This window comes from Schistocerca piceifrons, chromosome 4 (assembly GCF_021461385.2).
Source record: "Schistocerca piceifrons isolate TAMUIC-IGC-003096 chromosome 4, iqSchPice1.1, whole genome shotgun sequence".
NCBI lineage: Eukaryota > Metazoa > Arthropoda > Insecta > Orthoptera > Acrididae > Schistocerca > Schistocerca piceifrons.
In genome coordinates this window covers 426,329,032-426,593,855 of record NC_060141.1, presented here as the reverse complement: position 1 = coordinate 426,593,855, position 264,824 = coordinate 426,329,032, and the positions used below count along the sequence as shown (strand labels likewise).

General features: G+C 39.7%; 2 protein-coding genes and 1 pseudogene across 2 annotated transcripts; 1 reads left to right on the top strand and 2 right to left on the bottom strand.

Moving 5' to 3' along the window:
* Positions 1 to 26,156: 26,156 nt before the first annotated feature.
* Positions 26,157 to 56,288, bottom strand: LOC124795384 (UPF0184 protein AAEL002161). The gene is made up of 2 exons (XM_047259396.1): positions 56,025 to 56,288; positions 26,157 to 27,150 (listed from the first exon to the last, which is right to left on the bottom strand). Exons 1-2 carry the CDS (start codon positions 56,146 to 56,148, stop codon positions 26,987 to 26,989), a joined length of 288 nt encoding a protein of 95 aa, XP_047115352.1. The 5' UTR covers positions 56,149 to 56,288; the 3' UTR covers positions 26,157 to 26,986.
* Positions 56,289 to 133,034: 76,746 nt separating this feature from the next.
* LOC124795363 (alpha-aminoadipic semialdehyde dehydrogenase-like) lies at positions 133,035 to 261,566 on the top strand. Its single transcript, XM_047259365.1, has 8 exons — positions 133,035 to 133,261; positions 154,737 to 154,953; positions 193,059 to 193,276; positions 206,569 to 206,784; positions 228,529 to 228,708; positions 240,868 to 241,050; positions 256,605 to 256,814; positions 260,952 to 261,566. The coding sequence occupies exons 1-8, from the start codon at positions 133,097 to 133,099 to the stop codon at positions 261,165 to 261,167; spliced, it is 1,605 nt and encodes a 534-aa protein (XP_047115321.1). The 5' UTR covers positions 133,035 to 133,096; the 3' UTR covers positions 261,168 to 261,566.
* On the bottom strand, positions 199,311 to 199,427 carry LOC124796525 (annotated as a pseudogene).
* Positions 261,567 to 264,824: the final 3,258 nt, after the last annotated feature.

The window sequence follows — 264,824 nt, the reverse complement described above, 5'->3', positions numbered from 1 at the left end:
TGCTCACACAAGCATCTGGTAACAGAAAATTTGTCAGAGGCTTTGAGATGAAGACTATGCAATACTCCACGGCAAAAAACTGCTTTCAATGAGCGTGACGTCACAATTATCCATTTCTGATAGGCCATGGGAAAATATTGTGAATGGTGGTTTGAGAAACATCAGTTTCAGAGTAAATTTCCTCTTATGCAAGATGAATTAGCTAACATTTGAGACTGTGCAATGGCTTTCTTAAATTGAGGAACATTTGACTCTCATTCAAAACTTATTTTGAGGACCAGGCACTAACAAAAATTACAGGCCCAGAAGACCAGCCATTTGTGTTTGACTGGTGTGTTTGTGTTTGACGTATCTTCAAGGTCAACACATGTTAAAAAAGCTCCAAAGTTAGTTTTCATATTTATTTTAGTTCTTTCATAGATTACAAATTATGTAATAACAATAGTAAAAAATATAATCATCCATTTAAAAAATGTGAGGTGAGTTCTTGAGCAATTTCACGTGTAATTGGCTTTTCTGGGGAAAAATCAAAAGTGCTCAACAGAACATGTAACCCACAACATTTGGTGCAGAACAGTGAAATTTATAATTGCACTTGTCAGAAATATTCAGCTGCTGCAATTCAAGCTGTTCTCTTAGGGTGCTGCCTAACCACACCCTTGGAAAAAAAAACCAGCAAAAATTTGATGATGACCAATATTATATGTGAAAGTTTAACTTTTCTTGTAGTTATACTGTATATATATTAACTTAAACCTTTTAACTTTTCCAGTTTGTGTGTTTGAGCTACTTAATAGTGATGTGACTATTTGTTGACTGCATCCCGTGCGCTATGCTCTAAATATTTGCTGTCATTGGCTGGTGAGATCACTTGACATGAGCTGTGATTGGTTGACAAAAGCACACTGCACAGCACAATTGTGATTTCAGTGTTTCAGAAGCTATCGTTCTGTACTTGATGGAATTCTTGTTTATACTTTCGTAATACAAAAATATGCAATGTACATGTTGCCATGCATCAAATATCTTTCCAAAAGTGTTGGTTTTTGCTGGATCCCATTCTCTAAAATGCTAGGGAGTTCTACGCTAGTGTATAAAGCCTGTACCATTGAAAAGATTGATAAGTTTAACAGCTTCAAGGGAAAGTATAGTCATTTAACACAGAAAAAATATAATTTTGATTTTTTTTTCAGCATATATACACTGTACATTAGTTTTAATGTCCACTGGTGATGTCCTGGCTGGAGAAAAGTACCCCTCCCTCCAGTTGTTGTTTCTGCAAGGCACTCAACCCTTTGCAGCTATGGAGGTGCAGTACTGCCATAATGGTGCTGTATCTGATAGTCATCCTTGCTGGTAATACTGCCTGGGGGAAGGAAGCGATAATAATTCCCCCTTCCTCAGTCCAAGTACATTGTCGACAAATAATACTCACAAAATTCTGTTCCTCTCGTCTGATTGTCCTTTGTAGCCTAATGACTCCTTAATTACATAACAATTCTAAGCAGCTTAGAAAAACAGCGTCCCAGAATTAAATAACTATCACCCCACCACACAATGACATCTAATCGTTAACTTACCATCAGTTATTTCCCCTCACACATTATCCTTCCCAATTAACTTCTAAAATATCATAATTACTTCCTGCACCTTTTGCACAAAATACATTCATTTTGTTTCCACAGTATATGATACAATAAATACACCTAAAAAAACATAACTATCTTAATAGGCTTCTATCTTTTTTGCAGTCTTAATGCATATGGAATCGTGTGCAATTTGTGTGGTAGGACTGTTGATATTTTTAAAAATATCATGAATCTGATACATCAGTATTTAAAAAAATATCATTGTCAGCTCACGATATATTGAAAAAAAAAAAAGTATCAATGTATTGCCAGAAGAAGTATCGATGTACTGACCTATAAAAATATTGGCTTCACATTGTAAGTATATCGCAGATTTTAGAGCTGTATATTTTTAAGTATTCATTTATTATTAAATATTCTGTACATCAACAAGCTAGCAGCATGGCTATCCTCCTTAGAGCAAGAATTGAAAGGACAACGATGCACATTCGTGCTTGGCAATAACCACTGTCCTAACAATGGTAATTGCATCTAAGGGGCACAACAAAAAGGTGTCCAATGGGTCCATTGTTCAGTTTTGTCACATATCGGATCTGTCCAAAACACTTTATGTCAACTTCCTTGTTTTTCAGTTCTGCCAATGTCAGCGACCTAGCAACTGTAGTATCAAAATTGCAGGGTGAAGTTAAATGTTGCTGTTTCTTTTGGTAATACCGAGCACCGATTACATCTGCATTTCCCCACACAAGTCTGCACCCATCGCAAAGACCAGTCTTGTCATTAAGATTTTTGTTCATAATTTTCAACAATTGTTTTTGAAGAATGCTAATGTGAAGAAATAGCTCACTAGTTGCATTAAAAACTTAATGCAACTGATATGCTGTCTCTTCACATCGGAAATCTTGTTATTCCATTCACCCCTCTGCCCCATGTAATCGGACTTCTTTGTGCCACCTATATTAATTCACACAGTCAAAGAGAAAGACTGGACATGATGAAAGCTCAAAAAGTAGCTACTCTCTTTCACACAGTGAAAGCAAAATTATGTTCTACTACAATTTCAAAAGAACAACTTCAAATATTAATTGAAAATTGCAAAGAAATATAATATAAAATAAAAATATTGACAGTTGATAGTGCTGTGAAAGTAAAATTATGTTCTACTACAATTTCAAAAGAACAACTTCAAATATTAATTGAAAATTGCGAAAAAATATAATATAAAATAAAAATATTGACATTTGATAGTGCTATTTCAATATTGATAAATCAGGGAAGAAAATATCGCTGATATGTATCAATAATTTTCAGAAAAAATGTCGATATTTTATAAATAGGTCCATTGTGTGGTGTCTTGTTTCTCCTTTTCTTTCTTTTTTTCCTCCTGCCTTGCTAGGAAAGGCTGCTGTTACTGGTGGCAATGAATCTGGTGCACTCCTGAAAGGAAGTAAGCATCTGACATGCATGACAGTCATAAGTGCTGGTAACTGTAGTTTGACTTTTCGGGCAAAGTCATATCAATAACTGATATGAATTTTGGTACTGGGTGCCAAATTTGTTGGGGTATATGAACTTAGTAGCATTCTCCACTGACTCTCATGATATTCTGGTAGTTTAGTGTTTTGTTGTTCTACTCTCTTGGTGCTCAGGGGTCTTGGTGTTAGCTCATTGTATCCCTTTCCACATTTCTCTTCATCATTTTTTCCTACTTTTAGTTTTATCATTTCAAATGGTGACCACATTTTCCCACCATACACAACATTGTACAGTGATAGGCCTGTACTTTCACGGGTTTTAGTATTGTACCATGCTACCAGGTACTAAGGAATCCCAATCATTGTGATAGCAGTTCATGTAGTAGCTTAGTTTTTTCCCTATCATTCAGTGTTTATTCTCTTCTCTTTCATGAGCTTGCAGATGTAATGGGCTTGTTCTTGTCTTGGAAATACATAACACATAGCATAACAGGTTCATCAATTCTATGCCCTGATCCATGATTATTGTTTCCGCAACACCTAACTTTAGTAACCAGTTATTCACCATTGTGTGCACTATTGTGTTGTCTTGTTGATTTGGGATACTTAACATCCCCACACAGCATGAGAAATGATCTGTAATACTCAGAATGTAGTGGCACCTGATTAAAATGTCCATGACAAGAATTTGAAAGGTTTAGCAACATCTGTTGCAGCAAATGCTGATGACTTAATTCTGCACATTGTACATGTGACATGCAGATTTTAACAGACTGCTCTATTTCTTACCTAAGCATTCTCTACCAATAATTTTTGGCTACCCTTCAGTCTGTGATTCTACTACTACCACTATGGCCTGGCAACATGCGATCATGAACTTGGTTTCAATACTACTTCTCTGAGTGTGACAAGTACTATTCTGTGAGCCCAAGTTGTCTTGTCTTCCACAATATACTGTCATGAATTACAGACTGTGGTTGCACTGAAAATGGTTTGCAATCCATGTCAGAAGCTTGTTCCTTTTGTCACTCTGCAATGCTATGAGCTACTGTCCAAGCTTCAGCAATTTTTCTATTAACACCATCCACATTACCATTCTTCTTACTGAGTTTATGAACTACTTCGAAGTCACTCACTCAGTTTTAGTCCTTATCATGTAAGTTTACTCAAAGGGTGTTTCAGTCCCAATAACCGCTTCAACTCTGTGTAATCTGAAATTGCTTCCCATACAAATAGCAGTGAAAGTATGTCACGCCATATATCAAGCTTGACATCCTATTTTCTGTTGTAGAATAATATTTCCTCTCCACTTCGTTCAATTATTATGATGCATAAGCAACTGGGTGTTCGCCACACTATACCTCTTCTCTTGACACACAACCCGTTACACGCACGACTGATAGTTTCACATGATAAAATGAGCCTTTTATCATAACCTTTAAGGACCAATACAGTACTAATTGTTGGTAGTTCTTTTATTTTTACAAACATACTTTCACACTCTGGTGTCCAATGGAATTTCGCACTTTTCCTTCATAAGTGTAAGAGAGGTTGTGCTATTTCCTCAAACCCCATTATGAATTTTCTATAGTAATATGCTAACCATTAAAACAACTGTAATTCCTTGCTTGTCCAGTGTGCTGGAAAACTCCGTACAGCATTCACTAAACTTTGACCTGTCGTTACTCCATCTTGACTAACTGCACATTGTGCAGAATGACAATTTTTCTATGCTAAGAGTTAGGTATGCTGTGCATAATCCCTTAAAAATTTACCTCAACCATGGTACATGCTCTTTCATATCTGTCACTGGCACAATAGTATCATCTAGACATATCTTACCCTGTTTCATCTTTAATGCCCTCAAAACTTCATCCAACAACTGGTGAAATGTCGCCAGTGCATTTTTCAAACCAAATGGCATTCACTGATACTAGTAACGACCCAAGGAAATGTAAATACAATTTTCAGTTGGTTCTCTGGTACTACCTCTAGTTGATGATAGCCACTTCTTAGATCTGCAGGGGCGTAATACCTATGTTGTCGCAAGTTATCAAAGATTTCTATTATAATAAGTATTGGATATGCATCTGTGATCATATGGCCATTGAGGTATTAAAAGTCGCAGCAGAATCGATACTTCTTTGTTCTGTCTCAACTTTTTGAAACTATTAACACAAGTATGCACCATGTGATGGCACATTCCTCTGTCATACCATCACGCAATTATTGGTTAATGAATGTAAATTATGGGCACCCTATTTGGCTTTTGGTAAACAGAGGATTGATTCTCTGTAGGGATCCTGTGTTGGGTCACCAGGATTGCTGGTAACTGGCCATGGGGATTAAATAACTCCTCAAATTCTAACAGTAACATCTCCATAGCTATTCCTTCAATTCATTTTTCATGCAATTTGGTTATACTATTTGCTTGCCCAGGGCTAGGGTCTGAACTTGATTTGTCTGGATCATCTTTGTGCAGAACATCTAAACTGGCAACCAATAATCCATTAGTCAAACTTAAATCTTTGGTCCCAAAATTATCCACACCAACGGGCGCTACTCACTTACCATCTGTTTCTCATATTTGTACAATATTTTTACACACAAAAGCCCATTCTCTAACTAACTCATCATTTTCTTCCAATCGTTCCACCCCACACAATACATTTACAGGTAGTTCCATTCCCATGTACCGAGCGAGGTGGCACAATGGTTAGCACACTGGACTCGCACTCAGGAGGATGACGGTTCAATCCCGCATCTGGCCATCCTGATTTAGGTTTTCTGTGATTTCCTTTAATCGCTCCAGGCAAATGCCGGGATGGTTCCTTTGAAAGGGCAGGGCCGACTTCCTTCCCTAATCCGATGAGACCGATGACCTTGCTGTCTGGTCTCTTCCCCCCCCCCAAACAACCCAACCCAACCCAATCCCATTCCCATGTACAACCACAGTAGTTTTCTTGTGCCTTCCATACTTTATCACATGAATTAATCCTCAGTGATCTTGCTGATTAATCTTTTATGAGAAACAAATCTTGCCACAGTATGTCACTGACAATAGTTTTCCCCAGATGGGTCAGTGTTCACCCAGGTTCTACTCTGTTTTTTCCAAGGTCAGTTTTAGCACAACATTTACACAGGAAATCTAACTCTAATATTGTGCAATATCCTTCACTCATAAGGGACAAAACTTCTATATTTTCCCAGTACCACATTGCTTTACCCTTAAAACACTGCCGAATCCAGCAACTGCACCTTATTAGCCACCCCCCCCCCCCTCCCCTCCCCTCCCGCAATCCACTTAACATATACTGTGTAGGGCATCTTTGCCATGTGGTTCAGATTTGCCACAACATGTATCCAACAAAAATCTATGTTGCTTACCAGCTGCTTTGCCATTCGAGCAAGATTCTGTCTTTGGGTGCATTTTTGCAGCATTAAAACTCACTGGGAGCAACACTTGCACCTGGAGTTCCCATTTCCATTTAATGGCTGGTTAATCATATTTTGTGACTTCCAATTACGCACCTTATTTCTATACTCTCACTCTGTGTCCCAATCTTCCACATCTCTTACACACTACTTACTGACAGCCTCTTAGAATGTGGCCTGAATGGTCACAGCAGTAGCACTTTGCATCAGTAGAAAAAACATTCCTTCCATCACAGACTCTAATTATCACATATATTTCCCTCACAGCCCCTGGTGTCAGCCAAGTGCTTTGAAAATTCTCCACGTACTTTCCTTGACACAGCAAATGATTGTTTCCATGTAGGAATGCATCCAGTGCCCTCTCTTATGCTTCCTTATAAAAAACAAACTATTTGTTTCTTCACAATAAAACAGAAGGTAGATATTTCCATTGCTTTTTTGTATCCTGTCTGCCAAATTCTTGACAGATTCATTTTGCTTCTGCAGCACCCCATTCAGCCATTTGCAAAAGTATCTGCAGCTTTTCTGCTTCCTATAATGCTGTGCCAGAACTTTCTTTAGTTCACAGAATGATTGTGCATTTCTTAGATTCTCAAGGTAAGTTACCTAAGTTTCAAGTCTCCAGTCAAACTTAACTGGATCATTTACCGCAACTGTTGAACTGTCCAAGGTCTCAGCCTCGCAGCTGTCAACAGGTTATCTACAAATGTTAATATATCCTCTCCTGTCATGCCTGAAAAAGGATCAGCGAGGCTAGTGGTAGTTGAATCTACAGAGGGGAAGAGCTAAACTGGATGAGGCTCTGTCCTTTTTCAAAGCATTGAACAACCCATGTAGATCTGTATTATCCACTCTTAGCTCAGCTAGCTGCTCCACTGAAGACTGAACTGCTCCCTGAGTGATAACAGCCTGTGTCCTTGACTTAGACATTCTGAAGCTTTTATTTAATACATAAAAAACAAAAGGAGAAAGAAAATGGGATGACAAGAAGAATGCTTAAATCTCACACTACCATAATATAACTCAACCTTCCTCTGGATTGTTAGCCAGATGCTTTTTTCGTACTGCATAATGTTCATATGTACTACATGTGAAGCATGTTACCTGGGGCTGACTCTGTGCAGAGTGCACTATGACTTAATAAATGGCACTACATGCACCTAAGTGGACACATACTTGCATGATCTTCTTTTACATGTCCTTTAAACTGTTTCACATGTACACCTTCATTGATTCTGACAAACTTCACTTGTGAATGCCTGTGCTGAGGATGCTGTACACTGACCAATGACATTGCTCAAATACACTGGTCACTTCTAATGCCAGTTGTAATGGGGTCATGATAGCTTGAGTGTTTATTGACTTCACTACAGGGCATGAAGATGTTGCAGGATGGTTGGCAGGGCATCAGATACATAGACCAGGTGGTCAGCCGTCATGTAGTCATAGAAACAGTGAGAAAATGGTAGTAAGTAAATTGAGCGTAATCAGTACAGCAGTTGAAGGCAGCCTATTGCTGTAGTCAACACCCAGTGGCACAAACTGGCTCTGGGTGGAAGGGTTTGCTTGGATTGGCATGTGTTAGCAGTAGGTGGCCAGTGGCACTGCCGCCATCCAGACTGATGTCAGCAGAAGAAACTGTTTTCAGCACCTTGGTGAATGCAGATTTACGTCAGGTCTGGGCAGACAGCAGCTTCCTGTGGCACCATATTCTGGTTTAAGTCGGGCACACTATTTGGCGCAGCTGTAAACCAACGTCAATGGCCTGTATGGCCTGTGGAGAGCAAGTCTGCAGTAGCTGATTGCATACGTGCAGGGCAGGTGGTGGCTCTGCTGCAAGTCATGTGCAGGGCTACAAACTATAGACCCCTGGTAGATGTCCCAAATTCAGTTTGTCAGCCAGCAGATGGTCTTCAGATGGAAGGCACCAGTTCACCTCCCATTAGCTTCAGAACTAGGTAGAGCCAGAGACCCATAGGTAGTGGAGGCAATGTCTAGCAGTAAAGGCTGAATGGCCCACATCAGGTCAATGACTGGTGTGGAGTACTTCTCAGGGCTAGCTGCGGATGATGACAGATACTGCATAGCTAGAGTGGACACTACTTATGGCCACTCAATCTAACCCTGTCATGTTAGGTCATCATTTCTGATTGTGTAGGCCCCAGAAGTGGCGAGTAGTCCCAGTCATGGAAGTGGTGTAATTTAGGTCACTGGTCACGAAAACTGACAATGGCCAGGAGAGCGGTGTGCTGACGATACGCCTCTCCTTATCTGCATACGGTGATGCCTAAACACTGAGGATGAGAGGGCGGCCAGTCGGTACCATTGGGCCTTGAAGACCTGTTTGGACGGTATTTGTTTTTTTATGCAAGTCACCGTGGCAACGGTCAGGCTGTGTTGACAATGTTCCAGCCTTTGACAGTAGTGCTACTGCTGTGGCAATTAGACTCAATTTAGTGCATGGGTGGAGATTTTCATTATGTCAGCTCAGTCCCTTCTGGTCAAGAAATGCAGTGACAGCCATTGTCCCCTTGTGCTGCAGGTTATGGCTGTTAGTGTGAATGGCAGTGGTGCAACTTCTGAGAATGGTTCAAATTCTGAGAATTTATATTCTTAATGAGTTTTATATTCATCACAGGGCATAAATAGTTCAGATGTATCAAGTTTGTCACTGAGTGCACAATCAAGAAACCATGGGGAGTGGGAAGAGAATGTGAATGGTAATTGTTAAAGATAAAAAAGAAGTAAATCAAGAAAGAAGTAGATAGTGAGGTAAAATTGACGATTTCTTGGCACTGGGTAAGAGGAAAAGAGTTGGCTCATTGTGATGAAGTAAAAGTTTCTACTCTTTTTACTGTCCATTTTATGACTTTTAATTAACCATATATTCACTCTGAGTCGAAACAAGGCCCCTGGAGTAGACAATATTCCATTGGAACTACTGACGGCCGTGGGAGAGCCAGTCCTGACAAAACTCTACCATCTGGTGAGCAAGATGTATGAAACAGGCGAAATACCCTCAGACTTCAAGAAGAATATAATAATTCCAATCCCAAAGAAAGCAGGTGTTGACAGATGTGAAAATTACCGAACTATCAGCTTAATAAGTCACAGCTGCAAAATACTAACACGAATTCTTTACAGACGAATGGAAAACCTAGTAGAAGCCAACCTCGGGGAAGATCAGTTTGGATTCCGTAGAAACACTGGAACACGTGAGGCAATACTGACCTTACGACTTATCTTAGAAGAAAGATTAAGGAAAGGCAAACCTACGTTTCTAGCATTTGTAGACTTAGAGAAAGCTTTTGACAATGTTGACTGGAATACTCTCTTTCAAATTCTAAAGGTGGCAGGGGTAAAATACAGGGAGCGAAAGGCTATTTACAATTTGTACAGAAACCAGATGGCAGTTATAAGAGTCGAGGGACATGAAAGGGAAGCAGTGGTTGGGAAGGGAGTAAGACAGGGTTGTAGCCTCTCTCCGATGTTGTTCAATCTGTATATTGAGCAAGCAGTAAAGGAAACAAAAGAAAAATTTGGAGTAGGTATTAAAATTCATTGAGAAGAAATAAAAACTTTGAGGTTCGCCGATGACATTGTAATTCTGTCAGAGACAGCAAAGGACTTGCAAGAGCAGTTGAATGGAATGGACAGTGTCTTGAAAGGAGGATATAAGATGAACATCAACAAAAGCAAAACAAGGATAATGGAATGTAGTCTAATTAAGTCGGGTGATGCTAAGGGAATTAGATTAGGAAATGAGGCACTTAAAGTAGTAAAGGAGTTTTGCTATTTGGGGAGCAAAATAACTGATGATGGTCGAAGTAGAGAGGATATAAAATGTAGGCTGGCAATGGCAAGGAAAGCGTTTCTGAAGAAGAGAAATTTGTTAACATCCAGTATTGATTTAAGTGTCAGGAAGTCATTTCTGAAAGTATTCGTATGGAGTGTAGCCATGTATGGAAGTGAAACATGGACGATAAATAGTTTAGACAAGAAGAGAATAGAAGCTTTCGAAATGTGGTGCTACAGAAGAATGCTGAAGATTAGATGGGTAGATCACATAACTAATGAGGAAGTATTGAATAGGATTGGGGAGAAGAGAAGTTTGTGGCACAACCTGACCAGAAGAAGGGATCGGTTGGTAGGACATGTTCTGAGGCATCAAGGGATCACCAATTTAGTATTGGAGGGCAGCGTGGAGGGTAAAAATCGTAGAGGGAGACCAAGAGACGAATACACTAAGCAAATTCAGAAGGATGTAGGTTGCAGTAGGTACTGGGAGATGAAAAAGCTTGCACAGGATAGAGTAGCATGGAGAGCTGCATCAAACCAGTCTCAGGACTGAAGACCACAACAACAACAACAACAACAACAACATATTCACTCTGACTCTGTTCCTATCTAGCACTCTACAGTTCAGCGAAACTGATACTGCCTGTATTGCCACTTGGCTAACTGATACTGCCTGTAATGCCACTTGGCTTTAGTGCAGCATTTGTGAGTTATAACAGAGGATTCAGTGTCTGGTGCCTCTTCGGGGCACACCATCTTGACAAAGCATTGCCCGTGCAGGTGGAGAGGTTTGAGTATCAGCGTGAAGCTGAGGTCTATCCCGAAGGTAGAGAACCTACTGATGGAAAGGCCTCAGCCAATGGATCAGATTAAGTGTGTCCCACAACGTCCCATCTTCCATATCCATACCTAGTCCTATCCAATTCCTTTTCTTAACCCAAGGTGTGAGTCGATCCATGCCAAGGGGTGCGTGGCACACTGGAAAACGTGTCGCAAATGCAGCCTCAAGGATACTGGGCAACCTCCCTGAGTAAGTAGCCTTACACCGCACAGGATATTTGTGATGTGGACAGTGTAGATCCCTAAATCTTGTGGGACCAATATGGACATGATTAAAGAAAATAAAGAAAAAAAATGAGGGGCAAACTGAGACCTCAGACGCCCAAACATCAGGGTCAGGACTGATGGAAGGCGTTCTCACTACTGAATCAGGGCCTGAACCTGAGCCAGAAGTGGGAATTGTGACTGAGAAGTTGGACCAGATCGAGATTAAAGCCTTGTCTGGGACCCAAAGAAGGAAACTACTCAGGGAACAGAGGAAAAAGGAAGGGGAAGAATGGCTTCCTAAAGACAAGTGGAGAGAATTAAAGGGACTTGAACCTAAGACCCCCAAGAAAAAACTATCCCAGGTTGAAGGGGATACACAGAGCCCCACAACATCAAAGACAGGCAGCAAGAGGGTAAGGGAGGACTCTAAGACTCCCTCCTCCCTGGATAAGCGAGCCCAGAAAAAACCGAGGCAAGAAATAGGGAAACAGACCTATAGTACTGCAGTCTCGATTTTTAAGATGGTAGTTATCCAGGAAGGCTATCCACTGGTGGCCATCACCTTGCAGCAGGAGGAATCTGTACATATGGTCCTCTTTGAAAAGATTTGGGGGGGGGGGGGGGGGGTGGCACTGGTCCATGACCCAACTTCAGGAGGGTCTATCTAGATCATGGTGCCCTCATTTCCCCATTTTTGTTTGTGAGGTGGTCTACACGGTGGAATGGCTTAAGGACAAGGTGCCCATGATATACCCATGGGAAGATGCGAAGTTGCTGGTCAAGACAGCAGCAGAACTTCTTAAGACCGCAAAGGTATCAATATGGGTACCAAAGATCCTTAAGGGTGTCTCTCCTAAGACTGTTCAAGAAAATAGGTGCTCAGAATCCAAAAGTCTCAACAGAAGATTGGAGAGTGATCAACCAGAAGGTTGTACTGGAAGGACGAACCCTGGTGGTGGAGGTTGGAGAGAAGTCCCTCAAGGCAATGTGAGAGCAGGACCTGAAATTATTTTTGGGGTTCTTGTAGGTTAACGCCAGGGTTCTCAAAGGCAATGATGGCAGCAAGACAGAGACTGGAGGTGTGCAGATTAATCTGCAACACAGTAAAGAGGCCTCTGATGCCCTGAGCCGCTGCCTGGGGAGGCAGGAAGTGGACGTGGCCCTGATACAAGAACCATATTTATATAAAGGGGGCATATCAGGCTTCAGTGGCACTGGAGGTGAGCTGCTTTATGCTAGAAATCTAAGAAACTCCAGAACATGCATCTATGTAATAAATGGAATTTCTTTCATGCCAGTGATGGATTTCTGCTCCAGGGACCTAGTGACCATTAAAATGCAGCAATGTGAGGAAGGTATCACGAGGCAAATTATTATGGTCTCAGCATACCTTCCTTACAAAGACTGCTCTCCTTCTCTGGAGGTGAGGAGACTGGTAGAGGCTTGCCATTGGCAAGTGACCAATTCCTGGTGGGATGTGACACCAATGCCCTCAACCTAGTGTGGAGCAGCAGGGACACCAATAGTAGAGGTGAGTGCCTTCTTGAATTTCCTTTAGCTAACAACGTGGAGGTCCTGACTAGGGGCAATGAACCTACATGCAGGAATAGCAGAAGGGAAGAAGTAATTGACATAACTTTTGGTTCCATGATGATGGGCAGCTATGTCAAACAATGGCATGTGGTGTTAGAGGCATCCTCATCGGACCACATATACACGTCAAGGTTGAAATGGGAATCAGACAGACTATGACCTATAGGAATCCCAAGAAAACAGACTGGGAGACATATAGAAGGGACCTTGACTTAGGCTTATTGGAAATTAAAACCTCGATAATGAATCCAGTAGAGTCTGAGGAAGTAGCAGAGGCTGTTACCTCTGCCATAGGGACCTCATATCACCAAGAAGTGCACAACTAGGAGTGTGCCTTGATGGAATAATAACTTGGAAATTTAAAGAAAACAGGTACGAAGACTGTTTAACATTACGAGATGTAAAGGACAATGGGCTAAATATCATGAGGCCCTTGTCAACTACAACCTTGCAATCAGACAAGCAAAGAAGACACCCTGGAAAGCATTCTGTGAGGAAGTGGAGAGCACGACTGCTCAAGCCAGACTTTGCAGAATCCTCACTAGAGTACCAATCAATCCAGGAGGTACGTTAAGCAAGGAAGATGGGGAATATACAAAGATGGCCCATGAGATGCTGGTACTGCTCCTCAAAACTCGCTTTCCGCAATATGCTCTGCCGGACAACACAGGCCAGAATGTGATCCCTGAGAGACAATGGTTCTCAGCCAGTTGAAGAGAGGACTGGGAATCGGCCAAGGAGTGTGTGGACTTTAATATAATCCAATCCAATGAGGGTGGGAATATTCCAACCATTCGAGTTACCTGGCCCAGATGGAATTTTTCCAGCTCTCCTGCAATGGGCAGGAGAGAATCTCATGAGTCCTATGCAGGTTATTTAGGGTTAACCTAGCAATAGGAATCATTCCCAGAATTTGGAGGGCAGTGAGGGTTGTCTTCATTCCAAAGCCAGGGAGAACTGATCATATCAAGGCCAAGGATATGGGACCAATCAGTGTGTTCTCCTTCATTCTCAAAACATTCGAAAAACTGGTTAATGTATACGTTGGGGAGAGGGGCTAATTAGGGCCCCTCTACATTCAAACCAATACGTAAATCATGCGAGACAGCTCTTCACCAACTCCTTGGGAGGGTGGAGAAAGCACTTTACTTCCAAGAAATAGCCCTCTGCATCTTCCTGGGTATCGAGGGGGCCTTCAATAACACGACCTTTGATTCCATGTTAAGGTCAGCAGAGGTGCATGACCTAGGGACTACTATATGTAGGTTGACCAGGGCCATGATTAGTGGAAGGAGGGTAGAGGCTACCATGATGAATGAAAAGATGGTAATTAACACCACTAGAGGCTGCCCACAAGTAGTAGTTCTGTCCCCTTTATTGTGGAATCTAGTGGTGAACGAACTCATTGAGGAACTAAATTCCAGACAATTCTTCTGCCAAGGATATGCAGATGACCTTGTCATAGTAATACTTGGCAAATTTACTGACACTGTTAGAAATATGGCACAAGGAGGACTGGACATAGTGCAGACTTGGTGCATTAAACAGAATCTGAGGGTTAATCCTAAGAAGACTGTTGTGGTGCCATTTATGAAGAGGCATATCCAACACTCGAGTTGGAATCTAAAAGCCGGCCGGTGTGGCCGTGTGGTTCTAGGCGCTTCAGCCTGGAACCGCGTGACCGCTACGGTCGCAGGTTCGAATCCTGCCTCAGGCATGGATGTGTGTGATGTCCTTAGGTTAGTTAGGTTTAAGTAGTTCTAAGTTCTAGGGGACTGATGACCACAGATGTTAAGTCCCATAGTGCTCAGAGCCATTTGAACCATTTTTTGGAATCTAAAGCTCTTTGATGAAACTCTACCTGTGAAGGGGATAGTGAAATATCTAGGGGTAACCTTAGATGAGAAACTAATGTGAACCCCTCACATTAAGAGTATCTGCTCCAAGGCAAAAAGTACTCTTGTGTGCACCAGAAGGGCTTGTGGTAAAAACTGGGGCCTAAGCTCCAGAGGTATGCATTAGATATACACCATGGTGGTTGTTGTTGTTGTTGTGGTCTTCAGTCCTGAGACTGGTTTGATGCAGCTCTCCATGCTACTCTTGGTGGTTAGACCTAGGATTTCCTAATGGAGCCGTAGTGTGGTGGAAGTAGGTAGAACAGCGGGTTGCAGCTAAGGAGCTTGCTAAGGTGCAGAGACTGGCCTGCTTAGCCATAACATGTGGAATTAGCAGCACACCAACCACTGGATTGGAAGCCATGCTGGACATCTCCACTACACCTCTGGGTCAAGATGGCTGCAGCAGCAGGGGCATACAGACTTAAAACTGGCAAAAACTGGATCTCATCAGGATATCCAAAATCACACACTAACATAGTGAGTGAGGTAAATATAGGAATGGCTGGGGAAATGCCTGCTGACTATATAATAACCGCTTCACGAGCCTTACAGTATAATAATTGGAAGCAGCGAGCAGTGGGAAAAAACAGTTCGATGCCGTAAGGGGGACATTGTTTGGTTCACTGATGGTTTAGCCAAGACTGGAGGGCATCATTTCTCTAGGAAAACTGGCCTCTGTATTCCAAGCTGAAATTACTGCAATCAGGGCATGTTTGGAGGAGAATATGTGTAGGTGCTACAATGACTGTAGCATCTACGTCTATTCAGACAGCCAGGCTTTACTAGATACACAGTGAGCAATACTGCACAATAAACTCGGTTTCGGTGTGGGCAGTGGTAGGTTAGACCTAAGCTGTTTTAGCTTCCTTGTCAAAATCAAATCAGTGTCTGGTGTGATCATTACTAGTTGATACCTCTTGGATAGCTTGCCATGCCATGAGCTTTAATTGTAACTTGTGTTTCTGTTGTTAACATTGATTAAGATGATGCTATACAGATAATGAACCCAGTACAAATACTACTTTTCTTGAAATTTAATGCAGTAAGAGTGCCATCAAGCTTAATGCTCCAACCTGACAGAAGAGTTATCAACATAACCACATGCCCTCAATCCCGTACACTGTAGAGAAATTTAAAATTTGACTTACAATATTTGTGGAACATCTGGTTATCATAAATCTTATACTAGCATATATTCTGTGACCAGCCAAATCTGATAATGGATTTTTTTCTCTGCTAGAATTTCAAACCACTGTCTTTTGAGTGAAGCACTCACTACTGCACAAATGTGACCTTGGCTGCAGAGGCAAGTATATTTGATGAAGGGAGTGAGAACTATAAGTGGCATACCTGAGAAGAAGTTCTCAATTGTACATAATATTTGCAGGAGCTGAGCTGGTATGTATTTTTTGTTGTGCTGTTTACCTGTTGTATTTAATTTATACAGATAATTTTATAACTAAGATAGTTTTACAAAATCTTTCGATTCAGCTACTAAGATCACATCATACCAACAACTCTCAACTCTGTGTTGGATATGTTATACAAGGTCCTTTTATAAGGACTCATATATTTAGGAATTCCATTATATATAGTGGACCTTTGTTATTTTTATAACCTGGTAATTGGAATAAAAAGAGATGGGATTCATCAACTATTATACTTGGTGCTGGAATTGCCAGAATAATGATGTAGGCCTAGTGATTAATACGAAAGCACATACTTATAAATCTGAAACAAATTCTCCAATCAATATTGAAAATGTGGATTGATTAAATGTGAAGAATTATTTTCAAATGACCTTATGAAAACAGTCATTGTCATTGATGGATGAAGGCACTCCTCTCAATTCAGTTGGAACATTATAGTTTTATTTGTGGCACCATGGTTGAAAACTGTACTGAAGTGCAAAGATAAAGGAAAATTGTATTAAGTATCAATGCCTACTCAGGCATCACAAATGTTACTTCAATCCTCTTGTGTTTTAGATTGGAATTATCCTCAACTGATCCCAGGAGTTTAATTTAACAGCCATTTATCTTGATATTTTATTTCTAAAGGGGTCCTCACACACACAATATTTATTGTGCAATAATATGGTATCAATATATTGTGCAAAAGTATGAGGCCAAGAATGGCACAATATGTATTGCCCAATATTTATGCCTGACACACATAATGTAGAACTCTGTCTTCACAGTGAACATGTCAGCACTTGACAATGTAGAACTTGTATGTATTAGGATTGAATTGCTTGCCTTGCAAAACACAAGCAGAAATTATGCAGAATGGATGAAATAAATTGGAAAGCTTCCAGCAGACATTTCAGTTGACCAGGGGCTCATACACGCAGCATAGCTGAGGGAACCCCAACTACTACTAATTACAAATTAAACAAGTGAACTATACAATTTATCATGTACTTGCACTGCACATTGAAAGCTTACATTATCTTATTTCTATGGTGTGACTACAGTTGCAAGGAAAAAAAAATTATGCTCACTGCATAGCTGGCCAGATCTTATTTGCCAATTCTGAAAACTACTCCAAGTAAAATAAACGTTTCTACTTACTGTCATGACACCATGATCTTCAGTTAGTGGTCAACAAGGTATCTGCCACTTCCTAAACAGGCAGGCATTTCATTTCTTGAAGTACCTCATGGTGCTAATACACATTACCTTGCACACTCCCTGATCTTTTATCACTTATTTTTTCCAGTCCTCCTCAGAAATTCATTTGGAATTAATTGAATTTCTGTCAGTCTTGGCAGTACTACCCTTACATGGTACAATGTGAATGAGCATCAATATATCTAAAGCTCTGCAGTGTTCTTCAATATATTGCACAAATCATCAACACTGAGCATTGTGCATTAAATATTGAGCTTGTGAAAGCCCCTTTACACATTGGCTCAATCCTGTTTGCTGATATGATTTCACAAAATTAGTTTTCACAGTCATGAGAACCTATTAGGGCATTTGTGATGTTCTTCACATTTGTAAATTTAACAGATGAGGTCATAATTTTGTCACAGACATAAATTACAGGATTTTAATTACTGTTAGAAGACAGTTTGCTGCTTCTTATTTGCTTGACGTTACCAAAAACTCATCATCCCTCTTATTGAATTTCATCAAGCAACATGATTATTTCTTTGTATAGTATGCCAACAGTTCTGTGGTGAGGAAATGGTTAGTACTGATATTGCAGCTTACCCAAAAGCAAGTCAGATTTTGATTTCCAATTTGTCTTGTTTGATCAAAGTATTTTATGCTTGAAATTTAAAATTAAATAGGACTTACGTTTCTAAAATTGAATTTTTGTGACCATTTCACTATATAGGCCTTCTGCACATCACACATATATATGTAGATAAAGTATTAGATGTGCTGAAATGAAACAAATGGATTGATGGGGTTGAAATGAATGAATATGCAATATCATGAAATGATATTAGTGCAGACCATTCGGATATTGTGGCCTGCATTGTAATGCATATGTAGTGACAACTGAAAATTTGTGCCAAACTGAGGCTCGAAACCAAAATTGCTGAGTCAGCAACACAAACCAAAACACTGCATCAAAACAAGTGTTCAGTTCCTAGTGCTGTGGAATGTGGAAAAAACCCAAAGTGGCAATTATAAGAAGAGGAATGGCACCAGAAATAGAACATAGACATAATATGTAGAAAATCGTCCATGCAACCTGCCACTGAAGATGCCTTGCAGAGAATAAAGGCTAAACACGTATGGCACAAAACTTGTTTCATTCAGTTGTACTCAGACAGTCCAAAAAGTAAAAATTATCAATATACTGTATTATTATATGCAACTGAGGAAGACAGGACTACAAAAGTTGAAGCTAGCTGTGTTTTAAAAGAACAATATTTTCTAAATCCGTGTTGACTTTGTGTCAATAGACCATTCTCTTTGAAGTAATTCGTAATGTTCCAACACAATATGTGCTCCAAAATCCTGCTGCATATCAACGTTAATGGTATGGACCTGTAATTTAGTGGGTTACTCCTACTACCTTTCTTGAATATTGGTATGACATGTAACTTTCCAGTCTTTGTGTACGGATCTTTCGTTGAGTGAACGGCTGTATATGATTGTTTAGTACAGTGCTATTGCACCAACATACTCTGAAAGGAACATAATTGGTACACTGTTAGGACCGGAAGACTTGCTTTTATTATGTGATTCAAAGTGCTTCACTACTCTGAGGACATCTACTTCTAAGTTACTTATGTTGGCGGCTGCTCTTGATTTGAATTCTAGAATATTTATTTTGCCTTTTTTGATGACGGAATTTTGGAAGGCTGTGTTTAGTAAGTCTGCTTTGGCAGAACTGTTATTGATAGTATTTCCATTGCTACTGCGCAGAGAAGGCTTGATTGTGTCTTGCTGCTCATGTACTTTACATACGATCACAATCTCTTTGGATTTTCTGCCAGATTTTGAGACAAAGTTTCATTATAGAAACTATTATAAGCATCTTGTATTGAAGTCCATGCTAAATATTGAGCTTCTGTAAAAGACTGCCAGTCTTGGAGATTTTGTGTTTGTTTAAATTTGGCATGCTTTTTTTGTTGTTTCTGCAACAATGTTTTGTGTACCATAGAGGACCAACTTCGTCATTTGCTAATTTGTTTGGTATAAATCTCCCAATCACTGTTGATACTAATTCTTTGAATTCAGGCCACATTTGGTCTACATTTACACATTTGGAAGGAGTGGAGATTGTCTCTCAGGAAGACGTCAAATGAATTTTTACCTGCTTTTTTGAATAGGTATATTTTTCGTTTATTTTTGGAGGGTTTGGGGATTACAATATTCAGTCTCGGTCTGAAAACCCTGTGTTTACTAGTCCCTGTGTCCGTTTTGAGGCTCATTATTAGCTCAAGATTATTTGTTGCTAAAAGATCAAGTGTGTTTTCACAACCGTTTACTATTTGTGTGGGCTTGTGAACTAATTGCTCGAAATAATTTTCAGAGAATGCATTTAACACAATTTTGGATGATGTTTTATGTGTACTCCCAGATTTAAAAAATGTATTTTCATCAACACATCAGCTGGCCGCTGTGGCTGAGTCTGGAACCGCGCTGCTGCTATGGTCGCAGGTTCGAATACTGCCTCAGGCATGGATGTGTGTGATGGCCTTCGGTTAGTTAGGTTTAAGTAGTTTCTAAGTCTAGGGGACTGATGATCTCAGATGTTAAGTCCCATAGTCTCAGATGTTAAGTCCCGTAGTGCTTAGAGCCATTTGAACCATCAACATATCAAGGGTAAATTAACAGTCACCACCAACTACAATTTTATGATCTGGTTACCAGCGGTATGTCAAACCCTTGTTGGAAAGGCAAACAACTTAATTTTACATGTTGTAGTTTACAGCCAGTCTGGTACATGAAATATAATTTTTGCACGCCATGGAAAAATAATTTTATTCAACACAACATAGAAAGAAAATACCTGTCATGAAAATCAACTTAAGAGAAGCTTTATGTCACCGAGTTCATACAGGGCTTCCAAAACCAAATTTCATAAACGAATTTCCCAATGACTGTTTCTGGATGGTAATGTAAACACTTCACAATCAATTCTGGAAATCCCTTTCTGCTTGCTGGTTTTCCGATTCTGCAGTCGATTTTTGCTCCCATGTAAATACAACTGGTTTTGAAGTGTGCTTGGACTGTCAGGTTTCATCTTGGCCGCCCACATTGCCACCCATGCTAGTCAGCCCACATGCTTATTCGTTCATTTCTTTTGTCAGTCAACTACTGAATCGAGTAGCTGTACTTTCCCATGTAGCATGCACATCTATGTCATTGTATTTTATACATTTCTGTCTGGCACACAGATAACTAACACATACCTATGAGAAAAGTTTTGGCCATTCTAGTGATCTCGACATGTTATGAAGGAGGATCGACTTAATGGATTAGCTCTGTTGAACATTCACTCTGACATTGGTTGTCCTTTTGATGATGTAACTGACCAATTTGCCAGGAAGAATAGGTGCATAGTATTCATCATTTAAACAAGAGTAACTTTGTTATATCAGAAGATGGAATTGTCTTGTATATGTGTATAATCAGTTTAAATAAAACTTCCTTAAACTTTGCTTGTGAGTTGATTGTTTTTTATTACTGTAAAGGTAGCTCAAGATATCTTTAGCGCCCCCTCCTTTAGGTTTTCTGTATCTGCCACTGCTTTAAAGTAGCAGAATAAACAGAAATTTTCGATGCTGAAACACAGCACTTCTGACGGACGGCATGTAGGTACCTTGACAGCCATGATTAAAACATACACACAACACAAGTGCAGCGGATGGCAATCTTTTTCTCTACATCAGCCTCCTTGCAGAAGGCAGAATCCAAAAAACATGCAGGAAAATGCATGCATCATCTGTATCTTGTGTGATCTGCAGCTTGTAGATGAGGCTAATTCAGTGGTGCCTCTTGGTACATGTACACTGGTGTGTCTTGGTTGATGGAAAGTGTAGAGGGTTTGCCATTTACTGTTACATCCAGTGTTTTTGCTCCTCTTCATGAGACACAGTGGCTGCACCAAAGGCTTAACACGACCGGTATGTAGCATTATGTGCGTGTGTGTGTCCAAATTAAGATGCACGTAGCTGAGTATGGTACCATGTCTTGAAGCTCTGCGAGGATAAATCTATGCTATATGTTCTCTCATTTGATGAATAAAGTCTGAATGGTCTTGGTCAGAAAGCTGGAATGAATTCACTTCAATAAATTCTCCGGAGAACTATTCCTGCTGATGAGAAATCTAAGTCCGTCTTGTATATGTTTTGTAGGCCAAGTAGGACCTTCAGTAGAGCTGTCATCCAATTAATTTCAAGACAGATCAATGCTGCTTTTAGGGAATGGTACCAACATTTGATCATGGTGTTGCTTGTTGGCTGATAGCTTGTAGTTTTGTGGAGAACAGTGCTGCAGAATTTGGTAAGTTGAGCAAATAGATAGAGACTTCAAACTTTCAACACAGTTCAGAACTGGATAACAATCCAATATTAACTGGTTTTGTCTCATGTAGGGTAGAGGGTACTTTTTGTACCACTGCCATTTCCACCTTTTTCTGTTGTGACTGGTATGTGAGAAGAACAATTATTGGTAAGCCCCCTGATAAGCTTGAATCTTTAAGTTTTTCTTTCACTGTCTTCTCACAAAATACTACATAGGAGAAAGCGTTATACTGGTTGACTTAGATGAAGAAACACTGAAATAAACCTAAAATTTACCACTTGTGCCTGCTATAGTCTTATCAATTTTGAAATTGATTGGACAAATTTCACATATACAAGATTAAAAAGGAAATAATTGTTTAAAAAAATGGATTTTAATATACCAAGTTTGTAAATGGACTGTAAGATACAAAATAATTTCTTCTAGACCCATACAGATAATCATGAAAATTTGAGACTGTGGATTTTTAATAGCTGTGAAAATACTTGTAAGATTTACAATGAAAAACATGGGGTCCATGAGTAATCATAGTTAAAAGTAGTCTCATTCAGGGTTGATTAGAGGAACGTGTTTTAGAGATCAGCTTAGTGTTAATTTAGGGATGGACTCCATTTCACTACTTTCAATAGTAATAAAGGAGGAACAGGCGTTCATAAGCTAGAATTAGTAAAAACTCAAGTGAGACCACATTACTTGTGAATTTTACAATTGAAGCATGTGCACAAATAATGCTGTAAGGTACATTTTGCAGTTTTTAGGAAACTGACAAAAATTGTTAATTCCAGAGAATTATTGCAGAATAATAATGTAATAGCACATATGAACTGTTTGTGCATACATACTGTTGATAATACTTGATTGCACTTTATAAAATTGTGCTAAGTATAGTTTTTTTGAAGATGAGCAAGTATTAAACTGGAAAAACACCACATAGCAATGTACATACAGCATTATCCCAGATCACTTTGTGATATGCTGCAAATTTTTTACTTGATATTCACGACCATATTTTAGACTACAAAGTCTTTCCCATGGGCGAAGCACATTGTGACTACGATGTACGCTTATGTGTCGAGGGTCGTCACTATACAGCTTCAACCAGAGTACACCAATAATTTTCAAAGCGGGTGGCTTTTTTTAAAACAAACTAAATGGATCCTATATCCTTGAGTCTTCCATCATCATCTTCTGAATGGCCCAGTTTGAAAGATCGATGAAGGCCTCAGCAATGACATTTCATTCTGAAGGAACCATGACTTTTGTTGCTTTCTTTCTTTTCTCGATCGCTGCAAAGTACCTGACACAAGGTAGGAAACTATGGCCTGAACAGATGGAAATAAAGTGAACTCTCCTGTTATTGTTTTGTCCAATGTAGCAGTCAGACCATACAATCAGTTCGTGTTCCATACCTTCTTCAAGAACATTGTAACTGTTTGTCATAAATTTAAGCTGACAGGAAACTGTCAGCTAAACCTCTCCTTGCACAGGATTCATCTCAAAAATTCACTCTAATTTTTCCAGTACCAAGGTCATGAACCATGAAATTATACAACAGCTGTCTCTGGAAGAATACCGTAGAATGCGTCAATGGAGAACAAAATAAAATCTGTTGTAGGTCAACACACAAAACCTTGTAGACTGTTATTCCTTTTAGCCACTCCATATATTTTTAGCACTTTGTATGCTTGGTCTTCTTTTGCATGATGCAACTGACTCAAGTTCAGTGTTGGGCAGTTCTATTTCATCTGAAATTATTTGTTAATCAAGAAATCACACTGTCTCCAAGAATATGACCTAGGCATTCTGGAACACAAAAATCTGTGTGAAAGACACTTTGGTAGTATGACCTGCTTCTTGATTTCCAGGAAGTTTTTCAGTAAACACTTAATACATTCTGCAGAGGTTGAGATTGGTTTGTAGACATTCTTTTGAGGATTTATTCCTGCTGCAATGGCTCATCTGCTTTGGGAAACTCGAAATGTATTTACAAATCAGAACTCTTTTGTCATTTGATACGGCTGGTGTCCTATTGAAATGTTTCCCTCTACCATCTTTACGAGTCGTCATTCCATCTTTTAGTTTACATTGAAGAGTCTGCATTTGTCATCAGGTGATGCAGAATTTCAAGCAATGTTTCCAGCACACTTCTTTTGACTGTACTTTGTAATTAAAAGCAGTTCATTTCTGTGAAGTATTGTCTGTCTTACCTTTCTTTCGTCTGGTTGGCACACCTGTTCCCATGGATTTTATAAGTAAATGGACTGCTCTTCATACATCATGGCATTATATTCTTCACACAGCCTTAACTTAATATCCAAGTTAACGTCCTTGCATCCACCTTTTGAGCACACTTCTGCATTGCACACAGTATGCTGTTCAAGCAAAAAATCGATATTACTACTGACTATTCAATTGGAATATCAAATTTCACATTCCCTTTTAATACTATAGCAGTGCTCAGATTGTTGTTATATTTTTTCATTGATGATATCTAGAGAATTATAGTTAATTTTATTCGTGTTACATATTTTTACTGTAATGTTTTCAGAAGAGGCATATAATGTACGTTGTTAGAGCCATGTACTGTACAGAGCACACATGCCACTTTACAGGACACATAAGCTACTCTACAGACATAGCTGTGCACCTTTTTACAAAACCCATACAGCATTATTCCACGCACTTGCACTGGATGCAGTTTCGCAGGAACTACTTTTCCTATCTGTGATTTATGTTCCAATCCAGCACCATGAAGCCTTTTCCTCTTTCCTGCCAATTAATGACATTAATTTTTTTTTCTCTGTGCATTATTTGCCCTTTCAAACCATTTGCGGTAAGCATCACCTTGTTGCACTCTGCCACTCTTGTAGCACATAGGCATTGTTCGTTTAGAGGTGCAAAAACTGCATGTCTCTCCTCGTTTAGTGCTGCCCTCTGGTGGTAAATAGGTCAACTACTACAGCAGGCAATGCAGACTGCTGTGTACAACATTATTCCATACCGTTCTACAAAATGTCAAAATGTGCCATACAGCGTTATTCGTGCGCACACTTCAATTTAACTGTGAAGTTAAAATTGAACAAAGGTTGAAATCAGTGCTTCTGGTATATTCCTTAAATTATGAGAGGACTGGAAACTTACTACAGAAAGTAACAAACAATAGAAACACAATGGTAGCCTGCAATATCTAAATAATGACAGCACAATCGAGAAATTAACATCACAAGAATTTAGTTATTCCACATTATTGTATTTGGAGAATACAATCTTGTTTTCTTCTCCTCAACACTTGCAATCCCAACAAAGAGATTTTTATTACTTTTTGACTGCATGTCTATAATAGAACACTGCAGCAACTGAACTAAATCCTACTTTGAGGAGCAAGTGAGGTGGCGTAGAGGTTAGCAACTGGACTTGCATTCTGGAGGACGATGGTTCAATCCCACGTCCGGCATACTGATTTAGGTTTTCTGTTATTTCCCTATATCGCTTCAGGCAAATGCTGGGATGGTTCCTTTGACAGGGCACGGCCGACTTCCTTCTCCATTCTTTCCTAATCCAATGAGACCGATGACCTCGCTGTTTGGTCTGTTCCTCTCAATTCAATTCAATCCAATCCTACTTTGAAACTGAAGCAGCTAAAGAGGACTCAAATTTGGGAATAGTAGGCTTAAAATCAATGTTCAGCAAACATGATTAAAATTTTGTGTATATTACTTCAACAGATGTAATTTTCATTCAACAATGGAATGGTTAGAGATATGCATCCATGGATACTTTGCCTCATCTGCTCCAATCATTTTTATATGCTGAGCTGTACACTAATACACTGATTGCCGCGCATATAGTTATGCATGTTTCACAGCTGCCAGCGAGCATGAGGCTCTGTTGTGGCTGGTGATGACCTCTTGGCAGTCAATTTGCTAAAGCTCCCATATAAATTAACAGCTGGATGTACCTGGAAGCCACTCACATAAAATTTAAATGCATTTCTTCTGTGTCTAATGAAAACAAAGGACATTCTTGTATTTTTTAAACAGCAAGATGAACAGAAATTTGGCATGTGTATGTACCATATAATTCACATTCCATAAAATAAAATTTTAGAGACCTGATCAACTTTCTGATTCAGCATACTAGAAAGAAGGTAAGAATGGAAACAGGCACTGCCGATGATGGGCTTTGCAAACATTCCAAGAATGAACATTTCCCAACTACCCTTCCAACCAATGAGTGGTGCCACTTTATGCAGTTTGTACATTAATCATGTGTACTGCAAGCAAACAAAAATCATTTTATATTATTGACAAATGAGTTCTACTTAAATGTCATAACATTTTTATAGAACTTTATTGAAGTACCTAATAAAATAACATATATGTGCGAACATATCCTTACTGAATTTATACCAAACCATATAAATGCTTTATCAATACATTGTTTTTATGGCAGCCAATGATAAACACAGACAATCAGTTACATATTTTCACAAAACTTTACTCATTGACACAAAATGTTGTCAATGGCATTTGCATAGAATTTGGCTAATCACACAGCAAAGTTAAATGATTTTCAGTTTATTTACCTTTCAGCATAGCTCATATGTTCAAATCACATTTCACCCTAAAACAAAATTTAACAGAAAACATTTATTTTGACCAAAATCTGTGGCAATTAGTGTGTGGCTGGAATATTTCTTGCTGAAACTACACACACAATGTTGAGAAGAGCAGGCACAACGGATGGATAATGAGGAAAGGCAGATGCTAATTTGTCTAAATAGGTTTTATAGGACAAGCAAAGGAGCCACCTGAAAGCAATTTAGTTCTTGATGTAGTAGTCTACTGCACTGGAAAATAAAGAAAGAACTGTGTGTTGGGGAGGCCAATAGAAGGTTAACAAGCACAGGCTTGAAGTGAGACTTCACAACTATGTATACGGATCACTGTGACTGCTATTTACAATTAAAGTGTTCCTCTGAGTGCAGGTGCTTTTTCAGCTTGTACTCTTGGATATCTTTTTACAATTATTCAAAAATCACAAATGTACAATTTTTACATGATTTATGCCTCACCCTTGAAACAATAAATGCTTATTCTGCATGAAGAACTGATCAATTCATCTGCGAATACTACAGTTTAGGTGAAGTTTCATTCCTATGCACTAGGTTGTGAATTTCTACTAAGTTCAAAAAGTTTCCTTGTTTCTCTATTACACTGCAGCAGCTGAAGGAGCTGTTCTTGAATCTCATCATTTTTCTGTTCCATTGCATCCAAAAGAGAATTTAACTGGTCAAGCTGAGAGTTGAGTTCCTCACAATCTGAAACAGCCAAACAAAAATTCTCTTAAAATTCATAATGTTATATCTGATGACTATTCCAATAACGAGGTGGCTTTTGATATTAACAATAACATAGGCAGACAAATGTTATATATGGGGCATCTAAAAATAATGCTGTACAAATCATAACTATGAAGTCATGAGTAAATAACATGCACCATTCACCACATAGTGGAGCTGAGGAACAGTGCATGGCTACAAGTAGTTTAACATAGTAACTACGATAGCATTCTTTCCCTACTGCCAGCACATTTTCTTGAGCTCATGGCTACCATGCTGTCAAATGCCACTAGTGATGAAAGGTAACAGCTCATTTTTCTTATGATTTTGAAGCTTATTTATATTGCATGATTAACTGGTATGTCTTTAGGTAGGAACCATGCAAGTAGTTTTGCCTTTTGAGCTCTGTAAGGTAATTTTCAACAACTTCATGTTAAAGTACTCACTAATATTACTTCCATCCACTGGTAGGAACATGTATTGTCATTTTGTTTGGTTACAATTAGGGCTTTTCATTTATGAACAAATGAGTAATGAAACAGATACCAAATATACTGTAATTACAATGTTTGTTACCTGCGACAACTCTGCTTATCATACTGTCAGCATGCTATGCTACTGGTTAACACAACATCTAATTAACTCATATTTATTAAAATTTATAACATGAAACCAGATTAATAATGTAAACAAAGTGTTTATTTGGATTGCTGTGTTATATAAAGAAATTCGATTCACATTAAAAAGTAACATACACATATTTGAAACAGGAATCATGGTAGAAATATTTAGGATAACGTAGTTTCAGGGTAATTAACAAAAATGTAATCAGCACTGTTTATTCATATCATTTCACATATTTTTCCATGAAAACAAGAAATCTGTTAATTCCATTGAACTTCAATTATAACCACTGGATGATAACATTTTTTGTAATTATCAACAACTTCTGTAATTGTAATTGGTTAATTTGTTATATCCAATAAGACATCAATTGTTAGAAAAAGTAGATAAGATATGAACGAAATTGTGTAGAATGTCCAGTATGATGTAAGATCATGAGCAGTGCTGTGTGATTTAATAAATTGTATACCTAAAATTCTAATTTTTTGTGTCTTTCGAGAACCATGCTGTTCTCTAGCCAATATTCACTTAAACTTGCAGGAGAAGTCATCTGTAGCAAAGTATCAAAATGATGGTAAGTTCTGGTCAACATTTATTATTTTGAACAAACTGAGTTACACCTACCCAACTTTAAGAACATTTATTTCAGCTACTATTTCAAAAATCATTATTTCTTAAAGCCATTTACTCTGAATTATTTTCTTTTGAGAACATTAATTCCCAGCAAGACAGTTACACTACAGTGTCTTACAGTGTCTAACCAATCCCCACTGATGGTTGCAATCTAAAACTATAAAGCAGTAATAGCCATTGGCAAATGTGCTTTATTTTGTTGCACCAACTGAATCAATTACCTTACATTTAGTGTTGGAATTCCTGTTACATTGTGGCACTACCTAACACACTTGGAAAAAGAAAAGGCAGCTTACAACCAACATGGAGTCAGGATTTGAGTATAACTCTGTGTCTTAGTTCTTGTCAACACCTTCACATGCTGTGTGTGGCTCTATACATATTTAATTTGTATCATTCCACAGAGATCTTACATCATCATGTCTCGCGAGGGAATATGTAAGAAAACACAGTATTAATATTGTTGGAAAGTAGTTGTAGAATCTAAATGTGTTAGGATTGAAGGAGACTGCTCACTGCAAAGCAGAAGTGTTGCATTGTTGGTAGGCGCACACAAAAGAAAGAAAACTTGCTAGCTTTCAGAGTTATCCTTCAGTCAGCTGGGTGGGTTGCTTGGATGGATGCAGCTGGTTTGCCAGATAGGAATATGGAATAGAGCGATGGCAGGTATATGGCTGGAACAACTGAAGTTGCTGATAGGAAGCAGCATGTGCTGAAGGGAATGTGGGTGTTGAAATGAGATGGAGTGGTAGCATAAAGGAAGAGGAAACTGATGGGTGGAGGATGTGGGGATAGTGAATTACCTGAGATTGAGGCCAGGATGATTACAGGAGTGGTGAATATGCTTCAAGGACAACTCCTATCTGTACAGAGAACCTGGTGGTGGATGGCTCGGATTGTAAAGCAGCCACTGAAATTGAGCATGTTGTGCTCAGATGATAGTTGTGCCACTGGATGGTGAACTTTGCTCATTAACAGTTTGGCTATTGACCCAGGAGGACAGCTGGTTGGTAGTCATACCAGCATAAAAGGTTGTGCAGTGTTTGCAGCAGAGCTCATATATGACACGGCCATTTACACAGGCAGACATGCCTCTATGGGGTAGGATATGTCTGTGACAGGTCTAGAGTATGAGGTTGGTTGGTTGGTTTTCTTTTGCAGTGCAAAAACAACTATGGTCATATGCACCCATGTCAGAACTGTAGAACATGAAGACAAAGAGAGGAGTTAAAAATGACTACACTTAATCCCAATCGATGGAAGAGAAGATAGCTAAACACTGCTACGTAGAGAAGGGTCTATAAAATACACCATGCATTGTTTGCTAAAATGGCCAGTAACTCAGACAGCAAACACAAATGAGAATGCAAGTGGTTAAAAAAGGGGGCATTCTGTCAGGAAATGGCAGACTGTCAAAGGTTGACCTTGACCACAATGAGCATGAATTGGTGGGGAGCACTACTTAACAAATGACGATGGCTAAAAAGACAGTGCCCAATACACAACCAAACTAAAATTATCTCCTCATGGTGAGAGGGCCAAGAGGTGGTCATCCAAGCTGCTGGGACAGGCTTGTTCCCATGAAGGGAGGACCTGTGGCGATGCTAAAGTGATACCACCTGCTGACAATGGCAACACGGATCATCGGAGAGAATGTAAGAACTAGCAGGCTGAAGTACGAGCACTGCAGCCTCGGCAGCAGCATCAGTGGCCTCGTTTCCTGTCAGACCAATGTGACAAGGAACCCACAAATATCACAGTGTCTTCATCAAGAGTGAGCAAGTGACAACTTTCCAGGATCTGTTGCACTAAAGGATGGACGGTGTACAGCACACAGAGGCTCTGAAGCGTACAGAGAGAGTCAGAGCAGATGATGCAATTGAAAAGCCAGTGTCGTTGGATGTACTGCATGGCCTAATACAGGGTGAAGAGCTCTGCTGTAAATATTGATCAGTGTTCCGGAAGCCAATACTGAAACACATCGGTACCAATGATGAAGGCACACCCGACATCACAGTCAGTCTGAGAGCCATCAGTGTACACAAAGATACTGTCGCAAAGTTCCATGTGAAGGCTGTGAAACTGAAGGTGACAGAGCAGAGCTGCAGTAGTGTCCTTGGGAAGTGAATGAAGGCAATAGTGAACATGGGCCGCCACACGACGCCAAGGTGGTGAAGGGTTCACACCCGCCAGGAAAGTTGAAGGTAGCTTGAAGTTAAGTTGCCGGAGCAAGAGCCAAAAATGAACTCCAGGAGATAACACAGAAGAGGGAACACACCCCATACTGGCGATCAAAGAAGTAATTGAAGGAGGAGGCACAGGTGTCATGTGGAGAAGGAAAAGACGAACTGCAACAGCTTGAAGGTGGGTAGTCAGGGAGACGGCTTGACTATGAATGTCCTCCCATATAAACAGCATGACTGACTCCCCCATGAGAAGGAATGCTGTCCTTGGGGGAAGGGGGAAGAGGTCAAAACAGACCAGAAAGAATGCAATAGCTCAGAGTGGTCATGAGAACGCAATTTTGTTTCCTGTGGGCACAGAACAAGTGGACACTGCGATTCTAAGGGCAGACATAAATACTCTGATCACAGGCCAAGAACGTTCCATTGAAGGAGAGTTATAAGGAGGAAAGAGGAGGAGGGACAAAATGAAGGAGTGTCGCCTCAGCAGCTGCCAAGTGCCAGCCTTCAAAGACTCACCGCTATAGGGTGCAGAGACTGGAGAATCCTGCTCCATGAGATCTACGGAGTCATCGGCATTTTCCTTCTGTCGATCTTCAGAGTTCTGGGCACACAAACATTTGGCAGTGTGCACCAGCGGTACGGAGTCTGGCTGGGCAAGGGTATCATGTGGCGACACCGTCAAAAAGGATCTCCGAGTTGGTGAAGAAGAAGACCATTTGTCTTTGCTTGACTTCTTGCGGCCTTTCTGGTTGGCAGAGGAAAACTCAGATGTTTGTTGGCTGGAGGAGCATAGGAAGTATTTGTGGGTGTAGTCCTTCTGCCCTCTCCAGCCTGCTGGGTGTGTAGCAGGTGACTTTGCCCTGTGAGACGAAAGTTTGCTGGCTTCTTGCACAGCTGGATGAGGAAACGGTGATGCTCCCATGACACTGGGCGATTTCACAGCTGCAGTGCTGAATTTGAGGTTGCATGTCTGCATGGCCAAGTCCTTCATGGAGTGTGATGTAGCAAGAACTGTACTGTAATTGCCAGATGGTAGAACGCAGGGTTTGTGACTAGCCAATAAATTGCATGTGACCGGGTAAGGCACTTTTTCCTTTACCCAGATCTCCTGGATAGCACACTCATCAAGTTACATGGGACAATCTTGAGAGGAGGCACCATGGTCGCCATTGCAGTTGAAACAGCGGGAAGAAGAATGCAGACAATAGCCCTTGTGAACATCTCTACCACAGGTTACACATTTGGCCAGGTGACGACAGGACATTCGAGTGTGGTTGAAACGATGACGCTGGTAGTAGCGCATTGGGTTCAGAATATACTCTCAGAGAGCCGGCCACGGTGGTCTAGCGGTTCTAGGCGCGCAGTCCGGAACCGCGCGACTGCTACGGTCGCAGGTTCGAATCCTGCCTCTGGCATGGATGTGTGTGATGTCCTTAGGTTAGTTAGGTTTAAGTAGTTCTAAGTTCTAGGGGACTGATGACCACAGTAGTTAAGTCCCATAGTGCTCAGAGCCATTTGAACCATATACTCTCAGAATGTGATAACTTTATACCATGCTTTGATTTTGGATGGAACCACTCTATCAAAAGTGAGGAAAAGAGTGTGTATGGGCACTAAGGATGCATCTACCGTTTTCATCACCTGATAGACTGCAATGACACCCTGATCAGATAAGTACGTTTGGACTTCTGCCTCAGTCAGATCATCGAGCAGCCTAGTGTAAAAAGAGGGAAGAATTCAGAGTTCTTTGGGCCTCAACATGAACAGGATAGCCATGAAGAAGTGAAGCAGCGAGCAGTTAATGTGCTTGAGAATCAGACGTGTTCTCCTAAAGCAAAGTGCCACTGCATAAATGAGAGCATGATTTCACAGTGTTGGCAATTGCATCAACAACTCTCTGAATAAGAAATGGGTTTACCATTGCAAAGGACTGAGCACCTTCAATAAATGAAACGAGGACCCTTGGGAAGGCCTTTGAATGAGGAACTGTGGTGCAGCTGGAAGGGTCTTTGACTCAAGAGCTTCATCCCATTTACATCTGGTAAAAGTTGACTGTGAAGATGATGATTGGCTCATTGTGAGAAAATGCCCCGTGATTGACAGCATCTCCGATGGTGTGCTCCTCCCAACTGCCCTTCTCCCCTGGAGGGGGGCTAACCGCCTTAGGTGATTGTTCACACCTCAGGTCACACCTCCCGAACACATGCCAGAGGGACCAATCAGCTATTTGGGAAGGTAACACCTCCCTGTTCCTGGCCTGTATAAGGTGGTACGTTGAACCCTACCTATCGACCCGGGGATGAGAATTACGCAGTACCCAGTTATGCATCAGATGCATGGGCAGGCCTTAAGGAGTGCACAGGGAGTAGGAAGAAAAAAGAGAAACCTCAAACACTGAACCAAAAGGAGGATAGGAGAAGGTGAACAAAGAAAGAAGAAAGGAACAAGAAACAGTGGTGAGACTGTTCTGATGTCAGCTACGGAAAATGCGAAAAAACATTCCCAAAAGCACCTCAGACATGTTCCCCAAGGGAGGGGAAAAGGAACAGCGAGAGGATAGACATGCAGCACGGAAGGGAAAAGATGCTGCAAAGGCTGGGGCCCCATGGTAGCCAAGCACGGTCGTGAAACTGAAGGTGATAGACCGGGGCTGAAGTAGTGTCCTTAGGAAGCAAATGAAGGCCAAGGTTAACATGGGCCGCTTCATGAAGCCAAGGTGGTGAATGGTTCACACACACTGGGAAAGTTGCAGGTAGTATGAAGTTAAGCTGCAGTAGCAAATGCTGAAAGCGGACTCCAGGAGGTAACAGAAGAGGGATGAGCCCCAAACTGGCGATGAAAGGAATCATCAAAGACGGAGGCATAGGAAGGGTGGCTACGCATGGCAGACAGACAGCATGCATACCTGCTGAGGAGAAAGTCACAGTGGTAGGGCAGGTAGTTCAGCAGCTTCAGCATACAACACTCAACCCGGCTGGTGTAAATGGCACCTGTGACCAAACAGATTCCACGATGGTTCAGACGGTGTAAGAGGGATGGGCGTGCAGATTCATAAACAAAGCACCCATAGTAGAGTTTCGAATGGACAAGGGACCAATATAAACTGATGAGGGTGGTTCAATCGGCACCCTGGGAAGTACCATTGAGGACATGTAGGACACTGAGGAACCGTGTACAGCGGGCTGCCAGGTAAGATGCATTGGAGGACCAAGAAAGTTTCCTATCGAGCATGAGCCCCAGGAATTTCATAGTTTCAAAGAAACGAAGGGCAACAGGACCAAGATGTAAAGATGTAAGGAGAAACCACTTGCGTTGCCAGAAATTCACACAGACAGTTTTGTCAGTGGAAAAGCAAAAGCCATTGTCGATGCTCCACGAGTAAAGACAACCAAGACACCACTGAAGGGCCGCTCAGTGAGACACATCTGTGGATAACAGCAATAGATGGCAAAATCGTCAACAAAAAGGGAACCGGAGATACCCGGTGGGAGACAGGCCATGATAGGTTTAATGGCGATAAAGAGGATGACACTCAGGGTGGAACCCTGAGGCACACCGTTTTCCTGGATAAAGGTGCCCAACAAGGCAGAGCAAACACACACCTTGAAAACTCGATCTTGTACAAATGCCTGAAGGAAACAGGGCAGGCGGGCATGGAAGCCCCACATGTAAAGAGTACAGAGGATACCAGTTCTCCAGCAGGTATGTAGGTCTTCTCCAAATTGAAAAACAGGACCACAGTTTGGATTTCCGAAGAAAACCATTCATGACATGGGTGGACAAAGTAATGAGATGGTCACCTGCAGAATGCCATGCTTGAAATCCACACTGGGCATTTGTCAGTAAATTGCGAGACTCAAGCCACCATACCAGCCAGCCGCAATCATACGTTCCATCACCTTGCAAACACAGCTGGTAAGAGAGATGGGGCAGTAGCCAGAAGGAAGGTTTTTGTCCTTACTGCGCTTAAGTATGGGTATGACAGTGGCTTCACGCCAGTGTCCAGGAAATGTGCCCTCTTCCCAGATGCAGTTGCACGTGTTAAGCAGAAAGTGCTTGCCCGCAAGAGAAAGGTGTGTGCAACATCTGAATGTGGATGGGGTGGAGGATCAGGATGAACTGAGAGTATGATCGAGCTGCCTCATAGTAAAGGCAGCATTGTAGCACTCACGATTCGGAGAAGAGAAGGGCATCGCCCGAGCCTCCTCCACTCGTTTCCCATGGAGAAAGGCAGGATGATAATGGGAAGAGCTCGAAACTTCCACAAAATGGTGACCCAAGTTGTTGGAGATACCAAGAGAGTCCATGATAACATCATCTGCTACTGTGAGGCCGGAAGTGGGCAAATGGATCTTGGTCCCAGAGAGCTGTCGAAGGTTGGCCCACATGACAGAGGAAATGGTGGAACTGTTAAAAGAACTAATGAATGAAATCCAGCTAGCTCGTATGCTATCCTGCAGAATGTGAAGACACACTGCACGCACCTGGTTATAATGAATGCAGTTCGCCATTGTAGGATGATGGTTAAAAACACAGAGAGCAGGTCTCCGTGCGCGAATTGCATCACAGCATGCCTCAATCCACTGAGGGACTGAGACAGGACATGGTAAACAGAAAGTACGAGGAATGGAACATTCTGCAGCAGTAAGGATAACATTGGTGAGATCGTCCACCTGGTCATCACAATTGCGGAATATGTTGTTCTTCGAAGGTCACCAGAGAGAAGTAAAGCTGCCAGTCAGCTAGCCTCAGTAAGCTGTCATTTGGGCGTGCATACGGATGGGGTAGGAGTCCGCAAACGGAGAGCACATGGGAAATGGTTTCTTGAGTAGATGTCAGAGAGAATAGACCACTCAAGACGATGGGCAAGTTGGGCAGTGCAAAACGATAGGTCCAAATGGGAATAGATGTGCGAGGAGTTGGAAAGGAATGTGGGTGCTCCAGTGTTAAGCAGAAGGCATTAAGTTGGTTAAGAAGGTCAGCCAAGAGGACACCTCTTTGGCAGATCCTGGGAGAACCCCAATGGGGACAATGTGCATTAAAGTCACGAAGTAGCAAAAAGAGGGGAGGCAGCTGCCCAATAAGCTAAAGGACGTCTGCCCTGGTGATATTGAATGACAGAGGTACATAAATGATACAGAGGGAAAGAGTCAGGTGGGGAAGCAAAAGGTGAACTGCAACAGCTTGAAGATGGGTAGTCTGGGAGATGGGCTGACTATGAATGTCATCCCATATGAGCAGCATGACACTCCCATGAGATGGGATGCCGACCTCAGGGGGAAGGTCAAAATGAATCGGTAAGTAATGTGAAATCTCAAAGCGGTAGTGAGGGCACAATTTCATTTCCCAAAGGCAGGGTACAAGGGGATGCTGCAATGCTAAAAGCATCCATAAATCATCTTTGTGGGACCGAAGGCAATGTTCCATTGGTGTACAGTCATGAGGAGGAAGAGATGTAGGGGTGTCAACTCAGCAGCTGGCGAGTGACAGCCGATGTAGAGTCGCTACTGCAGGGCACAGAAGCAGGAGGATCCTGCTCCATGGGGTCCACAGAAGCAATGGCTTGCTTGTGCGGTCGGTCCATAGAGTCCAACGCTGAAAAACAGTTGGTGGTGCGCATCAGCAAGACAGAGGCTGGCTGGGCGAATGTATCATGTGGTGACACAGTTGAACAGGATCTTTATGTTGGTGAAAGAGAAGACCATTTGCCTTTGGTGGACTTCGAGTCTTTCCTATTAGATGATGATCAGGGTGTTGCTTGGCTAGAGGGATGGAGAAAGTCTTCACGGGAGCACTCCTCCCGTCTTTTCCTGCCTACTGGTTGTGTAGCTGGTGGCTTTGTCCCTTGAGATGAGAGTTTGACAGTTTGTTGCACAGCAGAACGGGGGGATGGCAATGCTACCTTGACACTGGGTGATTTCACAACCTCAAAGCTGAATTTGAGGTCACATCCCTGCATGGCCATGTCCTTCATGGGGTGAGGGGTAACAAGAACAGAACTATAGGTGCCAGACGGGAGAACACAGGGTTTGCGACTAGCCAGTAACTTGCAAGCTACTGGGTAAGGCACTTTGTCCTTTACCTGGATCTCTTTGACAGCCCGCTCATCAAGACAGACGGGACAATCCCGAGAGGAGGAGGCATGGCCACCCACTGCAGTTGATACAGCTGGAAGGAGACGGACAGTCACCCTCATGTGTATCCCTGCCACAGGTTACACATTTGGCTGGGTGTCAACAAGATGTTCTAGTGTGGCTGAAACTATGACATTGGTAGCAGTGCATTGGGTTAGGAATGTACAGCTGGACTGTGATAATTTCATAGTCTGCTTTGATCTTGGACGGCAGCACCAATATATCAAAGGTAAGGAAAAGAGTGCACATGGGCACTAAGGAGGAAGCCATCTTTACCATTACATGATGGACAGCAATGACACCCTGATAAGAGATTTAAGATTGGATTTCAGCCTTGGTTAGACCATCGAGCAGCCTGGTGTAAATTACAACACGAGAAGAATTCAAAGTTCTATGGGCCTCGACACTAACATGGTAGCCATGGAGAAGTGAGGCAGCAAGCAGCTGTTCTGCTTGAGAATCAGAAGCAGTCTCCAAAAACAAAGTGCCATTCTGTAAACGAGAGTAGGATTTCACAGGGCCAGCAATTGCATCAACACCTTTCTGAATGAAACTTCCTGGCAGATTAAAACTGTGTGCCCGACCGAGACTCGAACTCGGCACCTTTGCCTTTCGCGGGCAAGTGCTCTACCAGGAGAGCTTCTGCAAAGTTTGGAAGGTAGCAGACAAGATACTGGCAGAAGTAAAGCTGTGAGTGCCGGGCGTGAGTCGTGCTTCGGTAGCTCAGATGGTAGAGCACTTGCCTGCGAAAGGCAAAGGTGCCGAGTTCGAGTCTCGGTCGGGCACACAGTTTTAATCTGTCAGGAAGTTTCATATCAGCGCACACTCCGCTGCAGAGTGAAAATCTCATTCTGGAAACCTTTCTGAATAATAAACAGATTTATCATGGCAAAAGACTGACCGTCTTCAGTATGTGAAACCACGAGGAACCATGATGCAGCAGGAAGGGTCTTCCAACCATTAGCCTCACTATTTTTAAGTTTCGTAGACGTTGACTGGGAAAATGATTGACTCACTGCGAAAAAATCCCTCATGATTGCCAGCATCTCTGATTGTGCGCTCCTTCCAACTGGGGACTCCCTTCACAAGGGGCCCACCCGCCTTAGGTGATTGTTCACACCTCAGATCATCAGATCACACCTCCCGAACATCTGACAGAGGGACCAATTGACAATTTGGAAAGGTTGCAGCTCAGGCAATCACCCATTCCTGGGCCTGGCCTGTACCAGGGGGTACATGCGAACGCTACCTGTCGACCTGGGGCAGGGAATTACGCGTTACCCAGTCACCTGTTACGTGGCAGATGCATGGGCTGGCCTTCAGGAGTGTACAGGGAGGAAGAAGAAAAAGAGGAACCTCAAACGCCTAAGTGGAGGAACGGGAGGAGAAGGGAAACAAAGAAAGGAAAAGGGAGCGAAACACAAAGGTGAGACTGTTCTTATATCAGCAACAGACAATGTAGAACATTCCCAATAACATCCTAGGCATGTTCCCCAAGGGAGGGAAGAAGAATAGCAAGAGGATATACATGCAGCATGGAAGGGAAAAAACGCTGCAAATGCTGGGGCTCTGTGGTAGCCAAGCACCAAGCACGAACCTGCCAATGGGTGGTGAGCCCCCTGCGAAAAGGGGGAATGGGGGAGGGAATACAAGGTGCTGTGTGGGTGGAATGGACAGTCTTACACCTTTGTTTGTCATGGAAATATGATCCCTGTGGCAAGTTGTTGGGAATAGGAGTGGCGTGGGATGGACTAGGATATTCTGTAGGTTGGTTGGGTAATGGAACACTGCTTAAGGAAGAGTGGAAAGGATTTTGCTCTTTTCAGGTCAAGATGACAGCTAATCGAAGCCCTGGTGAAGGATATGGTTCAGTTGTTCCAGTCCAGAGTGATACAAGGTGACAAGGGGGCACTCCTCTGTAGCCGATTCTTGGGGGTGGTGGGAGTACTGGGGTACATCTACATCCATACTCTGCAAGCCACCTGACGGTGTGTGGCAGAGGGTACTTTGAGTACCTCTATCGATTCTCCCTTCTATTCCAGTCTCGTATTGTTCGTGTAAAGAAGGATTGTTGGTATGCCTCTGTGTGGGCTCTAATCCCTCTGGTCTCTTCACGAGATATACATAGAAGGGAGCAAGCAGCATGGAAGGGAAAAAACGCTGCAAATGCTGGGGCTCTGTGGTAGCCAAGCACCAAGCACGAACCTGCCAATGGGTGGTGAGCCCCCTGCGAAAAGGGGGAATGGAACACTGCTTGACTCCTCGGTGAAGGTATGTTCTCGAAACTTCAACAAAAGCCCGTACCAAGCTAAGCGTCTCTCCTGCAGAGTCTTCCACTGGAGTTTATCTATCATCTCCGTAACGCTTTCGCGATTACTAAATGATCCTGTAACGAAGCGCGCTGCTCTCCTTTGGATCTTCTCTCTCTCTTCTATCAACCCTATCTGGTATGGATCCCACACTGCTGAGCAGTATTCAAGCAGTGGGCCAACAAGCATACTGTAACCTACTTCCTTTGTTTTTGGATTGCATTTCCTTAGGATTCTTCCAATGAATCTCAGTATGGCATCTGCTTTACAAACGATCAACTTTATATAACAATGGAATCACTTTTGACAAAGCTTAGGTATCCGAGTAACGAGGGAATTAGTATATTTCATCAAAATATACAAGGTATTAGAGATAAAGTTAGTGAACTGCTTACAGATGTTGACTCTGAAATTATTGGTATATCTGAACACTTCTTAAATAAGGAGATAATTCAGAGGCTTCCTTTACCAGGATACAGGTTGGCTGGCAGCTTTTCGAGGAGCTCTTTGCGGTGTGGGGGAGTAGCCATGTATGTGAAAAACGGCATCCCATTTGAGTCAATTGATGTTTCAAAGTACTGCACTGAAAAGGTGTTTGAATGTTGTGCAGGTGTGGTTAAATTTAACGGAGCTAAACTTCTAACTGTTGTTATTTATAGATCCCCAGACTCCAATTTCACAACATTTTTGCTAAAGCTAGAGGAAGTTCTTGGTTCACTTTATAGGAAATACAAAAAGTTAGTTATATGTGGTGACTTCAATATTAATTGTATACGTGATTGTGCAAGGAAGAGGATGCTGGTAGACCTCTTTAATTCATATAATCTTATGCAAACCGTATTCTTTCCAACGAGAGTGCAAGGGAACAGTAGAACAACCATAGACAACATTTTTGTTCATTCATCATTACTAGAAGGGCATTCTGTTAGCAAAAAGGTGAATGGCCTTTCAGATCATGATGCACAAATTTTAACTTTAAAAGATTTTTGTGCTGCAACACGTGTTAAATATAGTCATCAGCTGTTCAGGAAAGCTGATCCAGTTGCTGTAGAGACCTTTGTAAACCTTATAAAGGAACAAGAGTGGCAAGATGTTTATATCGCTGATACAGTAGACGATAAATATAATGCTTTTCTCAAGACTTTTCTCATGCTCTTTGAAAGTTGCTTTCCGTTAGAGCGTTTAAAACAGGGAACTAGCACAAACAGGCAGCCTGGGTGGCTGACTAGAGGGATAAGAATATCTTGTAGAACAAAGTGGCAATTATATCAAAACGTTAGAAACAGTCAAAATCTAAATGCAGCAGCCCTTTGCAAACAGTATTGTAAGGTGCTTAAAAATGTTATTAGGAAGGCAAAAAGTATGTGGTATGCAGATAGAATAGCTAAGTCTCAGGATAAAATTAAAACCATATGGTCAGTTGTAAAGGAAGTTGCTGGTCTGCAGAGTCAGGTCGAGGATATAGAATCAGTGTGTAGTGGGAATGTCCATGTTACTGATAAGTCGCATATATGTACAGTATTTAATAATCACTTTCTGAATATAGCAGGTGAACTAAATAGAAACCTAGTCCCAACAGGGAATCATATAGCGCTCTTAGAAAAAAGTGTTCCGAGACTGTTACCTCCATGATACTGACAAGAGGGAGATTGAGTTAATAATTAAATCACTAAAGACCAAGAACTCTCATGGATATGATGGGGTATCTAGCAGAATACTGAAGTATTGTTCTATGTATGTTAGCCCAGTTCTCAGCCATATCTGTAACTTTTCCTTTAGGAGTGGTCGGTTTCCTGACCGATTAAGTACTCGGTAGTGAAGCCACTTCATAAAAAGGGAGACATTGATAATGTTGACAATTTTAGACCTATTTCTATGCCATCGGTCTTTGCTAAAGTTATCGAGAAGGTTGTATTTACAAGGTTACTGGAGCATTTAAATTCACATAATTTGCTGTCAAATGTTCAGTTTGGTTTTAGAAATGGTTTAACAACTGAAAATGCTATATTCTCTTTTCTCTGTGAGGTTTTGGATGGATTAAATAAAAGGTTGCAAACGCTAGGTGTTTTCTTTGATTTAACGAAGGCTTTTGACTGTGTTGACCACAAAATATTACTGCAGAAGTTGGACCATTATGGAGTAAGGGGAGTAGCTTACAATTGGTTCGCCTCTTACTTTAAGAACAAAAAGCAGAGGGTAATTCTCCGCAATTTTGAGAGTGGTAGTGATGTTCAGTCCCAATGGGGCACTGTTAAGTGGGGCATTCCCCAAGGGTCGGTGCTGGGGCCACTGCCTTTTCTTATTTATATAAATGATATGCCTTGTAGTATTACAGGTGATTCAAAAATATTTCTGTTTGCTGATGACACCAGCTTGATAGTGAAGAATCTTGTGTGTAATATTGAAACAGTAACAAATAATGTAGTTCATGAAATAAGTTCGTGGCTTGTGGAAAATAATTTGATGCTAAATCACAGTAAGACTCAGTTTTTACAGTTTCTAACTCACAATTCAACAAGAACCGATATTTTGATCAGACAGAATAGGCATATTATAAGCGAGACGGAACAGTTCAAGTTCCTAGGCGTTCGGATAGATGGTAAGCTGTTGTGGAAAGCCCATGTCCAGGATCTTGTTCAGAAGCTAAACACTGCTTTATTTACCATTAGAACAGTATCTGAAATAAGTGACACTTCAACACGAAAAGTAGTCTACTTCGCATATTTTCATACACTTATGTCGTATGGTATTATTTTTTGGGGTAATTCTTCTGATTCAAAAAGGGTATTTTTGGCTCAAAAACGGGCTGTTCGAGCTATACAGGGCTATTACAAATGATTGAAGTGATTTCATAAATTCACTGTAGCTCCATTCATTGACATGTGGTCACGACACACTACAGATACGTAGAAAAACTCATTAAGTTTTGTTTGGCTGAAGCAGCACTTCAGGTTTCTGCCGCCAGAGCGCTCGAGAGCGCAGTGAGACAAAATGGCGACAGGAGCCGAGAAAGCGTATGTCGTGCTTGAAATGCACTCACATCAGTCAGTCATAACAGTGCAACGACACTTCAGGACGAAGTTCAACGAAGATCCACCAACTGCTAACTCCATTCGGCGATGGTATGCGCAGTTTAAAGCTTCTGGATGCCTCTGTAAGGGGAAATCAACGGGTTGGCCTGCAGTGAGCGAAGAAACGGTTGAACGCGTGCGGGCATGTTTCACGCGTAGCCCGCGGAAGTCGACGAATAAAGCAAGCAGGGAGCTAAACGTACCACAGCCGACGGTTTGGAAAATCTTACGGAAAAGGCAAAAGCAGAAGCCTTACCGTTTACAATTGCTACAAGCCCTGACACCCGATGACAAAGTCAAACGCTTTGAATTTTCGGTACGGTTGCAACAGCTCATGGAAGAGGATGCGTTCAGTGTGAAACTTGTTTTCAGTGATGAAGCAACATTTTTTCTTAATGGCGAAGTGAACAGACACAGTGTGCGAATCTGGGCGGTAGAGAATCCTCACGCATTCATGCAGCAAATTCGCAATTCACCAAAAGTTAACGTGTTTTGTGCAATCTCACGGTTTAAAGTTTACGGCCCCTTTTTCTTCTGCGAAAAAAACGTTACAGGACACGTGTATCTGGACATGCTGGATAATTGGCTCATGCCACAACTGGAGACCGACAGCGCCGACTTCATCTTTCAACAGGATGGTGCTCCACCACACTTCCATCATGATGTTCAGCATTTCTTAAACAGGAGATTGGAAAACTGATGGATCGGTCGTGGTGAAGATCATGATCAGCAATTCGTGTCATGGCCTCCACGCTCTCCCGACTTAACCCCATGCGATTTCTTTCTGTGGGGTTATGTGAAAGATTCAGTGTTTAAACCGCCTCTACCAAGAAACGTGCCAGAACTGCGAGCTCGCATCAACGATGCTTTCGAACTCATTGATGGGGACATGCTGCGCCGAGTGCGGGAGGAACTTGATTATCGGCTTGATGTCTGCTGAATCACTAAAGGGGCACATATTGAACATTTGTGAATGCCTAAAAAAACTTTTTGAGTTTTTGTATGTGTGTGCAAAGCATTGTGAAAATATCTCAAATAATAAAGTTATTGTAGAGCTGTGAAATCGCTTCAATCATTTGTAATAACCCTGTATGTGGTGTAAGTTCGAGAACCTCTTGTCAACCCCTATTCAAAAATCTGGGAATTCTGACATTGCCCTCACAGTATATATTTTCTTTAATGTCGTTTGTTGTTAGCAATATTAGCCTATTCCCAAGAGTTAGCAGCTTTCACTCAGTTAATACTAGGCAGAAATCAAATCTGCATGTAGAATGCACTTCCTTGGCTCTTGTGCAGAAAGGAGTGCAGTATTCTGCTGCATCCATTTTCAATAAGCTACCACAAGAACTCAAAAATCTTAGCAGTAGCCCAAACTCTTTTAAGTCTAAACTGAAGAGTTTCCTCATGGCTCACTCCTTCTATTCTGTCGAGGAGCTCCTGGAAGAGCTAAAAAATTAAGCAAATTCCAGTGTTACATTGTTGACTTTCTTCATTTAAACTTACGACTTGTCACTTGAATATGTTTTTTTATATTTCATTTTATCTGTTTCTAATATCGCGTTATAATTTCATGTATTGACTCGTTCCATGATCATGGAGACTTCTCCTTAATTTGGTCCCACGGAACAAAAAATAAAAAAAAAATAAAAAAAAATATGATCATTCCATTTTAAATCACTCCTAATGCGTACTCCCAGATAATTTATGGAATTAACTGCTTCCAGTCGCTGACCTGCTATATTGTAGCTAAATGATAAGGATCTTTCTTTCTATGTATTCGCAGCACATTACACTTGTCTACATTGAGATTCAATTGCCATTCCCTGCACCATGCGTCAATTCGCTGCAGATCCCCCTGCATTTCAGTACAATTTTCCATTGTTAGAACCTCTCGATAGACCACAGCATCATCCGCAAAAAGCCTCAGTGAACTTCCGATGTATATGAGGATATGGCACAGGAAGCCAAGGCCTTCAGCATACTGGGCAAGGGACTTCTCATCACTGCAGATATGTCACCCACTAGTGCCTATGCTGTGTGGGAGGCATCCTTTTGTGTAGAAGCCAGCTGTTCAGATGCAGGTGTTGGGGTGCTGTTGGTGGTTAGCGGGTTAAACGTGGAGAGAGGTATGGATGGAACCATCGGAGAAGTGGAGGTCAATGTCCATGAAGGTGGCGTGTTGAACAGAGGAGGACCATGTGAAGCAGATGGGAGAAAAGGTGTTGAGCATGTGAAGGAATGTGGATTGGTGTATGGCACTGGATCCAGATCATGAAGATACCATCAATGAACCTGAACCAGACTACAGGTTGGAAGTTTTGGGAGGCTACGTAGGTTTCCTTTAGATGGCCCATAAACAGGTTGGCATAGGAGGGTGGCAAGCGGGTGCTCAAAGTTCTGCCGTGAATTTGTTTGTAAATCTTCCCCGCCAGCTAAAAGTAATTGTGGTCCGGATATAGTTGATACATTGCATAAGATATGAGGTGGTGGGTTTGGAGCCTGAAGGACATTGGGAGAGAGAATGTTTGATAGCAGCAAGGTCATGGGCGTGAGGTATGTTTATGTATATGAAGATGGCAGCAACAGTGATGAGTAGGGATGCAGGAGATAAAGAAGTAGAAGTGGTGGAAAATCTGCGAAGGAAGTGGTTAGTATTTTTGATGTCGGAGGATAGGTTTTGGGCAATTGGGTGGCTTCAGTGGGAGCAAAATAGCTAGCTACAATGGGGTGTCCAGGATTGTTGGGTTTGTGGATTTTGGGAAGCATGTAGGTTGTGTCTGGGTGAGGCATTGTTGGGAGTAAGGAGGAAGATGGACTCAGGTGAGAGGTTCTAGGAGGGATCTATGGATTTCACTTGGGACAGGAAGTTATACTGGACTCCTGGGATGGGATCACTCTGGCAAACTTGTTGGTGGATGAGTCAGTTGGTGTAGGCCTCCCAGCAGGTAGTCACTGAAACACATCACAACAGTCTTGGAGCCTTTGTTTGCACAAGGATGATTAGATCTCGATCTGTTTTCAGGTTGTGTACTATGGGCATCTTTTGTTCTGCTGGAAGGTTGGTGTTCTTAGGAAGGGATTTGGGAAGGATGGTGAGGCCAAGTTGGTGGTAAGGAATTCCTGGAAGCTGGCTAGGATGTGATTAGGTGGAGCTAACTGACTGACTGAGGTACGTTACGGGACTAAACTGTGAGGTCTTCAGTCGCATGATTCAAAAGTTACTTGCGTAAGATAAAGGGTCTACTAAAAGTGGACAGATCCAGTCAGAGGTGTAAAATTATAAAGTGAGGAATCTAAAAACACACATACAGCAGAAGGCATAAAAGGGTGGGCCAAATCCAAAAACTGGAAAAACAGAGGGATAAAAGAGCAGCCTTTGCAAGAGGAGTGGTCATGGGTCCCAGATCCACAAAACACGAAGAGAGGCCCCAAACACGAACACCCTGCCCCTACTCCACGAGTAAAGCAAAACCTTATAACTGAGAACAAAAACCACTTTCACATAGGAAATTGAGGACCAGTTCAACCGTCCATGAAACGTCCACTAATATTAAAGAGAAGGAATCTTGTAGCCTACACTTAATATTACATTCCACCAATATATGGGATACCATCAGTCTGGCTCCACATCCACAATGTAGGGGGTGGCTCGTTATGCAAGAGAAGACAATGGGTAAGTCTAGTATGACCAATGCATAGACAGCAAAAGACAGTGGACTCCATCCAAGAGGAGCAGAAAAAAAGAGCGCCAAACTGCAGTCGTCTCCTTGATTATGCAGTGTTTATTACTGAGTGCAGTAGGGCACCAGACGTCATTCCACTTTTGGGCAAAGAGAGATTTGATGTGTATCTGCATATCTGCACCTACATCATGAAAGGGACTGGAGTAAGTATCTGTCTCTCGAACCAAATGGTCAGTATTTCATTCCCTGGAATGCCCACGACTTCGGACCCAGAGGAAGACAACAGAGCAGGCGGCACAGACAAAGGCAGAGACGAGGTCATGGATAGCGGAAACCAAAGGGTGATAACAATAGCATCAGTCTATAACCTGCAAGCTGCTCTTCGAGTCTGTACATATTAAAACACTGTGAAGTGATGTGTATCCCGCCTTATCTATACTTTTGGAACCATCAGTGTAGAAGATGGTAGCACCCTGGAACTCTTCAAGGATGGAATGTACATGATGCTGGAATATCATAAGGGCGACAGAGACCTGAGGACCCTGAATTATGTCAGTTCTAATCCTTGATCGAGGCACCACCCGAAGGGGGGGGGGGGGGGGGGGTTAATTCACGAAGCACTTTCCAGCAAGTGAAGATGAAGATCTAGTCTGGATGAAACCAAAGTGTGGTAAAGATGGAGACAGATAACACAGTCTGCACCCCAAGATGTGTGGGCCAGGTGGAGGAGAGCATTAAGCCTCTGCATGCAGGTAGTTTTCAGGTGGCAAATATGGGGTAGACCCATCAACTTTTTATCAAAAATAAGTCCCAAGAAACAGAACTGTGTTACAACATCTAGGCACTGGGCACCTAAATAAAGATTTGGTTTGAGGTATACTGTGTGTCGATGGCAAAAATGCATAACCCACATAGTGCCAGTTGCATGAAGAAGAGTGGCAGTAACTTCTTGCAGACCACATCAATGCAGTCCAAGAGGGAGGTATTGAAGTGCACAGTACACACATATATAGGCCAATTGGCTCTGCAGAATGCCCAATGTGGGGGCCTGTCTGCCTGGTGGTGGAAGGGAAATGACGGAATCACCTGAAAGTGGTCACTGTTACACAGATCATCTTGCGGTGACCAATGTAGCAAAGTCACGAGAGCAGGGAAGGAGATCATGATATCAATAGCAGAAAAGGTGCTATGAGCAGCACTGAAGTGGGTAGTGGAACTGTCACTGAGGAGACACAAATCAACGTCTGTAATAAGTTCGTCAATTAGAAGACCCCTACTTGTCGAAATGGCACTCATGAAAGAACCCCAAGTTCCCTTGGGCGGGGGGGGGGGGGGGAATGAACTGAAAGGACTTCCACTCTTGTTGCTCAACATTTCCAATCAACTGCCCAAAACCTAGCCTCCCTCATCGATACCAAATAGTTCCTTTACTGACTTTCCATCTTCCCTACGCTTTACCTCCTTGATCCTTATTCATCACTGCTGATACCACCTCCCTATACACAAGCATCCCTCATGTCCATGGCTTTTCCACTATCAAACACTATCTCACCCAATGTCCTTCAGGCTCCAAACCCACTACCTCATATTTTATACAACTTACTACCTATATCCTGACCCACAACTACTTTTCCTTGAAGGGACGGTTTACAAATAAATCACAGCACAACCATGGGCACCCACATGGCATCCTCCGAAGCCAGCTTATTTATGAGCCATCTAGATAACACCTTAGCCTCCCAAACTCCCAACCCCCAGGCTGGCTCAGGTTCATTGATGATATTTTCATGATCTGGACTCAGGGCCAGACACCTTTTCCACATTCTTTCACGTCCTCAATACCTTTTCTCCCATTTGGTTCATCTGGTCCTCCTCTATCCAATGCACCACCTTCCTGGATTTTGACCTCCAACCCTCAGCCGGCACGGTAGCTCAGCGTGTTCGGTCAGAGGGTTAGCTGCCCTCTGTAATAAAAAAACTGAGTCAATCAATCAACAACGAACTTAAATGGATGTCTTACGACGTCCGCCCCAAGCAGATGCAACGAACAAAACCGAACAAAATGAGATTTAAAAAAAAAAAAAAAAAAAAAAAACACACAACACACCCTCTGATGGCTCCATCCACACCTCTCTCCACATTAAACCCTTCAAAATATCCCTCCCATACAGCCTAGCCATCCATGGACAATGTATCTGTTGTGACAAGAACTCCCTTGAACAGTACAAAAGCTGTCACAGGCAAGCAACACCTCACAAAACTAGACTGCAAATGCGTTTCCAGTGCCATACCCTCATACCTCCCCAAGAATCAGCTACAACTGCCACAACAGAACCATATCCTTTACCAGAGCTTTGATTATCTCTCACCCTGCCCTGAAATGGGGGACATCCTACCAAAGATCCTTCCCACCCCTCCTAAAGTGTGTTCCATCACCCAAATAAACGCACACAGTGTCCTAGTCCATCCCTATTCCACTCCCATTCCCAATCCCTTGCCACTGGGATCAGAACCCTTTGGCTGACAAAGGTGCAAGACTTGCCCAACCCACCCACAAGGCACCTTGTACACCAGTCCTGTCATAGGCTTATCCTACCCCATCAGAGGCCATGCCACCTGTGAAAGCAGCAATGTTATATACCAACTCTGCTGCAAACACTGCACACCTTTTATGTTGGTGTGACTACCAACCAGCTGTCCATTACGATGAGTGGCCCCTGCCAAACTGTTGTTAAGAACAACTTTGACCACCTGGTGGCACAATAAGCTCCATTTCAATGGCTGCTTTACAACTGGAGCCATCTCAATGCTTCCTCACACCACCAGATTCTCTGAACTACACAGAGAGGAGTGTCTTTGCAACACATCCTTCACTCCCGTAATCAACCTGGCCTCAATCTCAGGTAACCCACTGTCCCCACACCCTTCACCCAACGGTTCCCCTTCCTCCATACTGTCATCCCCTCCCAGTTCACATCCCACATTGCCTTCAGTGTGTGCTGCTCCCCACTGGCCACCACAATCATGCCAGCCCATATACCTGCTACCCTCCGACATTCCTAGCTAGCAAAACAGCCACCTCCTTCTGAGCCATCTACCCTGAGTCCATCTCCTGCCTTCCATTTCCCTCTCCCTCCACCAACCCCATCCGATACTACCTCCACCACAACCAGTACACCTGCCAAAAGATAATATTGGCACTTTTTGGTATGTTGATAGAGACACAAACAAACACAAACACACACACAAAATTCAAGCTTTCGCAACCCACGGTTGCTTCATCAGGAAAGAGGAAAGGAGAGGGAAAGATGAAAGGATGTGGGTTTTAAGGGAGAGGGTAAGGAGTCATTCCAATCCCGGGAGCGGAAAGACTTACCTTAGGGGGAAAAAAGGACAGGTATACACTCGCGCACACACACACACACACATACATCCATCCGCATATACACAGGTGTCTGTGTCTGCATGAATACCCACCCACCTCCCCAGGGGTCGTAACCCCTGCAACCCATAGAAGATAAAAGATGCTTCAGTAGCTGATTAGTGTTTTTTGTCTTTTTAAAAAAAAAATCTCACGGGATAGAACGAACAGATCAGAAAGATAAATATAATAAACTAAAACAGAAATTGGAGGAAACAGATAATTAAAATAAGTAATAAGTGTTTTTAAATTTAAAAAAATCTCACGAGATAGAATGAACAGATCAGAAAAGTAAATAAAATAAGATAAAACAGAACTGGAGGCTGCCACACTCAAACCAAACTCTGCGCCGTCATGATGTCACACACGACAACACCCTTACGTCACGGGTCAAAGCCAACGCGTGGGATCGGACGCTTCTGTCGACCCTTGAAAGGAACCATCCTGGCATTTGTCTGGAGCGATTTAGGGAAATCACGGAAAACCTAAATCAGGATGGCCAGCCACGGGATTGAACCGTCGTCCTCCTGAATGTGAGTCCAGTGTTTAACCACTGCGCCACCTCGCTCGGTGTGTGATGGATGTGAGATCGTACAGAGGAGCAGATGCGAGCACAGACCACTTCCTAGTCATAGTCAAATTACTGTTACAGCTGTGCTACAAAATGAAAAAGAACAACACAGCCAAGAGACAGTTTGATATTGAGAAGTTTAAGGATCCAGAGATATGCCAGCAGTATAACATTAAAGTGCATAACAAGTTTGAAGTATTGGCATCAGACCATGCTAATGAAATAAGTGCTAACAAGCAATGGGAAGAAATAAGGACCCCTGTAACTGAAGCAGCTGAAGAAATTCTAGGAAAGAGAAAGCTAACAACTAAGAAGAAAAGGTTCAATGAGACATGTGAACAAGCTCTGAACGCCAGGAAGAGAGCAAGGGTGGTGCACGTGCTGGACAGACAATGCGCATAACAACATGAAGCACTAAAGACCATAAGAAGAGAAACAAATAGGAGTTTGGGAACAGAAAAAAGAAAGTACATGAACAATATGATTGATGAAATCGAAAAGGCAAATACAATATCAGACAGCACGAAAATGTTTCAGATGTTGAAACGTGAGGAATGGTCACAGAAGCAAAGCTTTAGTTAATGATAAGCTGTAGTTAATGGTAAGGATGGCAATATGCTAACAGACAAGAAAAAAAATCTGAATAGGTGGAGAGAATATTTTGAAGAGTTATTAAATGCTGAAGATCCAGAGAGTGTCTTTCTACATGAGAATAATACAGAGGGTGAAGGAGAAGCTGCAAACACTCAAGTGACTCAAAAAGATGTAGGAAGAGCAATGAGGAAACTAAAGAATATTAAGGAACCAGGAGAAGACAGGATAACGACAGAGTTGTTGAAGGAAAGAGGAGAAACACTTCAGAAATAGCTATACAATCTCATAAAAGAAATATGGGAAAAAGATGAAATCCCAGAAAAGTGGAAATCAGCTGTCATTATCCCACTGCATAAAAAGAATAGTAATAGGAATTGTACCAACTACAGGGACATTTCTCTGCTAAGTGTACCTTACAAAGTTCTATCTTTAATAATACTTGAAAAACTTGAGCCATTTGCAAAAGATATTGTAGCACAGTACCAGGCAGGGTTCCAAGAATGACGATCGACAATCAATCAAATTTTCACCATGAGGCAAATCTGGAAAAGTGTTGAGAATTCCACCATCGGTTTCTGGTGATGTTTGTGGACTTCTCAAAGACTTAGACAGTATCCACAGATTAAATACGTACAACATCCTGAGAGAGCTTGGTACGCCAATGGAGTTAATAAATATGGTCAAGGTTTTCACAGCAGAGACAAAAGCCAAAGTCAAATACCAAGGGGAGCTGTCCAAGGAATTCCATATCAGAATGGGTGTGAGACAAGGTGATGTTATTTCACCACTGTTATTTAATCTGGTCCTAGAGAAAGTAATCTGAGAAATGAAAAGAGAAAACAAAGGGTTGACGCTAAATGGCAGGACAGATTTATTGGGTTATGCAGATGACAACCCAGTTCTAGCAGAATCAGAGGAAGAAATGGCAGAAACTGTAGAGGACCTAGTGCAAAATGCAAGTAAGACTGGGTTATAGATTAATGCAGAAAAGACTGAGGTAATGGAGGTATCCCATTACAAGTAGGGATATGGAAATTTGCTAAAGTGGAAAATTTTAAATACCTTGGTACATGGTTAACAGGCAAAACAATTTAAAACAGGAAATAAACCAACATATTGTGAATGACTCTAAAACTTATTTTAGTCTGAGATAATGTCATCCAAGAATCTGTCAATTAAGACCAAACTTGTAGCATACAATGCCATGATAGTGCCAGTATTATTTTATGGGACAGAAACCTTAAGCACAACAAGAAAGATGAAGATAACTTGTTGGTCTTTGAAAGAAAAATTATGAGATGTATCTTCAGGCCTGTCCAGGAAGGGATCTAGTGGAGACATAGAAAAAAAAAAAAACAAGAACTGTATGAGCTGATGAGGCAACTGAACATCATTCAAAAACTGAAAGCACAAAGAATAAGCTTGGCAGGTCACATCGCTAGGAGACCAGAAACCTCTAACGCAAAAGCTGTACTTATGGGAAGAACTGATGGTACTCGTCTAATCGGAAGAGCCAGAAAGCAATGGGAGGATGAGCTACAGAAAGACCTTTGCCAGCTGGGAGTCCGTGACAACTAGATCGCCAACTATGGAGGAGCATTGTGAGGTCGGCACATGATCTACATGGTCCTTGATCGCCAGTTTGATTGATTGATTGATTTGAATCTGTCTGTCTGTGTGTGTGTGTGTGTGTGTGTGTGTGTGTGTGTGTGTGTGTGTTTTCCAGATGACATTGAAAACATTAAATTTTCTTGTAATGCATTTTTCAATATTAAGTACACAGAATTAAGTAATTTTAACTTCTCTTGCAAACTGAGCACTGTTTAGCTTTTAATACTGTTCTGTTTTTGTTGTGGTCTTCAGTCCTGAGACTGGTTTGACGCAGCTCTCCATCCTACTCTATCCTGTGCAAGCTGCTTCATCTCCCAGTATGTACTGCAGTCTACATCCTTCTGAATCTGCTTAGTGTATTCATCTCTTGGTCTCCCTCTACGATTTTTACTCTCCACACTGCCCTCCAATACTACACTGGTGATCCCTTGATGCCTCAGAACATGTCCTACCAACTGATCCCTTCTTCTAGTCAAGTTGTACCACAAACTCCTCTTCTCCCCAATTCTATTCAATACCTCCTCATTAGTTATGTGATCTACCCATCTAATCTTCAGCATTCTTCTGTAACACCACATTTGGAAAGCTTCTATTCTCTTCTTGTTCAAACTATTTATCGTCCATATTTCACTTCCATAAATGGCTACATTCCATACATATACTTTCAGAAACGACTTCCTGACACTTAAATCTATACTCGATGTTAACAAATTTCTCTTCTTCAGAAACGCTTTCCGTGCCATTGCCAGTCTACATTTTATATCCTCTCTACTTCGACCATCATCAGTTATTTTGCTCCCCAAATAGCAAAACTCCTTTACTACTTTAAGTGTCTCATTTCCTAATGTAATTCCCTCAGCATCACCCGATTTAATTCGACTATTGAACACTGTAAACCACTGTTTCAACAATTAAAAATCCTGTCACTGCCATGCTTCTATATAGTGGAACTAGCTTGTTTTACAGTACCGCACTAGGAATCCCTCCACAGAAATCCAGACCGCCACACACATGACACCAGAAACAAAACCCAATTGCAAATTATAGCTCACAACAAAAAATTATATATGTTGCTCTACAATACTACTTTTATTGTTAACTGGTTTTCGGCTTACAAGGCCATCTTCAGACATTTACTGAGTATTATGACCAAAGAAGTCACGATGTTTCTCTTCCAATGTTGCTTGCAAACATTGTAATTTCTTTGGTGATAATACTCAATAAATGTCTGAAGATGGCCTTGTAAGCTGAAAACTGGTTAACAATAAAAGTAATATTGTAGAACAAAAGCAAACTGGTGCTTTTCATTTATTATATACAACCACATCCCAACAGACATAAAAACAAGCAAAAACCCAAAATTAATGAGAATTGAATTATAGGAATTACTACTAAATCATTTTTTCTATTCTGTACATGAATTTCTTGAAACAAAATTTTAATTACTGTGAATAAGCTGTTTATTCACTTGTAGTTATCTCTACTTAGTAAGATAATTTAATCACTGTATCTTATTTACATTCTGTCTGTATCTCATATATGTATTCTGCTGTGTGATGTATGTACCACAAAATTTTCATTACTTGTAATAAGCTGTTTATTCACCTGTAGGTATTTCTACTTGGTAAGATGATTTAATTATTGTATGTTATTGATTTCTGACTGCATCTCCTATATGTACTCTGATATGTGCAGTATGTACCACCACTGTCATCTCTCATCACACACCACCTTTTTATATTTTGTCTATATATCCTATATGTATTCTGCAATGGGAGTTATGGACCATTACTGTCATCTCTCATACACCGCCTCAACATAATTTTCAAATGGACTTGTCCTATATCATGATGTGCTTTGCTGTACAAATTGTATGATCTACAGGACCAATAATAATAAATAAATAAATCTATTAAGGGTAGCTGTTGGCCCTTTTCTACCTCCTTAGTAAATTTTTATGATAGTATGGAGACAGTTCAGGTGTCTTAGGATATCACTGGGTTGTTTCTCACCATGGTTCCACACTGCAAGAAGATCAAAGAGTTTCTTAGATCGGCAAATGATAAAAGGGGGCACACTTGCAATGTTAGGAATACAGCACATACCATGTTCATGTGGAAAACTATGTGGAAATGGCTGGATGATCCATCAAGGTGAGCATCACCAAACATTAGTGGCTTTACAGGTTGGGACAGGTGGAGAAATTGGCTGTGGTGTAATTGCTGTGGAGAAGAGCTACAAAGTCTGCTTGTTCAGGGAAGCCAAACAGATGCAAAAACATGACAGTAGCTTCAACAAGAAAGAGAAAAAGCCTCCTGCATCCCTGTGCTGCAGCTAAAGAATCAGAGACAGAAGCCAACAGGCAGTTTGTCAGTAATTTGGTTCCTTCTACAACCCCTAGAGATCCTGTTGATATCAAGTTTGGGCCATGTGCAGTCATTCATGGTATTCAAGAACGCCACAATCTTTTCCTGTTTTTGTAAATAAACCAAAATTTTCCCCATACTATGTGAAGCACACTGATGTTTTCATCTGGATTTGAACCCCACTAAGCTGTAAAATGACTCAAATTGCGGAACAGTGCTCTTTGCTCCAGAAGTAAACAGGATGTCTTCAAGCTGCCAATGAAACTCTGACATTGGTGCACAGCATGATGGTTAATTCTGATATAATTCTCACATTCAAGGACCTGTATTTATGTTCTAGCACAGTAGCCTACTAAGCAGACAGTGTGCTTTGCTGAATAACCATTCTTTACATCTTCATCTGTATATATACTCTGCAAATCACTGTGACATGCATGTCATTGGATATATACCATTTATTAGGGCTTCTTCCTATGTTATTCAGTATGTATTGCAGGAAGAATGACTATTTAAACACCTCTGTGTGCGCCATAATTAATCCAATCTTTCCCATGTTTTCCCTATAGGTGCAACACATGGGAGGCTGTAGTACACTCCTGGATTTTGGTGGGATGTGGTCTGTGGCGCGCAGATCATCAAGCACTCTCCTTCAAGGAGTGAATGTGATGAGAGGAAAGCATAAGAAGATGCATATGGAGCTGGTGGAGAGCATGCTTTGTCTGATGTTCAGAAGGAATACATCCTTTGAGTAATATGACTGCAATTATTCTGTTATCCTGCACGATATATTCTCTAAGTTTCATCTTTATATTTTATTATGGAGGTGCCTTTCTTCAATTATCTAATTTACAAACTCCTAAACTGTTTTTTCCCATTACATCAGACACATTCGCATTTCACTTCGTGTGGCTTATTCTGGGGACTTTTACATAATTTGAAACGGCATAATGTGCTGTTGTGGACCCACAGTCATTGACTGCATACTCTAACTTTTGATTCATTTTTAATGCATAAATAGGGAAGAAGTAGACCCAGGAAACAATTCTTTCGTTATACTGAGAGGTCACTAGAATATATTATCATATAATTAATAAGCAAGAACAAGACTCAACAAAGTTATTGCAGTGATGGGGGCTTGCTCCTTTTCGCAATATGATGAGGCGTGAGGGTGGGGGGGGGGGGGGGGAGGCGAGTGTCATGCCATGTGATGACAGCTTTTCTGACAATGAGTAGGGGTTCGATAAAAATGACATACGATTATACTGACACGCAAAAATACTGCAGCTGTTTGTTGTTCTCTTTACGTTGCTGTGGCGGATTAGTTATTACATGGAACAAGAAAACTTTTCCAGTCAGCTAATGTACACTAAAGCGGGAAGTACTGGGTGAAAACTATTACATTTCTATACAACAGTAACAAATTGAATTTTGGTGACCAACCTATGCGCAAAATTTAAAGTGGGAGCTTCAGTTTAACATTATAATGTCCTGGCCCTGAAGCGTCATAAATTAATGAGGACATTGACTATGTTATGACCTTATAGCCTAATTCAACCTTCTACTTAAGATTTCAGTACCACTCACTGTACTAACCACCCAAATTAGAACTGCTGCCAATGTATGTTAGCACCTCTCCGGGCGATAACTTACCACGGTCGAATTCCTCCGTAGTCTGCTCCAGAAAAGCGTTTGCCTGCTCCGTACTTGTGTTTGCCTCCTCCGGATTCGTATTGTTGCCTTGATTATCCATATCCTTCGTACTCTCCACTTTCATCGCGCTGCTGTTATTTTCCTTATCCAGTTTTTGATCCACCGCAAAATACCTGTCACGAGATAAACCAGTGATAATACGCTACTTGAATATAACAATTTACCCGCAGAATGAATAAGTTGACAGTTCACTATCGATATTGTCAAAACCACAGATTCAATAACATTGGTATTTTTCAGTCAAGGAGGTTAGAACCAGAACCGTACATCCTTGTTTTCAGTGACCATGATCACCTAAACTGGACGTCAAGCTGCTTTACTCTTTGTGTCAGATCACAGCCTACTTTACGCAGGCTGGAGCCTTCAGTATCACAACCCCTCACAGTTGTCAAATAATGAATAGATGGCCGGACTCGAAAAATGGACGTCTCCGTGCACTTTAAAAATGAAACTGTTTTACGCTCTAATTCATGTAATTGTGCTATTTTACACTGTAATACATGTTGTTGTTGTTGTGGTCTTCAGTCCTGAGACTGGTTTGATGCAGCTCTCCATGCTACTCTATCCTGTGCAAGCTTCTTCATCTCCCAGTACCTACTGCAACCTACATCCTTCTGAATCTGCTTAGTGTATTCATCTCTTGGTCTCCCCCTACGATTTTTACCCTCCACGCTGCCCTCCAATGCTAAATTTGTGATCCCTTGATGCCTCAGAACATGTCCTACCAACCGATCCCTTCTTCTGGTCAAGTTGTGCCACAAACTTCTCTTCTCCCCAATCCTATTCAATACTTCCTCATTAGTTATGTGATCTACCCATCTAATCTTCAGCATTCTTCTGTAGCACCACATTTCGAAAGCTTCTATTCTCTTCTTGTCCAAACTATTTACCGTCCATGTTTCACTTCCATACATGGCTACACTCCATACAAATACTTTCAGAAATGACTTCCTCACACTTAAATCTATACTCGATGTTAATAAATTTCTCTTCTTCAGAAACGCTTTCCTTGCCATTGCCAGTCTACATTTTATATCCTCTCTACTTCGACCATCATCAGTTATTTTGCTCCCCAAATAGCAAAACTCCTTTACTACTTGATGAAAAATATTATTTAAAGGCAAGAAAACATTTTATTAACTTTGTAATTACACCCTGGATACGAAAAAAACACATTTACTGTAAGAAAATACACAGAAGTTACACACAAGCCAAGAATAAAGATATTGACAGCAGAGTCATGGAGCAGCACATAAATATAGACGTCAAGGAATTTTTTCTTTTCTTTTAACACTTCCTCCAAAAGAAAAAAATCATGAAATTATTGCTTTGTCTCTTGCATGCCAATTTCTGAACAAAGAAAATTAAATCGAACTCGTTCAAGAGGTTTCGTCAAAATATCTGCCAACTGATTGTGTCCATCAATGTGTTCCAAGAAAATCTCACCGTTCAGATATCTTTCACGAATATAGAAATGTCAGACCTCTATATGTTTAGAACATCGATGATATTCTGGATTTTTTGCCAACTTCAATGCACTAACATTGTCAATGTAAAGAACTGGAGGCTGCCCCGACATTTCCACTAATTCTGATAGCAGATGACGTAACCAAACTAACTCTTTTGCTCCTTCACTAGCTGCAATTATTTCCGCCTCGGTTGTGGATGTGGCCACTACTTTCTGCAACTGACTTGTCCATGACACTGCACCACCTGAGTACTTTGCAAGAATTCCAGTTGTTGAGCGCCTTGTCCGGTTATCACCTGCGAAATCTGCATCAGCGTAAATCTTTAACTCTTCTTTTTTATTATATACAATTCCAAAATTTAACGTCCCTTTCAAATACCGGAAAATGCGCTTTACTCTATTCCAGTCTTCAGTGGTTGGTTTCTCCATAGCTCGAGCAGCTTTATTGACTGCAAAAGTGATGTCTGGACGAGTTACTGTTGAAAGGTACATGAGACAACCAATTGCTTCATGGTAGGGTACAGATGACGAAACTTCTTCGTTTTGATTATTGTCCTCACGTCCAATAGGAGTTGAGATTGTATTGCATTCTGCCATTCGAAATCTTTGCAGAATTTCTTCTGTGTATTTCTCTTGACTTACCATTATTGCTCCATCTTCATATTGCTTTATTTTTATGCCAAGAAAATTGTCAAGACTGCCAGTTGTTATTTCGAATTCATGTTGTAAAACATCCATAAAAACAGCAATTTCTTTCTTGTTACTGCCGACAATCAGGCCATCATCAACGTAGATTACCACATAAAGGCTATTTCCATTTTGTCTACGATAAAATAGGCATGGGTCTGCATCACTGTTTGAAAAACCAGCTTTCTTCATGAACTCAACAAAACGTTTGTTCCAGAAACGTGGCGCTTGCTTCAACCCATAAAGACCTTTTTTTAAGAGACATACTCGGCCTGTACCATCTTCGAAACCTTCTGGTTGTTCCATATATACTTCATCTTCAAGTATTCCATTCAAAAAAGCTGTCTTTACATCGAATTGCTCTAGCAGCATTTTCTTTGAAGCAGCTACAGCCAACAGAGTTCGTATGGTGTCATAACGTGCCACAGGGCTAAGGGCGTCGTCATAATCAATTCCTGCTTTCTGAATACAGCCTTTTGCAACCAATCTGGCTTTAAAGCGAGTACCTCCATTGACTGCGACCTTTCGCCGTAGAACCCAGCGGTTTTGCAATACTTTGGCATTCTTCGGACGGTCAACGAGCACCCAGGTAATGTTTTCCTTAAGTGATTGAAGTTCTTCACTAATAGCTTGCATCCATTCTTCCTTCTCGTTTGACTGCAATATTTCTGAAAAACAGTTTGGATCTTTGTATCCAAGTGCATCAACTTTTGTTGCCATACAAAATTCACCACTTTCCATCCAGGTTGGTTTTCTTCGTTGTCTTTTATTCTTCTGTTTCTCTTCATTAGAAGATTCAGCAGCTTCTGCTTTTAGAAATTCTGTTAATTCTTTATTTTCTTCAGATTCACTCGACTCGACTTTCTCTAGAATCGAGAGTGCCAATTTTTTCTTGAGTTTGGCTTCCTCCAGAAGTGTACAGCCTAGGAGATTTACATTGGTCATCTTTAGATGAATTCGGATCATTAAATTCTTCCTGAAGGACTTCAAATTCAACATGATCACTATGTAAATCACAAACAATTTCTGGCTTAAATTTTACATCGTGACTCAACACCACTTTTCTTTTAGATGGAATCCAAACTCTGAACCCATCTTTGTCATTAACATATCCAACAAGTCGTCCAAAAACTGCCTAATCATCAAACTTGGAACGGAATTGTTTGTTAATGTGAACATAGCAGCCTGTACCAAAAATTCTGAGATGATCAAGTCGTCCTACTGGTCGATTAAACCATAGTTCATAAGGGGTTTTATTTTCAACTGAAGATTTTCCAGTACGATTTATTAGGTAGACTGCTGTGTTACATGCCTCTGCCTCTGCCTCTGCCTCTGCCTCTGCCTCTGCCCACAACCCTTTAGCATTGACCGGGCAGCTTCAACAATGGTCCTATTTTCCCGTTCAGCCACACCATTTTGTTCAGGAGTGTAAGGAGGAGGAATCAGTAGCTCTATTCCCCTGTCTGCAAGCAGTTCACTGACATTCTTATTGTTAAATTCTTTGCCACCATCACATCTAAATTGTTTGACAACGTGTCCATTAGTTCGTGCTTCATTTAAAAACTGCTTGAGCACAGTACACACTTCACTTTTGTGTCTTAAAAAGAAAATTCGACGAAATTTACTAAAATCGTCTTTGAAACATACAATAATGCTTGCCTCCAAAAGATTTCGTGCTCATTGGTCCATTTACATCCACGTGGATTAATTCACCAGTACTGGTAGCGCGTATTGTTCGTGCTTTGAATGGCAGCCTATGCATCTTTCCAACCTGCACAGCCGTCACAAAATTCACTCTTGGTATCTTCCACATTAATGTTCATTCCTTTTAAAATATTCTTCACATGTTGTTTATTCTGATGACCAAACCTTTCATGGTACACTTGCAATGTTTCGGATGAAGTCATCAAGCTCATACGATTCATTTTTGCATTTCTAACAACATGCATGTTCAACACATAAAGTCCATTTTTCACATAACCTGTCATAACAATATTGCCACTGACTTGTTTTCGAACACAGACATTATTATAACTAAAATTAGTACTGTAGCCTCTGCAGGCAATGGCTCTCACAGAGAACAGATTAGCACTTGCATCACGGACGTATAAAACATTGGCCATTCTAGCATTGTACCATTTATTGTTTCGTCGGATTTGGATGTAAACTGTTCCTTGACCGTACGCACACATTTTCACATTTTGTTTTCCCAACGAAATTACTTGAGGAACATGAAATTCACTATACGAAACAAAATACTGTTTGTTGGGAGTGATATGATTTGTAGCGCCACTGTCGCAATACCATTTATTTGGGTCACTGTGATTACTGGTACACACACCCATAGCGTATGAAGTAAATGCAGCGTGTTCACTGTCTCGCTTCTTCTCTTTTCTTTTATTGCTTTCACGAGTGTTCTGTGGACACTCTGCTGCCCAGTGACCTAATTGTTTGCATTTATTACACGGAAACTTCTGTTTTAATTGTGACTTCGTCATCTTTACTTGCTGATTACTTGTTTGCCGTTTTCTTGTTTTAGAAACGACAAAAGCTGCACTTCCATTAACGTCTTGTTCACGCAGTTCAATAGTACAGAGTTTTTCAATCAATAAATTCAAGCTTTGCTTTTCTGTCGGTATCGTATCCCAGAGATCCTTAAAATTGTCGTAGTCTTTTCCCAGTGTAGACAAAATTCGATCATTTAAGATTCTTTCAGATAGCGTATTTTCTTCATGTTTTGATAATTCATCGTTCAGGCCCACAAATAACTTTTGCAGTTTGGCCACATGTGCACTAATATCTTCCGATTCATCACGTTTAACACGGAAAAATGTTTCAATCAACATATTCAAACGCTGAGTACTGCTACGTTCAAATCGGGCGCGTAATTTGTCCCAGATTTCTTTAGCATTCTTGCACGTTAAGACGAGTTCTGCAACAGGTTTACTGAGCGCACTTGCTATAAGACTTGCTGCCTTTGCGTCGTCCTTGTGCCATTCCACGTACGCTTCTTTTTGTTCACTTGTCGCATCTTGCGGCAACTCTACACGTTCACGTGTACCGTTAATAATGTCTTCTAGTCCATATGAACGTAGCGCCATAGAAATATGCCATTTCCATTTCGCCCAGTCGTCAGGTCATTCAAGCTTATCAATGCTGACCTTATAATCGCCGCTAGCAGTCATGTTTCTTTACAGACATACGCTCATTTCAAATATTGTTTTAATTAAACTGTGTTGTTTGCCTTTACACGTGTACTGGGCCCATAACCTGATGAAAAATATTATTTAAAGGCAAGAAAACATTTTATTAACTTTGTAATTACATCCTGGACACGAAAAAAACACATTTACTGTAAGAAAATACACAGAAGTTACACACAAGCCAAGAATAAAGATATTGACAGCAGAGTCATGGAGCAGCACATAAATATAGACGTCAAGGAATTTTTTCTTTTAACACTACTTTAAGTGTCTCATTTCCTAATCTAATACCCTCAACATCACCCGACTTAATTCGACTACATTCCATTATCCTCGTTTTGCTTTTGTTGATGTTCATCTTATATCCTCCCTTCAAGACACCATCCATTCCGTTCAACTGCTCTTTCAAGTCCGTTGCTGTCTATGACAGAATTACAATGTCATCAGCGAACCTCAAAGTTTTTATTTCTTCATCATGGATTTTAATACCTACTCCGAATTTTTCTATTGTTTCCTTTACTGCTTGCTCAATATACAGATTGAATAACATCGGGGAGAGGCTACAACCCTGTCTTACTCCCTTCCCAACCACTGCTTCCCTTTCATGTCCCTCGACTCTTATAACTGCCATCTGGTTTCTGTACAAATTGTAAATAGCCTTTCGCTCCCTGTATTTTACCCCTGCCACTTTTAGAATTTGAAAGAGAGTATTCCAGTCAACATAGTCAAAGCTTTCTACAAGTCTACAAATGCTAGAAACGTAGGTTTGTCCTTCCTTAATCTTTCTTCTAAGATAAGTCGTAAGATCAGTATTGCCTCACGTGTTCCAGTTTTTCTACGGAATCCAAACTGATCTTCCCCGAGGTCGGCTTCTACTAGTTTTTCCATTCGTCTGTAAAGAATTCGTGTTAGTATTTTGCAGCTGTGGCTTATTAAACTGATTGTTCGGTAATTCTCACATCTGTCAACACCTCCTTTCTTTGGGATTGGAATTATTATATTCTTCTTGAAGTCTGAGGGTATTTCGCCTGTTTCATACATTTTGCTCACCAGATGGTAGAGTTTTGTCAGGACTGGCTCTCCCAAGGCCGTCAATAGTTCCAATGGAATGTTGTCTACTCCGGGGGCCTTGTTTCGACTCAGGTCTTTCAGTGCTCTGTCAAACTCTTCACGCAGTATCGTATCTCCCATTTCATCTTCATCTACATCCTCTTCCATTTCCATAATATTGTCCTCAAGTACATCGCCCTTGTATAGACCCTCTATATACTCCTTCCACCTTTCTGCTTTCCCTTCTTTGCTTAGAACAGGGTTTCCATCTGAGCTCTTGATGTTCATACAAGTGGTTCTCTTATCTCCAAAGGTCTCTTTAATTTTCCTGTAGGCAGTATCTATCTTACCCCTAGTGAGATAAGCCTCTACATCCTTACATTTGTCCTCTAGCCATCCCTGCTTAGCCATTTTGCACTTCCTGTCGATCTCATTTTTGAGACGTTTGTATTCCTTTTTGCCTGCTTCATTTACTGGATTTTTATATTTTCTCCTTTCATCAATTAAATTCAATATTTCTTCTGTTACCCAAGGATTTCTACTAGCCCTTGTCTTTTTACCTACTTGATCCTCTGCTGCCTTCATTACTTCATCCCTCAAAGCTACCCATTCTTCTTCTACTGTATTTCTTTCCCCCATTCCTGTCAATTGTTCCCTTATGCTCTCCCTGAAACTCTGTACAATCTCTGGTTCTTTCAGTTTGTCCAGGTCCCATCTCCTTAAATTCCCACCTTTTTGCAGTTTCTTCAGTTTTAATCTACAGGTCATAACCAACAGATTGTGGTCAGAGTCCACATCTGCCCCTGGAAATGTCTTACAATTTAAAACCTGGTTCCTAAATCTCTGTCTTACCATTATAAAATCTATCTGATACCTTTTAGTGTCTCCAGGGTTCTTGCATGTATACAACCTTCTATCATGATTCTTAAACCAAGTGTTAGCTATGATTAAGTTGTGCTCTGTGCAAAATCCTACCAGGCGGCTTCCTCTTTCATTTCTTAGCCCCAATCCATATTCACCTACTACGTTTCCTTCTCTCCCTTTTCCTACACTCGAATTCCAGTCACTCATGACTATTAAATTTTCGTCTCCCTTCACTCTCTGAATAGTTTCTTTTATTTCATCGTACATTTCTTCAATTTCTTCGTCATCTGCAGAGCTAGTTGGCATATAGACTTGTGCTACTGTAGTAGGTGTGGGTTTCGTATCTATATTGGCCACAATAATGTGTTCACTATGCTGCTTGTAGTAGCTTACCCGCATTCCTATTTTCCTATTCATTATTAAACCTACTCCTGCATTACCCCTATTTGACTTTGTGTTTATAACCCTGTAGTCACCTGACCAGAAGTCTTGTTCCTCCTGCCACCGAACTTCACTAATTCCCGCTATATCTAACTTTAACCTGTCCATTTCCCTTTTAAATTTTCTAACCTACCTGCCCGATTAAGGGATCTGACATTCCACGCTCCGATCCGTAGAACGCCAGTTTTCTTTCTCCTGATAACGACATCCTCTTGAGTAGTACCCGCCCGGTGATCCGAATGGGGGACTATTTTACCTCCAGAATATTTTACCCAAGAGGACGCCATCATCATTTAATCATACAGTAAAGCTGCATGCCCTCGGGAAATATTACGGCTGTAGTTTCCCCTTGCTTTCAGCCGTTCGGAGTACCAGCACAGCAAGGCCACATCGGTCAATCATCGAGACTGTTGCCCTTGCAACTACTGAAAAGGCTGCTGCCCCTCTTCAGGAACCACACGTTTGTCACTATGCGTTTAACTCGTGTAAACAAGTACGAATCACTGGTTATCTACCCATTTAAATATCCGCAAAAGTAATTTTAAAAGGTATCGAAAACGGAACAACGTGTCCAATGCAGAGACCTCTTATCATACACGATAGGACGGATTACATATTCACACATTAACGCCATGTTACAATTTACACATGGGAACAAGCTTGAATCAGTAATACTTTTCCCGTTAAATGGACAAGAATGAAATTTTAACAGACGTCGAAAATTATATAGTGCAGCTGTCACATATAGGCCTACTGCAGAATGTAGCTATGGTATACTGATGCATAAGACGTTAAAAAACAAATTTTTCCTGTTTGTGGTAACATAACGGTTTGTGTAGTGTTGTTAGAAATTGGTATACGCGTTGCTTTACACTGGACTATCACCGCAGTTTCGTAATCAGAAAAAGCCACAGCTAAAAATTAGAATCAAAAATAAGAGAACAAAGCAATGGTAACTTGAATATAGGTTTATCTGACTGATTTCCAGTTGTACTGGGACAAGGAGAAATAATGTAACAACTGTCAATCTTTACAGTAGAATGAGATTTTCACTCTGCAGTGGAGTGTGCGCTGAAAGTTCCTGACAGTTTAAAACTGTGTGACAGACCCAGACTCGAACTCGGGACCTTTGTCATTCGCGGGCAAGTGCTCTACCACCTGAGCTACCCAAGCAAGACTCACAACCTGTCTTCACAGCTTCAATTCCGCCAGTACCTCGCCTCCTACCATTCAAACTTCACAGAAGCTCTTCTGCAGAAAGTTTGAATTTTCGGGAGTCTTTCCACTGATAATCTGCAGAAATATAATGACTCCTTTATTACGGTATGATACAACTTGTCAGTTCCTACAATCTTTCACACATTTTCACATACATCGGCAAAGCTTTTAATCACTTTTCGCAAGCTGATATTTCTTTCTCTTATGAAGATCTTATTCATCCTTCACTGTTTATTCTTTAGAATCATATGTAATAAATAAACAAAAATTTCCCAGATTTAGATTTATTCAAGAATCAGACTTAGTTTGTATTCTTACATAATGTAGTGGACTGGGGGAACTTCTTGGAATCGCACCTTCACGAAATTTTTTCGAGTTCTTGTGTACTTGTACGCATTAAATTACAAATCGTGAAAAGTATTAATGGTTACTGATATACTATTTTTCAAAATGTTTTGTGTAGACCACAAGCCTCTTGTAAATTATCCAGCTTTTCCTCAGAAATGTTCTGTGCACATCTGTGTCTTTTTATACAAGGAAATCATTGGGAAAGCTCTTATTTCCAATGCAAGGAGAACTGTTTGCGTATCTTGGGACAATGTATTTGAATGGAATGTGAAAAGCTGTTATTTAATTAATGATAATACAGATTTGCTATAAGTAACACACAACTTTTTTCTAACATGTTACATGTATGCAGTTTATTATTTGTTTCTCATGCTGTCTTTTGATGTTGTTTCTACAATAACAAATCAGTAAGAAATGGCGACTTTGCAGACAGATAGCAGTCGTTGAATGTCAATGGGAAACATTTTACCACTTGTTGCACATCATACAACAATTGTAGTCAAAACTATCACAATTCACATTTCCCTGAATTCATTACTCCATTTGTAGTAGGCGGTCTTCACAATGTTGCCACTTCTCATGACTCCAGCTTGTTTAAAGTTAACTGTGACCCGAGCGTATTCTTTATTTGGCCTCCAGCAATAATTGTCCATTTACTCAGCTAATAGGGACTTGCATATAAAGTAATAAAATCATCCGTTTAAGAAAGAGACTTCTGCCAGAAGTACATAGACTGACCACATAATGTGAAGACAGGAGCTGAATGGTAAGTACAGTATGGAAATACAGATTGAAAAATACAAGAAAGGAGGGAGTAAATAATTCAACATCACTGAGTAATAAAATTTTGCAATGATTACTAATATTATTCCTAGAGGTGCAATTTAAAACTACATGCATATAAAAAGTTTAAAGAAATTCTTTGTTAATATCATGGTTGCTTAAGGGAAAAACAACATAGAATGCTTTTATTTTGTTCCTTATCTAACAAGAAAATGGGGGAGGGGGGAACTAAGTGTAACTACAATGCAAAACAAAATAGTTTCCAACTATCCATCCACCTGGATGTTTCAAGTTTCTGGAGAACTTCGTTCTTAACAAAATGTAATGCTTCAAAAGAAATGGAAAAAGTTAGTTCTCACATATCATTTCAAAGTTGTAGTGTTTTATAGATATTGACACAATGATCAGAAATTGATTCTTCTTTATTTCACTTACGTTTCACTCATCCACTATACTGTCATGCAGACAATGCCATTAACTGCAGAAGAAATCGACAAATTGAGTGCTATGTTATCCAAACATACAAGTAAATGTAATTCATAAAACCAACTCTCATTAATAATGTAGTTGCCTGCTCAAGAAATCTGATATGGTTACTCAGCTATGCTAATTCCAATGCTAATGATAATAGTTATGTATGAATTATGCAAATTCTCACTATGTAAATAAATAAATGTGTAAACTGAAACGATCAACGGCATCTACTTCTTAGTCTAAAGTGAAGTACTATTTGAGGTGCCCAGTTATGAAGTGATGTGTTGTTTACCAACAAATATGTTGTTAGCGTCATTAAGACGTGTGCTACACAAGCGACAAAGTATTTCTCTCGACATGGTATTAAATATAGAGTCCTCTGCACATCTGAATACCACATGTGGCCTATTTTAACAACAGAGAAACATGCACAAAGTGACAGACAGCAGATTTCGAAAATAATTTTGCAGATGCTTGTTATGTCCCTGAGGATATATACACACTGAGATCACATTGGGCTCCCAGAGCTGGATTTCGTAAGCTAGTTTCCCAATATTGGTGATCGATGGTGATAGAAATGCTCCAATAAATATTTTGGAAATACATTTCTAGCGGTCAGATTTCCTCTTCCATATTTGCTTTTCGCTTCCAGGTAAACATGCAAACGTTTTTTATTCGTTCGTGAAACAAACGACTAAAAATCAAAAGTGTGTCTAGCATTCGGCTGAAAATGGACGTCAGTCACATCACATCACATCCCTCGTCCGTGTCATGTCACCTCTGTCTTCACCAACAAATTTACGAAGCGTTGTCAAAGATTCGATCGCAACTAAATATTTGTGATAAGCATAACTATAAATATGATTGCTGCTCATTTCATTTGCTGTAATTTTATGTTGTGTCTTATGCTTGTACCAAACCACTAATCGAAAATCGCGACATATTATGGATAAATAGTTAAGTATTGGCGACTTGCAAGGCTATAAATGAGATTGCGACACATTTAAAAATAAATAGAAAAATATTTGTGACAGGCGAGAATATACATACAGGGTGAAAATTAACAGAACCAACAAACTACAGGGACAGATTCCTGTCTGTAAATTTAGGAAAAAATGTCCCATGAACAAGTGTCTGGAAATGCATCATAGTCATGGTAGATGTCACTGGCAAATGAGAGTGCCTGACCGCATGCCTTGTGTTCCTTGTGTGTTGCAGCCTGCGTGATTGATGCAGTGTACTGTAAGCAGCAGAATGGTCTGGAATTCATGTTGGGAACAAGCCGAGATGGTATCTGTATATGGACATGCAAATGGAACTGGTTGAGAGGCAGCATGGCTGTACCAAAACAAGTACCCTCACAGACAACAACCACATTACACAACTTTTCAAGCCTTTCTTGGGCGTTTGAGTGGTCATGAGTTCTTTCAGACAGATGAATGGCAGGCAACAGACTGTGCATGTCCCAGATTTGGAGGACAAGATTCTATAGGACATGCTGCCTCTCAGCTGTATATTTACTGTTTATTTTTCTCACAACAACTTAAGATGTGCTCTTAGATTCCTGCCTAACCACACCATCGTAAGACGCTACAAATTCGAAAAAAACGGGCAAATATTTCGAGTTTTAATGAGACTGATATCACAAAATGGTAGGAACTCATTACTGACAGAACACACTCTAATATGTAAGCTTGGTTGGATGATTAGGGAGACGGGACTAAACATCAAGGTCATTGGTCCCATTGGGTTAGGGATGGATGGGGAAGGAAGCTGGCCATACCCTGCATTTGCCTGTAACGATTTAGGGAAATCATGGAAAACCTAAATAAGGATGGCCAGGCATAGGTTTGAACTGCCGTTCTCCTCAATGTGAGTCCACTATGCTAACCACTGTGCCACCTCGCTCTGTCCTGGTTAATGAATAAGAAACTCTCAGAATGTGTTACAAATGTGAAGATGAAAAGGAAGGATTCGCATCTGCAGTACCTATATCCAAACCTACTTCTGATGACTCTTCAACATCTTGACTTTATTCGAAAGACCACAGCAAAGAATAAAACCAACCCTTTAAAACTGTTCATACTTTATTTTATTTTACTGGGACTTTTATAGATGATGTGTCATTTACCGACATTTAGTTACAACAAATTGGACTGAGAGTGATAAATCTTCATTGCACCTTTGCCTTAAAATGGCATACTGTCATAACAGGCTAGTTATAATGTGGAAACAATCGAGATATAATGAACCCAATATTGCATCTCGAAATAGTGAGTGAGGGACATCAAATGACCACTTTCTGATTTCAGCCAAATGCTAGACACACTTCCGAATTTAGTCACATGTATACTTGAATCGTTCTGTAATGTCTTGGTTTTAAACATTTTCGGCTACTCTAACCAGAGCGAATTTTTGTGCAGTAAAAGAGAAGTAGAAATATTAGACTGAACACGAAGTTCTGATGTTTAATTGAAGAGAAACAGCCAATTGAAAAGAGACAGCCATTATGCTGACTAAAATCGGAAACTGGATCAGCTGGTTACCAGAAATCACTTGTGCTTAGTACTTGAAGATCGGAAAACAGATATTTGGGCCTGTGATTTGAAAGCTCCAGCAAAACCTATTCAGGCCTAAAGATGTAAACACAACAATGGAAATGGTTTTCGAAATTCGGTTCTCATCTTCCAGAAGTTATGTTTCATGTAAACGTATAAGCACTAATGGCAAACACACACGAAATTTTTCTGCAGCTCTAAGTTTTTATTTAATAAATGCATGAACAAAACCACAAGAGAGATTGCAGAGTTTATTGCTTATGTGAAGGAAAGAATTATTCTGGTTATATGAGCATCTATGAATGAAGTATTTCAGTTTTGTGCTGATATGATAATTCTCTGATCAGACATCGTTGTAGTAAATGAAATGATGATCATTGTTAGAAATAAGTAACTAATCATTAATCACATACAGACTGGTGGAAACATTCACCTGGTTTACAATACTGTTTGGTGAACGACACAGAAGAGAGGAACTTGCAGGCACACTGAAATCCTATGCTCAGAGCCTAGAGCTCTAAATCCAGGTATTACAGAGAGCATTCATATTCTTGCTAACAAAAATAAAACAGCATATCTATTTGAGATTACCCGTAAACATTTGTCAAATCAAGTGCTGGTGGGAAGTATTTCAAAAGCTATATTTTCTATTGTTTCTTAATTTTACATACACAACCAAGTGAGATTATTAAGGACAATTTACTTTCATCATCAGTTTTCATATCTGCAGCTGGTGTTTTACAAACCACTCCCTTTTGTTTGAGTTATTTAGTCCTCATCAGCATAAGCTAAAGCTACTATAACATTAAATGTATGGATATATGAATGAAAATGGAAAAGTTGGCATATATCATTCACAAATAACATTTTATTTCAAAAGTTATCTTTTCTTATTCTTAGAAATGGCTTTGGACACAATCTAATACAAACAGTCACAATATTCACTGATTTGAAAGTCACTACCATCTCACATTTGGAACAACATTAGTACCCGTAGTGAATAGAATGTCAGCCATAATAACACTAACGTTTTGTAAAATTATTGTTCTACTTAGTTAACAAAATAGGTACTATACTTTTGTGTTCCAAGCATTCCTAAATGATTCAGGGATATGAATCATCTTGAATTAAATGAAAAAAGGTGAATATCACTGATTAAGTGACATAAGCCACAATTCATTCATGAAGAGTTACTTTAGGATATGTGTGTATCAGCAGCTTACTCTACTGAAAACAGGAAGATTCAAGCTAAAAGTTCATCTATGAAAATCATATATTTCTGTTGTTACCTGTTCTTATTATGATGGGCACTTTCCTTCACATGTAACAATTTGGAATAGAGCGATATCTGATTTGCACATTCTTATACTTCACTTGACTTTCTAATGCATGAATATTTTTGGGAATACAATTACTTTTGCTTCAAAACCAAATGTGTCGAAGATTCTTACCATTTGTTGCTCAGATGCAACAACTATCAAGGAACCAGATTCTTCTGTGTTGGGAAAGAATTTTACTGCTTTTGACATTTTATCATCAAGTACTTCTGGTTTCCCATCCACCTACAGTTATGGTGGCTCTTTTGCTATGTTAATTAATGTAGGTATGACATTCTATGCAGATTTTTACATTCCACGTTTCTACATCTACATCTACATCCATACTCCGCAAGCCATCTGACGGTGTTTGGCGGAGGTACTTTGAGTACCTCTATCAGTTGTCCCTTCTATTCCAGTCTCGTATTGTTCATGGACAGAAAGATTGTCGGTATGCCTCTGTGTGGGCTCTAATCCCTCTGATTTTATCCTCATGGTCTCTTCGTGATATATACGTAGGATGGCGCAATATACTGCTTGACTCCTCGGTGAAGGTATATTTTCGAAACTTCAAAAAATGCCCATACTGAGCTACTGAGCGTCTCTCCTGCAGAGTCTTCCACTGGAGCTTATCTATCATCTCCATAACGCTTTCGCAGTTACTAAATGATCCTGTAACGAAGCGCACTGCTCTCCTTTGGATCTTCTCTATCTCTTCTATCAACCCTATCTGGTACGGATCCCACACTGGTCAGCAATATTCAAGCAGTGGGCGAACTAGGGTACTGTAACCTATTTTCTTTGTTTTCGGATTGCATTTCCTTAGGATTCTTCCAATGAATCTCAGTCTGGCATCTGCTTTACCGATAGTCAACTTTATATGATCATTCCATTTTAAATCACTCCTAATGCATACTCCCAGATAATTTATGGAATTAACTGCTTCCAGTTGCTGACCTGCCACATTGTAGCTAAATGATAATGGATATTTCTTTTTATGTATTCGCAGAACATTACACTTGTCTACATTGATATTCAATTGCCATTCCCTGCACCATGCGTCAATTCGTTGCAGAGCCTCCTGCATTTCAGTACAATTTTCATTGTTACAACCTCTCGATATACTACAGCATCATCCGCAAAAGGCCTCAGTGAGCTTCCGATGTCATTCACAAGGTCATTTATGTATATTGTGAATAGCAACAGTCCTACAACACTCCCCTGTGGCAACCCTGAAATCACTCTTACTTCGGAAGACTTCTCTCCATTGAGAATGACATGCTGCGTTCTGTTATCTACGAACTCTTCAATCCAATCACACAATTGGTCTGATAGTCCATATGCGCTTACTTTGTTCATCAAACGACTGTGGGGAACTGTATCGAACGCCTTGCAGAAGTCAAGAAAAACGGCATCTACCTGGGAACCCATGTCTATGGCCCACTGAGTCTCGTGGACGAAGAGCGCAAGCTGGGTTTCACATAATCGTCTATTTCGAAACCCCTGCTGATTCCTACTGAGTAGATTTCTATTCTCCAGAAAAGTCATTATACTCGAACATAATAAATGTTCCAAAATTCTACAACTGATCGACGTTAGAGATATAGGTCTATAGTTCTGCACATCTGTTCGAAGTCCCTTCTTGAAAACGGGATTGACCTGTGCCCTTTTCCAATCCTTTGGAACGCTACGCTCTTTTAGAGACCTATGGTACACCACTGCATGAAGGGGCAAGTTCCTTCGCATACTCTATATAAAATCGAACTGGTATCCCATCACTGGAGGTCCAGTGATGAAAACTTCACGTTACTAAATATATGTACGACATCTTTCTGCAGAGGGTCAGGCCTTATTCTGTTTGCTAGTAATCTTTTTGTCCTTAAAAATAAACGACATTCTACATTAAATGTCTGTAGGTTACGAAAAATTATAAATAAACTTTTCTGTAATGTACATTTTAATAGGTCCCTGGGTCATTAGAAAATTAAAGGAAGACAAATGTGCTGTCATATTTTAGCCAGTGCCGATTTTTATGGCACGAAATACACTCTGTACTGAAAAACGTATGTTACAAACCGGTATAAGCGATACAATTCACCCTCATCTGATATCATATTTAAAAGTGTAGCTTTCTGTTCACTTGAAGCACTGCCATCGCTGTGTACAACAAAAATAAGCAGTAGTGTCATACTTCGTGTTAAGGTGCGTTTACGATTGTGCACTTTGTGCCTTGTCACCACATGCCACTGCTTGCCCCACACGTAAGTAGGGGTATGCATAATAGAAGCCATCAAGTATAAGGACTCTCAATGGCAGATTTGTGGTGACTTGAAAGTGGTTGCACTGCTATTAGGTACGCAGTTAGGGTGTACTAAATATTGCTGCTTTCTCTGTGAATGGGATAGCCAGGCTCATACATCTCATTACAGAATACATGAGTGGCCGACCAGAAAATCTCTTCAACTAGGTATGAAGAACATTAAGAGCGAACATCTAGTGGACCTTAAAAAGATTCTGCTCCTGCCCTTGCACAAGTTGGGTCTCATGAAAAACTTTATTAAGGGACTGAACAAAGATAGTGACGCATTTAAGTACTAAAGGCAAAAATTCCCTTACTTAAGTGATGACAAAGTAAAGGAGGCCATCTTTGTAGGCCCACAGATTCGAGAGCTTTTTGGAGACCATGCTTTAGATGGAATCATACAAGGTGATGAGAAGCATGCATGGGCACATCTTAAGACAGTCTGTTTACAGTTCTTAGGGAACAAACAAACAATAAATTACAAGGAGATTGTAGATAGCATGTTGTCATCTTATGAAAAACTTGGTTGCAACATGTCATAAAGCATTTCTTACATGAACCATGGACCTTGCCATTGGTGGGGAAGCTTGCGTGCCTCAGCGATACAGATAGCCGTACCGTAGGTACAACCACAACGGAGGGGTATCTGTTGAGAGGCCAGAAAAACGTGTGGTTCCTGAAGAAGGGCAGCAGCCTTTTCAGTAGTTGCAAGGGCAACAGTCTGGATGATTGACTGATCTGGCCTTGTAACAATAACCAAAACGGCTTTGCTGTGCTGGTACTGCGAACAGCTGAAAGCAAGGGGAAACTACGGCCGTAATTTTTACCGAGGGCATGCAGCTTTACTGTATGATTAAATGATGATGGCGTCCTCTTGGGTAAAATATTCCGGAGGTAAAATAGTCCCCCATTCGGATCTCCGGGTGGGGACTACACAAGAGGATGTCGTTATCAGGAGAAAGAAAACTGGCGTTCTACGGATCGGAGCGTGGAATGTCAGATCCCTTAATCGGGCAGGTAGGTTAGAAAATTTAAAAAGGGAAATAGATAGGTTAAAGTTAGATATAGTGGGAATTAGTGAAGTTCGGTGGCAGGAGGAACAAGACTTCTGGTGAGGTGACTACAGGGTTATAAACACAAAATCAAATAGGGGTAATGCAGGAGTAAGTTTAATAATGAATAAGAAAATAGGAATGCGGGTAAGCTACTACAAACAGCTTAGTGAACGCATTATTGTGGCCAAGACAGATACGAAGCCCACACCTACTACAGTAGTACAAGTTTATATGCCAACTAGCTCTGCAGATGACGAAGAAATTGAAGAAATGTATGATGAAATAAAAGAAATTATTCAGATAGTGAAGGGAGACGAAAATTTAATAGTCACGGGTGACTGGAATTCGAGTGTAGGAAAAGGGAGAGAAGGAAACATAGTGGGTGAATATGGATTGGGGGGAAGAAATGAAAGAGGAAGCCGCCTGGTAGAATTTTGCACAGAACACAACTTAATCATAGCTAACACTTGGTTTAAGAATCATGATAGAAGGTTGTATACATGGAAGAACCCTGGAGATAGTAAAAGGTATCAGATAGATTATATAATGGTAAGACAGAGATTTAGGAACCAGGTTTTAAATTTTAAGACATTTCCAGGGGCAGATGCGGACTCTGACCATAATCTGTTGGTTATGACCTGCAGATTAAAACTGAAGAAACTGCAAAAAGGTGGGAATTTAAGGAGATGGGACCTGGATAAACTGAAAGAACCAGAGGTTGTACAGAGTTTCAGGGAGAGCATAAGGGAACAATTGACAGGAATGGGGGAAAGAAATACAGTAGAAGAAGAATGGGTAGCTTTGAGGGATGAAGTAATGAAGGCAGCAGAGGATCAAGTAGGTAAAAAGACAAGGGCTAGTAGAAATCCTTGGGTAACAGAAGAAATATCGAATTTAATTGATGAAAGGAGAAAATATAAAAATCCAGTAAATGAAGCAGGCAAAAAGGAATACAAACGTCTCAAAAATGAGATCGACAGGAAGTGCAAAATGGCTAAGCAGGGATGGCTAGAGGACAAATGTAAGGATGTAGAGGCTTATCTCACTAGGGGTAAGATAGATACTGCCTACAGGAAAATTAAAGAGACCTTTGGAGATAAGAGAACCACTTGTATGAACATCAAGAGCTCAGATGGAAACCCTGTTCTAAGCAAAGAAGGGAAAGCAGAAAGGTGGAAGGAGTATATAGAGGGTCTATACAAGGGCGATGTACTTGAGGACAATATTATGGAAATGGAAGAGGATGTAGATGAAGATGAAATGGGAGATACGATACTGCGTGAAGAGTTTGACAGAGCACTGAAAGACCTGAGTCGAAACAAGGCCCCCGGAGTAGACAACATTCCATTGGAACTATTGACGGCCTTGGGAGAGCCAGTCCTGACAAAACTCTACCATCTGGTGAGCAAAATGTATGAAACAGGCGAAATACCCTCAGACTTCAAGAAGAATATAATAATTCCAATCCCAAAGAAAGGAGGTGTTGACAGATGTGAGAATTACCGAACAATCAGTTTAATAAGCCACAGCTGCAAAATACTAACACGAATTCTTTACAGACGAATGGAAAAACTAGTAGAAGCCGACCTCGGGGAAGATCAGTTTGGATTCCGTAGAAAAACTGGAACACGTGAGGCAATACTGATCTTACGACTTATCTTAGAAGAAAGATTAAGGAAGGACAAACCTACGTTTCTAGCATTTGTAGACTTGTAGAAAGCTTTGACTATGTTGACTGGAATACTCTCTTTCAAATTCTAAAAGTGGCAGGGGTAAAATACAGGGAGCGAAAGGCTATTTACAATTTGTACAGAAACCAGATGGCAGTTATAAGAGTCGAGGGACATGAAAGGGAAGCAGTGGTTGGGAAGGGAGTAAGACAGGGTTGTAGCCTCTCCCCGATGTTACTCAATCTGTATATTGAGCAAGCAGTAAAGGAAACAATAGAAAAATTCGGAGTAGGTATTAAAATCCATGGAGAAGAAATAAAAACTTTGAGGTTCGCCGATGACATTGTAATTCTGTCAGAGACAGCAAATGACTTGGAAGAGCAGTTGAACGGAATGGATGGTGTCTTGAAGGGAGGATATAAGATGAACATCAACAAAAGCAAAACGAGGATAATGGAATGTAGTCGAATTAAGTCGGGTGATGTTGAGGGTATTAGATTAGGAAATGAGACACTTAAAGTAGTAAAGGAGTTTTGCTATTTGGGGAGCAAAATAACTGATGATGGTTGAAGTAGAGAGGATATAAAATGTAGACTGGCAATGTCAAGGAAAGCGTTTCTGAAGAAGAGAAATTTGTTAACATCGAGTATTGATTTAAGTGTGAGGAAGTCATTTCTGAAAGTATTTATATGGAGTGTAGCCATGTATGGAAGTGAAACATGGACGATAAATAGTTTGGACAAGAAGAGAATAGAAGCTTTCGAAATGTGGTGCTACAGAAGAATGCTGAAGATTAGATGGGTAGATCACATAACTAATGAGGAGGTACTGAATAGGATTGGGAAGAAGAGGAGTTTGTGGCACAACTTGACCAGAAGAAGGGATCGGTTGGTAGGACATGTTCTGAGGCATCAAGGGATCACCAATTTAGTATTGGAGGGCAGCGTGGAGGATAAAAATCGTAGGGGGAGACCAAGAGATGAATACACTAAGCAGATTCAGAAGGATGTAGGTTGGAGTAGGTACTGGGAGATGAAGAAGCTTGCACAGGATAGAGTAGCATGGAGAGCTGCATCAAACCAGTCTCAGGACTGAAGACCACAACAACAACAACATAGTCATCTTGACTTCTTTCCCAAAGATTGTGGTGCAGTAAGTGATGAACATGGGGATCGATTTCATCAAGATATCACCACATTTGAGAAGAGGTATGGCAGAAAGTGGCACCCTACTACTTTAGCAAATTACTACTGGACAATCATAAGGGATGTTCCTGAGTGTATTTATAAGCATCAAGCCAAGCGAAAATGGTCATCTTCTGAATTTATCTCCGAACAAAATATGTAACTATATACTGTACATATGGACATTTAACATTTGTAATCCTCTATATTCATTTGTGACCAGTTAATTTATACATTTTCTTTTGTGCTTTACATGGTTGTGGTACAAAGTAACCTTACAAAGTATTTTTATTCATGTAATATTATCTTAAATTATTCTTAATATTTTTCTGTTTTACTTGCAGAATGGCACTGAAACTTATCAATACATACCACATAATTCAAGTAATTATTCACTTAAAAATTTTTATGCTGAATCTTGGAACATGAATGTATATTTAGTTAGTGAGATATTTATATAAAAATGTAGATTACTTTAAAAAAACTAGAGCTAAATATTTATGAAGATAAGGATTTTGTATCATGTTATACTGAAATAAACATAAGTAACTCAAAATCATGCAGTTGACACACTGTCACCTCAGATTTGTTGTTCAGTGTAATAGGAATAGGGACAGTATGCTGAAAGAATTTTGTAAGAATCAAGTTAGGAAATTAGCACACCTTGACAGGCCATTTGTTTAAATGACTTTGATTGGTGCACTCAAAAGGAGATTACCAGAAAGGTTTCAGTAGGATTTAGTACATGGACCTGACAATTGTCTAGAGCAATTTTTACGATATGTAGACAGGCTGAATAGGGCAGTAGAAAGAAACATGTACCATAATAATCGAAATAATAGAGATCACAATGATAACAATTACAGAAACAGAGATATTAGTAACTTTAATCAGGGTCAACATGGTAATAGAGACAGGAATCTTGGACATCAGCAGAATATGAACAATGGGGATAACCATGGGCAATGTAATAGGAGAAACAATCATAGAGGCAACCATTTGGGAAATAGTGGTCCACCTCAATAAAGGTTCAGAGTTTTGGTGTGAGTAAAGACACCAAGTACACGGCCCACAGTTTATGCTTACATTTGGACAATAATAAAAGTATTAATAATGTAGCACAGGTATCTGAAATTGAACAGAAGCAAAATTAGATTTCTCATTCATATTTTGCTCAAAATTTTGGAATACGATTTTTAATTATAATAATGTAGATACTAATCACAAACCAGGATGAGAGTAATGAGAATTTTGATGTAGTAGGTACTAATGAGTTCTCCTTTTGGTCAGAAAATGGTGTTGTTGATGGATGTGAAACAGGTAACAACTGTATTGGATCTGAATTAGGTGATATTTTTGGTATAGGTGTGAATGAGAGCTGTGATCTAACTGAAGTTGATAGGTCTGAGACTGGTAGCTTATTGCAAATGAATGTAAGTGAGGTGTGTAACTTAGATAGTGATGAGAATTGTGATGTCAGTGATGTTGCTGACGAAGTAATTCTGAAAGAATATGATGATGATGATGATGATGAAGTGTATCAGGGTTTTGTGGAGTTTAAGAATAATGAAGTTTCAGAGTTGTTTGTGAATACAGGTAAGGTAAGTGATGTTGGTAATAAGGTCTTGTGAGAGTCATGGAATACTAGTCCAGTCAAAGCAGTTTTTCATTAGTGTCATGCAGAATAATGACGCAAACAGTAAAACTGAGTTATCTGTAAGCCTAGGGAATAAAGGTGAATTTTTTTTTTGAAATTTGTTGGGGCTAAATTGATGATAATGTAGACATACGAGCATTCTGGAATAAGGTATTTGTGGTTAGTCAAAATTTGTATCCAGTGGTGGAATGAACTGAAAGAAGATCTAAGTAGGAAGTGTAATTTTGACAGTAATGTATTTTGCATTCCTTCTGTAATAACTGATGTTAGCTGTGGTATGGAAGCCATTCAGTGTGTTCAATCTTTACCTGACAACATGTGTAACCAAAGTAACGCTAATATACCAGTAAAGTTTTTATTTATCCATTTATTTAGATTTTTTGCGTGGAGCCATCAACATGATGGCTTTTGCAAACATCAAGTACAATTACAAACATAAAATACATTTAGATCTTAGCCTTACAGGTAGTAATTGATGCTTGTCAAAATACATTACATCTTACACATATTAATACAGCCAATTATATTTTATACATTATTTTTCAGCTCTCAAACTTAACCATTTAAAATCTGTAGAGTGAATAGAGACACTTTTTAATTACGAATTCTTTTATTTCTGATTTGAATTACTGTTTTTCATGGACACTGGCAGTTTATTATACCACAGCAGTCCATTAGTATATGGGCTCTGATCCATCATTTTTAATCTTGCTCTTTGTTAGTGGTAATTCTTTTTGGACCTGGTGTTGTGGTCTTGTGGATAACTACATTAAGTTACTTCAGTTTCCTGTGAGAAAAAAACGTAATTAATATATAAAGACACAAAGAGTATGTGGTGAACTACTTGTGTTGTCTGAAAACATCACGGCAAGAGTGTTTATAGCCTAGTCCATGTATAATTTTTAACCCTCTTTTTTGTAGCAATAGTACTCCGTTGAGGTGAATGTCTGCAGCACAACCCCATATTTCTATACAGTAGCTAAGAAGGGGATAGATTGTCCCATAATACATAGTTTTAAGCATGCAAGTGGGCACCAGTTTAGATGGTTGGCTAAGAAGATACTTTTTTACATACAGCTTTAATTTGGCTAATCCACTGGAGGTTTGAGCCTAGATGGCCCCCTAGAAATTTACACTTGTTTGCTTTCTGTGCCACTATGCCACATATCGTATTAACACATGGGTAGTGTGAGCTCCCAGTTGTAAATATTAGAATCTTGGTTTTATTTACATTGAACTTTAATCCTTGTGCATGAAAATATGAACTTAATTCTAGTATCCCATTACTTGCTGAAAATTTCAGTTCCTCACAATCATTACCATGAAATAAAAGTGGGGTATCATCAGCATAATTTACAATCTGCAAGTTAATGGGGTGTACAACATCACTAATATATGCTAAAAAGAGGAAAGGTCCAAGAAATGAGCCTTGAGGGACTCCCTGTGTCACTGTTTCACTTGTGGATTTAAAAGTTAAGATCTTATTGTCAATTTAATGTGTAAGTTTGGTTCACTGTTTCCAATCCAGCAGATAGGTGGATAGAAGTTTCATTGATGCATCACTGATATTGTATGCCCACATTTTTTTTAAAGAGAAGCTCATGGTTCATTGAGTCAAAATCTTTGCTCAGGTCGAGGAATATTCCGTCTGTATGCATACACCATTCTATATTTCCACATACTTCATGGAAGAAATTGGTAACAGCAGTGACCATGCTTAGGTCTATCCTAAACCAATGCTGTGATTTGGTAAGTATTTTGTGTCGTGAGAAAAATGTTTTGAGTAGTGATAGCATAGCTTTTTTAAGTATTTTACTGAAGGTAGAGATTAGTAAAATCAGTCTATAATTTTAAACGTCTTCTTTACTTCCCTTCTTATGGACTGGCTGAATTCCACTTATTTTTAAGGCATTTGAGTATATGTTTTCATTAATACTTCAGTTGATAAGATATGTAAGGGGTTTAGTTATTTCATTGGCACATTTCTGTAACACAATACTTGAGATACCATCCCATGCAAATGAATGTATGTTCTTTATCTTTTGTATTGTGTTAAATATTTCCTGTTGATTCACCACATAAATTTGATCCCTATACCATCTGTTATATAATTTGGTGCACCAGCCTGTAGATCTATAATAGAGGCTGCTTCGTCAAAAGAAGAGATAAAATGATTACTGAATAATTTACATACTTCATTTGGATCTTTCACTAGATGGTCCTCATGTCTAAAGCTAACTGGTTCACTCTGGCCCTCGCTGGTGGCTTAATGATGTTTATTGATTAGTCTCTAGGATACCTCACCAATGTTGACTGAACACTTTATTGAATCATTGTTTATCTGTTTCCTCAAGTGTAAAAGATCTGTTTTAAGAGTTTTTTGGACTGATTGTACTTTTCCTTAAATATAAGTAGCTTTGTTTCCTTATATAAACAGTCAAGATCATATATATTCTGCTTTAATTAATCAGCTAGGTGTAAGTTTAAACCTAGTATTACTTTCAAGACGAGAGCTGGTATGTACCCTGGTTATTTCTTTGAGAGGGTAGCAGCAGTCAAAATGCTTCACCACTGCCCTATAAAATTTTTTCCATTTGTTTTCTGACCCTTTAGTTTGGTAAATAGTGTCCCATTTCTCCTCTGCTAACTTAGTTTTGAAGGCATTTGATGTTGGTGCTATTCAGGATCTGCTTCTTCTCAATTATCTTAGTTGCTGTTGGTACACCAAACCTTAAATATTCTAACACCTAACAATAGTGATCTGATTAATGAAAATCAGCACTTATGAATGTTAACACTGTCTTTTAGATTTATATGACTATTACATAATTTGTCTTACAGGAGCTTGACTCTGTTATTCTAGTATCACAATTCACTATATTTGTGTGATTTTATGAGTTTAATATACGTGTTACTTTCAAATAGGTTATACTACCGGAGATTGAATTAATTAAGTCTCCAACAGTGAGGTCAGCGGGGCCTGTTTGTCTAAATACCCTGTTAAGTCTATCAAGATAGTACAACACATCTGTATTTGTTGGGCATCACATACCAATAACTTTATGTTCAGCTAACCTGCTCATATGAGTGTGTATGTGGACCACAACATCAGCCATTTCAATTGTTCCTTCTTTTTCATTGCAGTATTGTTCAACAAATGAGATTTTCTTAAATGGAAGATGCTGATTTACAAATGTTGCCACCCCATCCCATTTGTGTTGCCTACAGTAACTATCTGCTAACAAATAACCATCTAATTTGTAATACTCAGTTTCATTGTCTTTTAGTCCATGTTCTGTAATTACTAACAGGTGTGGTGAATTCTCATCCACAAATACTTGCAGCGAATTTAGTTTATTCCTAAGACACTGCACATTTAGATGCATTATCCTGAAGGGCACTGATTTTTACAACACTTTGTGACATGGTATTCTTAGTCAGACGAATAATTGCACAAATCTTTAACACTGCACTATAATGACAATTTACTCACTTCCAAGTCGGTTTCTTTGGCATGTGAACAGGGCTGTTTCCCATCCAAGGAGTTTAGTTTACTAAAATTCGTGTTGCTTGAAATTGAGCTAAAAAAACTTGTTGATTATAAACTAAGATGATTGGTTCTGTGGTTTTATTCAGCTTCTTACAAAGTTCCATCATCTGATTCAATAACTTGAGCTTTGAATTTTTGTTTAAGTGAAGTCTGTGCCTGGTATGTTCTTCACGTTTCAGTTTGCTTACGTCTAGCAAGTGCACATGATTTAGTTTTTTACATAGTTTCTGCAGTTCTAAATTACAACGCTCAGTTTCTGTATTAACGCAAGACCACTGAGGGAGAACATGTAACACTGGTAGGTTTATTAGGGTAACATTCTGTTGTGCAGTTTTGGCAGTAACTTTCTGTAAACTACGAGTACTGACTTGCTCTCGTTTCTGTAAACATCATTGGCGCCGCCAGTGATTGCACCATGGTTGTCTTATGTTAGAGTGCTTGTTTCCAATAATTTCTCAACAACAGCACTTAATGTAGCTCCGGGCCTAACTTTTGCGAATACAGAATATTCATTGTGGTAAGCTTCATGGAGGGGAGCTGAAAGGCTTTTACCATGGCTGTCCGCATACAGTGATAACCCTTTTGGCTTCCAGGTGTTAGAATTTTTCTGTTTCGGCCTTTATCGAGGGATTTGTTATATTTTCTTTCGCAGACACTATTCGTTGTTTCGCTGGCTGAGTCTAGTGCTGAAAACTTATTCGATGTAACTGGCGCACCGTTTCTAGTGCTTCGTTTTTGTTTTTCACTTTCTTGACGGCTTCGTGTTCTGTTTTTGGACTTTACTGCAGTCCACGTAAAATTATTTGTAGTTTCTACATATTATGAGTTCAATATTACATTTGTTTCATCATAAATAACACTGTTTTTGGTTTGCAAATCACATTTAACAATATCAATACGACTATGTTCGTTGATATTTTCCGCAATTGTTTCACTGTTTTCACTAGACCACAGGGTTTTTACACTTACGAGGTTTTTTGTTTTCTTGTTTCAGTATCACTACTTAATAACTTTTGTGTATACCACTTTGAGAAGATCTTCGTGTTCGTTTCGCACACAGTCACAACAGGTCCAACGAACATCGTCATTTACTAACTTCACGTTTATGTTCGCACACCTCTCATGTAACCAGAAATTGAGCTTCACACACAAGATGCCCTTCATCACACGATTTTTACCTTTTTTTCACGACGAGTTATTATAAAATTGCTGTTCTACTGAGACTGATGGAGCACTGCACTTACCTACCGGCGCCATCTTGGTAAAACAGTATAAATGTAGCATTTGATGAAATTGTAAGTGATCTCTTAAGCCTAGTTTACGTGTCGACATTGGGTTGCGCCATACGGTGCACGGAATGAATTGCACACAGGTGGTTTCATATTGACTGTAGACACGGGGAAACCAGTATATACTTAAGTTTCGTCGTTTTGTGGGTTCCTCTGACAACAAGATGGCGTCAAGTAAACAAGCAAGTGATGTGAATGTGGCTAAAAGTTATAGTTTTACTGTAAAAAAACGGAGTTTGTAGTAACTGTAAAAGTGAATTCGAGAAGCTGAACGAACGATTACAAATCCCTCAGCTAGTCATTGATATTCTGTGGCGAGATATCAGCAATCTTCGAGGCGAAAACCACGATCCACAAGCAGCAGCTTCAAGTAACATCCAAAGAAAAGTACCAGGTATAAACGTGATACAGAAAACTGAAGCAGATAGAAAACTCATGTGCCCAACTGGTTGCAATGCATCAGTCGGAAATAATACTTAAAAGTGCATAAAAAACCACTGACACTTCCAAGTGAAAATAACGGTGAAAACAAATCAAAGAGGCCTACCAGTGTAAGCAACAGTGGTTCAAAATGTTAAAATGTGTGTGAAATCTTATGTGACTTACCCAGAGAGCACAGTAAGCCGGTTTCAAACTTGTTTCCAGATGTAAAGTTCAAGTATATAAGCTTGATCATAGCTGGAATATTCAGGCCTGTTAGTTGGATTCAAGCTTGAAACAAACATCAAAGTTGGCAGAGTTCAAGCTATATTTCAAGCTTGACTTATCAAGTTTGGCTCCAGCTGTATCTACACACGTGGAATACAGCCTGATATTTACAGCTTGTTTTAAGCTATATAATTATTAATCTGAATTTATTGAACCTAATTAATTAAATAAATATCAGAATGGAAAAGGTGTGAGAAAATTATCAAGACATGTATGTTTAAAATTTTTTATTTTCAAAGTGTTCAAAATTGTTTTATTTTAAAATTTAATTACTCTGAAGCCCCTCCAGCCCCAGCACACAGACCAGAGAAGGATCAAATATCGCTGACTTCTGCTGGTATAATGATCCTGTAACAGGTAAAAGAAAATGTTAGCCATACCTAAACATAAAAAATGTAAAAAGTTGGAACTGATCAACCTAAATATAATTTATGCCCCAGATTAGCAAAATAACTTCAAACTCACTGATGTAAGAATCATTAACTAGTATAAACGTCACTGAGTAAGCAGCTGCTTCTGGTGACTTCATTCCAAAGAGTTTTAAAGTAATTTGAAATAACTTTGTGTTTGAAATTTTTAAAGTAATGATGAGATTTGGGTAATTTTGCGATGACTTCATGAAGAAGCCACACATCACTATTTCTAACAGTTTCAGGGCCATTTAATCTGAATTATAAAGAAACAATTACTTGAAATCATATACACCTCATACTGTAAGCTTATATGGAATCTACTGTTTAGAAAAATGTAGACTTTTATTCTACCCACAATTATTTTTTGGTGAGTAAAACTGCATCAAAATGAAATAAAAGATGAAATCGAAATGAATTTAAGAAATTACCAGTTCTGTGGAACTGAAATGTAAAAGAACAAAAGAAGGCGAGATTTTAAAAAGGTAAAATAAGATTAAGTTTTAATTTATTGGTGCCACGTACTAGAGAGCTAGTTTAAAATGACCTCTTTCTGCTGAACAACTTGTAACATGTATTCTTAGCTGGTAATCTATTTCACTTTCATCCAGGCTCAATTTTTCTACATAAAAGAATATGATATTACTTTACATTACGTAATAATATTTAACATTTGTAATATTAACGTACCAGTAGAGAAAAATGCACCAACGTACCTGTAATACGCTATATATCCTCTTCAGACCCAGTGTAGCAGTAAGGCAGGAGACGCCACACACTTACCGAACTATTTTCCAGTATAAAACAAACTTCACAACAGTCAACAATCATTAATGCGCGTCACAAAAGTAAAATGACCGTAAACCTAGCAGAGTCAGTGCAAGGCTTATAAACGCTTGTGGCGCTTCCTGTGGACGTCTATGGAAGCTATGCTGCGCGCGCATCTGCTGTACAGCCTTCCAGGGAAATTACAGTTTATTTCAAGCTTGCGAAAATTATTTTAATTCAAGCTAAATTTTTACTGCTTGATGTAAACTGTGTAACAGGTTGATTTTTCAATCTTGAATTTTCAACTGAACCTAAACTCAATATCCACCTTGAAATAAGCTGTGTAACAGGCTGATTTTTCAATCTTGAATTTTCAACTGAACCTAAACTCAATATCCACCTTGAAAGAAGCTTGAGTGCTAGGTGGGTAACTTCTAAGGTCATCAGTCCCTAAGCTTACGCACTACTTAACCTAAATTATCCTAAGGACAAACACAGACACCCATGCCCGCGGGAGGACTCGAACCTCCGCTGGGACCAACCGCATAGTCCAAGACTGCAGTGCCCAAAACCGTTCGGCTAATCCCGCGCGGCAAACAACAGTGGTCAATGTGTAATAATATCTAACACCTATAGGAAATGTGCAGAAACATAAAATGGCTTCTGTGCAAATACATGTTTCCATAACACCGAGTAAAAAAAAAGTAAAAAAACCATCTTTGTGTGTTAGGTGATAGCCACGGACGTGGAATTTTTACACTGTTGGCAGAAAAATGTAATTTAAAGGAATCCGGTTTGTCAAACCAGGAGCGCCGTTTCGTGTGATAGAACAAACAAATTCTGCTCAGATATCCAACTTAAATAAAGATGATTTTGTCGTAATTTTAGGTGGCTCAAACGATGTTTATCGCAATGAAACGTACAAGTTAATAAAAGAACTGAAGAACTGTTCAAACAAATTAATACACACCACTATTAACGTTGTAAACACACCATCTTGTTATTACTTGCATATCTGGTCAAGAGTAAACCGTGAAATTTGTGCTGCCAACAAACGAATCTCTGAAATATGTTCTGACTTTCAGAATGTATTAGTTAAATGACAAACATGGCTTAGGTCGATGGTTTTTCACAGCTTATGGACTCCATTTAAATAAATTAGGAAAAGAACTTTTAGCAGAAAAACTATTTACCAGTACCTATGCCATGAGGACACATACAGCAAGCTTAAAAATCGCCAGAAAAACACTAATTATGTATTGGTTTAAACCAAAAACTACAGTTTTGTTAGCAGAAGCAGATCACTCTCACCAACTTGGATACATATTATGTACTGATGCAGCAGGAGAAACCATCCCACCATTAACAGCCAGCCAAGCAGCAGAAATCAATCCACCACAAACAGCCATTACGACAGAAACATCCACTCGACTCCAAATAGAAAAATCAAACAACCATTGCACTTAAAGGATTTTTTAGTGCCAGTGAGCCTAGGGCAAACACAAAGGTAAGAAACGTTTTTATTCATGATTATACTGGTTCCCAAACATTTCAAACAAAAACTGTAAATAAGGAAAAAGAGAATAGAAAGTGTAAAAATCTTATAAGGAAAGTTATTCTTGAAACCTTAGGCAAACAAACAGCACTTTTTTAATGCACTTGAACATAAACGACATGGTTACAACCCATCAAAATGAAACAATGAATAAAATTGATTAGCTACAAATTTTACTCTCAGAATGTAAAAATATGAAAATTGTTTGTTTAAGCATTGGCTTACAATAGATACTATCATAATTTTAAATAAGTTAAAAAAATTTCAATGTAGCCTCATATCTGTCCACAAGATATGCTGGTCTGGGCTATGAATTTTGCCCTCGGCCAGACCATATGGCTGCCGGCCACTATTTCCCATCTCCTGATCTGAGTTATGCTTCTCATTGCACTCCTCGATAGCTCCCAATGCCACAAGCATATCAATCAACTCTGTCACCATCCTGGTTCCCTGCCTCTGACAGACTCCACCATTCCGCTCTCTGTTTTAGATACATAGGACTCTGAGTGGCTTGCTGCACACCCGGCTGATGTGTTGCTTTCACCATTCAGTGTGCCCAGCCTGTTGACACCTGCATCTAACGTACTGATGGATGTAGACCCACCAGAATCTCCTGCCCAGCTCTGTGGTGATGCTTCTGGCAGTGACATGACACTTCTGGCAATGATACTGCCCTCAACTTTGACTTCTGCCTCCACCTCTCTTGGTTCTTTTCAGGGAAGGGGGGAAGACATGCTGTGTTTCCAGGGTCTCCTGCAACGCCACCAACCTGCAATGTAGCATCGCTATGCGGGTCATTGCTCCAGCTCCACAGGTGCACCAGCCAAAGTCAGCCAAACTTTGCTTGCTCTGCAGAAAGCAGTCTAATTCTGAGGGCGTGCACATTATCAGTAGAGACCATCACATCTATGGATCTTTTGGTGCATCCATTGAGCCATTTTCCTCAGCCAATCTGAGCCCACATTGCTAGACCAATAGCCTCGTCAAGTGAGTGGTACTGGTGCAGTTTGGACATTTGGGACTTAAAAGTCCACACAAAATGCTCGGTGATGCCATTGGAGGCAGGGTGGAAACGCTTGGTGTGGATTCATGCAAAGCCATTAGTATCACAAATGGGGTAAATTCAGAGGAAGTGAACTGAGGTCCATTACAACAGCCCAAATGGTATGGGAAGAGGAAGTGGAAGATGTTTGGGCCGTGAACAGAAAACTGGACCCAGCATCCATGCCACATAGAGCTAAGGAATGGGCTGGAAAAGTCCAGATGGAAGAGGGACCAAGGAATGGAGGTGGAAGGCCATGGGAAATAATGCTGAGGTGGGGCCACTTGTTGACTCTGGCAAGTGGGGCAGAAGCTGACCAATACATGCTAGCAGAGACAATTCCCCATCAGTAGACATGACAGCAAGTCAGCCACTTGATAAGAACAGACCTCCAGTGTTCTTTGTGAAGCAACTGGTGGACGTGGTTGCAGAGAGCCGCCAGAATGGCCAACCAAGTGTGGCTGTTGTCACCCTGGATCAGCACGATGCCATCCTGTGATGAGAGGGTGTGGCAACATCCCCAGAATGCATGAATGCACGATTCTTGGTCCAGCACACAGTTTTAATCTACCAGGAAGTTTCATATCAGCGCACACTCCGCTGCAGAGTGAAAATCTCATTCTGGAAACATCCCCCAGGTTGTGGCTAAACCATGTCTCCACAATATCCTTTCTTTCAGGAGTGCTAGTTCTGCAAGTTTCGCAGGAGAGCTTCTGTAAAGCTTGGAAAGTAGGAGACAAGGTACTGGCAGAAGTGAGGCTTTGGGGATGGGGTGTGAGTCATACTTGGGTAGCTCAGTTGGTAGAGCACTTGCCCGCGAAAAACAAAGGTCCTGAGTTCGAGTCTCAGTCCGGCACACAATTTTAATTCGCCAGGAAGTTTCCTATCAGCTCACACTCTGCTGCAGAGTGAAAATTTCATTCAGGAAGGATCATAGGTCATACAGTAGATAGGGTTGGGGAGTGCCTGTTTTAATATGCAGAATTACCAGTCAGGCTCAGGTGACTAGTGCCACCAGACATTTTTGGGGAGGAAGTGATGGAGATGCTCTGCAATGGCAGCTGCATGGGGACTGAAATGGCAATAATTGACAGACATTGCCAAGGAAAGGCAAACTCAGCACCAATGGCTGGACTTTCCACATGCCAAACATCTGGCACAGTGGAAATGACGTTGCTGCAGCTGATGGTTAATAAAACATAGACTGCAGGGGGGGAGGGGAGGAAGGGGATGTGGCTGATACCCATTCTGCCAGCCCATGTTGTAGGGGGAGGGGGGAGCGGGGGCTTGGAAGGGATTGAAGGCTTTTGAGGCTGCTTATAGGCAAAGACCAACACTGGATCATGCAGGGATGCTGAGGAGCACTGAGATTGCTCATACACCAAAGTAATGGGGAGGCAAGACTAAAGTGAGGGACCCTTAATCTTGAGTAAATCGTGATGGAGAGCCTCATCTTGGGAGTGCAATAGAACCATATCATGAACCAAGGAGAAAGCATACAAGTGTTTACACTGGTCATTAGTACACTGGAAGTGACAGTCCCAAGAGAGAATCTGGAGTCACGTAATCCACTCCTGATAAGTTCCACGATTCTGCACCTGTGGTCTAGGGCAGCATCTTTGATTCTTAATCATAATATCCTCAGTCTCAGGTTCAAAACCCGCCACTGCTTCAATTTTGATTAATTATTAGCATTGACGGCTGAAAACTTCTGGCATAAGAAGTTGTACCCTATCCCGAATGTTATTCAATCTGTATATTGAGCAAGCAGTAAAGGAAACAAAAAAAAAATTCGGAGTAGATATTAAAATCCATGGAGAAGAAATAAAAACTTTGAGGTTTGCCGATGACGTTGTAATTGTGTCAGAGACAGCAAAGGACTTGGAAGATCAGTTGAACGGAATGGATAGTGTCTTGAAAGGAGGATATAAGATGAACATCAACAAAAGCAAACGAGGATAATGGAATGTAGTCGAATTAAGTCAGGTGATGCTGAGGGAATTAGATTAGGAAATGAGACACTTAAAGTAGTAAATGAGTTTTGCTACTTGGGGAGCAAAATTACTGATCATTATCGAAGTAGAGAGAATATAAAATGTAGACTGGCAATGGCAAGGAAAGTGTTTCTGAAGAAGAGAAATTTGTTAACATCGAGTATAGATTTAAGTGTCAGGAAGTCGTTTCTGAAAGTATTTGTATGGAGTGTAGCCATGTATGGAAGTGAAACATAGACGATAAATAGTTTGGACAAGAAGAGAATAGAAGCTTTCAAAATGTGGTGCTACAGAAGAATGCTGAAGATTAGATGGGTAGATCACATAACTAATGAGGAGGTATTGAATAGAATTGGGGAGAAGAGGAGTTTGTGGCACAACTTGATGAGAAGAAGGGACCGGTTGGTAGGACATGTTCTGAGGCATCAAGGGATCACAAATTTAGCATTTTAGGGCAGCGTGGAGGGTAAAAATCGTAGAGGGAGACCAAGAGATGAATACACTAAGCAGATTCAGAAGGATGTAGGTTGCAGTAAGTACTGGGAGATGAAAAAGCTTGCACAGGATAGAGTAGCATGGAGAGCTGCATCAAACCAGTCTCAGGACTGAAGACCACAACAACAACAACAATAATAAATAAGGAAAAAACAGTGACAGTCAATTGCCACAATTCACAGAAACTACATCGTGCAAGACCAATTTTTAAAATTGATGGAGACTGTCTGATCTGTGAGCGACTCGAAATTTTTAGGTATACATTTTCAGCAAAACCTAAAATGGGAGACACATCTTAATCATGTAAATAAAAAGCTAAACACACTTATGTATGCAGTAAGAATACTTGCACAAAATACAAGCCGTGCGTCTGTGATCACAGTGTACCATGGGAGTATTCAGTCACTGCTGATGTATGGCATTAACTTTGGGGGAACTCCATAGGTACAAACAAAACATTTAGGCTACAGAAAAAGATTGTTAGAATAATGTACCATGCTAAGTACAGAGACTCCTGTAGACCAATATTTAAAAATCTCAATATACTGCCTCTTCCTTGCTTATACAGGGTGTTACAAAAAGGTACCTCCAAACTTACAAGAAACATTCCTCATACACAAATAAAGAAAAGATGTTATGTGGACATGTGTCTGGAAATGCTTAATTTCCATGTTAGAGCTCATTTTAGTTTCCTCAGTATGGAGAACGTTATCATGTTTTCGTACGGTATACTCTATCTTATTGCTGGACATGTTCTGAGGCATCAAGGGATCACCAATTTAGTATTGGAGGGCAGCGTGGAGGGTAAAAATCGTAGAGGGAGACCAAGAGATGAATACACTAAGCAGATTCAGAAGGATGTAGGTTGAAGTAGGTACTGGGAGATGAAAAAGCTTGCACAGGATAGAGTAGCATGGAGAGCTGCATCAAACCAGTCTCAGGACTGAAGACCACAACAACAACAAATACTCTATCTGTGCTGCTAGAACACGGCCTTTACAAGTACGACATGACATGTGGTTCATGCACGGTGGAGCTCCTGCACATTTCAGTCGAAGTGTTCGTACGTTTCTAAACAACAGATTCGGTGACCGATGGATTGGTAGAGGCGGACCAATTCAATGGCCTCCACGCTCTCCTGACTTCAACCCTCTTGACTTTCATTTATGGTGGCATTTGAAAGCTCTTGTCTACGCAACCCCGGTACCAAATGTGCTGTAGAGACTCTTCGTGCTCGTATTGTGGATGGTTGTGATACAATACGCCATTCTCCAGGGCTGCATCAGCGCATCAGGGATTCCATGCGATGGAGGGTGGATGCATGTGTCCTCGCTAATGGAGGACATTTTGAACATTTCCTGTAACAAAGTGTTTGAAGTCAGGCTGGTATGTTCTGTTGCTGTGTGTTTCCATTCCATGATTAATGTGATTTGAAGAGAAGTAATAAAATGAGCTCTAACATGGAAAGTTAGCATTTCCGGACACATGTCCACATAACATATTTTCTTTCTTTGTGTGTGAGGAATGTTTCCTGAAAGTTTGGCCCTACCTTTTTGTAACACCCTGTATATGTATGAAATATTAAATTTCACAAAAGGAAGTATTTTAAAAGATGGAAATATCTTCAAGTATAACTGTGATTACCACCCTCACGATACTAGACAGAAGCATTACTTGCATGTCAATACAGTAAGTACAAACATTAGTAAGAGAGGAGTGTATCATACTGGCATAATGCTGTACAATCATATGCCATCCTATTTCAAACAGATGCAAAATTTACAAGAGTTTAAAGTGAAACTGAAAGAGTACTTGCTTGACCACTGCTTCTATTCTGTTTCCAAGTTTTTAGAGTACCAGAAAAGTGTAGTGTAACTGCTCAAATATTCTTAGTAAATCTATCATTTTATTTCATTATATTAATTTTGTCTTCAATATTCAACATGTATTGAATAATTTTTAATTATTTATCCTTTCAAAATAACACTGTGCATGATGTTGTATATACTGTACCAGTTTGTGCAAAACATGTACCTAAACAAGATTTACAGGACCAATAAAGAAATACAAATACAAATAGTAATGATGAAGAGTAGGCTGAAGTCTAAGAGATTAGTTAGGAAGAATCATTATGCAAAAAAATGGGATACAGATGTACTAAGGAATAACAAGATACACTTGAAGTTCTCTAAGGCTGTAGATACAGAAATAAGAAATAGCTCATTAGGCAGTGCATCTGAAGAGGAATGGACATCTCTAAGTAGGGCAATCACAGAACTCGGAAAGAAAAACATAGGTTCAAAGAAGGTAAGTGCGAAGAAACCCTGCATAACAGAAGAAAAACTTCAGCTGATCGAAGAAAGACAGAAGTACAAAATTGTTCTGGGAAATTCAGGAATACAAAAATATAATGAAAAATAAGGAATATATTAGGAATGAAATAAATAGGAAGTGTAGGGAAGCTAAGTTGGACTGGCTGCATGAAAAATGTGAAGAAATAAAAAAAAAAGATTGTCAGAAGGAATGACTCAGCATATCATCGCAAGGACTGACACAGCATATAGGAAAGTCAAAACAACCTTCAGTGAAATTAAAAGCAAGGGTGGTAACATTAAGACTGCAACCAGAGTGGCATTATTAAATGCAGAGGAGAGAGCAGATAGGTGGAAAGAGTACATCGAAGGCCTCTATAATGAGGAAGATTTGGCTGATGTGATAGAAGAAGAAGCAAGAGCTGATTTAGAAGAGCTATGAGATCCAGTATTAGAACCACAATTTAAAAGAGGTTTGGAGTACTTATGATCAAATAAGGCAATAGGGATAGATAACATTCCATCAGAATTTCTAAAATCATTGGGGGAATTGCAAACAAAGTGACTATTCACATTGGTGTGTTGAATGTATGAGTCTGGCGACATACCATCTGACTTTCAGAAAAATATCATCCACACAATTCTGAAGACTGCAAAATCTGACAAGTGTGTGAATTATCACACAATCAGCTTAACAGCTTATGCATCTAAGTTGCTGATATGAATAATATATGGAAGAATGGAAAAGAAAATTGAGGATGCGTTGACTGATGATCAGTTTGGCTTCAGAAAAGGTGAAGGTGCCAGAGAGACAATTTTGATATTTAGGCTGATAATGGAAGAAAGACTAAAGAAAAATCAAGATATGTTCATAGGATTTGTCAACCTGGAAAAAGTGTTTGATAATGTAAGATGGTGCAAGATGTTTGAAATTCTGAGAAAAATAGGGGTAAGCTATAGGGAGAGATGGGTAATGCACAATATGCACAAGGGTCAAGATGGAATAATGAGTGGACAACCAAGAACGAAATACTTGGATCAAAAAGGTTGTAAGACAGGGATCTAGTATTTTACCCATACTGCTCAATCTGTACATCAAAAAAGCAATGATGGAAATAAAAGAAATGTTCAGGAGTGGAATTAAAATTCAATACAAAAGGATATCAATGATACAATTCGCTGATTACATTGTTATACTGAGTGAAAGTGATGAAGAATTACATGATCTGTTGAATGGAATGGACAGCCTAGAGAGTACAGGATATGGATTGAGAGTAAATCAAAGAAAGATGAAAGTAATGAAAAGTAGCAGAAATTAGAACAGTGAGAAACTCAACATCAGGATTGATGGTCACAAAGTAGATGAAGTTAAGGAATTCTGCTACCTAGGCAGCAAAATAACCAATGATGGATGGAGCAAGAAGGACATCAAAAGCAGGCTAGCACTGGCAAAAAAGGCATTCCTTGTCAAGAGAAGTCTTCTAGTATCAAACATAAGCCTTAATTTGAGGAAGAAATTTCTGAGAATACACATTTGGAGCAAAGCATTTTACAGTTGTGAAACATGGACTCTGGGAAAACTGGAACAGATGAGAATCAAAGCATTTGAGATGTGGTGCTACAGATGAATGTTGAAAATTAGATGGACTGATATGGTAAGGAATGAGGAAGTTCTGCATAGAATTGGAGGGAAAAGAAATGTGTGGAAAACACTAACAAGGAAATGGCTTCCATGATACAAGAGGGGATTGTAGAGGGCAAAAACTGTTGAGGAAGACAGAGATTAGAATACATCCAGCAGATAATCAAGGATGTAAGATGCAAGTGCTACTCCAAGATGAAGAGGTTGGCACAGGAGAGGAATTTGTGGCAGGCTGCATCAAACCAGTCAGAAGAATGATGACTCAAGAAAAAAACATTTGAGAGAAAGTTTGTGAAACTAAAAAAAAACGTGGCAGGCCATGGCCATATGAACATTGGAATCAAAATAGTCAGAGAGGCTAGACTTCAGAAGTTTATACAAAACTGAGTCCAGATCAGCCTCAGGATGAATCTGTGGGATGAGCTGGTATACAAAGGGCCCAGTGTTGGCTAGAAGATAAGCATGCCACAGAGTCAACTGTCAACCCATGGACTTGGAGATGTTGTTCCATCTGTGGTAGGTAGAATGACTAAGGTTCAGCTTTGTGGATGAATGCACAGAAATGGAGGTGGCAGCTGCCAGAAGCCCTGGATGGGGGCAAAGGGGTGGGCCTTAGTGCTCTAAAACCTCAAATGATCAGTGTACCAGATCTGTGAGGTTTGTCAGAAGAGCCTCGTTGGTACACTGCATCTGTTGTAGCCGAAGGATGATAGGATGAGTAAAGTCCATAGGGACATCAGCTGATGCCATGGTGGCACAAACACAAGAGCCCTATCTGTAACAGTCATGTGAAATTTTTGAAACACATCATTGCCAACTGAAGTTCCACAGCTTGGGGCACTTTCATAGTGCTCAATAAAAACAATACCAATCACCATTGTATAGGTTTAGTTCTAGGCAACCAGTTTCGACATTACACTACATAATCTACAGGCTTAAACTGCTCAAGTCCAGTAAACTTCATGTTACGAATATAGCAGTGCCTTTAACTGGTCTTGTAATAGCTATTATGAGGCTAGTTAAAGGCACTGCTATATTTGTAACAACCAAGAACGAAATACTTGGATCAAAAAGGTTGTAAGACAGGGATGTAGTCTTTCACCCATACTGTTCAATCTGCACATATAAAAAACAATGATGCAATAGCTATTACAAGACCAGTTAAAGGCTACTGCTATATTTGTAACATGAAGGTTACTGGATTGGGGCAGTTTAGGCCTGAAGATGACATAGTTTAATGTCAAAATTGGTTGCCTAGAAATAAACCTACACAATGGTGATTGGTATTGTTTTTATTGAACACTGAACAGCTGCAATCCCATACCCCACCAGAAGGTGGAGTTACACACTTTCACAGTGAGTCAGTGATTACACTCACAAATCAGCTTATTGAGAGATGCAGTTTATATTCACAAACATTAGTTCTCTGACCCATTAGCAGTTCAAAACAAATAAGAAAAGTCCTCCTTGAAAATAAAGGGAAGATTTACTTTTATCATTTCCGTAGAACTTTAAGTTCTTTTTCAACTTAAAGTTCTAGGGAAACGATAAAAGTAAATCTTTGCTTGAGACTATCTTATGAAAACTTCTCTTGCAAATGAAAATGACTGTCTTTTAGACATCAACAGTGGCAGAAAATTAAAGTCCCATCTCACAAGCAGTACAAGGAGTTCCAATGTCAGAGTCGACAGCCACAGCAGCAAGTTGCGATTTGTGGTGGTCTCACATGGCAAGAATGATGTCGAATCCGGGCAGCAGCTTGGTGCTTTCGAACTTGTGTTTCTGTTGGCAGAGATGGAACTGGCTGCTGCTCACTGGGCAAGGCCAGTTATACCATTGTGGCGGATGAGTATGAGATAGCTATTGGTCTAGCAATGTGGGTTTAAATAGGCTGAAGAAAATGGCACGGTGGATGCACCAAAATATCTGTAGATGTGGCGACCTCCACTGCCCGTGTGCATGCCCTCAGAAGTAGCCTGCTTTCTGTAGGCCAGGGAAACTTCAGCTGACTTCAGCTGGTGCACCTGTGGAGCTGGAACGATGACCCACATAGCAGTGCTATTTTCAGGTTGGTGGCATTGCAAGAGACCACAGAAACATGACAAATACCTTCAACAATTACAAGTGCTCCTCTCTTGAAAATAACAAAAATGCCTCTTGATATTTGGTGCTAATTCCTGGTGGATAAACTTAAATTGCAGATGGTCCAAACTGTTACTGGTTGTTCAGAAATTAATTGACCTACTGAAGCTTCTTTGGACCAATTACCGTTTCTCTATTGAAACCAAAGAGCATTACTGAATAGTACCTGGTACTCATTGGGAACAATGCTTTTCTATCCTATTCACCATATGAGCCAAGCAGATGCCCTACTCTGTCATCTAACTCACAAAAAATAGGGGTCGTATTTGTTTTGTTACTTTCTTCGATGGACAAAGTACTGCAATCCTAATAGTGCAAATTAGTGTAGTTATCCATCAAAATTGATTTTCTTGATGTGAATTGGTTGTTATCATTGTCACAGGTAATTAAGTCTGTTATGAGGTCCTAGTTTTGCAATATTGTATGTACATGATAATAATTTGGGAAAGTGGCTCAGTGCTAAAGTGCCAGACTACAAATCCAAATGTCAAGAGTTTGATCCTGGGTTGGGCCTAAGAACTTTATCTGTCACTTATCACCTCCTTTATCCCTGACAACTTTTGTTAATGAGAAAATGTTAAGTTTCACCGTGGTTCAGAATCCATGTTAAACTGTTGGTTCACCTACAATTGGTCAGATCAGTCAATTTAAAGGTCAGAGGAAGGCAATGGCATACCATCCCCCGCACGTCTGTTCCTAGTCAAGCACTATAGTGTTCAAACTAACCTAGTAGTAGTAGCTTTATTCATCTGTAGATAAGTTTATAGGACATTGGACATATTTTGGTATTACAATTTAACAATCACAAAACTTGATATGATACTTTTACACAGACATTTACATACTTACAGGTCATGCTAGACAAGATTGGAAAAGGTAGCGGCTGTGGCATTGTAATAGGAACTATCCAGATAATACAGGGACTCTACAGAAAACTTAAATCAGGATGGCTGGATGAAGATTGCACCCTCCATTCTCCTAAATACACTATACACTCATGCTCATAAATTAAGGGTAATTACAGAATGTGGTGCCACACAACGTGGCACTACACAAAACTGGCACTAATAGCATAGGCAAATAGGAAACACACACAACACAGATCTGTAAGTGCATGGTATTGGTGATAAGTTGAGAAAACTGTCCACAAACACATGTGCTACAAAACGCCACTGTTTTCTGTGCACGTACCCCAACATCAATATGGGATATGATCACCATGTACATGTACACAGGCTGCACGATGGGTTGGCATACTCTGGATCAGGTGGTTGAGCAGCTGCTGGGGTACAACCTCCCATTCTTGCACCAGTGCCTGTTGGAGCTCCTGAAGTGTCCTAGGGGTGTGAAGATGTGCAGCGATACATCGTGCTCAATGGGGTTTAGGTCTGGAGAACAGGCAGGCCACTCCATTCGCCTGATATCTTCTGTTTCAAGGTACTCCTCCACGATGGCAGCTCATTGACGCCATGCATTATCATCCATCAGGTGGAAGGTGGGACCCATTGCATGCCTGAAAAGGTGGACATACTGGTGCAAAATGACGTCCGAATACACCTGACTTGTTACAGTTCCTCTGTCAAAGACGTGCACGGGGGTACGTGCACCAATCATAATCCCACCCCACACCATCAAACCATGACCTCCATACAGGTCCCTTTCAAGGCATTAAGGGATTGGTATCTGGTTCCTGGTTCATGCCAGATGAAAATCTGGTGAGAATCACTGTTCAGACTATACCTGGACTCGTCTGTGAACACAACCTGGGACCACTGTTCCAATGACCATGTACTGTGTTCTGGACACCAGGCTTTACAGGCTCTCTTGTGACCAAGGGTCAGTGGAATGCACCTTGCAGGTCTTCAGGCGAATAAACCATGTCTGTTCAGTCCTCTGTGGACTCTGTGTCTGGAGGCAACTGTTCCAGTGGCTGCAGTAAGGTCCTGAGTGAGGCTACCTGCAGTATTCCATGGCCGTCTGTGGGCACTGATGGTGAGATGTAGGTCTTCTTGTGGTGTTGTACACTGTGGACGTCCCATACTGTAGCGCCGGGGCACGTTTCCTGTTTGCTGGAATCGTTGCCATAATCTTGAGATCACACTTTGTTGCATGCAGAGGGCCCATGCTACGACCTGCTGTGTTTGACCAGCCTCCAGTCGCCCTAGTATTCTACCCCTCCTAACGTCATCAATATGTGTTCTCTGAACCATTTTCAATACACAGTCACCATTAGCATGTCTGGAAACGCCTGCACACTTACTCGCTGCACCATACTCTGACATGCACCAAAACACCTTTGCGTATGTGGACTGCTGCCAGCACCACCGTGCTATGACTGCAGGTCAAATGCACCACATGGTCATACCCCGAGGTGATTTAAACCCTAAAACCATCCACCAGAGTGTTGTTTCACCATGTATCAGCATTATCCTTAATTTATGAGCATGATTGTACAAGGCCACACCCTTTACAGCAGTGACACCTCATTTGGTATGTCCCTAATGTACAATACTGTTTCACAGAGAAGTTATTTAGCAACACAAAAGGCAAGTGCTGCACTGTTCACTCATTTCTCACCCCCAGTCACTGCACACTATACACATATATCATATATATATATCATAACATGTTAGTTGGGCAACCTCTTCTCTGTCACCTCTTCAGTAGCACAGCAGTCTGTAGTCATGAATCTGAAAAGCTTAATGAATACTGAATGACATTTGCTTCATAATGTACAGAATACCAAAATTTTGGTTTCACTTTACTGCACATTTATTATTCTTATTCTCCTATTATTAGGCTGATGACTAGTTTCTCAACTTCATATGATTAAATAGTGTTCAAACCAGGTGAGCACTCACAGAGTCTGTGGCAGAATTTGAGGAGTAAATTTGTAATGTTATTGAAGCACAGAGTTTTACAAGCACTCTACAAATTCAGTAGGAGCTCTAACTAGTCACTAAAACAAAATGATTATGTGTAACACTAAATGCAATACATATTTACTCTATATGTCAATGTTCACACACTATCTTGTAGTAATTTATCAGAGGAAAGTGCACAGCAATATCCCATTTAGTCCAGTTCTTAAGTTACCAGGCACAACAATCACTTATTCCAGTGATAATGATGGTACACCCCCTCCCCCCTACCAACCATAATGATGGTACACCCCCTCCCCCCTACCAACCACAACACAACAATTCAGTAAAAATATTCTTAAACTTGAATTAAAGAAAACACATGAAAGCTCTTGAGGTACCAACATTATAGATGACAATTTGCATATTTTTGCAGACTGGTTGCACATAGCTGTTATGTGAGTAATTATTGGGAGCAGACTCAGCATAGATGTTGGTCATTTACTCACTCAACATAGACTCTCACAAAGATGTTAGCGTGTTCTGCTGACTTACTAGTCTGGATGATGTTCAACTATTTAAAGACTGACATATGAACAAATTGTTATTTCCAAAATTACACAATCATTTGAAAAACTGCTGGGCTTGATTTTGCTACTTAGGCAAACTACAATATGTGGTAGTTTAGGAATTGAGAAAAGTTTACAAAACAATTACATGATGTATATGCAGACACTTCAGTTGCACACAATTTTTTGTCAATTGACCATGATTTCAATTGCACTAGGACAATCTTCATCACAAATAAAAATTTACATGGAATATGTGTAATCATACTATGGTTTAAAACATCTGAGCAAAAGTGCTCTTGTCAAACAGAAATGTCACAGGAAAAAAAATTAAAATGTAAAAGTATAATATAATTGTCAACCACATAAAATACTCCAGGGAATACAATAACAACCGTAAGGTTGCATAGAGTCAAGAGCAGCAAAATACAGCTGCTACTGTCAGACCAAAATTTCGGTTTACAAAACCATTTTATGTACCTGAAATGTGCTACTTTTTGCATAAAAAGGAGGACAATAAAATATAATGGCAAAGATGAGAATCCAACAAACACAAGGCAAAATCTGCAGTGTAAAATGTAACTACTTCTGAACTTTACTGATAATTATTTTGTAAGTTAATTAGTTTCATGGAATCTGAACTACATTATGAAAATCAGAATGCTAGTCTTTATAATGAGTGGTGTCACTAAATCCATAAATATGTATTAGCTCACAAGATGTCTCCTGTAGTGACCCACATAGGTACACACCCGAGAGAGGGGTACACTGCATCCAAAACTCACAGCCCGCGCAGGTCCAGTAATCTCAGGCCGGTAAAGAGGCTCTGGCCATTGTGTATGTGGTCACCAAATTTCACATTTTCTTAAATGGCACTAAATTCCAACTAATTATGTACCACAAGCTCTTAATTTTGTTATTTAGTCTGCTGCCTGTTGATCTGGACCCCATGTCTGATCAGGAGGAGCTCGTTTGTTTTCATTTGGATGCTTCCTCCCACCACATGGTAGATGGCTTGATGATTATTAGTGCCCAAGTCACCAAGGCAACAATGGCTGGCATCGTTTTTAGGCAAGTAGTCTGCCTTATCCAACATAGTTGGTCTTATCCTCCAGGCTGCTTGTCCAATCCACTTTGCAACTACTTAACTTTGTACAATTGTCTCTCAGTTTTAGATGGGGTCCTCCTCATCTCCACGGATAATGCGGCTCCCCATTCATTGGAGTCTATGGTGGAAGGTTTTACAATGAGGTTTTATAGCTGTTACAAAAAGGGGCACTGGGATGCTTCCCATATCAAAACCTTGGCTCGCAGACATGTTTATTGGCTTGGTATTGGCGAAGAGCTGGAACACCTGGTTGCTGTGTGTCCCCAGTGTGCTAGTGAAATGGTGGCTCCCATGTGATTGATCTCTCCATGGTCTCTAACAACCCAGCCCTGGAACTGCATCTATGTTGATTTTGTGGTTCTATTTCGGAATGTGATGCGGCTAATTGTCATTGACATGTTTTCATGTTTTTCATAAGTGGTCCCATTCTTCCCCAGCCACTACTGTGGTCACTACTCTTCCTCAGCCACTACTGTGGTCACTATTCCAGTTACCCTCATTTCCAGCAGTGGTCCCCAGTTCCACTCTCAGGTGTTTCATGGTTTCTGTACATGGTCAGGCATTCATCATCTTTGCTCCCATCCCTTCACTCACAATCTGTCTGGGAGGCTGACTAAATGGTTTGCACCTTTAAGATCCAGATGAAAAAAATATCTGTGCGGACAGCAGTTTGAGTGCATGGTTTTGGTTGGTGCCCCACTGGATACTGCCAGTTATCATGGCCACATCAACACAGTGGCTGCCAGATCAACAGAATATGGGCAAGGGACTGGGAGGCCCAGCACCAATGAAATCAGTTCCACTTCTGGGTGAGCATCCTCCGCTCTGTCCTGGCTGCAACACTACCTTTACCAGTACTCCAGTCACTGGGCACCGCCTACGTGCAAAGGTTCCAGCCTCCTCTTGCACCTGTGGTAGTGCCTCCACCTGAGGAGCCTATGCCTTCACAGCCTCCAGCAGCAGTTACAGTGGCCCTCCAACCAGAGTGCACACCCCTCACTGGTTCAGTGTCACAGGAGCAGCTTTGGTCTGTGGTGGTGTCTCCTCCACCTTCCACACAACCACTGGCCATTGCCATGGGTCCTGACTTGGACTGTCTGTCGCCAGTTCTATTGTCTCGTGCTCTGATAGGGTGGCATCAGGGATCTCCTCACACTGGCCACTTTTGTACATATCCCTTGGTCTCTGGTGACCAGAGGTTGCTCACTCATCTCACCTCTGGGGCCTCCATGGACATGGGTACTGTGTCCATACTGCAGTCATCTGCAACTAGCCCCGAGGGTCAGGAATGCTCCACCTCCCAAGGGGGGCGAGGTGTAGTCACCCACATGGATCCACACCTGAGATCCAGATGAACAGTTATAAGACACACCACAGAAGTTGGCAGATACAGTTAGAAGTTTGACAACCATACGAGGCTACCACTCATAGATGCATATGCAGCCTCTTGTGCACACACTCCACCAGCCAGCTGACAGCTTCTAGAGATGAGCCTGGCCAGCTTTAACTCAGTTACATGTTTATTTCTGCATATGTGTTATCAGACTCTTATTGTGACCCACTTCGTGGCTAGTGTACCCATAATAATAAGTTGTTTTCTAGACCCAATAAAGTTTATATATGAAGATAGTAACTGTTCTCAAAAGAACAGATACCACTGATGACTGTGCAGCTTCTCTAAAATAAATGATAATTTATTGAAACCCTCAGCTGCTGACAGGTGTTGTTGATATACCTTGATGGGGACAGCTGAAATTGTGTGCCCTGACTGGGACTCGAACCCGGGATCTCCTGATTACATGGCAGATGCTCTATCCATCTGAGCCATCAAGGAGACAGATGAATGCGTGACTGCAGGGGCTTATCCCTTGCACGCCTCCAGTGAGACCCACATTCTCAACTGCCCACAATCTACATATGTAATGTACCTAATAGATATTAGCCCATCCACTCATTACTCACGTACACTAAGGTGACGACGATTCCCGTAAGTGTTCGGGCAACCTGTCCACAGTCACACAGGTGAAGGTGCAACGGCCGGGTAGCCTTTAACTTGTAGCGTTGATCCAGGGATCGATAGGCCAGAACATCATATGTGTAGTATGTCTTCGAGTTGATCTTTGTTTCGTATACTTCCGGGACCTCAGTTCTGGCCTAGCCTTCGACCTGTACATTTGTCATCTAATAATAGTATTGATGATTAGAACCATGGTCATTACCCTACCACCTTGATATCTCCTTCAGTGGTTAACTCGAAGTTTGAATAATCCGTCGAACCGAGTACAAAGTGAATACTGCGCCGGCTTCCACGTTCCACGTGGACCTTTGTCCGCTACACAATGGCCTTCTACAACATGCCGCCGCTGCCTGGTTTTCACCAGCAATAGCAACTAAATTCAAACACGCTAGCTGTAGTCGGTGCCCGACATGAATTTCTGCAGTCCTATAGCCTTGAGAACCCAGGGACCTCGTCAGGTGCAGTGGTTTTGAACATGACACCAGCGGTCTCTGACTCTGGCTTTGTTAGCCACAAAGTGCTTCAGTTTTCGCTGCACAGCAGTACAAGAAACCACTACACACTAATACCAAACTTTGATGCAAGTACTGTAAATAGTGTGGCACATAGTTATCATAATGTGCCACAACAGGATGCCTTTTTGAATGTGCAAGCTCCATGTGTGTACCACTCCGTGCCGGTTGCAAACTACAAGAATGACATTCGCCAGCCTTTTACTCCGAGTGTTCATCAGTGCAGTAATTTGAGCATGTCAGGTTCCACTAAGCTCATCAGTGACTCTGTGATGGACAATTTCGCTGCAGATGTGGAGGACAAATTGCATAATAACCTGTCGAGCAACCGCCGTGACCACTTTGATCTTCCGTCACAACAACCGGTCCCGCTTCGCTCCATGCCAGGCTTCCTGCTAACGGATTTTGCTTCCCCTCCAGCTGCTATGGACACAGCTGGCACGTCTGCTTCCTCTCTACCGCCCTCACGACACAGAGTTAACTTTGACTTGCCTACTCCTGCGTCCATGAGGGGCTGCTCGCATTCTTCGACCGCCATCATTCAAACCTGCCCACCCAGAATTCTGGTTCAACCTTGAACCACCTCTACGACCATGTCGACTTAATTTATGACCTGCTTAAGTCACCTCTTCCGAACAAGAAGTACGCTATGACTAAACAAGCAATACTGGATCGTGTCTCCAAGACAAAAAGAGAAAACGTTCGACAGCTCGTCTATGAAGAACGCCTCAGTGACGGATCTCCATCCCAGCTGTGGTGATGCCTTCGACTTCTCGTCGGTGAATGCAACATGCCAGACACCATGCTCACCGAGATTTGGACGGAAAAGCTGCCTCTGTCTGTCCAAACAGCCATCTCCACCTACGAAGAGAGACCAAATAGCGAACGCTTGCGCGCCGCCGACCGAGCTTACTCTGCTCTACTACGTGAACACCGTGCCCAGCAGTCCGGCAGCTATGCCAGTTTCCAACCACAATCAGGGCCCCAACGTGGACGCCCCACTAAACCTAAGTCTGTGAAGCTCACCGCGCTACCGGCACCTTCACGTCCACACAACAACAGCACATCTGACTTTGCAGAAGATTCTGGGTCGCCGCTATCTTACCACTCACTGGAGCAGACGTCCACCCATAAATACTGTTTCTTCCATGCAAAATTTGGGGAACAAGCACGCAATTGTAAACTGCCGTGCTCCTACCCAAACTTCAACCGTAGGTAGGCAGTGGCGCCACCTCCTGCAACGTAAACAACAGGCGCCATCCCACGCTCCATTCAGTGTCAAACACTAACGCTTCGAATGGACGAGTCTACATCTGTGACTTGAACTCTGGTACAAACTTTCTCATCAACACGGGCACAGATATTTCTCTACTTCCATCTCGTCTTGCTACTGAAAAGATTCGACTACACAAAACTGTCCTACGTGCTGTAAACTCATCTAGTTAGTCGTGCTTAGTTTCTACTTCATATGCACTGTCCCTCTTGCCTGAGTGCAACCTGAAGTGGTCCTTCCTGGTGGCTGACATCGACGATCCTATTTTGGGCATCAACTTTCTATGACACCACAAACTGTGGCCTGACCTCGTCAAGAATACAGTGTTCTACCACCCTACGCAAGAACACATCCCGTGTGCTTTGTCGAGTGTCAATAGTACTGCTAAACAGGTCCACCTGGCTAGGAAGTGTAATAACCCCTCCTCCGAGCTCTTGTCATGGACCAATAAGTGGCTCACGGAGCGTATCGAGTCTACATGCCTGCGCTTAGAACAACTTGAGCTATGCTGTCACCTCAATGACTTAATTAACGAGTTATCTTTGGCACAGCAGCAGCTTGCAGCAGACGACACCGCGGCAACACACAAGGTTAGTCAGCGCCACTACAGTGTTCTCGCACCCGAGTGCATTTGTGACTGTGTGCCACATAAACTGTACAGTGTCTGCTCTCCCATCAGCTCTAACTGTGTTAATTCGAGCGCACATTCATCCCCCTCCTCAGTTGGGCAGCTAACTTCCCAGGAGCAGGTTAATGTTTTTGATTTACTGTCATCAGCTGTTCATTCGCGCCCGCTACCACCACCAAGCTCGACAGCGGCGCCTTCGGTTACTAATAAACAGTGTACCAACCTTGTTTCGTGTAGCTCACTTGTTTGTCACTTCCAGCCACCCAACTGTTGGCACTTATGCAAATTTTCGCCGTCCACGCCACAACCCAGTCTAGCGGCTGCCACACACACTATACCACAGACAGTTGCCTTGTGTACCGCGTCGCGCGTTTCCGTGGTTACAGATGGCACCGCCCACAAACTTTGCTTGCAAGATGGACCGCCTATCTCTTGCTGACCACGCCGTCTCAAGCCAGAACTCATGAAATTGGCTCGTGAACAAATAGACAATCTCTTAACAGCTGGCATCACCAAGCCATTTGCCGGATGCTGGGCCTCACTTATCCACTTCGTCACAAAGAGCGTCGGCACCTGACATATGGTTGGTGACTATACTAAGTTGAACTCTTGTACTGTCATAGACAAGTACCCGGTTCCTAACGTCGCGGGTTTTAACCGTGCTCTTGCAACTGCCAAATATTTTTTGGTAGTGGAATAGGAGGGCCTATCATCAAATTCCGATGGCACCAGAGGATATTGAAAAGACAGCTGTTACAACACATTTCAGCCTTTTCCAGTACTGGTTCATACCCTTTGGCATCCACAACGCTGCACAAACTTGGCAGAGATTCATAAACAAAGTGTTGTTTCGTCTGGATTTTTGTTTCGTTTGCTTGGACGACATTCCTATTTTCAGTCCTACTTTGCAAAAGAACAAGGAACATTTACAGATTGTTAAAGACACTCTTACTGCTGCCGGTGTTGAACTGAATAATAAGAAGCTCCAGTTGCACCAGATTTCGGTAAGATTCTTAGGCCACATCATGTCAGCTAAGGGCCTCACTCCTCCTGAGGATAAAATCAAACCTGTTTTGGATTTGCCACGCCCTCACTTGTTAAAGGAGCTGTGCAGGTTCGTTGGAACAGTTAACTATTGTAGGAAGCGCTTGCCTGCTGCAGCCGAGATTCAGGCTCCCCTAACAGACACCCTTGCTGGAAAAAATACGACCTTTATCTGCCTGGTCCCTGGGACCCCTGCCATGGAACAAGCTTTTGACAAACTGAAGTACCTACTAGCAAACGCAGTGCCTGTTGCCCACCCGCATCCAGACGCTACATTTTTTATTACTGCAGATGCCAGTAATACCGCAGTAGGTGCTGTTCTCAGCCAAACCATCGGAGATACTACCTCTCCTTTGCAGTTCCTTTCTAAGAAGCTCAACAGCGCTCAAAAAAAGTACTCAGCCTTTGATAGGGAGCTCTTGGCAGTTTACGAGGCTGTGAAACACTTTCGCACCAAGGTTGAGGGTAGGGACTTCTACATTTTAACCGACCATAAACTTTTGGTCGCTGCTGTAAAGAACCCCCCAACTGACCCTCCACCTAGATGCTTCTGTCATTTGGACTTTATATTACAATTTACCTCTGACATACGATACATCAAGGGTGCAGATAATGTGGTCGCAGATTTTTTTCTCATGTCGGCACTCTCACAACTCTGATAGACCTCTCTAACTTGCCTCAGCTGCAGTCTGCCAACGCTGACACTATGGACCTTATTTCTGATAACAGCTCGTCACTCAAACCTGTACGATCTACCTTTCCCGGTGTCATAGGTGAGGTTTGGTGTGAAGAATCAACTGGTACGCTGTGTCTCTTCATACCCAAACATCTACAGAGACAAGTGTTCGACAAATTACACAACCTAGTTCATCCAGGTGTGAGAGCCTCTACCAGACGTATTTCAGAGCACTTCATCTGGCGCGACATGCATTGCGACTGCCAAGCCTGGGCCCGTGCCTGCATTCTGTGCCAACAAAATAAAGTTTCGTGGCACACATCGCCCCCACTAGGCAGCTTCACCGCTCCTCCCAGTTGCTTGCAGCACGTTCACATCGACTTGGTGGGCCCCCTCACCCCCTCCGAGGGTTACAGATACATGCTATCTATTATAGACAGAACCCCTCGTTGGGTGGAAGCTGCCCCACTGCCCAATATTACATCCGAATCAGTGGCACGATCCTTCATAGACACTTGGATTTCACGCTTTGGCTGCCCTGTTTACTTGACGACCGACCAAGGCCATTAATTTGAGTCTGCCTTGTTTTCTGAACTATGTAGGCTGTGCGGCATCAAGAAAATTCATTCAACAGCATACCACACCCAAAGCAACGGCCTCATGGAACTTTGGCATAGGACGCTTAAGACGGCCCTACGTTGCCATGGCCTCCTTTGGACGGAAGCCCTGCCATTCGTCTTACTCGGTTTGTGGACCACTTTCAAGGAAGACCTTAAAGGCTCTGTGGCTGAGTTCATCTACGGCCAGTCCCTTACACTGCCAGGCGAACTTGTTGCTCCTACTCCAGTCACCAAACCGTCCGAACTGCCGTCCTTGGCAGAACAGGTGAGTTTACACTGTAACAAGCTTCAACCCCCGCCCCCTTTGAGCCACACTCTGCCGCACACATATGTTCCCAAGGTGCTCGACACTTGCAAATTTGTGCTTCTTCATGACGACACTGTGAAAGCCTCGTTACAGCCCCCTTACACAGGCCCGTACAGAGCTGTCAAACAAACCAGTAACACAGTGGACATCGTAATTAAGGGTTCAGAAACTACTGTCTCCCTCAACAGGGTTAAACCTGCTCACGTGGAGTTTTCCCCTACCTCACCCACCATTGAAAGAGACCACACTCTCTGGCCACCCTCAGTCTTCTTCCTCTGCTCATGATTCGAGTAAACTCACACCTACAACGGCCCTGTCAACGAGCCCACACTCATTCTGGGGTTTTCCGCCCCCCAGCTCCCATAGCAGAGGTCCCAGCTCCCAGGGCTCTAATGTAACAGTTCCATCTTTGTGCGACAGCACACTGCGCCACTCTTCTAACTGGTGCAGCCCGCAGGTTCCCGCCACGCCCACTCAGACCTCACCGTCTGACACTCACCTCTCTACTCGCAGCACACCGCACTCACTGTGCTACGGATTCTCCACCCCGCCAGCTCAGCATACCTCTCCGTTAGCAGGCACCACTTACGAGCTCTCTACCCACATTCATCCTAATGACATTTGTGGTTTATCTGTCGTCATTAGTGGTGATACCGCATTAGTGCTGTTTGCGTGTGACGATTCGTGTGACTCGTTAGGTGGTGTGTCACAAAGTGCAGTGATGCGTTTCAAAATCTCTTGAAGTGCTACATGTGGCAACCTACATGCTTACATTAGGCCAAGTGGAAAGGTGATCATTAGGTTCCCTGTCGACAACACCCTTCCACAGCAGCCCTCCCGCACCGGCCAATGACTATGACCGCTGACGTCGCTTCAAGACTTCAGCATCAGCATTCCAGGATTTGCTCCACGCTCTCCTCCCACACGTCCCATGCTGTTAGATGTGGAGGAACTCATTGTAACCCACTTAAACTCCCGGCAACCCCCTCCCCCACCCCCCACCTTCGGGTACGTACTCCATACTGAAGGGGGGGGGGGGGGGGGTTTGTGGCGTCGATCCATGGATCGATAGGCCAGAACATCATATGTGTATTATGTATTCGAGTTGATCTTTGTTTTGTATACTTCCGGGACCTCAGTTCCGGCCTAGCCTTCGACCTGTACATTTGTTGTGTAATAAAAGTATTGATGATTGTAAGAGAGAACTGTGGTCATTACCTTACCACCTTGATATCTCCTTCAAACTCTCAAACTCTCTCTCTCTCTCTCTCTCTCTCTCTCTCTCTCTCTCTCTTTGGGCAAATATCTATTAGGTACATTACGTATGTAGATTGTGGACAGTTGGGAATGTGGGTCTCATGGGAGGTGTGCAAGTCACACTATTCATCTGTGTCCTAAGTGGCTCTGATGGATAGAGCGTCTGCCATGTAAGCAGGAGATACTGGGTTCAAGTCCTTGTCTGGGCACACATTTTCAGCTGTCCCCATTGAGGTATATCAACAACACCTGTTGGCAGCTGAGAGTTTCAATTAATTACCAATAAAGTTTGTTGTAGCAGTCATTGTGAGCTGTTCTCTTGTGAGATTAAAACATCTGCTGAGTCACGTTGCAGTAAGAGGTTAATTATCCATTCCTTTTGATTAGCAACACTTTCATAGAAACTGTACACACTGGAAGAATCAACAAATTAAAAATAATAAACTGACTGATGAATCTAAACGCAATTCATCCTAGATAACGTTTTTAAATATTCACCCAATGACACATAAATTATTTAAGTACCTGTATCCAAGTAGGAATAAGATACAGAAAAAAACTTATTATCAGGAGTGGAAATAATAACAGCTGGATTAGGTTCAACGTGCTATGTTTCAACTATCAGCTGATGTCAGGACCATGGTAAGAAGGCCTGGTTTCCATTTTGTGTCCTCTAGAACAAGTGAGATGTTGAGCATCTTAGAAAGAGGATAAGGTGTTATTATTTACATTACACAGGTTTGGGGGTAAATTTTTCTGCAAAGGAGAAAAGAAGGAATTAAAATAGATTAGACTTGAATTGGCCATAAACAGTAGTTAATTCAGCACCCAAGTGTAATTAAAATGTACGAACTGCAATTTTTGGTGTGGACTACATTATTGCTAGTAGCTTGTTCCTGCCATCAACTTTTCAGCCAGTTTAGATGGTGACACTGCTTCTGAGGCTATTTGTGAAGGAAAAAATGGGAAAGCTACACAGTGATCCACTTGCTATCAAAAAGGTACATGACTGCAAGCCTCCCCCAGTTTACGTCATGTGTGCCAAGTCTCCGGTAGCAGTGTATTGGTGCGGTGTTGTACTAATTAGTACCATTTATTGTTATAGCTGTCATTCACCAGTCACTGCTGGATAGACAGTATCAGTGTTATAAGCTTAAGATTACACAAACCCTATAATACAATAACAAATGAGGATAAATACACATAATAACAATGAAGGCCCAATTTGCATAAGTATAGGATAACACTTAATGGCATATAGAGTGAGAACTTTTTAACAAGTCCATGTTCACTTCATTTCATATGGCAGAGCATTATTCAGGGAGTCCAATTTGCTGTTTCACTATAAAAGAACTCATTTAAAGTGTTTAGTGGTTTTTGCTGTGGATTTTGCAACAGCTTACCTCAAAATTTCACCAAGTCCAAAGACTGTATCTTTGTATTTAGATGGCTGAACATCTTAAGAGCTGCTGTTGGAAAACTGTCCTGTGTCATGGAGAGGTGACAGTCTTGGGTGTCTATGTCTTCCTTACTGTGCGTGCTATAATTGTGCACATCACTCCTATTGGTGAATACTTCATGGTTTTCTTTCACATACATGAGACATGTGAAGGCATGATTGAAAATTATCATCACTCTTGGATATGTGAAGATGTGTTTGTAATGGTCCAGTTTCCTGTTTGATGTTATGATCCCTATTACCTTTTTTTGTAGTAGTGGTAGAATTTTCTTGCAGGCTATATAGTGACTACACAGAAACAAGCCATAGCTTATATGGCTGTGAAACAGTGAATAATATACCATGAGCAGATACTGATCAGTTAACACGTTTCAGTTTCCTCAGGAGGTACATGATTTGGGACAGTTTGTCACACACATGTACATAGTGTTCTTGCCAAGTGAGTTTACTATCCGCCATGAATCCCAGAAGCTTCACAGTTCTTGTATGTTTTAGGTATTTTTTGTCACTGAGACTAAAAAGCAATTTTTGCATTTTTTCCTCATTTATTTTTATTCTGTTTGTAACAAATTATTTGTAGCATGAAACAAAGTGTATGCTTCTTCTTGAACCTTTCTGGCATTGATGACTTTTGTGCACAGAGCTGTGTCATCTGCAAACTGCAAGTATTGTTCAAGAGAGCTTGAATCATCTACAGATACCAGGAACAAGAGGGGGCCTGTTACCAATCCCTGTGGCATGACGTATTCCAACTTCCATTCACATGATAGTGCTCTTTGGACTGGTATAAATTGCCTTCTGTTTTCCAAATAAGATTTGAGGGTTGCCAGAACAGTGCCTCCAACTCCATATTTACTGAGCTTGTTTAGGAGTAGCTTATGAGGAATGCAGTCAGATGCCTTACTGAGGTGGCATAGTATCAGTGCTACAGATTCTTTGTTCTCAAACCTCTACTGTATTCTAGTAACCAGATTTAGTGCTGTTGCCATTATAGATTTGCCTTTCCAGAAACCATGCTGTGCATCTGTGAAGAGTTGACTAATTTCAAAGTAATTTGGTGTTTAATCTTTCACTACAGTCTCAATGACTTAAGCAAAGACTGGAATGACTGAGATTGGTCTGAAGCTTGCTACCATGGCTGTGTCATGCTCTTTATAAACTGGCACTGTTCATGTGAGTTTCAGAGTGTCTGGGAATACACCAGTGTGAAACATTTATTAATTGCCAAGCTAATGGTTCAACAATTTTATAGATAATTTTCTTGAGGGCATTAGTGGCAGTGCATGTCACTGTCACCGGTCAGCAAAACATATTGGAGCCATGGTTCAATGAAGAGTTAGAAGGGGCAATGCAACTGACCTGTGTATCGAGTCAGCCAACCTCCATCAGCCAGCTGCTGGCTGTGCTCTTTGGAGATCTGAGTGGAATCCTTTGCGGCCTCTACCACCATCAGCAATCAATCTAGCCTGCAAAGAATACTGCACTAGCTTCAGCTGGCCACCACCACCACCACCACCACCACCTACCCAGTGCTGTGTAAGCATGTTGCCTCATAGCAGTGTGTTTAGCTTTTATGCACTTCCATCCACAGTGACTGAAATAAAAACATTGGAGATTGATAACAGGCTGTGCCTACCACAAAGAAAGTGCATCCTGTATCTAAATTAGCCTGATGAATAATAAAGTGTTTTTCTGAACTCAATCTATCTTGCTGTGGCCACCTTTCATCTCTGATAGATCTCGGTAGTCCTCACCGGCCTATTGAACCCACAATGCCTGAGTGGGAGAGCAGTAATGCCAACTTGACTGGAAGAATGGCTCCCCATCCCTCCACAGTGCTTGTATCACACAGGACCATTATAGTTCCATGTGCCTTTGAGACAGTAAGTGGATTGCATTGCCCCAAAATTACTTGAGGTCATGGCATTCCGTCTACACTACAACAAACTACATGGTGGTACCTATTCTACATAAGAAAGATTTGCTTACTTCAATATTATAATGAAGTGACTGTACTCAACAAGGGCTAGTTAGAATGCAAATCCTGTGCAATGTATACCAATTTGTATATTTTGCTTACCGGCCTTTTCCTGGAGTTTTCAGAACAATTATGGTTTATATTATGAACATGATCAAAGTCATTACATTACAACCAGCACTTCAAAATTCCTTCTACCCAGCTACTTACTTTATGCAGTATGAATCCTTTCCCCAAATAAGAAATATTAAACATTAAAAACATATTCATGACTAGCTACACCACTGTGCTTTGAAATGGAAGTTAAAGAAGGGCCTTTGCATCTTTTTGTTTTTATGGTTCCATACTTCAGTCAGTAAAAATAGAGCTCTTGCAGGATTGCTGTGTCAATAAATTCATTGTTTCTAGCCAAGAAGTCAAATATAAATTAAACCTATCAAAAGGAGCAAATCAATTTCGTTAAGTTTCTAACACATAAAGCAGTGACAGATCATTGACTTAAATTCTAGGGAGGCTGGGAAACAAATTGGAAAATTCCCTTTCCTTCTCTTGTAATGTAGACACACCAAGTGCTCCTAACAACCACTACAACTACTGCTTCTACTAGTAGAGGTTTAATTTATGTTTGACTTCTTGGCTAGAAAATACAAATTTATTGACAAAGCAATGCTATAAGAGTTCCACTTTTACTGATGGAAGTACGAAACCATAAAAACAATGAGACACAAAGGCCCTTCTTTAAATTCCATTTGAAAGCAGTGCTGCTGCTACTACTACTACTACTACTACTACTACTACTGCTAAGACAGTGATGATGATTACCACTATTACTGCAAGTAATAATAATGGCACTCACTTTTATTTATAAATGAACTGGTAGATTGGGTGTTTGAGCATTGTTACTTGTAAAGCAAGTTAACTCAATGATCCTCCTTCTTCTCGAATTTTTGATGACATCACCATATCATGTGTCTCTTCTTTCAGATGTTAGCAGTATTGGTTTCTCAGCTGAGGTACAAACAAGAGCAGACAAGTTACCCTGGTCCACACTGTTCCTCAAATATGTTTTTACACATTTAAAACAAAAAACTCCTTTCAGCTGAAACACTTGTTTCAAGAATGAAGGCAATTAGATGTACAAGCACCTGTGAGTGATTGCAGGATGCACTATAATGAAACCAAACCATCTACAGGGAAATGCTGAGCATAAATGGTGAACTGAGTAGCATTGTCTAATTTAAGGATGTAAAAATCTTGTTTCCAGCTCTATTGCAATATTATCCGATACCTCATACACCTGTTTGTATTTTGACATCAGTGGATTGCCAATGCATTCATCCATCATTTCAGCTTTATTCATGGAAACTTCACATTGTGAATTAGTCGATCAATTTATCTTCATTTCTCAAGTTTTTCATATAAGCTATTCATTCTGAGACAGCATTATTGCAAAACTGTGCATCATTGGTTTTATTACCTGAAGAATGTGGAAAAGCAGTTCATTCTTCAAAAACATGTTTTGAAAAACAGAGAGGAGGAAAACAAAGTCAATGTATAGGAGGCTATTTTTGAAACCACAGACTTTTCTTTAGTAATTCCACTTGAGTCTGGACTGTTAATTATTTAATTTAAGAGTTCAATTAGCCCCAGATGGTTTTCATAAATGGCAAATATTATTCTGGCTTTACAGCTCCATTTCATTTCTCTGTTGGAAGGAATGCATTTAGCAACAGTATTATCGAGAATTGCTATGCATTTGGAAGCCCAGTGGAAGAAAGCAGAAATATCCTGAAGTGTGGAGGAAAAAATCCTGGTTTTATATATGAACAGCTCCACTGCAAAAATAAATTTAGGCAGTGTGTAAAACAGAGAGTAGAAAGAGCTTGGGGTGGGGGTGGGGGTGGGGGTGGGTGGGGGTGTGGGGGTGAGACAGGGGCATTTGCACGGACCTTAGTTTGGAGCACATTTATCTGTTCATATTCACTGTACATGTGACAACTAATGCTGTAGCACCACAGCTGCTGACTTCCCGTGGCACTGAAGTGCACAGCAACATGGCTACAACAGCCTATACTCCCTCTTCTGTTCCTTGAAGTGATGTCAGATCATCATGGCAACTGAGAGTTTGCAGGTGGCCTAGAATGGTTCTGGCTGCCTCAACATATGCTTCAGCCCTCCAGCTGTCTTAGGTTAAGGCTAAGCTTTCGTAATTTGACTTGCTCTCTATTGCTGGCAGTTTAGAAGAAATGATATGTATTAATGTCTTTTGCTCACACTGAGGAAGTGCATGAAGGTTTACTGCAGATACAGCTATTACTACTACTGCTGCTGCTGCTACTACTACTACAGTAAAGTGAGGAGACTCAACCTCCCTTGCCTCCTCTGATCTGTCACCACTGACACTAAGCAAAATCAGTAAATCCATAACTGCTAGCCAAGTAAATTCAATGTTAGTATGTATTCATGAAGATAAGATTGCAGCATTTAATTCTGTCACTGATGTAAGCTTCTGAAAATACTTCCATCACTGAGGTAAAAAATAAGAAACAAAATAAAAAATAAATAAAAATATAACAGTTTCATCTATTGGTTCTTGGTTCTTTACCACAACTACACTATAACTGAGGTAAACATCTGAACTACTAAGTGGAGCACACTTCTAGAACTTTAAATTATGATATCCTTTTTTTATTAGTGATATGACTGTGATGAAATAAAGACTATAAGTTATCCCAAAATACATTCAAGTTACCTGTGAAAATCCCATGAAAATATGTCTAGTAATTTTGGAGAGTAGTGTGTCCAAGAAGATAAGTAGACAGACACAACATTTAAGATAAAACTTTAAATCACTGTTTCTTTTCCTTCCATGATCTGATTTTCATGAAATAAAGCTCACACATTACCTTAAGCTATGCTCAATGAATTTACTTGTGAAAACCCCATGAAAAATTGTCTATCAGTTTTGGAGATTAGCATGTTCAGACAGACATGGCTGTTTTATTATTAATATAGAAAACCATAAAAATGTGATGCCTAGACATGATTAAAATATTCATTTATAGATAAAAAATAACTGAACAACTATAGGTGGGTTTCTTCCTGATCTCTAAGCAAAGAGATCAAATTCCCTCCCTCATAATCAGTCAATGTTTACTGCAAATGCAGTGGGTATCACATAAGTGCTCCAGTTCATGAGTCCCTTTGCAAAGGACACAATGCAAAACAGGCACCTACTTATCCTCAATTTCAGTGTATTTAACAACATCCCTTAACATAATGCTAGGACACACATTTCATTGAAAGAAAAGTGGGAAAAACATGATGGCAGAGAGGTTGCTGGTGCAAACTAGGCTTCCCAAAACATTGTAGCTTACAGAATGGACATATGGTAGATTACACCGAACATCCATCAGAAGAGTGAGCTTCTTTGAAAGAAACTTCCCCAGTCATCTACATAGGACAGGTACCTTATTCCTATGACTCATCATTAGAAGGTGATCTACATCACATATTCATTTCATGTGAGAAGTGTCACGATCAGCAAATAACTTTGAGGAAGGGACTAAGCAAATGGAAACAACAGTTTACCTCAATTATAACCACTAATGCAGCTTATAGAATCATCATTGACTTTTTAAAACTTTTAACATGCACATGTAATTGACAGTCTCTTCCCACAGAGAGCTTTTGTACCATACCATGGACTGTCTGTCTATTGTGCCACGTATTCATATTGTGTAAGTACTATAGAAGCTATCGTATAACAGGAAGAAAATATTGCACTATCATTTCAGAACTAATTGGCGTATGTCTGCTTCTTTGCAGCTGCTTGTTTATAATATAAAAGAACTGTGTTAGTTGGTCATTATTATGATCTGTATGTTTTATATTATCAGTTACTATATATATACTCTGTTTGATGTGTGCATGCTAATGAGGGGAGGGGGGGGGGAGGGGGGGGGAGGGGGGTGGGGGAGCACAAAATCCCCAGGGCCCAGGCCTCATAGTGGGCCAGGTCTCTCAAGGGTTTCGTCACAGGGTTATTTGGTAAGCGTGATAGCGTTACAGAGATGTTTAGCAAACTCAAGTGGCAGGCTCTTCAAGAGAGGCACTCTGCATCGCATTGTAGCTTGCTGTCCAGGTTTCGAGAGGGTGCGTTTCTGGATGAGGTATCGAATATATTGCTTCCCCCTAATTATACCTCCTGAGGAGATCATGAATGTAAAATTAGAGAGATTCGAGTGTGCACGGGGGCTTTCTGGTAGTCGTTCTTCCCACGAAACATATGCGAGTGAAACAGGAAAGGGAGGTAATGACAGTGGCACGTAAAGTGCCCGCCACCACACACCATTGGGTGGCTTGCGGAGTATAAATGTAGATGTAGATGTAGATCTCCAAAGGTGCTAAGTTGGCAAAAATCAGCCTGTTATTGTAAAATAGTTTTTATATTATATTATAAATAAAAGAACATTAGCCCAGAACCAGGGTAACCAATCTAGCTCTTCCTCTCCACTTCAGTTTTGTGACTCACACAGGCCAATTTCACATTTAATCTTCAATAAACAATATTTTCTTTAGACATCATGCACTAAACCTATAGTGTGGTGGATTCAAAAATGCACTTTCTCTTAATGCTGTTTGAAATCCTACCAAAACATTTCCTCAACAAATGTACATGGAAACAGCTGTGAAATGTTGTTATGATTTGGTAGGTTTGTCAACAACATTCAAAGATAAGGCACTTCCGATTCCATCACATGGTGATTTTACATGAGAAACAAGTATATAGAAAATATTTTACATTTGAGAATATACACAAAACAAAATATTTTTACTTGTATGTAGTTTTCTTGGAAGAATCATGAAACATGAAATGAAGTGACATGAAATATGTACATTGGCCATGCTGATGCTCAGAAGATAAGAGGTACCAGTAATCTTCTTGTTTTGTTCTTCAGTAGGATAGCCAAGTTTCATGGGTAAACTGATGTGACATCATTTCTTGGTCAGTGAGATTTGGCCTTCAGAGGTTCACCTGAGAAGATTGGAGATACAAATAATGGAAACTTCCTTGTGATGTTAGAGCTCATGAGTCACTATGATCCAGTTCTTGCAAAATACATTAACAAGGTCAGAAACCTACAAGATTTGGAAAGCATTTACAAGTGCATTATCTGTCAACTGGTACTCAGAGTGAATTTATTTCTAATTGAGCCCTTCATGTCAGGGGTGCCATCTTAGAACTGAGAAGTATTATTCAATTATTGTTGATATAACTCCTGACTCAAAGCATATTGAGTGAACAACATATTTACTCCAAGAAGGAAATTGACAAACATGAAATAAATGAAGATTTTTGGAATTGCAATCAGAAAAAGAGAGTTACTATTGCACATTTAAATCAATCAACACATATTAACTCTCATTTCCAATCAGTGGATGCCACAGACAAGTTTATGATAACTGAAATAATATTACGTGGTCTTATAAAGGAGCTCAGACTCATTTTCTTCAGTGAAATTCTCTCATAAAATTTTCTGTGCATACTTGTTATTGCATTATGTGGATATTGCGTTATGTGGAGTACATGCAGCAGAGAGTTGTCATGAAGCAGAATTTTATTTGGAATGATACAATGTCCTTGCAACAAGTTTAGTAGCAGTCCACCTGTTCTGAAACAGTGTCGGAACTTCTTTATACTCCGTGTCTGAAACCCCTTGGAGTGCTTAGGCTGATGCTGCAAGACCAATTGCAGCTCACTTAGATAAAATTGTCATTGTTGTTGAAACTCTCATTAAGTTAAATTTGTCAGTTGGAACACATTCTGTGGCATGGGTTGTTCTGGATTACGTAATATCATTCAAGTGTTTAATCACAGCATCCATTTAACTAAAGCTATGGGTATCAGTTGACTACAGAACCATATTATTATAAGCTCAAAATACCACAATTGATGTTGAGGTAAGACAGTTGAGTATTTATTAAATGACTTAAAATATCTTTACAAAAAATGGGACACCATTCTCTCTGATATACAATTGTTGCCAGTGCAATTAATATCAATCCTGAATTTCTGGAGATGTGCGCTAAGAAGAGGAAATCATTTCGTGTCAAAGCCAGGAATGAAGTGGCTGATGTGAATTCAGAAGATTTATTACAGATATATGTATTTCATGCCATGACTGACAGCCTAGTGTCTAACTTGAAAATCTGATTAGAAACAGTGACAATTTTAGATGAATCATTTGGGTTTTATGGAAATACTTAAAAATAACTGACAGTCAGATTTATGGGGCGTGCAAGTTATTTATCAATGAATACCATTATGATGTCACAAGAGATTTAGAAGTAGAAATTAAATATTTTAAAACAACTCATACTTCAAACTCTGAATACATTACTTTGGAACCATTAGAACTCTTGAATAAAATGCACCAGCTTAAAATTATAAGCTTGCTTCCAAATGTATATTTATGTATGTGTATCTTTTACACTCTTCCAGTGACTGTAGCTGAAGCAGAAAAGTCTTTCAGCATTCTGCCTCATGTTAAAAGTTTTCTCAGATAAACTATGCACAACATCTCACAGATTTGGGAACCTTGGAAACTGAATATAATTTGGCAAGGCAGCTACACTGACACTATGATTCAAACAGTTCCTGAACAAAAAGCTCATAAAATGGCACTGACAGTGTTATAGGCTTGTAGGCTATAATATGCTCCCCACTGCACAGTTCATGGCAGTCTGTATGTGAGGGTGCTGATGTCTGTTTATTGAAATGTATGGACATGTGATGGGATGAGTGGGGACAGAGCACTTCATATCACAGTGTTACTGATACAATTCAGTATAATATTTAGCCTTTTGTCTTAAAATGAAGTGAAAGCAAATCAAATCAATTTAAAAAATAAAATTAAATAGAGCATACATGCATTTTATACTAATTTGTTATTGAGTAGCACCTGAAGCTGAACTTCTAAGTCATATCAGTTTTCTGCCTTGCCACTGCCACAGTCTCCTCTCTTGCTTGGACTGCTTCTTTTTTGTCTTTCTTTGCCACTGCCATTGCCTCAACCATACTGTGGCATCACAAAAATATTGGGGGGCAGGACAGGGTGGAGAGTCCAACTTATCATTTCCCCTACATTCACGTGCTTAAAATTTCAGTCCAAAATGCACTCTGCCCTACATCCTAAATCTACATGTTATCCAGGATTCAGACCACCCCTCCCCAAGCCTATGTATGGTGTCCACTCATCTCTCTTTTTCATCTCCGCTGTTTTCTCTCTTTTTTGCTCCAACTCCTTCTAACTCAATGCAACTCTCTTCATCTTTTACTACCACTGTCTCTCACTGACCATCAATGTCTCCTCTCTCTTTGGCTGCCACTGCTATTGTCTTCATCCACCTCTCTCTCTCTTTCACTGACACTTTTCTCTGTACTGCCATCACTGTCTTCTCTGTCTTTCACTCCCACTGGAGCTACCTTCTCTCTCTTCCACTGCCACTGTCTCTCTGCTGTTCTCTTTCAGGATAAAAAAGTGTGAGTATGTTTGCATGCCTTTGGTGAGGAAGGCAGAATGAGAATTGAGGCAGCTGGTTCCCCAATTATTTCTCATTGAGAGGAATATTATTGTTGTTTTGTGTCCAAGCTTGAGAATTTTTCTGTTGCTTCCCTTCTTCTATTTGCAGAATATGTAAAACAAAATCCATCAGTCACACTTCAAGACAATTTATACACTTTGACACATATTATAAACAACAAATAAGTGCACATAATTTAAGGGTGGTACAAAATCTTTTGCTTTGCGCTTTGCTCAGTACTTTGTGCATTGATTGCAGTTCATCTAAAATGACTGATTTATTATTTATGTCATAAACAAATGAAAAAATTATAGGAAATATTTTACTGAATTTGCAGTCTTTCCAGATTTACGTAATTTTTTACAGTCATTTAGTGCTTTTTAGCCATGTTAAATACTTTTCAGCCCATTTTTTTCTGCAGCACCACTTTGGACATATTTGTTTAGGTGTGAAGCACCCATTATACAGAGACAATGCAACATGAACTTTTATGGATGAAAAATACTGATGAAAAATGTAGTTTGGTGACCCCAGAATCCTTGTGATGACCTTAGAACCCTTTCCACGTGTCCATGTCTGTTAAAATTACAATTATGCCCCAGAATGGATATTACTTGGATATTTTACTGCATAAGCATGACAAATTTGAATCTATAGATCTGTAATGGATAACAATATCAAAAGAAGTTTCAAAGTTATCTGAGAATATCATCTACAAAACATGTGGCAAAATTTTCAATAATCTGCTGTGAACAGAAATTATAGACATGGCCATCCCCACAACTGGTACTTTTCATACCCAAAAATTGTGATTTTTGAAGTTTTCTCAGGAATCACACAATGAAAATGGCAATTTTGTAAGCCACCTGAGGTCCACACTAGACTACAACTAATGCAAAACAGCAAAGTGATTTGTTCAATTTGCTTGGGTTGGAGAAAGTGTGTAATGTTTAAATTTTGACAATGTACTGTAGGATAGTTACAGTATTAAAATTCTTCCAATAGATAATCATAATGCAAATTCAAAATTTACTAGAAAAAATTAAGCTAATCTCAAAAAATCAGCATGCATTTCAAAAAGGCAAAACTACAATATCTGCTATAAACCATTTTCTATGTAAAATTAGATCCTCTCTAGACAACTCACTGCATGCCATAGGAATTTTTTGTGACCTATCAAAGGCCTTTGATAGTGTGAACCACTCTTTGTTACCATGTAAACTGGAAAAATATGGAATTAGGGGCACTGTATTAGGTAGATTTAAGTCATACCTAACCAATCAAATACAAAGAGCATTTATATCATCGCAGAGAGGAACTTGTACTACAAATTGGTAAGCCATTTCACAAGGAGTACCCCAAGTTTCTGTCTTAGGTCCCATTCTGTTTCTGTTTAATGTAAATGATCTACCACTAAGTGTCATTCAGTTTTATTTGCAGATGACACATCTGTTATCATTGAAAGGGATAGTATTGACCATATTCCTGAAACTGTACTTTTTTTTGGATTAAAATTAAACATAGAAAAGACCCAGTTAATGCAGTTTAAAACAAAACTAGCAAAATTAAAGGATGTTCAAGTCAATTACAAAAACCAGGATTTGTAGGAAGCTACCTGTGTGAAATTCATAGGCTTGCAATTGGATAAAAATCTGTCATGAGATTCACATATGCAGCACCCTCCAAATAAATTAAATGCCTAGCATTTGCAGTGAGAATATTGTACAATGCTACCTGTATGGACATAAGAAAAGTAGTGCATCACAATTATTTTGAATCTGCAATAGGGTACAGAATTGTATTTTGGGGTAACTCAAACCATATATGTCAAATATTAAAACTTCAGAAAACCATCATTAGAGACATGCACAGTGTAGGGTGAAGAAAAACATGTTGCCCACTCCTAAAAAGTCTAAGTATATTAAGTCTTAAGTGTTTCCTCTCTATACAACTACAAGCTGGGCTGATTGTCTTTGTAGATAGTAACCTTGATTTATTTGTAGCATATCATTTTCAGTGTGATTACAACACCAGAAATGGAAATAATTTTTTGCTGCTCCAACTACCATTTAAAACTTTATGCTCAAACTACACAGTATATGGGTATGAAATTTATAACAGAAGGAAAGGAAGAGAATTGCTCAGTATAAATTTAGAAACACTGAAGTAAACCTTATATGAGAAACTAGTGCAGAAATTTTACTATTCGGTAGAAGAATTCACGAAAGGAAACCTGAACATTTGAGCAGGACAGAGCAAGTATTTAAGACTGTTAATTTTTGAAGCTTTGCTACTTTTTAAGAAAACTTACTAGCTGCATATTAATTACATATCCAGTACAGTATATTACATTAATGATACTATAAGAAAAACTGTAAACCAATTTTAGTGTTTTGACAGGTCTCTTGTACATTAAGTCAATGACCTGAAATTATATATTATGAGACAATAGACTTCTATTCTATTCTATGGTCACCAAGCTGAGGGCATCAAAAACAGTTGACAACTTATCTCTGTGATCAATAGAAACTGAGATACGAGCCCCTGAAAAATCAAATTTTTGCACATGGCATTTTGGAGCATATTGGTATAGTGCACTGTCATGCATGGACCAATTGCAGGTTTGCTTAATGTTTAACCCTTTCTCTAGAATCAGGCCACACAGGTCTATCTATGATGTTTAATATCTTCTCTGTTAGTAACTATACATTTTATTTTAATTACATTTTATGACTTTTCCTAATTTGTCAAGTTAATCATAATTTTGGAAAAAGATATTTAAAAATTTGCCTATGACTCAGTGTTAAAGTGGTGGTGCACCTTTCCTCCTATATGGACCTTGCAGAGCTATGCAGCTAGAAGCAATTTCTAAACAACCAGATATTTGTCTGTACAACATCTGTTAAGTCACATGTCATTGTTGACTCATGTTGTTATTGTTTCTGTGTTCAACAGTCCTTCTTGTGATAAGCACATGTTTATTTTGGTGTATTATTTCATAGTAATTGTCTATTCTACAAAGTGAAGATGTTACAGAGAAGAGGACTATCAAATGAGAGGATAAGGGAATTGCTGGAGTAGTCATCTGATTCTGAAAACCCACCTAGTGAATGCAAATCTTCCAGTGACGATGATAATGAGGTAGATGTTGCTGGAAACCCAGAACTACATGAAGATGTTGATCATGAAGAATCCTTTTATGAAGATGGAGAAAAACAGTTCAGTGCAAATTCTGTTGAGTGTAACTTATTGTTTTCTCATGATGGCAATGAAACATTGGATACAGGTCCTCAAGCTGGAATTTCTGGTAGATGGAACAAAAAGGATGTATTGAAAGAAGACCAGGGACATACAAATTATTCAGATAGGAGCTGCAATAATAAAGAATCTTTTTTTTATGTTGTTCTTTGGTGTACCCCTCATTGACAAAGTGTGATTGTGGAGAAACAATGAAGATCAAATCGTTTACAAGGACTGGACTGAAACAGACATTCATGAAATGAAAAAGTTTCTTGATGTTATGATCCTGTCTCTAGTCAACAAGTCATGAAATGAAGATATCATTTAGCTTTGGAGTGTTGAAAATGGCTGACCACTCTTCAATGAAATTATGTCTCGCAACTGCTTGCATGGAATTTTTGAGGGTGCTGCACACTGAGAATGCAGCAGCCTGACATGAACATAGGTCAAGTGGAAGGCAAATTAGAACCAACCAGAAAAGTTTTTGAGATGTGGAAAATTGTCCGTAAGGATGCCTACATTCCAGGTGGTGCATGACCATGGGCAAACAGCCCACATTTTGAGAACACTGTCTATTTCAACAATACCTCCCATCAAAATGTGGTAGATATGGAATAAAGTTCTGCACAATTTGTGACAGTGCACCAAGCTACTGCTGAAAGATGAAAGTGTATTTGGGGAAGGAGGAAGACACCAGAGCCTCGTGACTTGGAGAGAATGTCATGAGAACCCTGGTAATTGATCTTTAAAAGTCTAGACATAATTTCGTCTGTGATAATTTTTTTCACATCTCTCAATTTAGTTCATTATTTGCTGTCAAAAAATCTGACACTAGTTGGTACTAACTGAAAAAAAAACAAAAACAAATGTAAACTGCTTATCAATTTTATTACACCTAAAGAACATGAGGTATATTCTACATTACTTGGTTTTCAACTAGATTTGATAAAAGCCTCTATGTTCCTAAAAAAAATTGTTACTGTCCTTAGCTCTCTTCATGACCAACCAATGGTGTTATCATCACAAGTAAAGAATCCTGAAGTTATAATGACATATAATGCCACAAAGGGCAATGTTGATGCCATGGATCAGATGTGATGCTACGGTCTGAAGAGAAAAACAAGTTGGTGGCCATAGGTGGTTTATTTCAACATGATTGATGTAAGTTTAATGAATGCATACATAGTTTGTATGATGCTGACTACTAATAAAAATGAGGTGGCAGACTTTCATCATTAATTTGGGAAAGTATCTAGCAAGGGTAATGAAGTCAATGAATTGATTAGTAGCATCAGATCCAGGAAGGGCAGTGAAACCACAAGCTAAGAAAAGGAGGAAATGTTCATATTATATAGAGAAGAAAGATGAAAAAGTCATGTTATAAGTGTACCAAAGCTACATGCCAGATCATTCTGCTATGGTCTGCAAACCGTGCACAAATTTGCAATAAGAATAAAAGCCACCAGTGGAATATAAAAATGGTGTTTTTTTTTAATGTAAAATTTAAATAAATAAAATTGTTTTAAAAGTACTTATACCTCAAAAATCGTTCACATCATAAGTAGTCAAAATAGTGTCATTTTATGTCAGTTAAAACAACATGGGTCTGAGACACCCGATTGGTAGGCAATGCTATACAGATTTTCTGGTAACCAGGGGGTTTATAAGAAATTATATTTATTCTGTATTTCATCTTAATAAGTATTTTTTGTGTATCTCCAATATTCCCAAAATTTCATTATGCTTAAATCATGTCAAACATCCTTTAAAATAATAATAAAATTGGATTCCTGTATTTGGAGATGGGGCCCAATCACACATCTTGCCCTGGGCCTGTCCTGGCTCTCAGTGGCTCTGGATGTTTGCTATTATCTGTTGTCAGCTACTTATACATTCTGCATGCATCCATGAATCATTAGATGTACTATTTATGATGGTGCTAGTTGCATCGTATGTATGTCAAACACCAATAAATAAATTTAAAAAAAATATGGTACAGGATACAACTGGTCTGTTGAGGTGTACCTATCAGAGCATCACATGGATATCATTGAAATTGGTGGATACAAGTACTGCATCCTTAGTAAGAGGAAAAGAGTCATGGATGTTCATACAAAAAATGCAGTTAAATCTCAGGCCATTCAGGTTCATTAATATTGTATCAAACAGCCCTTTGAATTCTGTGCCACAAGCACATTTATTTATTTATTTATCTAAAAACAAATGTGCTAGTAGCACTGGCATTACAGGCCAACATTAGAATGTGCTTGAAGCTTCATAAAGGGAGTTTTAATAATGTTATGCTGACTTGACTGAAGAGTCATTGTTTGTGGAAACTTTTTTGTTAGTTATCTGTCAGATGGCATGGATCAAGGACTAGAGTTGTTGATGTCCAGATTTGAATTATTTGTCACAGTAAATTCCTTGAACAGACTGAAGCACAGTGCAACAGCCAATGATAAATAATAATGCTTCCTAATTTAAAAGTAAAAAAAAGACAATCAATGGTTCATCTCAGAGTCATGGTCAAATTTTAATGATACAATATGCTGACCGGTCAGATCAGATCTGAACTCTTCCCTAAACATATGCCTACAGCATTTCCTTAAGTCTTGATTTCCACTTAAAGAAATAAGGGTGTGATGAATATAAATAGTGAACCAAACAACTTTGATGAAGGAAGTGAAGATCTTTGACTTTATATTTCTTTGGATCATTTCTGTATATGTGCGTGCCTGCTTGTATTGTGTTTGAGATATGAATAAGTAATTGAGTAACTTCACATGGTCGGATTTCTGTGTCTGTCTTCACAGAGTTTAGCAGCTGAAACTCACAAGTGTAAAACTGAACAGAAGCACGGACAAGGGATAAATAGCTCTCATTATTAAAATTTTGTTTGCTGAATTACAGGATAATACCAAATAGCTGAAACTCCATTACTATGTTACAGTAAAACCACTTCAGTCTGTTGTTCAAAAAGGAATCTGTAGCCACTATGCTCAAAAAATTGGAAACTCCAAATATGAACCAAAATAGTTAGGGATCTTATTTAAAAAACTAAAGCAAATAATGTTATGATTGGAACTGAGTACTGGAAAATGACTGTGGCAGAAATGATGACAGTGAAAACATTGGCTACCAAATTCAATGATTTTATTCACAGAATGGGTGCAAATATTGCACCTAGCAAGACCCAACTAAATACAAATGTATTAGATTTACTTTGGTAGACACATCTTGTATCGCCAAGAGACAATAGTTTCACTAATATAACCTTTAAGGAGTTTGCAAAGTTCATCTGGTCATTAGAAGATGATAATTCTGCTGGCTATGACAGTATTTCTAGCAGAGTATTAAAATCTTGTACTGAGTTGATATGACTAACCTACAGCTATATTTGTAACAGACAATAACTCATGGCATATCTCCTGAAAAACATAAACAGGCTGCAGTAACACCTATCTATAAAACTAATTATGGACACATTTCAGTTAATCTGGCTTCTTCCAAAGTTTTTGAAAAAGAGAGCTATAACAGAAAACTGAGTCATTTATGTGAGCATAAGTTGTTAATACCATCTTTATTAAGTTTTTGCAAGGATTCTCTCCTGAGAAGACCATGCAAATGAAGTTCCAGCAGAGCTAAACATGAAAAATTATCCTGTTTCTAGATACCCACCCAGTAACAAAATTCAGAGGGTCTGATTGACAGACTGTGCCACAGACACGTAACTAATTTCAGAATGTGGGAGCATAACTTGTGGGGCCCAACAAAAAATGATTCTGGGCCCACTTTTGTTCTTAACCTACTTAAAATGAACTTCTAAATTGTAAAGAGTGATCCAATAACTTTTAAACTTATTGATGACATTAGCATACTAAGCAAGGATCCAAACTCAGTCTTACCAGGCAGCTCAGATGATAGCAGAACAATACTACAAGTGGCTCAAAAATAACAGTCTAAGTCTAAGATTCATATTACACAATTTCAAACAATCAGTAATCATCTGTTATCACCAGACATGTCATACACTAAATGAAATAGTGTGTAAAATTAAAATGGAGTCAACACATGGATAAACTAATCATGAAGATCAGTTCAATGTTTTTGCCCCTAGAAGTATTTTTCACTGTCATAAAGACATTCATAAACACAAGAATGCTGGCATATCTCACCTCTTGCTGTCTAATGGAATTATCTGCACAGGTTTCGACACCTAAAGTAAATAAAGTGTTTATCCAACCAAAGTCAGCAGTAAGAAATTGTGTGCTGTGGGTAACCATACAGCTTACGGATACACTTTTAATAATAATAATAATAATAATAATATAGATTTGATTGTCTTTAGGCCATTACAGCAATTGGCAATGTCAAATGAAGATACAATTTACAATACAGTGTGATAAAGTATTGACTACTGAAATATATTAGCTTATGTTACAATAAATGTACAGTGGGTCATCTATTGGATTACTGCATTTTACGGTTGAAGAATTCATTGATGCCATAGAATGAGTGGGCAATTAACCATTCATGAAGTCTTTCTTTCAATGTATGTTCAGGACGATCATGTATGGCATATGGCAGCTTATTAAATAGTTTGTGCCCTGTGAATTCATGGCTATTTATTGATTTTGATAACCTGTGGTAAGGCATGTATATGTGTTTTATGCTTCTTATATTGTAGCAATGTACGTTTTCTTTACGTTTCACATCTTGTAGGTTCTATTTCTTATAGATTAAGACATTGTATATATAGAAGTTTATTACTGTCATAATTTTTTGTTCAGTCAATAAGGGTTTGCAGTGAGCCTTATGTCAAGAATTTGTAATTATACTAATGGCTTTCTTCTGCAATAATAGGATGCCATGTATATGACTACAATTACCCCACAAGATAATGCCATAGGACATTATACTTTGGAAAAATGCAAAATACAATGATCTGACATACATTATAATTTTTGAGTTTTCTTAATAAATAAATTACTTGAGATAGCTTACAACTAATATAGTTTACATGTTAGCCCCAGGATAGCTTTTCATCTAAATAAACTCCCAGGAATTTAACAGAACTAGTGTCATCAGATAGTGGCTTGTCTCTTAGAGTGAAGGTTATCTGCTGAGTTTTATTTTCATTTGGCAAGAAACCATTTGCTTTGAACCAATATGCTGCGTGAGTGAGTGTATTTTCAGCACAGGTTTTAAGATCTTTAAGATTGTTACTGCTATGTAGAAAAGTCATATCATCTGCATCATCTGCATATGGATCATTATCATAAACAGGAAGGGGCCCAGTACAGATCCCTGAGGCACACCTACTTTAACAATTTCCTTACCAACACAAACTACCAGTTTACGGTTACTGATAAGGATTTAATAGTCTGAGACTGTTTCCTCTGATACCGTAGAATTCTAGTCTCTGTAGTAGCGATGTGTGCTCAACACAGTCAAAGGCCTTGGTTAGGTCACAGAATGAGACCTGAGCAAAGTCTTTGCCCTCAAAAACTTTAGGACTCTTAGAATACTTACATTCACTTCCAATACTTTTGCACCTTAACAGTAATTGTTGTTTACAATAAAAATCAGTTTTATATTAATTGTGACAACATAAAAATAATTTTCGTGTAAATTTCACCTTCTCAGATAAGGTTCAGAGTGGAGTTATATGCACTGGAGTGAAGATGTTCAACAATATCCCATATAACATAAATTAAGAAACTGGAGTCTCAGTTAATTCAGCTCTTTCAACAAATTATCTGAATTATTAGATTTAGCGATTGAAAAGTTCTGTTAGCTATATGGTAAGTAGCAGTGTCCACTGTAAGTCTGCATGATGAGTAATAATGTATTGTGAAAGGACACAGCATTTACATATGTAAGCAAATATTTTTAAATAAACACCGTTGCAACGAAGTAAATACTAACCTACCAAAAGTAGATAAATAGTATGGAGGGGCTTACTTATAATGCTTTTTTTTCAAGGTAATAACTTCTTTTCTAATTTACTTGATTAAATTTGATGTTATTCAGGTGGTGTCACTTTTAGGTGCATATGAAAACTTGTCTTTACTTTATTTGGTACAAGTTCTGGTCATGTTTCAATAGAGTACTTTTGATACTGATTTCAAATCTTTGAGCATTTTCATATTGTTGGTGTCATGCTTTTACATACATTTACAATCACTGAAATAATGATAATGTAAGAAAATATATTGATAAACATTGTGGTATTCTTGAATAAGATAAAATCAAGAGAAAGTGCAGAAATTAATCTACTGCTTGCATGTGAAAATAACTGGCCATTTTATAACATTTACAGTAAGGTACAATAGTTTTAAAAATCTACAATTCTGTAACATTACTAGATTGTATCAGTGTCTGTTTTGTTCTCTTAAATGAAACACATCCAGTCATTTCAGTGTGACATTTTGGGAACACCACAGTAGCATACTGTGTGATTGTAATAGTAATGCATTCAGTAGTTGAACTGCTGAATAGCATAGTTGTTCTGCATCTCTTCAAGACTCATAACAAAGATACTGATGATTGGATTATTGATTGTGGTATCCATTCTTTACTATTTGAAAATATTTTATACATTTATCTGTAGACATGTCTGTTGCTTTTGTCATTGATTATGTGACAAGTGAATTTGTATCTAACAGTATTTGCATGTGAAATAACTGAAAAAGAACATGGTACGATTTACTGGTAGTGTGTCACTTACACAGACAATAGGTTTGCTTCAGAAATACCCAGCCAATGAACACTGACTTCTCACATTAATTAACCCCTTTGAATCTCAAGTAATTTAGAAGAGACACATTAAAGGGGCGGTAAGGCAACTAAAAGAGAGTATTGAGAGCTTCAATATGATGAACCTGTAAGTATTAACCGAACAATATGTTTAATAAATCAGATGTTTCCACTTGAATAACATTTCTATACCCTTTACACTTGTAAATAAAGTAGTATCATTTGCATATATATAATCTTGAATGACACATTACCATTCTAAACATTTTTAAAAAATTACAGCTACATTACTGTTTATTTTCTTAGGTAGAGAGAGTGAGATTCATGACCAGAAATAACACAAAAACAAAAAATGATGAGCAATAATAAAATAATACAATTAAACAATAAGAACACACACGTCAATAAAAACACCAGTGACATGAATGAACCAATCCCAACTTAAACCTCATCTTCCCCAACAAAATGTGAAAAAAAAGCGCCCATTCCTACCCTCTTGCACGTCACTTAAAAAGAAACAAAGCATAAAAAGCTCTGTCACCTACTCCCATTTATCTTACAAGCTAGGGTCTACAAATTTTGCCCCTTAACCTCATTACTCCCTGGAACACTTTTCCACAAACAGGTCTTCTCAAGATGTACCTGCAATGCAAAATACCCCTTTTGCCCCTCCCAGTTGCAAATTTGATGCTCCCCTCCATTCGCTCAGTTATATTAATACAGGCCCCAGTCTCATAATCCTTAAATTCAACATTGTGGTTCATGATGAGGTGATTACAGCCCTTACTGCCCAATCCCTTATGTGAAGCAGAACCATCTAAGATAATTGTAAGCCCTTCTGCTACATATCCATCTATCAGTGAAGTTAATGCATTTTTACTGCAATTATATACAACCTGACATACATCATCATCACAATCCCCACACGAAATAACAGCCTGAAAAACCAAAAGACCAACAACTTTATAACATGTTCCAATCATCATCTTAACAGAGCAAGAATTGTCCACTTCCACAATCAGCCCAAATTCCCCTCTGCTCTGCTCAGTGGTCCCCTATATTTAATGAATTCATATGTTTATTTATTAGCTGTTTAGCATGTTTACCATGCAATTGGCTTCGTCAAAATACATTTTACGTATTTCATAAGAAGTATAGTTGTTACAAATTTTTACATTTTACATTATGCATACATATACATACATATTTTTAGTAGTTACTAATTTGTACATTTTACTCACATCATCATTTTCATATACATAAATACATATAAATACACAAACTTCTTACTAATCAGACAATTTCAGCAATAATCATTATACATTCAAGAATTAATTATAGGGTTTTACACATTTAGTTAATGATAGTTACATTATTTCATTGTTTATACATTCCTTTCAAATTACTTCCAAGATATTCTTCAATTGTATAATATAATTTATTTTTGAGCCATGTGTGTAATAGTTCCTTAAATGTAAAGTGGGTGAGGGTTTTAACAGATTGCGGCAGTATATTATATAACTTTAGACTTGAGTGTTTGCGACTGTTGTGTGTCAGTGACAGCCAAGAATGTGGTATTTCAAGCATGCAGTTGTTTCGAGTGGTGTGCAAATGTAAATTCATTCTCTGTGTAAATTGTTGTATATTTTCTTTTACGTATATTGAGGAGTTATACATACTGAGACTTGGGAGTGTCAATCTGTTTAATATACTTAAGTGCTCTTTACCTTGGACCCAATCCTTGTAAACATCTAATTGCTTTTTTTTTTACCCCATAACAGAATCCCATATTGTAGCTGTGACTGAAAGAATGCATAGTACCAAAGCATCAATAAACTTTTACTGACAGAATATCTTAGTTTATACAGCAGGCATATTACACGTGCAAGTTTTCCTGTCAGATAGCTTATATGGTCATCCCATGAGAGCCTTTGGTCTATTTTTAGTCCCAGTAGTTTGACACTGTGATTCTCTGCTTTCCGTACCTTCAGATTAAAATAAATTTCCTCTGTTTTTGTGTGGTTTACACGTAACTCGTTAGCAATACACCACACCTTACATATTTCAAAAAGTTCATTATTTTTGTTTCCCACCTCTTGCATACTCTCATCTGTACCATGAACCTTTCTCAGAATGAAAACCAATCAATTACTGTTTATTCAGAAACGTCAGTTTCATGCTTGACATATTTAATGAAGGACTGGTAACAGAAATATTGTGTTAACATAACTATTCTATAAAGACTGAGTCTCAACTTTTCCAACCGTGTACCACCCCTGATAGGCTGGCATAAATTATCCCAGTGGCACCTCCACATGTAGCCATCAGAAGAACATTGAGCAAAACCTTCATCAATCTCATGTAATTATATGGGTGACATTTATTGTATTCCCCAACAAGGATATACAAGAACAATTGATCTCACCCATTAGCGTCGTACAGTTTATACCAGTAGACAAAACAGATATTTTGAAATTATAAAAATTAAATTAATAAATTATTTAATATTAATGTGAGATTTTTCTCCAGGAATTCCTGAAAGTTGCTAAAGCAGTAAACTTGGCTTTGCAGTTTTTTCAGGTTTGTAAAGATGCTTAGGTCAGTACTTGTGTAACAGTGGCAGTTAGCCATCTTTCACAAAGCTTGCATATTTGTATAGGGCTGTTTTGGATTTCACAAGATTCTGATTTTTGTTTCAATATTTGTGAATGGATGTGCTACACTGTGAGGGTCATTGAATAACACGCTGCATCTATCTTGAAGACAGTTCTGATTTAAGCCTGCAGTATTTTCATACACTATCTTATCTCGTTTGCTGTTTGTGAGTTGCTTGGTAGTAGCTGCTGTGACCTCTGTGAACAATTGTCTGAGGTGTTACAACTCAGTCTGTTAGAGGTACTTGGTCTGGACAGGGGACACAGCTTCCGGCAGTATGAGGACTTTTAAGAATATGTTTATCAATCTCATTCAAGTTCGACATATGATGTCAAAACCAAAATTTCTTATTGAAGAATCTTCATATTCATTCCTACAAGACCTAGGTTTGCAGAAAATAAACCCAGGAGTTTACAATGGAAAGTGGACTGCTAGTGGGGAGGTAACGTATGAGTGTCTTTGGTGACTTCTTCAGCATCCTATAATACTAGAACAGTCATATGGTGGTTACAAAATTGTGGAAGTTTTTTTTATCAGCATTTCTATATTTTTTGGGGGATGTTGAAACAAAATTGTGCTGCTGCCATATAGGAAGTTGGCCTCAAAATGAAAAATGCAAGAAATTTCAAAATTTTTGTCCTTTTTGTGGTGTTTTACTTATATCTCAAAAACTATGCATTTTTCAAGGACAAACACTCTATACAGAATTAAAGCAGACAAAATTTCCTACAAGATTCAGTAGTAAGTCTGATCTTCTGACAAGCGGCATCAGCCTAGAGCATGTTGAAAAGCAGTGAATTTTTAGCCCTTTTGTGAAAATGTCAAAAATGTTACTTCCACCCCCTACAGTTATAAAAATATACATGTTATAAACAAAAAATCCTACAACAGACATCTGTAACATTCAGTTTTCCCGTGAGGGGGAGGGAGCAAAGTAAAAATTACCAAAAACATCTTCTGCATTCTACAGCCAAACAGCACCTCCCCTCTGTTTATCTCGCATGAGTGCTATACTTTCAGTGTATTATGCCTAAAAGTAGTTATTTTGAATGGATTAATGGCAAATCATGTTTAATTAAAAAATAACAAATTATATTTACAATGTATTAAGTACATGACACTGAACAGAAAGATGAAAATGAAATCTGTATGTAGCAATGTAATGAAGTAAGTGAATGTTGAGCTCAGTATTGGGTCATCGCTTCAAGTAGTTGCTACATCTGGAAAAGAAAGAAGGCATTTAATGATAGAGTATAGATGCAAAACACAGATACATTCCACAGTGAACCATTGATGTATGAAGAAATACCTGTAATGTTGTCTCCATTTGTCTGTTGGTGGCCTAGGAAATGTTGTGAAGGGTTTCAGGCAATGGAAGGACCACACAAAGTGTCAAGCTATGGAGAGTACAAGCTGAACAGTGAGTTGTTGCTGTTCTCCACTGAGGAACTTGGAGCTGAATGTTTAATGTCATGACAGAGAGAAATTGCTTAGTGAAGATGCAGAATCCATTGCATGAATTAATACCTTCTGTCATCTCAGCTACAATGGGCTCATCCAGGCTATCTTTATCTTCTATATAAAAATTGTCATCAGTGTTAGAGCATGGACCTTCACATTGTTGGCACATTTTCATGAAGAAGACCCCACTGACACTGGCAGTCTGTTTTGTATTTGCAAGATATAGGCTGCAGAAGCCTTTCAGGAGCTGGAGGTTTCAGAGTGGTAATGGTAGGCAAAGCATTTTTGTCAGCTTCCTCCTCCACTGCTCTGGATCCAAGTAGTTTCTGATCCATTGCTGCATCTGATAGAAAACTCTGGAGGTGTGTGGGAGGCCTGCAGCTTCAGTGGGAGGTATGGATGCTGTGTCTGCTGATGCCTTGTAGGCTGATGTCATGTACTGCTTATACCTCAGTCTTGTTGAGTATTGTGGTTGGATGGCTACCACCATAAAAGGCAATCCAGAATTTCTAACCAACAGCTGTTATTTCCTTTGGATGGGTTGAAGGATCAGAGCATGTAATAACACTTAATTTGAGGTTCAGGTTTTCAGAGAGGTCTTGAGAAATTTAACCTTATCTTGGTAAAATAATTATGTAAAGTGTCAACTACTCACTGTGGAGGAAGAGCATGTAGTTGGCAAAACTCTTCTCCATTGCACTTACCAGATGGTAGATGGGATGAAGGGTTGTACCTCTTCCTGCCTAATGGAAATACACATTGGGGAAGTTTGGAGACCCACAATTATGAGCATAAGATCATTGTCTTCTCCCAGAATTGTGAACCTCCTGTAAGCTGAAGTCAGGTATTATGTCATCTGTTCCAAAAGTATGTCTACACCATCAGCTGCCTGCTTGGATGTGATTCCACTTTCATTGCATTTTTCATCATCATTGTGATTAACTATTCCTGGTTTTCCACTCAACAGAAAATATATTTGTGAAACTTTTGGTGTCATGCTTTTGCTAAATTGTATCTCCACAGACTGCTTTTTGGTCAACCCCCTCAAGCACTCCATGGGCATGGTAGTCTTCTGACTATCATGGGTACCCATCAAGAACATTTGTCACGCTTTATTGTACTTACCTCATACAAAATGGATATATGAGTCAAAAATTTGTTTGGAGGTATGCCCATATGACCACATGAATCTGTGCAATAAGAAACCCCCATCAGTCACATATACTGTACTACAAGGATCCAGAGCAATGGAGGTGGAAGTTGACAGAAAATGGGTTGGCTGCTATTACCACACTGAAACTCTCTCAAGAGCGTTCTTAAGGTTATATCTTGTAAAAGCACCTGCTGAGGTGACAGAAGGTATTTGATATTTTGCAGAATTCTGTATCTTTACTAATCAGTTTTTCTCTCCCTTAACATTAATCAATCAGTTATAATTTTCTCAGGTGAAGAACAGTAACAACTCACATTTCAGCCATGGCCTTCCACAGCCTCTGATGCTTTGAGTGGACCTTCCATTGCTCATCAGGAAATCAAATCTGAGTAGTGCATTTTGTAGGATATTGTGTGTGGTTTAATTCTGTATGGAGTGGTTACCTTTGAAAAACACATAATTTTTGAGATATTAGTGAAAAGCTGAAAAAAGCATAAAGGTTTTGAGATCTTTTGCATTTTTTGTTTTGAAGTTGACCTTTTACAAGACAGCATACATAAAATTTGGTTTCAGCAACACAGAAAACCTATACAACCATTAAAAACAAAACTTCTACAATTTTGATATGAAAATGGCTGTTCTGAACACTAATAACAGAAATGCCATTCAAAGCATCATCTTCAAAAAACACTGCTGCACTTGCCATTGTAAAGTTTCTGTGAGACAGAAACATCCAGGTATTTTTATGAGTTGATTGATACAAATTGTGACTTACTGATTTTACTGTCATGAGATACATGTGTTTTTATTTTGTGAAGTGAATCATTTCACATTTATGAACATTTAAAGCAAACTGACAATCTCTGCAAAACTCTGAAACATTATCAAAATCTGTCTGGATATTTGTGCAGCTAGTTTCAGACACTCCTTCATTATAGATAAGTGTGAAGTTACTAGTTATTAATATTGCCTGCAAGGTCATTAATATACAACATGGACAGCAAGTGTCTCAACACATGAGTGCACCTGAAGTTACTTCTGAAGCTGTTGGTGACTCTCTATCCGAGATAACTTGCTGCATCCTCTGTAATAAAAAACTCCTCAGTCCAATAACAAATTTTTCAAAGCCTGTATGATTATACTTTTGCCTTAATCCATGGCTTCCAGGGTGTCATGTGAGATAGTGTGAATTGCATTTCACATAACTGATGTATTCAGAATGCACGCTCGTTACTGTGGAAAAGGTCATTGTGTTCAAGAGGGCTCATTTTGTTTGATCTCAGAAGGTGTTCCAAAAGGATGTCAAGGATTCTGCATGGTAGTTTTTTGGATCACTTCTGCTGCCCTTCTTGTAAACATGTGTAATCTGTGCTTTCTTCCAACAACTGGGCACAGTTCTTTGTTAGAGGGTTCTATGCTGTCCTATGATTAAAAAAGAGACTTATTCAGCCAAAAATTTGCTATAGCATCTGGTAGTGACTACATCAGACCCTGGAGATTTACACTACTGGCCCTTAAAATTGCTACACCGAGAAGAAATGCCAATGGTAAACGGGTATTCATTGGACAAATATATTATACTAGAACTGACAGGTGATTACATTTTCATGCAATTTGGGTGCATAAATTCTGAGAAATCAGTACCCAGAACAACCATCTCTGGCCGTAATAACGGCCATGATACGCCTGGGCATTGAGTCAAACAGAGCGTGGATGGCATGTACAGGTACAGCTGCCCATGAAGCTTCAACTTGATACCACAGTTCATCAAGAGTAGTGACTGGCATACTGTGACGAGCCAGTTGCTCGGCCACCATTGACCAGACATTTTCAATTGGTGAGAGATCTGGAAAATGTGCTGGCTAGGGCACCAGTCAAACATTTTCTCTATCCAGAAAGGCCTGTACAGGACCCGCAACATGCGGTCATGCATTACCCTGCTGAAATGTAGGGTTTCGCAGGAATCAAATGAAGGGTAGAGCCAAGGGTTGTAACACATCTCAAATGTAACGTCCACTTTTCCAAGTGCCATCAATGTGAACAAGAGGTGACAGAGACATATAACAAATGGCACCCCATACCATCATGCCAGGTGATACGCCAGTATGGTAATGATGAATACACGCTTCCAATGTGCGTTCACCGCAAAGTCGCCAAACATGGATGCGACCATCATGATGCTCTAAACAGAACCTGGATTCATCCGAAAAAATTATGTTTTGCCATTCGTGCACCCAGGTTCGTCACTGAGTACACCATCACAGGTACTCCTCTCTGAGATGCAGTGTCAAGGGTAACTGCAGCCATGACCTCCGAGCTGATAGTCCATGCTTCTGCAAACGTCATCAAACTGTTTGTGCAGATGGTTGTTGTCTTGCAAACATCTATTGACTCAGGGATCAAGACGTGGCTGCACGATCCATTACAGCCATGCAGATAAGATGCCTTTCATCTTGACTGCTAGTGATATGAGGTCGTTGGGATCCAGCACGGTGGTCCGTATTACCCTCCTGAACTCACGGATTCCATATTTTACTAGCAGTCATTGGATCTCGACCAACGCGAAATGCTGAGTCACAGAGATAGGCACAACAAAAAGACTGTTTAGAAAATGAGTTTTCAGCCAACAAGGCCTTTGTCAGAGATACCTCTGTAGCCAAGGTTGATATCCACATGTGTGTGCTGTGGCACTCAACTCAAAGGTAAGCTGGTACAAATCCTGATGGTAGATGAAATTTCCACTGTCAGTGTTTGGCCTGCAAGGTCCCAGCAGCCAGTGACTATGGTCATCTACATCTACATCTATACTCCGCGAGCCACCTTACGGTGTGTGGCGGAGGGTACTTATTGTACCACTATCTGATCCCCCCTTCCCTGTTCCATTCACGAATTGTGCGTGGGAAGAACGACTGCTTGTAAGTCTCCGTATTTGCTCTAATTTCTCGGATCTTTTCGTTGTGATCATTACGCGAGATATATGTGGGCGGTAGTAATATGTTGCCCATCTCTTCCCGGAATGTGCTCTCTCGTAATTTCGATAATAAACCTCTCCGTATTGCGTAACGCCTTTCTTGAAGTGTCCGCCACTGGAGCTTGTTCAGCATCTCCGTAACGCTCTCGCGCTGACTAAATGTCCCCATGACGAATCGCGCTGCTTTTTGCTGGATCATGTCTATCTCTTCTATTAATCCAACCTGGTAAGGGTCCCATACTGATGAGCAATGCTCAAGAATCGGACGAACAAGCGTTTTGTAAGCTACTTCTTTTGTCGATGAGTCACATTTTCTTAGAATTCTTCCTATGAATCTCAACCTGGCGCCTGCTTTTCCCACTATTTGTTTTATGTGATCATTCCACTTCAGATCGCTCTGGATAGTAACTCCTAAGTATTTTACGGTCGTTACCGCTTCCAATGATTTACCACGTATGGCATAATCGTACTGGAATGGATTTCTGCCCCTATGTATGCGCATGTGTGTGTGAGTTGCATTTGCGTGCATGTGTGTGTGTGTGTGTGTGTGTGTGTGTGTGTGTGTGTGTGTGTGTGTGTGTGTGAGAGAGAGAGAGAGAGAGAGAGAGAGAGAGAGAGAGAGAAAGAGAGAGAGAGAGAGAGAGAGTGAGAGAGAGAGAGAGAGAGTTCTATCTCCAATGAAAGCGTTGTTATCCAAAAGCTCATTTTCTGACAGTGTTTTTGTTGTTCCTATGTGTGACTCAGCATCTCTGCATCTCATTTTCATAATATTGTCACATTATATCCAAGATTTTCCATTGTTGAACTTTTTAGTCTTATTACACATATAAAAAATAAATCTATGAACAGTTAAATATAAATGAATTATCTTTACATAACGATAAAGTCCTTTACTAAGCTTCCTGGGAACTAACTGAGATATGGATGGCTTTGAAATATAGAATAAATTGACAAGTCTTTGACAGAAATCTCCCACTGCCAAAAATGAAGAATAAAAGCACTTTTACGTCACAGGAATTGATTTTCTGAAACTGCCTTTCTTCGAAACAACAGCTCCAGTAATATTCATTAGCACTTCAAAATCAGATAGCAGCATACTAACCACCAAAGATGACTGTGTCTTTTTCTTTGTCTGCATATTTCATCAAGCATTATTAATGCAGCACCACATATCACTAATTCTTCCTCATCACTTGTCATGGTGCAGTTCTCCATGTGAGCACACCAAGTGAAATGTTTGCTGCCAGTTCAGCGTAGCAGATGCTGCAAATACGTAATATGTATAAATGTTTGTTGCTAGTGTACTGTCTCCACAAACCAAGTCGACACTTGGCACAGTGTGTGGTGGGAGTGACCACAAAGGCATTTCTTATTTAAGGCCTGGCCATCAGTCACCATGATGAGTCTCAACATGGTTGGACAGTAGATGGGGGTGTGAACAACAAACATTGTTGCCAACATGTTGCTGACTTTGGTGAAACAATGTTGGAAACAATATTGTGAAGAGAAACATGTCTTTAAACCCAGTGTAAACATGGCATAATATGCAGAAATGTTTGACACTAGTGTACTGTCCACACAAACCAAGTTGAGACTTGGCTCAGTGGCTGATCGGAACAAGCATAAAGGCATTTTCCATTTACGGTCACTCTCATCAGCCATTGTGGCAAGTATCAACTTGGTTTGTATGTACAGTAAGCAGCAATGTCAGCAATGAACATTGTTGCCAACATGTTGCTGACTTAAATGGAGCAATGTTGCAAACAATGCTATGAACAGAAACATGTTTTAAATACATTGTGAAGGTGGCTTTAATAATACTTGAAGGTTCATACAGACAAAATGAAATGCATCATTATCGTTGGTGGATGAAAACATATTATAGAAGAACTGGCAGGAGAAACTAACTGCACTTGGATATTAACTGTTGATACTCAATTTCTGGAAAATATGGTAGCACTGTTTGTTTCAAAAAACAAATTTCAGTAATGCAATTATAATCAGTCAAAGACTTGCCATTACCCTTTGATTTTTTGGCAATGAGAGATTCATTCCAGAGCCTTGGAAATTTAAGTAAGTACCATAAATGAAAAACATAATTAAATATACATATTATCGAATTTTTATTCATTTGATGTCACACAGATCATCAAAAATTAGTTTCTCAGTAGTGTCATCAGTTTTGAAATTGCTTACAAATGTGACAGTCTGCTGTCACTCAATTTTTTTCTGAAAAAATCTTAATAAAACAAACAGAAACAGAACATGAAACACCTCTTTACAGCAGATGATGATGAAATGCAGAATGTAAACATACAGTAACACTGTACACTAGTGACTTGTGGTAGCTGCCCTGAAACATTGTTTCCTTTGATCTGTACTGACACTGCTGTTCCTGTGTTTTGGAACATGTTTCCAAATGGTGTCCACAAGTAGAAGTCTGGAACATTTCTGAAGCTAAATGTGTACACAATGATCTTAAAGTGCAGCATAGAGTGGATACTTTAGAGCAGCTGGATAATTGATCTCCTGGACAAAAGGGAATATTCATCCATGGGCAAAAGTGGAAAAAGGAGATCCTATATGAAATTACAGAGTTCACGAACTCACATTTCATCATGTTGTTCAGTTCAATACTATTATAATAGTAAATACTTAAAAGTTAAGAATATTTTTGAGTCTGTGCTCCAGAAATATCTTTTAAATTCATTAAAATAATGTTTATCTGTGATTAAAAACATCAGATTGTCACAGTCTCTCTATTGTAATATAATATCAAAACCAACACCCAGACATGACAGCAAGATAAGCAGAAAATCTGATCCACATGCAATGATCTATCTGTACAAATGTCTGAGCATGCAATATATTCCCACAAATGCCATGCATTCATACAAAAATATTCTGCTGGCCGACATCTGCCAGTCAGTGAGAGAACTTTCAGCAGCAAGCAATCACCCCACTCTGAAAGTGTATTTCAGATTTAAAATTTTTAATATCGGTATCTGAACAAGCATTGAGTGTAATAATACCTAACACTTTAAAAACTGTATGTGTGTCCTGGAGATGGATTTCATGAATACGAGTCACATATGTCAGTTATGTAATATATCAATTGTGACAGACAGCATTTTAACATTTTTAGTTGTGCTTTGAAGTGCATGTATTCCAATAAAATATAGGGCTGATCAGTGAGGTAACTTTCACTTTGCTTCTAATGTGCAAATCAACCCAAGGGTACTCTTCCATTTCGACTGACTTTGAATAAGTTCTAGTGTGCAGCAAACTGAGACACACATTTTTTTTTATACATGCCCACACAGCCATTAAGGGGGTGAAACACCCTCTTGAAAAAAATATTTCTGAATGAATGTTGTTGAAATGGAAATAAATATGAAAAAACTTCAAATAAAAGTTTTATTGTTTTTAATGTACGTTACAACAGTGCAACAATATTTTTCAAAAAGTCATCTTTTTGAAACCCCTCTCTCCCACTATTTTGTTTTCCATTTTGACCATTGACTAATAGCAAAATGTGTATCATTGTTAATACAAAATTAAATTACATATGATGAAGTGGCATTCCAAAGACACATTTGTCAGAAATAAGCTAGAAATATATCTGTATCACTGTATGCATCCCAATGTATGTCTGGTTCAATGCAGTTGCCATTGTATTTTTTTGTCATTTTTTTTGTTTTCAAGTTGTAACCTGTTCAGATTTAATTAAATTTTTGTACATTATTGTTGTACCACTATTGTAAATCTGAAAAATATTGAGGAAGTGCAGCATTGTTCAGGAAAAAAAAATGCTGACTGCACTTTGATTTTGACTACATATCCAACACTCACAAAGTCAATAACACACTTAGTGAACTAGGCATCCTGGCACACAGTATTCCTCTCACACCACTTTTCCCCACTCTGTTGCCCATACGCTTCAGTAAGGTTGATTGGCTGAAGGAAAGAAAGGGGGAATTATATCTTTCTTCCTTCTACTGTCATGAAACTGCAATTGTTTTTTACCTAAATAATTCTGTGCTTCCTCATTATTGTACAGATTTACAACTGTATTACAATAACAATGTTCAAACAATTTTGAATAAAACATAATTACATCTGAACAATGAAGGAAGAAATAGAATGCTACTTACCATAAAGATGATGCATTAAGCCTTCATCAGAAAAAGGGAAACACACATCATGTATTCAAACAAGCAAGCACACCTCACAAACACATGACTGAAAACCCCGGCATCTTGGGCCAGAATGCAAATATCACCTGGGATGGAAGGAGCTGTGTGGATCGGGTGGGGTAGGTGGAGGGGAGAGAGGAGCACTGTCTGCAGAGTGTGCAGGAACTAGAACTCCAACAGGCGCAGTGTGAGGAGGTCATGGAGCAGGGAGATGGAGGAAAATGGAGTGAAATAGGAGGGGAGAGTGTAGAGATGGATGGGTGTGGTGGTAGAGCGTGCCAAACAAAGAGGGAGAGAGACGAGGATGTGGAGGAGTTGGTAGGACAGAGGGGGTGGAAACTGTTAGGTGGAGGGTGTTGGCTTGGATAGTGAAGCAGCCATTGAAATCAAGTGTATTCTGTTCAGCTGCATGTTGTGCCACAGGATGGTCTACCTTGCTCTTGGTCACAGTTTGGCAGTAGTGATTCATAGACAGCTGGTTGGTGATCATACCAATACAAAAAGCTGTGGAATGATTGCAACATAGGTGGTAAATGACATGGTTGCTTTCACAGGTGGCCTGACCTGTTATGGGATAGGATGAACCAGCTTGATGGGAGAAAAGTCCAGATCATGAAGATATCATCAATGAAACTGAACCAGACTAGGGGTTTGGCATTTCGGAAGGCTAGAAATGTCTCCTTTGGATGGCCCACAAACAGGCTGTCTTAGGAGGGTGCCATGTGTTTCCCCATGGCTGTGCTACAGATTTCTTTGTATATCTTCCCTTCAAAGGAGAAGTAGCTTTGCTTTATGATAAAGTTAGTAATGTGTACAAGGGGCGTTTGAAAAGTCCGTGCAAAAATAAAAACTACTTTTTTATTTTTTGACATTATCTCCTTTTAGACTTATACACTTTGTCCAATGCTGTTCTAATTTGTTGATCCCTTCCAAATAATAGGATTTATCCAAGTCTGCAAAACAGCTGTTAGTTGCTGCAATCACCTCCTCGTTTGAATAAAATCTTTGTCTCGCCAACCATTTCTTCAAATTGGGGAACAAATAGTAGCCTGAGGGAGCCAAGTCTGAAGAATAGGGGAGGGGAGGGGGGGGGGGAAATGAGTTGGAATTCTATTTCCAATAACTTTGTGACCACAACTGCTGAGGTGTGTGCCGGTGCAATGTCTTGATTGAAAAGCGCATTTTTGCGCTCCAATCCCCAGAGTTTATCTTGCAGCTTGGTTTTCAAACGGTCCAATAACAATGAATAATATGCACCTGTAATAGTTTTACTCTTTTCCAGATAGTTCATGAGGATTAACCCTTGAAAATCCCAAAAGACAGTCACCATAACCTTTCTGGCTGAAGGAATGGTCTTCGCCTTTTTTGGTGCAGATTCTTCCTTGGTAATCCATTGTTTAGACTATTTTTTGGTCTCATGATTATAGTAATGTATCAATGTTTCATCCACAGTGACGAAACGATGCTTAAAGTCCTGCAGATTCTTCCTGAACAGCTGCAAACCATCCTTGCAACACTTCACACAATTCCATTTTTGGTCAAGAGTGAGCAATCGCAGAACCCATCTTGCGGGTAGCTTTCTCATGTCCAAATGTTTATGCAAAATATTATATACCCATTCACTCAAGATGCCCACAGCACTAGCAATCTCATGCACCTTAATTCTTCTGTCATCCATCACCAAATCATGGATTTCATCAATGATTTCTGGAGTCATAACCTCCACAGGAATGTTCAGCATCACTTGTGCCCATATGGCCACTCTGAAAATTTTGAAACCGCTTATAAACTGTTCTAATGGAAGGTGCAGAGTCACTGCAATGTTTATCAAGCTTCTCTTTAGTCTCCTGAGGCGTTTTGCCTTTCATAAAGTAATGTTTATCACCACATGAAATTCTTTTTTGTCCATTTTTTGACAATCACTCGACTTGCTTGATTCACATGAATGCCAAACACAAAGAAATAGACCAATTTGCCTGAAACTTGGTGTGCATTCTTTCCAAAGATGCTACTAACTAAACATGATCTTGATACATGTCGGTGGTGCCATCTCTCAGACTTTGCACGGACTTTTCAAATGCCCCTCGTATGAAGATTGAGGTAGTGGGTTTTGAGTCTGAACGACGTTGGGAATGTGGGGTGTCACAGAGGTGAGGAGGGAAATGGATTCAGGGGAGAAATTCTAGGGAGGGCCCAAGCTTAAGCAGGGTGAACCTCTGGGATGGGGTCACTCCGGCAGAATTTATATGTGCAGGAGCCAGATAATTAGCAAAGCTCTTCAGCCAGGTACTCACTGTGATTCATAAAAACAGTATAGAAACCTTTATCTGCAGGTAGGATGATTAAGTCAGGACCTGTTTAGAAATTGTGTGTGACATTCTTTCTTCTGTGGGTGGTTAGGTGTGAGGAGAAGAGAATCATGGTTGGATGGTGGTATGAAATATGAGAGGCAGGGTTCAATGTTGGAATTAGTTTGGCTTTGGATGGAGGAATTGGCAGCATAGAAGTTTTTCCATTGCAGGGATCAGGAGAAGGTGAGTAATTCTTTGACAAGTCCAGCATTGTTAAATTTGGGTGTAGGGCTAAAGGTGAGGCCTTTAGATAGGACTGACACTTCTGTGGAGCAGAGGGTTTTGTTAGAGTGATCAACACAGTGTTACAAGAATGTATTGACTCTGGATCGCGCGGAGTGTTGGTAGCGAGTTTTGGGTACGTGGCAAGTTGAAAAGGTCAGTTAGGAAGTGTTTAAGTGCTGTGAGGAGTGAACAAGGAGGAACAATCTGGATAGGATAGTATAGCAGTTGGATAGTTGTGTCCTGATGTGGCAATAGGATGACAGCAGATTGGATAATATGTGGAGGTGGTGTCCAGAATGCTCCTCCAGGTGCTGGAGAGCAAGAGATTCAGCTTCAGAGATGTGATATGTGAAGTAAGGATACATGGTAACAGCATCTTGTGGAGGGAGCAGAGGCAGCTCTGGGATGCCTGTGCAATGGAGATGTGTATTTGCAGTACCAAGTTTATGAGATCCAAGGACTAGCGAAATCTGAAAATGTGAAAGTCATTGTGAAAGGAGAGGGGGGTGGTGTGGGGTGGGGGGAAGGGATCCAGAAAATGGAATTTTCATGGTTAAAATGTTTGTGGGTTTTTATAGTTTAGGCATCATTTAAGAAGTAGGATGTGAGGCTGGAATTTAGTCAGGAAAGGGTATACTTTTCTGAACTAGTGCATAAAGATGGAACAAGGGTCCATTGTGGCAGGAATGGTGTAAAGGAAACAAGAATGACATGGAAATGGGCAAAATATGTGTTGATGGTGCCTCTTATACAAGAGAAGAGACACATAAAAAATGTGTAAAGACACAAAAATACACGCAGAGATATGCACAAATACATAAAAATATGCAAAAATGCATGAAACTACGTAAAAATATGCACAAATATGTTAAAAATATACAGTAACATGGGAGATAAGTAACAGACAAAGTATAGGAGCAGTGTGTACTTGTGTGTGTGTGTGTGTGTGTGTGTGTGTGTGTGTGTGTGTGTTGCAATAAGGAAAGAAGGGTGGTGAGGGAGGGGGGGGGGGGAAGGGGGAAGGATTAGGTTGAGGATCACAAGTTTATGTGGTATGAGCAGGTTTGGGAAATAAAATGCTAAAGTACATCACGATGAGGGGTGACATGGGATCAGTAGGAATAAATATAATTATAACCTTTGGAGGAAAGGATTTGGGGCATCAGATGCAGCATAAACAGTCCATGTGGTCATGAAGCCTGTTTTGTGCACAGATGATCGTTGATACAGTGTACCTAGGAAGTAGATACAGTTTGGAAGGTGGTAAATAAACACAGGAAAGAAGAGAATGAACAGACACTGAAAAGAGTAATTATTAGAGAATAGTGACAAAGGAAAACAACACAGGGCTGTAGGATGGGAGAAAAGCCATTCGGCAAAAAGTACTTCCTATTCCAGACCTGTCACAGTTTTATCCTATCCCATCAGCTCCACAAAAGTTTCAGTCTTATTCAAAGGCCCTACACCCAAATTTAACCATGTTGGACTTGTGAAAGACTTACTCTCCTTCCCTTGATCTCTGCAATGGGAACAGTTCTTTGCTGCCAATCTCTCCAACCAAACCCAAACTAATTCCAATATTGAACCCTGCCTCTCCAACTTCATAGCACCATCCAACCAAGATCCTCCTATCCTCCCACCTAACCACCACCTGGTAACCTTCCAGGAATTCCTTACCTCCATCTTACCCTCAATATCCTTGCCCAGATCCCTTAATCATACTACCTCCAGATAAATGTTCCACCAATGTTGCTTTGAATTGCAGTGACTACCTGGCTGAAGGCCTCCACTGATTATCTTGCTCCCCCACCTATAAACTCTGCCAGAGTGACCCCATCCCAGAAATCCAACACAACCTCTGATCTTTGCTTAAGCCTTGGGATCGTGCCAGAACCTCTCCCCTGAATCCATTTCCCTCCTCACCCTAACTTGGCCCTTACTGACCACCTCCAACCAACTGCCCATAATCTATCCTCATTATCTGGACTCAGGGTGAAGACAACCTATCCCCATTTCTTCAGAGCCTCAACACCTTCCCTCCCGTCTACTTCACCTCATCTCCTTCAAACCCAGGATGCCACGTTCCTAGACAATGACGTCCATCTCTCTGGTGGCTCCATCTGCACCTCTGTCCACTACCAACAGTACCTGCATTTTGACAGCTGTCATCCCTTTTAACAACAAATAATCCCTCCCAACAAGCCTGGCCACTTGGGGATGGTGTATCTGCAGTGACAAGAACTCCCTTGCACAGTATGCTGAGTGTCTCATCAGGCGCTTTTCCCCAGACCTAATCCACAAGCCGATCTCCTGTGCTGTATCCCCTCACGCATCTAATCCTCCCACCATCCCAGCAAGCTAGTGTCCTTTTTGTCTCCCAATACCACCATGGACTGGAACAACTGAACCACACCCTGGGCTAGAACAACTGAACCACATCTTTTACTGACATGAGAAACAACCTACCCAAGATATTTCCCACCTTTTTTAAAGTGATGTTCCCTTACCCATCCAATCTCCACAGCATCCTAATCCATCCCTTTGCCACTCCCAATCCCAACCCCTTGCCACAAGCATCAATACACTGTGGAAGACCAGGACACAAGACCTGTCTAATCCATGTACCCAGCACTTCCTATTCCAGTCCTGTCACAGGTTTATCCTACCCTATAAGGATCTGAGCCTCTGGTGAAAGCAGCCACATCAATTACCAGCTCTGTTTCTAAATTCCACAGCTTTTTATATTGGTATGACCATCAACTAGCTATTCCACCAAGATATACTGCCACTGCCAAACTGTGGCCAAGAGCAAAGTAGACCACCCTGTGGCACAAGATGCAACTGAAAATGATATGCTTCATTTCAATGGCTGCTTCTCTACTTGAGCCATCGGGATCCTCCCCTCCACTAATGGCTTTTTGAACTGCGCAGGTGGGAGTTATCCTTACAATGCATTCTCCATTCCCATAATATCCTGGCCTCATGTCTACCCACTCTTCCCTATCACCTCCTCCCCATTCTCGTCTCCTGCCCTCTACCAATGCACTCACCCATATTTCCCTGCTCCTCTCCTTTTTCACTCCATTCCCCCTCACCCCCCTCTCCCTGCTCCACAACCTCCTGATGCTGCACCTATTGGCATTCTCATTCCTACACGCTCTGCCCAACAGCACGCTCATACACCCCCCCCCTCCCCCCATCAACTTGTACACTGATAACCCTTCCCTTCCCTTTCCCTGCCCCTCCAGTTTTATGATTCCACCCCATGTGATAGTTGCATTTGGGCCCGAGCTGCCAGAGTTGGCGATTATGTATGCATGAGGTGTGCTTGCTTGTGTAAATGAATAGTGTGTGTTTCCCTTTTTCTGATGAAGGCTGTGGCTAAAAGCTTAGGTATAAGTGTCTTTTAATTGTGTCTGTCTGCAGCTTAATGTACCATCTTCATCGTAAGTAGCAATCTGTCTTTTCCCACATTGCTGATATTCCTACAAGGGGTTTTGATAATTAAATTGAAAAGATTATAACTCAAAAAAGACTAAATATAAAAATAAAACACAAATAAAACATAGCAGCCTGAGACTGTGGTCATATGTGTGTGTGTGTGTGTGTGTGTGTGTGTGTGTGTGTGTGTGTGTGCTGTCTTTGACGAAAGCATCCCCTTTATATGCTGTGGTACTGCTTTCTATCCTGTTGTGTTGGATAGTATGCCTCTGTTTGCCACAGTTGCATGCTGGTGAGGGCAGCAGTTCTCATTTAAAAAGTTATTCTGTAAGTCTTTTGTATCCTCTCCTCAGTTGGTTAAGAGTTGACCATATCTTACAGCATTGATCAAACTGTCTCAGTATAACAAGGCAATAACTGACATGTTACTGGGGTGTTTTGGAGCCATTTCTTCTGCCAGGAATTAATAATGTTAACTCCAGTGAGATTCTCTGCAAGTGCAAGACAACTATATTTTGAATGAAGTCTGTTGATTCTGAAACCAGGGATGGCAGATTGGATGGTAGTTCAGGATTTGGTAGATTCTTGTTTTATGCTCTGATTAGGGCTCCCTTACTTTGCAGGTTTGGAGATGATATGGCCCAGGACAGGCAGCCATATGGTGGGAGCAAACCTAATTATTTCCAAGATGATATGCATCATATTATTAAGTAGTAAATTAATATTGTTTACATGAAATCAATAATAAAGCCCATGGAGGCCCGGGAAAAGAATAGGCCACCGGTATGTTCTGCCAGTCGTACAAGGTAACAAAAAGAACAAACCACTAATAGGGCTAACCCCCTTTTTAGTGTGATTAGTTGGTTCAGGACAGAACTAATGATGCCTCGGGCAAGTGCTGTCATGGTCAGGGATGATGCTTGAACCCTATGCCCGTCCACAATGGTAACGACACTGCTAGCCACACAGAAAATGATTTAAATCCAAATAGAGGTGTTTTGGAGGATATCCTTCCTGCAGCGACTCTAGAAGGAAAACAAAGACAGAGGATGAGATGATCAGATGCAGTTAACTGACACCTCATGTTCTGTTATTACCAAGCAACGAACTTAGGAACCAACACAACTGGATGCAGATCGCAAGTATACACAACATTTATTACCAGATACCCAGAAAATTTTTAACAGAATGACTAGCAGATCAGGTCCATGTAATAATAAAAAATAACAGGATACCCCACTCAGAATTAGAAAACATCAAACAATAAGTACAACAAATACTGGAACAAAATAATATGCAACCAGAAGAAGAAGAAAATACAGTAATGGACTCAAACATCCCATAGCAAAAAAACAAAGAACAACACACATCAACTAAACAATCAGAGGAAAACAAAATCTTAAGACAGCCACCAGAACAAGCACAAATAGAACACGAAGTGACACACTTGTTAGATATAGAAGAAAAATTTCAGCTGACATATATAGAATACAAAGACACAAATACAGACATTAGACCATTCTTGCATAGACCACCAAATAACCCACAAGTCGAAACAACAATAACAATTATCAACACAATCATACTCAACAAAATAAACAAAAATACAACTATGGAAGAGTTACAACTACTGGTTTATATAGGAGCACTCACTACACTAAATGTACACACTAGGCAGAGATCAGAACCAACCAACACACAGAAGAAACCCACAAACCCGCATGGCAACACAGGCTACAGATCAGAATAGGAAAACTGAGAAAAGACTTCGGACAGCTAACACAATTTATAAGAAATGAAATATCAGACAAAAAACGAAAAAGGTTAGGTAAAATCTCACAACAAGAGGCGATGGAGCAATTAGATGAAAAGAAGCAGAAATTACAAGCATTGGCCAAACGACTTAGAAGATACAAAAAAAGTGAAAATAGAAGGAAACAAAACCAAACATTCAACACAAACCAAAAGAAATTTTACCAGACAATAGATAACACACACAATAAAATAGACAATCCACCAAACATTACAGACATGGAACACTTCTGGAGCAACATATGGTCAAACCCGGTACAACATAACAGCCACGCACAGTGGATACAAGCAGAAACAGACACATACAAGATATACCATAAATGCCGAAAGTGATAATTTTGCAACATGAAGTCACCCAAGCAATTAATTCTACACACAATTGGAAAGCCCCTGGAGAAGATAAAATAGCAAATATCTGGCTAAAGATGTTCACCTCAACACATTCTTCCCTCTTTCCTGATGAGGCAACAGTTTGTTGCGAAAGCTTGAATTTTGTGTGTATGTTTGTGTGTCTATCGACCTGCCAGCGCTTTCGTTCAGTAAGTCACCTTATCTTTGTTTTTATATATAATTTTTCCCACATGGAATGTTTCCCTCTATTATATTAAATTATTTAACAGTTACATTGCAGACCAATACACAGTCCCTGTTACACTTACACAAGGAATAACTTATCTGAAACCTAAAGATCAAGCAGACACAGCAAACCAAGCAAAATATCGCCCCATAACATGCCCACCAACAATATACAAAATATTAAGTTCAGTCATTATACAGAAATTAATGACACATACAACACAGAACAAAATTATAAATGAAGAACAGAAAGACTGCTGCAAAGGAGTATGGGGATGTAAAGAGCAACTGGTAATAGATGCAGAGGTGGCATATCAAGCTAAAACTAAACAAAGGTCCCTACACTACGCATACATTGATTACCAAAAAGCTTTTGATAGTGTACCCCACTCATGGTTACTACAAATATTGGAAATATACAAAGTAGATCCTAAATTGATACAGTTCCTAAACATAGTAATGAAAAATTGGAAAACCACACTTAATATCCAAACAAATTCAAATAATATCACATAACAGCCAATACAGATTAAGTGTGGAATATACCAAGGAGACTCATTAAGTCCTTTCTGGTTCTGCCTTGCTCTGAACCCACTATCCAACATGCTAAATAATACAAATTATGGATATAATATTACTGGAACATACCAACACAAAATCACACATTTGCTATACATGGATGATCTAAAACTACTGGCAGCAACAAATCAACAACTCAACCAATTACTAAAGCTAACAGAAGTATTCAGCAATGATATAAATACGGCTTTTGGAACAGACAAATGTAAGAAAAATAGCATAGTCAAGGGAAAACACAGTAAACAAGAAGATTACATACTGGATAATCACAGAGACTGCATAGAAGCGATGGAAAAAACAGATGCCTATAAATATCTAGGATAAAGACAAAAAATAGGAATAGATAATACAAACATTAAAGAAGAACTAAACGAAAAATATAGACAAAGACTAACAAAAATACTGAAAACAGAATTGACAGCAAGAAACAAGACAAAAGCTATAAATACTTATGCTATACCAATATTGACCTACTCATGTGGAGAAGTGAAATGGAGTAACACAGACCTAGAAGCACTCAATACACTTACACGATCACAATGCCACAAATATAGAATACATCACATACATTCAGCAACAGAAAGATTCACATTAAGCAGAAAGGAAGGAGGAAGGGGATTTATCGACATAAAAAACCTACATTATGGACAGGTAGACAATTTAAGAAAATTCTTTATAGAACGAGCAGAAACTAGCAAAATACACAAAGCAATCACTCATATAATTACATTGGCTCCACCACTGCAATTTCATAACCATAACCACTACTACAACCCTTTGGATCACATAACATCAACAGATACAAAGAAAGTAAATTGGAAAAAGAAAACACTACATGGCAAGCACCCGTCTTATCTAACACAGCCACACATCGGGTCAAGACGCATCCAACACATGGCTAAGAAAAGGCAATATATACAGTGAGACAGAAGGATTCATTATTGCAATACAGGATCAAACAATAAACACCAGATATTACAGCAAGCATATTATTAAAGATCCCAATACCACAACAGATAAATGCAGACTTTGCAAACAACAAATAGAAACAGTAGATCACATCACAAGCGGATGTACAATACTAGGAAATACAGAATACACCAGAGAACATGACAATGTAGCAAAAATAATACATCAACAACTTGCCATACAACTTAAACTAATAAAACAACATGTTGCAACATACAAGTATGCACCACAAAATGTACTGGAGAATGATGAATACAAATTATACTGGAACAGAACCATTATAACAGATAAAACAACACCACATAACAAACCTGACATCATACTCACCAATAAAAAGAAGAAATTAACACAACTAATTGAAATATCCATACCCAATACAAAAAATATACAGAAGATAACAGGAGAAAAAATTGAAAAATACATCCAACTGGCTGAAGAAGTCAAGGACATGTGGCATCAGGAAAAAGTTGACATTATACCAATTATACTATTAATTACAGGAGTCAAGTCATACCACACAATATCCACCAGTACATCAATGCAATACAGCTACATCCAAATGTATATATACAACTACAGAAACCTGTAATTATTGATACATGTTCAATTACCCGAAAGTTCCTAAATGCAATGTAACATATACTGTACAGTTAAAAGGAAGTCACGCTTGATCAAGGTCTGCATCACTTTCCATTTTTAACCAAACATAATGTCTGAGAAAGGAAAGATAATAATAATAATAATAATAATAATAGTAATAATAATAATAATTATTATTATTATTAAATTTTGTGCATGTTATGTTAGTACATTTTGTATAGTAATTTAAGTAAAGTGTCAACGTAACTTACAGAATGGTTTTGTTAATCCAGCTTTACAAAGTAGTCACTTTATGTGTATTTCTTTCAATTAGATAAAATGGAAGACTTGGCCATGATAATTTTTTGTTTTGTTTTGAACTGTATGTTGTTAATGGTAATTGATCCAGGGTTGGTGAATGAGTAGTGTGCTGCTTCATTTTCAACAGTTAAGAAATTGACAGTTAAAATCAAAAATATTTGTAATTCTCTTGAAAATATTCCAAACAAAATGTGTCCCAGAACTGAAACAGGTAGAAACATTTTGAAAATGTGCAATATGGTACTGGATGTCAAAATTAAATGTTTTTGAAATAACTGTTGCTGTAGGGATAGCAGATGAGGAAGAATGGTAATTTCACATGAAGAATGAAACATGAGAAAGCTTTGTGCAAGATGTTTTTCAAATTTCTTGAATACTGATCACAGGCAAAAGCAAAAAGTAATTTCTCAACAATGGTGGGACCTTTGGAAAAGTAACTTTACTGATTTTCTCAGTTAATCTGTTATTAGGAATTAGATGATAGTTCAACATCTCATGCCGCAAACAAATGAGCTTTCGAATAAGAGGATGAACATGCACCAAAAATGATGAAATTAACTTCATTTGGCAAAAACTTTACAGTCATTGTCTTCTGGTATGCAAAAGAGATCCTTGTTAAACTGTACAGCAATAAGTGGTGAAATATATACAAGTCTTGTGTATGTGGATGATAAAATATGTGATAAGTATTTTAGAAGGCAAAAGAAACATAGTTTATTTGTGAAATGGATGTGCCTACCCTAAAAGGTGTTTTGGCAATGAAAAAATAAAGTAAATTACCAGACTCTACTTGTACAGATACATAAAGAAATTATGGCTGTAAAACATTTTGAGCCCAATGAAGAGGTCTTGGCAGTAATTTGTATTTCAGACATTCCATAATCACACTTCAGAGCTGGATTCTACAAATTAAGAAATGTGTTGCACAAAGTCCATTGACTTGAGAGGGCACTACATGAAAATAAATATGTTTTTCACCTGAAAGATGCAGTCTTTCATTTCTGTGCTGAGAATCCTCCCCCATCTCCTGCCCCTATTCTCCCACCCACCCATCTGTCCTGAAGCATAAGTATGCTATAGGTTTTTCTGTCCAGATAAGAGTATATAACTCTTATAGTTTATTGGCACAACTAAGAACCAGTGTAACAGAAATTGTTAATAGTACTTTACAGTTTCTGAGTCAACTATCATAGCTCAGGGGTAAATCTTGTTGAACAAGTTATATACTTGGACCAGATATATAGCTACATAGCATGTTTACTGACAAGAGTCTGCTTTTGCAGGTCGTAACTTCAGTTTGTCCAGCAAATGGGAGACCTATAGCTGAAGTTCAGCAAGGAAACATAAAGGACTACAATGAGTGTGTACTTGAAGCTGAGAACGCCTGGCAAATATGGGCTGATTTACCAGCACCCAAACGTGGAGAAATTGTACGGCAGATGGGAGATGCTCTAAGAGAAAAGCTGATACCGCTAGGAAAATTAGTATCACTTGAAATGGGTAAATACAATCGCAGATTGTGTCTCAGTACAAATTATACTCTTCAAATTTGTCTTTGTAATACTTTTGTGACTTGCATCTATGCATGATAAAAATTGAACATAAATGAGTACACAAATGCCTTTTTGTGAAACTTTTTGAAATCTGAAGACTAGAAAAAGTTTTGACAGGAAAGGTGAGTATTGGAAATACCGAAAAATAAAATAAAGAAGATAGTGTACTATTATCTGACAAAAGATGCTTCACATTATACACTCATTAGCTGGGTTTCAGAGATTGCACTAAAGAAAAAAGTGAAACAAGTGTAGAAACTCATTAACAGAGAGAAGCATCTCTCAAAACTACTTAGGTTGTATTGCAAACAATGCTCTTTCACTAAATATATTCTGCTGTTCTCTGCTTGTAAAAGGCTACAAATAAACATTTCATATAAGTATAAGTAAAGCTCCTGCTTTGATATCATGTGTTATTTCTCCAGTTATACTATTGCTGCCTACCTACCACTGTTTGATAAACATGTAGCTAGGTGCAAATTGACTGTCAAATGCTAAAAGGTATCTGTATAATATTGAAATGAAGGCTTATTCGAAGTGAGCATCATTACTTGTCATGCTACAAACAAGAATTTTCGACCCACAGATCCAGATAAATATGTACCTTATAAAACACTTTGTGAGAGATAGGACTTCCCATGGTACACAGTCTTAGTAAAGAAACTTCTAAAGAAACAATACCTATTGCACAATGGATGAAGCCTTTAATGATTACCATAACAGGTTCTTATGGAAAGATGGTTCAAAGAACCACTGTGAAATGAATGACAGAGGGTATGTAGCATGGTACCACAAGTTAGGGCTTCTTCTCATCGTAAAAGGCACTCCTCAAGTTAAGAGGTCTGTGGGCATTGAGACTGGACAACGGGTGATGGCTGAGCTCCTGCTGAGTGAGTGTTTCAGTACTATGCCTAAATACGGCACACAAACAGTAGCTTCTGAAATACATTCCATTAATGTGTTTGTGTTATCTTCCACGAAAATTATATTCTGCTGCAGAATATTATCTTCCCTGAAGCTCGAAGCCCAGGACTCCCTTAGCACAAATGGCATGCAGCCAGGAAGGTGGTACATGTACAGTCTGGGAGACGGCATTCAGGTGCACACCCAGCAAGTAGAAGATGGCAGCTTGCAGTCGGTCAGCTAGACCCCTCACCAGAGGAATGCCCCCTAGGTCTGCATCTTCCATCAGTCTTTAATGTGACCTACAAGGAGTGACAGCCCATAGCAACAAAGTCTGCCCATATCAGGCACGCTGCAGTTTTGTAGTTGAAGTCTTCCGACAGGCAGCATGCAGCACATCATGGTTTGCCAACAGCACTAACCTGTAACTAGCGAAACTGTCATTCCATTAGGATCAGTAATTTGGACAGAATGAACAAGTATACTGAGAGTATTCAGTCCTAAACAGGAGTATTTAAAGCCAGATATCACATCACTGTAGCAAGTTATGTGGCCATTTGATCTCATTTAAGTGGAGATGTCAGCAATCCTGTTCACTCCGTGGTGTCTCAAGTACAAACAGTTTTTCCTACCTCTCAGTTTATCATCAGTACTAGTATGCCTTGGAGTGGAGGAGATTGAATGTTGCATGTTATTTCTTCATATTGCGGAGTTTGCAGAATGCCGTTCTGGGTACCATCATACTGAATTGCTTGCGCTCCTTGCTATATTTCTGCTTGCTGTATAGTAATGAGGTATGAGTGTTGCCCTGCTTTGCAGTACTGGCACTCTCCACATTCTGTAGATTATGGTTATGACATAAAATCTGAGTTGCACTTCGTTCTTTTACCATCTGTGTCAAATAATAGCTCTGAAAATTTATTAGTGCACTTGGAACGCCGTTATAATCACATACTGAATGCATTCTTGGAACCTTGTAAGTAGGCTTTCTGTCTTCAAGCATATCTTACAATTCAGGTCACTCAACATTTCTGGGCTGTTCTCCCATGAGTCAAACAAACCTGTAATGATTTGTGCCATCCTTATTTGTGTACATTCAGTGTCCCCATTAGCCCTATTTGGTATGAGTCCTGCACATTTGAGAAATGTTGTAAGATATGATGCATAATTGATTTCTAAGTAGTCTGCTTTATAGACTAACTACATATTTGCAGTATCCTTCCAATGAATCAAAGTCTGCCACCTATCTTAACCAAAAATTGGGTGTATGTGATGATTCCATTTCATGTATTTACAAATTGTTACTCTCATATGGAAAGGATAAATTGCTAGTCACCAAGAAGAGGAAGTGTTGAGTCACATATGGGCACAATGGAGAAGAACGCTACAAATATTTCAGCTTTCAGACAAAGTCCTCCTTCAGAAATAGAAAGTACACACACAAACAATGGCAAGTCCAGGATGAAATAACAAAAATATTATCAGAGGGATAGACTGGTATGCACCTTATAGAGAAGATGTTGAGTCTCAGATAGGCACAATGAAACAACTGCTATACATTTAAGCTTTTGGCCAAAAATCCTTCTTCTTCTGCAATAGAAAACACACACACATTCACACAAGACACATGACTACTGTCTATTGCTGTCATGGCTGGACAGTCAAGCTACAGAGGGCAGGACAGTAGTCAATCTGTGTGAGTTGTGCTTGCATGAGTGTGTGTATCTTTTCCACTTCAGAAGAAGACCTTGTGGCCAAAATCTTAAACATTTAGCAGTCTTTTCATCATGCCTGTCTGCAGCTCAACATCTCTTCTATATGGTGGAAAAACACACATACAAACATTCACACAGCAACTCACTCACACACGGCCACGGTCTCCAGGCATCTGACTGCATCTGTTGTGAGTAGCAATCTAGCTGGGATTAGTTGTGGGAATAAGGAAGAGGCATGGGGTGCATGGGGTGGGAGGGAGGAGGGATAGCATGTTATGGGTGGGTGAAGGTGCTAGATCTGCCTGTGAGAGTGCGCAGAGACTTGTGGGGATATGGTAGGACTGCTAGGTGTAAAACGGGTTGGGTAGGATGGGATGGAATGATTGGGGGGTGGGGGTGAAGGGGCAGACAGAAAAGTAGAGGAGAGAAATAGGAAAGAGGAAAACACAATGCAGGTGTACTGGTGGGATAGAAGGCATGTGTAGTACTGGAGTGGGAGAAGAACGCTACAAATATTTCAGCTTTCAGACAAAGTCCTCCTTCAGAAATAGAAAGTACACACACAAACAATGGCAAGTCCAGGATAAAATAACAAAAATATTATCAGAGGGATAGACTGGTATGCACCTTATAGAGAAGATGTTGAGTCTCAGATAGGCACAATGAAACAACTGCTATACATTTAAGCTTTTGGCCAAAAATCCTTCTTCTTCTGCAATAGAAAACACACACACATTCACACAAGACACATGACTACTGTCTATTGCTGTCATGGCTGGACAGTCAAGCTACAGAGGGCAGGACAGTAGTCAATCTGTGTGAGTTGTGCTTGCATGAGTGTGTGTATCTTTTCCACTTCAGAAGAAGACCTTGTGGCCAAAATCTTAAACATTTAGCAGTCTTTTCATCATGCCTGTCTGCAGCTCAACATCTCTTCTATATGGTGGAAAAACACACATACAAACATTCACACAGCAACTCACTCATACATGGCCACGGTCTCCAGGCATCTGACTGCATCTGTTGTGAGTAGCAATCTAGCTGGGATTAGTTGTGGGAATAAGGAAGAGGCATGGGGTGCATGGGGTGGGAGGGAGGAGGGATAGCATGTTATGGGTGGGTGAAGGTGCTAGATCTGCCTGTGAGAGTGCGCAGAGACTTGTGGGGATATGGTAGGACTGCTAGGTGTAAAACGGGCTGGGTAGGATGGGATGGAATGATTGGGGGGTGGGGGTGAAGGGGCAGACAGAAAAGTAGAGGAGAGAAATAGGAAAGAGGAAAACACAATGCAGGTGTACTGGTGGGATAGAAGGCATGTGTAGTACTGGAGTGGGAGCAAGGAAGGGAATAGATATGTGGAGTATAGGAACTTGCAAAGGTTGAGTCAGGGGCATCATGGGAATGAAGAATATGTTGTAGGGAGAGCTCCCACCTGCACAATTTAGAAAACTGATGTTGATGGGGAGGAATACATAGGGCACAGGCTGCGAAGCAGTCATTAAAGTAAGGCACATTGTGTGGTGAGGGATGAGAAGACAGATAGACTCAGGGGAGAGGTTATGGGGAGGTCCTAAGGATTTAAGGAGATCCTGCTGTATTTCTGGAATCGGGTTATTATGGTAGGGCTTGTAGGTGGATGTATCTGATAACTGGTGAAGTCCATCTGCTTGATAATTCCTGCAGTTCATAACCAGATTGGTGGAGACTTTGTCAGCAGGTAGGTTTATAAGGTTGGGATTAGTTTTTAAGTGGTGGATTGCTGTTCTTTCTGTGGATTTGAGGTTTGTTTTCATGTTGAGGGATTTGGGTAAAGATGGTGTGGTGAAGTGCAAGGTTAGGAAATTATGGAAAATTAGCAGAAGGTGTTTTGGGAGCTATGTGGCTGAGTCATGTTTGGATGGAGAAATAAGCTGTCAGACACACTTCACTATTGGTTTTAGATTGAGTCTGACTGGTAGGGTTAGTGCTGAGAAATAGTGAAAAATTGTTTCCACTGTGAGAACTGGGAGAAGGAGAGAAGTTCATTTATAAGCTCAACATGAATGAATTTGGAAGTGAGACAAAAGATATGATTGATACTTCTGTGGGACTGAGACTTTTGGAGCACAGGTTCATGCCTGTGTTGTGGATCTCTTTAGGTTTTGTGTTCTGTAGGCAGCAGGAAGGAGTTTCTGAGAGGTGAGGTAAATGCAGAAGGTCTGCAAGGCAAGTTTTAGCAGCTTTGAGGAGACTCACATTGTCCAATTTTGGGTCCACTCCTATTTCTTATATACACTCCTGGAAATGGAAAAAAGAACACATTGACACCGGTGTGTCAGACCCACCATACTTGCTCCTGACACTGCGAGAGGGCTGTACAAGCAATGATCACATGCACGGCACAGCGGACACACCAGGAACCGCGGTGTTGGCCGTCTAATGGCGCTAGCTGCGCAGCATTTGTGCACCGCCGCCGTCAGTGTCAGACAGTTTGCCGTGGCATACGGAGCTCCATCGCAGTCTTTAACACTGGTAGCATGCCGCGACAGCGTGGACGTGAACCGTATGTGCAGTTGACGGACTTTGAGCGAGGGCGTATAGTGGGCATGCGGGAGGCCGGGTGGACGTACCGCCAAATTGCTCAACACGTGGGGCGTGAGGTCTCCACAGTACATCGATGTTGTCGCCAGTGGTCGGCGGAAGGTGCACGTGCCCGTCGACCTGGGACCGGACCGCAGCGATGCACGGATGCACGCCAAGACCGTAGGATCCTACGCAGTGCCGTAGGGGACAGCACCACCACTTCCCAGCAAATTAGGGACACTGTTGCTCCTGGGGTATCGGCGAGGACCATTCGCAACCGTCTCCATGAAGCTGGGCTACGGTGCCGCACACCGTTAGGCCGTCTTCCGCTCACGCCCCAACATCGTGCAGCCCGCCTCCAGTGGTGTCGCGACAGGCGTGAATGGAGGGACGAATGGAGACGTGTCGTCTTCAGCGATGAGAGTCGCTTCTGCCTTGGTGCCAATGATGGTCGTATGCGTGTTTGGCGCCGTGCAGGTGAGCGCCACAATCAGGACTGCATACGACCGAGGCACACGGGGCCAACACCCGGCATCATGGTGTGGGGAGCGATCTCCTACACTGGCCGTACACCACTGGTGATCGTCGAGGGGACACTGAAAAGTGCACGGTACATCCAAACCGTCATCGAACCCATCGTTCTACCATTCCTAGACCGGCAAGGGAACTTGCTGTTCCAACAGGACAATGCACGTCCGCATGTATCCCGTGCCACCCAACGTGCTCTAGAAGGTGTAAGTCAACTACCCTGGCCAGCAAGATCTCCGGATCTGTCCCTCATTGAGCATGTTTGGGACTGGATGAAGCGTTGTCTCACGCGGTCTGCACGTCCAGCACGAACGCTGGTCCAACTGAGGCGCCAGGTGGAAATGGCATGGCAAGCCGTTCCACAGGACTACATCCAGCATCTCTACGATCGTCTCCATGGGAGAATAGCAGCCTGCATTGCTGTGAAAGGTGGATATACACTGTACTAGTGCCGACATTGTGCATGCTCTGTTGCCTGTGTCTATGTGCCTGTGGTTCTGTCAGTGTGATCATGTAATGTATCTGACCCCAGGAATGTGTCAATAAAGTTTCCCCTTCCTGGGACAATGAATTCATGGTGTTCTTATTTCAATTTCCAGGAGTGTATGTGAATGACCTACCAGTGAACGTTCAACAAACAGAATTGATACTCTTTGCAGACAAAACTACCTCTAAAGTTTGAGAAAACAGATTATATTCAATACTGTATAACAGAGCTATACGAGCAATTGATATAGCACATGAACAGGAGTAAGTAAATAGGGTTGAATGCTCCAAATTTGTGGGTGTACATCTTGATGAAAACTTGAACTGGAAGAAGCATATTACTGAGCTTTTCAAACAATAAGTTCAGCTGCTTTTCCAGTTGATATAATTGCTAGTCTTGGAAACAAATGAATTAACCTCCTGACATATTATGCATATTTATGCTCTGTAATTTCTCATGGAATAATTTTATGGGGTAACTCAACTGTTAGAAGCCCAACGGCCTTGCCACAGTGGTAACATTGGTTCCCATCAGACCATCGAAGTTAAGCACTGTTGGGCTTCGCTAGTGCTTGGACGGGTGACCACTTGGGTCTGATGAATGCTGTTGGCAAGCAGGGTGCACTCAGCCCTTGTGAGGCCAAATGAGGAACTACTTGACTGAGAAGTAGTGGCTCTGGTCATGAAAACTGAGAACAGCTGGAAGAGTGGTGTGCCTGATCACATGCCCCTCCATATTCGCTTCCAGTGGTGCACATCAGCTGAAGATGACATGGTGATCAGTCAGTACCACTGGGTCTTCTGAGGCCTGTTTTGATGGAGTTTTTACTGTTAAAAAGAAAGGACAAATTACACAAAAGTGAGCAGTAATAATACTGTAGGGTGGTCACTGACAGTCCTCTTGCAGGTGCCTCTTCAAGGAGGTGGGCCATTCATATGGACTACCACAATACACATAGTCATCAATGAAATTCATGATAAATTATACTTCACAGTTTGAGAAGAATAGTGATTTCCATAGCTACAACACTGACCTTTATTACCAATTATTAAATCTGTCTGTGGCTCAGAAAGGATTTCAATATCCAGCAACAAACATTTTTTGTCATTTGCCCAATACTATAAAGTGTCTGACAGGTAGCAATGCTAGTTTTAAATCTAACCTAAATTATTTAACTCCTGCTATCCCAAGGATGGATTTTTATCTAAAACCTAGTAGCAGAACAAAGAAGAATAAAAAGAAAAAAACTCCCTAGTTTTTAAGTTTAGTGTCATGAGCAGGACTAAAAAAAAATAATGGCTTCATCGGTATTAACGCTAATCATCTATACATACCCAGTAAAACTGACTTACTCCACATATTTTTCATAAAAGAGTGGTTCAAATTATCTATGAGACATGAAACTAACTACTACTTCTTGCAGTGATGATGGATAGTGGTAGTCCAAGGTGGATGTAGGAGGTGAATGGATTGGAAAGTTTTTGATGTGGCATTGAGCATGTTCTAGTTCCTGGAGGTCAAGAGATGGGAGATGGAATGCAGGAACTTGGGGTTGCTATTCAGGAGAATTTTATGGATGGAGAGGAGATACTACAAAGAGGTTTGGGCACAATTCATATTATTTTGCAGGACTATGCCAGTGAGGGCTATGTACCAGTGGTATTTCAACAGATAGACATCATTGTGGAAGGAGACAGAGCCAGAGATGGCTAATTTGATGTTCAGGCTGACTTTGTTGAAAAACTGAAATATTACTAGCATTCTTTTCACTGTGTCAGTCTGCAACTTAATGCCTCCTCTTTGTGCAGAGTAGCAATCTCTCCTTTCCATAATGTTCTTATTCCATCCCAAACTTTCTATTGTTTGATTCTGCTTAACTCATAATCTCTCCTACAGCCCAGTGCTGATTCCTGTTGTTACCACTCTCTGTTGCATTATAATACTCAGTGTCCATCCTTTTCCTTCTCCACTTTCCTACATTTTATTGTTGCCTCCCACAATGGACACTCTCTGACTTCTAAGCCATCCTGTATTAATGATCTCATCTTTTACAACACATGGCTCCATGCATGCACAGATTGCACGTGCATTGTATCATATCCTATATTCTTCCAACTGATATAATTATAAAATTTTTGAAAACATTATCAGCAATCTTATATAATATAATTAAGTACATATAATTAAACAACAGTCTTGATCACAAATTTCTTTTAATTGGAGTGACCAGTTTCAATCCTTAAGGATCATCTTCAGACTCCAGAATGGCAGGTGGACTTCCATGGAGCAAGCTGCGCTGACCCATGACACTGAGAATTGATCCTTAAGGATTGAAACTGGTTACTCCAATTAAAAGAAATTTATGATCAAGACTATTGTTTAATTATATATATATATATATTTGATATAATTATTCCTGGAGCTTCAGATTGATACACTATGGCCCTTCACCCTCATGTATTTTTGGGTGTTTCCCTGTATCTTCCTGTGCCACATATACTGCACTGCACCCCATACCTAACGAGCCCTCCTCTCCTTTTCCCTTATTCAAGCACACACCTTACGACCTCACCCAATCGAATTACACCAGATACCCTCTTTCTTGACACATATACACCCACTGACCTTTTATCATCTTTTTCTACATTTTTTCTCTTGAACTCTTCTCATTTCCATATCAATTTTATTAAGTTTTTGTTTTCCACCAAAGGCCCCACTGACTCAGGCTTAATCTTTTTTCACTATATTTCTTCCACTTCACTCTTTTGTGATAATTCCATGTATTTTTATGGAATTTTGCATATTTTTTCGCGTTATTTACCCACCAATAAGGATCCTTGCTCCCTTCATCTGTGGCAACACAAAATCTTTTCTTATATATAGTAAGAACCCAGTCCCACATACTGTTCCTGCACTGTTGTCTATCTTATAGGATCCCTTGAAGTGATCTGACCGTTTAATTGCCCATCTCTGACTACAGCCCGTCCTTCCACAACAATCTCTATCTGTTCAAATTCTGTCAGCCCATAGCTCTCACCAACATGGTCCTGCAAAACACAATGTATCAGGCCCAAACCTCCTTGCACTTCCTCCTCTCAAGCCATAAAATGCTTTGTAACCCCAAATTACTGTTGGGGGTGGTGTGGCCTCTGGCACCACCCTGTTGTGGCCTCTGGAGGGGGGGGGGGGGGGGGGGGGGATGGCTGAGAGGTAGCCTGGTGGGGCCCAGTGATAGACTGGTAGCTGAGAAAATCACTTCGTTACTACTGCTTATTGTATTTGTGCCTATTGTATATCTTTGCCCTTTACATGACTTTCTCCATGCTTCTAATCATCTAAATTCAGTTTCTATGAAAGTACTCTCCATCTCACATCCAGGTCATCTGGTCTAGTGGAACCTGGATTACCCACAGGTTGGGTGGCTGAAAGGCTCACGATCTCAAATAAATGAAAGCTATGTAAAACAAAAACAAAATTTCTGTTGTGCTAGGAATTGCAACACTCAAGGTCATGGTTACTCATCATCTACCATCCCAATACTGCTCAATGTGCTGCATTAGCTGCATCACAGTGATGTGACCCTCCTGTGCAGCCATCATCTGATTCAGTGAATGAACTAGACTTGGTTCTCAGGCATCATTTAGGTAGGTGAGGTTTCATTTAGGAGACATCTCCAAGGGTTCATCTGGCCAAAATAGCTGTGGTTACATTATATTTACATCATTAACTCCCATCATTACAGCTGGTAAATGAAAGGTTGGTCCCATAAATTACACGATACCATTAAATAACAACACAATGCCTCTTAACTCCATAAATTTCACTCCCATGAGCTTCCCTTGTTCATAACATGTCATCACTAAGATTACATCATTGTACACCGAGTTATACCCTATGTAGGCCCACTTGCTGGAAGTTCGACTTTGGTTGCATCACCTCCTTTTGGCATGGCTGACCCCTTGCCTTTATCCTTGAATAACTGAAAGACACGTGAGTTTCCTCCTGTCTGTATCTCACAAGTAGGACATATGTGACCACCCTGTTTGGCATTCTTGTAGTTCTCCCTTGGGCATTACCGCATTCTGATCCCCATCTTCTGCTATCAGTAATATGGTGCCCCTCTCTTATCTGCAAAAACTTCCCTGCTGTTCCTGGGTGTGTAGCATATAACACCTAAACAATGCATATTTGTCTGCCACTGGTACTTTCACTGACATATACAACTGTGCACTATCTGTTCTCACTTCTACAGTTACTCCATGATAGTAGAAGAGCAGAGTTTAATGTTAGGCTCTGTTATTTATTTATTTATTTAACCTGATCAGATTAGGGCCATCAGGCCCTCTCTTACATCGGACCAGTGTTCCACACATGCAAAATTTCACACATCAGAGTTACATCATGACAATAGTTTAAATGAGAAAATTAGATTACTCTAGTGACAATATGAATAAAGAGTAGTGACTAAGACCTAATAAAGTAAATGTGGCAGTATTTTTACAACAGGTGATATACATACAGATTATGATAAAAGCAATAATAATAACAGGAAAAAAATCAAATAATAATGATAAACATGACTAAGACCTAATAAAGTAAATGCTGGCAGTATGTTTACAACAGGTGCTATACATACATATTATGATAAAAGCAATAATAATAACAGTAAAAAAAAAATCAAAAAAGAAAGAAAACCTTGAGAAAAATTGACAGTAGTAATGAAGATTTGTGCAGATGTACATTAATATCTTGGTGTGTACAGTAGATGTTTACTAGTATAGCGAGTTTTGGGGAAGGGAGATTTAAGGAGGGGGAAAGAGGGAAGTAATGAGGTGAAGTTCATTCATGTACAGAGGAAGGCATTACCGTTGCTTTAGTAGATACATCATTAATTGTTTTTTGAAGCTGGACATGTTTTTAAGTTCTCTAACATAACGAGGGAGGTTATTCCAGGGTTGGGTTCCCGCTACTGTAAGGGACTTGGAGAAGGTGACTGAGCGATGCAGTGGAACGGAGAGGATTTTATTATAATGGGAATGTGTGTTTCTGTCATGTTGTTCCGACATGAATGTTAGGGACAAGGAGAGATATGAGGGACAGTGTACATTTATAAGGCAGTAGATGAGACAGAGTGTATGGAAATCTCTGCGTTTGTCTGCACGCAGCCAGGACAATTTTGCATATGCTGGTGAAATGTGATAAAAAAGTCGAACGTCACAGATATATCGGACGCAGGCATTCATGACCAGTTCTAGACGTCACAAATTTTCCTGAGAGAGGCCTTGTAGGATAATATCGCTGTAGTCAATGATTGGGAGTATAAGCGTTTGTACTAATTTCTTTTTCAGATCGAAAGGGAAGAGTTTTTCGTATTTTTGTAGGACACGAAGGGATGCTGATGCTTTTTTGCACACTGCAGTTACGTGCTCTGTTCAATTTAGATTTTCATCTATTATTACTCCCAAACTCTTTACTGAGGGAGAGAAGTTAATATTTGTTCCATTTAAGATAAGAGGTTGTACGGATTCCTGATGTTTTGGACTAATGAGCTTAGAGTGACCAACAAGTACCGCTTGGGTTTTAGATGGGTTTAGTTTTAGACCTATGTTCTGTGCCCATTTTGACAGTGCATCAAGGTCAGTATTGAAATTTTCAATAGCTTTCTTGAGATTGCTTGGTTTCACACTTAGATACAACTGAAGGTCATCAGCATAAGCATACATATGATATTTGCAATAGGTCAGAACCGATGACACATCGTTGGTATACGGAGAGAAGAGTATAGGACCTAATACTGAGCCTTAGGGAACACCTGACACTACCTGCCGCCATTGTGATTTTATATTCCCAGACAGAACACACTGCTGACGAGACGTCATGTATGAGCGAAACCATTGCACTGCACTTGGTGAGAAATTTAGACCGCTAAGTTTGGCTAGCAAGATGTCGAAGTTGACAGTATAAAATGCTTTGCTGAAATCTAAGAAGCAAATGATAGTCACTTCTTGTTTGTCCATGGCAAGTTTCAGGTCATCTGTCACCTTTATCAGCGCGGATGTTGTGCTTCGATGTTTACAGAAACCTGATTGATATTCATCTAGTAGGTTGTTAGTAGTTAGGTAGTTGGTGAGCTGGTCATGAACTATGTATTCTAAAGCCTTTGATAGTGCAGGAAGAAGGCAGATGGGATGGTAGTCAGAGGGTGCTGTGGCGATGTCCTTTTTAGGCAGTGGCTTAATTTGTCCCAGTTTCCAGGCCTCAGGGAAAACACTTGTGATTAATGAATCATTGAAAATGTTTGTTATAGAGGGCAGTAGTTGGTTAATAATAAGTTTTACCATCTGGATAGTGATGCCATCATGACCAGTAGATGCTGATCTAATCCGCATTATGGCTTTCTTGACAGTACAGCAAGTGACGTGCTGTAGATAGAATTTTTCTTTGCTACAGTCGTTCATCCCCATGAAGTAATCAATGATTCTCTGTTGTTTTTTTTTGTGGTTAAATTTTGGTTGTAGGTAATGTGAAGAAATGGTTTAGTTCTTCAGCTGGGACCATGGGATTTTTTGCAACTTTTATTTTGCCTAAACCGAGACTACGGAGATTTTTCCACAGGATAGTTGGTCTACATCTATTGTCAGCTAATGTACGGGCATGTCTGAGCTTAGAGTTTCTCACTGCTTGACTGACTTTGTTTCATTTCTGCTTGTATACAGTATGATTTTCAGGTGTAGGGTGTATATTGTATGCTCGATGTGCAGCGTCTCTGAGATTCATTAGCTGTTTTAGTTCATCAGTCAGCCAGGGTGCAGGTTGCCTTTTTACTTTTCTGGTCTTTATTGGAGCATATTTGTCATATAGTTGTGTAATTTTGTTAGTGAAATCCTGGAGTTATTAACGGTATAGTTCCAGCAGTAATTTCTTTCTAAACCTTTCTCAGTCTCTTAAGATCTTTTTCAGGTGACAATAGGACAAGACTCAATTGTCCACGCAGTGCCTGACAAATGGCTTCCTGCAACCTCATTAACTCCACTCTTGCATCCCAGACACTATTTCCTAGTGATTACAAAAATCCTGTTAGCATTAGTCTCACATCCTATACTTCAATTTGTGTTTGAACTGTCCCTAAACTTCTGTTTAGAGGGCTAACTGATGCTATAGAAAAACCACTTTGCTAGTTAGTTGTTGAAGAATGCATATGTTGTTCAGCTTGCTGCACTCTAAACTTGCATTCTGTCTGGAATGCCACTTTACAGTCACTTTGTTCCCTTCTGCCAACTCTCTCATGGCTTCTCCTGTCCTATTTAGCTCACTCACATCATTTTCATCCACTGTTCCAAATGTTATCTCAAATAGCCTGTCTCCAGCATCTATCCATCCCCTTTTCTTCCCCCACAACTTTTGTGGCTTCACTCTCACTAAGTCTTGCATTTGCTCCTTCACTTATACTCTATGAGCAACATGTACTCTTCTGACACCTCCATAAGTACTCCATTACTGCTTGCTAGTGTCATGTACCTGAGAATGCCTCTTCCAATCTCCTTATTTCATTTCATAGTTTCCCTACATTAAATACCAAACCTAGTGTCCACCTGTGACTAGGCAATATACTTCCTGCTGCCTGGAAAACAAAAATCATCCATCCAGGTGATTATCTTGCAGCACCTCTACTCTGCCCCATACAAAGAGATACAGTATTGCCAAAAATAGCACCATTACTTCCTCACCCTTGCCAGATGGCAACCTGAGGTCAGGGACCATATCATCTACCCTCCCCCCAGAAGCCTGCTGTTTCCAAATCAGTATCTCCCACTCAATAATTAAAGATAATTCTTACACTAACATATACATATTATCCTACTCAATGCTACTTAAAAAGCCACATGAATTTTAATACAATGTAAAAAAGAAATTCACTGCCTCCTTGGCCTTAAAGTATGAAATACATGAGGTACATGGTCCTCCTCCTCCTGTTACTCCCTGTTCCATTGTTTATTCTCTGCTCTCTTCATTGCATCTGCTGGTACTCCTGATGAGATCAATTCTGTCACATCCTTAAGAAGTCATAAACATTGGGCATGTATGATCATTTATCTCATTGGTAATTGTACCTTCACACTTACAGGTGGCATGATTTCAATCATTTGCTACAGGTCCTTGTATCATGTCACAAACTTCTTTGCTTTTCCTCTCAGAGTATATGGACTCAGCATCACCAAATGGCCCATCTTGTTCTGAAGTAAAGTTCCCATGCACTTCACTACTCCTTTTGGCTCTCCAATGTCTTGATGTTTTCTTTTTGGACCCTTTTCCAAATGTCTCTCACAGTTCTTGCAAGCCAAATGTCTCTCACAGTTCTTGCAAGCTCTCAGACAAACTCTCTGTTTGTGCTCCCTTTCTGCTTAATCATATTCTATGCCAACAGCATCTTTCTACCATGCGCTATCTCAAATGGCAACAACCCCATGCTGGTGCATACTTTTGAATCACACACATCCATCACAAAAGATTTATCCCAGTCTGTGTGGTAGGAGCTGACATGATAACTAACCATACGCCCAATCTTTTGATGAACCCGCCCCATCCTTCCATTTGACTGGGGATGACGTGACACAACTCATCATCAGGTCCAACATGAAGTTCAACCCTTGATGTGTTGTTAGTGTTTCGGGCACCCCAGACTTCAGCCCCCACCTATTCATCCACATTTGCAGGACTATGGCTGTTGCTGGTTCCTCCTGCATCATACCATCCTCAATAACAAGAGAAATGGTCTAGTATCATTAGCACAAAATGATTACCTGCTGGTGTTCAGTTTAACAGTCCTAACACATCCACCCCAATAAACTGAAATGATTTCATAACTTCTAGCAATCTCTGCACAGTACTCATTTTTGATTTAAGTCTCTATGTTGCGCACACTTCATGCAATTCTTGATGCACTGATCAACTTCACTTTTTCTTCCTTTCCACAAGTACTTCTCTGCCACCCATCAATTTGTTGCTCTGTGCCCTCCATGACCAGACAAAATGTGATCATGCATCTCTTCCATTACCTTCACTGGTACTACCACTGATGGTCCCAGTTTAGTCTCCTTACATAACAATCTGTCACACATGTTGAATTGCTGTTGCTTACTGTACTGCTTACATTATCTGTTAGGACTCTGTGCTGTTTACCACTCAGCAAGATCCTGACCTAGTGCTTGTATCACCACTACCTTCCTGCTTAGTGCAAACACATTTCCATGTTTCTTCCCCCTAGGTTTGTGGATTACTTCGTAATCAAATTCACTGAGTTTTAATGCCCATCTTGTCAGTCCATTTCATGGTTCCTTCAAACCTAGTAACCACTTGAAAGCAGCATGACCAGTCAGTATTTTAAACTTTCTCCTGTAAAGGTAATGCCAGAAGTATGTTTCTCTGTACACCAGGCAAAGCCTGTCCCTCTCTGTAATAGATAATTTCTCTCAGCTCCATTCAGTTGTCTCATTACAAAAGCAATGGAGTGCTCTTCTCCATTGACCTCCTAGCCCAAAATGCACCTGAGAACATTGTTCAATGCGTTGCATGACAAAATAAATTCCCTCTGAAAATCCAAGAAACCAACACTGGACTCAATGTCAACACTTCCTTTAACTCATCAAATGCTCCCTGACACTCCTCAGACCATGCAAATTTGATACGCTTCCTCAGCAATTGCATAAGTGGTTGTGCTACATCTGTGAACACCTCACAAATTTCCTATAATAATTCACGAGACCCAGAAGGGATTATAATTCTTTATATGTCCCTGGTGCTGGAAAATGTGTCACTTCACGTGTCATCCTTGGATTGTTCCTCTTACCACCCTTACTAACCATGTATCTCAAGTAATTTACTTCTTCCAATGCAAAATGACACTTTTTTGTTACCCAATGTTAAATGTGCAATCTGTAATCTCTGAATACTCCTTTCAGTCACTACCTTTGTTCTTGCATATCTCTTGAACAATTATGTCATCAAAATACACAGAACATGGATGAGGACTTAATCCCTTCAACATTCCGTCTAACAAATGATGAAATGTTGCTGGTGCATTTTTCAAACCAAACGACATTCCTCTATACTGATAATATCCCCATTGTATCGAAAACAATTTTTGGTGTGTCCTCTGGAATCACCTCAAACTGATGGTACCTACTCCTCAGGTCCACATCAAGAAGTACGAGCACTGATTAAGATTATCAGTTATTTCTGTGATGTTTGGAATGGGATGAGCATCTGTGGTCATCTTACTGTTGCATAAATACCTCCTTCAACTGTCAGTAGACCTTTCCATTATGATTACAATTCCTGTCCGCCATGGACTACTGCTCTCCCCATTATGCCATCAGCCAACAGCTGATTGATAAATTCTTCTAAAATTTGCTGCAGGGCCGTAGTATTCTGCATGACTTCTGGTATGTCATTGGTTCATTTTGTGCAGGAATCCTATGTTGTGTCATAGGCAATGCAGGCAACAGTCCTAATGGGAAAAACAAATCTTGAAAGTCTAACAACAGGTCTTCCATACACACTTCCTCTGTTCTACTCAAATGCTTAATCTTCTCAAGCAATGCAGTCTAAGCATCAACATGTGCCTGTTCATAGCTTACACCCTTTGTGCAGTAATCTTCCTCTTCCAGAATTTCTAATATTACTGCTATTATCTTCCTCATATGATGCAGATGTAGGCTACAGTAGGTACTGGGAGATGAAGAGACTTGCACAGGATAGAGTAGCATGGAGAGCTGCATCAAACCAGTCTCAGGACTGAAGACCACAACAACAACATCTTCCTCAGCACCAAGATTATACACATTGACAGGTATTATCTTGCCTCTGTCCTTCTGTACATGTACAACACATTGTTTCACTAGACAACACACTGCATCCAACACATCACTACCTTCTAGTGGTTGCACTATACGTAACACACTGTTAAATCAGGTTCCACACTACACATGAAACTTCTTGGTGCCACTTGACACACAATCATGCAAATTAAAGCTCAATGTCAATGCTTGTGGTTTAACTGTATTGCCCACTATGACAGACACTCCTCATGACAGATCACCACTTTCAGCAGCTTCCCATAGCTAGATTGCCTTCCCACTAAGTTCCACCACATATTGTTGAAGGTCAATTAGGGCATGATGCTGATGCAGGAAATCTAACCCTCAAATAAAATTGGTTTCCTCCAATTGAAAATAATGTTGTGGGCCCCACTGCATCCTACCCACTAAAACTCATGAGGTCACTGACACATGGCCCCTGTGTCCAACAGAAACTTACGCCTTTTCCCACCTATTATACCTACTACGGCACATTCTGCCTCAGCATTCATACTTCCTGCATTAATTTTTATTGGGAATGCCTTTCTGCAGTTCCAGGGCTCCCTTTTGAGTTTAATGTGTGCTTATTATCACCCAGGCTGCCCATATTGTTTTTCGCACAACACTACTGATGGTTCAAACACCCTTATTGTTCAGATGGCTGGCAGCACTACCTCTTCATGTGCCCCAGAAGTCCACAACTGAAACATTTTACATTCACTGCAAACACATTTTGTCTACCTCTTACTCCTGCAGCAACATCAATTTCTTCAAATCCCATTGCTAGCCTCACTGGTGCATGGTGCACCAGTGTGCAACCTCCTAGATATTTCCTAGATATTCACAACAGCTGGATCTATTCCTAGAATCTGTGATTTTAACAATTCCAGCTCTTCATTCTTTGCTGTCAGCTCATTATTTGTAGAAGTATCTTCTGTTCTTAACCATGCTATTTCATTAACTAATGACTGCATTGCTTCTGGACTGGTGACATCTTGTGTCTCTGATTCTGCCACTGCACTAGCTGTACTCATATTTTACAAACCCAACAATAAGAACAGAACAATCCTTAGTTGACAACACTACCATACTTCTTCTTTACACGTAATCATGAGCAAACTGGATTCTCTGCACTGTGTTGCGGTATGGCCAAAATGGTGACATGTAAAATAGCCATAGACTTAGCACAAGGGGCAGAATGCCCAAGTACACTGTGCACATCACAGTGATTCTAACCACTGATACTTACAATTTCCCCCAAATTGGGAGACATCACTGGTTCTTCCAATCTTACAGAAGGAACTTTTCAGTTATGATGACCCTTAATTTTGGCCCCCTTGTCTGTCACAAAACATGATTGGGAGCCATCCACCATTTCTTTCAATCTCACAGAAGGAAGTTTGTAGTTATGACAACCCTTAATTTTGGCCCCCTTGACTGTCACAAAACATGAACAACAGTTTCACTCGCCCCAAAATGAAGGTGACGGCGGTGGCTCAAATGTCACACTGTGAGGGGTGGCCAAACTTGCACTGTCCACTGGTGGTGCTGTCAGCACACTACTGTACTGTGGGTGGAGTGACCTCTGGCACCACCTGGTGGAGTGACCTCTGGCACCACCCTGTTGTGGCCCATGGGAGAAATGGCTGAGAGGTATGCTGGCGGGGCCCGGAGATAGAATAGTGATTGAGAAAAATACTTAATTACTTTTCAATTACACATTTCTCCATTGTAAGTGTGAGTGAGACACTTCCAATTCTGGCATGGAGGGCTGGCAATGGTCAGCAGACTGCTGGCCTCCATCCAAGAGAATGATACTTGCGTCAGAATCCTGTGATGCTGACATGAGACTGGACAGCAAGCCAGCGATCTATGAGTAGGCCAAAGCTCTGATGTCAGTGGTGTGCGTCTTCTCTTGCCTGTGTTTGCATGTCTACTTCTGCTGTTGAACAGCCAAGTACAGGTGGTTCAAGGGTGGCTCATGTCTTCTGAGATGAGAAGGAAGACTGCCTGCACAGGGCATGATCTGCTGCCTCCTGATAGAAACAAGCAGCATTTAATTAGTCTAGTTGTTATACCATCTAGTCCTTCAGTATTTTTTGTTTTTAATTGGTGTGTTATTTTAATTAATTCACTTTCATTTACTGGAAGAAGGAACAAACAAAAAGGGTATCAAACAAAATTTTTATCTTGTAACACTTAATAACATATCTCATGAGTCTAACAGTGACATTTTATTCAGCCTTCTCAAAGGCTGTGAGGGATATCCTTACCAAAATATGTATTTCTTTACTTTTTACCACTTCTGTATGCTCCTGGCATCTAGTGACAGTCTGCTACATGAGCTATGGTTTCTGTTTGCTGTGAAATATAGCTTTTGGGGCTGTTGGAAGCATACATCCCATCAAATAAGATTGCTTTAAAGACCCTTGGGAAGTATGTTTACCACCAAAATAGTTTCTTCAAGAGGCTCAGGAAGTATAGTACAAAATTGGCACATCATACGTGGACTTTTGGAAACATACTTACAATCAGCTTGTACAAAGCTTTCTGGAATATGTCTTACCACCTCTGGATGTGTCTGACATCATCTGGTACTACAACGTATCGGATGTGTAAACACTGCTACAGCAATCTGTTTCTGTTTGTTGTGAAATCACTATTGGCGTCAGTTATTAACTCAGATAAAATTGTCTCATTTCTCAAGTGAGAAAAACACTTACCACCAAAATTACAGCTCACAAAAGATCCATGGGAGATACACATATTACCACAGTGTTCAGTCCTAAATTACAAAAATAAAATTATCAGAAAATAAATACAGTCACTTCATTACAATTCCAACATGATACAAAAAACTTAATGCAGCCAAGTTGCTACAAAAATGCAGCCATGGAATGTTTAAAGAATTATACTTGACAGTACAAAGATAAACAAACTCTCCATTTCTCAGGTATTTGGTTGTAAATATCAGACCTTAATTTTTTTTTAAAAAAAACAGAAACTGTCCTTTTTTACATTTAAGTTGTAGTTTCAAAATATATTCGGGTGGTTTATTGCCTCAGTTGATATTTTATATGCCATACGTGCATATGTCAAGAGTCATTCATGTGACTACACCTACAAAACATTGTAATGTTTTCTTTATGTGGAATGTTTTTTATAAAATATGCCTAGGAGAAAAATCAAAGAGAATGGATTCATCAGAAATTAGGTTTTAATGGTCACCTTCAAAAACTCAACTCAGGACTTCTAGAGAATGAGATTACAAAAGCATCAGTAAACTATCTTTGAATCACCAACAAGGGAGCTAAGTAGCAAAGTTAAATGTTTTTTGTACTCTTCCCTTTTCTCAAAGGCAGGTCTAGTGCTCAGACAGGTGTAATTTATGCTGAAGTAGCACTTAGGTGACTATATAAGAAAGCTTCTTAAGTATTGTTATGCTACATGATGAAGTACACTTTATGATGTATTTATATGTGGAAAGTGAAATTGTAATTGGTTTGCATGTCCAGATTTTTACACCTCAGATGCTTAGTGGAATGTGAAATAATACTCTCCACACTAAGAACTCCTTAATCCAGTTACAAATTTTGACTGACAGTCCATAAAATCAAACTTAATAATCACTGATATTATATCAAATTAAATGCTTTTTGGATGTCAATGAGTATTGCACCCTCACGATTCTCTTGGGCTGTAACTAACAGGATGTCATGTGAGAGAACTGCAAGTTGAGTTTTGCAGGTTTGATGTTTTTTGAAATCTGTGCTGGTGGGCATAGTGGAGGTAATTCATTTCAGGTTGTCTCATTATGTTTCTTCTAGGATTCTGCATCAGTGAGACAGTAATGTAGTTTTGCGGGTCACATATTTATCCAATGCATGGTCAACTATATTTTTGAACTTTAGTGAGTGTTCTTCTACATGCTCCTGCTCAAGGATAAATGTTTTGAGTTCCTCTGTAATATGTGACACAACTGCCCCTTTGTCAAGCTTACTGAAGACATAGATCTTCCTACTTACTTTAGGTGCCCTTTATACTTTAGTAACCATAGTTGCTACAACTGCACCTCGGTCCCTGGCAGAAATTTCAACATGGAAATCCTCAGAAGTGTCAAGTGTCATTTGTTGTCATTCTATTTAGTATATTTCCACTGTGAGTGGATTTCCAGATTATTTCACCTAGGTAATTTTCAGGGATGCATTCAGTAATGTTTAACAGAATATCTTGATATTTTCTTTTCTGGTGGAGACACTATGATTGGGGAACATTTGTGTTAGGGAACAGACTTTTCTCTAAAGGTTTCTCTTGCATCTTAGAGTGAGTCTGATGATAAATAGAAAAATGCAATTACAAGTTTATGCTCAAAGAGTCTCTATTGCAACTTCAATTTTATCTTGATGGATTGACAGTATACACTACTGTTGAAGCAGGAAACTAAATGGAACACAACATGAGATTCATAATATGTGCAAAACACAATACTTCAGCGGTGCAGTTGGTTTTGTAACACCCATGTTTATGTTGTGATTATAAATTTTCAAACACTGACTTATGAGAAACAGTTCAAAAAGCAGAAAAAAGTGGAAATATTGCACTAATTATATAAGTACTTAAATTACAATAAGGGGAAATGGTTTTCTGGAAATATATTGCTGTAAAAATTGATGGACTACACAACTTTAGTTCACAATGTACTACAGTATATGTTCTGCAGCATACACATACTAATGGTACAGATCAGTACCGTAGCCAATACTTACATTAGATGAACAACCCCATCTTTAGGTCATGAATAGAATAACGTTTCGTAATCAATATTAACTTTTGTCGCTCATAGCTTTGATGTTTTACCGGCTTTGCAAATTTAATTACTCTTAAGGGACATACCACTAGATGTCTAGTTATTATTATTTTATGTGAAAATGCTTTGTAGCACATTCTAGAACATAAGATGATAACATGCAACCAGCTTAGAAATTTATACAGTGCATTCATTAACTATTTATCTGCACTAAGTTGTTCAGTATTTGCTGAAGATTCTTTGAGGATATTATTACTGAAAACAATTATGAAATTAAAATGGATATTAGAAATGTCCTACCAGGATTGTTTATGAAAGAAGATTAGCTGAACATGATTGCCATACTCCACAGAGCAATAATTGAAGACTGTATATGTTTTAATTTATACCTTTATATTTCACAAATTAAGTGCACAACAAAACATCATTACATCCTCGATTGTTTGCATGAAAAGAACTGAAATGTCCAACAGGTGTTGAAAACAAAGTGGAAACAATCATTCATCCAATCACCCTGGTTGCTTTTCCTTGGGCTTTGAGAGCTTCAATAAAGCATATGCCCTCCATGAGTGTTTATCACTGCCTGACACAAATGTGGCATGCTCTGTGTAAGACTGTGAAGGTTCTGACTGACACCACCCTTTTGGAGCCCAAAGTTGATTTATTAATTTTGAAGTAAGTTAATGATTTGAGTGGCTTGTCACATTTTCACAGCACTTGGCATGCTGAGATAGTGACATACTGCAGAGAGATACAGCAATGGTAGAATTTGAATAAACAGTTTTCATAAAACTCATCTTTCATTTTTTCCTCTTTGTTATAAGTTGTAGGCTTGTAGTCCAATCTAAAATGTAACTTTTCATTCTGGTCTAGAGGATGCTCAGTTTAATTTTGTTAAATAATATGAACACTGGTGGGCTTTCTGGTGTTGAACACATATGTTATCAGTCATTTCACTTCAAAATACAAATCAACATCAACCACAATGGTAACGCATCACGCATAATATGTACTCCATCCTCACACTACTAACTCATACTAATAACTACCCAAAGACAAAGATTTACCTCAAGATTTACAACATGTGGCCAGGAAAATACTATCATATATCAATCTATTTGTGCAAAATCATCTTTGAAACATACATTTCAAAAATGAAGTACAAATAATTTTTTATCATTACTTATCTTTTTAAGAAGTCCAGAATCATCATTGTAATTACATTAAGTGTTTATATATGTTGATGTTTATACATTTTTGTATAGCTACATGTCTGTGAATTTCTGAGTTTTGAGTCTTCAAATTGGGAATCGGTCATTTCATATGATCCAAGATTGGTTAGTATATTTACCTCATCACAATTGGTTTTTTTAGAATTGTCCCTCGGAAATTTTGAAAGCATAAAATGTGAGAAAAATTTTGATACTAAATAATAAAACTCGGTATTGTTATTTTACGGTCATCTCATGAGGATGGACAGTGATCGACTAACAAAAAGAATATGGAGTTTCATCCAATCCAAGAAAACAAGGCCAAAATGGTTCAAAGAATGTGAAAGAGATCTTAGGCTGATTGGTATCTCAGAGAGAGAAATTCCTGGCAGGAACAAATTTAGAAGATTGGTGAACAACTACCAAGGTTTTAAAATGGCATCAAAATCCAAAAGACGGAGAAGACCTTTGTCCGAAGAGCATAAACAGGTACTTCTTGATGGGCTCAGAATTTACTGGCAGGAAGTCAAAGATGAAACAAGAACAGGACCTAAACACTAAAATGAAATTGGTTGCTACCACACAGTCCATAGGGTCTCAACTAGATAAAAAAATGCCCCTAGGTATGCCAACAATACTTGGAATATAAAAAATCAATATTCATAGGCTCTTCATGACATGATATACAACATTTTTGACTACCTTAGCATCATTACTTAATTCAAATGAGGACAACAGCAAAATTTGGCTTTACAAAGTTCTTTTCTTACAAATATTTAAAACAATTACAAAGTCTGTCCTTTTACTTATTCTGTAGCTCTCAGATTATTAGCAGATGCCACAGATGGTTCACATAACAAATATTCCTACTTGTAACTCTGTTCTTAGACATAAAAATACATTCATTGATTTTCTCATCGTGGCATGACAGTAGAACCTGTGTTTCGTGAAAATGTCTGTAAGCATTTTGAAAAACCCAAAAATACTGTGATCAACAAATGTCTGTTAGTAACCACTGCACAAAAACATCTTGTTCTTACTCCTTTATATACCAAGATTTATAAATCTGTTTTCAGTTAGTGAAATATTACTGATTGGTAGTGTCCTATGTCCAAATGAAAACATCTTAATCAACAGAGAGTTATTTGAAGTACTTTGAAGAAAACATAACAAAATACACTCCTGGAAATGGAAAAAAGAACACATTGACACCGGTGTGTCAGACCCACCATACTTGCTCCGGACACTGCGAGAGGGCTGTACAAGCAATGATCACACGCACGGCACAGCGGACACACCAGGAACCGCGGTGTTTGCCGTCGAATGGCGCTAGCTGCGCAGCATTTGTGCACCGCCGCCGTCAGTGTCAGCCAGTTTGCCGCGGCATACCGAGCTCCATCGCAGTCTTTAACACTGGTAGCATGCCGCGACAGCGTGGACGTGAACCGTATGTGCAGTTGACGGACTTTGAGCGAGGGCGTATAGTGGGCATGCGGGAGGCCGGGTGGACGTACCGCCGAATTGCTCAACACGTGGGGCGTGAGGTCTCCACAGTACATCGATGTTGTCGCCAGAGGTCGGCGGAAGGTGCACGTGCCCGTCGACCTGGGACCGGACCGCAGCGACGCACGGATGCACGCCAAGACCGTAGGATCCTACGCAGTGCCGTAGGGGACCGCACCGCCACTTCCCAGCAAATTAGGGACACTGTTGCTCCTGGGGTATCGGCGAGGACCATTCGCAAACGTTTCCATGAAGCTGGGCTACGGTCCCGCACACCGTTAGGCCGTCTTCCGCTCACGCCCCAACATCGTGCAGCCCGCCTCCAGTGGTGTCGCGACAGGCGTGAATGGAGGGACGAATGGAGACGTGTCGTCTTCAGCGATGAGAGTCGCTTCTGCCTTGGTGCCAATGATGGTCGTATGCGTGTTTGGCGCCGTGCAGGTGAGCGCCACAATCAGGACTGCATACGACCGAGGCACACAGGGCCAACACCCGGCAGCATGGTGTGGGGAGCGATCTCCTACACTGGCCGTACACCACTGGTGATCGTCGAGGGGACACTGAATAGTGCACGGTACATCCAAACCGTCATCGAACCCATCGTTCTACCATTCCTAGACCGGCAAGGGAACTTGCTGTTCCAACAGGACAATGCACGTCCGCACGTATCCCGTGCCACCCAACGTGCTCTAGAAGGTGTAAGTCAACTACCCTGGCCAGCAAGATCTCCGGATCTGTCCCCCATTGACCATGTTTGGGACTGGATGAAGCGTCGTCTCACGCGGTCTGCACGTCCAGCACGAACGCTGGTCCCACTGAGGCGCCAGGTGGAAATGGCATGGCAAGCCGTTCCACAGGACTACATCCAGCATCTCTACGATCGTCTCCATGGGAGAATAGCAGCCTGCATTGCTGCGAAAGGTGAATATACACTGTACTAGTGCCGACATTGTGCATGATCTGTTGCCTGTGTCTATGTGCCTGTGGTTCTGTCAATGTGATCATGTGATGTATCTGACCCCAGGAATGTGTCAATAAAGTTTCCCCTTCCTGGGACAATGAATTCACGGTGTTCTTATTTCAATTTCCAGGAGTGTAGTTTAGATCACAGAGCAAAAGTAATGTATGTCATTAGGAACTTACTTCTTTTACTACACACATGAAATGATTTTGCAACAACATTTTACAATGTCTTTTATATTTTTCACCAATATCTACATGTCCTTCATAATACCTTACAACATCATCATCATCAGGTATGTCACTTTGGAAAATAGTGTTCATCAGACTGTAAGCCCCATTTCTGAATTTATTTATTTGTTTATTTTTTGGTTATCCAATTACTAGGATCCAATTCTCTCTCCATCTCACTTTTACATGATTAAGCAAAATAAATGTGTCTCTTCAACACTTACATTCATGCGACATGCAACGGAACTTACAACACTAAGCTATATTACATTGCTTACAACTTCAGCTGTCATAAAAACATCAACACCTTATCCTCCACATAAACCTCTCTCTCTCTCTCTCTCTCTCTCTTTTTTTTTTTTTTTTAAAGTAAGCACCCTTTTGTGTCTTATCATTTCAACCACAACATATGACACAGGAACTATTGCCTGTTCATTCTAAATTTTCACCTCTTTATTGGAGTAAACATTCATTTTTGTGCATTATTACCTATAAAAACACCAGCTTCAGGCCATCCTGCCTCTACTCAGTAATCACTGACTTTCACTGAATCAAAATCCACTTTATTTCCTTCAATATTGTTACTATTGGCATCATTAACCTCTTATCACCACAGGGCACATTCATTTTACCAAACTCCACAGTTGCCTCTAATTTATCATCCAGAATGGATAACAAAGCATTCTTACTTCCAAATTTAACTTTCATACAGCACATTGAACACTCAGCATACAAAAATATGCTACAATAAAAATTATTTATTGTCCCCACTTTGCAAGAATTTCTTATGCACAAAATAGCAGATGCTTCAGTCATCATCTACAGAAGTTGTGGTCACATAAAATAGGATAGATCCTGGATAGAAGAGAATAAAAAAAAAAAAATTGACAGCACAGTGGGCACAGAATCCAGATCAGAAAGAGTTAGGACAGAGTGCATCAGAAAATGAGAATGCATACACCTAGGTAGGAAAGGCACCACTCTTCAAGTGGAGTCCACAACCAGTTTTATTACTATTTTGTCCTTTAGTGTCTGATTGCTAAGAAATTGCAGTTATTTTGTGAGCAATGATGTGGTGTTTTCCACACATCTTCCCAAAACTACCACAAAAGAAATGTCACTGCAGCTAAGAAGCTTGATAATGATTCATATTTTGAGAAAGGTAACAACAAAATGAAGTCAACTTGGGAGGTAATAAATAAAAATATAGGTAGACACAAAAGAAAAGAGTACAGCTTTGTCATTAAAAGTGGGGATAAAACTGTTAAGGACCCACTTCAGATTGTCTACATATTTAACAAACATTTCACAAATATAGCCATAAATTTAATTAAAACTAAATGCAATTCCAATAGCTAGGTAAAAATCCCCATGAATGAATGACAATGTCCCTTTATCCAGTAACTGAATCAGAGGTACTAAATGATATAAATAAGTTAAAAAATAAAATGTCATGTGGGTGTGATGGGATTCCTGACAAAGTCATTAAGCAAAGTGCAAGAAACATAGCCTCACATCTCACTGAAATAATAAATGAATCTTTTAAGACAGGAGTGTTTCCATCAAAACTTAAAATGTCAACTATAAAGCCACTTTACAAGAACGGTGATAAATATGATGTAAGTAACTTTAGGCCTTTATCAGTGTTGTCAGGTTTCTCAAAAATAATAGAAAGGATAATGTATCACAGACTAGACAAATTTCTTATTAAGAATAGAATATTGGTTAATGCACAAAATGATTTCCGTAAAAATAAATCAACTGAAACAGCTATCTTCAATTTTTTGCAACTTGTTCTAAATTCCATAAATAGAAAGGAATTAAATTGTGGATTGTTTTTAGACTTATCAAAGGCCTTTGATGTCATCAACCATAAGTTACTGCTTAGGAAGTTATATGCCTATGGGATACGTAGAGTTGCCAACAAATGGTTTGAATCATATCTGTCAGACATGTATCAGAAGGTGGAGATAAGCCATGCAAATAGGACATATTCATCAAGATTCGAGAGAGTTTTGTACGGAGTACCCCAGGGATCTGTATTAGGGCCATTACTGCTTTTAATATTTATCGATGACCTACCAAGTCAACTATCTGAAGCAGAGACAGTACTGTTTGCTGATGATACAAGTTTGTTTGTTAAAGCAAATAGTGAAGCTGACTTCCAGGAAAAAGTCACATTAGCAACAGACGAAGCAGACAGATGGTTTAATGGAAACAAACTCATTGTGAATGCAAAAAAAAAACATGGATCAACTTCAGACATATTACAAATAAAATAAAAACTAACCTTACAGTAGGACTGGGTAAGTGTAAGACTGAACAAGCATCATACACTAAATTCTTGAGAGTATAGTTTGATGAACACTTAAGATGGGAAAAGCATGTAGTATCATTGAACAAAAAAATAAGTCAAACATGTTATATACTTAGAAAGCTTAAAAGCTCATGTAATATTAAAACAGTGTTATGTGTTTATTTCTCATTCATGCACAGTTTATTAAGATACGGTGTACAGTTTTGGGGGAACAACAGTTTAACAAAACATTCATTTAGACTACAAAAGAAGGCAGTCAGAATAATAAAAGGTACAGGATATAGAGACTCTTGTAGGCATGCTTTCAAAGAATTAAAAATCATGACACTACCATCCTTATACATACATGAAAGCATATGTTTCTTAAAAGAACACGAGGAATTTACTACATTAAACAGAGAATTTTACAAGTACAAAACAAGGAATAGGAATGATTTTTAAAGAGAAATTCATAAAAGAGCTATGTATCACAAAAGTGTACTATACCAACCCAAACTCCTCTACAGTGCTCTCCCCAAAGAACTAAAAATAATACCAAAACTGCACATATTTAAAAGAGAATTAAAAAACATGTTATTGAGCAGTAGTTTTCACAGTATTGAAGAGTTTATTAATCATTGACAATAAAAGCACAGTTAATATTTCCCTGACATAATAAATATGTATAATTGCTCACATTTAAATACTTGCTATTTCTATGAAGTTGTGAAACAGTGTTAATGTAAGAACAGGAATAATCTTTGATGTGAGAATCACTAGCTTTTTTTTTTTTTTGTATGTTGTTATCCTACTTGTATATTTATCACGCTTCAAACTATTGGGACTCTGTCATCAGGGAAGCAGTTGAATTTAGACTCTGTGAAAATAATTTCGACTGAGAAATGAAAATGATGTTGATCAAAAAACGGATAGATTAGATTTTCAAGTAGAGTCTGTTGAGTATAAAATGAAAGAAATTGAACTTAAATTTAACACTGAAGTCGAAAAAGTCAAATATGAGATAATTGAAGATATAAAAAAATGCTTTAAAAAAGTGCATGAGGAAATAAGAACTGTTGATAAAAGTGCAAACAGTCGAATTTTACCTTTCAAAACTAATGTTGAACCAAACTGGCACTTGTTGAAAGTAATTCTGTTGAAAGGGTGAAGACAGTAGACAGCAAATTCACAGAAAACGTATTATTAAGTAACAACGAAACCAGCACCCTAGACAGTAGTGTTTCTGTTCTGTGCAAAAATGGTGAAGTATTGTCCAGTGATGTAGTTAACAGAAATATTATAAACAATTTTGGTACCACTTTTTGCAGGATTCCAATAAAAAACTTCTCAGGTGAAGTTAGTTTACACACTGTAGAGATAATTTTGTGTCTAATATGACTGATATTATAAAATTCAAGAATGTTAAGAACTTTCTGGAAGGTGAAGCATTACAATGGGCTAATCAGCATACTAAAGATGACACAACCTATGCTGATTTTGAGAAAGGATTTTTAGATAGATTTTGGTCAGAGATTGAACAAGGTAGAATAAGAAGTGAATTTTTCAATGGACCAAATTACAGGGAAGGGTATATTATCATGAAACAATTTTGCAAAATCAACTAAAAAATTAGCTCATTTGAGCAACCCTTTTGATGTACTTACCTAGAGTGATGCTTTAAAAATGAGGTTACCAGCTGAGGTGCAGTGGGACCTTGTCTGTGGGCCATACAACATGATAGACCAGTTTTTGAAATATTTAAATAAATTAGATAGAGTTTTGGAAAAAAAAACAGGGAAATACAATCACAAAAGGCACATACATTTTGAAAGAGGTAGTAATAAATACTGGCAGCATTATAATCACAACTTGAGGGAACATAGTAACCACAATGATATCAATTATCATCACAAGGAATGCAATAGCATAAATGGTAATTGTAGTCCATTCTAAAATGTAGCATTTTATACTGGTCTAGAAGACACTTCGCCTCATTTTGTTACATAATACGAACACTGGTGGACTTTCTGGTGTTGAACACATAAGTTATCAGTCATTTCACTTCACAATAAAAATGAACATCAACCATGATGCTAATACAACACACATAACTTGTACTCCACCCCACAACTTCAAACTCAAAGATCTGCCTCTGACAACATGTAGAAAAGAAAATACTATCATATATTGATCTATTTGTGCAAAGTCATCTTTGAAACATACATTTTAAAAATAAAGTACAAATAATTGTTTATCATTGCTTGTCTTTCTAATAAGTCCAGAATCATCAATGTAATTACATTAAGTGTTTACATATGTTAATGTTTATACATTTTCATATAGCTATATGGCAATGGATTTCTGAGTTTTCAGTCTTCAACTCTGGAATCCATCATTTCATATGATCCAAGATCAGTTAGTACATTTATCTCATCATAACCAGTTTTATTACAAGGTCATCCTGTGGTATCCATTCCCATTCTTCAATGAGAGCCCATGAGAGTTCTTGGAGAGTCTGTGATGGAACAGGATGACCACAAACGTGTCTATCAAGAATATCCCACATATGATCAATGGAGTTCAGTTGGGGACTCAATGTGGGCCATTCCATTACTTCAATGTCCAGGCTTCACAAAATATCCCTGCATGGTTCCTGGCATTAGAAGGAATTCCGGACCATCACAGTATTCTGCAACCGCCACATGGTTCAACAGGATCTGTTCGTTGTGCTGCCTAGTGGTAAGGTGACCATGGGCAATGACAGGATCCATATGGCTGTCAACCCTGAAGCCAGCCCACATCATCACAAAACCTTGAAAATCTGTCAGTTTCCTGGACAACATTTGAGAGGTATTACTCACCATGTGTCTCCGCTCATGAACATCACCATCACCTTGCATCAGAGGGTACCTGGACTTGCCTGTGAATACTAACAGGTTTCGCCAGTGACAAAGTTGCCAATCGACAAGGGAATAGAACTGAAGGCAAGCTGTGAGATGATGTATTGTCAAGTGTGGTACTTGAACAGGATGTCTGGATCATACATTTCTTTCTTGTAACCTGTTCATTAGAGTCTGATATGATGCAGCGGCTCCAGCAGCCCTTCTGAGATCATCTTGCAGTGCTCTGGTTGTAATGTTACGATGCGGCAATGCAGAGATGACTGGATGTTGGTCTTCATGTGGGGTTGTAAGGCACTGGCGACCGTGTTCAACACACCTTGTATACTCACCTGCCTCTCTGCAGCATATCCACAACCTACAGATGACAGATGGAGAGACATTGTCATCTGCAACAACATGACAGATTACCCATCCTTTTGGATCAAACAGAGCACACTTGCAACTTGCATTGCATTAAGATACCACACTGCATGCGACTGGTTGAATACAACATCCATAAATGACAACCTCACTAGAAAGCACTGGGGCACTAGTACTCTCTTCCTTCTGAGGAGTCACCTTATATTGTAACGCATAGCAGCCAACAGATGGTGAATGATTTTACACTGAAAGTACATGGCTTGTGAGCCATGCAATATGACCACAGATACCACCTATATCAAAATAAATTCAACATACCAGACATTGATATATGTGTTCCTCCAATTCTTTTGAACAATGTATTTCAGTAATTTTCATACTGAGAAGATATGTCTACTAACATTCTATTTATGTGTTACTACATTTTGTAGAACTAAATTCTGTTCTTGGACACTGAACATTCATAATTTTTGATTATAATTTTAGTTGTGTATGTGTTCTAACTATGAAATATTGTTATCATTGTACATTATTTATGGTCCAATGGCAGAGTCTGACTAGTTAGTGATAGTTTGATGTGTGCAAAAAGTTGTCTGGTTACTATATTATTCACAACAACCCAGGCAATATTTAAGTTACATTCACACAGGTAAGCATCTTTTCAAAATTAATTTAGTTGAATTTTACCATTCACTGTATTTGATTCACAGTGATGTGCATTGGAAAACTATTCCAATTAAATCACATGCTTATTTTCAAAGTAAATTGATGTTAATGTTGATGATTTTTCATAAGTTATCCAATGATGATGGTACAACAAGAATCTGAAAATTTTCAAAAATATATTTTTATCACATTAATGCACAATGAAATTATGGGATGATTGTTTTTGAATGAGGATACCACTGTCTCAAATTTCTAAGAAGCACAAATTGATTTTATAATTGACAACATTGTACTAATTTTGCAAGGCACTATCAAATTTTCAAAACAGAATACATTACAATACATACAAGCGATGACACAATCAATAGAAGAGTGTGGGAAAACTAAACAAAGAGTATAATATTAGAATCTAAAATTTCAAATCAGATCAATCTGTCACATGCACTTAATGAAAATTTGGAATGTGGTATAAATATGAAAATAAATGTGCAAAATACGCTTGTTTACTGGGCTGAATTTGTGACATCCTCTGCACTAGGTTGCTGAAGATGAACATTTTAGCATCAATTTATTATAGTGAAAATTGCAAAAATTATAAAGCACCAACAAAGCCTGTCGTCTGCTTGGGGCAGCTAACAATGCAAACAACGTGTCAAGGCAATTAGTGCAACTATAATTGGTGTTCAGACACTCATGGATGCCATGTGAGCTAAAACTGAGGGTAGCAAAGCAAAAGCAGAAATACTGAACTTCAGTTTCAAATGTTCCTTTACAAAGGAAACTCCAGGAGCATTGTCATGCACAACAAAAATGAATGAGACAGATATTAGTGTCAGTGGCACTGAGAAACAGCTTAAATTGCTAAAACTGATGGCTCCAGGGCCCTATACAATCCCTAGTACATTCAGTACTGAATATGTGGCTGAATCAGTTCCTTTTTTAAGCACAAAAAACAATAGATACCTCAAAAAAATTGTGCCCCATTATTAGAAGAAAGTGTAAGTCACTTCCATCTACAAGAAGGGTCATGGAAATCATACGCAAAATGCAAAAGCCAGCTTGCACTTTTATCACATGAAATCCTGAAAGTTGTCGATCAAGAAAAACAGGTAGATAATTTTTTGACTTTTGAAATGCATTTAACTCAGTACCACACCAACTCTTACTAACGTAAGTAAGATAATGCAAAGTATGAAGCAAAATTCGAATTTGAATCAAGGATTTTCATTAGGGAGGATGTAGCATGTTATTCTGGATGGAAAATTGTTAAAGGGTGTAGAAGTAACTTTAGGCATACACCGGATAAGTATGTTGGGACCCTTGCTGTTTATGTTGTGTCTTAATGATCTGTCAGACAGTATTAGTAGTAACCTGAGACATTTCACAGATGATGCAGTTATTCATAATGAAGTACTGTCTGAAAAAGCAGCACAAATATTATCAGATCTTGACAGGTCCAACTCAAAGATTGGCAACTATTTAAAGGTTTCAGAAATGTAAAGTTGTGCACTTCATGAAAAAAAAAAAAACAGTATACTATGACATTAATATCAATGAGTCACAATTGTGAATCACTCAATTCCTACAAATATATTAGCGTAACAATCTGTTGGCATATGGAATCAAATGATAATATAGGCTCAGTGATAGGTAAAGTAGGTGGCAAACTTTAATTTATTGGTAGGATACTTGAAAAATGCAACCAGCCTGCAAAAAGAAGCTTACAAAACACTTGTGTGGCCTATTCTAGAGCATTGCTCAAGTATGTGAGACCAGGACTAATAGGGAATATTTAACATTTATAAAGACAGGCAGCATGAGTGGTCACAGGTTTGTTTGATGCATGGGAGTGCATCACGCACAAGTCAAAAAACCTGAACTTCAATATAGAAGTAAGTTATCTGGCAAAACATAATTTACGAAGTTTCAAGAATCAGGCTCCATATCCAAATGGAATGAGAAGAAGCCCTAATGTGTGTTACAATGGGAAGTACTCTCTGCCATGCACTTCACAGTGACCTGCAGAATACAGTGTAGTATAGTACGGTGTAGTACCTTAAAGAAATAAAACTGAAGTTTACATCAAGATTATTTTTTGTCTTGTACTTTGGTGTACATGTTTCTTTTCATTTAAATTAATTTGTAATATTAACTGCAGATAGCATTAAAGATTAGGCCTAAGTGTTTTGGTAAGTAAGTGCAAAGGCTGTAAGATTTCTGTAGAGATCTTTGCAAGATTTTAGGCTACTTTACTTTATGTAATATTCTTAAGGTTTACTTGTGCAGGCTTAATACTTTCTTAATTTAACTACATTACTAAAGAAATCTGCATATTTTCTTAATGCTAGAGAAAGACTGCTCTACTTCATACACTGATACTGTTGATGTAACTGTCACTTTCAGATGCTCATGAAGAGCAGGTTCTATCGATGTGTAACAGTGAGTTTTAAACTCTTTTCTTCTGTCTAGTACGTGAAATTTCGTTTTCAGCTCATTCCATTCCAGTACAGGATATATTTTGCAAGATCTGCAGCAATACATGCATGCACTGACTTGCATGCTGAACTAGCTTTCCAAAAATGAATAAATCCAGAATAAGGTGCCTTCTAAAATTCAAAGTGTTGAGCACACAGAGTAACAATTATGTTTAGATCAGATTAGATTAGATTTACTTTCATTCCAATTGATCCATAGTGAGGAGGTCCTCCAGGATGTAGAACATGTTAGAAAAACAACAATACATGATAAATATTTACAACTGAAACAAATAAGCTAATGTAACTTCCACAGATCCATTTTTTTTAATGAACACTATACGAAAGAATAATTTTACAAATACTAATGCACTGAATTTAAAATAAAAAAAAGTTTTTTTTAATTTATAAGGTAATAAACATGTAATAGAACTACTATAATACTTATTTACAATGATCACATTACTGCACTGAAATTGTGCAGAAGTTATATTGTGCTAGTCCTGCAAGTTTCACAGGAGAACTTCTGTGAAGTTTGGAAGGTAGGAGACGAGGTACTGGCTGAAGTAAAATTATGATGACAGGTCATGAGTCATGCTTGGGTAGTTCAGTTGGTAGAGCACTTGCCCACAAAAGACAAAGGTCCCGAGTTCGAGTCTCGGTCCGGCACACAGTTTTAATCTGCCAGGAAGTTTCAAAATCAGCACACAATCTGCTGCAGAGTGAAAATTTCATTCTGGAAACTGGTTGTCATGTGACTAGGGCCTCTCATCAGATAGACCGTTCACCAGGTGCAAGTCTTTCCATTTGATGGGTGAATGTGATGAATAGACCAAAAAAGAGGGGAGGGGTGGAGAGAGCAAGACAGAAGTATGGAATGTGGCTGTGGAACAGTTATAGCAAGCCTATTACCTAATGGTAAGAGAAATAATAACTGGTTGCTGCTATTTTGATAAGGGTGAATAATGGAAGTGTGTGGTCATTAAGGACCAGGTCAGGATTCTTTGATTGGTGATTATTAATGGCCAGAATTTCAAGTAGTGTTCGTTTTCTACCATTAGTTTCTTTATGGAGAACATAACATTTCACATCATTTGAATGACATTCATTCTGAGCAAGTTCAGTAAAGGTGGAATCTTTTTTTTTCAGTCTCCAACTCCTTCCATGCTCAGTCAGTCTACTAGTTATAGCCCTACCTGACGGAGCGACGTATAATTTGCCAATCAGATGGCAGGAAATTCTATGTATTCTACTCTGTTCTGAAGATGGAATCTTGTGTTTACTGTTGAACAGAAGGTGGGCAGCAGTATATCTAGTGTAAAAAGCTGGAGTATGTTACCTTGATTTTAGTTTACTGGCAAAAAACCTTTGAAGTTCTACCCACATATAACAGGGGTCTATTTGTTATCAGGGTTGTTTTGTGCAGTCTGAAGTGGATAAAGGAGTGCTGTTATCCTCCATCTCTCCTTTTTGCTGAGTATGTGGTCAATTAGTATAGAATTATAACCATTGCTGCATGGTATTTCTTTAATTATTTTCAGTTTATTTTCAGAATACTGTAGGTGAAGCACCATGGAATGGAAGGCTGCATGTTTGTGTGTTATGGGATGAGGGGAATTTGTAGGTATTACTGGGCCTGTTGTAGCTACTTTCCTGTACATCTTAAATAAATGCTGTTGCTTACTGATGTCAATGGTGAGGTATAAAAAGCTGATAGAATTTCATTCCAACTATATTGTAAATTTGGTTTTACTATGGTGTGAATTCAAATGTTGAAAAAATTTATTTCATTGTCTACTGGTCCCTGTCCAAAAGTGCAGTACATCATCCACATCCCTAGTCAAATATCATATTTTAAAACTTAGAGGCTTTTTATCTAAAATGTTTGTTCATAATAATCCATAAACATTTCAGCTAATACGGGGCTCAGCAGTGACTCCGTTGCTAATCCATCTAATTTACTGTTACAGAGCTGTTGAAATTGGAAATAATTTTGCTTTAAGCATGTTCCAGTTGCCATCTTTATATCTTCTGTCTCCACTGGATTTGTTCTGACATGATGTAACAATTCTGTTGAAATTTCTATTGCCTCTGCAAGTGGAAAGTTGGAAAACAGGCTGCTAACATCAGTGAGGCTAGTTTTTCACTAGGTGGAATGGGCACATCTTACTTTTTTCACTAAAGCAAGTGAATTAGGTATTCCAAATTTTGGTTGAAATTTAGTTTTTGTTTTTATTAGTGGATCTAATTTTTTTCTAATTTATGGCTAGGTGCTGAAACTAAAGACACTACAGATCTTATTGGTACACATTCTTTGTGAAGGGTAATACATATAATTTGATTGCTACTGGATTCATGATTGTGAGATATTTGGAATCACTATTGTGGAACAGTAATACTGCACATTCAGGTTATTAATAAGACAACTGAATCTTAACTGTTTATAAATTTTGATTAAATATTCTTTACTACAATCGATCTGACAGCCAACTCATTCCATATCCCTAAGTCTCTCCAAAATCATGGGATTAACAAAACACAATATGTGAATGTATGAATGATTGAATACAGTTACTAGATTGAAAAATAAAAGCTTATAGTGATAAAGTGATAAAACTCTCCTTAAAACTTAAAACTTCAATAAAAATGTTCTCTGCCTGCTGATTAATTCAATTATAAAACATTTCACAAAACATTCTCACACAACAACAGTTTTTTTTCACATCACTGGTAGTAATTCTAAGTTTAACCAAACCTCAATCATGTAAAATGTAAGGGCCTCACTACACAAACAGTCCATTGCAAAGGATGTACAGTTTTTCACATCTCACCCTATTATAAATTTCAACAAGGTGATCTGTAAAGGAAAACAATTCCTGCCTCTACTTAATACAAGCCATCTGAACTCAAAAATTTAAGTGATTGCCAGTTGTACTTGGCACTCATTGCCAATCAGTTTGAATGTAGGTGTCTCAAAATCTTTTGCTATTACAGATGTGAAACAAACATTCTGTAAATCACATATAGTGAACCAGCTTGAACATCTGCTGACATGTGATAATTTTTCTTTAATACATAATTGATGAAGCTTGACAGAATACATCATTCTATCTACAAAAATATATCTATAATATTTTTAAAAGATGACATTTTATGCCAGTTGTGCTGACAGAAAATTTTTAGAAATTCTCTGTGGTGGGTTTGTTTACTTTAAAAAGCTCTAACTTGGCACACCATAATTACACTATGTTTTATTTAATTTAGGAGTAAAGGTAAAAAGGTAACAACTGACTAAACATCAAAAGATACATAAAGAAGACTAAGACTTTTGCTACCTTTGGGGCAAAACCTGCTTTAACTAGAGTATACATACCCCTGTATGGATCTATTGTGCCAGCTGAATAGACTGTGCTTTTTATTTACATATTTAAAATATGTTATTTTTACAAATTCAGATTGTTTATATAATTATAATCATGCCAGACACACATACAGCTACAGTTTTTTTTCTGATCTTGAACATTGCCAATAGCTTTTGCATATCAAATCAATGACTAAAATCAGTGTTGTTTGCTTCTTCAAATCTCTAGGGAAGATACTGCCAGAAGCAATTGGTGAAGTACAAGAATACATAGATATATGTGATTATGCCGTTGGTTTGTCACGTATGTTTGCTGGGAAACTCTTTCCATCTGAGCGTGAGGGACATCTTCTGATTGAAAAATGGAATCCATGGGGTGTTGTTGGAGTAATTAGTGCATTCAACTCTCCTGTAGCAGTATATGGTTGGAACAGTGCTATTGCCATGGTAAGTTTCAGTTTCAGGAGTATTATAGCTTCCTGTCTGACAGTTATAGTGAATTAAATTGTTTTCTGCACACAAACTGGCAAGAAGCTGTAACTTTATTGTATGGCAAAACATGTATAATGTATGAGCTATGCCAGAATTTACAGTTTACACATTTTCCTACACTACTGGACATTAAAATTGCTACACCACGAAGATGACATGCTACAGATGCAAAATTTAACCAACACGAAGAAGATGCTGTGATATGCAAATGATTAGCTTTTCAGAGCATTCACACAAGGTTGGCGCCGGTGGCAACACCTGCAATGTGCTGACATGAGGAAAGTTTCCAACCGATTTCTCATACACAAACAGCAGTTGACCGGCATTGCCTGGTGAAACGTTGCTGTGATGCTTCGTGTAAGGAGAAGAAGTGTGTACCATCACGTTTCTGACTTTGATAAAGGTTGGATTGTAGCCTATCGCGATTGCGGTTTATCATATCATGACATTGCTGCTTGCGTTGGTCGAGATCTAATAACTGTTAGCAGAATATGGAATCAGTGGGTTCAGGAGGGTAATACGGAACGCCGTGCTGGACCCCAACAGCCTTGTATCATTACCAGTCGAGATGACAGGCATCTTATCCGCATGGCTGTAATGGATTGTGCAGCCACGTCTCAATCCCTGAGTTAACAGATGGAGATGTTTGCAAGACAACAACAGTTCGACGACGTTTGCAGCAGCATGGACTATCAGCTTGGAGACATGGCTGCCATTACCCTTGACACTGCATCACAGGCAGGAACACCTGCGATGGTGTACTCAACGACGAACCTGGGTGCACGAATGGCAAAACGTCATTTTTTCGGATGAATTCTGTTGACAGCATCATGATGGTCGCATCCTTGTTTGGCGACATCGCGGTGATCGCACATTGGAAGCATGTATTCGTCATTGCCATACTGACATATCACATGGCGTGATGGCATGGAATGCCATTGGTTACATGTCTCGGTCACCTCTTGTTCACATTGACGGCACTTTGAACAGTGAACGTTACATTTCAGTTGTATTACGACCCGTGGCTCTACCCTTCATTCGATCCCTGCGAAACCCTACATTTCAGCAGGATAATGCACGACCGCATGTTGCAGGTCCTGTACGGGCCTTTCTGGATACAGAAAATGTTCGACTGCTGCCCTGGCCAGCACATCCTCCAGATCTCTCACCAACTGAAAACGTCTGGTCAATGGTGGCCGAGCAACTGGCTTGTCACAATACGCCAGTCACTTCTCTCGATGAACTGTGGTATAATGTTGAAGCTGCATGGGCAGCTGTACCTGTACGCGCCATCCAAGTTATTACGGCCAGAGGTGGTTGTTCTTGGTACTGATTTCTCAGGATCTAGGCACCCAAATTGCGTGAAAATGTAATCACATGTCAGTTCTAGTATAATATATTTGTCCAACGAATACCTGTTTATCATCTGCATTTCTTCTTGGTGTAGCAATTTTAATGGCCAGTTGTGTATGTATATGTCAGTCTTAAAAGGTTGTGGCAAACATAAACTGCAATTTTCTGGTGATTAAAGATTCAAAGTGCTGCTGTCACATACAAATAAAAATTACAATACAGATCTGTAAGGGTTACTCCTTGACAGAGGATTGAAATGATAACATGTACTAGGCTATTCATGTTTTATGTTACACGGAATATTTGTTAGTGCATAAATATGTGTCAGTGATTGGTTAGCATACTAATCTGTTTAGATCAGTGGAAAAAGTTAGCAGGTGTGTTATGAGAATTATCATATTCTGCATGAATTTTTAATTTAGTACATAGAAAAAAAGACTGACTGCATAAATTTCTTATGATACTTCAGATGGTATCCTATGAATATGGACAGAACAAAAAGAGAGGGAGAGCTGCAGAAACTTTTCTGACAATGGGTTGTTGTGCAAAAACAGTGAATTTCTGTCAAAGATTGCCAAGGAAGAAAGATTACAGAGACTTTTCTCGCATTTTTCTAAAGAGTACTACCTGAGACAGAGATTAAATATGGTATGCTCTGGTAGAATATCAATAATTTAAGACTAAAGGGCACCAGTCACAAAATAGCAGAACCGTTGAGTTGTCAACACATACACACAGAAAAGAAAGAAAGCTTGATAGCTTTTGGAATCAATCCTTTCCCGAGCTAGAGTTCAAGAGTTCAAGTACATGCACAAAGTGTACACAAGTAACCCCCCCCCCCCCCCCCTCACCACATACATACATACATACACACACACACACACACACACACACACACACACACTCTCTCTCTCTCTCTCTCTCTCTCTCTCTCACACACACACACACACACACACACACACACACACACACACACACTGGGTGTCCACCATACAAACTATAGTGCTAGCTGGATGCACAATGCTGTGATTGCGGTTCAGCAGGTGACCTGGGCAGGAAGGGGGTTGTGTTTGGTAGAGGGAGAAACAGGCAGGAGGAAGAAAGATGGGCTGGCAGTGGGCAATCACAGAAGACCAAAATATCAGAAATATTAGAAGTGCAAGGCCCATATTTTGACATGGAGACAGAGAGTGAGAGTAGTGCTACAAGTGGCCATGGCAGTGAACTTTAAATTCAAGGAATATGACACAGAAATCCATATTATTGCTTTTTAAAATGTGACTATTAAATGATAATATTTTTCATTTGTGCTTTATGTATGGGTCTGCTAGTCTGGTGGAAAAGTGTATTTATTTGTAAAACACAAAATTGCAGTTTTGACCATGTGGCTGTTATCAAGTGGAAATTATATTCCTGATTATGGCCTTCTTGTGTGTATTGCACTTTTTGAATTTCAATTTAAATATTTTGCTTGTATTCTACTTAATTTTTGTCCTTGTACACAATAGTGGGTGGGGTAAATGATTCCATATTTATTTTTATTTCATATGAAATAGAAACTGGTTTCATCATACGGTATTGTGGTAAGGTCTATGGGACCAAACTGCTGATGTCATCAGTCATATGGTATTCTATGGACTCATGTCTATCTGCTCCTTCTTATGAATCCATGTGTGAATTATTTGATTTAAATGCACTTTAAGTATATTGTGCTAAAATGTACTATTTGTGGTACCAGTTAATAACATTTGAAAACATTTGTGTAACTACTTTTGCATTTTTAGCATTTCAAGAAAGAATGGTCTAGTCACCGAGACTACAAAGCATAGGGCCTACTCATCTAGATTCACATGCAAACTCTGTAAGACACTGTGAAATGCATGGCACTCCATGACAAGAAGCAACATCATTCAAAGCAGAGTTACATAATCATTCCATGGCAAGACATAATAAGTCTGACTACCAATACTGTTAAAACCTGCAAATATGGAGTTCTACATTAAATATGAGAAAGTACGGAAAACATATATGAACAAAAATAACATAGAATATGATCAATATGCAATGCATTTAAATTGAGCAGTTCACACTCAGATTTGTAGGCAATAACAGATACGCATAAGTCCACAGACCACCACACAATGAAAGTAATTTCTACTTTATATGAAACAAAAACAAATTTGAAATCATTTACTGCACCCAGTATTATGGACGTGAGAAGAACACAATCAGAATGCATGCCACATATATACAACACAATTCAAAGAGTGCAGTAGACTTGAGAGGTCGTAGTGAGAAGCACACTGTGCTGAAACCAGCTTCTGTTAACTATGAAGTAAAAACACAACAGACTAAAAATCAACCAATAAGAAAGCAAGATGATGGACTGATAAACTTACACCATTTCAAGCGGTGTGGTGTGGCAACAAACCAAAGGCATGTTACTAGAAGTCCCCATGTGAGTTTGAACCTGTGTGGCTAACTAGCAGCTATGAGGGGGCCAGTCAGTTTGCTGGCTAGGAACACAGGAGGAAGGGGTGGCAGATGTATGGGCTAGGCATGTGCTTCACAGATGCTGGAGCTGGTGGCGAGTGGCACACAATGAATATGACATGGAGATGTCAATTGGGAAGAGATGATAAGTGAGAGGAAGGTGAAACTGTTGGGTGGTGAGAGGAAGGACTGTGCGTTAAAGAAGTTTGAGGCAAGGAGTTTGTGTTGCAAGGGTATCTCGTATCTGTGTAGTTCAGAACAGCTGGTGGTGATGCAAGGATCCATATTTCCAGGGTTGTGAAGCAGCCTTTGAAACTGAGCATATTGTTCTCAGCTGCTGGTTGTTGAATTTATTTTCAGCCCCAGCTCAGCTGCTGGTTGTTGAATTTATTTTCAGCCCCAGCTTGGCAGTAGCCATTTATTCTGGTGGATGCCTGATTGGTTGTCATACTGACATAAAACTCTGTGCAGTGATTGAAGCAGAACTGATATATGACATAGCTGGTTTCAAAGGTGGCCTTGCCTCTGATGGGGGGGATAAGCCAGTGACCAGAATGGAGCAGGAACTGTGTGGGCAAGTGGTAATGGATCAGGAGTGAGAGAGGCATAGGGATGGACTAGGATATCCTGCAGGTTGTATCAGCTATGGAATACAGACTTATTAGCAGTGGAAAGGATCGTTGGCAGAATGCCCCTTATTTCAGAGCATGACGAATGATAAGGCCTTGGCGAAAGGGAAATCCGCTTGTAGACTTAGTTCAGGAGGTAGCACATGTTTGTGAAGGTCCTTGTGAGACCTTCACTATACTGGGCAAGGGAGTTCTCATCACTGCAGACATGCAGTCCACAGGTGTTGAGGTTGTATGGGACAGGTTTTTTGGTGTGGAAAGATTGACAGTTGTCAAAACACTGGTACTTTTGGTGGTTGGTAGGTCCACATTAAACCCATTAACCACCAACAGTATAAGCATTTCGACAGCTGCCATTCCTTGGTGTGGAAAGATTGACAGTTGTCAAAACGCTGGTACTTTTGGTGGTTGGTAGGTAAACATTAAACCCATTAACCACCAACAGCATAAGCATTTCGACAGCTGCCATCCCTTCCAAATAACCTTGATCTATGTATGGCATATTTACAGGGGTGAAAATTCCCTTGCCCAGAGTGCTGAAGGTCTCCGCAGAGGACCTAACTCACATACCTAATCTGCAAATAGATTTATCATGTCATATTCTTGTACACTTCTAATTCTCCCACCATTCCCCCCAAAATCAACTACAAAGGAGCACCTCTCTCATCACTAGTACCATCCTGGACTGGAACAAATGAGTCAAATCCTTAACCAGGACTTTGATTATCTATAATTATGCCCCAAAACAAGGGGTTGGGTTGGGTTGTTTGGGGGATGAGACCAAACTGCGAGGTCATCGGTCCCATTGGATTATGGAAGGACAGGGAAGGAAGTCGGCCATGCCCTTTCAAAGGAACCATCCTGGCATTTGCCTGGAGCAGTTTAGGGAAATCACGGAAAACCTAAATCAGGATGGCTGGACGCAGGATTGAACCGTTGTCCTCCCGGATGCAAGTCCACCAAAACAAGGGACATCGTACTCAAGATCCTTCTCATCCCTCGTAATGTGCCCTGCTTCTCACCCAATCTACATAACATCATAGTCCATCCTTACACCACTCCTAACCACACCACAGGGATATCACTGTGGAAGACCCAGGTGCAATACCTGCCCAGTACCCCCACCCTGCACTTCCTACCCAATCAGAGGCAACAATAACTGTGAAAGTAACCATAGCATATACCAACTCTGCTGCAATGCTCTTATTATGGCAATATGACAACCAACCAGCTGTCCATCAGAATCAATGGCCACTGTCAAACTGCAACCACAAATAAAGTTGGCCACCCAGTGGCACAACAGCAGCTCAATGCACTCCATCTTCAGGCCACAAGTGGCCCATCAGGACCATCCGACCGCCGAATAATCCTTAGTTGAGGATGCGGATAGGAGGGGCGTGTTGTCAGCACACCGCTCTCCCGGTTGCTATGATGGTTTTCTTTGACCGGAGCCACTACTATTCGCTCGAGTAGCTCCTCAATTGGCATCACGAGGCTGAGTGCACCCCGAAAAATGGCAACAGCATATGGCGGCTGGATGGTCACCCATCCAAGTGCCGACCACGCCCGACAGCGCTTAACTTCGGTGATCTCACGGGAACCGGTGTATCCACTGTGGCAAGGCCGTTGCCTTAGCAGCTCAATGGCTGCTTGATAACTTGGGCCATCTGAATCCTTTCCTTCTCTACTGTCTCTTCTGAACTACATAGATGAGAATTATCCTTGCAACATAACCTCATCTTTTATAACCCTTTTAGCCTCAGTCTTCATTAACCCACTGTCCCCACATGCTCCTAAAACAGTTTCACCTTTCTCCGTCCTATCATTGCTTCCCAGTTCACATCTCCACATGACATTCATTATGTACCACTCACAACTAGCTTCAGCATTCATGCATCATATATATGCCACCCCTCCCTCCCATGTTCCTAGTCGGCAAACCAGCTACCTTCCTCCAAGCTGCTAACTACCCATCCCCAACCCCTCTTCCTGCCTCTCTCTCCCTTTACTCATCCAGTCTGACACAACAGCCACCCCATCCAGTCCACCTGCCAAATTGCAGCCATGCAATTGTGCATTTAGTAACACTATGTTAGGGCACAAGCATGTTAGTGTGTGTGTGTGTGTGTGTGTGTGTGTGTGTGTGTGTGTGTGTGTGTGTGTGTGTGTGTGTATGTGTGTGTGGTTTCCTTTAATCCTAAATTACGAGGGCGGTTCAGAAAGTAACCTCCGATTGGTCACAGTGCGGGTTGTGGGGGGAGTAGCGACGCCATCTGTGCGTTCACGCACTCAACAGGTCAGTTGGCATCAAGCCGTGGTTGAGTGAACGTCGTACCTGCGCTAGTTTAGTTTTTGTGGCAGTTTGAAATGTGTGCTGCAATAGAAAACCCCACCAAATGTGAAGTGCGTGCTGTCATAAGGTTTTTTACAGCCAAAGGATATTCTGCAGCAGCTATTCATCGTGAGCTTTGTGCCGTGCACGGACCAAGAGTTATGAGTGAAGGAGTTGTCCGTGAATGGGTACGTTTATTTAAAAGTGGACGAGAAAACGTTCATGATGAAGAGAGGAGTGGTAGACCATCATTGGTGACTGACGAACTCGTTCAGACAGTTGATGCAAAAGTTCGTGAAAATCGACGTTTCTCAATGTCGGAGTTGTCTACTGGTTTTCCACAGATTTCTAAGACTCTCTTGTATGAGATAGTGACACCAAGATTGGGTTACCGTAAGTTCTGTGCACGATGGGTGCCCAAAATTCTTACCGACCACCACAAAACTCAAAGAATGGCCTCTGCATTAGACTTTCTGTCACGTTATGAGGATGAAGGAGAACCATTGTTAAACAGAATCGTGACCGGTGACGAAACCTGGATTAAGTACGTGAACCCTGAGACAAAAGAACAATCAAAGATGTGGGCACATTCAAATTCGCCTACCAAACCAAGAAAAGCCTCGCAAGATTTTTCTGCCAGAAAACTGATGGCAACGGTGTTTTGGGATGCCAAAGGGGTGTTGTTGGTTGAATTCATGGAACGTGGTACGACCATTAATCAAGACGTGTACTGTGAAACAATAAAAAATTTACGACGGGCTACACAGAACAAACGCCGTGGTATGCTGACTTCTGGTATCGTTTTTTTGCACGATAACGCCTGTCCTCACTCTGCTCGCAGAACAACAGCCCTTCTTGAGTCCTTCAAGTGGGACGTTATCAACCATCCACCTTACAGCCCAGACCTGGCGCCAAGTGATTATCACCTCTTCATGCATTTGAAGAAATGGCTCGGGTCACAGCGGTTTGATGATGACGAAGAGCTCAAAGATGCGGTCACAGGCTGGCTCCAGGCACAAGCGGGTGATTTTTATGCAGAAGGAATTTCAAAGCTTGTGAAGAGATACGATAAGTGCCTCAATCGCTATGGAGACTATGTAGAAAAATAGTGCAAAGATGTAGTTGTAAGATGTATATATTAAAATATTTTTATTTAACTTGGTGTATTTTTTTAAATCAACCGGAGGTTACTTTCTGAACGGCCCTCGTATTTACATGAAACAGCGGTTAGTTATGCTAAAGAAGGAATATTCATCAAGAATTGACCAGAAACTTATTTTATCTTTCAGAATAAAACTCAGTTTGACACAGATCCTTGATCTGATAGTCCTGAACCCTCTCTATGATAAATTTCTCAAGTCTGCACCTCAGCCCATACTCTTCAAACCAATGTGAATTGCATGCCACAGGTTACTTCCCATATATCATTGACCAGGGCTTCTTCCCATTCCATTTATATTTGGAGTGTGGGAATAATGTTTGTTTCAGTGCCTCTGTGCTTGCTATAGTTAGTCTAACTTTGTCTATGATGCCCTATGGGGCCAATGTACAGTCAATATTCTCTGTTAGTCCTGTTTGGTTTGGGTCACATACACTTGAGCAATATTCTAGGATGGGTTGCATGAGTATTTTGTAAGCAGTGTTCTTTGTAACTGACTGCATTTTCCCATTGTCCAACCAGTGAATTGATGCTTGCCACCTGCATTATCTATGATTGAACTTATGTCATTATGATGTTTAATAACAACAATATTATGAAAAGGAAGTACACCATATAGAGAAGATGTTGAGTCACAGGCAGACACAACAAAAAGACGGCCATACATGTTGAGCTTTCAGCCGAAAGGCCTTTTTTTAAAGTAGAGAGTACACACACACATTCATGCAATGTACACACACCTGAACACTGTCTCTAGTCACTAAGTGTGGCCTCAGTAGCCAGAGACAGTGCTCATGTGCCTATTAGAATAGGCTTTTAGCTCTGTGACTCAACAGCTCCCCTATACAATGAGTAGCACTCTTTCCTTTTCATAGTACCGTCATTATTCCATCCTGGATTTTCCATTGTTTCATTCAGTTTGATATATGCACAAATTTTTACTCCTAGGTATTTTTATGGGTTAGCTGATTCTACTTGCAACTCATTGATACTGTAGTAGTAAGATACTACACTTTTTTCATTTTGTGAAGTGCATGTTTTACATTTCAGAATATTTAAAGCAAAGTGCCAACCCTTGCACCACCCATTTTGAATGTGTGTAAGTACCTGACTCAACCATTGTGCAGCTTTCTTAAGATAATACTGTACTATAGGTAACTGAATCTGCAAAAAGTCTGAAGTTATCAATATTTTCTCTAAAAAGATGAGGGCTAGTAGAAATCCTTGGGTAACAGAAGAAATATTGAATTTAATTGATGAAAGGAGAAAATATAAAAATGCAGTAAATGAAGCAGGCAAAAAGGAATACAAACGTCTCAAAAATGAGATCGATAGGAAGTGCGAAATGGCTAAGCAGGCATGGCTAGAGGACAAATGTAAGGATGTAGAGGCTTATCTCACTAGGGGTAAGATAGATACAGCCTACAGGAAAATTAAAGAGACCTTTGGAGAAAAGAGAGCCACTTGTATGAATATCAAGAGCTCAGATGGAAACACAGTTCTAAGCAAAGAGGGGAAGGCAGAAAGGTGGAAGGAGTATATAGAGGGTCTATACGAGGGCGATGTACTTGAGGACAATATTATGGAAATGGAAGAGGATGAAGATGAAGATGAAATGGGAGATACGATACTGCATGAAGAGTTTGACAGAGCACTGAAAGACCTGAGTTGAAACAAGGCCCTGGGAGTAGACAATATTCCATTAGAACTACTGGCAGCCTTGGGAGAGCCAGTCCTGACAAAACTCTACCATCTGGTGAGCAAGATGTATGAGACAGGTGAAATACCCTCAGACTTCAAGAAGAATATAATAATTCCAATCCCAAAGAAAGCAGGTGTTGACAGATGTGAAAATTACCGAACAATCAGTTTAATAAGTCACAGCTGCAAAATACTATCGCAAATTACTTACAGATGAATGGAAAAACTGGTAGAAGCCCACCTCGGGGGAGATCAGTTTGGATTCTGTAGAAATGTTGGAACACGTGAGGCAATACTGACCCTATGACTTACCTTAGAAAATAGATTAAGGAAAGGCAAACCTACATTTCTAGCATTTGCAGACTTAGAGAAAGCTTTTGACAATATTGACTGGAATACTCTCTTTCAAATTCTGAAGGTGGCAGCGGTAAAATACAGGGAGCGAAAGGCTATTTACAATTTGTACAGAAACCAGATGGCAGTTATAAGAGTCTATGGGCATGAAAGGGAAGCAGTGGTTGGGAAGGGAGTGAGACAGGGTTTTAGTCTATCCCCGATGTTATTCAATCTGTATATTGAGCAAGCAGTAAAGGAAACAAAAGAAAAATTCGGAGTAGGAATTAAAATCCATGGAGAAGAAATAAAAACTTTGAGGTTCACCGATGACACTGTAATTCTGTCAGAGATAGCAAAGGACCTGGAAGAACAGCTGAACGGAATGGACAGTGTCTTGAAAGGAAGATATAAGATGAACATCAACAAAAGCAAAATGAGGATAATGGAATGTAGTCGAATTAAGTCGGGTGATGCTGAGGGAATTAGATTAGGAAATGAGACACTTAAAGTAGTAAAGGAGTTTTGCTATTTGGGGAGCAAAATAACTGATGATGGTCGAAGTAGAGAGGATATAAAATGTAGACTGGCAATGGCAAGGAAAGTGTTTCTGAAGAAGAGAAACTTGTTAACGTCGAGTATAGATTTAAGTGTCAGGAAGTCATTTCTGAAAGTATTTGTATGGAGTGTAGCCATGTATGGAAGTGAAACATGGACAATAAATAGTTTGGACAAGAAGAGAATAGAAGCTTTCGAAATGTGGTGCTACAGAAGAATATTGAAGATTAGGTGGGTAGATCACGTAACTAATGAGGAGGTATTGAATAGGATTGGGGAGAAGAGAAGTTTGTGGCACATCTTGACTAGAAGAAGGGATCGGTTGGTAGGATATATTCTGAGGCATCAAGGGATCACAAATTTAGCATTGGAGGGCAGTGTGGAGGGTAAAAATCGTAGAGGGAGACCAAGAGATGAATACACTAAGCAGGTTCAGAAGGATGCAAGTTGCAGTAAGTACTGGGAGATGAAGAAGCTTGCACAGGACAGAGTAGCACGGAGAGCTGCATCAAACCAGTCTCAGGACTGAAGACCTCAACAAAAATATACACTATCAACAGAAGGGTCCCAACACACTTCACTAGAGCTTGCTAGAAGTTTCAGTTGCATCTGTCAGTGACTCCCCATCCAGTATAACACTGCATACTGCCTACCAGGAAATACTTAATCCAATCAAAAATTTTGTTTGATACCCCATATGATCATACTTTCATTAATAATGTGTGGTTGGTATGACTTTGAGTCAAATGTTTTTTCAGAAGTCAAGCAATACGGCATACACCTGACTGCCTTGATCTATGGCTTTCTGCATGTCATGCAAGAATAATGCTAGTTGAAATCAAACAATGGAAAAATCCAGAATGGAATAATGCCAATACTATGAAAGGATTGCTGCTCACTGTATAGAGGATATGTTGAGTCACAGACAGACACAACAAAAAGATTGCTGTACATTTGAGCTTTCAGCCAAAAGGCCTTGAAAACATTCAAGAATTATAGTAATGACATACATCCACAAGCTCATCTTCATCAATTTTCTCATTGTTTTCTTCTAACTAGTCATTACAGCATAGATTAGAATTTATACACACACACACACACACACACACACACACACACACACACACACACACACACACACACACGTGCACACAGCTCCCATGACCACTGTCTGTGGCCTGATCTGGCCTCAGTGGCCAGAGACAGTCAGTGGCTGTGTGTGTGTGTGTGTGTGTGTGTGTGTGTGTGTGTGTGTGTGTGTTGTGCTTGTATCGATGTGCATTTTCTACTTTGGAAGACTACCTTTTGGCCAAAATCTCAAACATACAGTAGACCACTTGTTGTGCCTGTCGCAACTCAACTTCTCCTCTATATGGTGAGTAGTAATCTATGCTTTTCATAATAAAAATGCTAGATGGTTTTAGCATGACCAATTTTCAGTTCATTTATGATGGGTAGCATGTAGGATGTCATTCTGTTCAAGATGCTGTTCTGCATTGTAAGATTCTACAAAAAATGGATGTCAGACACAATGGATGGTAGCTTTGTGGATTACTTCTGCTACCCTTCTTCTAAATTTGTGTGAACTGAGCTTTCTTCCAATGAAGTAGAAAAAGGTCTCAGCCATATGTTTACCTTTTGTGTCTTCCACCTAATTTTAATTCTTCATTTCATGCACTCTTTTTATAACTCCCGTGCCTTCCCCCCCCCCCCCCTCCCCCCTCCCCCCCCCCTGCCAACTCTCTCTCTCTCTCTCTCTCCCTCTCTCTCTCTCTCTCTCTCTCTCCCCTACAGTTTCATACTATGCCCAGTGCCCATCCATTATCTATCACCTATATTTACAATTGTGACTGCTTCTCTTTATAGACAGATTTTTATTCGTTTTCTCACTTCTCACTTACTGGACTCACATTCAGGAGGACAGCAGTTCAAGCGTGCATCTGGCCATCCTGATTTAGCTTTCCTGTGATTTCCCTAAATCACTTCAGGCAAATGCTGGGATGGTTCCTTTGAAAGGTCATGGATGCTTTCCTTTCACATCCTTACCTAATTTGATGGGACTGGTGACATCACTGTTTGGTCCCCTTCACCCAAAATCAACCAGCCAACCAACCTCTCGCTCACTTTTTTTTACCTTCTATATTTATTTTCATATTTTATCATTTAATAGTTATTTTTTGCAGCCTGTAATCAACCACAAACACCAATTTATTGCCTGCTGATTGAGAACATTCATGTTATTTTAAAATATTTGGTATTTATTGTTGGTTGCAAATCTTTCACAAAGTTACTGTTTTTTCTACCCCCTTATTCTTTATATCTGATGGAATCATGTGGCTTGTTCTTTCCTTGGTTGACTAGTATTTAATGATTTAACTCAAGTAATATAGAGGAAACAACACTGTTTCTGAAACTCTGAGTGTTGGAATGTAAATTTTAAGTCTTTTTACGATGTTATTACTAAGCTGTTTCATTTATGTTCTGCTTCTCCAATGACAACATTTTTAATCCATATTCTATCTGTACATAACTTGGTAAATAAAGGTGCTTCCAATACTTTTTTGTTCTGTTGGGTATTTTCTTTGATTTATTTATTAAAAACTGCAGTAGTGCTACACCTAGTCCTTGCAGTTAAATAGCAATCTTCAAACAATGGAACACATTTTACATCACCCACAAAATGTTTCAGGTATGTGGAAACGCTTTGTTGTGGAAGGGGGCTCCAACAACCCCTCTTGTATCTGTTGCTACTAGCAAGATCTTAGCATCAGTATTAGAAAAAAATAATCTTCCTGGTGCCATTTGTTCTTTGTGCACTGGCGGAACTGACATTGGACAAGCTATTGCAAAAGATACTAGGCTGCCACTGGTAGCATTTACTGGTAGCACAAATGCTGGCCATAAGGTAAGAGCATATAATTCTCAGTGTGTTTGTGGGAAATTTACCATATGCTAATAAGAGAAATTTACACTGAGCATAAAGCTCATTTTCAAGGAAAGTGAAGGATTCTTATTTTCATCACCAATTTTTTCTTAAAGTTGATAAAAAGATGAAATATTGAGTATGAACCCAAAATGAGATGTGATTTTACTGTAAAAGTCTATAATAAACAGCACAACTGAAGAGTAAATATTCATATGACAACTGTTTGGTTTGAAAAATGTAAAGCAAATTAGAATTTGAAGTCATATTGATGATGAGATCACTAGATGTAGCAGTTCAGATCAGTGAAGAATGAGGGAATAACTCAGCTGTGTCCTTAAACAGTTTAGGGAAACTTTGGGTTATCTAAATGAGGATGACTGGACAAGGCTTAAACTGTCACCCTCCTAACCATGAATCCAGTGTCTTACTAGTGTTCCATCACTCTCAGACATTTTATATTGCACTTCATGACAGATTAACTGAGTAATGGATGAATGTTGGTGTAGATGACAGAGTTACATTTTGTATTTTTGATGAAATGATTACTTCAACAGAATCAGAGTAATATGACAGCTGCTAGATTCATGCCCTTCGTTATGTTTGCCACTGTTCATACACTCTTTGGTGTGTATAATTTTCAGAGCAAATCTTAGTTATAGATAAATTTCTTTTAGTTTTGATGAGCTCATGCTCTAGTAATATCTCAATACATTGTACAAATTACAGTACACATTAATGGAATAAGGAAGCAAATATGTATACACGGTTCACAAGAAAAAACCATGGGTGGTACTAAATTTGCATTCTACAAGCACATCTGTGCTCTGCAAACTACTGTGAAGTGCATGGCAGAAGGAACTTTGCATTGTAAAATGTATTGGACTTTCTCCCTGTTTCATTTGCATATGGACTGTGGGAAGAAATGCTGCTCAAGTGCCAGTTTGTTTGCTGTAATTAGTCTAATCAGGATCTGCTAGTTCAGGTTTTTCAGTATCTCTGTTACACTCTTCTGAGGTTCTAGAAAACCTGTGACCATTCATACTGCCTTTCTTTGTGTAAGTTCAACAAGCCCTTTCAGTCCTATTTAATATGGGTTCCACACCAGATGGAGTTACACAAGTGTTTTGTAAGCTATGTCCTCAGTGCCCAGAAACAATGGTCATGTGTGTTTGGTCTCATGAGTCTGGCTTCAGTGGGCAGAGACAGAGGTCATGTATGTGCAAGTTATGCTTCTGAGAATGTGTGTGTGGTTTCTGCTTCAGAAGAAGGCCTTTTCACTGGAAGCTTAAGTTTAAAGCAGTCTTTTCATTTGTCTGTTTGCAACTCACTGTCTCTTCTGTATGGTGAGCAGCAATCTGTCCTTTTCATATTGCTGTCAATAGTTATTTTATTGATTTACATAGTGAGAGAAATATTAGTAGTGGTGTGGTGATATGCTGTTTGATGATCTTCTGAGACTGTAGCTGTGTGACATGCTACATTTATGAAGTGCACAGTCTTAAATACTACTTTTATTTTGATCATAACTTGTATTCTACTAATGAGAGAAAAAATTCAGAACCTTTTATGTGTTAAATTTCCCATTATCTTTTCATTTTTACAAAATATTTAAGGGTCTGTGAAATTTGCAAGCATTTATTTTTATTGTGTATTGAAGCCCACCCAGTTTAGACTAATAATGTTTAATATCTATCAAGAAGGCAATCACTTCTGATTTAGAAGATGCAGTGAGGTGTGTAGCCCAAAGAACAAATTACTACACACTGCAGCTCGGTTTTGAAACATGTATTGTTCATGCACATATGTTTCACAGATGTACATCTCCTCTCTCTATGAATGCTACTGTCCATTGGTAAGAGTAGTTATCTCATGTATGATGTGTCAGGCACATGCAAAAGAGCCCATTGGTGTAAAGAGAAATCACTTCCAAACATGGCATTAGCACATTGAGGATTGAGCAGCTACGGTGTTGTGCATCTGGTTGATACTGCACTTTTTCATAGATTTTTCTCAATTTTGTCAAGTAGATTCTACTGCACAGAATTTACTTCAGGTTATTGTATTTGAAACAGGAGCTTTTTTCTATGAAACACTGCAAAGAAGCATAGACATACATGAGTGACCTATTTTTTATATTGAAATAAAATATGTAATTTCACAAGAACAAGTTTTTTCATCTTCAGTTTCCTAAATGGATATAGAATTAAAACCATAGGTACTAAAGACAAAACTATTTGAAATGTAGGTTTTATTACTTATTACTAAGTTAAATTTTGAATGTTCTGTACAAACCTTACATCTCCTCTGTAGCAATTTTGACATTTCTGTAGCTGGAAAAAATTTAGGAAAATGTCTTCCACTGAGTCTTGTTACAGGTGAACTACTTTAATTGAAGTTGCTTCAATTTGCCTCCTCTGTTTTTCAAAGCTGTTGCAAATTCAGTAATGAATTCAACAACATGTTTGCTAGTAGGCATCAGCTTTTTACATGGGTTTTATAAATTTACAATCCTCATCATGACAAAGTGAAAAAAACTTTCTTCCACTTCCTCTGAAAAAGCTAATAATCCATTACCAGGGCAAATAATTAACAGCAGCATTGTTTTTATTATAATACAAAAGACAGGCAGGTTTCATCTTTTGTCATTTCTTATTTTAGTCTGGCACTGACATTGGGTGCACTCATTTTGTGTTTTGTTGTCGAAAGAAATACATTCCTAGTGTCTTTCCAGTTCACAGACAGTAAATGGTCTCATATGGGAAATTGATGTTTTATTTTCATGGTTAATTAGATCTTTAGCTAGCTAGTTTCTATTTTCAGTATTATATGGTAAGATCATCTTCAAAACAAAGCATGTAGCAGACAACAGTCAATGCCCTTTGCACTAATATCACCTCGTGAGGTACAGTGCGTGCATTGCCTGTATGCCTTTCCCACCAATATGAGTGACAGGTGCTGCCATCCATATTTTTTGTGGTATTATGAGCGTCATAGAATACCTTTATACAGACAATAGATGGAAGACAAGTGTAGAAATACATTAACAAAGCTGAGAAATGGCCGACAGTACAATCTGTTTGATGTAGGACACACATTGCCCATCTCGAGAGTGTTAAACTGGGTACTGCTAGTATCTTGGAAAATACAGAAGAGGGAAGACTGGGTGATAAAAAGGGCTGACTTACAAGAAGTGTTCTTATTTGTTTGAAAGTACTTGTGTTTTCAATGTTATTATATAGGGAGTAAATGTAATTGTTAACAATAAGTCCACAAAAGCCACCTAGGCCACATTGCATGCACGTCACATGAGATTTACATCTTCTCTCACTCTCTGCATGCATACTATTAGTCCTAGAAAAAAAAAGAACATGACCTTTTTTGTAAGAAATTTAATGCAATTTAATTTTGTTCTGTGATATGTTTTCACTAAAGGCCACAATTTTAGAGTGACATTCAAAGCCATACCCACACTCACCTCCCACTAGTCATGATTTTTAGTAATTTGTTGCCATTGGCTAAGCAGGCTACTTCATTAACATTAATAATTTAAATGTGTTCCTGATATTAATCAAAGAAAAACCATTTTTAAACATTACACAGAAATTAATTACATTGACAATTTGATCAAAACTTGACCATTACAAGCACAGTAATTTCATAGTTGGAATTGTTAATTTTATGCTGTCAAAATTCTCAAAATGTTAAGTAAAATATACACAAATGTCAGTATGAAATTAAACTACATTAAATTTCCTGCAAAAAAGGTCATTATTTCTCTAGAATTAATAATCTGCACACAGAGTGTGATAGAATATGAAAATCTTATGCAACACAAATGCATAATTTTTAGGTAGTTTTTTCAGGTACCTTCCTGACTTGACAGTCTACAAGTGTTCTGTATAAAATTTTCAAAAGGAGAGGTCCAAAAAAGCTGCAAGAAGTTTCATATTCTTTATTACAACAGCTGTTTTAGCTTTATTGCCATTCTCAAGTGAGGCCTAGCTTGATTTGACATCCATATTGCATCTTTAGTGAACTGTCATTGTCTAATTCACAGAGATTAAATTATGTATAGCAAGTATAAATGTGTATTAACACTTATTTGATATTTCACTTACTATAAAGCACAATTTGAGATTTACCAGATGGTTCATTTACTCTGATGTTGTATAGCATTATATAGCTTTTACTATAAAGTACAATTTGAAATTTACCTGACTGTTCATTTAATCTGATCTTATATACCATCAGAGTAAATGAACTGTCAAGTAAATGTCAAATTGTATTTTATAGAAATAAACTATCAAATAATTGACAAAATGTATTCCATACATTTATAATTACTGCTTTTCATGTAATATTTACAAATTAGGCAGTGACAGTTTACTATAAATGCACTATGAATGTCAAATCAAACTAGATGTTACTTGAGAGTGGTATAATCTGAAACAGCTGTCATAATACAGAATATTAAAATTAGTACATTATACCATTTTACATTCATTTAGTTTTGAAAATAATGTCCTCAAGTTGGCGGCCATTAGCGTCAATACATTGTTGTAGACAATCCGTCAAGTTTCGAGCAGCTCTTGCACACATATCACAGGGTATAGCATTTACTTCGTCAATAATCCACTCTTTTAATTCTGGTAGGATGTAAAGGTGGCTTTTGAAAACCTTTTCCTTCAGATATCCCCAAAGAAAATAGTCACAAATGCTCAAATCTGGTGACTGTGCAGGCCACTCGACATCTCCCCTCAAAGAAGCGAGGCATCCCAGAAACATTTCTCTCAAAACATCAAGTGAAATTTGAGCTGTGTGAGCAGTAACTCCATCCTGTTGGGACCACAAATTCCCCAGTCCATGTTCTTCAACAATCTCACCCATTATGGGTTGTAGAAAATTCTGCAACATTGAAAGATAACGTGTGGAATTCACTGTCACGGTCACTCCTTCCTCCTCAAAAAGGTAAGGGCCTACCATGCCAAACTGTGATATGGCACACCACACTGTCACTTTAGGAGAATTTTGCAGTCTTTCATGAATAATTCAAGGGTTACTTTTAGCCCAGTAGCGAAAGTTTTGCGTATTCACACACCCACTAAGATGAAAGTGTGCCTTGTCACTACTGAAGAAAGCTGCATTCAGAGGGATCTGAGCAAGCATTTGCTCACACAGATTTTGAAGGTTGGTGTAATCTGCTGGGCATAATCCTTGAGCAATCACTATTTTGAAAGGATGGAACTTCAAATCTCATTGCAGAAGCCTTCTCAAACTGCGGTCTGAACTCCCTAGTGCAACAGAATGTCATCGAGCAGAACGATGCAGCAATTGTTGAACAGCTGTTCTCACCCGCTGTACATTTTATGGCATTCTGATGGACCTGCATTGGCTATGTGTATCTATTCTTGGTGTGCTACCAGTTTCCTCCAACTGCTGAACCCAGGACCAAATTGTGTTTGCATTAGGAATGGCATTGTTGCATGGAATGTTGAACTGTCGCCGAAAAACTCAAAGTGTAGCGATCATAGGTCTATTGTTTTCATAATAAGCATGAACACAAAAACCATGATGTGCACCACAGACGATATTGGCCACTGAAATCGGGTCAATGACTGAACAAAGGCAGACTAAGTGCAACTGCCTACCCCCACCACAGCCCCAGCGGTAATCGATAGAAACTGCATAGTCGGTTCTGCCGCACCCTGTCCTATCCGAATATCACTTCACACACATAGTCAATAATGCTGAATAACAGAGGACTTCTATTCAAAGCATTTGGTTTTGATATTGTGGGACCTGGAGTTTGATTCTCCACACAACTGAAAGAAACTTTGAATGCTGCTATTGAAACATCCCTGTTATTCATACCGAAATTTAAGTTCTCTCTCAGTACACATCTGTCTCATTGGTTCTTCTGGCTATTACCAACATCAAATTGCTCAATTCCTTGGATCAGTTGATGGCACAGGAGCAGCAACAAATCACTCTAGACTGTGCTGTCATCCATATTTGGCACTCCACCAGTGCCATATTTTAGTTAAAACAACTGTTCCTGCAATGACTACCACCCTGATTGGTATTCTGATGAGCAAGATTAAATACTGCTATAGCACATGCTACTTATGTAGTCAAATGCATTTGATCAAGTGTTTTTTTTTCTAGTTCCACTGGACTGTATCAAGGTGAAGTGCAGAGTCAATGACAACTCTTATTTTCCAACTGTCATGAATTGTAATTTTGTAATCCCATTTGGGATTTTTTGCTTTAATTGTAACTAGTATTCTTTAATTGTCTTATGAATTGTTTACTCTGGTGACTTCTGCAAATAATAGTTTTCTTAGTTAATTAATTATTGTGCATTCTTGTTCATTTGATGTTTACGTGTCATGAGTTATTTTTACACTCTTGCAACTAAAACAAACAGTTGTTTCAAAATTCTGTCCTTTGATTTTGATCTGCCTTATCATCAAGTTGTCAACCAATTGGTGTCACTCTGGTGGTTATTCGGCCATGACATTGGACAATGCATGCCCACATCATCTTAAAAAGATTGACTGCTCTCTGATGGGGAGGCTTTTCAATGTCTCGTGGCCCCTGTTACATTACAAATCACATCGGATCTATTACCTCCTCTGATACCACTAAAAATATTAATTTTGTTCTAATCCTTGTCATACAAGTGCTTCAGTTTCTTTTACTCCTTAAAACCATCTGAAACCAGCACCAGCTATATTTGTTATGCCACCCCCATCACTGTCTTCTGCTGGTAACTGTAGGTAGAGCACAGTGATGTAAAAATTGTACTCACATTTCAAGATTTGAATTCTTAAATGGTATTAAAATATTGTTACCTGCTAGATTGAACACCCCATTAAGGTAGTTGAATTCACCAAATGTGATTTCTTTCAGGGAGAGGGCTGGAGATGTAAAATATGTCCCCTGGCCCCAAGTATAAGAAATTTTTATTGTTTAAATTTTACAAAGAGGCTGCCTCTTTCATCAATCACCTGTCCATTGATGCAACAATAATCAACAATTTCACAATGGAATAGGTGGAATTGTCATCATCAAAGCTGTCCAGCCAATCAGATTGCTCCCAGGATCACTCAACTTGTCAGACTGAGGGGCTTTTGGAGCCATGGCTGAAGATCATCATTCTCTTCCATCCTGTCATTGCCAGAGTAGATGCTAAATGGCTAGTCTTCTTTACCTTTGCATTTCTCTTCTCCTCAAAGATGACAGTGGGGCTACTGGAGATACCTTGCCTCAGCCTACTGGTAATCCTCACCATGTAAGCTCCATGAGCAAATAAACCTACAGTTTCTTTTTTCTACATATGAGTGCTATATATTGATTACAAGCGTCACATTACTTTCCAATCCACACTACACCCCCAAGGGGTTGTACATTACTCTGAAGGAATTATATACAAACATTGGCAAGAAGTTCCATAGTAAAAATGTTCATAGGTTTATTCACTCAACTGGACTGAAACATTCAATTACTGCACCATATACTCCCCAACAGAATGGAGTTGCTAATTGGGAAAGCAGAATCCTATGTGAGAGGGCACACTCTTGGCTCTACTCTGCTGAAAACATACCAAAAGCATTCTGTGGTGAGACAATCCTGCATGTATCATACACTCTGAATTGAATTGGACCTATTAAAATTTAAATTAAAGGTAAGACCTTAATTTAGATTTCTTGAAGAACAAAGGTAATTTTGATAATTTGGTGATATTTGGAATGGAATTCTCATGCAAAAATGGAAGAAGTCTGATGCTAAATCTTCAAAAGGATATGCGGTTGGTTATCATGGCTGGGCAATGTGTTTATTTTTCTGGAAAAAGTGTGCCTGTGTATGAAGAAATGTGGAACTTAACTGCAAACAATTACATCAACCACTTACAAGAGACCAAAGGGATTGTTATCTCAGATACAGATGAAAGGAAGAGGTTACTGAAACTGAAGTTAAAAATTTTGATTTTGAAGAGGATAAGATAGTAGGAACCAAGATGAAGTTACAAGTAACAGAAAGTTCACAACAATTTGTGGGACAAGTTGAGAGTCACTTGGAAACATGAAATGAAGACAAAGGGAACTTCAGTTTATATGGTCAGTGAAATTCAAAGTAACCATAATGTTACCACGAAGATTCAGCACACTGACCAAATATGAACGCCCTTTGTGACTCATCATACACTCCTGGAAATTGAAATAAGAACACTGTGAATTCATTGTCCCAGGAAGGGGAAACTTTATTGACACATTCCTGGGGTCAGATACATCACATGATCACACTGACAGAACCACAGGCACATAGACACAGGCAACAGAGCATGCACAATGTCGGCACTAGTACAGTGTATATCCACCTTTCGCAGCAATGCAGGCTGCTATTCTCCCATGGAGACGATCGTAGAGATGCTGGATGTAGTCCTGTGGAACGACTTGCCATGCCATTTCCACCTGGCGCCTCAGTTGGACCAGCGTTCGTGCTGGACGTGCAGACCGCGTGAGACGACGCTTCATCCAGTCCCAAACATGCTCAATGGGGGACAGATCCGGAGATCTTGCTGGCCAGGGTAGTTGACTTACACCTTCTAGAGCACGTTGGGTGGCACGGGATACATGCGGACGTGCATTGTCCTGTTGGAACAGCAAGTTCCCTTGCCGGTCTAGGAATGGTAGAACGATGGGTTCGATGACGGTTTGGATGTACCGTGCACTATTCAGTGTCCCCTCGACGATCACCAGTGGTGTACGGCCAGTGTAGGAGATCGCTCCCCACACCATGATGCCGGGTGTTGGCCCTGTGTGCCTCGGTCGTATGCAGTCCTGATTGTGGCGCTCACCTGCACGGCGCCAAACACGCATACGACCATCATTGGCACCAAGGCAGAAGCGACTCTCATCGCTGAAGACGACACGTCTCCATTCGTCCCTCCATTCACGCCTGTCGCGACACCACTGGAGGCGGGCTGCACGATGTCGGGGCGTGAGTGGAAGACGGCCTAACGGTGTGCGGGACCGTAGCCCAGCTTCATGGAGACGGTTGCGAATGGTCCTCGCCGATACCCCAGGAGCAACCGTGTCCCTAATTTGCTGGGAAGTGGCGGTGCGGTCCACTACTGCACTGCGTAGGATCCTACGTTCTTGGTGTGCATCCGTGCGTCGCTGCGGTCCGGTCTCAGGTCGACGGGCACGTGCACCTTCCGCCGACCACTGGCGACAACATCGATGTACTGTGGAGACCTCACGCCCCACGTGTTGAGCAATTCGGCGGTACGTCCACCCGGCCTCTCGCATGCCCACTATACGCCCTCGCTCAAAGTCCGTCAACTGCACATACGGTTCACGTCCACGCTGTCGCGGCATGCTACCAGTGTTAAAGACTGCGATGGAGCTCCGTATGCCACAGCAAACTGGCTGACACTGACGGTGGCGGTGCACAAATGCTGCGCAGCTAGCGCCATTCGACGGCCAACACCGCGGTTCCTGGTGTGTCCGCTGTGCCGTGCGTGTGATCATTGCTTGTACAGCCCTCTCGCAGTGTCCGGAGCAAGTATGGTGGGTCCGACACACCGGTGTCAATGTGTTCTTTTTTCCATTTCCAGGAGTGTATAAAGAAGTAGTGCACTCAAAAATTTCTGAAGAATTGAAGAAAGAAATGGATTCACTGAAGAAAAATAAAATATGGGAACTAGTTTATGAAACTAGTTGCCACATTTTTTGTTGACGATGGACTGGTTGTGGTTCTGTTTATGCAACAACTAAGTTTATTGAACAATTGGGTAAATGTTTTCATCTCACTGTAGAAAATATTGATCACTTCCTGGGCTTACAAATCAATAAATTTGACAACCATATTCAATGAAACCAATCTGCATAAATATATAAAGAGAATTTTACAGAAATGTGGCATGATGGATGCAAAACCATTATCTTTACCAACTGAACCATAATACTTTGTTGTGATACTAACCTGCATTTTCCTGCTGCTCCCAGAGTCTTGCTGTGTGACACTGATGGCCGGGAAGCCCCATACACGAAAGTATGGCTGCTGGGTGCAAGTCTTATTTCAGGGGATGCCACACTGGGTGACTTGTGCATCATGATGATGAGAGGATGATGAGGACAACACAACACCCAGTCCACAAGTGGAAAAAATCTCAAGCCTGGCTGGGAATTGAACCTGGGTGTGCTGCGTGGTAGGCAAACACATTACCACTCAGCTAAGCAGATGGACTGTGCTTGCTGTAATCTGGTTTTATAACAAGTTTGAAATGATGGATGCATTAGTTCACCTTTACTGTCACTCATAACATTAAGATGATCAGCTGGTCTGTGAGAATTCATACAATATATTAATTACAAGTTAGCACTTCAGCACACTATGAAGTATTTTGACAGTGGCAACATATTTTCAGTACATTTTCACTCTCCAATTATGACTGATACATAACATGAAGTTGGGTTCATTTACATAATCACTTCACATGAAAACTGTTCAGTTTTCATTATTGATTGACTGTATGAAATGGAATAATCACAGAGGCTCAGTTGTGGGTAAAGCAGGTGGTAGACTTTGGTTTATTGGTAGAACATGGAGGAAGTGCAATAAGTCTACAAAGGAGATTGTTTACAAATCACTTGTGTGACCTATTCCAGAATATTGCTTATTTGTGTGGTACGCAATCCAAATAGGATTAAAAGGTGATATTCAACATATTCAGAGAAAGCCAGCACAAATGGGCACAGGTTTTTTGACCTGTGGGAAAGTATTACAGAGATACTGAAAAACTGAACTGGCAGACTCGTGAAGGTAGATGTAAACTATCATGAGAAAGTCTGCTAACAAAAGTTACAAGAACTGGCTTTAAATGATGATTCTATGAATATACTACAACTTTTATGTATCACTTGCATAGGGATCATGAGGACAAGATTAGAATTATTACAGCACACACAAGGCATTCAGACAATCGTTCTTCCCGTGATCCATATGTGAATGGAATGGAAAGAAATCCTAATAACTGCTACAATGGAACGTGCCATCTGCCTTGTACTTCACAGTGGTTTTCAGAGTATAATGTGGATGTGTATGTATACTATTAACAAAGGAAATGAAACAGAATTGTTCACTTTTTTGAGAAATATGATTTCTGATAATATAGAATAAGTTGCATTTTTATAGCTGAGCAGCAACTGACTAAAATATTTACTCATATCTTTAGCATGTAGATAACTGCCCTCTGACTGACTTTTAGCAACAAGAAGCTATTGGCTCACAACACAATAGACTGTATGATGTTTGCACTTTAGCTATTGGCTACTTGTTGACTGACACTAAGGCATCCATGTATTGGCAGCTATTCTTGAGACTGTTTGAAGTATTGCCATTTACCACCACATATACAAGAGTGAATAATAATTATTGAATTTTGTAAATATATTTTAATTTTTGATAAAGAGAACAAAAAATGATAGATATAGAATTTAAATAAGTTAAAGAAGTAATCCGTTTTAACTTTGTAATCAATAATTGGAAAATTAACAAAATAATAGGAGCTATTAAATTTTTTGGCAGTTTATAAATGTGGCCAAGTCAGGACTCAAAGCTGGGACCTCTGTCTCTTGGAGCAAATGATGTACTGACTGAGCTATCTGAACACAACTCATGACCCAGCCTCAAAGCTGCCAGTGCATCTCCTAACTTCCAAATTTCACAGAGTTTCTCCTGCATAACTTGCACAACTAGCACCCCTGAAAGAAAGAATATTGTGAAGACATGACTAAGCCACAGTTTGAGGGATTGTTGTGAATATAATGTATACTAAGAATTCACAAATCTCATCAAGAATAGCTAATTATATTTAGCAAATTAACATGTTTTACAAATTGAAGTGAATATTTTCAAGATCAGGAAAATGGCTATAAAACTAGCTGACTGAATTTGGCAATAATCTCCAATTAAGGACTGATGGTTCTGGAAGACAAAAATGTCAATTGCTAACAATTTTTGAAATAGGAAATTTTTGGAAAAAGTAAGATGGTTAATGGTGGTATAAGGAGCAAGAGGGCTTTTGACTGTGGTACATTATTTTATAAACAAATGTCTGTTTGCTCATTTAAAATATCAACTTCACATATTCTGTAGGGATTTAAATGCTTAATAATCTTTTAAATAAACTGCTTTTAGGCAAACCAATTATTCATTTTTTGTTAGAAATTCTGAAATTATCTAACAAATAATAAGGTTTTGTGAAACTACAGTGGTAGTGTGGACACTTTTTTCAATAAATTAACAGAAGTTCTAGATAAAGTCTCAAGTACAATGGTCAACATAATTCTGTGAGAGGGCATTAACATTAACACTAATATCATAAATGAATCCAGCAGCACCTTCATAAATAATATCCTTCAAAGTTTTGGCATGTCCCTATTGGTCAATAGTGCAACAAGGGTTACTACAACGACTGCCTCAGTAATTAACCATGTGGCCACAAATATGGACAGGGAAAAATGTGATGTAGCTGTAAAAGATCTCAGACTATCAGATCATCTCTGTCAAATAATAATAGTAAAATCAGGCATTGAATCACTCCGTAAACTACAAACCTACAAATGACATTTATCAGAAATCAAAATAAAAGATTTTTCAAAAGAACTAACAAAACAAATCTGGGATGAAGTGTGTAAGGAAACCAATATGAGTATGAAATTCTCTAAATTCTTCACATTTTTTAAATTGAACTTTGAAAAGGCATTTCCAAAAGTATGCATGTCTGTATCAACACCTCACAAAAGCAGATGGATAACAGCAGATATTAAGAAGTCCTCCTAAACGCTTAAACACCTCAGTTCCATGAAAAAGATTCGCAATGATCCAGAATTCTTAAATTTCTATCATAGATACAAAAAGATCTATAGGAAGTACTGCAGAGAAGTTACAGCAAAAATTCCCCAAAACAAATATAACACCTGTAAAGAATGTTGCACTAAATACAATGATGTTACTTCCAACCACAGAGAATGAAGTCAATAAAACTGTTCAAAAACTAAAAAATAAAAAGTCAGTAGACTTAGATGAAGTACCAATGTGTGTACTGAAACAATGCATAGGGATTATACATGGCCCCTTAACAAATATAATAAATGAATCCTTCACATAAGGGACATTTCCAGAGCTGTTAAAACAGACAAGAGTTGTAACTTTGCTTAAGAAAGGTGATGCGGAAGACATAGAAAACTATTGGCCCATTTCCCTGCTGTTGCCATTCTCAAAAACAATAGAAGCAATTATGAAAGACAAATTAATGAATTACGAGAATAAATACAAAAATACAATCTTTTAAGGAAATCACAGTTTGGTTTCCGAAGTGGCAAAAATACAGATTCAGCCATAGTAGTATTCACAAAAGTTGTACTTGATGCTCTTGATAAATGTGAGTGTATCACAGGCATATTTTTGGATCTTTCTAAGGCCTTTGATACAGTCGACCACAAGATTCTATTAAATAAATTAAAAGCATTAGGAATAAGAGTGGTAGCTAATGACTGGTTTTGGTCATACCTAACAGATAGGGTACAAAGAGCAGAGATAACACATACTTCAAATAGATCTAAATATTTAGTAAAACACTTATCAGAATCAAAATACATTAATATAGGGGTTTTGCAAGGTAGCATATTAGGACCAATACTGTTCCTGATATACATCAATGACTTTTCCAGTAGCATGGTGCTATACTGCCAACTGTGTTAATGAAGGTAAATGCAAACAGTATACATTCGTAGGTGTGTGAGTGGGTGAAAGCTTCTTAAGTAACAGACCCCATATGCTGTCCACAATGGAAAGTCTTCATCAGAGACAAGGGTATGATCAGGAGTGCCCCCACGGAAGTGTGGCAGGACTGCTGTTATTATCTGTACACATAAATGATCTTGCAGACAGGGTAAGCAGCAGTCTGTTTCTTTTTTCTGATGGTGTTGTGGTGTATGGGAAGGTGTCATCATTGAGTGACTGTAGGAGATTACAAGATGACTTGGACAAAATTTCTAGTGGCTGTGATGAATGGCAGCTAGCTCTAAATGTAGGAGAAATGTAAACTGATGCCGATGAGTGGGAAAAATTATCCTATAACACTCGGACACAGCATTAGCAGGGTGCTGCTTGATAAAGTCACATTGATTAAATATCTAGGCATAAATATTCCAAAGCTATGTGAAATAGAGTGAGCACTCCAAGATGGTAGTAGGAACATTTTTTATTGCAGGAATTTTGGGAAAGTGTGGTTCATCTGTAAAGGTTACTGCATATAGGACACTAGTGTGACCCTTTGTTGAGTGCTGTTTAAGTTTTTGGGACCTGCAGAAGGTCAGATTAAAGGAAGATATCAAAGAAATTGAGAGGCACACTGCTTCATTTGTTACCGTTAGGGTCAAATGATGCAGGTTTATGGATATGCTTTGGGAACTCAAATGGGAATCACTAAAGGGAAGGTGATATTCTTTTTGAGAATCACTACTGAGAAAATTTGGATAACTGGCATTTGAGTTCGACTGGAGAAGGATTCTGCTGTGGCCAACATACCTTTCATGTAAGGATCATGAAGACAGGATAAGAGAGATTATGGATTGTATAGAGACCTATTGACAGTCATTTTTCCCTCACTCTATTTGCAAGTGTAACAGGAAAGGAAATGAATGACAGTGGTATAGGATACCACTGCTGTGCACCATATGGTAGTTTACAGAGTATGTTTGTATATGAAGATGTAGAAACACACATAGATACACGCGTACATGCAGATGCACTCATGTGGCTGCTCACAGATGGCTGTGCCCCTCCATAGTGCTGGCTGGTGTGTGTGTGTGTGTGTGTGTGTGTGTGTGTGTGTGTGTGTATGTTTGTACTCTAGCTTGGCAAAGGAATTACACTGAAAGCTACCAAGTTTTCTTTCTTTTTTGTGTGTCCCCATCGATGAATCAATGCCTCTGCTTTCAGTGAGTAGTCTCCTTTACTCCTGACATATTTACATTCCATCAGAACTATTCTACTATAATTATAGCATATGGTTTCATACATATGAAAAGAAGAAAAAGTTATGTATTTAAAGAATAGAACTGTAGCAAGGTGAACCACCCCCACCTTGCTACATGAGTAGCAATCACATGTCTTCCTTAAATATTCCAGTGAAATATGTATGAACTCATTCCCAAGGATGCTCAGGGTGTAGGTCATGGGGAAAAATGCAGAGCTGAGGCCATCTGAAATTGTGTACAAGCATGGCATGCAAAGGCAATGTGTTTTATGTCAGTATCCTGTGGAGCCAGTAGAAATAATGACATGCCAATTATTTCATTCAAAACATCCCGCAATAAAACTGATGAAGCAACTTGAGGATGTGGAGGTGGTGTTTGAGTGGTATGATGAAGCAGCAGTCTTCATCCCTGTTCAAAAGTAGTAAAATGCCATTAGAGACACTGAGTGAGAGGGTGGACGGAGAAAAACATTCAAGATGTTAGAGTGATCCCTTTAGGCAGATGCTCTGAATACCATGGTGGTGCTGTCAATAAGACCAAACAGGGCAAGGAGTGGCAGTCTGTGACTGCAGATACTTTTCTAGCAGCTTGAATGTTGATGTTGATGATGAAACAGAGAACCTGATATGCATTGAATGAGCTTGTCACCACATAGGCAACTGGCACAATGTGTACACATTTTCCATATTGGGCTATGGGCCAGAGTGGATTTCATAATTATAATCACTTAGAAAATAGTCCACTTCTGTAGTTATCGTGCCATTTTGTGCAGACATTTATTATGAGAGTTGAAAAAGGAGTCAAGAGTCTGTGGTCTGTTAGGAAGTGAAAGTTTATGGCACTCAGGAAGACATGAAATGTCTTTATGTCATAAATTACTGCAAGTGTCTGTTTTTCAAGCTTCAAATAATTCATTTGTGCTGTTATGTCCACCTGGTTAGCTCAATGGTAACCTGCTTGCCTTCCATACAGTGGGCCCAGGTTCAGTTCCCATCCGGGTTGGAGATTTTACCCACTTGTGGACTGAGTGTTGTTGTTGTCCTCATCATCATTTCATCCTCATCACCTCCATGCAAGTCACCTATGTGGCAGTGACTGAAATAAGACTTGCACTCGACGGCCGAACTTCTGTGGATTTCATTCATTTCACTCGTTTCATTTTGTGCCATTATCAAGTTTTTTGTGTACCTCAGAATTTGTTATCTAGTACAACAGTTCTGTGCTAATGCTCTATTTAGCTGTGTTGGTTGCTGATGTCAGATGAATGTCTGGTGTGGAAACAGCTAGACTGGATACAGGCTGGAAACATCACTTTAATTTATGGTAGGTCTCTACTTGAATTTGACCTCCTTTTGCCTAAATTTTTAAGGGTGTAGCAATTTGAGCCACTTTGATGATGAAATTTGCCATGATAATTAATTTTGCCTAAAAGTAATTGAAGTCCTTTAGTATTTCTAGGCTCAGAAAGGTTAATGATGGTGTGGCCTAAAGTAGGTGTAGTGCACTCTGACTTAGTTTGTGGACTTAGTACTTATAAGCAGAACATGGCAAGTGCCAAAACACAATTTCCCAGAGACTTTGCTCAGAGAAAGAGGATTCAAAATAATCATACATATATCTCTTTATCCGTAGATACTTGACCATTTTTGAGGTACTTCATGTGCTTTTTATTGAGGAAAAAGTTTAGCTGAAGCAGTGTCATAGTGGCTAGCATCATGGCATCACACTTTTACACCCTGTGTTTAATATATTTTGAAGTAATGTTGCCTTATTTGCATACTAATTGTATGACTGGTGAATGTACTTAAAAGACAAGAAAAACACAATAAATGAAAGAGAAAAGTATTTGAAATTTTTTTCAGTGAAATTCCTATAGTGTATCTTGATTCATAATCAATTGCAAGTGCCAACTTTTGGTAAAGTGTTCCTTTATGTGTGAACTGCCATGAAATTATTGCCAATGCATCAAATCTTCAGCTATATTAACAATGTTTCTTTCCTGAGTGAGATTCATATGAAGAAATGTCACTGTGGAAAACCTGTCTTTGAATAATGCTTGCAGTGTTTGGCATTTCTGTGTTTTTAATGTTTCTTCAAATGGTATCATACAAGTGAAGGCACCAAATCTTCCTGTAGAATAAGCACAAGAATAAACTATAAGAATTAATATAATAATTGATATAAGAATAAAAAAATAAGAATTTAAGGAAGATTGTAGCACTTGAAAATGCCATACACACATATATAATAAATGTTTGACACTTACTGTGAAACCCAGTTGTAATTTTATGATTAAGATAATGTCCTTGCATACCCTATCTTGATAAAAAGATATTCATGTAGTAACTTCTACAGACATGGCTGGGGACAAATAGTGTGTCAAATGTAGGACACAAGACCAAGATGCTAGCCACTGTGTCACCATTTCAGCTGAGATTGTCATGCACTAACAGGCATCTAAAGTACGCCTAAGCCTTTGACTATTGTTTTCTCAGAAACAGTCAAGTATCTACAGATCAGCCAAGACATGTGTTCATTTATTTTGAATCCTCTTCCACTGAGCAAAGTTTCTGGAAAATCAAGTTAAGGTACTTGCTGTGTTCTCCTTACTACTATTAGTCTAAAAAATATGCACTTTTAAGATAGCAGTATAAACTGTTTCCTGTAGGTGGCTAAACAACATCTCTAGGCTCTGCAGACACTGCTTCTGAGTGGCTTCTGTGACAGTGATGATATCCAAGTAATTCACACAACAAGGGATACCGTGGATTAACTGTTGTAAATCCCAATGGAATATGGTGGGTGCATTAGCTACACCAAAAGCAGTTGATTCTACCAGTTAATGCAGAGGCTGTAACGTGCACCAAAATCTGTAACATTTGTTCATCTAGCAGTAACTATAAATAGATAGCTTCAAGTTCCATTTCCATCTCCACTATACCTGTGCATTGTTGAAACCTACCGGTAATAAATCTGGCAGCCTGCGTCTGAATTGCTTCAATCTCTTCCTTTAATCCAGTGTGGTCCAGATACCAAATACTCAAGCAGTACTCAAGAATGGGTCACATTGGTGTCCTATATGTGGTTTCTTTTACAGATGAACCACACTTTCTTAAAATTCTCCCAATAAACAAAAGTTGACAATTCTCCTCTGCTACTACAATCCTTACAAGCTCATTCCATTTTGTATCACTTTGCAACATTACACCCATTTACTTAATTGACATGACTGTGTCGAACAAGACACTACTAATGCCATATTTGAACATTACAAGTTTGTTTTTCTGACTCATCCACGGCTGTTTTTCTGACTCATCCACATGAACTTACGTTTTTTCTACATTTAGAGCTAGCTGCCATTCACCACACCACCTAGAAATTTTCTATAAGTTGACTTGAATCCTGCTACAGTCATTCAATGATGACATCTTCCCACAAATTACAGTTTCATCATCAAACAGCTGAAGATTGCTTCTCACCCAGTCTACTAGATCATTTATGTGTATAGAAAATAACAGCAGTCCTGCAACACTTCCCTGGGGCACTCTGAATGACACCCTTGTCTCTCATGAATACTCACTATCAAAGAAAAGGTACTGGCTTCTGTTACTTAAGAAGTCTGTGAGGAACATATCTGGGAACCTATTCCATATGCTCATACCTACGTTAACAGTGTGCAGTGGGGTGTCATATGCTTTTTGGAACTCTAGGACTATGGAATCTGCTTATTGTTCTTCATCCATAGCTAACAAATATCATGTGAGAAAAGGGCAAGCCGAGTTTTGCCTGAGCAGTGCTTTCTAAAAACTCTGTTGATTCATGGATAGAGGTTTTTCAGTCTCAAGGAAATTTATTATATTTAAACTGAGAACATGTTTGAGAATTCTGCAGCAAATAAATGTTAAGGATGACTCTAATAACTTTTCCCTGTCATCATTTCTGTGTTTTCTTTTAAACTGAGAATGAAACAGCCTTTGCTTCCTCAGTATTTTCTGAATTTTGTTTTTAAACACCATGGTGGGACTTTTTTCCATCCCTAATCTATTTATTTTGCATGTACTTCTCCAGAACATTATTTACAATTCATTTAAACTATGCCCATAATTCCTCTACATCCACCATTGTGGAACTAAATGTTGTCACTTTATTGTCTAAAAGAGATGCTAACAACTGTTTATCGCTCTTCCTGGCATAAATGCTCTCCTATCCTTCTTGATTGAATTTAGTAACTCTAATCACTATGATGACATCATGGTTACTAATCCCTGTTTCTATACGGACACCTTTGATAAGGTCAGACCTGTTTGTAGCTACAAAGTCTAAAATATTTCCATTGCATGTTGGCTGTTGAACCAGCTGCTCAAGACAGTTTTGAGCATGATAAAAGGGTACTCCGTGGAAAAAATGGATGAGGCATGGAGCCAGTATAAGACACTGCTTGTATTCGAAATTTCCACTCAAAAGGGATATCACCTTGTGACAAATGGTGTAGTTACTGTGGCAAAATTTGAAGTGAAACATCTGTAATAATTCATTTTACCATTACTAAAGTTCTTTTAGATTATTTAGTTAGGTAGGTACTGTATGGCCTATAGATACAATTCTTTTGGTCTCACTCCATCTATTCCCATAACATGTCTTAAGTACTTTATTCATGGATGAAAAATGAGCACTTCTGATGGTTGCAACAGAGGCTTGTTTGCTCCAGTAGTGTGAAAACTTGCCAAAGAATGCATACATTTTCTGTTTATTAGTGCTTGTTATGTGATGCCATCCAAATAATTTGAACAATGGGGAATTCCCTGCAGTAATTGCTCCAGCAACCTAGGAAATGTTGCTGGGGCACTTGCTATTATGATAAATGGCAACTTACAGTATTGATATAGTCGTCTTAGTGCATGGATGACCATCCTACCGACAACCCTTCCTCCTCCTCCCACAGCAGTATTCCATGGTCCATCCAATTTATATAAATATCCTAGTCCATCCTAACATCACACTTACTCCCAAACCCTCTACTTAGCTCATTATTGTCTCTACTTTTAGTCACTTATAACAACAGCCTACACATTGTTAAAACTTTTTTATTTACTTATTTTGAACATAGTGTATCTTCAAAACGTCGGAGAAAAGAATTTAATATAGAGTATTTTATTGCCAGGATACTCTTTATTAAGTTCTTTTTAATGATGCTCTGATGATGAACTATGCTCAAAAAGCATAAGTAAATTTTTTAACACGCTTGAACTGTTATTATTAGCAACCAAAAGTGATTAAAAGGATGTGCTCAGTATTCAGACAATAGCTGCAGGCCTCCTGTCATTAAATTATCCCAGACAGTTGCCATGTAAGTCACAGTCCCTGTGGAAAGCTCATGTGCAATACTTCACCAATGCACCAACCATCTACTCAGCACATTCCACTCCAGTCCTGTCACAGGTATATCTTGTTCTATCCTATCCTATGCTATCAGAGGCAGGTCCACCTATGAAAATATTCATTAGACCGACTAGCTCTGTTTCTGCACAACATTTTATATGGGCATGAGTGCTAACTAGCTGACTGCCCAAATGAATTTCCATCGACAAGCTGTGTCCACGAAAACAATTGAGCACTCAATGGCAGAACACACCACAGAGAACAAATTGCTTTATTTCAATGGATTTTTTGCAGCTAATGCTGTCTCAATCCTCCCCCACAATATCATATTCTCTGAAGTATCTTTGCAACACATAATTTGATCCTGTAATCCTTCTGGACTCAATCTGCACTAGTCATCTGCTCAACACCTATTTCCACAGCCACCACATTCTGACTTCATTCATCCTGCACCCACACCCTCCTCCCCACAGTCTTCCTCTCCCAGTGTCCAGTCTCCCCCTCCAAACCATATCACTGTGTGCTGCACATAATTCCCCCCAGCCTTTAGCCAGAATGAACTCACTGGTGCCTCATTCCCATCCTGTAAGCCTACTGCTTCTCTCTCTCATTTGTCTGATACCCTTCTCCAAACCTCCCTCCCCCTCCCCAGCTCTTTTCTGCCCTCACTCACTCTGCCTGACATAACTCATCAACCCAGTTGAGGTATACTATTTCATCATTGTGGGCCAGGAGAATTATATGTATCCATGTGTGTGTATGTGTGTGTGTGTGTGTGTGTGTGTGTGTGTGTGTGGTGGCTCTGAAGAAGGATATGTCCAAACACTAGACCTTCAATTACTATATTTACAAATTTACAATATAAATATCAAAACTTTTATTTTCTGAGAAACAATAACAGGAAAAAAGTTGAAGTGGGAGGAAAGAAAGTAAGATGGTTAAACATATGGTCATCGATATTTGATAATATTTCGTGCAATGTTACATAAAATCTGTTTGCTCCACATACAACCCTGATTTATTCTTTAAAAATACCAACCTTTTGACATTGCAGAAGCATTGTTGGGGAAGTTAAAGAATAAACAACATACTGAAGCTGTGCACTGCACCCAGAATATTTCATGAATAGCTCAGTATATAGAACAGTGGTCACAAGAGACAGGCTGACATATTTGATTATTAATCATGGGGACAATTTTACCGATATACTTTTTATATCTGTTTCACTTTTCTGCATGAACAGGATTTGCTGCCTTCCTAAAAGCTGATTACTGGTTGATTTGACTTTTAGGTTGCATTGCAAGTGCAAGAAAGGTTTGGTAAATTTATACTAGAACTTGGAGGAAACAACGCTATTATTGTAGATGCAGATGCTGATCTCGAAATGGCTGTCCGCTCTGTATTATTTGCATGTGTAGGCACTGCTGGACAGCGCTGTACAACCACCAGGAGACTGATTCTCCATGAGAAGGTAAATATTTTAATCTTTTTTCTAATATCACACAAAACCTTGCTTATTAAGATGTCTAATAAGAAATTCACTTACCTATAGGGTATTATTGTGTTTGTATTGCAATCAATAGAGTAGAAAGTATTAAAACATAATATCTACTTATCAGTGGAAACCAATCAACAAACACACATTCACGAAAAGCAAGACTCACAGCATTTCAGATTCTTTCACCTGAAAAAAAGAGGAAACTTTTTAAGCATGGATAAGGGAGAGATATAATTAAAATTAAAAATCAATACTAACAATGTATGAGCTTTCTCCTGTATGCTGGAATATTGTGGTTAATTGCCATCTTGTCTCATCTTGCTTTTTTCCTCTTGAGGTGGAGTCTGAAAAGGAGTTTCTGTCTAATTTTTTATAAACATGAATTTGTTCCACATGCTCCCATCTAAATTTTCAAGATGAGGAAGCCAATCCTGCTTTGTCGCTTTTGATCTCCTAAGATTAGTTTCTGTTTAATTTCAAAGAAAATGCACATTTTTCCACACTCTTCCTCCTCCCTTTCAAGATAATAAAAACTTTTTGGCTTGCTTACTTGAAAGCACTCTAGTGAGTTGTTTTTCTAGAGATAATAAAATGAACAGTGCAAACAGAAAATTGTGATATTAATCTGTCAGAAATAAAAAAAGAATGTGTTAAACATTATTTATAAATCAGAATAAAAAACACAGCCTCAAGAGACAGTAAATATTTGCATTGTTTCACACAGTAAAACATATTCTGTAATGAATGTATATAATTTATTATCCCAGCTTTCAGAAACGCCAATAGTTGCTTCATCAGGAAGGAAAAAGGAATGCGTTGAGGAATGTTAAAAAGGAAGAGCAGGTCCATTGGGCTCTGGACGAGAGAGCTTTGTCTCCTTTCATCCTCATAACAGCTGGTTTCCTCTGATCCTGGTGTGTGAGTGACCTGCCCTTCCTTCCTAACCTTCCCAATCTATCTTTCTCTCTTCCCTGAGGGAGGAACTATTAGCTCCAAAAGGTATGATAGTGTATGTACTTTTATATGGGTCTATCAGCAATACTGAAATTTTGCCTCTTCAGTGTTATTAATCTTATAGTTCTCGTTTTCACTGTGCATGTCTCCGCCTTCTGCATTTAAGTTTTTAAGTTGTTCAAACTGTATTAATAAGAATATTGCATGAATTATCTCACAATGAAAGTGAAAAATATTTATGCAAAAAGAGGACAAGTTACTTAGCAGCTATGCAGCAGAAGCACCTGGATAAGATAATTTCTCTTGTTTCTTATGGACATTATCTTGCTGTCCGCCCCTGGTAGCTGAGTGGTCAGTGCGACAGACTGTCAATCCTAAGGTCCCGAGTTCGATTCCCGGCTGGGTCAGAGATTTTCTCCACTCAGGGACTGGGTGTTGTGCTGTCCTAATCATCATCATTTCATCCCCATCGACTTGCAAGTCGCCGAAGTGGCGTCAAATCGAAAGACTTGCACCAGGCGAGCGGTCTACCCGACGGGAGGCCCTCGTCACACACCATTATTGCTTCTATTAATGCACAGCTCCTTGTGTAATTTCCTTGCCTACTACCTCATTAACATAGTTTAGAGAGTCTAAAATATTTGCATTAAAGTTATACTTGTTGAGAGAACTTTACCAAAGCAGAACCACTACCTATGAAACAGAAAGCTACAAAGGAGAGAATATTAACATGAAATGGCTAGGATCTGTCAAAATGCAAGTAATCATGTTTGTTGGGTGGCTCAACATATCAGGTGTAACCAACTGTGAGACTGAAGCTCATAAAAAAAGGTTCTCTTAAATTACCGAGAGTGGCGATCCTGACTGATTTTGACACAAAGGAGCTTTTCTTGTTCCTTTCTTTTTAAATTCCTAACAAACTCCCATAGTTAAAATGCTGCAGACAGACATTTATCAACTGTAAGAATAAATTGTGAATACAGCTCACCACATTCCAACTTGTGTAAGAGGTTAGAACATTAAGAATTGTATAACATGATACTGAGAACGTCCGATACATGATACGAAGAAATATCAGACACACAGCAAAAACCCAAGCACCACACAGACATTCTCATCAAGTGAATCCATACACAATGGGAGCATCCAGCTGGAAATAAATCAAAAGTAACTTGTCACATGTGACTTACTGGTAGCTCTGTGATTGCCAATTATATCAGGTGCACAGTGATTGTGGCCACTTTCCATTGGCTCTGATGTATCAATAGGTCATATCTTCAAACATTTTAGCACTCATACCTAAAATAAGCATACAGTGCTGGAAGCTCTATAATTAGTGCCTTGTCTAAGGTGTTGAAAATGTTGGAGGGGAGGAGTTAATGTCTGATCTGGTGAATCCATTGTGTGAAGTCTTGGAATAGTGCCCACTCTGGAAGGTCAGTGGCATTGTCTAGTGGCATTTTCCAGGTGTGCTTTCTGATGAAAGCTATGGCTGAAGCTAATATGTAAGTGTCTTTCAATTGAGTCTGTTTGCAACTCAGAATGTCATCTTTACAGTAAGTAGCAATTTGTCTTTTCCTTGCATTGCTAATATTCCAACCTGGAGTTTCCATAGTTAGATAGAATACTGTGACATTGGTGATCATTGAGAATATGTCACAAATACTTAACCTATTCCTGGAAAAATGTAGATTTGTTCAACAAACAAAATGAATTAGCTTAGATTAAACAATGGGAACCCTAGGTAGGAAAAGATGGATTGCTACTTACCATAAAGATGTCATGTTAAGTTGCAGACAGGCTCAATTAAAAGGCACTTACACATAAGTTTTGGCCACAACCCTTGTCAGAAAAATAAAGAGAAACATGTGCTTTTCATTCACACAAGCAAGCACATCTCACATGCACCTCACTGCCAACTTTGGCCCCTTGGATTCTGGTCTGAGCTGCTGGAGTTGGTGGTCATATGTGCATGAGGTGTACTTGTTTGTGTGAGTGAGTGGTGTGTGTTTCTTTTCCTGTTTCTGACAAAGGCTGTGGCTGAAAGCTTATGTGTAAATGTCTTTTAATTGTGCCTGTCCGCAATTTAACATGTCATCTTTACAGTAAGTAGCGATCTATCTTTTCCCACATTATTAAATAGCAAACATTGCTGCTCACCACGTAGAGGATATGTTGAGTGGTGGACAGGCATAATAAGAGTAGATTAAGCTGTATCTGAAGAATGAATCTGTCCAATTGTATAGTCTGCTTTTAAAACTACTTTTAAATGTGCCTGTGTGCCATTAAGTGCATCCCTTATGTGGTGAGTAGCAGTCTATCAACACGTGAGGCAATACTGACCCTACGACTTACCTTAGAAAATAGATTAAGGAAAGGCAAACCTACATTTCTAGCATTTGCAGACTTAGAGAAAGCTTTTGACAATATTGACTGGAATACTCTCTTTCAAATTCTGAAGGTGGCAGGGGTAAAATACAGGGAGTGAAAGGCTATTTACAATTTGTACAGAAACCAGATGGCAGTTATAAGAGTCGATGGGCATGAAAGGGAAGCAGTGGTTGGGAAGGGAGTGAGACAGGGTTTTAGTCTATCCCCGATGTTATTCAATCTGTATATTGAGCAAGCAGTAAAGGAAACAAAAGAAAAATTCGGAGTAGGAATTAAAATGCATGGAGAAGAAATAAAAACTTTTAGGTTCACCGATGACATTGTAATTCTGTCAGAGATAGCAAAGGACCTGGAAGAACAGCTGAACGGAATGGACAGTGTCTTGAAAGGAGGATATAAGATGAACATCAACTAAATCAAAACAAGGATAACAGAATGTAATCGAACTAAGTCGGGTGTTGTTGAGGGAATTAGATTAGGAAATGAGACACTTAAAGTAGTAAAGGAGTTTTGCTACTTGGGGAGCAAAATTACTGATCATTGTCGAAGTAGAGAGAATATAAAATGTAGACTGGCAATGGCAAGGTAAGTGTTTCTGAAGAAGAGAAATTTGTTAACTTCGAGTATAGATTTAAGTGTCAGGAAGTCGTTTCTGAAAGTGTTTGTATGGAGTGTAGTCATGTATGGAAGTAAAACATGGACGATAAATAGTTTAGACAAGAAGAGAATAGAAGCTTTCGAAATGTGGTGCTACAGAAGAATGCTGAAGATTAGATGGGTAGATCAGGTAAATAATGAGGAGGTATTGAATAGAATTGGAAAGAAGAGAAGTTTGTGGCACAACTTGACTAGAAGAAGGGATCGGTTGGTAGGACATGTCCTGAGGCATCAAGGGATCACAAATTTAGCATTGGAGGGCAGCGTGGATGGTAAAAATCGTAGAGTGAGACCAAGAGATGAATACACTAAGCAGATTCAGAAGGATGTAGGTTGCAGTAGGTACTGGGAGATGAAGAAGCTTGCACAGGATAAAGTAGCATGGAGAGCTGCATCAATCCAGTCTCTGGACTGAAGACCACAATAACAACAACAACAGTCTGTCTTAACCAGTGTGGGAACTCTGTGCACCACTTGCTTGCGTGGCATCAAATTTGTATGTTTTAGTCTTTGCACTTTGTTTGTTTCTACTGTGTCAGACTAATAAGCCAAATAAATTGTGCTCATAACTACAAACTTCTACGTCAGTGATAGAGTACATTGATGCTATTGAGAAACTTCCAACCCCAAAAAATATCAAGGAATTACAATCTTCTTTTGGGGTAAGTGAACTACTACACAGAGTTCATTCCACAGGTTGTTCACCACATGCATCCACTGAACCATTTGAGGAAGGAAGGTGTTCTGTTCATTTAGTCTCAAGAGTGTCACAAGCATCCTTGTAGTTGAAAAAACACCTGAAGTTGTCTGTGTGCTTAGCAGCTTTCACACTTGGCAAAGTCCTGACCTAAAATCTAAAACATCACAATGTGTATTGGTTAAGCTTTATCATACAAGAATGCTAATGACACAGAAAAATCAAGAGCTTTTGCATGTAAGACATCCCCAAAGGTGAAGCAAAATTTTTCAGAAATCAAGAAGGACGCACTGGCAGTTGTGTATGGCATTAAAAAACTTCGTGTTGTCCTGTATGAGAGTAAGTTTCAGTTACACATGGATCATAAACCACTAGTTCTCTTTTTGGTCCACTTTCTGCAGACATACTGCTGACGCTGTATTGGGGTGCACCACTGCCGGAGCTGAAGCTGGAAGGTCCTGCATCTCCAACATGATACCTTCCAGCTGCACGAGGGCCATGCTGCATATTCCATACCAACGTGTAAGGCGGGCCTGCATTGTTGGGGCATGAACAGAGGAAGGAGAGGGTGCAAGAGTCCAGTCCATGACCAATAGGTCATCAGGGGCCTGGGGTTGTGGCAGAGGAGAGGAGGCATCCATGGCAGATGAGGCCAGGGGTGTAGGTTGTACAGACAAGAGGGCCATGTTGGCAGTGTCCTGGGGCACAACTGGTTCTGGTAGCGTCACCAGAGGTGACCTTTCATGGAGTTGCCATATGTCTGGTGGTCATTTGCACCCTGGATGACAGCCGACATCTAGTTTGGATGGCATCCAAACAGTTGGGTCCACACTGGGTGTTGGTCCAGCACTGGGGGTAGACTGGAGCTAGGGAAGATATTGGCCCACGGGTAAGAGCAGAGAGAGAAAGGTGTGAGGTTGTTGGGCTCTTCCTGCAGTTGGAGTGGTCCTATAGGTGGCCAAGAACAAGATGATGGCATTGTCCGATGGTGTGGATTGTAACAGGGCCCTCATCTTCTCTTTGAAGGTTTGCATCATCTGTTCCACTTCCTCATTGGACTGAGGGTGAAACAGTGTGGTAAGGAGATGTTTTATCCCATTTAATGCACAGAGGTGGGTGAACTGAGTCGAGGTGAACTGGGGCTGTTGTCTGAGATCATAGCCTGCAGAAGGCCCTCAGTGGCAAAGATATGTGAAAGGGACTTGATCACATTTGCAGCTGAGGAGCCTTGGGGCTGATGTATGGACATTTGGAATATGAATTGACTGCAAACAGCCACATTTGATACAAGAAGAGACCAGTGACGCTTATCGGGGGCTACTCCTGAGGGCGTGACTGGTACCAGAATGAGAAAACATTGTGGGGGGATGCAGATTCCTGTTTAGCACACATGGTGCATAACCACTGCATGGTCTCAATGTCCTTGGTGATGGCTGGCCAGTAGGTGCAGCAGCGTGCCTGCTGTTTCATGCTGGATATGCCCCTGTGACCCACAAGTAGGAGTGCAAGAACTCTGGGTGCAGATCTGGAGGAATAATAAACTGAGGCCATTCATGACCCATTTTCAGCAGGAGAACAACATCATGGAGGGAGTGGACCATGCTCCTTCACTGAGAGATGTGGCAGCCACCTATGCTGAATCCACTTAGCCATGGTGCTGAGAGTAGGGCCCACTTTTGTCTGGACCATGAATAGCGTAGCATCAAGGGCAAAATCATGCAGGGTTGATGTAGAATCTGAATCCAGCTGAAAGATAACGACTTCCTGTTTGTCAGATCCTGGATTGGGGCCTACTGGAAGCCAGGACAAAGCATCTGCATTTGTGAGATGGCTGGTTGGCTTATAGAGTATGTCATAGGTATAGACTGATAAGAACAGTGCCCAATGTCACAGCCTTAGAGCTGTCCTGTCCAGGAGACTAGAACACAGTCCAAACAATGCCATAATAGCTTGTGGTCAGTTACCATCTGGAATCTGATGCCAAATAGATAGGGGTGACATTTCTTAATGGCATAAACATGGCCACTGCCTCTTTTTCCATTTGGGAGTAATAATGTTGCACTGCATTGAGCATCTTGGACGTGAATGTAATAGAATTTTCAGAACCATTTACCTCCTCCTGGCACATGACTGCCCTGACCCCATGCTGCAAGGCATTTGTGGCAAGAAGAAGACAATATAGCATGGCATTTACAATGGCAGATATTTTTCTTAAGAAATTATCATTATGATATTGATTTCCATACCACTGAATGGCATGCAAATGTCGATGCAGTATCATGTACCCCCATTAGCTCCAACATTGAGTTTGACTGCCAGGAAGCAGTGTGTTTTGCCATAGAGAAGACTAGGTCCACATCTTGTTAGATTTCCCAATCAATTCTCAAGAAATAGCAGTTCCTACTAGTCAGCACCCTTTCCTGTGTAGAGTAGTGTCAACAGTGCAAAATGGTTAGTCAGTTTGTCTCCCAAAAATATCACATCCTGTGTTGTGAAATTATTTTGCAACTAAATATAGGCTTAATGTTGTTCAAAGAGTAATGTTGTTTTCTACAGAGTACACGGAATGTTGCATCATTGTGCTACCTCCCCTCTGTGCTTGCACCTTTCAGTTGCTTCACACTTCATACTGGGGTATGTCAAGGATGAAAGCTTTAACTCATAGTTATGTTTACCAGCCAGTGATAGACAGTACCATCAAGCACACAATGCTTATGTGTCAGGCTTGAGCTTTGAATGAAGCATCTTCAGCAAAATGTTTTACACAGTGGTCCCAAGCAGAGCAGACTTGGGAGAATGTGTACACTGACTTCACTGGCCCATTTCAAGGTGCACTGTGCTTGCTGTTGGTGAATGCAGACCTGGATCTAGGGGAGGAGGGGGAGGGGGGGGGGGGGAATTGGGTTATCTGCCCCAGGTGGCAATTTCAAAGTGTGCCAAATTCATATTCTTGAAGGAAAAAACCTTGTTTGAACACATTCTAAGTTGATTTCTGAGTGAATCATAAATCAATTTTGAATGGATGCAGAGTGTACATGATGTCTCTGTCAGGGGAATCCCAGTCGCACCTATAAATAAAAAATTTTCCCATAGACAGGGCTGTACTAGCTGAGCCAAAGGAATGTGAACGGGTGAATGCCAATCACTATTTGTTTATATGGTTGCTAGGTGTGCAGATGATTAGCATTGTTATAATTATTACTGAAAGCCACAGATACAGACTACCAGAGTGGAAATAAATGACTAACAGGAATAACAGATAAGAAAGATTACATATTATCTTCTCAATGTATCCAAGAAAATAAAATTTTGTAGGAAAATTTTTGCCAGATCACTCCACTACTAAGGGTCAGTTGTACAGGCCCTGGTCAGCAGCTTCTTAAGCTCTATTCTCAGAACAGTGTGGAAAATGCATTGTATGGACACAGAATAACGCCTAACTGGAGAATGTGGGATAACTAAACTGCTGATTCTGGCACAGTTAATAAAGTTAACTGGAGAATAAGTTTTGACAATGGCAGAAAGAGCTATAGAATTAGTGATGACAAGATCGTTTGTTGAACATGGAAGGAGAAGAAACAGTGACATCATACAAATCATGTGGAGTAATATAACAATTTCAAATTTATATAAAAATATTGTACAACTACTCCTTCTGAATCTCACGCTTGAGAAACTGGATCATATGAATGAAATGTGAAACTGTTTCCTAACATAAAACTTTCTTACAATGAAATGAATATCCCCAGCTGCATACAGGCGTGGATATAAGTCAACGAGGACAGTTGAAAAAGTGTGCCCCAACCGGGACTTGTACCCGTAATCTCCTACTTACACGGGTGTCACTCTATCCATCTGAGCCACCGAGGACATGTCTGAAAGAACAGATACCATCTTCATATATATATATATATATATATATATATATATATATATATATATATAATCTTCACACACACACACACACACACACACACACACATATATATATATATATATATATATATATATATATATATATATATATCTGCTTGTGTCTGTGTATGTATCCTTTCGTCTTTCCCTCTCCTTCCCTCTTTCCTGATGAGGCAACAGTTTGTTGCGAAAGCTTGAATTTTGTGTGCATGTTTGTGTTTGTTTGTGTGTCTGTCGACCTGCCAGCACTTTCATTTGGTAAGTCACATCACCTTTGTTAGATATATATATATATATATATATATATATATATATATATATATATATATATATATATATATATATACCAAACAAAAGCGCTGGCAGGTCGATAGACACACAAACAAGCACAAACATACACACAAAATTCTAGCTTTCGCAACCAATGGTTGCCTCGTCAGGAAAGAGGGAAGGAGAAGGAAAGACAAAAGGATATGGGTTTTAAGGGAGAGGGTAAGGAGTCATTCCAATCCCGGGAGCGGAAAGACTTACCTTAGGGGGAAAACAGGACAGGTATACACTCGCACACACACACATATCCATCCACACATACACAGACACAAGCAGAATGACTCCTTACCCTCTCCCTTAAAACCCATATCCTTTTGTCTTTCCTTCTCCTTCCCTCTTTCCTGACGAGGCAACCATTGGTTGCGAAAGCTAGAATTTTGTGTGTATGTTTGTGTTTGTTTGTGTGTCTATCGACCTGCCAGCGCTTTTGTTTGGTAAGTTTCATCATCTTTCTTTTTAGATATATTTTTCCCACGTGGAATGTTTCCCTCTATTATATTCATATATATATATATATATATATATATATATAACTTACCAAACAAAAGCATTGGTATGTTGATAGAGACACTTTGTGTTCGTTTGTGTCTCTATCAACATACCAATGCTTTCGTTTGGTAAGTTACATCAGTTTTGTTTTTAGATATATTTTTCCCACGTGGAATGTTTCCCTATATATAAGAGTTAAGGCTCACTGGCCATTTGATCATCTTCTTCTGTGTGGATGCACAAAGAGTGCCCAAACTCTTACGGGAATTGGCAGTAAAGCCACGAGTAATGAGTATAATGGGTAGGGGCACTAGGAATATAGTGTGGGACAATAAGCTGCAAATGTGGGTCTCATGGGAGGCATGCCAGAGATAAGTCCATGCAGTCACACTATCATCTGTGTCCTTGGCGGCTCAGATGGATCAGAGCGTCTGCCATGTAAGCAGGAGATCCCGGGTTCGAGTCCCGGTTGGGGCACACATTTTCAACTGTCTGACTTATACCAATGCCTGTATGCAACTAGGGGTATTCATTTCATTGTAATTTCATTCTAACGAGCTGCATGATCACTAATTATATCTGTTCTTTTGGACATGTCTGAAAGAACAGATACCATCTTCATATATATATAAAACTTTCTGCTTGTAGTAGTCCTAAAAGGCAATTGATATTGGTACTTCATGTAATATAATCTGGCATGTTATTTACATAAATGAGGGGGATAAAATGATCATTTGTGCCAAAACAGTCTCGCTTATTTGGAGTGTGTTACAACTGCTGTAATAGTAGAAAAGCCTATTTCATTTTATCTTGCAGAAAGTGACAAAATAGACATAATCAGATCAAGAAACCACACCAGTCTTGGGTATTATTTGTATTAACAGCTTTTTCAGTGTCAGACAATGACACTTTGATTTTTCATGCATAAAATGTTTGAAAGACTTTGATGAGGTAATAGATTCTTTTGCAGAAAAAAAGTACGCCATGTAAAGCAGTAGCAAGATTAGAGAGAAAAAGGTGCTGGGACCTAAGGACTGAAGAAATGTGTACTGTATTGCTTGCCTCTTGTCTATACTGGTTTTATATTTCCTATATTTCATTTTATGTGACACAAAAAAGAAAGTTGTTAGCTAACAGGCCATCACGAGTGAAAATTTTCTGAAGAGTTCTTATTCTCCAAGTCACAAATAATTCCACGCAGTATTAATTGTGAGTTTTTTTTTAAAGTGAGGTAGGATGTCAAACAGGCCAACTAGGAGCACAAGAGGCACCGCAGGACATTTTAATTTCCACTGTACTGAATATAAGTTTTATGGCTTCCATTACAGAATATACATGTTTTCAATTCCACAGAGTAAAATACAATGATGTGCAATTGAAGAATGCTGTGTAAGGGAGGCATGGCACTGTACTTTGGCATACTTCAGGCCAAACAACACATCTTATATTTCCTCAAACATATATGTCTTTTAAATCAAACTCTACAAAATGAACATAATTTTTAACAATCATTTTTTAAGTGTTTGACATCCTATCTCAAATGCTCAAGGGGAGACGGGTGCCACTGCCAAGTTTTTGCCCCAGTTAGAAAATATCGTAGATCCGGGGCTGGGTGGATGCACTCTCCAATTTTCATTATGTGGCATGAACCGCTTCTGCAACCACACTTACTATAATCAGAGCTCTAGCTTCCATTTTCACTATGGAGGAAGCACCATACACTTTAGTATCTGACAATGGATACCAGTTGTTTTGCAGAATTTGAGGCATTCTGCCAATGCAGTGCAATACAGCATCTGGCCACAACCCCTTTCCACTCAGTGTTGAACTTTGAAATGGAAGTCTATTAAGGCACATATGAGGAAAGCAGTGGCATCAATGCCCACTGAAATATTATAATGTTTCTGGAAACATACTGAACCATCCCAGTCAGTGGATGCAGCCTGGCCAAGGTACTGCATAGGCAAAAGCTGTGCATGACACTGGACAATGTGACCTACACAATAAGCACTGAGATTCGCCAGCACGAGCCATCCAGCATTATTTTGTTTTGTGTTCATATCTTCAGTTGTCAAAACTGGTGGAGAAAGCAAGGAAGAAAGTTTGTGGGCTTTCCTTGCAGTATTGTGTTGATGTTTCTGAAGCTTTCTGATGGTCAATCTTATTTTCACTTACAGTTACTTGCTTGCACTTGATTTTTCTCTCTGTCTGCTATGTTTTCTTTGTTTGTACACTGTTAATGGTTCTTCCCTGCTATTTAATTTGTGTACTGTTTTTGCCATTGAGCAGTCAGTTATTTGGTGCCACTTGCTCTTTATCAGAAACAGACTTGTGGCCTTCCCTTGCCTGGGTAGTTCAGTACTAAAATGTGTATTATTGTCTTTGATAATAACAATAATTTATTACCTAACTGCAGAATTGCAATAGAGAAACAATTGGTGAAATAAGTGAAACACTCCCAATCCCCCGCCCCCCCCCCCCCCCCATTTCCTCATTTCCTCTTCTCTCTCTCTCTCTCTCTCTCTCTCTCTCTCTCTCTCTCTCTCTCAATATACACCCCTATATTGCTTGTTGATAAACATTAAAAGTCCAGCAAGATTAATAATTTGATGTCTCCATACAGATAAAATTTGTTAGTACATTTACAACATTGAATGTATTATGTAAATATTTACTGAATTTTTTTACTTTTATTTCAGATCTATGAACAAGTATTGCAGCGACTGAAAGAAGCCTATGCTCAGATTATTAAAAAGATGGGAGACCCTCTGCAGGAAGGTGTTTTGTATGGACCAGTACACAGCTCCCAGACTGTAACTGCATTCCAGAATACCATTAAAGAAGCACTGGCAGCTGGAGGTACAATTGAATTTGGTGGAAATGTAAGTGTTATGCAGAAAATAATATTTCATAATTAACTTCCAAAGTTATAGGTAAACAAAAATTCCAGCCAAATATTTCTGAAGGCATGCTACATACGTTACTTACAACTGATTACAGGTAGGTAAGGGATAGCACTAGAAATGTTTGGAAGGAATGGCAAAAATCAGCATGGACTTAGAAATCATCACTCTTGCAAAACTCAGCTTGCCCTTTTCTCACATGATAATCTTACAAGCTATGGATGGAGCATAACAGGTAGATTCTATATTATTAGATTTATGGAAACATAACACTGTTGACAAAGTTCTGACTACACAGTTTAGGTTCCCAGATATGTGAGGGGCTTGAGGACTTTTTAAGTAATGAAACCCAGTATGTTGTCCTCCATGGTGAATGTTCATCAGAGACAAAGGTATCATCAGGAGTGCCCCTAGGGAAGTGTCACAGGGCTGCTGTTATTTTCTGTACACGTAAATGATCTGACGGACAGGATCAGCAGCAATTTATGGCTGTCTGCTGATGATGCTGTGGTATACAGCAAGATGTCATCATTGAGTGACCATAGGAGCAACTTAGAAAGAATTTCTAGTTGGTGTGATGAAAGGTTGCTTGTCATATATGTAGGAAAATGTAATTTATTGCAAATGAGTTGGAAAAATAATCTTGTAACATTCAAATATAGCATTAGCAAGGTGATGCTTGATACAGTAACATTGATTAAATATCCAGGCATACATGACGCAAAGCTATATGAAACAGAATGACTACATCAGACTGTTAGTAAGGGACACAAATGTCCAACTTTGTTTTAGTGCAAGAATTTTGGGAAAGTGTAGCTCATCCATAAAAGGAGACAATACATCGGACACTAGTGAAACCTACTGAGTTGTTTATTGAGTACTGAGTGTTTGGGATCCCCACCAGGACAGATTTAAAGAAGACTTTGAATGAATTCAGAGGCATGCTGCTGGTTTTGTTACTGGAAATATCAATCAGCACGAAAGTATTATGGAGATAATTGATGAACTGAAATAGGAAACCCTGGATGGAAGATGACAAGATGACATTCTTTTTGTGAGGCACTCTTGTGGAAATTTAGTGAATTGGCATTTGAGGCTGACTGCAGAATGTTTCTATAGCTGCCAACGTATATTTCACATAAGGAACAAGAAGGAAAGATGCAAGAAGTTAGGGCTTTTTCCCATGCTCTGTTTGCAAGTAGATTAGGGACGAAAATGATTAGTAATGCCCTCTGCCATGGACTTACAGTGTCATGAGGAGTACGTATATAAATGTAGATGCTCTAATTAAAACTGAGATTTATGGTAGAAGCCACAGTTGTAATAATAATGGCCACTAAGGTACAAATGCTACTAAAAGGGATACAGAAATTTTTCATGCCAGGTAAACTTCACAAGCAAGCTGTTGATAATGTATCTTCACTAGTAAGTACTCAATGAAGCTGTAGCAGATTATGTGCATAAGGAGCATGGTGTTTGCCTTCAGATGGCTCAGCTCCCACTACAGCCAATAGACACATGCAAAATAAATAATGACAGCATTCCTGTTTTTCTGTACAACAGGTTCTGTCTTCATGGAATATATTAGAAAATAGCTGAGGATGGTAAGAAAGAGAGAACAGGCCATGCAAAATACAGTTTAAGAAAGAATAGACTTCTCTGAGGAGGAAGGGTGTGGTGAGATGAGAGGTTATGTTAGATTGCAGCTTCTCATATTCGAATTTCAGGAACGGGGGATGTAAATGGCCTCAGTGGTGTTTCACACAGTCAGGTCTCTGGCGTCATGCTGTACAAGTGTAGAGCATGTTCAGCAACAGAATATTGGATATTCCCAAGGTGATAGTTCATCTGTGTTCATTCTTGTGTTCTGCACATTTGGATGAGGCTATTACTACATAGAAAACAATACTATGAAAACATTTTAGTAAATAACAAGATTAGTTCTGAATGTGGCCTTGCTTGCTAATACTGTGTACTTTACTATTGTGGACCAGAGTAGGTGGTAGTGGGTGGTGCAGAGGGCAAGTTTTACAGTAGGGCTAGTTGCAAGGGTAGGTTCTTGTGTTATGAATGGAGGTCTAGGCATTTCATAGGATTTGACAAGAATCCTGATAAAGTCAGATGGTGATAACAACAGAAGACTCAGGGGGAAGAGATTATCACATGACAAATCATGGTACACAATATGGTGATCCGATGGCAGGGTGTGGGTATGGTGAATAATGTGATATTATTAAATAGATTTACTTTAAAAAAATTATAACTCTGCTGGATTACTCCATTGAGGCAATCCAAGGCCTTACTGGTACTGGATGACATGGGAAGAGGCTCTGAGTTACTTGAAAGTATGAACTTTGCTGCTAGAAGAAAATAGATTTTGGGAGGAAGGAGACTGCCCAAGATACTAATTTCTGGATGATGTCATTGGGGTGAATGCTGACAATGTAGCCTAGGAGATGTTATTAGTGTAAGTGTTGAGACATTCATTGCTGAAGCAGTTTTGTTGACTATGGACACGTAAGCTGTAGATAGTATACAGTTTGGCAGGGAACGTGTGAAAACTGACAAAATGGAGAGATTATTGCAACAATTACTTTGATGCGGACCCAAGTTGGGTTGCATCAATGACAAGAAATATCACACAAATAAACACTCTGGTAGTGATTTTTCTAGCGCTCCTGCAGGAAGGAATATCTTTGTCACTGGAGCTGACCTTTGTTAGACAATGCAACAAATCTAACCACCCATATAGATACAGGCTCTGAAGTGAGCTCCATTCATGTGAATCTGCCACAAATGACACACACAACATCCATAATCGAACTGCGCATCACAAACAACACTTGTATCAGGCCATGCGGAACATCTGTGCACCCTATGGACCTCAGTTTGCATGAAAAATTTACATGGCAGTATGTAGTCACAAATGTTCATGAACCAATCATAGGCATTGGTTTTCTCCATTAGTTTCATGTCTCCCCTGACCGAAAACTGGGGAACCTCAGGAAAATCAGTACTAAGGAATCAGTATTCAGTATTGCTGGCAGTCCACGAGCACATTCAATGCAGCTTTGTAAGTGATTATTCTAGTCAAAAAAATGGTTGAAATGTCTCTGAGCACTATGGGAGTTAACTTCTGAGGTCATCAGTCCCCTGGAACTTAGAACTGGTTAAACCTAACTAACCTAAGGACATCACACACATCCATGCTCGAGGCAGGATTCGAACCTGCAACCGTAGCGGTCGTGCGGTTCCAGACTGTAGCGCCTAGAACTACTTGGCCACTCTGGCCTGCGATTCTTCTAGTCCCATATGACATATGCCTACAACTATTTAATAGCCACTGGGCTTCAAAGTGTGGACTACAAGCAGTGATGAAGAGTTATGAAGGAGGAAAAAGGACAGGCTTAGGGTGCACATTGAAAATTTTGAGTTGGAAGCTTGGACACACTCATGAGGTAGGGAACTGGATGCTATGCAATCTTATCTAAGGCAGTTACTGTGGGAACAGCACCACCATCTGCAAATACTGGCGCAAATGAGACAGCACCTGCTGAAGTAGCAATGAGCTGCAGATATAGAAAGTCAGTGCATACTGCATCCTATGACCCATCAAAGATACAGATCAGTATTACGTACCTCCCTAACAGTATGCATGCACCCACTACCTGTGCCCTGTTTTCCCCCTGCAGTGTGTGTAATGTATAAACAGAGAGGTGTCAGACATGACACAGTGCACAAAATTAACATACGCCTAATAGTGTACCAAAAAGCATGCAGGCTTGTACCAGACAGATTACGAGCATCTAAAACCACTATCAATGAATTGTTGCAGGCAAGCATAGTCAGATCGCTGTATGGTCTAGGGGCTTCGTACATATACACAGTTCCTAAAAAAGCCAGAACGTACAGATTCTCTAGTGATTATTGTGCCCTGAATCTCCACACAGTATCTGACCATTACCAATAAGGAATACCCAAGACTTTACTCACAGTTTGGCATGTGCTTACTTGTTCAGCATTCTACTTATTCTACTGCTACAGAGGGCATAATTAGAACTGCAGAAAACTTTGTTTCGGCTCTGTATATTCTTATTCATGCCTTATGGTTAAAAAAATGCAGCTCAAATGTACAACACTTCCCCAAATTTCTTCTATTTCTCATACTTGGATAATATTTGATTTATTTTTGAGACCCTTGAACATTTTGGAGTTGTGATGAATGAAGATAAATGCCAGCTTTGACAAATGGAAGTAATATTTCTAGGACACTCCATCAGTCAAGCTGGATTTTGACCCACAACCCAATGCACTTGACTTATTCTGTCATCTCTCATAGCCAACAAACTACCAGTAGTTGCAGCATTTCCTCAGCATGATCAGTTTCTGCAGATGCTACAGGTGGCAGCTATACAAGCACCATTGGCAGATGCCTTGGCTGGGAACAACACATTCGGCCAACAGGTTCGATTTTGGACTCCAAAAATGCAACAGGTGCTCAGCCAAATTAAGCTCAGCTTGCTACAAGCCACCAAGACTTTTCTTTCCACAGAAGCTAACAGAGTCATAACACAAATGGTCAGTTTACAGTTAGGATCCGCTAGCCATGTATGAGGCCACGTGGCAATTCAAAGAAGACACTTAGGGTACATCAACAACAAATTACACAACCACCGACTGCTTGCAGGCTCAATATGTAATCCTGGAAACTATTGTTTTCCACATCTATTCCACCACATGGATTATGTCAAATAATTTACCACTGATTTTCAGCACCTCAGGAGCATTAATTGTCTTGAACAGTGCACTGTCAGTTAGCATCAACTACAGGGATCTTACTGTAGTGCAACAGGAGCCACAAACCTGTGAACCTCTACAAGATGCAGCATCCTGATTGAAAATGGAGTGGCGCATCATATCCTGTTCCTCCACACAAGTCTGGTATGATGTATCGCAACACCGGCTCTGACCACTAATTCAGTTAGCTATGAGGAAGCCTATCTTCAATAGTTTACATTGACTGTTGCACCGGATGTATGCTCTACTACTTTGTTTTTTACAGAATGATTTGTCTGGCCTGATGTGACGTGAGAGTGCAAACTGTTGACTCAAATCTGCATATCTTGTCAGAGTTGCAAGACTAGTTGATACACACAGTCAAAGTAGTAGCAATACTGAAAGGTCCATTACATGTCCACCTCAATCTGGTTGGCAACTTACCAGAGTCAGAAGGTCACTAACATATTCGTTCCACAGTTGAATATGTGTTGGGTCAAAGCAGCACCCTTGCCATACACAATGGTGGGAATGATGGTGAGAGCATACAGCTATGGGTACTGTGTTTCAGCTGCACAGCATCCATAACAACCAATCAGGGCTACCAGTTCAGGTCTGTATTGTTCTTCAAGCTATGTTATCTTTGCAGCATTCAGTACCACCATGCCACAGCCTACCTCCCGCAGATCAGTGGACTTGTGAAATTCTGTTCTGAAATACCCAATGCAACACTTAAACTATGTGATCAAAAGTATCCAGACACCTGGCTGAAAATGAGTTACAAGTTTGTGGTGCCCTCCATTGGTAATGCTGGAATTCAATTTGGTGTTGGCCTACCCTTAGCCTTGATGACAGCTTCCACTCTCACAGGCATATGTTCAATCAGATGCTGGAAGGTTTCTTGGGGAACTGCAGCCCATTCTTCATGGTGTACCACACTGAGAACAGGTATCAATGTCATTTGGTGAGGCCTGGCACGAAGTTGGCATTCCAAAACATCCCAAAGGTGTTCTATAGGATTCAGGTCAGGACTCTGAGCAGGCTAGTCCATTACAGGGATCCTATTGTCATGTAGCTACTCCACCACAGGCCGTGCATTATGAACAGGAGTTTGATCATGTTGAAAGATGCAATTGCCATCCCTGAATTACTCTTCAACAGTGGGAAGCAAGAAAGTACTTAAAACATTATGTAGGCCTGTGCTGTGATAGTGGCACACAAAACAACAAGGGATGCAAATCCGCTCCATGAAAAACATGACCTCACCATAACACCACTGCCTCCAAATTTTACTGTTGGCACTACATACGCTGGCAGATGACGTTCACCAGGAATTCGCCATACCCACATCCTACCATCGGATCGCCATATTGTGTAACATGATTTGTCATTCCATGCAACATTTTTCCACTGTTCAATCATCCAGTGTTTACACTCCTTACACAATGTAAGGAATCATTTGGCATAAATGACCCTTCCACTTCTGCAGCTTGAGAACTTCTGCAATGACTAGCAGTTTTGCTACAGCCATATCCAATGAGCTCCCTCCAATCTTAGCCAGTACCACATGGATCAAAGTTGGGTGGGTGGAGGGGCTGTGGCACCACTACTGGGTTTTTACACCATAAAATGGTCTAGTTGTGTCCTGCCTTGCAGCCAACCCTGGCGGGGCTGGTTATGAGCAATTTTGTGAAGAACACAGGGGCAGCTGGTACATTCGTTGGTCTCTTCCCACTAGGGCTCCACAATACATTTGAGTGAGGCTCTTTGCATATCTAATCACTGATGACACATAATATCACACAAATAAAACTCTCAGATATTAGTTAGACCTCCCTCATGGAGGAATATCTTTGCCACTTCAGCCATTCTCAGTTCGCTGTGAATGATTGTATTGTATGCAGGCAATATATCTGTAAATTTTCTTGTTGGCAATAAATTCATGTTAACTTCACTCACTAGCACACAGCTTTATTCTGCAAGACTCTTGCGTGGAATTCCTACAGTGGGACTGCACAACAAGCAACAGCATCTATTTCAATGTAACAAGTGTAATTTGTGATAAAGTGTTAGATTTGACAATGGAATCATTCCACTATTGCCATCTTTCTGAATAATTTTTACTAAGTGGTGACTTCAAGAGTGACCTGCATCATGCTCTCTTCCATCCCAATTAGACTTTGTTTCATGTGAAACATGAAACTGGAATTCCTACATGTGCATCAGTGATCTGAAAATCAATGTCCAGAATGTTGGCTTGGAATTTGAAGAAGAAACAGATAAAATACAGTTGGTAAAATGAGCTCTTGGAGGAAATGGAGTAGTTCTTACTTGCCCTGGGTCCTAACAACATAGGTATCATTTTGAACATCTACAGAGCCAGGGGCAGCTTCTGTAAGCTAAGGGATGTCTCTCTCATGATGCACACAAAAGTTGGCATGAGAAGAGTATTCCATAGCCCCCCAACCAATCCCCTCTACCCATCTTATTTATCTCTAGGTCTGGCATGGTGAAAAATTTATCTGTTTCAATCAGCTGTGCTAGGAGTTACATGCTCTGAACGTAAGTGCTAACCATTCCAACTGTCTCTCTGCAAATTAATAAATTTCTGTAATTTTCTTTTTTATGCTTGTACATGACAGAATAACTAAAGCCAATGAAAATAAACCTTCAAATATTAAAAATGTTGATAAACTACTAAAGAAACAAGTTGGAGAATTAGCTGAAACAGGCTTGATTGTGAAAAGAGAAAAAAATATAACTGAACACCAGTAATCTTGTATATTAATATATATCATTGCACAAAATTTAGAGTCTAGGCACTTGCTGATGTTTTATTTTATTTTTTTTTTAACTCGAGTGTAATCTATGACTTTAAAGTTTATTTCTATTAACAAAAGGAAAATATAATGTATTGATCCAACTTAATTCTCATCTGCTTCAAGGATTAACTCTGCAGACATTATTACGTGTGACACTGAAGAACATCTTAAGTCATAAAGCCCTGCAACCTGTGGGTTATTTCACACTCCAGATGAACTCTGGAAGTTGATTAACACTACTGTTGTGAAAATATAAATTTCTGATCTCCAGTGACTCACAGATGATGTCAGATCCATCTGTACAATGTATACTGCAGTGACCTACATAACTACAATCCCGTATTGCTGACATGTAAACTGAAAATTCCTGAAACTCTATATATGGAGTGATTTATCTTGAACAAACAGTGTTTTATATGACAACCAGCATATATTGCAAAATCACAGTTTATGTTTCCCTCAGTTGGTATTTAAAAAGCTAGGGACAATAGCAACTGTTGACTTTTTCCCTGGTAAGATTTAAAGTCTTTATCACATCAGTTTGTGCTAAAAAGAAAGAGACAATTATGCAGATCTAATTAGATCTGGCAAAGAGAGGATTACCTTAGTGGTGAATAATGTAGCATGTCACCTTGTACAGATAGTTATAGCAAAGATATGACTAATTAATAGTATATAAAGCACAGTATATTTCAACAAAAAAAAAAGACATGAAGACTTTGTATAGTGCTTGTTGTATGCCTCATTTCCATGGATATCAAAATATAAAGCAATGAAAATAGCTGTTGTGGATAAAAACAACAAAGACATCAAAGATAAATTACATGTCTGAACAATGAGACTGTAGTATCACAGAAAGGCATAGTAGAGAGATAGCTACCCTAAGCATTTAATTTATTAATGTAGACAACAACATACAGACACACACAGTGACACTTTCAGTCTTAAAATGAAATCCCTAAAAGCAACCCATTATAGCACCTTGGTTGCAGTTATCACATCGAATGTATAATGTGATGTACAGTAGAAATTAATGTTGTTCCCAACCTTATAATTGGTTAGAATACCAAAGTGCTTTTCTAGGCATGTCCTATTGGAAATGGCTTATCATTTTTGTCTTCCTATGACCTGCTTAGCCAATTATAAGGAGACTTGCAGTTCAGGTCAACTCCAAACTACAGTATTCCTGACATTTTCAAAAATACAAATTGTTTCCTGATGTAAAGAATAATTGACAAGTGACAGAAAAAATTCTGGCATAATGTAATTGGATAGATACAAAATCTACTCACTAGGTGGCGGCATAAAATGTACTGAAGCTTGCAAGCTTTTGGAGCCAGTGACTCCTTCTTATGGCAGATGGTTTGAAGGGGAAGGGAGAAGGCTGAAGGAAAAGGACTGGTGAAGCCTAGGAACAGGATAGAATACAGAAAAGTTGCCCAGAACCCTAAGTCAGGGGAGAATTACCAGACAGGATGAGAAGGAAAGACTGACTGTTGGGGACTGCATCGGATGAGATTTGAAAACCTGAGAGTTTAAAGATGGAACATGGGGTAATATGCAAGAAAGACATCACTGCCAAAACATTATGGACAAGTTATTAAGAGTGGAAAGCTAAGTAGGATTTCATGTGATGGAGGTGGGGTGGGGTGGAGAAAAATAGATAAGACAGAAAATGAAAGATGTGGGAAACTAAATGGGTGTGAAGAAAGAATAGTTACTGTGAAGAAATGCTAAGACCAAAGAAATTAACATAAGTTAAGGCCAGGTGGGTGGTGTAAACAAGGCTTGTTGTAGTACCTGTTCCCACCTGTCGAGTTATGAGAAACCCATGTCTGGGGAAAGAATCCTGATGGCATGTGTGATGAAACAGAAACTGAGGTCATGACAGTCATACTGTAGAGCATGCACTGCAACAGGATACTGTATGTTCTCAGTATACATCCACTGCCTATTCCCACTCATCCTAACTGATAACTAGGTGGTGATCATGCCAACGTTAAAGACCAAACAGTGTTTATGTAACAGCTGGTACATGACGTGTCATTACACAGGTGTCTCTCCCTTTGATAGTATATGTTTTGCTGGTTACTGTCCTGGTATAGGCCATGGTAGGAGAGGGTGCATAGGGCAAGTCTTACAATGGGGATGGGCACAGGGGTAGGAGCCATAGGATAGGGAGATGAGTGCAAAAGGAGCATAATACCTGACAAGGATATTGCAGAGATTGGGAGGGCTAAAAAAAGCTGTTCTAGGCATGGTGGACAACATGTCAGACAGACTTAACCTCATTTCAAGGCATGGTTTTAGGAAGTCAGAGCCTTGTTAAAGTATCTCATCAATACATTCAAGGCCAGGATAATACTGAATGACAAATGGAGTACTCGTAACCTGATTTTTGGAGGGCTCAGCAGTACCAGGATTGGATGTGCTGGTCCAGGAAATCTGCTTTTGGACTTGGCTCATGGGATAATTATGTCCACTGAAGATGATGGTCTATTGCTGTAAAGAGTCTGCATCAGAACAAATATGTTTGTCTTGAATCCCAAAGCTGTATGGGAGGGAATGTTTGAAATGGTAAGGATAGCAACTGTCAAAGGCAGATACTGTTGTTTTTAGTAGGTTTAATGTGAACAGAAGTGTGCAACTGATCATTAGTGAGGATGAGATCAATTTCAAGGATAACAGCATAAGATCTGGAATAGGATCATGTGAAATTTAATTGGAGTAATCTGTTCAGAGATTCTAGGAATTTTAAAAGCTCAGCTTCAACATGAGTCCATATGGAAAAGATACCATCAGTGTATCTAAACTAAACCCAGGCCTGAAGGCTTATGGATCCCAGGAAAGTCCCTTCCAACTGAGCTATGAAAAGGGTTGCATAGGAGGGAGTCATCCTCCTTCCAATGGTTGTGCCCCTTATCTGTTTGTATGCCTGTCCCTCAAAGGTAAAGTAGTTGTTGGTAAGTATAAAGTTGATTAAGTCAAGCAGGAAGGATGTCATGAGTTTGGAATCAGTTGGGCACTGGCTGAACAGACAGACCATGTATGTTTGGGATGTTGGTCTAGAGGGAAGCGGCATCAATGGTGACAAGCAAGGTGTGTGGTGGGAGTGGGCACAAATTTCAGATGATCTAGGAAATGGAAGTCTTTGCACTATGGGTTGCAGGCGTTGATCAACTAAGGCAGATATACATTCAGTGGGTGCTTTGAAGTCCACACCTATGGGACAGCGAGGGTGATAAGATTTGTGAATCTCATGAAGAAGGTAAAAGTTGAGGGTGCATGGTTTGGGTGGGGTAAGAAGTTCTATGGAATGAGGTTTTGGTCCTTGTGAGGGGCCAGAGATTTTAAGGAGGGGCTGCAAGTCAGTTTGAATCACAGGGATGGGATCTTGATTGTAGATGCTGTACATAGAGGTGTCAGACAGCTGGCATAGATCTTCACTTACATACCCCTGTTGGTCAAGTATCCCTTGTCTGCTGAGAGGATAATGATGGATTCATCAGCTTTTAGGGTAAAAAGAGCCTGGAGTTCTGCAGAGGACAGGTTAGGGTCATGTTGTTGGGAACCCGAGGAAGCGTTGTGAAGCAGTGCTAGATGAGAGGAATTCTAGGAAGGCTTGTAAGTGAGTACACAACTTGCCACTCAGTATTATCCTGGCTTTGAATGTATTAATGAGCTACTTGAAAAGGATATGACTTCCTAAAATCATGCCCTGAAATGAGATTCATGCTTCTGACGTTTTGCCCGCTGTCCAACATTTTACCCACTATAACTAGACTAGCTCTTCATTGCCCTCACAATCTCCACAATATCCTTGTCAGACCCTAACTCTTTCTGCACCCATCTCCCTGCCCTATGGCTCTTACTCTTTTACCACCTTCACTATAAGACTTACCACATGTACTCTCCTCCTACCACCTACACCAGCCTTAGCACTGGGAAAACATAAGCTATTGAGGTGGATGCTTGGGTGAGATACACCAAACAACACCTTATAATCAGGAGTTCATTTATTTACCTCTTCACACAATTAAGGCTTACAGAGAACTGGCTGGTGGAACTACGAAAAGATAATGCTTTGCTAGGTTCAAAGATGAAGCACAGGTTGATACTGGTGTCAATCTCATCGGTACCACATAACACCCCCCCCCCCCCCCCCCCCCCCCCGCAGTATGGAGTACTCCAGAGAGGCCGGGGAGGGGGACCATGTCGTCGGCAGGGGTGGTCCACGGGAGCCGAACCACGGTCAGCTCGACAGTGTCATCAGGGAGCTGTGTTGGTAGATGACGTGAAGGAAGGTCCAGCCACCAAACCTGGAAGTTGCTGAAGCGCACCGGGCGTCATACTGGGCGTGCTGGTCATGTGGCGACAGGTAAGCTGGCGGTTTACAGGAGGAACGGAGCGATGACAACGATGTCTCCGGTGGGCGTGGTGAACACACGAAGCATGTCCAGGTCAACGAAGGGTGAGAGGGGAACACATTTCACGAGGTGGCAGGGAATGGCGGAGGTTGTGTCATGAGCAATGAATGAAGGGATACAAACAACAAACAGTGTGTCATCGCATAGTATGGGGACAGGCACAAACACCTCGGGTAGCTGAGTCCGAGGCATCGACCAGGTCAGCAATCAAGTGCTCCTGATCATGCCGGTGGGTGATAAGGCACAGAAATCTGGTTGATTCGTCGAGTTTGAAATGGTCGAACACTTCGTCCACAGTTTTGAACCAGGTCGTTGCCCTGTCAGGATTGAACGGCAGCAGCATCAGTAAGTGTTGTAGAACGTTTGGAAGAACAGGGTGCGTTGAACTCATTGGGGCACGGCGTGAAACGAGCTGTTGTTGCTGCAGTATTCCAGGAGAGTGTGTCTCCAGGGTATGTGGTGATGATGGCTGGTCAAGTGGCTGCGTGAAGGTGACATATTGTGGTTGAGCACGATCTGTCATGATGTGGAAGGCCGATGCGGGTGAGACACCGTAATGTGTCAATTGCGGTTGCAGAAGGTCGACTGGAGATAGTGCGAGGGCGAAAGGTGAGAAAAAGTTCAAAGCTTGAAAACGCGTGCCAGTCCGTGGAAAACTTGATGTGCGATCAGAGTCGGAGCCACTTGTATTGCAGGGAGGCTGCGGAGGTATGGGCTGTCCAAAAGCACAGTGAGGAAAACGATGTCGAACATTGGGCAAAATGTGTGAATGTTCACTGTTCATAGTCACTTCAGTCAAAACAGTGTGCGGACAAGGTGAATGTCGTGGCACAAAACACTGAGGTGTAGCAGTAGGACGGAGATGGAGGTCAGGCGCAGATAACAAGCCATTGTTCCTGTTGCAGGCCAAGGTATTGAAGCAGGAAGGCATGTGCTGATGCTGAACTGAGGCAGGTGTGGGTGTGGTTGGATGCTGAGGAGGTTGACCTGTGAACAAAGCAGTTCTGGCCACATGGCAGGAATCCACGTGGTACTGCATGGATTGCAGCATGGCAAACCGTTGTCCTGGCGGTGGTAGGTTATCCAACGGAGCATTTGCAGAAATCGGCATTGATCCTGCACTGCACAGAGATCCGTAAGAGGTAACTGCACCGTCGATAAGGAAGGGCACATGTGGCAGGAACAAAGGCGTCTGATAGCTGGAGTCATGCACACTCCTAACCTCACTTATTGCTGCAGGCACGAAAACGTCCGGCGAAATCGGCGTAATCGACGAGTGAGAGGCATCGTGTTGCAGTCCTGGTGGGTGTACATCGCCCGCAACACGATGCATGTGGATCACAAAATCCGGCGTTAGGCATTGGGCTGAAGCCATTGTTCGAATGTTGTGTTGATGTAATACACACAAAAATAACTGACATGGAGGCCGCGGACACAGTAAAATGGCAAAAATGGAATACGTTACAACTCGGGGTCACCAGTGAGGTGCAAACTTGGGTGTGATACACCAAACAGCACCTTATAATCAGGAGTTCATTTATTTACCTTTTCACACAAGTAAGGGTTACAGAGAACTGGCTGGCAGAACTACACAAAGATAATGTTTTGCTAGGTTCAAAGATGATGCTCAGATCAATACTGGTGTCGATCTCGCCACACTATCAAAGGGTGAGGCACCTGTGAAATGACACATGTTGTATACCAACTGTTATGTAAACACTGTTTGGTCTTTCACATCAGTATGACCACCACAAAGTTATTTGTTAAAACCAATGGGCATAGGCAGATGGTGTATATTGTCAAAATGCAATATCCTGCTGGAGAACATGCTCTATAATGTAAATTGTGACCTTGGTGCCTGTTTCACCACACATGCCATCTTTTTGCCCTTATTAACTCTTATACAATGTTTTGGCAGTAATCTTCCACCTGTAAGTGCTCAGGTCTTCAAATCTCATCTGGTGCAGTCGCCAACAATCAGTCTTTCCTTCTCATACTGTCCTGTAAATCTGCTCTGACCTGGCGCTCTGGGTTTCTTTTATGAATTCTTGCTCTTTTCCTAAGCCTAATCAGTCCCTTTCCTACACACCTCTTCCTTCCCCTTCAACCCTTCTGCTAGAATAAGGAGCCTCTGGTTCTAAAAGCTTAGAAACTATAATACTTTTCATATGTTTGTTTTCCTGCCACCACTTGGTGAATAGATTTTGTATTTATCCAGTTACTTGATATTTTCAAAAATGAATTATTTTCATATGAAAGTTATAGGATTGGCCAGGTACTGGACCATGAACTTACAGATCTATGGTCTTACATTTAACCAGCCAGTGAAGAAGACACCTTACTGTAACATAACACAGACCAAAAGTTATTTCCCTAAATCACTCCAGACATATGCCGGGATGGTTCCTCTGAAAGGGCACGGCTGACTTCCTTCCCTAATCTGATGAGACCGATGACCACACTGTTTGGTTTCCTTCCCCAAACCAACCAACCAACCAAAAGTTATTCTGAAGCAAAAACGTGTCTGGTGTAATGGAAATGTAATTTCAGAGGTTAATTAGAGCTAATACAAGACTTGTTGGTAACTATCTCTTTTATTTTGCCTAATTTTGTCCTTTTCCCAAATAAATGCTCAATGTTATCACTATGGTAGAAGTATGAGGGGACTTCAAAAAGTGAGTTACACATTATTGCAGTAATCCAAAAAATTTTTATTGAATGCTGCACTTTACACCTCAAAGCGATACACATACCTTACACTGTTTTTCTATGTAATCAGCAAGGCTCTGAGAACAATGACTGGAATGGCCTACAAATTGTTCAGTTCCTTCATAGTAGAGATCCACTCCTTGGGCAAGGAGTCATTCGAGTACTGCTGTGAGAACATCCTCATCCTTAGAAAAATCTCTTTCCATCCAGATGTTCTTTCAGCTTCCTTGAAAGATGGAAAACACATGGTGCAAGATCTGGCTTTTATGATAGATCACTGTCACCCACATGTGTGCAACCCTGATCAAATTGTTGGTGCCCTTTCAGTATGCCTGAACATCAAATTGTATTTTGTCCATATAGCACCAGAATTTCATGGAGAATCTGTGTACAGTTTAGACATTGTGACCACAAGACTCATACTGTCCCATGTACTTAAGTTTTGGAGCATGTTTCCAATTGCTATGCCCTTTCATTCTCATGCTGTGATGCACCTGTTATTTGTACTGTAACAAAGCTGTGTCTGCAGGAAACCCAGAATATGTTCTCCCTTCTGATGGTGTGCCATTCTTGTTGGGCAATGGCTGTAGTGTGGAATGACCTGCTTTTGGAAGTCTCTATGTATGCATCAAATATTACTACCTTAATGTATTTTCCACAAACCTCAAATTCATTGCAGTTACTAGTTTCATACTTGATTACCTGGAAATCTTTTGTTTTCTTGTAATACCCAATATCATCTAATAACTAGTAAGACTTTTACAGAATAGCAATAAGTTGACTGACTTTTACTTTACAGGTTGTGGATAGACCAGGATTTTTTGTTGAACCAACAATTATAACGGGACTGCCACATGATGCCAGTGTAGTGCAGAAGGAAACATTTGCACCAATTGTCTATGTCCTGAAAACTGCGAATGTTGATGAGGCAATAAAATGGAATAATGAAGTTAAGCAAGGTTTATCATCCAGCATTTTCACATCAAGCCTGGAAACTGTTTTTTCAAAGGTAAGTACACCAATCCTGGTTGACTATGACACGTGACTTTCTTTAAAATATATGTAACTTCTATATCTTCTTTCACATAATTCTTCAGGAAAAGGCAATCTTATTCAGGAGTTTTGTCAGAGAAGAGATTGTTACTTGGTCTCTTGGAGAACTTCATTGTATGCATTCCTCCCTCCCTCCCTCCCTCCCTCTCTCTCTCTCTCTCTCTCTCTCTCTAACACACACACACACACACACACACACACACACAAACTGTAGAATTAATTTTTAGGCAGTTTCAGGTATCTAATTTCCATTTGACCAAATTGATCTAAGTTGGCAAAGTGAATGTGTTGTTGTTGTTGTTGCTGTTGTTGTTGTTGTCTTCAGTCCAGAGACTGGTTTGATGCAGTTCTTCATGCTACTCTATCCTATGCAAGCTTCTTCATCTCCCAGTACCTATTGCAACCTACAACCTTCTGAACCTGCTTAGTGTATTCATCTCTTGATCTCCCTCTATGATTTTTACCCTCCACACTGCCCTCCAATGCTAAATTTGTGATCCCTTCATGCGTCAGAACATATCCTACCAACCGAGCTCTTCTTCTAGTCAAGTTGTGCCACAAGTTTCTCTTCTCTCCAATTCTATTCAATACCTCCTCATTAGTTATGTGGTCTACCTATCTAATCTTCAGCATTCTCCTGTAGCACCACATTTCAAAACCTTCTATTCTCCTCTTGTTCAAACTATTTATCATTCATGTTCCACTTCCATACATGGCTACACTCCACACAAATACTTTCAGAAACAACGTCCTGACATTTAAATCTGTACTCGATGTTAACAAATTTCTCTTCTTCAGAAATGCTTTCCTTGTCATTGACAGTCTACATTTTATATCCTCTCTACTTCGACCATCATCAGTTATTTTGCTCCCCAAATAGCAAAACTCATCTACTATTTTAAGTTTCTCATTTTCTAATCTAATTCTGTCAGCATCACCTGATTTAATTAGACTACATTCCATTATCCTTGTTTTGCTTTTGTTAGTGTTCATCTTGCATCCTACTTTCAAAACACTGTCTATTCTGTTCAATAGCTCTTCCGGGTCCTTTGCTATCTCTGACAGAATTACAATGTCATCAGTGAACTTCAAAGTTTTTATTTCACCACCAATGATTTTAATTCCCCCCACAAATTTTTCTTTTGTTTCCTTCACTGCTTGCTCAATATACAGACTGAATATTGGGGATAGGCTGAAGCCCTGCCTCACTCCCTTCCCAACCACTGCTTCCCTTTCATGCCCCTCGACTCTCATAACTGCCATCTGGTTTCTGTACAAATTGTAAATAGCCTTTCGCTCCCTGTATTTTACCCCTGCCACCTTCAGAATTTGAAAGAGAGTATTCCAGTCAACATTGTCAAAAGCTTTCTCTGTCTACAAATGCTGGAAATGTAGGTTCGCCTTTCCTTAGTCTATCTTTTAAGATAAGTTGTAGGGTCAGTATTGCCTCACGTGCTCCAACATTTCTATGGAATCCAAACTGATTTTCGCTGTGGTCGGCTTCAACCAGTTTATCCATTCATCTGTAAAGAATTCGTGTTAGTATTTTGCAGCCATCACTTATTAAACTGATAGTTCATTAATTTTCACGTCTGTCAACACCTGATTTCTTTTGGATTGGAATTATTATATTCTTCTTGAAGTCTGAGAGTATTTTGCCTGTCTTATACATCTTGCTCACCAGATGATAGAGTTTTGTCAGGGCAGGCTCTCCCAAGGCTATCAGTAGTTCTAATGGAATGTTGTCTACTCCCAGGGCCTTGTTTCGACTTAGATCTATCAGTGCTCTGTCAAACTCTTCATGTAGTATCATATCCCCCGTTTCATCTTCATCTACATCCTCTTCCATTTCCATTATATTGTCCTCTAGAACATCGCCCTTGTACAGACCCTCTATATACTCCTTCCACCTTTCTGCTTTCCCTTCTCTGCTTAGAACTGGGTTTCCATCTGAGCTCTTGATCATCATACAAGTGTTTCTCTTTTTCCCAAAGGTCTCAGTAGTTTTCCTGTAGGCTGTATCTATCTTACCCCTAGTGAGATAAGCCTCTACATCCTTACATTTGTCCTCTAGCTATCCCTGCTTAGCCATTTTGCACTTCCTGTCAATCTCATTTTTGAGACATTTGTATTCCTTTTTGCCTGCTTCATTTACTGCATTTTTATATTTTCTCCTTTCATCAATTAAATCCAATATTTCTTCAGTTACCCAAGGATTTCTACTAGCCCTAATCTTTTTACCTGCTTGATCCTCTGCTGCCTTCACTATTTCATCTCTCGAAGCTACTCATTCTTCTTCTACTGTATTTCTTTCCCCCATTTTTGTCAATCGTTCTCTAATGCTCTGCCTGAAACTCTCCACAACCTCTGGTTCTGTCCGTTTATCCAGGTCCCATCTCCTTAAATTCCTACCTTTATTATTATTATGAATTTGGTATTATTATAATTGGTGGGGCTAAAGCAGCCTTATTTATACCCGCTCTAAGGCTATTCTGGTAGCTGTTACATAATTTGGTACGGCTATCTTGGGAGCAGATCTGTAAATTTTGGATGGCACCATTGTAGTATACAGGTTCTTTGTTAGTCATGTACATGTTCAGTAATATTTGTGTGACATACATTCTAAGCTGTGCCATTTAATTGACTACGGCCTTGCTTTTATGAGGAAGATTTGTAGTCTCCTTTCAACATAGATGTAGTTTTGGATCTCATGAACTTTGAAATACACACAGAGGTTGCCAAGGTTTGCAGTGCTGACAGCATGCACATTTCATACAAATATGTTTGTTATTATCCTTTTTGTCATTGTTCTACTTACCATCATTTTCCCCACTCAGCTATTTAGCCTCAGGAAGAAAATTACGTAACCCTGCTACCACTTTTGTATATGGTTCCTGCAAGCCAGGAAGCCCCTCCTGTGCCCTTTCTTTACTTTCCTTAATTCTACCAATGGATTTTTTTAAAAATTTATGTCTCCTATCTATATGACATAAGGTACTTGAGGATGCTGTTTTTTTTTCATTTTTTCCAATCTGCTGGATCTCTAATCACAAAAAGTCTAAAAGTAAAGAAATATGAGATCTCATTGCAGTTTAAGGGACTTCTTTTCATCTTAACTCTCATGTTTCATAAAATTAACTCTCTCAAATACCTGTTGTTCATTATACAGCAAATCACATGAGAACAGTATTTAGTAAATGCCATGAAGCATTTGTTCAGATCTGATTGCTATCCTCACCTGACAAGCTTCAGCATAACCATAATTCTGGACTTAGGAGTCTTTTCCCTCCAACTCCTGCAAAACCTCACCTGCTGTCTATGTTTATCTCAATGTACTACTGCACATGTCCTCCTAAGGGTTAACTTCTGCATCCATCAGTTCTTTCACTCTACTTTAACCTCATATCCTGCACAAAATTGATTATCCTGACTGTCTTACCAGTTAAGCATTTCTTCCACTGAATATGTTTCTGCCTCTCACTATACAATACCATTCAAGATCACAATCTTATTAATCAACTGCTTCACTTATTCATTCCATTTAACAAGAAACAGATTACCTAAAATCCTAAAACTTCCCAGAATCAACTTCCTCTCTGCAACTGACTTGAACTATACATTTGTCTGTTCCTATAATTGTTCATCACCCCTGATTACTGTAACTCTTGCCCATCTAAGCAGCCCTGTTGTAAAAATTTGCCCTACATTCTCTGTCATTATCAACAACTCAGGAACCACAACAGTTGAAATTACAAACACAAGATGCAAGGAGACACATGATCTATCAGCCTAATTTGTAGTAGTACTCCTTTCATAATCACAGAAGCAACAAATAAACTAAAGTCACTCACCTGAATACCAACTAAACAAGCCAAAGCAGTTTTCCAAATTCATACAGCACTTTGTATGTTACCTTTGTGCTTGACACGGGAGATCTAGCCTGCTTCAAGCTGGTGAGATATTTTAATGTCATCTTTAATTCTTCATTAATATACCCAAATCCCTTCCATTAAATACTAAGTGTCTAGGTGGAAATAAAAACACAATTTGTCATTCAGATGGACAACAAAACAAATATTTTTCTTCTTTTCAGTGGCTTGGGCCAAAAGGCTCTGACTGTGGGGTCGTGAATGTGAACATCCCAACAAATGGAGCTGAAATTGGAGGAGCATTTGGTGGGGAGAAGCACACTGGTGGTGGCCGTGAATCTGGTTCTGATTCCTGGAAACAATACATGAGGCGTGCTACTGTGACTATTAATCACAGCAAGCAGTTGCCTCTTGCTCAGGGCATTAAGTTTGATATATGAAATCTAATATGTGTAAAATATGTAGTATAATGTTCTACAATAACTCTACAGATCTCTGATAATATTAAATAAAACCTTTAATCAAACAGAAATGGATATAAATGACCTCCATTAACAGATGTTTGAAAATTTCATATTATGAATCACATCCAAAACCTATGACTAGCCTCTTATAAAATGAAAACAGGTTTGTCTTGATATGATAACTTTTGTTTTATTGAAGGAAATATTTCATTTGATAAGTACTTTTTTATAGGTACAAGGTGGGCAAAATAAAAGTGTCCTGGTAAATATTTCATGCACCTTAAGATATACAATAATACTCACATCATCTACAATTGGGCTGGACAATGTAAGATAGGTTGTCTATTTTAAGGTGCATGAAATAGTTTTCTGGGTGAGTTTTATTTTTTCTAACGTTACTTTGAAACTGAAACCAGAAAACATTTTATATTATGTACACTACAGTAGACTGATAACAGGCAACTATGTTAAATTGGAATAAGTTACTATGGAATACATTTAGAAAATAAAGTTTAAGTGATTGTCTAAATTAAAATTGTATTATTACACAAAATTTATTACCTAACACACATATTATATATGGCTCTAGTTTCTAGTTTTAATTTCTGATGACTAGAAAATATTTAATTTGTTTATGGACAAGAAATGTCATTCACCTTAATAAGTACTGAAAAAATATAAATATAAGAAATACAAAATGTATAAATTTACAGTCACCTGTAACTTTTGAAGATACAGCTCTTTGCAAATTTTCCTATTAATTTTACGTATATCATTTATGGTTGTAATGTCCTCGCATTTCTTACATTTTATGAAAGATCTCTCTCTACTGGATAAATAGTTGATCATATACTCCCAAAGTTCAATGTAACTCACATTTTCTCACAAAACAAACTGCAGAAAACTTCAGCAATAAATAACTATTACTACTTACTGGTATCTCTTCTTCATAATTCTTTCTTTACACTGGCATTTGAATTATTCTTCACCCATTCACGATTTCAACTGAACTGAGGTAGTAGAAATGATGGGAAATAGTTTTAGTCCTACTTCTTTCATTACCTGTGGGAAGATGACAAATAATGCAATGAAATACCACCATCTGAAAATAAGTAGTCAGTAGCACAAATCTTTTGTTTCAAAATTAATTGTTTCTCATTGGCTTCTTAGTGGAGAATAAATTTGTATTATATAGTAAACGATCACATAATTTAATTGTTGATGCAACTGCCATTCAAATACATCAATTTAAAATGAGCTGTTTCCAGTACTGTCTCAAATGTACATATGCAAAAGAACACCAAACAGGAAACCTCCTTCATAATTTCCTTGAATCCATGGTTTTCTGTGAGTGATTTCCACTGCCTGGGGCATAGGATGAGTCTTGGCAATGTTGATTACCTATACTTTGACTTTTGTATCATCATAAATCATGAATATGCTGCTACCAACAACTCATTGAAATTAGTCAGCTTCGAACAAGAAACATAAACTGAACTGACTCACCACATTTTGCACAATTTTACATGAAGAAATATGTCCAGATAGGACAAAGATACTATTATTTATTAAATGAAAAACATTTAACACTGAACCAATGTGAGAACTATTGTATTCCAATGAATGAGACAGAATTAAAATTGCCAGACTTATCAAATAAATAAAAGTGTATAAATTTAAAAAGTTTTAGTGTAACAGGATTTTTGAGTGTAATTGGATGTTTGTTCTCATAGTGTGCAAAATAATGAGCGTAAATAGCCACCAATCAGAGGCAACTGAGCAATAAATTGTGTATTACATTCTGTTACAAGAATCAGTGGTTATCTTTAACTCTGCTCTATGCCATTTGAAGACAAGTGATCACAAACTGGATGTCAGTGTGTCTACAAGTGCAGGTCTCCTCAATAGTGTAAGTAATTGCTATGCCTATTATCAGTCATTAAGAGCCAAGTACAATCTAATTATTATCTTTTTTTTTTGTTATACATTGTCTGATCAACCACCATTTAATTATCATGACAAAAATCCAGGCTTAAAAAAATCAACAATATTTATGGAAATACTGTAACACTGCCAAATCTCCAGTGAATTTATATTAGATATTGGTACACCAAATTATGGAACAACTTTACAGAAATAGTTTGCTATATGTAACATGTTTTAATAATGGAATGGTTACTAATTAAGATAATAATGTTTATTTCAACTGCTTATGATTTTGTTAATTAAAAATGAAATTTAATACGCCACCATACAATACAATGTATAAAGTGACACCATGCTTAAAAAACTTACAATAAATTTATTTCAGTCTTACTGAACTTCCAACAGGCTTAGGTCAAAGAATAAACAGCAACTAATTAGAAAACAATGTTGGTATCAGATTTTTTTAAAGACTACTTGATCATTTCTAGTCACAATAGGTAACATCTCAATCTTCTACACGTACTATAACAGGCAAGGGAAGGCCACAAGGAAAAGTCCAATGATACTGAACACACATGGATCCACCAACAAATAACCACAGATGAGCCTCAATGATGTTAAATAGTACTGCTGTTACAATGACATTTTCACATGGTGTCTTTTGAAGTAGTTTGACAGTTTAAATTTAATTATTATTTCTTGTAGCCTTACAACCACCCTCTGCCTTACTTCTTCACTACCACCTAAGGATAGTGTCACTGTTGTGAACACCCCCGATTGACATTTTACTTTCTTAAAGTCAATGAGTGGAGGTGATCCATGACACTGAAAGAAACAAAAAACATTCATTTAACTTCACCACATTCACAATCATGTGTACCTGTAACAAGAAAACAAATCTTTCTTCGCTTCTGTGTGAAACTCATGATGGCAAATAGAACTCTGTTGTTCTCAATACTGCATGCAATGTAGTTTCATAATGGCCTCAGCTTCTTGTTATTGTGGTATTTGGGTCAAACTGCACTACCTACATGAAAATGCCACAGAAGAAATAAGATTTCTGTAACTGTACACAAACACAACATAAGAATTGAGGTCATTGCACAAACACATTTGTATGACATTTTCTGCTCCTCATGCAGAAATAAGAACACAAATCAGACTGAAGTAACAAAATTCAAAATTGATTGCAGTGTCATCTCTCTGTTTCATCACTTATCTATGCCTTAACCATTACTACCTCAGAGAGACCAGCTTGATTCTCCTTACAGGTCAGATAACAGCTTAAAAACATTGAAATGGAAGTACTGTTTATTCCAATGGTAACAGCCACATTTTTTGTGTTTTCATATCAAACTTTTTGCGCACTGCATATTTCACATGGATATGTGGCGTAGAGTGCCATAAAAATCGATATTTGTTCTGTGCGTAAGTGTGCTATCTTTGAGGAGAGGGCTTTGGAGAGCATGTTGGACGCTAACGGCAGTTAGTCTCCGGACTTGTATCTGTGTAGATGCTAAGTGTGAATAAATCTGTATATGAGAGAATTCTAGTTGTTTACCTACAACTATACCATATTCCCTCACTGGTGATCCCGTTTTTGTGTAATACACGTCCGAGTTACCGCCTGAAGGTTATTTACGCGCCTACCGCATCGGGTTTCTCCGCGATCGCGAGGGCCTTTGTTCAGCTCCAGACAATGGCCTT

What these genes read in the sequence shown, in the direction of transcription:
- LOC124795384 (XM_047259396.1), bottom strand. Translation starts at nt 56,148, where the DNA reads ATGAAAGTGGAGAGTACGAAGGATATGGATAATCAAGGCAACAATACG. An exon ending in TACGGAGGAATTCGACCGTG is followed by an intron (nt 27,151 to 56,024) that starts GTAAGTTATCGC and finishes TGGCTGTTTCAG; the next exon opens with ATTGTGAGGAACTCAACTCT.
- LOC124795363 (XM_047259365.1), top strand. Translation starts at nt 133,097, where the DNA reads ATGAGGACTTTTAAGAATATGTTTATCAATCTCATTCAAGTTCGACAT. An exon ending in AGTGGACTGCTAGTGGGGAG is followed by an intron (nt 133,262 to 154,736) that starts GTAACGTATGAG and finishes CTGCTTTTGCAG; the next exon opens with GTCGTAACTTCAGTTTGTCC. An exon ending in ATTAGTATCACTTGAAATGG is followed by an intron (nt 154,954 to 193,058) that starts GTAAATACAATC and finishes TCAAATCTCTAG; the next exon opens with GGAAGATACTGCCAGAAGCA.